This window comes from Tauraco erythrolophus, chromosome 5 (genome assembly GCF_009769465.1).
Source record: "Tauraco erythrolophus isolate bTauEry1 chromosome 5, bTauEry1.pri, whole genome shotgun sequence".
NCBI lineage: Eukaryota > Metazoa > Chordata > Aves > Musophagiformes > Musophagidae > Tauraco > Tauraco erythrolophus.
Genome location: NC_141469.1, coordinates 68,908,754 through 69,197,111, shown reverse-complemented (window position 1 = coordinate 69,197,111; position 288,358 = coordinate 68,908,754). Strand labels below are relative to the sequence as shown.

Here is a 288,358-nt window from a genome sequence, read left to right as displayed (position 1 = left end):
GCTAAAGTGGTATTTGACCTTAGGGTCTCTATCAAGCTCATATTCTTATGATTATTCTACCTGGTAGCTGTGCACTGTCTCAGCTTACAGGCTAAACCATTGCAGCCAGTGAAAACGGCTAAAACGTGTAAAAGAAAAGAAAAGAAAAAAAAAAAATCCACCCTTTCTGTAAAGCCTGACTATAAATGACTTGCAGTGAAAGTCATAGAAGGTCCCACGTAGGGCCAGCACTAGCTGGTGTATTAGTGCAGGGTTGTACTAATACGTAAATTAGAGCAACTGAGAGGCCAATAGCTGATACTGATCCTACCAAAGCTCAAGTGAGTTCAGTGTTAGAGCTTCCCTTCCATTACCACTACTGCCAGCCCCACAGGTGGTCTTTTCACATCATGAAATTACTGAATTCAGAAGGAGTAAGTAGGGCTACTTCTGTGTGCCCTGTAATTACAGTATTTCTGCCACAGGATGTGCTAGAGGTACGAAAGTGTTGTAGTAAAGCTGGGGGCAACCTCTTTGCTCTCTACATCTCCCTAAGGAGGGGAAGTGGAGAGGGAGGTGCTGATCTTTTCTCCCTGTTATCCAGTGATAGGATGCTTGGGAATGTTTCAAAGCTGCACTAGGGTAGGTTTAGACTGGGCATGAGGAGGCATTTCTTTACCAAGAGGGTGATCAAACACTGGAACAGGCTTCCTAGAGACATGATTGATGCCCCAAGCCTGTCAGTATTTAAGAGGTGTTTGGACAATGCCCTTAACATGCTTTAACTTTAATCAGCCCTGAATTGGTCAGGCAGTTGTAGATCCCTTCCAACTGAAATAGTGTAGTGTAGTCTATTCTATTCTCAACTGGATAAGGAAAAGGCCGTGGCTGTGCAACACTGATGTCACAAGCAGTGACAGTCATGAAGAATGGAAGGGCATCTGGCCCAGACAGCAAGAAGATCAAAAGATCCTTACTAAGTAGCCTAGGCCAACTAGTTTTCCCACAAACAGACTGTCGTTTCCGCATGATGCAGGAAGCAGAATTCCAGAATCTTAGTGCAGGTTGGATGCAAGCTATTGAAAAATTCCCAGGGAACAATCTGGTCAAGATCTTTGTCAAGGCAAATACGCAGAAGTTGATATTTTGCAAGCTTTCATTGATCTGACACAAGCATTGGATGTAGTAAGTTGCTGTGGTCTTTGCAGCGTCACAGAAAGTCCTTATCTGTTTAGGAAAATTACAGTGGATTTTAGAACTGCTTCATATGAGTACAAAATGAAGTTCAGCAGAACGATACTTTCCATAGGACAACTCAAAGAGTACGTCTTATAACTGGTCTTGTTTATGCTGTTCAGTAAAGTGATGCATATGATCATTGTGACCTTAAAATGACCATTTTGATTTTTGAAATTCAGGAGTGTCACTTTTTCTCTCCAGATAGTCTAGTGGGTCTAAAAAGGCTAAATGGACCAGATAAGAATTCTTGATTATAGCTACACGTGGGTTATCCACTGCAATTTCTGATTTACAGCAGCTGGGACAGAAATTTATTCTTCTACAGACAGCTTTTGATTTGGTTGTTAGATGAAAAATTAGGGCTGCTTGAGGGAACAACAAAAAAGAGTGTTTGTTGCCCTTCTGAACTGAACACCTTATTTGAGAGCTCCATATTTTGGGGATGTTTCTGAGTGATAGAGAAACACCTACTGAGAAACAGGCGCAAAAAAAAGGCCGTCACTGACAGGCACTTTTCAAGAAGACAGTGGTCTAGCATCTGGCCATCCACCCAATGTAGTAAGGTTTTGTGCTGCTTTTGTCATGCTGGGTAAGTCTTCAGGAGCTGGACAGAAGGTAGGTCTGTGGACTGGATGAGTTCTGCTATGGAGACACCAGCTTTCCCTGCTCTGGAGGACACTATGTGATGAGTTTGATCGGCGGCAATGCTCTGACTGTATGTTCACCAAGGCTTTACTGACTGAAGTCCAGCTGTGACAGACCAGAGACATTGTCCATTTGAACTGAATATGAGCACCCAGTTCCTCTGCAGTGAGGTGGAATGGGGTTACAGGAAGCACAGTTACCCCCTGAGGGGCTTCTGACTGCTTGCAACATAGTGCCTGACTCTTTGAGATCTCAGCTACATGTAACTGCAACTAGGCCACCAGTCTGAGGGGAAGACACAAGTCTATCCAAACTCTTTGACTGGAAAAGCATTCAAGTCAAAGGATGCATCTGGCAGCAACAGTGCATTGGCACACATACTGAATGGCAGTGTAGATTATTTACTGCCTGTGTGCTCACCTACCCTATGCCTCATAAAGCTGCCATCCTCAACTTTGAGGAATTTGCTCTAGTGATGTCAAGAATTATGTTAAATATTATATTGTCTCTAATTTAATCTTTCATCTTGCTGTAAATAATAAGCTTCTGTCTACTTGAGTCAGAGGTGAACCTATCAAAACCACATGTGCTTACAATCTTAACAGGATTAAAATTTTATTTTACCACATGCACCCACAGAAATTTCAGAGGTGGAGAAGAAACGTGAAAATGAGATGAAATTACACAAGATTCTCTGGTGGGCATGGGTGTGGGTGTTTTGAGAGTTTGGTGACCTCAATTATCCATTTTTTTACCGTGGGTCAGGACAACAGAACTGCGCACATGCTTATTTTAACATGGTAATTGACAGCATGAGTAATTGAGTTAAACTGACAGTGAGTGTGTGCTAAGGTTATACAATGAAAGGCAGACTCGGCATGTTCATTTTATGTGGGCAACTGTCTGCAGTGAAGAGGCAGTATGAGGTGTTTCAGAACCATCAGCATTTTGAAGTGTCAAAGCCAAATCTGCCAAGGCTTGTCTGTTTGAGACCTCGGCCTTGTAAAAATTACTTTGCCTCCTCAGCTGCATTTCTTTATACTACTATAAGTCCTTTTATACCTTAGTCTTTTTTTTTCCCTGTGCTAACAGCTAAAAACAGCTTAACTTTTGCATAGCTCTATCTAATAGAATGACATTAAAATCTTCCTACTAATTCTAATATTAATGGGTTTATGCGTACATTAATATCCTGTAATATGAATGTGAAAAGATGCACACTGTTATTGAAAAGGGAGAGAAAAATAGGATTCGTACCTTCAGGCGCTTACAGGCGCTTACAATCTTTGGGATTCTTCCCTCCTGAAACAAAGAGGAGTTCTACTGCTGTCCATAAAAGATGCAGGACCAGATTCTAAATCATCCTACAAAGCATTAAGGGTCTGTTAAAGAAATGTACTTTCACAAAGGAGCTGAAGAAAAAGCTGCCAGTCTAACTTAGTCCGTATAACCAAGAGGGTGATTGAATGTTCCAAATATGCAGAAGTCAAATGTCCCATTTCTGCTTTAAATCTTTTCCTTTTATAGGCTGTGGGTTATACTCCCTGCTTTGAAAACCTGTGCTGTTTAGGAACAAGAATTTATTTACAGTTTTAAAAACTTGCAACTAATCTTGGATGAATAGTCTAAATTAACCTTTGGCAGAGAAGTTGTAATTTCTAAGCCAACACATAACTGCATTTTGCATTAGTTCAGGAATATTGGGTACTTTGAGGGGTTAAGAATGAAATATTTTCCATGATTCATATCTCTTTTAGTTTGAAAAGTCAACAACTCGATTCCAATGTAGCCAAAAGGGGTTTTCAGTCCAAAATGTCTCGTTGCTTGCAATTAATTTAGGTTCTTGCAGTTAGGGTTTTGTATCACAATGCATTAATGCATGAAAGCAGCTGCACAATGACTAGTGCCACATGTTTGAACTAAAAATAATCTGTGTATATTGTTGCTGTGCAAACAGTTGGATGTTTTGGTCACTGAAGATAATCTCTGTGTTAGAACAGCAGAGACGCATATGGCAGAATCAGATGCATATTGTAGAACTGGGAGGGGACGTTTGCATGTGCCTACTTGTGCCACTTAACCACACCCCGTCCTTTTCTGTCTTGGCAAGGATGCTGAGTCCTATTATTTAAATCCATGAAAAAGTACAACAAAACTTTTAATGATAAATATACTTAGACAAATGGAAACAACTTCTCTTTTCCCTGAAATGAGGATTTTGAAACTTGAACGACTGACATGGTGCTTGGGGGGGGGGGGAGGGTAAAAAGGCTATGCTAGTTTGTGATGGAGTTCAGTTGACGGATTGGCCTAAACTGTGACATAGTTTAAAATTAATTCTGTCTTGCAGACATATCTGTGGGAGGGGGTGGGGTGCAGGGGGGTGGGGGGAAACACCCAACTGAAAACGGTATGCTTTCCAAATTGCTAAGCTCAATCCTTCTTCCACTTACACGTCAGTGTTTTGTGGCCCCAATGAAGAGTCTGTGCCTTTCAAGAAACTCCAGAAAACTAATTCTCATCCCCATCCTGCTAAGGTACGTAGAGTGGCTTGCCGATGGATGACTCCTTCATCCAAACTTAGAGTAACCTTTGGGTCTCAAAAGCACTTGCTTCCACTGTCTGCCTTGCACCTTAATCTCTCTGTTCTAAAGTAAATTATACTGAGGAAGAGTTAAAGATTGTATCTGAGCTTTTTTCTTTTTTTCCTTATATGAAACCAGTTCTGTGGCCTACATCTCCTACTATGCACATCAGTAGCTCTCCAGTGCAATACTCCAGTACATTAGTGCCTGGATCTTTGTGCGTGCTGGAAACTGCTGATGAAGCGCAACGCAATGGAGGAGATAATACCAGTGTCCCTTAGAAGACAGTAGGACTGCCAACTATCACTGCTCGATAGGCACTCACATCTCAGGCAAGTAGTCTGTCTTTATTTTCCATGCAATGTGCTTAACTGTCAACAGCCACAACTGACAGGCTTTTTTGCTGCCTCTTGTGGCCTTTCAGCTGGCACGAATGTCTCCAGTCAACCAGCTTGGATTATAAATTACCAGTGGAAATGATGAGGCACTGTTCCCACAAGTAGGTCTTGATCTCATCTGACAAGATACAGGTGGTTGTTGCAGGTGGTTGTTGATGACCAAGTGACACCTGTACCATATGTGCCCTGTCTAAACATAGTAACAGAAGGGTAATATGGTTGAAAAAACATGGCCAGTTATAGAACTAGCAGATAATTTCTAATAGAGCATATTACAAATACAGTTTATAAATGAGGTGCTTAAAACCATTTATCTGTTGTTAGGTAAATGTCTAATGTTTTCGATAGTTGACTTCTCTTATGTCTGTTAAATTGTATAATTTAATATATTATCATGCTGATGTATGTACTTGCTGGTTGTCTTCCAAAATGAAGCAGCAATTGCATGCTGATAGTGAAGGAAGAGGTGCTGGGATCCTGCAGCTGAGAGCATGCAAGAAAGGCAGGAAAGAGACAGAGGAGTGTTTAGTTCCACATTAGGAAGAAGCCAAGAGAGGGAATATTTAAGTCCAGAGTATTAGCTATAAAAAGGCTTTGATTTGCGATTAAAGAGTCTGACTGCTGTTGCATCTGTTCCTGAGAAAATAGGAAACAAAATATTCTCTCTAATTATAATTACAGCTAAACTTGCTTATTAACTGCTTCTAAAGGTGAAGAACTCAGCTGTTGACTAATTACTTGAGCCAGAAAGAGTGCTGGTAATTTGAGTACTACTTTTCTTATTTCAAACATAGTCTCTGCATTTAGCTGTGTGTGCCTTTGTGTGGCCCTTCTGCCTCTTTTTTTTCTTTTTTTCTTTTTTTTCTTTTTTCTTTTTTCTTTTTTTTCTTTTTTCTTTTTTTTCTTTTTTCTTTTTTCTTTTTTCTTTTTTCTTTTTTCTTTTTTTCTTTTTTTATTTTTTTATTTTTTTTTTATTTTTTTTTTTTTTTTTTTTTCTTTGTTTTGTTTTGAAAGAGACGCAATGGTAATATGTGCCTATGGAAGAACTTGCAATGTATTTCTGCTCTTTATTAGCAGACAAGTAGAGCAGTTCTGGTATCTCATTTGTGCTCACTAGACCTATACTGACAGTAAACAAACAAAGAAAAGCTGTGTGCTAGCAAATTTTTTTATTCCTACTTTTGCCAAGATGTACTCTCTCTGTGCCGGGATTTTCAGTAACAATGGCATTAAAATGTAGCCTCTTCTCCCTTCTGTTATAACTAGTAAGGCTTATTTATTTTTCTTTAAATTGGCTATTTTAGAAATGCAATTATCAGTTAAAACGGCTTCTCTTTTCTAGAATAATAGCATAGTTGTGTGCGTAAACCAAAAGTTCAGACTGCAAAAAGCTGTTGTAATGTGGAGCTAGAGAAAAAGATAAGCTTATTTCTTAAAGACTTCTGTGTTTCTCCTTCTCTTTACCATAGTAATTTATTTGGACTTATTTTAATGTACTGTTTTGTTCTAGAAACTTCAAGTTTCTGAATTCTAGATTATTTTTTTTTTAAGTCTTAAAGACCCCCTATAGCCAGCATCCCTGTACCTAAGATTTCATTCTTAAACTTCATTTTATAGCACATGAACAAGGGAATTAAAATATTCATAAACACAGAAAAAGGATTAGGATTCTTCAAGATATCTAATACTGCGCGTTATGTACCTTCCAAGAAAATAAGCAGTAACTATTAACCCATGAGAACGTCTCTGTTGATTTAGATAGAAATTTTGAGCACTAACCTTAGGCTTCAAAGCCTACCTTCAAATCCATGTACACCATGGGGAGTGCTGGGAGGGTTTGGTGACTAAAATGGAATACAGACATTTAGGTTTCTAAACGGTCGCCTAAATCAGTTAATAAGCTATCATTGTTATTTCTTTGCATCTTATTCTTCCCTTCTCTTGGGTTTAGGCATCTCTTTATTTCACTCAGAATCCACAGCCTAGAACCCTCGCTGTAGATGATCCTTAAGCTTGTTTTTGAAGGAAGAATGGAAATCTGTTTTTTATTTAAAAGTCTTCTTGACTAGGCTGCGTGTTCAGCAGGTGGGGAAATTTCTTCCTAAGCATGAAGAGAGACTGAACCAGAAAAGTGCAGGCTATCTTGGAAAGGGGGCACTCTGCCCTCATTCTGTGATCGTCAGAAGGTATGTGACAATTTATTAGTTTATTCGTAGTCATCTGTCTGAAGTGGAGAATGTCCCAAACTATATGAGCATTTCATATTAAATAGTAGCTAAAGTAAGATATTTAGTGTTTGGACCAGGAACTGAAAACTAGAACTCTCACCACTACCGTTCCTGGATGACAATTCATCACTCTGTTTCCATTACTTACTGTTTCTCAGGCTTACGCATCTAACATTCATTGTTGCAAAGACACTCCATGTCAACAGATTTTTGATGATCCCATTTTAAGCAGCTTGCTGATTTGGATGAGCATGATCTCAGTCAGGTATGAAGAATTTACTAGACAGCAGAACATGGAAAATACACGTGCTGCAGTGTAGAACATGGCTGTCTAAATCTTTTTCTTTGTTTAACCTCAAGTGTTTAGTCCCTAAAAATTGAGGATTACAGGGAACTAGGAGTATCTAATCTGGGGCTTTGGAAACATGTCATGTGTTACAAAATAGCTTTCTAGGTTTTATTGAAAAGAAAGAAAAAGTTACTTTTCTTGCATGGAGCAAGAGGTGGTTTTTAAATTTCTAATTGGTATTATATTTTAAAACATGATAGGAAAACAGTTATTATGTTAATACTGGACCTATTGAACCTACATGCTGTAATGCTAATTGACTTTGTACATCCTTGAGAATTGTTTAGGGATATTTGTCTTGCTCGGTTGAGATATAGATGAAATGCATTCCCCACACAACTGGATGTGTTGTCCTTCTGTAGATGCACTCTGTAAAAGCATAAGGAACAAGAACAAAGATGATAGGAGAACTAGGACAGAAAAAGTTATGAAAAGGAGGATCTGGGCCTTTACTTTCTCTGTTTAGAGAGTCAGAAATAGCATAGTCATTCATTCATGAAGATTAGGTTTGGTTTTCAGTTTTATAAATATAATCTACGGAAGTGCTGTTTGTAAAGACAATCACCATTCCTTTTGTTGCTGTTTGTGGAAAAGAAATCACAATGACCACTTTGAAAGGTGGGAGATAATTAGTAGCGTATCAAATAAACAGAAAACAAAACAAATGGAGATCTAAACTGCTGGTTCATTTACACTTTCAGAAAGCTGTAGGTTTCTAATAAAAATATGCATACTGTTTATACTGATTTGCACTAAAATGGTGTTCATGTAGCCCAACTGCTGAGACGTTTGTCTCCCATAAGAAAATGTAGATACCTAACTCCGGAACTGAGGCTGTAGCTTGGCTGCTACAGACTAGCACTTATTCCCTTATGAAATGGGGTAATGTGACTGGGAATGTATTGGCTAATTTAGAGCTTTCTGAAAAGAAAAGCTGTGGCAAGAAGCAGAGGTGTGAGAAATCACAAGACAGCAATGGCCAAAACCCGGCAGAAAAGAGGAGACAGTGATCAAAGCGGAGCTCCTAGAAAGCTGTGAGTACAATCCTGCATCCTGTACTGGATGAGGACACTACTGCAGTGCACTGCAAGCTTCTGGTGAATTAGAATAAGTGGTATTGGAACAAGAAACACAAATAATGCAGATGTCAAAGTAAGCAGTTCTGCTGTATACCGGCATTATTAAAATATGGTGTGAAAAGTTGGAATTGGAAGACCAGACCGTTCAAACCAGTGTGTCAGTGCCAGAGCTACCCGCTTGCATCCCACTTCAGGAACTTGCAAGAGAGAAAAATGGAAAGCAGTGTTTGTAAGGAAAGATTAAAAAGATTGAGTTTAAAAGGTGTAGAACTATTTGTTTTGTTTACATTGAAAAAGTTTAACAAACAATGGGGCACTATGTGATGAACCTATGAATAGGAGCTGAAGCTCCTATCTACATTTATATAAAGCATGCTAAAAAGAGAAAAAAAACAAAGTGGACATGCTGTGTCCGACCACCTACAAGTGCTGCTTGGGATTATGAATCTGACCGAGAAGTAGGAAAACTAGTCTTGAAAACATGAACAAGTCTGGCTAGGTGAAATAGGGTACTAAAGATCAATCTTGATTTCACAACGGCAAATAACTGTTTAATCAATAGGATGGAAGGCTGTTAATTGTATGTTTTTGTTTATTTGTTCAAGAGAAATCAGTCATTTACAGGCAACAGGTTTGCAGTAAACAAGTTTGTTTCTATGCACAAACAAATGAGAAAAGCATTCTTTGCAGCAGCTCTTCACAGAGGATAGTTTTTGGGCATTGTTTGGTTTGTTTCATTTTTGCTTTTCTCACTGGGAATCCAAAAGGAATCTATATTTAGATAATGTGGATCTGAATCAAAAATGGTTTCCTATCAGTTTGTTGAATTGACAAGCTGCAAACAACAAAAAAAAAGCAATGTGTAAATCTAACTGTAAAATGTAAACTAGTCTATCTAGTGCAACCTGCTTCGTGAAAGAGGGATAAAAACAAACACGGAGTTCCATTAGGAAAAGCAATGCATCTTCATATGGGGAAGAACAGAATACTGTTAGGCTGATTAGAAAAAAGTAACTGCAAATGCATTATAGTAGCACTAGAACGTTAATGGCTTGGTTACTTGAAAACTTGCAAAGATTAGTGCTTTGAACAAAGGCAGTAGTGGCTTTCTCCTGAAGTACCGTGTTGTCTGAGCATGGTTTCAGTGAGCCTGGATTGTGCAGCCCTGCCATCCCTTCCTGGGGGCCAGCAGCAAGTTGTGCTCTCTTTTTCCTTCCTCATGTTCACTACAAATTGCACTTCTGAGCTCCAGACTCTGAGGTTCAAATGCTGTGTCACAAGAGTAGCAGGATAAAGGGTCTTGTTTGTTCCTTTCTGTATTTGGAAAAGTTTTAATAAAAGGCAAAAATAAGTGGCCCTTTCCCAGGCAGAGCAAAGTAATGATGGCAAGTTGGAATCAAAAACAGGAGCTGGAAAGGAATCTTTTCCCTGTTTGGCTAGCCTTCTCTCCTAGAGTGCTTTATAGAAAGAGACATTGATGGATTTCTCCTTTTTTTTCCATTCCTAGAGAATCCGTTTTAGACAGAGGGGATCCTACACTCTATGCATTATAATGTCAGAACTCAACTGCATAGTAGCGTATGGTTCAGGGTGTTCTAGTGCTATGCAAGATACTGATGGAGAAAATCCTATATAAATCCGCTCCTATACTTGAGAGACTTATTACTAGCTTCCTTATCAAATCCAGACTTGGTAATAGGCCACACAAGAGAAGTAATCTCTATGATTGCTGTTTGGTTTTGGTTTGTGGTTTGTTTTTTTTTCTTTTTACCATCTCACCAGAAGAACAAGAGAGAACCTATTGTCTGTAGAAATTATTTGGATGTGAACAGAGGCATATAGCCTGCAGAAACCTGTTGCCCATTCAAACAGTAATATTTAGCAGATATTTCTAACTTTTACTGGAGTTTGGGTGGTGCAGGACAGGAAAGAAGGGTCTCGATGCAGTACTTAGACATCAGCCTTCTAAATCTAACACCTTTATTATGCATTGGTGTACAGGCTTTTGGCAACATATATTCTTGAAGTTTTTCAGTGAACACGTGTTCCTCTTCAATGTTGAGTTTTTCCCCCCTCAGATTTGTTAACCTCACTTCTGTCTTACCTTTGTTGCTGCTCTTCACTTCTGTAGTTTATTTCATCCGTGAACCAGCTGACAAGTGTGATAATGAGTATTTTCTTGTGGCACAAAATATTCAGTGGTATGCCAGCATTTTTTACAGTAGTAGCTGTAGAGATAAGAACAAGGTATATGCTGAGTAAATCCTCTCTTTTTTGAAAGGTAACAAAGATGACTTGTACCATCTGAAAAGTGAAGAAATGAGATCTTCTTTTCAGTTGTTAGCTGTCCTTAGAGTGAGTATATCATTTCTGATCCTTCTTCTACCAACTCACTTCTTAACAACGACTTCTCTTTTGAATCACATTGGAAGTGACACACAACTTGTTATAAATGTTCTAAATTAAAATAATTATGACAGATTAAAGAGAGCCTGTAGTTGTTTTTTCAAACAAAAATTATTCTTTTTCTTCTCTTCTGTTTCAGTAGTATGTAATAAAAAAACTCCACACAAACAAACAGGAAAGTCAAATTTAACCACACTGCTATAATTACAACTGACTTAATTTCCTAGAAGACTCATCATGTAAGGCAAAAATATCTGGAAAGTCTATTTTAAGTTCAATATGGCTTCTGTCATTCTCAGAAGATAAGTAACCGTATCTAATAAGAATATTGTACTTACAATATAGGTAAGTTTATCCTAGCTCTGACTTTCTGTTTCCACTTAGTGTAGTCTGCAAAGTTAGGAAAGAAATAGGACCAAACTAACATTAAAAAAATTACTTAGCTGACAGGAATCTTCGAAGACTTTTTTTGTGGGTCAAGTCACTGTTGCTTTGAGTCATTGGCAGGAACTGGTGTTTTCAAAGATGGTGTAAATTAGTCCTTCTCCATGTTTAGAAATTAGTATCATGCAGGTCAGGTGAAGATTTCTTCTGCTTGTTTCCTCACCGACCTACAAAGAGAAGGGCAGTGACTTGAATAAGTCTGTAAAAGACTGTTTTTTCTGGTGGCCACAGCACCTCGTATGACACTATGCATTCCTCCAGGTAAGTGGACCTAAGTCAGTTATTTCTGAATACTTAGGTCAGAATCTGTGCTTTTTGGAATATGCAGCTATGGTGGAAGTGCTGCTACAAGTTTTAGAAATCCATTTCTGCTTTGCTTAGGAAAAAGTATATGGCTCAGAAATGAAGTTTTGGTGTCAAAAAGCTAAGTGAGCACAGACTAATTATTCTTCATCATACATAGAGCCTTTCTATGTATTACTGTGTATTAAATTCTTAATAAGTGGTAACTAAATGTTAATATTCCAAATGCCAGTTGGCTTACAAATTTAGGTCTGGCAAATGATTTGGAAGCAACAAGGCAATATGCACTTAATTCAGTAAGTTGCATCCCAGGCTTCCTTGCAGTCTCCTGTGGCATAGTAAGGCTTACCTGTGTAGGTACTCTATCTTATTTGCTGTCCCCAAGAGAGTACAAAGGAACGGAATTCTAACGTTTATTCTGAAGTCCTTTTTGTAAATATAGCTAATCAAGTCTTAGTATTAATGATAGATATACTGTTAATATACATATTATTTCATACTAACTCCATTCTCAATATTGTACTAAACAATGTAGTAACTTTGTGTAGTAAAAGGCAAAATGAAGGTAGGTCTCCTGCAAATCTTCCTTCTGCAGAAGTGCACTTTAACAGCTGGAACTATTTTACATAGGATTTGAACAACAGTAAACAAAGACAGACTAGAGATGCTGTTAAAGCCTTATCCACTGCAGGAACTGAGTTTTACACCAATTTTATGATCTGACTGCCACTGTCTAAGCTTTCAGAAGACCAGGAGGGGCAGGTTTTTTGATTGAAAAACTGGATAACTACACTTCCTGGAGAGTCTGGATATTTCACTGTCACTGGGAAGTATAATCCTTAATCCTTCTAGAAATCCTGTCCCTAAAATAATTTGAATTGAATATAGCTATCTGGTCCTCTAACTTGAAAATAAGGTTTCCTCTCATTCACCCTCCAAAGATGCCTGAACTACTTCCTTCTGGTCACCTTCGTTGAGAGTCTTACATAAAGCACTTGCACATGAGTAATTACTGAAGAATTTAAGTCACAAAGGGTTAAGGTATCCTCTAGAAACAAAACAGGACCCATCCACTAGTCTTAGGCCACATGGATTTGTTCTGAGAAATAGACACCTCTTTGATGGTGCGTGGTGGAGGGCAGCTGAGCAGGTTGGTGATGGGCACTAGAAAGTAGCCAAGTATAATTTCAAGCCCTAAATGTATGTACCAATACATCTAAAGCCCTTTGTGTGTATAACTTTGTTCTGCAGCCTGCAGACACAATAAGTTGCATGATTTCTCAGATTTGTTTACTTCACTATGATTGAAGCATCATCATTCTACCAGAACAATATGAAAATCAAGTTTTGTTTTCAAGTTTAAACATTATAAATACTCTCATCTTTTTCCTTGTCAGATTAAGCTATTAAATGCAATTCTTTCTTGAGCAATATTTTAGGAAACTGAATTAATTCATATGCCCTGGTTAATTTTATTAAGCATCTGAGTATTATGGCTTAGAATCATTAGCAGCAGAAAAAAGAAATCATGATAAAGGCATTTATGTTAGTGGTTGTAACATGTTTTGTTAATGAAAAACTCCTATCAGCAGCTGATAAGCATAAAGCATAAAGCATTTTTAGTATAAAAAAAGCAGTGGAGCTGCAAAATTAAGTAGAAAATTACTTTAAAAAAGAAAAATCTAACTAACTGACCTAAGAAAAGAAACTGCAGAAATACGTACTGTAGAATTTGCATAATAATCGCCATGCATCAACTAACACTGCGTGCAGTATTACCTTAATCATTTAATTACGGTTATTGATTACATATACACACAACACTACAAGACAGAAACCTGACGTTACATTTTTTTCTTTTTAAAAAAAAACAAAGCCAACTTAGTCAGCAGAACCCATAAATAGTAGTATTTCACATGTAGAAATGCAGGCAAATTATCGACTTTGGCTTATGTATACTTTTCTTCAAGAAGGATGGGATGAACAAGGAAAAAGAAAGGATGAACAACTTTGTGAGAGAGATAGTCACTCATTTGGGAGAATATTTTATCCAATATCAATTTAACAGGAGGAGCCCAGACTAGTATCTATAATATCTTAGCTCCCACATGCACCTATCCTGGTCTTACACACGTGTGTGTGTTTACTGTTGAATGCTCTGGCCCTATAGGCTATAGCATCAAGCTGGGGTCTACTCTTTTCTTTGGCTTCCCACTGAAGTGAGCTTTGCTCATCCACTCTCTGAAGCAGGAGAACTGAAAAAGCTCCAGCCTTACTTTTATCCTTTTAAGGAATAAACAGGAGCAGTTGTAAGTGGGTAATTATTATACCTAACAATAGTTGTTGTTTGTTGGGTTTTTTAATAACCCGGGCGGATACTGAAATATAAATCCCAGGTTATTTGAAGGAGACTACTGGTAGAGGAAGCTGACCCTTTAGAGATGGTACTTAAAAAGTACTGAAAGAAATTATTGAATAAAAATTTGGTTGAGAAGTGTTGCTACAAACTGATGTTTCAGTCTTTTGTGAGTCCCATCCTTTCAAACGATATTTGTGTTGGCACTTTGTTGTCTTTTCCCACTCAGCCTCACTGGGATTGTTGGGAAGTGATGTTAGTTGGGAGGGTTTGTTTCTTAAAACATCTCCTGTAATGAAGCTCGTAACATAAGGAAAGGCCAAACCAAGAAAACTAATATAGTTAGAAAAGAAAGCAGGGTAGGGGAAGTCTACAGCTGATGTTTGTGTACACACTGCCTGCGGCAAGTGGGACACTTTTCCCTTTGAGAGGTTTTGTGGCTTTGAGCACGTGAGGCAGAACACCTCTCTGTTACGGGACTATGAAAAAACCCCATAGAAATCCCTTCTGGTGCACCTTTCTTAACACTAGGTGCTCTACAACCAAACAACAAGTATAAACAAGAGTTAGAAAAGATCATTTTGACTATGCAGATTACACACACGGGAGAACTTTAGACTAAACAAAAATCAGACCCCGTGGAAGCCACTAAATAAAAGTTTCCTCCGAGTGGAAATGTATTCTATGTACTGCTTTCAGCACTAGATCTTTTTTCAAGTCAAGTATTTTTTCTTTTACATCCAGAATAAAAATGAAAGAATAAATTAATTAGTATGAGAAGGTTTCTCCATCAAAACATTGCCAGTGACATAACTACTCTGTCGTTCTCAACAGAGTTATTTTCATGATACTCTTTGCAAGCATGGAGAACAAATGCATGAGGAGACCATCTGTTTTACTGTGTAGTACTGCACCTGCTTAGCTGTCTTCTGCTGTACAATATAAAAAAAGTCATCATTTATATTGCAGCTAACACAGTAAAAATGGCAGAAAGAGGCTGGAATTAAAGTTTGTACCAAAGCTTTAATCTACGTGTAAAAATGCAAAGTTTTCTTATGGAAACTGATGGGGAATACTTTCCTCAGCTGGAGACCTCAGACCTTGCTCTAAAGCCTCTAGCCATTCAAGTAACTGTTGGCTCTGGTGAACTGTAGCTTCTTTTGTTGCAGTGCTACAGAGTAAATGGTGATAATTTCAATTCTGAAGTACTATGTTGTTAAAAATAGCGTTTATATGGAAGAAAAAAATGAAGCAGTGGTATTATTGAACATCTGCCATACCACAGCATATCACAGATGATGTGCATCTCACGACAGCTAACTTGCAAGGTACTGTCATCACATATAGCTTCCCAGCACTCCAAACTTTATTACGAATGGCTGAAAAGAGTCACTGTTCCTTCTGAGTTCAGTTAGAAAGCCACATAATGAGAAAGGGCTGCTCCTTGTCAAGCTAGGAAACTCCTACATTGCATAAGCACTCCCTGTGACAAGTGAAGACCAGAAGATCACATGCATAGGAAAATAATTAGACTATGGGAACAGAATGACCTCCCTGAGGGAGTATGCAAATATAGTAAAAATATCTATAATCTATCAGAAATTGTTAGCATAATAAATTAGGCATATGCTACTTTTACAGTTGGTTTTAATTTACCTTGGAGCAACCCACCACAAAATAACATGGAGACGTGATGTATAAGAGAACAGAATTTCACCATAGGCATTTGTTTTCTAATATTGAGATATATATGGATAGTGCCTGCCTCATTAGAATACACATACACAGAACTGTGTCACATGCTAGCAGATAGATTAAAAAAAAAAAATGCACCTACTTACTGATCTACTTTTTACAAATATTACTGATTTCTGTCTCTCCTCTCACATTAGACAGAAAAATACCTTCCCACTATGTGAACATATGTCAGATAGGATTATAAATGTTTCATTATTATTGTCATAGTGAAAAATTATGTTCAAATACATTACCTTTTAACAAAAAAACAACATTCTCTTTTTCCTCTTCTTTCCTTGGCCATTTCCTATCTATCTCTCTCATTTTTTGTTTTTGGCTACAAATGCAAACCCTGAATTTTTACTTTGCAGCATACAATAGGGCAGATTTTGATGACAGAAGCCTGAGCGCCCAAACTGAAATTCCAAACTGCATTTGGTGACCAGTGTGCAACTATTAAGTCTTTGTTGTAGAGGTGTCTAAAGCTACAACGCCCAAGGAAGGATGTCAGTTTAGTGTCTTCCTTCCCAGTCCTCCTTACTGGCAGAAAAGACGACAACATTTGCTACCAGCAACCTTAGGGGCTTCCTCTTATACAGCAATCACTGGCCAGGCAGGCGTGAGCAGGCAAGTAACACTGACTTTCAGGGCTGGAAAGAAGGATTGAAGTGTGTCACAGAAAGCATATTCAGTGCCAGATACGTTCAGGCAGGGAAGATGGAAACACATCAAACGAAGCCTCATACCTCACCCACACAACCAGATCCTTATGATTCTGAATTACTGGATTCTTACTCAGTCTTTGAATTTACAGTTAATTTTCTGAAAGACTGAATTAGTTCCTTGGGAAGTCATATTTTTCTGGGAGGTATAGGCATAGGCTAGAACAGAGCAGTTCACTGCTCCCAAGGCACTAAGAATGCACTGGGTTAAATAGTTACCACATGCACGTACAAATTCCAGGATCCATTTCCCTCATCCCTGAAAAAAAGGAGATACTGGAAAAAAAAAATCCTGAAAAAGGTTTAGTCTCTAACAGCACAGACATTAAGCTCTTTCCCTGATGTAAAAGATCTTGAGGAGACGAGTATGTGAAGCTGCATCTGCCACATCTTATAGAGGGTCTTAAAACATTGTGCCCATTGGTATAAGTCAAGTAGGAAGAACAAGCATCCCATTCAATACACACAAGACATATTGCCATATGCATTTTCTAAAACCTAGAATGGCAAGTTAGAAAATCCATTTGGATTTTATTCTGGTGCTTCTGAAAGTCTTTAGGAACGTCTAATTTTGCAAAAGTCTTGATTTTGTTATAATTTCTTCCCTATTAAGAAATCAATCAAACAACAGACAACTGAGTCAATCTTCTGCATGTTGATGAGACTCTCACACTAGATTTTTGAACCTGGTTCAACTGTAATTTCAGATCACAGTTAAGAAATTCTGGGAACCCAATGAATGCGTTACTGAAACACAGATAGCGTATGGGAGTGCTACAGTCCCCTGCTCTGTAGGCATGAAGGGCCTTTACACCATGAATGGAAAACAAAGTCACAGAACCCTTTGATATCGTTCCAATAAAGCCTCACCACATCCAAAGCCTCATAAATTCTGTTACTTGAAAAGCAACAGAACACGGTTGCATTGGTTTCAGTAGAGGAGGTGCTGGAAAGGGCTCTTTTGTTTCAAGGACTTTTGTAGAGGGAGTTATAAAAACAATGGTAAATCTTCCCTTCACATCCATTAAATATCACAGTACAAAACACTATTATCTGATTTCTGTCCGTGCAATAGCATTACGTTTCCAGCAAAGACAGTGAAAGCAACAAAGTGGTAGGGAAATAAATAAATAAGAAATTAAAAATCACTCTCATGAACAGCTCTGAATACAAACATAATCAAGAACTGAGGTTTTATCTTGTAGGTTTAGTGAAATGAGAAATCAAAACTGTTGCAGAGATTTGATTCTGAACAAAATGCAGTATGAAAGGCAAGAAATGCTTGTGTTTCACCTTCTGCTCACATCTGGTTCCCCACTATAGCAGCGAATTTAGTTCTCGATCACTGTACTAGAGTCCTTTTTTCATTTAGTTTAGTTATCTGAGAAATTGGTATCTCTCTGCTACTACCTGAAAGTCTGTTGTGACCTGTGAATAACGGGAGGTGTATTACTATTGTGTTTTCCACCATCTTTTATATTTACTGAAAAAAACTGCTACATCTTGTGGGGTCTAGAAAACTCGTAAAAATAGAGACAACTTCCCTAACTACTAGAAGTATAATTTAAAACCCAACAATCAACCAACCAAAAAACTTGACAAACCCAGAAACACAGAATTCCACCTGATTGATGGCACCCTGACTGCGAACTTGATGCTTGCCTGAGGTAAAAATTGCTTTTCAGTCCTGCCCTAGTCTCTTGGACTTTGCATAACATACATGTCTCTGTAGAGCATATTTTGTACAGTGGACCTTTATGTAGTTTTTTGTAAGGCACCAAGGACATGGTTGTATGTTTCTTTTCTTTTTAAATTTAGTTTTTCAGGTTAATCGGTAAGGTTTACTTAGTTCCAAAGAGTCTGTAAGGATGAATGTTTGATTACAATGTTTGAAAGCTCTTACCCATTTCCTTATTTGAGCAGGGAAAAAAAAAAAAAGGCAATAAAAAAATCTTTTAATGAGACATTCTCTGCAATGAGGATGTTTTGAAGAGTTGCGTACATTGCTGTAACGGTGACATAAGTCAAATCATACACCAAATGTTTCACAATTTATAGTTTCCTTTGCTAAGCACAAGGATCATCTTTGAGCATAATACCTTATTCTGTTTGGAGTTCAAAACACTTTTCTACTATGTTAAGCCACTTCCCACAAACTTCACTCTCAGGAAGTTTGAATTGGCTGCTTTTCCAAAGAGGTTTGAAGGATGCCAGTGTTCTCAGCTTTGTAAACTCAAAATGAACCTGTATTCGTGTTTCAGATCAAATGAAGGGCTCGAGTTTTGTATTTTATTTTTTAATCACTCCGGTAGCACTTTGGAATCCAACTATCCAGTGCTTACTTTTTTTCCTTTGTAAGCGCTCACTCTCATATTTTGCCTAGTCTGTCTGCCAGAACCATTAGCTTCAGACTTTTCACAGCAAAAATACACAAACATGGATGTTGCATTTCTAAATCAGAGGCTGGGAGAGAACTCAGAAAGGCTCCATAACAATAAATAAAACAAATTTTAATGATCAGCTGAAATAGCTGATAGAGAGTGGTGTCTCCAAACACCTGAACAGATCCACTGAAACGTGTCTCAAATTTACTTTTCTTTTTAGATGATGTTTATTCAAAATATAAGCCTTACACATTTTGAGTTGAATAGTATACTAAATAGTGGTAATAACAGCACTAGCAGCAACAATATACTTTTCTTAGCTCTGGATGAAAACAAAGCAAATGAAACAAAAGAAAGAAAGAAACAAATCAATATCCCAATCCCCTCATTATCCCAAGGAATTCTAGAGCAGTATCAATTCAAAAGTAAATTTTGAAGTACAGCTGCTCACAGAAAACAAAACAATTTTACCAGTACCCTACACAAAGGGTGAGCAAAAAAGAAACTAATAATATAAAAGAAAAGACATTTGATTGGTAACTAAAAGTCTTAGGCCCAAATTCCAGCAGAGACCTACAGACCACTACTCAGGCTGTAGACTTGAGAGAGGGTGGCCTCAGGCCCAGATAAGGACAGTCTATTATTGTCTGCAGGTGGCTTTTTCTTGAGGATGTCACTGACATTTGCCTCCAAGCTTTAATCTGTGTTCATCATATCAGATGCATATTGGGCCATTTCTAGGAAGACATAATTTCAGTAGTCACTCAGAAAACCATAGGAGTCCACTGATATCAAACAAGGGTCAGACCCTGTTGATACATGGGCTTGGCAGCCAAGTGGGCCATTGTCTACACAGAAATATCGTGATGCAGCCATAGTTCCTATTTTTAGCTGTGAACTAACTGCAGGCAGAGATGGCTAACATCTATAATCACTTACTGAGTTACATCACATCAGTTTACTGTTCTGCAACAACAGAGAGTCCTGAATTTCACCCTCATTTCAGATCTTCTCCTCTCCTACTTATGGGTGTTTTCACCTTCTGAAACAAAAGACAGTATGACCCAACTGTCACATGTGGATTTAAGAGAATACAGGATTTCCATTCAGCCGCTAGATAAGATTCCTTAAAATAAGGGATGGAAAAACGTTCAGAATGAAAAGAGCACACAGAGCCAATGCTGCTGCCTACTGATTGTCAACTGGTGTATGCAGCCCATTGCACTGTTGGAGACAGCATAGCAAACTCCTCTCGGAGACTGGAGGGATGAGCAGCTAAGCTGAATACATTGCTTTTGCCTTCACACCTCACATGCACCAGACACAACCCTGACATAGCTAAAGACTGGGTCCTTCTGAAACAGATTTAGATTTAGCAAATTAATTACAGCATTTAACAAGAAGTATCTATACCTAGAAGTCAGACAGAAAGTCTTTAAGAAGCTTAAGTGTCTCCCAAATTACTATGTTATTGAAAGAACTGTCGGGAATAATGTTTTACACATTTTCTGTGTTTACTCATTTGAAGGGTTGGATGTTTGGGTGCTTAAAAAAAAAAAATGCTTTGGGAGAAGTGAAAAGGAAACCTTAGAAGCCTTCAAAGGAACACTGCTACCACCAAACGTAAAACAGCACTATAAAACAGTCACAGTCACATCATTTAAAAGTTGTTTTTCATGTAACTGAGCTGCACTACAATAAATATTCTGGACAGTAGATGTCCTAATTGTAATTTGACAATACCCTTTGGCTGCACCAACCTAGTTAAATAAAGTAAGTGTCAGACAGTTATTGAGTAAAATTTGCATTAGAAGACAAAGAAAATAATTCAATTTGAGATGTACAGTAAGCAACAAACATATACTATTAGGTTTTGCTTTTGAGATAAAATAAACATAATAAATGTGATTCTGCTAAAAGTGCTGCAGTTGGTTTGTTGTTTTTCTTTTAAATAATATTTGTAACATTTTGCTTGGCTTAATGACATAGACAGTTAAAACAATCCTGAAACTGTGTTGATGTGATGTTTCTAGTCAGGGAATTTATCAATAAAAATGGTCAATTCATTCACAAGATAAAAGTAATGATACAGTTAGGGAGATCAAAGATAACCTCCATCACTGATCAGAGTTTGAAAAGCAAATCCATTTTACTATGTAAACACAAAGGTCAGATAAGCCTTTTTAATATAAACAATAGGCCAAAAGTGTTCTAAGAAACTGAGAACCTATAAATTTGAAATAATATATGTATAAATGTATTCAAATTGTCTCCATGTACATCCAGTCAGTCAATCCTACCCTCTAGACTCAAGCTTTGTTGGCCGAATAAATGAGAACGGTGGTTTTATTGACTCTTTTGTAAGGAAGAAAGAGGTAAAGCAGGAGCAAATGCTACGATTTAGAGTCCAAACTATAAAAAGTTTTAGATTTTAGAAAATATAAACCAGGGAACTGAGCGTTTCTGGGTAGCAAACACAAGCCCTGGTTTTAGACAGATGCATGCAGTAGGTCTTAAAATAACTGACAGTTTTACTTTGTAGTTTTACTTCACTGTTTTTCCAAGCTATTTTGGAAACTTTTGAAATCTCTTCTCTGTAGAGAATAAATTTCAGTCACAAGAGTAAACTTATTCCGCCACTGCATAGGTCTTTTCAATAACAAGAGACAAGCTGTGGCATATTCAGAGGATCAGCTTATCATTGTCTAAAATTATCAAACATAGCCAAGAGAATTTAAGCAGGTTAAAAATGTCAGAGAAATAAACAATTGCTGAAAGTTTGAGAACTCCTTGCTCCTGGAAAATACCAGAGACGCCAAAACAGCTTAAATAGCTTGGAAGCCAAAAGTCAATGAATTTACTCCCAATACAGAAACAATATAACAAAAGAAGACTCAGATTTCTTGTCTGACAGACCCCAGAACACAGGGAAACAAAAGTATTTGAATACAGACCATCAAATTATTAAAAAAAAAAAATCAGTTAAAATATATGTCAGAGTTGGTACCAAATTTCAGACAAAGATTTAGGGGTCAGGGAAGTATCGAGAGCAAGACATATCTCGTGTTTATCTGAACTGACTGCTCAGAATGGATTCATGTCTCAGTAGTTGTCTCCAGCTACTAATACAACTTCAGTCTAAAGCTCACTCCAAATGCACAGTAGTCAACATACACTAAATGAAAAAGTTTCTGCTCTGTACTGTTGAACTGTTTGACTACATCCATCCACACAAACACCTGTAAGTGTTGTTAACTAAAGCAAAGCATGGTCTGAAAGAGAAACTACTGTTATTAGATCAGAGCAAGGTCACTAGGATCTTTTGTTTTGAATCCAGCCTAAATGAAACCATGTACATGGACCGTGTTGTGATGTCCAGTTTGAGTACCTACAGATTCTGGGTGTTAATTCAGAAGACAACTCAAGAAAATAGCAAAATGTGGGCTGCAGCTGTTGGACCATGCTTTTTTTGTCAAGTTATAAGGTTTACCAGCCTGAAATACTGATTATCAGCTGAGATGGACAGATTCAGGGGGCCTGGAGGTGGTGGAAGAAAAGGGAATCACACTACCAGGAGCTTTCCCTTACCATCCCCTCCGGTCACGTCCTCGCAGCTAAACAGTTCTCTCTTTCAGTAAGTCACATGACAGATGTTAGCTGTTAACCCAATTTAAACTATTTTTGTTTCCTTTCCAGTGCATTCCGATCAGCAGCAAGAAACACAAATAGTGCCCAGCAATTGGCGAGTGGCAGATGCCCGAATACCACATTTTTCATCTCCTTTCAATATCCTTGACTCATGCATCCTGTCTGAGCTAATGTTAGTTTCCTGATTGCAGTGTGTCTGCACCCTTGGACTCTCAACAAGGGCTTGAGCCATCCCAGAAAGCTCACTCTTCCCTTCTCTAGACTCCAGCTTCACTGTGCTTTTAGCAACTGTCTCTCAAAGCTACCTTGTTATGCCAGTTTACATCTAGAATCTCTGGGATTTACACTGGTATAGCAGTCCACTGTTTTTCCTCTAATTTTAAAATAATTGTAGATCATCGCATAAAAATACCATTCAGTTCTGACTTTGACCGCTAAGAAGAAAATGAGTGAAGACCACCACCAGTTATATTACCATTATCATAGTATCACATTCTCCTGCTTGAACAAAATTGCCCCCAAAACAGATCTGAACCAGAATAGACCCATTCCTTGTTTGTGAGGTACTTGTGTCTTTATTTCCCTGATACTCTGAAATGAAGTACTGTAGCAGTGATTTCACATTGCTTCAGACCATTTATGTTTCCACAAGCATAAAGGTGAAGTATGACATGCAATGGGAGCTAATCCAAGGTGCTGAGCTTTGAAAGTAAAATGATGCCTCACAGGCAGGAAAAATTAAAAAATAAAAGAAAAGAAAAAAAGAAAAAAAAAAAGTAGATGTATTTTTAGTTTTGATTCAGGAATACCAGCCAGGAACAGAAAGAAAAGAACAGAGTTGCCAGGTAGCAAATTTTCATGAGCAAGTACCCTAGCTGTGATTAAAGTATAGAGAGTTGCAATTCTGTTGCAAACTCATTAATGGGATTAACTAAGGATACAAAACAGTTGCCTTCTTTCCTCCTTTTAAGACATACAGTTAATACAAAACCCAAATTAGGGTAATTGCCTTTATTTTCATAGGCCACAACAACAGGCCAAGTAAAAATTTGTCCAACACGACAGAGTTGGACAAATGCTTTATTAATCTACTGATTTCAAACCTTAGTTGTACTCACTTCTGTGTTCAGTTATTTACCATAGAGCCCTTTTTCCTTGCCATTAAACCCACTATTTCCTACCATCAGAAATATTTCTCCCCAGATCTTGTGACAGGACAATATTCTTACCTCTATTTTACAGAAGAGGGAACTAAGATACAAGGTCCATACAGGAAGTCAGTGGCCCAGCCAAGACTCCAGGTCTCCTAAGACCCAGTCCAACACTTCGACCACAAAGTCCAGCACTTTCTCCTCTATAGTGTTTTGATCTATTCTTTCCATCATGAATGACTACACTATAAGGAATCTTTGTCTAAAGAACAGGCTTAAAGAACAAATAGACACTTCAGATTATTTGCAAAAACTAATCAAACATGCGTTTCAAGCAAGACTTGAGTCTTACCCAGTTCCAACTTGGTATTCAAAGTGTGCAAGCTTATATGGAACTATAGACACCTAATGTTGTAAACATGTTCAAAAGTTTTAACAAATATGAACTCAAGGCCAATGAACTGTGCTCAAACAGTCTATGAAGAAACATACCACACAGCCACTTTTAGTTTTCAAAAGATCAATGCATGAGCATTATTTAGGCACTGAAGCAATGTACAAGACTAGAAGTCTACAGTTCAAATTCAAGTTTATTTCCTTCAGTAATGGACTATTCATCTAAGTAATAATTACTTCAATAATTAAGTGGGTGGAAGACAGCATCTCACCTTCAACCATGACAGCAAGGGAAGAAATAGTAACTGTGATAGAGCAGCTGTGTACTCTAACCACTTTGAGTAGGAAATTTACTTAACTTGAGGCAAGAAATACAGGTTTGATTGATTAATTTGTGGTTTTTTGGTGTTTTTGTTTGTTTGGTTGTTTTTTTTAATCAAGAATGATGCTGTTATCTCAAGGTGGTGCCCACCCAAAAGAAACAAACTCAAAAGATGAGGAACCTGAACAGTAAATGTGAAGGCAGGAAGTAGCAAAGCAGGAAAAGGGATTCAAAGATCAGTAAGGTATAAATCATACCTTACTGCATCATAAACTTCTGTCCTCCTGGTTGTGAAAGAAAGTTACCATATTTTCCTTCTTCTGTGGGCTATTTCTGCTGATGACTCACGGTGTTTATTCTACCTACCAATGGGCTGTGAAGGCATTAGCCACTCTGCCACCAGGCAAAGTGGTGATATACAGAGTGGAGTCCTGCTGCAGAATTCTGACTGAACAAGACTTTCTCTTCTGCACCAAAGAAATCCAGTAATAATGCTACCATTGAGACATTCAAAACCAGTACTAACCATCTTCTAGTGGTGCTGTGATGACCATGACATGTAGCTCTTCCTCACTTCTGTTTTTAAGCCCTGGGCATTCTACTTTATTTGTGAAACAAAACAAACTTTCAAATAATACTGTTTGTTTCTGGTTGCACTCCTTTTATAAATACTAACTTACTCATAAAGCAGTTCAGGTTGCAATATCCAGTTCAACACTGAAGAAACGTTTGAACAACGTAAGATGATAAGTACCACAACCCTGTTCACTCCAAGAAATTACTTAGGGTATGTAATGCATGGCTGATTTCTACTGTGATTTTCACACTCTACTGTTGAAAAGTTATGGTGAAAACAAAAAAAGGAGAAATAAGTAAGTTTAATTCAGATTTTAAATTGTTCAGAAAAGTCTATACTGGAATCCATGCTGCACATCTGAATTATTCAGATGAAGTTTAATTGCCCACTTATTTTGTGAAAGGAAAGGATAGCTCATAAACCCCTTAATAGCTAAGAGGAAGCCATCAAAGGTGTAGGAGAAAGAATTCATTATATTCCTCCCAGTATTTTTCAATTTCCCTATTCTTGAACCAAAGCATAGACTTCTCTTGATTATCCGTTCAGACCATTTATAATGAATATGTGCAGATTAAAACAAGAAGTGTCTTCCTCCCGGCTGTGTGAGTGCTGATCACAATAGCAGTTCCTAAGATGCATCATTTTCAGCTTTATTTCAAAAGTTTTGCAAAGCTATATTTAACAGATCTCATAGCTATGTACAGCAGAAGGTGATCCTCTCTCCTCTAAAGTAAACACAGCACTAAAAGAAAAGGAGAAGAAAAAAAAAAGTCTTTCCAAAAAGATACCCTTTATTAAAAAAAGAAAAAATCTGATTTCTTAGCTTAACTGAGAAGTAACTGTAATGCTAAGTTTTATATTAAACTGGTTTAATATAAGTGTGACTATGCACATATCTTATTGTCTAGGTTTAATGTGATAGCTGTGATACCAAACTCAATATGAAGCCCGTAGAAATGAAATACCTTGCCTGTGATTTGTTGGGGTTTTATTTTTTGCCTCTCTTGACCATAGTCTTTGAAAACCAGTGCTACACAACTTTGATAATTATTAGCCAAAGCTTTGCTGAAATATCTGTTTTAAAAAATGCCAGTTGGATATAGAAGTGTTTTGAATTAAGTGTTTTGTGATTAAGAACATCACAGTTTTAGTTCTTGGGCATAATACGCATTCAATCATATTGCATTTAATCAAGTGTCAACATTTTCTGCTTGGAAACTATTCCTAATCCATTGTAGAGTTTTCCAGGGACTGATTTGCAATGCTATTATATAGATATTTCTCCATATAAAACATGGTTGAAATATTCAAACTAGCTAAGAACCCGATTCAAATCTGCTGCTGTTGCAAATGCAAAATGACAGAAATTGACAGCATTGTGACATTTTACATCAGCTGAACTCACAACTGAACATAGAGCACAACTGAAATCATTCTGAAAGAGTCTGAACATTAGAACTGATCATATTTATTTGTATTACCACTAACATTTATAGGTATTTTCATGTCACACACATCAGGCAACACAACTGTTTATAAAGATGCAGAATGCCCACAATTATCATGTTCAAAGAGCTTTTTGTGAGTGGTTGTGAAGTATTTATTTATTGCTGCACACAGCTGATCCAATTGTTGTTAGTGAGTCATACTGACTGGTAGAAGTAGCATATGTAAGACTGAGAAAAGCTTATTGGTTTTTGTATTCACTTGGTACTGTGTGCAATGCTTGTCTAATCAGTAAAAGCCAAAGCAGGCCTGAATACAAACTGCTGTTTTCAACTTAGTCCCAAGAATGTTAAGAATTTAATTTTTAAGATTTATACATCTTCTTGTCCACAGGGAGCAAGAGCCCTAGCAGTCTATTGCTCTGAATTCTAAGATTGCTCTCATATCATCTTGTTAATAAAACTGTCAGTCGCAACTCTGATCTTACATTTTGTTATAGGTTTCTTCTTTATTTTTCTATGGCAAAAGCTCACAAAGACTGTTAATTGATCATCTACTGTATGAAGAATGAAGCAGTATCTGTCTAAGAGAAAAAAGTGTATTTAAAATCAAGTTATATTTTAGCATGTTGCAGGAAAAAAAAAAACTGAGCTGGTTTGAGAAAATGAAAGTTCCTAGCTCATGGCAAGATCTATCGAAGACTAACCTATGGTTGGTACCTGATATACATTCTCCATTGTTTATTATCAAGTTCAGAGGGAATCCCTATAAAAACAAAGATCTAGATGTGAATGTCACTAAAAGCATACCAATAATTATCTTCTGAAGGAACAAAATAAAAAGTGTGTTCACTGTTCTGTAACAAATGGGACTTTCCTGGCAAAGAAAGTCAGATAAATCTTCAGGGGGTGGGGGCATAGGGGGAAGGAAAATATTTATTTGCTATTTTACCTACATTTCAAGCTAGACAAGGGAGGACTGCAAGTTCAAGAGCCTTAGCCACATCACATTTTGCTAAAGCTATATCCTGGTTGATCATGTATGAAGACTTGCAGCAGCACTTAAAAGCCTGAACTGAATATCTCACCACAGTGCCTGGAATTTTATTCACAACAGCAGAGTTTGGATCTTCGTTACCTATCTGCACATTACGCTACAGGACAGTGATGATCTTTTCTAATCTGCTGGAAGGTTTTGCAACTCTGGTAGTGAACTCAGTTCAGGCTTATTTTTACCAGCATCATTCAGGATGGAATATTTTCTGGTGGAGTCAAGTTAGCTTCCCAAGTTAGTCTTGTTTTGAGCAGTCTCCCCGCTAGCCTTGAGCATCTACTCCAGCAGAGCCCCCATTATGTACAGACATTTCCTTTTTTATGTTCTGCATAGTCTCACTGAATTTGAAGAAACCTAAATTTCTGCAGTTATTACTATATCCCCTCACCTCAGATATTTTAGAACCAATTCACCTGTGATTTGATTTTCTTCAGAGCAAGAGTCATAAACTTTTAATTAGGCTAAATAAAAATCAGTTGGTACAGACAGCGTCATAGAAAGCCTAAGACATTTCCTATGGCAGGAAAAGTATTATGGAAAGCAATAGTATATATCAATTTTTAAGACAGACAGTCTACGTATCTCAAGTCAGCAAGGTATCCAAAATTTAATACAGGAACAAGTGTATAGGCAAAACCAGATCAATATTTGTTACCTATGTCCTCCCTTTTACATGGCTGGCATGTAGACTTAAAAAAAATGTAACAAGAGATTTAAATCTAAATAGGACACCATTTGGTCTTCTCTCAATGCTCTGCGATATCTGGTCTTCCAAGTCCTCTTTTCCCCACAAGATTTATAAATCACTCCATCAGAACCTCTCTCATTTGGGAACAGAGGGAGAGAAATAGGGGATAGATTTTTAGGAAGTTATCACGGTGAAAATTGGCTGTATTTCACATTATTTGACCTTGAATTTGGCTTGTGAAACTGAAGAGACTCCAGCTACCCCTTCCCCACATAGTAATGACAACCTACTTTCCTAGGCCTGTGTATACATCTAAAGTTTCACAGCTCAAGCTCCAACTGTTCTTTGTACACAACCAAGCCAAGGTTCAAGGTTCATGACTTAAAGGCTTCAACGACATCCAGTGAATAGCCCAAAAGCCAGAAGTACGTACAATTCTCATTCAGTTACTGTGAGGAAGAGACAGAAGATTCAGTTCACCACAGTGAGTTTTGCAAGACAGCATGATGAATTTACATAGACAACGTGGACTGATTTTTCTGACGAATGCAGAACTTCTTTAGAAGGGGCTAGGCAAAGTCTTTGGGATTGGGAAGTACCTGCTATATTAGCCCTATACCTATTCTTTCAAGGAGAAGAACATCAGTTTTGTTTTGTACATGTGGATGAGAACAAAAACCTAAACAGATTTAGCTTACCTGCAATAATCAAATTGATATAGAGGATGTTCTGAGCACTACTTATCTCCTGTTTCTGAATGAGAAGAAATAGCATTACTCAGAATAGGGAAAGGAAATCTACTTCTCTTAGAAATAGTTCTTGACCAAATACATATGTGAAAATACTCTGTAGATGTGATTAGAAAACTTGTGTTCTGACTTTTTTCCTTTCAAGCCTCAAAAACACTGTCAATACCAAAATGTTTATGTTGCTTAAAAAAGAATTAAACCATTTACTCAATTTGTTACTACTATTTTGAAGAAACTGAATTTTAATTTGAAGCCAAGTGTGGAAGCTTTTTTTTTCCCTGGTCTAGTTCTGACACAAGCAATTAATCGTTTCTGTTCTTTCTTATTTCCATTCTCATCAAACTTCCCTCACTCCTGGCTATAGACTCAGAGTAAATTCTATTGAAAGATAGTTCCTTGTGCTGTGCCTGTGACTTCTGTGAGGAAGCTATATTAATAGTTTCTAGACAAGAACTGACCCTAAATACAGTGCCTATTTTCATCCTAGAGGACTGCACTGGGCTGCATTATCAGAATCTAACAACAAAATCTAAACATACTTTCAAGTGAACAATATAGTTAGAACAAATATGTCTACACATTTTCTATGGAGCTAGCTGAATTACAATTCTAGTATGACATCTCTACACAACTTGCTAGATTTTCCAAATATTATTGTTTTAGGGATTTTTTGTTGTTGTTGCCATACGATTTTTATTTGCAGGTGAAACTGTAAAGTCATTTGCTTATAAAGTGCAGAATATCAGCAAATAATAGAAACCATGAATTTTAATGAAGGAATATCCATTAAAAAGGACCCTGCCCCTGTCCTTTTAGTTCAGCCTACATACTGTAAGTGAACTCAGAGTGTAACACGTTTTGAAGCAATGGAAGTTTTGTATGCTATCTTCTCTTATAATGTTGCCAGCATCAAATATTGCTTACAATAAATATAATCATTCCTGTGCCGTTCTCAGAAACGTTTGTAAGTTTGATTTTAAGCTCTAAACATTAATGTTTTCAGCCATTCTTAGCAAGTTCCTTGCTGTTCTGTTTGCTGCACATAACATGCATCTTTAAAGCCTCAAGCCTTCAGCCACAACACATCATCAAACCTGTCAAGACTATTGTTGATTCCACACATCTGGAAACCATAGCTTCAGGAAGAAAAAAAAAAATAAATACACAAAACACCAACCCAAAACCAAACAACCCCACCACCATCACCACAACCAACCAGGAATTCTTACTGCTAGTTTTATTTGGTCATATGTACGATGTGTTTAAAAGTAATTTTATAAAGATTTCACAGCTAACTTTGAAGTTCATTCCTATTTTTTTATATACTATGTGTAATACTGATTCAAACTCTCTCCTTTAAACAATCTGGAAAAACACCCAACAATTTTCCATTAGAAAAAGAGTGTGCTTTTGCAAGTAGTGCAGAGCTTAAACAATAATAATTTTGGTTTCTAGTGATTCTTTACAAAACCACTTTTCATAAAAATAGCTGAAATTTAAAACACTAGAAGGTCTTTATTTTCATCTAACTTATAAACAACAGAGTGGAAAGAAAGCCAGACAGTTCCCATATTCTTTTTTTGGTACTGTTTCAGAGTATGTTATATTCCTAGATGTAAGATCAGAACAGCAAGAACATTTTGATGTCTACTAGCGAATACTGTCACTGAGGAGGAGGAACACTGATCATCCCATGACAGACTTGTTGGTACTACTGTAGCATCGTGCACCACAGAGCCACACGTCACTGGTCAAATGACTGTGGCAGTATGGGTTTGATCAACTATGCTTCTGCGGAGTATTTTGGTTGCTCCCTCTCACTGTTTTGAGGGGGATGCTTGTGAATGGTCTAGCAAGTGCAATCATGGTCCAAAATTTATCTTACTAATAACCCTAAAACTGAGTTCTAATAGAAGCTATAGTCTGATCTTTTCAGAAAATACACGAGATGATACTTCCATATTCTGCATTAAGTCAACTAGCAGTTGATTAGCTTCTGACATCCCAATGCTTGCTAGAAATACATGCAGAAGTAGTCCAAAAGACTTTTAGTAGCCACCAAAAGCCATATAAAAGTCCATATATCCAAGACATAACGCAACAGATGGATGTGTGTAGATACATTCTCTGCTGACAGTCATCCAGGATTATTACGTGGTACAGGAGCCAACCTCCAGAGCTAGCCAGCTTCCCTTCACTATATTTGTTCAGTAACGTCAGCCTCGTGATTGAGCTAGGAGCCTCTACTGTGGTAGCAACTGTGCCGGTGTTAAATAAGTCAAGCAAGGTTAATTACTGGTGTGTTTATGTATAAAGATTATCTGCAATGAGAAAGACGACTCAGGAGAAAGTACAGTGTGGTTAAATACAGGTAAAACACCAGGTTTTTTGTTTAAGCTTTCCATTGCTGTAGAAGTAATTTTCTATCTCACGAGCACAGCTATTAGATTTTTCTTTTAGTTGAGAAACTGGTTCACTCAATGTTACTTTATTTAATCAAAAATCAGCACATATTTTTCTGCTCATAGGCTGTCTATGTTGCTAGGTTGGACGGTAACTGAATAGCTCTCACATGTGGATGTATTACAGACCTGCGAAACATCACCACAATTTACAGAGCCTGGTGAGGATGCTTTTGTTACAGCTTTTGTTTTAAATCCAGTACTGTGTCTGCCTCCTAGGGCCATGCAGTAAGTCTCTCTAAAAAGAGCTGCAGATTTATTCTTCTGCTTTGAATAAGTGAAAATGTGTTTTGTTGAAACCTCCTGAGAGTAAATGGATTTACTATAGAATCCTCTTTTGTTTATGGGCTTGATGAAAGCATTTGGCACTTAATGATTCCCAGGCTATCCCCAGTTTAAAAAAGAAGAAATCAAGTGTGCTGAGTGTCCACCAACCTCAAAGCAAACTTAATATTAAAGACTTGCTTCAGGTGTCAAATTAGTATGAAAGTACAATGCTTACTGACTTGCCTCTTCAGCATTTAGACTCAGTATAATGTCACATTTTGTTCTTAAGAGTTAAGGGGCAAGCCTATCCAGGTAGCCACCTGGAATCCTAACCTTTTCCTCTTGTTTTTGTTATCTACTCCTCCCATCTTCAATTTCTTCACGAAACTTTGCAAAAAAGATTGAAACTACGGACAGGTACTAAATCCCCACAATCAGCCCTATAACAGAACGAATTGTGAACTGAAGTTTATTTAAACACAATTAACTTACATTAGATTATTAAACTCCTCATAAGAGATTGTTTTATGTTCCTCCACCAAATTGGTTCAATGAATGACATTTCTAACAGAAAGCTACCGACACTATAAACAGAGGACACAACAAATTGACACTGCTAAAAGGCTTTACGTAGGATTAGTTAACAACAGTGCCAGCTTTTGGTGAGCAAACACTATTTAAACTGAAGCAGAGAAACATTAAACAAATCTACATCAACTTTTAGGACAATAATAATTATTCATAATAAATTAACAGGAATTAGCAAGCTCTTTAACACATAATACATCACTCACAAATCTCAGAACTACCTATTCCCATTTGGAATAGTCAGAACTTTTCCAACATAAATATTTTAAATGTAAAAAACAACCAGCCATCGGTGCCGTCTCAGACAATTAGTTTATTTTTAAGAAAAGCTTAGGCATAACTTGCTCATCTTCTGTTTCCTAGCCAACGTATTTCTCCCTGTCAGCATTTGTTCCTTCTTGTCAGCCTCTTAGGGCTTGGTTCTTAATCGCAGTCAGATTTTTATTATTCATTGAATTCAAAGCATTTACTTACATAAACTGCAAGACATGTCCATGTCTGTGCAGAGTACAGTGTGCGATGTGCTAGTTCTTACTATCTTAGTTATTCTCAGTCTATAACATCATCTACAGGAAAAAAAAAAAAATCTCTATCCTTTTTACAAAAGGTAGTTCAAAGTGCCTTCGGTTAGCCCACTTCTGCCCAAGAAAGGTACTTTTCATTTTTCCTTTTGGGGGAACAAATTTTGTACTGAAGACATTTATATAATTTGTTATTTGTATGGATCCCTCAGCAGGAAGATGACAGGCACTGTATAACATGGCTGGGCATGCAGTATTGCTCTGCCAAAAGAGGTTATTTTGTCTCTAAATATATGAATTAAAAAAAAAAAAAAGGAAAAAAACGAATCATCGTGTTCTAACATTCTTTCTATCATGACAGCTTTAGTCTATTCCCTATAATGAATTGTTGACAACTGACTATTGATAGAAACTGTGAGCAATAAACAGATACACATTTATACACTCCTGTGATTTCAGCGCAGCTTTCTGCAGTCACTACGTGCCTCTGAAATACAAGAGCTACTGATTATTAAAGTTGCTGCAGATTTGGCTATTCAACCACACTTCTTCAGCTTGGCAAAAGGTTCTCCAGCTCTAAAAAAAGTGTAGGAAAAACTGCTTCACTGAATTCTCAGGTAATCATCCTCTGAAACCCAAAATTCTTGCAATCTTGGCCTTTTTGCTTCTATTTCGCACACACAAAAGTTTATAATGAAAAACCTTTGAAATACCCTAGGACATTTCTTAATGAGGTCTATTAGTTATTTTAAGAAAATCAATCACTATAGTTCTAATATTGAACTTGGCTTGCATCTTGCTTCATTGCATTTATTATTATTCTTTTAAAAAGATATGATGCACTTACGGCAAATCCATCCTAACTACCAGAATCCACCTGATTCAATCACCTGTCACGGCCCAGTCAGAGCAGCCTGGTTTGACATCATCGGTTGTAGAGCCATTTGTGGAAGTGCCATAGACTTACAGTCTCTTGCCTGGGGAATGTTTCTAAACTGCCAGTTACCCCACTCTGTCCAAAATAACTGTTCCTTTCATGTAATTTTAAACACAATAGCAAAACTAAGGTTGGAATCATTTGCAACCTAAAAGAAAGAAGCAAAATAAACATAATTTCTGATCTACTGCCACCTCTGTTACAGGTTAAACCTGCTTCCTACAGACCGCTGACAGTCTCCGATTTACTCCTAAGAGACATCCAAAAAGTAATGATGGCTTGTTTTATGTGTGGGAGCCATTACACTGGCCCAGTTTACCATCGAAAGGACTTGCTCCCTTCCTTCAGACATCTTGGGTTCCCACCTCTCCCCTGTGAATCACTAAGTTAGATATTGCCAAAAATTACTTCTCTGTTTCTTCGGCTTAGTTTCCTGTCATACTAGCGAGCAAGAGCAGCTCACAGGAAGGGTCTATGCCCACAGGCAAACGATAAGAGTAGCACTTATTATTTACAGTGGCAGTGAAATTAATTCATGGTATAATTCTGTAAGATGCAGTAAGAGAAGAAAGACAAGTCAGCATCTTCAGGGTACAGTAAATAATCCCATGAACACATCAGCTCAGTATATAATAAGCCTACATTTTCATTTTGAAATGGGAGTACAAGGGAAGCACAACAGTCCAAAGGGAATAATAGAATTAGTAAGAGATAAAAGGAATGCAACAAGGATTATCAGAATTTGTTTCTACACAAGAAACAATTAAATAAATTTTTTTTCATCCTGGCAAAGATAAGGTTGAAGGGTAACGTAACAGAGGTTCATTAAATTCTCTGTACTGTGAAAAAGCGAGTGGAAAGACCGTTTGCTACCTTTTTTAAGACATGAGTTAGAGACATCAGATGAGGCTACCAGGGTCAGACTAGTCAGAACAAGCCAAAATGAGGCTCTTCACAGTGTGTGGTGGAGTTAAGCTTGATGTCACCAAACACCGTGACTACTCACGTACTCACGTGTGTTTGTTGTTTTGGGATTTTTGTTTGTTTGTTTTGGGGTTTTTGTTCAGGTTGATTGGGTGGGTGTGGGGTTTTTTTTTGCTTGGGGCATTTATTTTGTTGTTGGTTTGTTTAGGGGTCTTGCGGTTTTTATACTCAGTTGAACAAACCTATGCAACAAAATTGATTAAATACAAGAAAATCCCTCTGCTTTGGGTAGTTCCTGAGCCACATGTTGTCCAGATCTGGAAGAGTATTCAGAGAAATACCACCACCACCAGTGTTCTCTGCCCTGATACTTTCCCATAGTGACATTACTAGAGAGAGAATAACAATCTTAGCACAGCTCTGATTCACTTTGGAAATGTCACTCTTCTGTAAACTCACTGTCAGCAAACCTACACACAGAAAGGTGCACTTTCACTCAAAGACATCTGTGTATCTGAAAATCAGCAGGCTGAAAGCTACTGACTGAAGGACAGCTCTTAGGCAATATTAATTATCTGCATCATCTTAACACTCATTAAATACTAATGTTAACTTTTTTCCTCAGTTTTCTTACCATTTGCTCTTTACTGTCAAAAAGACGGCTCATGCTACTGACGGTTGGATAACGGACAACCACCATCCTTTCCCTTCCCAACAAGACAGAAGTATCCCAGCAATTTTTCTTCTTTTCTGTCACTTTGTTTTGGATGATGCAGTGGCTAACTGAGATGCACAGTTATAAAATTTAGGATAACACACATCTTAGCAAATTGCATTGTAGGAAACTTTAACTCACGGGAGATTCCTTGAAGTTTTATTACAGACTGATGGTGTCTACTGAAGCATAAAAGCACCTACACCGCAGAAGATACATTCCCTTCCTTCCCAGGAATATAATTGATCAGGAATATAATTCCTTGTAAGCAGTTGTCTCAAAATCGGTAATGTTTTTCTGTAAATGACACTGTGTTCACCACTATACCTGAATAGATACAATCCTTTGCTGAAACTCCATCTCTGTTCCGGACCTTGAACCGCAGTCATTTGGGTTGCAAAAGAATTGCAAGTTCTATATTAAGATCATGTGAAATAAGAGAACTATCTTTTGTTTGGTATGTTAGTCTCCATCTATGGCAAGTGGAAAGAGGTCATTACAAAATTAAAATTAAAAAAAAAAAAATATGCTGCCACAGGTCAACAAGCATTCAACAGATCTCCACATAATGCAGGGAAGGAAAAGCCAAGATGCCCTACTATACCTTACACAACAGAAGTCACTTTCAGTTTTCCCCACAGTAAGCTAAGATATATGGGAAGTAACCCAAAAAAAACCCAAGCATCGCTATAGGCTCAGGGAAGAGTGGCTCGAGAGCTGCCTGGCGGAGAAGGACCTGGGGGTCTTGGTTGACTACCGGCTTGATATGAGCCAGCAGTGTGCCCAGGTGGCCAAAAAGGCCAATGGGATACTGGCGTGTATCAAGAATAGTGTAACCAGCAGGAGCAGGGAAGTGATCCTGCCCCTGTACTCAGCACTGGTGAGGCTGCACCTGGAATATTGTGTCCAGTTTCGGGCCCCTCGCTTTAAGAGAGATATTGAGCTCCTGGAGTGGGTCCAGAGAAGGGCGACTAAACTGGTCAAGGGGCTGGAAAATAAAACTTATGAGGAGCAGCTAAGGGAGTTGGGGCTGTTTAGCCTGGAGAAGAGGAGGCTGAGGGGAGACCTGATTACGGCCTACAAATACTTGAGAAGGGATGGTGGGGAGGTAGGGGAAGGGCTCTTTACATTAGTGATGGGTGGCAGAACAAGAGGAAATGGGTATAAGCTTAGTCACGAGAGATTCAGGTTGGATGTTAGAAAGTATTTCTTCTCTGAAAGGGTTGTCAGCCACTGGAATAGGCTGCCCAGGGAGGTGGTTGAGTCCCCGTCCCTGGATGTGTTTAAGAATAGGGTGGATGAACTACTTAGGTATATGGTTTAATGGGGATTAGGGACGGTTGGACTGGATGATCTCTAAGGTCTTTTCCAACCTAGAAATCTATGAAATCTATGAAACCATAATAGTTCCCCTTTCTTTTCCCAGTACCAGATATTTGCTTCTACAATGTCCCTGTGCTGGCTGTAGTATTCACTGAAGTCAACTCCAGAAGTTGTTTTAACTCACTAGTGTTGTGAGTTAAAAAAACCCAACATGCCGTTTCCTATAACTGGGATTAGAATTTGTTGCATTTTATAAGCCGATTCAAATAACTGAATCTATGTGAGCAAATAGTGCAAACTAACGGATATGGGCAAAACAGCTCGTACGGGAACCCCGACAGCCATACAATGTGTATGTCAACATTTTACCTCACATCTACTTTAATGCAAGTCTGGTCCCAGGAACTGACTCCCCATTAACGTTTGGACACAAATTAATGTGCTTTTCTAGATGGCCTGTTTCAGTTTCATTTAATCTGATGGGAATCTATTTTGTGGGTTTGCAAACCCCTCCGCAATACAGTCCAAAGCAAATGGGGACAATCCAGAGATTTGCTTTGAAAGCATATCCCTGTCTCGAGCTGAAACGCTAATGCAAAGGCAGTCCAATAGGTCCCATCAGCACCAGCACCATTGTAAGAGAAGACCGTGAGAAAATAAGGAAAGGAGTTAGAAGATGCAAAATCATACTGTAAATGACAGTGAACCGGCTCAAATACCCAAGGAACCACAGCCACTGCTATTCTGTTATCTAGTTTTCACATTTTGTATTCAAAAATCCATGAAGCAAAACTAGGAGTGGGCATATTCTCTGGTATGCATAAAAACATCTCAGCAAACAAAGGCAGGCATTGCCCGTTTAGGAATACTGTTCTCTCCAGCAGTGAAGGGGTAGGAGGATGTTGCTGGCACTTCCTTGCTCAGTTGTCCCAATGCCACAGAGGACAAAGACAAGCAAAAAAAGAAGGTAACAATTTTAGTTAATCCTTTCTTCAATGTTTTGCATTAAGGCACATGTTTCAAAGGAAATTGGATGAGAATTTTTTTCCTGCACTTTAAACTGGTGCTGAGTAGTATTTCCATCTCAGTACCTGCTTAACCATACTCTGAAAGTATCTGGCAGTATAACTTCAGACAACATTTAACAAACATTACCTTCATGGATCAGGCTGGTAGCTGGAATATTTTATCTGCTGATGACTAAAATTGGACATTTCTGAGGAAGGCACAAACTGGATACTTTCAGAATAGCATGTTCACAAGAGAAGACTTTCCCTGGGCCCTATTAACATTTCAGCACTTAAAACCTAAATCATTTCTGTCTGTGCCTCTTTGCCAAGTACTGCTGGCACTTTCATACCTGAATATGACCTAAAGCAAAACTACTGGCTACTTTCCAGACGAATGAGCTTCCAGTCTCTTAAGAAAAGACCAGAGAGAAACCATAAGAAATACTTGCAAACAACTCAAGTATTTTGTTGCACTAGCACCATATCTGCCTGGGGAGCAGCAGCCATCAGACCAAATTTGTCTTTTGTGCCATCTCATCTCTCCTGCTTCCTTTTTTGCCATCACTTTTTCTCATCTAAGGGGAGTGCCAATATCAACCTAACTTAAAAAATTAACTCCCATAACATCTTCTTGCCCTTCACGCTGTTCCTGTCTCCTCTTTCTCCATTTGGTTCTGGAGATCAACATGACAATAACAGCAGCAGCTGCAGCTGTGTACGTTAGCTGAAAACATTTCAGCCGTAACTGATTTAACTGAGACATCGTAACTACATTAATGTTCTCATTGTTAACTTGTAGTGCTCTCATCAGTGCTTCAGACACAAAAAGGGATTTTTGCAGTTTTGCAAATGAATTCACTTCAATCAATGTAACTTTCCAAGTGGTTTCTGAGAATTCAGTCCGTACATTCACAGATAAATCCTCGTACGCAGCATTAGTCATAAGGAAAGAACCATCAAAACAAATACAGGAGCAAAGGGAATGCAAATATCCCATACAGCAGGATTTCTTCTTTCCAATACAGTCACAGAAACTACAAGATCACCACGAGTTTGTACAGTCCCAAGATATAAATTATTATTCATAATCACTTTCCTGCTCACTGATAGAAGGCTTTCCAGGCACTTCTTAGTTTTTGACTGTCATCCTCGGCCTACACCATGTTTAAGACATATTAAAGCAATTTTCTCCAAAAATCACTCTAGTGACTTTAAATTTAATGCATGCTCTATTTTGTTAGATTTATCGTTAAGCACAGCGAGCTCTCCTCCTGTATTGGTACCTATTGTCTTAAAACATTATAGCCACAGACCAAGTACCAGACCTTTTCTGGACCACTGAGGTCTGCAGGCACTACGCACAGTTGTCACGGCAGAACATGGTCAAGGTATAATATCACAACTGAACAGGCAGGAAAGGTAAGAAATTCAGAGTCCCCATATAAAAAGAGAATTTCTGGGAATGCTAGAAGTTCAGCACCAACATGACAGTGTGATCAGTTTAGTTTTTAGAGGGGAGAAAACCCAACAACCCTGTTATACAGCACCCAGTAGCTACTCTTAGAATAAATGGGAAGACAGAATACAATCCTGTCTTGTACAATTCCTTACTGTTCTATGCAATAAAGTGCCCAAACCCCAGCAGTTACTACTTCTTATACTTCATAACAATTCCAGGATTTCTGGGTAAGAACTCTGCTGGCATGTCACGCTCACTCAAAATTTCATAGAGGCATTGGGGAGAGAGCATTCAGACTCTCTCCTTCTAAAACTAGGAGCTGCAACAACAAAAGCAATCCAAGACTTCCATTTTACGGGTCTGCATCAATCCCGCTGAACAAGACTTGCTGCATTCTCTAGGCATCTATATATATGCCAGCAGGCTCATACGCTTATTTTGAACTACAAGAAACGGTAAGCCAATGCTCCTCTCCCTTAAATAGATGTAAAGAAGGAAAAACTCAAATTAAACTTTTGCTTGTGTGTGCCTGTCTGCAAGTTTCAATGGATCCTAGGCTGGAATATGCGTGATTTTATCACAAAGAAATATGTGTGATGGTGTTATTATATTCACCTCTGCCAGCATAGAAAGTTGAGCCAACAGGAATGGCTGCAGTTTTGGGAAAACGTAGGAAGCAAGTAGAAAAATCTCCCCTTTTGCTCTAGAGCGGCAGCAGAAGCCCTACTTTTGCTGTTTTATAGGACTCTCCTCTCTCCCTCTGCCCATGTCGGTCATAACCCTACCTGCACCCGGCAGCAGGGTGGCCAGGGACAGCCCTGTTGATGAAGACATTCACTTCAACAAAACTGAATCAGTTCCACTGTCAGGGAAAACGGACTGGTTTCACTCTCAGAAAACCTACACCAGTGCTTAGGCCTCCTTGTCCAGACATGAAAGAGAAGTGCCACAGCTGGTTAAATAGTTCTGCTCAGAAGATTAAGTATGTAACGCAGGCTTTTGAAGGGAAAAGCAAGAGTGGCTGTCAGGCTTTCCGTTGTCCTGATAGCCACGCACTTTACGAAAGATGCCAAGTACTATTGCAAACACAGTTTGTACTTCCATGACAGTAAGTGCTTCTCTGCTCCTTTTCATCGCCACAGACCAGCGCTTTTGATCCATCAGCAGTGCTCAGCACACATTCCCAAGGGAAATTCTTTGAAACGTACCTTCATCTTGATCACTGACCTCAAGCTGGTCCATACCGTAAGCACTAGTGCAAAGAGCTGCAGTTGCTTTGTGCAGAACTTTATCTGATTACCAGATTTCAAAGCAGCTAAACCCAGGCTAATCCACCACATAAAAGAGTCGAACTATTTTTAATGCAGGTTCTTTCTTTTAAAACCTAACAAGGGGTCTAAAATTCAGACCAAAACTTAGCATAGCTTTTTTCTGTCCCAGAGCCAATCTGCTACAGTTTATCATGGAAGATTATATTGTATTAAGAACATTATTCTAGAAATAATAGAGCATTAGAAATACTTAGGAAAAAATCAAAACATACATACAGATCCAAGAAAGTGTTATGAATACAAAAAAAAAGCTGCTTCACAAACACATGTAGAAGACAAGAATGGAACAGCTTAATCTATTCATAAGCGATTATTACTTTGTTATATTACTTTATACTACTAATATATCCTGTAAGGACATCAATGTTTTATATCTTGCTCAAAATAATGACTAACAAAAGAAGACTGCACTGCACATAAAGACTAATTCATTTATCTACTCCATTTGACACAGAAGTTGCTTCATAGTACACTGTGTCAATTCTTTTTAAAAACACATAACATCTGCAACACTTAAAAATACATGTGTGTGTGTATATATATATATAAATGCTTAGGGTTTGGGAGCTCCAGCTGCTGTGAGAATGAAGGAATCCTCATGACATCAGAAAGCAGGAATTATATTTCATTCACCATTTTTGCCACGGTGGAAAAAGAAGTCAACATGATCCAGATGTTTGTTCTGGATGTTAAAAAGTGTCTACTTGGTAATTGTTGTCTGAGACTCAAGCTTTTTCTTTATAGTGCAGAAATAATTGATTTAATCCAGAGGTAAAGAACTCAGAAATGCAGCAGCCTTCTTCCATTACTATTCAGGGTAGAGGACATGGTTAACATTTTTTCTCATTTTGGTACCTAACACATGGAATTATCCAATGGCCAGACAAATCAGAAGAATGTTATAATCCAATGAATATGTAAGTATAATAATGATATAAGTGAATAACAAAGTATTAAAATGGCAAGTTAGGTTTCCTACCTAGTCACAAGAAATTCTGGTTTTTGTAATGGATATCATTTGTCAATAAAGTTACAACAATTTGTTTGTAATTATTTTCAGTTCTATATGAGAACAATTCTGCTTTTCTTTTCAATGAGGGGAGAAACTGAAGTTTTGAGCGCAAGGCATATTCCAACTACCCAAAATATTTTTTTTTTCTTTTAAACCCTGTGCACTTATTTACATTAAAACCACTATCTCTGAGTTCATAAAATTCTTGATTCCACTCCTAGGAGTATTTATGAATACAGAGGAGTTGAGCATCTGGGGAGAAGAGAGCTGGCTCACCACAGTCCCAGCATGACTCCACCATGGTGACAAGCTGTGAAACCACTCTGCTCCTCTAGACCAGCTCAGGCTTTTGGAAATACACCAAGCAGAGTCAGAGGCTTTAATCAGGCATCAGCATAAACACTTAAGACAACATTACAACAGTGCATTAACACCACTACTCTCAGAAGAATCAGGTGAAATGACGAGTATTCCTGTGGAACAGGAAGGAGAGGAGCAGTAAATAGCTAGAACAGCTTACATACATGTTTCCATCGCTAAATTATAGGAGAATGATACAGTATATGTTTACAGGACAACTCCTTTTTAAATCTGTTTTACAAAACTAGCTACAAGAAAAAAAAAATAAAAATCACATAACGGTTTTCCTTGGTTTCCCTAACTGATGATCATAGAATCATAGAACAGTTTGGGTTGGAAGGGACCTTTCAAAGGTCATCTACTCCCATCCCCCTGCAGTAAGCAGGGACATCTTTAACTGTATCAGGTTGCTCAGAGTCCCGTCTAACCTGATCTTGAATGTTTCCAGGCATGGTACATCTACCACCTCTCTGGGCAACCTGTTTCTGTGTTTCACCACCCTCATAATAAAAAATTTCTTCCCTAAATCTAGTCTAAGTCTACCCTCTTTTAGTTCAAAACCATTACCCCTTGTCCTATCGCAACAGGCCTTGATAAAAAGTTTGTCCCCATCTTTCTTTTAAGTCCCCTTTAAGTACTGAAAGGCCACAATAAGGTCTCCCAGGAGACTCTCTTCTCCAGGCTGAACAACTCCAGCTTTCTCAGACTGTCTTCATGATCAGTGCTTCTCTGACAGACAATTGTCATGGTGCACGACCTATGCAAATTCAACAGCAGCATAAAACCAATTATACTTGCAATATTATTAGAGCTCTTGAAGTAAGATAAAATACAGTATTTTTGCAACAGAGCTGCTTCCTCTTGAGCAGGCTTAGAATAAAATGGAATTTATTCACCACTGAAGGACTCAGACAGATCTAGTAGAAGCAGCACACAGGGAACAGTCTGGCCTTGCCTCTTTTTGCTTTAGTCTCCTTGCTGTTACTGTAACAACACAGGCATGTCAGATATAAATTAAAAGCCTCACTGGTAACGATAACCGAACAGCTCTCATCCCTATAGTGAACAATCCTCTGTGATGTCTGTAAAGTATTCTAAACTCTAGTATACCAACAATACGGTGCAAATAATTAATGCAACCCATCAGGCTGATGCCAATCTTACTTATAGCACCTGACTTCAAAGACTCCATCGGTTGAAAATAATGTGAACCGTACAAGAAGAAACTTACAGCTCCAGTTAATTGAGTCTTTACAAACAAATGGTATATGCTCCTTGTGCACCTGCATTATGCACCAAATAGAATTAGTCAGAAACACTGGTCTTCACATACTGCTTAAGTCAACACACTCGCCATGGACATTTATTTTACAAAGCATAATCTATCGCCAAATTCTGCAGATCCATACAAGCTGTGACAGTGCTTGCCCACGTCCAACTTGTGGTATTAGAATTAATCGCATTTCTGCAAAGCCTGAAACGTGTGCTGCCTCTTTACAGAGAAATCCGAGTATATGGCACAAAACTTAAAAGCCTCTGGAACAGCTCCCAGTGAAACTTTCCTCAGGTGATCAGGAAACTACAAACTACAACAAGGCTTTAATCTGTCACCCACCAGGTTCATGAATTAGCAATGAGAGGAGCTCTTCTAGGAAGACAGACACTGACTGATATCTATTTTGGTACAGAATGGCTGTAACAGCACACAGTTTGACAAAGGGGCAGGGTAAGAATGAACCCAATATACTGGCACCATGTTCAGGAAGCGGGCTGGAGGTTCACAACTCAGGTAAGATACAGGGCATTTCAGGAAAAGTAGCTAAAGCACAGTTGAAATTCAAGTCATAATAAAGATGTTGCAACAAAGATGTCCTCTGCAAAAATGTTAGGATCTCAAGCAAGCTCTTGAATAAAATTCCAAAAAGAAAAGACAAACAAAACACATTTAAGCAAAATCCTATGAATGTTTAAGAGTTTCAAGAATGTGACGAACTATTTTGTTGACTAATGATTTCCTCAGAGCTTTGTAGATGAGGAAAACACTTTGGGTTAAATATCTAGTTATTTCCATTAAAAAAAAAAAAAAAAGAAAGAAATTAAAATCCAGTCTGTAATAGCCTGTGCATATGCATAAGATAAAGAGGGGGGAAAAAACAACCTACCAAAAATCAATACCTAGAATGATTTAATGAACTGCTTACTTGCTCAGATCATTCTAACCATTTCTAACATTTTTATGGAGAGTGGGGTGAGGAAACAGGAACAAAACCACTCCAGGTGGCTAGAACACTGAAACTTCTAATTAAACTGTTTATGTAAGCACCCTGCTTCCAGTTAACACATCAAGACAAACTTTTTTTAAACCTGATTGGTTATGTAAGGAAGCTATTTACTAGATCCCCATTAGCAATAATATGCAGGAGTAGCACTTTGAGAAATTACTTGAAACAGAAACCCCATTTCTTTCACAAGTCCCCCAGTATTTGTAGCTGTATTTGATGACATCTTAATTCAGACACTGAAACACCTTAAAGTCAGCAAAGGTTTTGGTCTTAATCTTTCTGCATTTTAGATCTCCATTTGCAGCTAAGAGACCAAAGAGATACCTTTGCTTTGGCTACCACTGTAATGCATTAACAAGGAGTTAGTCAGCAACAGAGGCTTAATCACCTTTTTTTTGTTGTTGTTTAAATGAAGTGTTAAAGTGGCAGTGAAGGACTCTGGGTGGCTACTATTCATGTCGCTAAATGTACCTGTCTAGATTTAAACTAATCTTCACCTGTCTAGATTTAAACTAATCTTCCTTTGTAGAGAGCAGAAAGAAATATTTTTAGGGAACAATTGATTTCACCATGAAGAGGGCATCTGAAACAGGTCAGAAGAATCACACCCTAAAGTTGTCTTTTTCTCTCCAAAGATTTTAAAAGGATCTTGACAAGCAGCTAAGGGACAAGCATCTACATCAGGCAAGTCCCATGCTCAGTTCCTGGCAAAGCGTCTGGGGTGGGCACTTAGGTGGAAGAATCACACCATAATCATTTCAGGATTTTTTTTTTTTAAATTACATGTACAAGCCACTACAAATACTTCATATCCTGTTTCTTTCCCCAGAAGTGGGAGGGGGAGGAAGCTTCACAAGTAGAGCATGAGAAGTGTGTTCAGAGCACATTGCAACAGAACAAAAACTTTCCAGAAAAATAGGACTCCCTCCTCTTTATTCCTCCACTATCAACAGATGAGTAGTAACCTCCAATTATTCTGTCACAAAAGTTATCTGGCAGTGTAGAGCACTGTGCACATTGCAAAACAGAGATTCTGTTTCAACATAGAAAATCTTCTCTGGAATGAAAGAGGTTAAAACATATGCTTATGTTAATGAAATTCCCAAAATGAATATTTACACAAGTGAAGATAAGTCTTCATACTTGTTTAGCTTTGCAGCAGCCTGGGGGAAAAAAAAAAAAGGGATCATATTTTGTGCCAAACTAAAGACATCTCATTGTGTTTTTGTGGAAATCGTCACCCATATTCCCCATCCTGACTGCTAATATAGGGCCTGCATACCATGGCAGGAAGAAAGAGAAAGTTAAGGAAAGAAAATAAGTCGTATTTAGGCTCTAGAAAAACAACAAGGTGCAGCAAGTTCCCTTTTCACTTTAATAGGACTGAAATTCATCAACATTATTGTTCTTGTGTGCCATGTTCTTGAAGCTACCAACAGAATAAACACATCTTCCTTGTTTAGCATAATCATTCAGAATCTCCTATAGATCAGCAGGCACATGAGCAAGCCAGGGAATCCACGTTAACGCTAAGCCCAATCCTTGTGAATCCTTTACTGTTATTTTGTTATTTTTAAGTAGTTGTCAAGGCCACGTACCACAGCGTCACAATCCAGAGCGTAGAAACCATCCTAGCCTTTCATTATAAATACCACAGTTGTTGAGTATAGCCAGAAAAGTAGTTCACAACAGACCACAAAACTATACTTGCTGCAAAAGCCAGAGCGGTCCTCTATTTCCACTCACACCTGTTTTTGATCAGTATGTTTGCATGGAGCTTTGGCCACTGGAAGCCACATACTGGAGATGATGTTATACACGGCACACAATCCTGCAACAGAGGACCAAAGAAGCAGCAGGCCAATGCATCAGCATCACGCTCCCCAACTGCTTTCCCATGCTGGTAGCTTTGTGCTGAAACACAGGAGATTTTTTCCTCCTCTCATTCATACAGGTAAAGAACAGGAATTCTGTATTTAAAAGTCCAAGGAAAACACAGTCATGGTAACTAGTCAACTATCAAGGACAGTATCATGCAGTTTATTATTAAAAAGAAAGCATTCAATTAACAAAGGAAATCTTGTAAGCAGGTAAGAAATACGAAACAATAAGTGAAATAAGCCGGGAAGAAATAAGTCAATTCGCTAAAATCCAGTAACATTTGCTGCAAATATATTTTAATGCCACTTTTGCACCTTTATATTTTTACCATGCACAGACAGATTCTTCAGGGATTTTTGTTCAAAAAAAGTGCATCTTAATTCTTACAAAATATGGATGTAACATACACGGCAGCAGGGGTGGTGTGAGAAAGGAGGAGGAGGTGGAAGGAGAGAGGAGGGAGGCAAAGTTCTCAATTGTTTCTAAACAATCAGAAGATATGTTGCAGTCTCCACTGCCAGCATAACTTTGAGGTTAAACAGCAAGAGATTTATCAGTTGCTAACACAGGAGAAGCATGAGACCAAGGTAACAGAAGAGTCAAGGTGGCCCCAATCCTGCAACCACCTTGTCTTGGCTACTGACTGTATCAGGACTTTTAGCTTCTGTCCTTCCAGGATATAGATTCTTTTCCCACCCAATGTCCTTGTTGGCCTAGAGCTTTATGAGTGACCTCAGGTCTTGGTCACAAAAAAAAAAAAAAATCTTATTTGTATTTTTAACTATGTTCATCCACTGTTTATCTGTTCTCTTGAGTTGCCCAGGCCTTTGGCACTGCCAAATGCTTGCGTTCCGGAGACTACAACGTTAGACTATCAGTCAACCCCAATACTGTTCTAAAATTTGAAGGATTAATACTGCTTTTCTCACTTCTCATGCACTTTGACTCTTTCTAGTTAAAGCAACGTAAAAATAAGTAAAAAGGAACTGAAACTTATTCTGGTGGGTTTCAAACTGTATGTTATTCTACTGCTGCAAAAGCACCTGAAGTTAGATTATAAATAACGTGTCACTGAATGAATACACTGTACCCACACAAGATTTTGTAAAACGTGGCAATAAATTCCATTTTTCCATCCTAATAAAAATTGTAACGGTGTCACATAAGATCACAGACAACTTTTCATACATATTGTTGTAATGTTGATGTCAGCTCCAAACAATATATAGCAGTATCATTATGGTTTACTAGAGCGTGGAGGGCAAATCACACCCCACTTCATCACCCTGCTGTTCCAAGGAGTTAAAAAGATTATTTTTTTTTTCAAACCCATTTGGTTGGAAAAATAATAGAAGGCAAATATAAAATCATTTATATAACAGAGGAGAGATGTTGCTTAAGAAACAGATTGAACAAGCACAGTCATTTTTTTAAGTAAAATATGGATATATGCACCTATATTGCAGCTGATGCTAAAAACAGAAAAATTATTCTACAGTTTTTCACTTAATTTGACCATATTAAAAGGGAATAACATCCTAGGCAATTACCATCATACTAACATACGAATAGATTGAAACAATTGCAAGAAGTACTAATTCAGCAAAACTCATTTTTCTTTCCATTTACTTGGAAACAGGTATTATCTTACTCACTGATTTAAAAAAAAAAAAATCATGCCTTATGAGTTTAGTTTTAGTAATTTGATTCTTAGATTTGATGTGCTGCCTTTAAATATTTAAAATGAAATATTTTTCTAGATTTTGATATTAGAGAATCAAAATATTTTCTTCTTTAGAAAAACAATTTTTGCCAATTTATTGTCTCTCATTTAAATAGCATTAAAGTAATGCTTGTAAATAGCTTTCCTTGCTGTCCTTGTGATATTGCTATGGTGTCCAAAACAGAACAATATTTTGCACATTTAAAAGATGAGGTTTTATTATGCCTAATATAACGTATGAATCTGTAGATAAATCTGAAGACAGGGATTGAAAAGGCTAAACTTGAACAAGCACCCATTTGCAGTTTCGACTGGTTATTGGTTACTTTCTTCTGAAACACTCTCAGACAAATCATCAGTACTCGATGCTATACGCATCATGGCATGTCAAATCCATGGAGATAGAAATAGCTTGTAGAACAGGTGCAGCTTAGAAATAACCATGCATTTTTAGGCTCCAAACCACTACACTTGTTCCTATGCTTAAACAGTAACTAACATGAGAAATCCTTATTGAGCTGTAAAAGGCTCCTGGCAACAGTAAGGGGGTAAACATTTCCAGAAATAGTGTTTTACTCGTCTAGTCTTGTGTATTTGCCTCATTTTAGAAAACTGCAGTTAGTGGTAACAGTCTAGAGTCAGCAGCAAGGTATTCAGGCAACTTGAACACATCAGTCAAAGTTTCATTCTCAGAAATCTTGTTTGGCTCCCACCTACCCTCTGAGGTACCTGTATTTCTTGAAGCAGGTAAGTAGGTGACTGAGACTCTTTCTGCACAAAGGGAAAGATTTGCTTCTAGGCTTGCCAATAACTGCCTAAATCTTGGCTGAACTAAACAAAAAGCATAGACCCGAACCCTGCCTGGATATGTGAAGGAGGTGATCCCCTTCCTTGCCAGGCTTTCTCAGCCTATGAAGTGTTCTTTTTTTCCCTTATTGTTCTTATTTGTGTTCTGCAAAACAACCCCACCAAGCCCCACTCTAAATCTCACCTATCTGGGAGAGAAGGAAGGGAGTCTCCTCTATCCTAAAAGCACCATTACTGGAGCACCTGGCCAAGGAACAAAATGTGGCTTTAAATTCCCATCTCTGCTGAAGGTGATAGGACATGAAGAGTAAGCTCTATAGGTTTACAGGGCTCTCTAGCATCTTTCTCCACAGAAGTAACTCCACTTGTGTGGAAAAATTACTTCCCAGGTCAGTGATACTGAGAAAGAAAGATCATAAGCCATTTTATAGTCAGTGTTAGAAAATTGGGTCTAGAGAGTGCAAATGTAACTGCCTAACTAAGAGTTAGAGCATTTAATCAGGATAGGGACAACTGGCCAATCACACTTCATATTTTACATTAAACATACCATCATTTAAATGGCTGATTGAACAATTCCACAATCAAAACTGAGAGCTCTCCATCACAGAGTACTTTTCTCCTCCATGGCTTAAAACATTCTCACTGGAGATTGCTAAGAACGGTTCAAACCTTCCTGTTAGAGAAGAGACTTCAGCTTTAGTTTTCCAAAGCCTGAGCAAATATTCTAACCTCCAACTAGATTTTTGTTTTCTTTTCAATAAGTTATTGTTCCAACAATGTTTTCTTTCTGAGAAGCTTATGAGAGGTACAAGCTACTGATGGGTTGGGTATAATGCAGCCACATTTCATGGGAACAATTTGTTTTAAAACAAGCATCTGTAGTTTGTCTCTTGGGAACAGAACTGAATTTAAACACAGCTCAGTATCCCATTAAGTATCTGATTAGCTGTACTTGCCAGATTATCACATTCACTGACACCAGATTTATTAAATTTGATGAAACCAAATAAAGGAGGTTGGAAAAGGAGTGCCGGGAAACAGTACCTTTCTGTGTCTTGCAGTGCTTCTTCCTTAAGGGCAACTGGAGACTGCTACAGTTTCAAAATTTCCATTTCAAAACTTTCTGGATCTTGGCCATAGAACATTCTTTTCAAAATTGCCGTAGACACAAATCATTCAGATATGGGACACACAGAGACAAAATAAAATGCCAGAGAGATACATAGCTGCACATGAGCAGTTGCTGAATTTTGGTACAGATCACAAGTGGACTCCTCATAGGTTTAGCAATAACATTCATTGTTCCCCAGCCCCCATTAGACACAAAAACTACAAAACCATTAAATAATCTCTTAATTCTCTCAGAACCTACATAAATAGTTTACAGCATTTGCAGTCTACTGTGTTTTTTCCTAGCCTTCTATACACTGCAGATTTTCTTACTTTAACATGTACTCTTACCCTTTGTGACAACGAAGATCACAGTTCAGCAACTCGCTTTTTTAAAACAAAAACACCTTACTGCCACAGGAACACAAAGAAAAAGAAGACTGCAAAGTTCACAACTCTGCACACACTAGAAGACCTCTGTGCTAGGGCGAGCACACCAAACTAGATGCCGAGGGCTCAGCTTGCAGAAATTGCATGAGCAGAAAGCACAACAGGTGTTTGCAATTGTTATCAGCTGAAGAGCAGCAGCAAAATGTAATTGTACCCAACTGCTGAACAACTACTCCAGAACTCCCACCTGCCTCTGTCTGGCTGTCTTTAAAAGAGCAGGCCTCCAAAAACTATCCTCCTACAAAGAAGTGGGGGAGAGGATAGCATAGGGAGAGGAGTCTCAATGCCTTTTCTTTCTATATTAGTATATTAATTACTATCATGTCAGGTGAGCACAAGCTCTGGGACTACATTCGTTTTAAAAGGATCTGAAACCAACAAAAAGTGACATGCACAATTTCCCCTGCAGTGATATGAATCATTTAGTAAGAAACTTAGCCCTTTTAAGATTTTGTCAGTGCCTGTAGGCACTCCTTGTGTGCATGCAACAGGTCAGCAGGACTGCCAGGAGCTACATAGCCAATGCCCGGATTCCAGAGAACACTGGCTGCTGGCATCCCCCAGACAAGGACAGCCCAGCCCAGCATGGAAACAGACCTGCAGGGCCCTAAGGAACACTTGGAGGGAACAGGCAGGTGTTGCAAATTCAGGTTTAGAAGCCACAGAAAGAGGATTTTTTATTTCTTGATAAATACTTTGAACATCTTAAATCCTTCTAAGGTCTCCTCTGGAGTGGGCCACAATTAGAAAACTCAGTGTTAATTTATTTTCCAATTAGTATGTGTGAGGGGAAATATGAACAGCATAAAATAGATATAAAAACATTCTTATATATCAGAGACATGATAAGATATATCCATGACCCTTTTTTACTACATAGAAAATGAAATAATTTACATAATATTTACACTTTTTTGTATCTTGCAAATCCTGAAAATATGTAACAAGGAAGTCTTAAAATAAGAATTGAGGAAGGGAAATTACTGTTTCACAAAGAAATTATTGGCAAAAAGACAAATACTTTGTATAATGTTGTCACCCTACATTTTGTAAACTGTTTTAGCAAACTATTACTACATCCCTTCTCCTTGCAGATCACTTACATGTTCCTTGTGTCTTCATATATGGCTACTAGGTATCCTGTTTTAAGAGTTTAATGCAGTCTTGAGCTTTTTACGTATTAGAAAATTTCAGTGCCAACCTGCCAACTTTTCATGAAATTAGTCTATCTATGGCTTAATATTCCAGTACTTAAAATAATGAGTTTCAGATCCATTAACTCTTATATCATATATTAACCAGTAATTGTAATGCAAATGGGCGGGTTTTCAGCTTAGAAGTGGTGGGATTAATAACTACTAGTTTCATAGGTGCTAAGAATTGCAGAAGATGCATATTTTTGTGACAAATTTTTGGCATTGATTGATGATTCAATTTTATGTTTGAAAACTATAGTTGTTGAAATGTAGTTAAAATGACATTGTTCTTCATCTTCCAGCTTTGGTAAATTAACCTGCTTTGTTATTCTGATGAAAGCTGTAAGGTCATACAATTTTGCAAAGTGAAACATCTGATACACGAAAATTTCTGCTTCATCAGGATAAAACAGTAAAACAAAACAATAAAGCTGATTTTCAAGAAAACAAAATCAGTCTGTGTAAACATCAGTTGTAATAACTTAAAAAAGAATTGATGCAAGAAACAAAATTAAAAATCAGAACTGTTATTTCATACTGTAGCTGTATTTTGCGTTGTTACTCTGTGTCACCAGAAAGAACAAGCAGGTAGTTTTGGATGTTTTCTTACAATCATTGCTATGATTTTAAGAACATGGGAATCTTTTAACTTTTACTTCAGATTTTCAATGAGTTTTAAAATCTTATTCTAGCAATGAATTTCTGTGTTGCACGACTAAGCAGCAGAATTTCATTTTGTTCGCAAGATCTTGACCTTTTCTCAGCTCTTGGTCAATAAGCCAAACTGGACATACAGAGCAGAGTCACCATTTCTGAAACCCTTCCCCTATAATCAAGTGGAATAAACTCATCCAGCAGAGTACCTAATTTCAAAGATAATGGGAAAAATTCCACTGAGCCAGTGGAAATTCCTTCACCATTTTCAGTGTGTCAGTAATCAAATCAAAAAAGACAATTGAAAGCTTTCTGAAAACAGTACAGAATCTTGCAGAATCAAGCAGGAGATCTGAGTAGCCTGCAATGCACGGCAATGTCAGTATCAAGCTTTATCAAGAAAAATGCTGAGATTGACATGTGATCCACAGCCTAGGGAGTGCTGTATTTTGAATAAAACATTTTAAAAATATCTATTGTCATCATATCTCTCTGTGGAGCCACTGAATTAAAAACAAATCTTACTAATTGGGGTCAGATTGTAATATGTGCCATCTCTGAATAGGAAGTGGATCAACATGCAACGTAAGACCACAGGTGGCTTTTTATTGCATTCTTTGCTGCAAGAACAAGGTATTAGTATTATTTTGAGTCTGTACACCTTGCTAACCAGTATCCTTAGCAAAAAGTACACTAATTTATTTTAAAAACAATCTTAAAAGCATACTACTACATCTAAGATTAATAATCAGTGTGCTGAAAACAGCACAAATGAATCAAGTCTCTTCTTAGCTTTGTAATTTTTCATTTCTTAAGTTTGTGTCATGTTCCATTTTGATTTCAATCATCCAAACGTAAGGAAGTCAGGTAAAAAGTTTCATTGCAGTTGCTTTTGCTGATGAAGTGTTCATCTGGGTTATTTTGAATTGCATTTTAGTTATCCTGGAATAGAAAGCTAACACCACTTCTAAAACATACACCATCCTTGAAAGCCACATGTAAAGCTTAGGGGCCTCTGAAAACGCTTAACAAGTTTCCTGAAGAATTAAAAATACCATTCACTGAAATATTAGTTCATTACATTTCTTGTAGGAGCCAGAAAAACACATGAAGCAGCAGAAAAATATAAACTAATATTTTTGTATTGATTCAAGAAACAATGAAAAATTTAAAAATAGAATTACTATTTACATGGAAGAGTGGCTGTATCTTATGCCCAGAGACAGTGAATGGCAGCAGATGGTACTTCTCCAGAGAGTAAAATTGCTGGTGAAGCAAATAAATATTGTTTTGAGTGACAGACAGACAAAGAAATCCTGCAGGTTAGGGTAGCAGAGGTAGAAACATGGCCTGGCATGGTGGCAAGGGACATGGTGTGCCACACGGACCTTTACACATTTGCTCTCATCTATCCTCCAGCTCCCTGTCGCGGTCAGTGAGTGACATGAAAGGACCAGTAAAGTCACCCTTGGTGGCTCCTGTCTCAGCACACGCACGACGCTGCTTGCGCTCGACATGACTGCTTGTGCGATGGCACAGGCAGCATGCGAAGAGACACCTCTTTCTCTGCAGGGATCATGCTATAACCTAAAAGATGAAGTTCAGTTTTGCTTATCCAGCTGCGTTTTTTTCCCTGCAAGACACTTTCAATTAATGAGGAGAAAGAATTAAACAGTGAAATAGCCTTCTGTGCTACCACAAAAAATTTGAACAAGTTTTCCTAACAGGAAATCTGTTACCTGACGTATCTTGCACTGCACCTGATTGAAATCAAGCAATTTGGGGGCAGATTCTTAGTTGTGCTACGGCTGCTTTTTGCCACCCTGCACTGCTGCACTTCGGACCAATGACTGCAGTCAAGGCAAATTATAAACAAAGCCTAAATCAGGCCAGTCCTGAAGGCTTGGTTTATGGCTTGTGGAAGGCAGCCCAGTCTGCAGGGGACCAAACAGCTGCAGGAATACAGGAAGCGAAAAAATAGGCCACTGTTAAAAACTTGGTGATTCTGAGCATGCATGAGAGTAACTGCAAACTGGCTTGACCTGGAACCATCTATCTTCACTTATCCATTTGAAGAGTCAAAGAATTTAAGGCGCCTTTGGAAGTAAAAAAGAACTTGACTCTTTTCTCCCAGGAGCTTCATAGTAGATAGCTCTGATGATGGGAGTAATACCGTTTCAAACTTATGGTGGTGCAAGAAAGCAAGTAGTGGAGGCTGGCTTCTTCATCCTTTTTATCTGCGTTCCAGAAACCGTTTTTTGCACCATCTGTGATCTTGTTACGGTATCTACATGGGAATAAATAGTACCTTCAGACTTTATTGTTGATAAGACCACACATGGCAGAAAGCACAAAGAGTGAGCTTGCGAGGGCCCTTTTCCCAGATGTGGCTGAGTCTCCTCATTCGGGTAAGCAGCTGATCAGCTGCTGTAAGGGCAACTCCCCCAACTCCTGTTCCCCACATAACAGAAGGCAGGAGGGATGCAGTCTTTCTCCCTTCTAAGAGAGGAGCTGAAAGAGAGATTTTTATGGTCAGCCTTCTGTAATACATGAATATCCTTTCACACTCCCAGAAGAGAGATAAACTGGCTGTACAGCCACTTTGCACCAGACCAGAACAACATAATAAATGAGCAATGCTCTGTCAGGGCTGAGGATGTGAACTGTGGTGCCTGGTTCAGGTGGTTTTCAGCAGCTCTCAATATAATGTGTAAAGAAAATGCCTGCTGTCTACATTCAGGTACATCTTTTGCATGGAAATCTCAGTATAGTGGGCAGCTTTCTGTCTTGTTTCTCATCTTACAGGAGAAGAGCAGCAATTTCTAAAACTTTTACCAGGAAGCCTCAGGGCTTGTTCGCCAGACTTCAACGCATATGTTTGGAGCAGGGTATATGGAGGTTGAACTGCCTGACTCCTATTAACATTAATAGAGTCAGGAGGCTAAATGCCTGCGCACCGTTCTGGTGATGTACCCACTGCATCTAGCAAGTCGCCTGCTGCCTCTTCTAAGTCCTTTTGGATATGATGTTTCCCTCATCTAAATTAGCATGGCAAAATAAAACCGAGGAGGACAGCCTAGTTTCCTCCAGCTAAGACATTCTGCAAGGTACAATAACTGGGGGTTTTGCCTCGATTTCAATAAAGAGCTTTCCACTTGCATATAAACTTTCTGACGTGGAAGGTATCTAACAGCATTACAAAGGCTAATTTTAAAAAACTCATAGCAAACGCAGACAACAAAGTGCTAGCAATCTATTGGTTTAATATGAAAGAGTAGGCTAGCAGTTACACAGGATTCATGGTCCCACCAAAATTCTAGGATGTTTCGTTTATATGTGCTCCTTGAAAATTAGAGATAAAGGAGGCACTTTTCTAGGATCAAACATGAGGCTGCTGCACAGCTGAAGCAAGTAGCTAATTTAAAATTTAACCTGGTTTGTTTTTTCCTAAAAAAAAAAAAAAAAAGACGTTTTGATCCTTCATTCTCTGTTTATGAACACCTGCAGTTTATATCACACACATTTTCATTGGAAACAATCTGTTAAATCTGTAAAATTATTATAGTGTAGTCCCATAGTATGTCACACTGTGGCAGTACCTTTGATCCCAGCCCCTGGGAAACATTTTTTCATGTGGGCAGCAGCAGCAGCTGTAAATACAATGTTAATACTATTGGGGTATTAAATTTCCCTTTTATTTTGCTGGCTGAAGTCCGAGGGCTTATGCAGTACTACAATTCCCATACAACACGCTTTCAAGTTTCTGAAATTTCAAGATAATCTAGTAAATGGACTGTCTTAGAGACTTTTACAGTGGTGTTACAAGTAAAGAAAGGACGTCTCTATTTCTTTCAGATCTGGGAAAATATACTTTGGTGATAAATCTTAATCTCTCAACATCTTGATCCTCCCCTCAGTTGCCTCACAATTGACAGCTTTTATGCTTTAACCTGGTTAGAAACAACCTGTTGGCTAAATTACTCTGTTACAACCTACAGATATCCTGTATGTTTGAGATTTCACATGTGTAGTCCTACTTTAATGAAAATAAGTCTCTTTTTAAAATGTTATCTCTGTCCCTGATGGTTGTCTCATGACAACACTAAAACTCTAGATCATATACTGACTTTGCCATGCACAAACAGCACAAAAATCTGCCCTTAGCTTCCCACTGTGCTGTTGCCTATCAACCACCACACACCCATCCCAGCTATACCTGAAGTCAATGGTATAAAGATTAGATAATGCTCTGAGCAGTGTAGAGGATAACTTGAGCTAGCCCTTATTCGGAGAGATTAATGTTATTGTATTAACCCTTACAATTTTATTCTGATGTAGTTGCTTTGCAATGATATCTTACTTGTTCAAGTTTTGTTCTGGGAAAGTTATAAAGATTAGGCACTTCTTTTATCTTCCATGTACTGACTGTACATCTTTAGTAAGAATATTCATTAAACAACATTTAAAAAGAAACAAACAGCACACACATTCTATTAAGAAAAAATTGACATTTATACACATAACAGTAATTGAAGTGCCTTTGCCTTTCAAAACCACTTACATTAAAAAGTCTTAAGAAAAGTGATTCTACCAAATGTCGTGCAAACACTGAAATGTCCAAATTATCTTGACTCAGCCTCTCCTATTCATTGTTTTGCATTCTGAATGAGACACACAAACCACAAGGCCTGTTCTTTGCATGCTCTGTACACATTGCTGTCAAACGTGCATAATGACACCCATTTTTGCTCATTTTCAAATACCACTGTAATAGCCAGTTGTGTGCACACAAAGCTTTTTAAATGCATATGCTAGGTTCTGTGCCTCAGGGCAAATCTCTTCTTAGGCTCTTGGTATCAGTATAGTTTGAGAATGCAAAGACTGAAGCCTAAATTCAGGGTCTAAATCGAGAAAAAATACATAAAAGATCTGTTAAAGGGAGGGTGGGGGAGAGCGAGGCAAGCAGGCAAGTGTGCTTCCTACCAAGGCAGGCACATCCCTTTCCTCTTCAACCTGTGAGCAGCATTCGGCATCCAGTTGAGGTTTACAACAGCCAGGAGGCTAACGTTCATGCGTTCTTTGTCAATCAGTCATCAGGTAAAGCTTTTAAATAACCACTAGCAAGGACTAGAAGTCAGCCCTCTCCTTTTCTCAGGCAAGAGCTCTAACTGCCCTGGGACACCAAAATAACATGACTACTCCGGCACAAATTCTGTGCATGCTCCTCCCCACCTCCTCCCATTTACTTATGTAAATAAGTATGTATTCTTTTAAAATGCAGAGCTGTTTCACAGAGGAAAGACATATTAGAATCGCTTTTAAGTGTAAGATTGGGGTGAAAGGTGGGCATAAACCCCTTCTACCAGGCAGATATTGAACCCAGGCTGCCCACATCGCCTACTCATACTCCTGTTGGAGGAATGAATGAGGACTCCCATCACCTCCTTCTGCCTCTGTACTTCAGGCACAGCCTGCACCATTAGTCATGCGAAGAGCATGCCAGCTGGATAGAGCCCTCAGGTGAAACAGACTGAGGAATGCCTTGCTTACAAATCCAAATCAGGATTAAATGTAAATTATGGCTGGGCCGCTCCATGCTAAGATAGTTCTGGGATGCCCAGGAAAAAAAGAATGTAAAGCCTTCCAGAAATACTGGGGTTTTTACACAGACAGGTGGCTAAAGAGAGCTGCAGGTTCAGTCTGCATGCCCTCCAATCCCGTTCCACCTAAGCCTGCTCCATTTGAGAAGCTGGACAGCCATGCCAGCGTGGCAAAATGCTGAGGGCTCCGAAAAATGCACAACTAAGGAATTCGGGTGGCTCCAAAATTACATGGCCGCTTAGGGGAGTCATAACAGCTGCGGTTTGGGACACAGAGCCTTAAAGCAAGTAGTAGGTATCTTTGTTCTTTCAGATTTGTCCTCTCTTGACTTTCTTCAGACTATATATATGCAGGGAAATCCTGATAAAAGAAATTCAAAATTTTAAAGAGGAAAGTTTCACATGACTTCAAATGGCTTAGAGGAATGAATTACGCAGTCGCACTGCAAAAGATGGTGGTGTGGAAGAGACCGACCTGTCAGAAGTGAGCAAAGAATGGAAAGGAAGGAGAAATACATGCTTCTGCAATGAAAAGACAGTCTGAAGTCTAAACAGGCTCTGTCTAATGATTTTACAGGAGGAGGCTTCAAACACTACAGAAGGCTCAGCAAAAGTATTTATGTAGACTTCACTGTGAAAACAGTCAGTCTCAACTTTTGGAAAGCTTTTTAAGAAAGTAAAATATAAGATTGGTAGTGGTGTTAAGGAAGAATAATTTTCTTTTGATACAGTTCTTAAGCTGCCAGTCAGAGATTTTGTTTAGGGCTTTTCATATGAAGACATTTTTACCTCAAACTGAGAATTTTTTAAATTGACATATGTCTATTTTTTGCATTCCTTCATTTTGACATAATCTGTGCCAGATTTAATACACTCTGCTCCTCCAATTGAAGTGTGCGGTTAGAAAAGAAAAGCCATTTCAGGTAGCAACATACATCATGTAAAAAGAAAGAAAAGCTTTAAGAGGTCAACAGCGGTGCAAATGTAGAAAATACTCATGAAAAAAAGAAGAGGAGACATATTAAAGAAAGCAGGGTCTATGCTCAGAAATCCCTCTCCTGAGGATTTCACTGTGGCTTGCTGCAGCCAAATATTTGGGGAGTTTGAAATCTGAGATTGGTGAGCTTGGACTTCTGATGAATGGGCAGCAGCATTTTTTGTGCTTCTCAGTTGTTTGTGGGATGCTGCTGAACCTACATGCTTCAGCTGTGCAGGTATCAGCTCTTTTTTGAGGGAGAGGGTGGGGAAGAGAGGCTATTCTCAAAGTTTCCAGTCACCTGCTCTAAAACAAGGACATTGCACAAGGGGCTCAAGATGAACATGTGACAGCCTCCAGTGGCCCAAATCTTTTTGTCTGCACTAAGAAAGCTGCTTCTTGGGCCACTCCCTGCAGCCTGGCTCCGGGTCACAACTGCAAGTGCCTTTAACTCTGGCAGTGAAGAAAATTGTATAAGGATGGAGATGCTTCCTGAAATCTAACAGGAACACAGTTTTGCGCATCCTTGACACCAAATCAGTTAGGGATGCAGCCCATCAAGAAGACAAGGAGGAGAGATGGCTCTTTATAACATGGAAAACCCATCCTGCCTCTCGTATCTAATACTCTAGGGCTCCCACCTCGAAAACTGCTCAGGTTATCTCCCAACCTAAAGCTGCCATTCCCTAACCTCGTCTGTTCTACACACCTATACCATTTTTCACAATCTATGATAGAAACAAAGGAAATAGATTTTAATAGAAATCATTTTGAAAACTACTATGATCAATGGATCACAGGACGATGCCTTTGTTATGTAGTTTTAAACTATGATAATGACCTGTTCTTTGGGTACAGTTCTGCTATTTCTCACTCTTGTTGCTGTACTATAGAACGAGAACACTATGCTATTTACCATATAGAAATCAACAAACTGCATTATATACAGTGTGCAAAAAACTGAAATTACTTCTGTCACAGCAAATATTTAAAGATCTGTGACTTTAAAATATTGCAGTATCATTTAGTGAAGAGTTTTTTCTACAGTTCAGAAATATGAATTTTGGTCCAAAAATATCTAGAAGTACTCTTTCTCACAGTATCCTGGTATCTGAGCTGGAACATTATTGGTGGTGGGTCTGGATGGGTGGTCTACTAGATGAGTGAAAACCTGCCTGGGCTCTGAGGCCCAAGGGGTGAGTGGTTAATGGTATATGCTCTACCTGGAGACCAGTCATGATTTTTTCGGGGGTTTACCCTAGGACCTGCCTTGTCTAATATATTTTTTAGTGACTTGAAGGAGAGATCAGACTCCACCTTCATTGAACTTTCAGATGACACCTAATTGGTGCATGCAGCCAATTTGCTTGAAGGTGTGACTGCCATCCAGAAGCACCTAGGCAGGCTGGAAGGATGGGCTGACAGGAACCATAAGAAACAAAGCAAAGACAAATGCAAAGTTGTGCACCTTGAGTGGATGAAACCCTTGTACCAAAACAGGTTGAGGACTGACTGGCTGTGGAGCAGCTCTGTAGAGAAGACCCTAGTGGATCATAAGCTCAAGACGAAAGCGCTCTGCCAGTAATGAAGGGTAGCACTGTTTGGAACTGTATCATCAGGAATATACACAGTGGAAAGGGAGCTGTCTATTCCCTTTACTTAGCACTTGTTAGACCAGATCTAGGATAAACTCTTCAAATGGATAAGTGAAGATAGATGGTTCCAGGTCAAGCCAGTATGCAGTTACTCTCATGCATGCTCAGAATCACCAAGTTTTTAACAGTGGCCTATTTTTTCGCTTCCTGAATTCCTGCAGCTGTTTGGTCCCCTGCAGACTGGGCTGCCTTCCACAAGCCATAAACCAACTTCAGGACTGGCCTGATTTAGGCTTTGTTTATAATTCGCCTTGACTGCAGTCATTGGTCCGAAGTGCAGCAGTGCAGATCTAGGATACTGTGCTCAGTTTTGCGCCTTTTGAACAGGAAGGGAAAACACTGATGAACTGGAACAAGTTCAGTGGAGGGCTGTCAAGATGGTTAGGGACTGGAACAGGTGTGCAGGAGTTCTGAGGAAAGGCTGAGGCTTGTTCAGCTTGGAGAATGGATGGCTTTAGGGGACCGAACCACAGCCCCCCAGTGCGTATGGTAAGTTTTCCAAGAAGACACAGCCACAACAGTCCATGGCAGGAGGATGAGAGACAACAGACATAAACTGAAACAGGGGAGGTCCCACTGGAAATAGGAAAATAGAAAAATACTCTTTTACTGTGATGGCAGTCAGGCAGTGGAGCACGCTGCCCAAAGAGGCTGTGCAGTTTCCAGCCTTGGAGGCTTTCAAGATTCAACTGGATCAAGCCCTGAGAAGCCTGGGATGACCTCAGGACTGACTCTGCTTTGAGCAGCAGGTCGGACTAGAGACCTCCCGTGGCCCTTTCCAACCTGAATTAATCTATGATTCATTATATGTTTTAAGACCTTTCCTGGAGCTTTCTAATCACTACCTTCCTTAATTTTCTTTTGCTTTAGTATGAAAATCTTTTAAACTATTTCTAAAAGTACATCCGTCAAAAGAACTATTCTATTCTAGGTAAGTACTTTCAGTATATAGAGATAGATATATAGATGTATATAATTACATTCTGAATACTGCAGCTTATTTTGAAGGCCTTTTTATAAAATAATGAAAGAAAAATCAAGCCTTTTAAACTGAAATCTAGATGAGCTATGTAGGAATGAATTAATGCCTAAGGATATTCTGATGTATTTAGATGTAGGAAAGCATAATTACAAGTGCTACAAGCAGAAAACAGAGCATCTTAGGTAGAGAAATTAAGACTTACTAAAAAAAAATAAAAGGAACTTCAAATGCCTGTGTGACTTAAGTTTCCTTCTTTTGTTACCATGGCTACAATAAAGAATTACCAAAGAAGAGAATTGGATTGGTACGGTATTAAAGATTTGGCATGGTAATTAGTAGTCTCCTTTTATTACTTGATAGCCACATAATCCAGAGTCATTTCTTGTAAATCACTTAACTTGGAATACTTTTTAGCATTGTAGCATTGTTTAGCAAGTAAATGCCAACTCTATTTCTTATACGTTAGTCTGTATTAAAAAAAAAAAAAAGAGACCTGTTTCAATTAACATATTTTTGAAGTCTAGACTTCACCATTTTTTAAACACTCCAGACAGCCATTTATTATCAGCTTTGTAGTGATAGTATTTTCTTTTGCACAAGTATCTTATATAGTATGTTCCCTTTGATATATAATCATTTGTGTGGTACCTCTACACTTTTGGCCACACAAAACTGTATGTGTATTTAAACATAAAATTTCTCTATGCAAAAGATAGCCCTTTTAATTGAAACACATCCAGGTTTTATATCATTTTAGTTACATAATTGTATCATATTTTACTAACATTATAAATATATCTTTAAAGCCAAGCTGTCTATTGTGTACTTGAAAACTGAAACACTATATTTTTCATCTGAACAGCAATATTCCTCTCTTCTTTCATAATCTAAATTTGCCAAATATACATATACAAATAAAAACAAAAGCATGCAAAGCTGTTTACAAAAAAAAAAAAAAGACAAAAAAAGAGAAAGGAATAAGATACTTTTCTTGGGCACAGTTATATATTCAAATGTCAAACCGCTTAATGAACAAGAACACTAAATGGAAAAATCAAGAAGTGAGTTATTTTTATGTGTTAGGCTCTGAGCTTGGACTCAGATTTTGATTCATTCTTGGCTCTGTCACAGGCTTGATAAGGGACAAGCTATCTAATCTCCTTTCTGCCTGAGGCAGTATGTCCTAAAGAGGATCCGTCTGCTGGCTGCCCCAGTCCTGCTGTCCTCCCTGTCTCAGCTCTGACCCTGGCTGAGCCATTTCAGTATGAAAAGCTATATGAAAGGGTTTTGTTCTCCCCTCCCTGCTTTTCAGGTTAGTTTTCTATAGCTTTAAGGCACTGAAACAGCCCAAAGCAAGGCTGGACAAACATTAGAGCTAGTGCAAAGAGAGGACTGCTGGTTTGCCAGCAAAGACAAATAGGAAAGGCAAGAGCTCTCACTGCAACTTAGTTACACAGCATGGGACAGCCGCTTTAGTTTCTCTGCCTGTAACATTGGCTTGCTGTTGGTTCTCTCTTTCTTTCCTAATTTGTTACCGGTAGCTTTTATTTTTTTCAGCAGTGGGCCATCTTAGGTTAGGCCTGAAAATATTTGTGGACACCTATTAGCTGCACATAAAGACCAAATGCATAAAAGCACTAAAGAAATTCTGTTAGAGGCAGCAAAAGGGGTCAACAAATGGTTTTCTGCCAATAATGTGTTAAAATTAAAAGGCTTCTGGGAATGTGTTTCAGCAGATCTGTAAGAGTATGATAAATATTTGAAAGCACTGGAGGACAGTTATACACTTGCTCTTCATTATTGCTATTAATAGGTATTTTTATAGATGCATTAGCAGCACAATCTGCAATAATAGGACCAAGCAAACCACAGGGCCTTCCTTGAAAAACTTACTGACCCAAAGGCAGAACTAGGGTTCACCAATTATTGGCTGTATTTTCATCGTAAAGAGATTTGTTTGTTGTTATGTCTGTTCTGGAAAGAAAACTCTGCTCCAGAAATGGTAAATTGGACAAGTTTATCCAATCCATTCTGCTTACTATTTGAGCAGGCAATAATTGTATTTGGCTGTGCTTAGGTGACATTAACATTTATTTCCAAAGCAAAAGGAATAATTGAGGATTTGACTGGAAGAAGGGCCAAATCATTTTTAATAAACTAAGGGTTATGAAACTTTTGTAGGGGAAATAATAGGAAAAGATTTAAATCTGAATAAAACCCTATTGGTTCCCAATAAATAATAGAACAAAAGTTAATCATATTTCTCCTTTTGCAAACTGTCTAGCACGAAGTAGGATCGTGTTACTGATCATGTGTGTTGGCAGAATGCTAGCTTTTTAACACGGGGTGGATAGGTGGAATTGCCTAGAAATCCCTCAAACTCATGGGCATGAAGGTCCTTAGTATGCGTGACCTGAGAATAGCTCTTAACAATGCTGTTCACCTTGCAGAGCTCACTGAAATATCTGAAGAGCAATTAGTCACACCTCACTTATCTGCATGGGTGGACAAGACAAAGATCTGAGTGAAAGAGCATGCAGATAACAGAGGGGTCTGGGTATCTTCCAGTAAGCAACACGAGCCAGATAAGCTCCCTCACAGCAGCGGTCCTCACCTAGACACATGCTATGTATAAAAACATGTATATTCAGATAATTTTTTAAGTAACCTTCTTCAAAAGCTTATACAGTTGCTTCATGTACATAAGAGGTCTCATTGACTATAGTAGGACTACTCATGTATGTTGAACTAAGCCTGTATGTAAGCCTTTGCAGAAAAAAGCTCTTGGCAAGTACATGAAACGTGCCGGTGACAATGAGCTGCTACCCGGGAAGTTCTTTAAGAAACTCAGATCAGAACTGAGCATTAGGAGAGACTCACTGGGGAAAGGACTGGTGATCAAACGCCGTACTACCCAGCTGCTACCAACAGATGGGTAGCAGTCCTCACACACCCAGCAGCTTTTATAATACTACAGTGAGAACTAGGAGCAGGAATGGGGACATAGGTAGCAAAAACATGGAAGCAAAGTGACAGCAGAAGTTGCTATGAACTTTTGCATAAACAGCCAATGACCAATTATGAGAGGTTTTTTTCATTCCTTCACAATTTGCTGGTAGCTAACCAACACAGAAAAAACAGCACTTGATACAAAAGACAGGTATTTGGCAGCTACCGCTATAGCGTCAATCACTTGGCATACAGACATGAAATATCAAAAGAGAAGGGCACAGAGTAGACAACCTTAAAAATACATTATTTCATTAATAATGGCTTTATAGAGCCAACAGAGATGCAAAAATCCTGCAATATAAAGAGGTTCACCAAGGTTGTAAGGTTCCTTACAAGCAACTTAAAATCAACCTGGGAAGTTTGGTGTTAGTGGCTATCTTGAATCACATCCACATCAGGATAAGCAGCTACAGAATCTTTGAAGAAAACAGATAAATATATTAGTGAAGCAGTAGAACTGTGATCCTTAGGGAGACTATACAACAAGTCAAGATAGACTCATTTTTTTAGCACCATTATCAATACTCTTGTGTACAAGGAACAAAGCAGAGCCTCTATCAGAGGACAGCAGACAGATCTAGACCTGACCATCTTTAGAAAACATTGTACAGCCTTCTTTGAAAAAGCCTTGCCAACATCAGTAACACTCACAATTCAAGTACTACATTTATTACCACCATGTGACAACCCTGTCTCCCTGACCTATGAAAACAATGTGAAAAATAACAAGTAGAGTTCTGGAACTGTCAAGAATATTTGAATTATTTTAAGGTCCTTGTAAGATTTTCCTATTAATTTTGTGAACAAGATGCTCAGGTGTTGCAGGGATGAGCTACAATAAAAAACTCTACAAACAATTGAAGACAAACTTCATTTCAGTGGCTTACAAAATACCAATACCATGACCACCCTGACACAAATAGTTCTAAAGATTTTTAATGTAGAAAATAGATGTAAAAACAGAAGGATTTTGTGACTTCTCTGATGAAACATCACATCTTAAAGGGATGTGAATAAATGTTACTTCAACAATCAGACATTCAGTCTTAATTTGATGCTATTGTTGGGCATGAAATCTCACACAAGCACAAACATGATAATTGTTATATGGCCCTAACTACTTATATCACATATTGATGTTATCTAGAACAGAAATTCAAGAAACTGCAGTATAGATCCTGTGCTTTCAATCCAATTCCCTCAAACCCGTATAAATCTGTAAATAGAACTGTGGAGGAAGTATTCACATCTAATGCCTGCTCTTCGTGGTTATGAATGAGTCAGATATTCTGTTAAGTCTTTGGTGTAGGTGGGATTTTCAATGTCTGAGTTGCAAACTGAAACACTGCAGTTAGAAGAAATCTGTTGTCTCTGGTATAATCACTTTGATAGGGAAAGGCATCAGCTTGGCACTGCTGTATCATGTAGACACAGCAGAATCTAATAACTGAGAACAGTTAAAGCATTTTTCACCCCTGAAGATAGAAGCTCTTGTAATGAGTTTTTTTCTCATCTTTAAATATGATTTATCCTAAGGAGTGATAAAAATAAGTGTGAGAAGAAAGGAAAAATTTTTCATAAATTCTCATCAAATTCTTGTCTGCAAATAGGGTTTTCAGATCAAAGTCTATAATAATTCCAACGTCTTCACAACATAATTGAATAAGTATTGACTCATTTTAGAAAAAAACAATAATTCCTCCATTTCTCTTCAGACTTATCTGATATCTTATTTCAAAGTATCTTTTCCATTTTAAATAGAGAAAAAAATATTTGATCTACTATTAGGTAAATAAATGTTAAATGTAAATAAGTCAAATATAAATACTTAAATCTTTATTTCATGATTACAATTACAACAGAAATTATGTGCATGATTTTCAGTACTGCCCTATTCTGATTCCTTACAAAAGGAATTGCACTTCTTTGGAGAGAAAATTATCAGTGATAAAAACCTAAATAATCTATTCATCTATCAACTTACTGAATGTCTCTTAAAAATTTCTAGGTGTTCACTGATCATATTAATTATTAAAATATAATAAATATGTATAAGATTTCTCCTATATATTTTACTGTCATTGAAGCTTACTCTCAGTTGCCTTAAGCTATCAATATCCTCTGTCCACCGGAACTCATGATTTTCTCTTCTAAAAGGCAAACAAGCAAACAGAAAGAGAATCTGACGTATGCATTATTCAGTCAGCTTCCTGTGTTATTTTTACCTTTAAGTGGCTCACTGAAATATGCACCACAGTGCATATCAAGGTTATAGCACCTAGTCAAAGAAAATACATTTCTTAAGAGCCACTATTTCTTTCACAAACTTTCCACTGAGAACTTTCTTCACCTAAAAATAGTTTGTATTTCTAGATTTCATCTTTTTAGTCCAATCACTTATAAATTTCCTAAAATATAGTCAGATGAGCAATCAGTCTTAGGAAATCTGACAGTATTAACATTCAGATGCAACAATGACAGAATACATCGACGACGCAGTCTCCGAAGAGGCCTGGTCTTAGGTAGCTTGAAGAGTACCATTATAATATCCCTGTATTTATTAATAAACTGGATACATTGATTGAAAATACTGTGTGACCTTTAAGCTTTAGCACATGTTAAACCAAGAATCTACATATGTAAGTACTGTTCCCTGAAGTTTCAGGACTATAATATTAGCAGTTGATAAAAAAGGAACATGCAGAAATGTCCATGGAAATATACTTGCTGGATGTTCTGCTGGTTATTATTTCTTTACAGTGCAATCACAGCATGCATATTACTTACGGTTTACTTTCATTGTTCAATTAATGTGATTGCATATGTAAATGGGAAAGGAATGTGTATTATGGAATGGTGAAAGGAATGGTGTATTTGCCAAGTCGAATAAATACTGGTGCTATTCAGTTAGCTGAACATGGCCTGCCTGTACAACTCACAGATTGTCAGCTGTTTGTCCCTAATTAAATTCAGTCACCTCTCACAGTTTGGAAATGAAGGCTCAATCAGCTCCAGTATCAGGCCTATCATCTAAACATCTAGTCCCTCTTCCCTCTTCTTGTATCCTAAGTGCAGAAGAACGTTATTTATAGAGCAGTACTCCCTGAGTCATTTCTGGGAATAACTGCTAAAAAGGGAACTATGGGAATTAAAAGCAGCAGGAAAGGACACTTCACCCATTTCCCCTCTTTGTACAAACTTAACCCTCCAACCCTCCCTAACAGCCATAAAAAGCAGAATTCCCACTGAAGAGAGAAGCTTGCCATGGACTTCCTTAGGACAACAACTTGTTGCACCGTCACCCAACGTTGCATTTAGCATCAGTACCCTCCCCTTGTGTTCTGATAGGGTTGTCACCATAGCCACAACATACTTCTACATCCATTAAAGAACATCCAAACAGTTCTTCTGTCCTAATATCTTGTCTTGTCCACCTGATCCACCTGATTCCAGGTGGATGCTTGAGTTACTTCAAGGAGTTAACTAGTACTTACAGAAGAGTTAGAGCTACGGTTTTTGTGAAGTAAATATCTTAAATGCACAGTTTCTTAACAGAAATTTCGTATATAACTATATACTCGCACCATAACCATAAAACCTGTCCACTTTGATCTTCCTGCTAGTAGTGAGATGCCCAAGGGGTTTTTTTTTTTCATTTTCTGTGAGGCTTTCTAATCCTTACAATAACGCTTCTCCTCTAGTCTGCTCAGGTCCAGCAACTGAAAATAATGTACAGAAAAATATGGGAGACTCAAATTATTCAGCTGAGCCTCTTTCCTGTAATGTCAAGTAAAAGACATGTTAATTAATGTCTTCTATGATTTTCTGCAACTGCTTTCAGACAAGATAAGAGACAGTTACTTCTAGCAAGTGACTGAAGACACAAGGGGTTAAAGCTGTACACAGGGCTAGTATGTGAGTTGGTTTTACATATAGTGAAATTCTGTGTAAGTGAAAATGCATACAGCCCCTTTGAGAAAGTGGTACACTATGATTTACATGAGAAAGAGGGCTCACAGATTGAACCTATTGGAATCAGAAAACAATAAAATATTAGAAACATAGTTCCATTCTCAAGTATTCATGAGACACATCAAAAGGTGCCATTCAGAGAAGGCTTTCGTGTCTTTTTTCCCAAAAAAACAACAGTAAGATTATATCACGTTGATTCTCTTTTCCAAAACAAAGACAACTTCAAACAAATCAAGTTATTCCTAAGTCCGAACCTCAATTTGACTTGAAGTCAATAGACTTTAGGTCATGCCCAAGATTTTAAAGCTTCCAAAGACTTACACAACGGATCTGTACAGCACCATACAGATTTATTAGCTGAGGCTGGATGCGATATAACCAGGGCCGCACCATCTTGTTTCTGAGCCAACCAGTTGAGAGATGGCACTCGTCACTTCTCATGCAGCACTACGCAAATGTGCTTAGACTACACCTCCCATCAGCTACGGTGTCTTCTCACAGCTTTCCCTAGCATTTTCCTTGCTCGTTTGAAGTGGCTCGACGGGATCAGTTCAAAACTTTCTACCTCTGCTGACTCAGGCACGTCCTTAGACTTTGAGATGCTGAAGACTCAGATGTGCAAAAGCGTTTGAGTTCCTAAATGCATGGGCTAGGCAGAATTTCGGTACCTATTTGCAAGACAGTAGTCCACGCAAAAGAAATTTGCCTCCTACTTGGGCAGAGTAGAGCCTGGAGAACCTGCTGGGTACAAAGGCTCTAGGCTCAGCTTACGCAACAGTCTATGGGACACGCACAGTGTCAGCGCCTCAGGTGCCTCTTTCACACAGGTCACACCAGAGTCACAAACAGGGGCTCTGGCTCCTCTGCTCTTTGGGAAGCTCAGCCTAGCAGGGCTGTGAGGTGCACAGCCTACTTTGAGGAGAGAGTAATTTCACAAAAGGCTAAAGTCCAAATCCAAGACTCCTATCTTCCTAGATAAACATCATCAGCAATGCTCTTGTCTTTAGTTTTACCCTGTAGCCCATGATCGTTTTCTTTAATTGAATGCGAATAGAGATTCAGCTGAAATAGCAGAGTTGAATTTCACTCTGCTTTTGCCATTAGCCTGGGGATTTAGGGCAGCATCAGAGAAGCAGTTATATAAGGAAGCTGAAACCCTTCACGTTTAGGAAGACATGGGATCTAGGCTCTTGTGATTTGGTTGAATTACCTGTCTTTTGCCAAAAATAATATAGCCATATCATTAACTGTTCCCAGTTAATAAGCCCTACCTCTGGCTGTGTAAGTTCAGATGTAGTGTCACATTAATGTAGTTATGCTGTTCTGAAACCCAAATCATTGATGGCACTGACATTATGTGGCCAGTTAGTTTCTACATCAGACCTAACAGGCCTTTTTCCACTATGCCCCAGTGCAAAGTGGAGGGATAACATCAAGTAACTAACACCGGGGACCTGATGCTGAATCTTTTTGTGGATGTGGCCTTATAGAACCTCTGAAAGCAGTCTGGTTCACTTCAGTCTTTGGAATTTACCTTTCATCAGCTTCCTAGTACAACTGAGAGCTTCATCAGTCAAACAAGGGATAAAAAATATATAACTGGTACTATGTTAACGAAGTAGACTCACCTGGATGTTCTTGAAATTTCTACTTTTCTTGCAACTTACTGAAGTTGTTGCCTAGAAAATTTCTTTATATATGTCTGTTTGACAGTAAGTTCAAGGCAAAACAAGGAAGAGGGAAAAAAAAGAATGTCTGCTGAGAAAAGAAGATTATTCCTGGAAACAAAAGTAACACTCTCCAAACATATGCCACTTTTAAGAAGTAATTACCGTGAGGAGTTTGTGTGATAGTCCAGTTACTCTTTATTTCATTTGCTTTCCAGAGACTCCACAGTCTATAAAAGGACTGGAAATTCCTATAATGAATACTATAATGGAATTTATTATGCCAGCAGAATTAAGCTTGTGTCAACACTTCCATTATAGAATCTTTTTTTTTAAGAGTTGGTAACTTGTCTCTATAAATACTGCATGCCCCACTTTATTTCTGAATAAGTCAAAATATTATTGTCATATAGCATAACATTGTTGCAGTGATATTACTGATTTTAAATGAAAAAAAGGTCATGATTAACAAAGACAAAAGAGGGAAAGTAACCTTATTGTTTTATCACTAAACTGTTTGTTTTTCCAAAAGTGCATTTGAATTTTAAACCAAACAACATTAGTTTGGGGTGGGTTTTTTGTTTGGTTTGTTTCTTTTTATAATTTAATGGACCACCACTCAGAGTCTTTCTGTGGAAGAAGACTAGGTTTGTTTTTTGTTGTTTTGGGTTTTTTTTCCAAAACCATGTCTATTTCAAAATTGTAGTTTTGTCCCAGTTTGAAAAATGAGACTACAGTTAGTGTGGAGGATGAAGGAGAAAACAGGCCTGATACATCTGCAGAAGCAGATTAAATGGCATAAATGGTACGAGAGCGGATGCACCACCCTGTCTCTGTTCTACCTTACGTGCATTCTATTCACTGCGACAACAGCAAATCTGATGTTGCGCAGGAACAAAGTGATTTTCAAAGCTTTTGAGTTAATATTTGCTGGATTTATGGATTTACTTCAGAAGTCTTAACTTTGAAAGGAGAGAAGAAACCAGGTGTTGTAAGAGCTATAAAGCCCATGGTAATTAGATGGGGGGCAGGGAGCAGCTTTCCTGTTGTTGCTGAGTGTAAGTACAAAATAGAAAGAACTGAAGGCTTCTATGTTTGAGACATTACTTTCCATGTAATTTGCACTCTTTACCACTCATTCTTTTGTTAATATTTACATGGTTTTTGTACTCATGAAGCTATCAACATGATAAGGATGACAGCATAACAAATAACTAGAAATATTGAATGCATAATGTACATTATACAAAGGAATATACGGTAGGAAGGCAAAGTTAATTTCATGTAAAAGGTAGCAGTTAAAACAGACACACGTGGAACCAAGGATGTTATTACACTAAATGAACAAATTTTAGCCTACGAATGCACAAATAAGGAAATGCATGTATATGCATAAAGAAGTATCAATTTTCATTTTGAAACATCAATACTAGACCCCAGAGACTTTCAATAAGCCAGTGCCAATCTGGAGTTACATTAGTAATTTCATGTTATATTTAAACTCAGTGTAGTTTTTAGGCCTTTTGTGAATTACATCAATTTAGATAATTAGCCTCAAATTTTATATTCTTTCAGATAAGTTTTTACATTTGTAGCTGCCAAAAAGAGTGTAAATTGAGATTTCGTGCAGCACAAGGAGTGAGGAAGAAGAAAAAGATAATCACAAAAGCATTTGGATACTATGATATTTTTATGTTAGAAAGAAGAATTTGTCAGGTCTATGAAGAAGACTAGGAAGTATAAAATTCTCCTAGTTACTTCAGAAACAGTCCTTCAAGACAGAAATAAACACCACTAGCAAATTCAGCCAAAAATTAAAATGGCTGCTAGTGAAATATTGAACATGGATTTATAATCTTTCAAAGACGTGGTAAAGTGGAGGAAAGGCATCTGACCAGGCTTCTTTCAGGATTATGAGCAAAGACCAGATAAGAAAGCCAATTAATTTCTATCCCATTAACGTTCACGTCTCCAAATAATCCATAGGCAATAAAATTATTTCCTTAATATCCTTCCAGCTACAGGTGCAAAGAAGCAACTGCAAAGAAGACACAACCACTGAAAGAACAATTATTGCTGAAGTTCTGACTTTTCAAGCAATTCATGCTGCAAAACCCAGTCCTTGCTGGGCTATATTGTGTCTGAAGCAGTGGAGACACAGAAACACAAATTGTGAAATTCATTGCAATCTGTAAATGGCACAACACTAGTCCTGCTGATTTGGGAAGGAAGTTGCACTAATGAAGATATAAAAAAAAAAAACAACAAACAAACAGCCAAAACAACAAAGTATGACATTTCTGTTTTAATGCATGCCTGGGCTACTGTTGGAAAGTAGAAGCTTCAACTTTATGGATGCTGCGTGCATCATACCACCAGTTCGTGGAATAATTATCTGGGGGAAGCACAGTCCTTCCTTTATGTGGCAATGCAATTACATGCCAAAAACCTCTGCAATTCTATTCTTTTTCATTCTGTATACTCCTGGGTTCATCTACTATTCCTAACTGTCTTATAACAAATAAAGTTGTATTTAAAATTGCATTTTGTGTTCCATATTGAGAATTCAGAGTGCCTTGTAAAAAGAAGATACCATTACCTACATCCAACGGGGTAAATTAAGAAAGGGAGAGTGACTTGCCCAGCTTTATGTCAGGCATTGGTGGCAGTGCCAGGAGTATAACACTGATTTCTAGTCCAATAGGTCTCAACTTGAAGGAAGAGGAGGAGGAAATGATGTTATTATGTGAAACCTGAGAGCATAGTCTTTGCTTACAATAGCATAGAATCTGTAGTTCAGAATTGTAGTCTCGATTTCTCTGTTGTTTTTTTTTTTTTGCAATGCATGAAGTCCTTAGTGTTCTGGACTGAAAACAGGAGGAGAATCTTTCCAACATAAACTGAAAGTGAAATTCATTACTGTATAATCTATTTCTCTGTCAGTTCATTAAAGGTGAACTGGAATATCACAAGATACAAAATATGCACACATTTTAGTTTAGAATATGCCTGTATCATCAAAGAAAATTGGATTTTAAAATCACTTGGAGCTCATAATAATCTAACTACAACCTCGGCAGAGAGCACATTAAGCAAAGATCAGTATTAATTTGGACAATTCTTCCATTTTCATGATAGTAAGAAAAGACTACCATTAAATGGAGTTCTTTGTAACAAATATTCATACTGGTACTCTTCCATCTTTTGTGCACATACATTCGTGAAGGAGCTATACAGGTGTAGCACGACGGAAACAGTGTGATCTGCTGACGTTTAGGTGTTTGCATGTGTTCCTGCTTCAAAAGTGCACTCCTGCTCTATCCACTGTGCAGACGCATCCATAGAAGACCATGTGGGAAACTGAGCAGCTGACAGCCTGTTTGATGGGAACCCATCCACTTCTTAAAAATAAAAGAAAATAAGATGATCTGGAGAGCTGCATATTAGGGAAAATGTCAATATAAAGGAACAGCAAAAGTATTAAAAATGGAGATAAGAGGTCTCCAGCCCAGCTCTCCCAGACTGAAGTAGAGCACAGTATCTACTAGTATCAGTACTAGTTTTCTTTTCTTCAGTGGTGTCATGCACCGGAGGTGAAGAGGTGCATGGGTCAGGCAACCTCACAACATACAGCCCTTCCCACAGTGGTTCCCCTGTGGGTCTTTGTGCCTACCCAGCAGTAAAGAGGATCTGTTTGTGTTTGCTATTGGGTGAACGAATTCGTATTCATATGGCTGATACAACTAAACTGGTCGCCAATATACTTGGAAATGGTCTTAAGTTCTCTTTTAGTGTTTCCTAAAAGGGTAAAGGTACGAGGCAAAAAAAAAAAACAAACAAAAACCCACCACAAAACAAATGTCCAAAAGTTTTCCAACTTTAGGTAAAAAGCTGAATATTCCACAATAAATAAAAAATTAATTTTAAAGATCTCTTGCAGAATGAATGCGTCACTTTATTTTCCCGTTCTTCCTACATGAAGCAATTTATTTCACCCATGGAAAGCTCAGGAAAATGTACTTCACAGTATGTACCTCTGGTAAACAACTTTGCTGGAGCTCCAATAAAAAGTTTAAAACAGTAGAAAATTAAACATAATGCCTCCGATTACTGAAAATACTACACCCACAGTAAAAATGAAATCAAGCACAATAGTCTAAGGGAACACCAAAGAACTTAACACAGTAAACAGAGGACTAAACTTTCAAAGTAAAGATATTCTTGATTGCAGAGTGGGAGAAGATTGCTGAGATGTACCCGAGCTAGTTTTTTTGAAAATTAATTTCCCACTTGCTGTTATTTAGTTTCAAAGTACTCGTATCACCTAAATGGCAATTGTAGCAGCTCACTCCAGCTGCAGAGGTTTAGGATTTGCTGAAGTAAATAGTAAGAGACTGGAGCTGAAGATATTCTACAATAACTAGAAAATAGCTAATATATTCAAACATTATTTTTTTTTTTTTATTAAAGCTAAATATTAGCCAGTTGCTCAAGTCACAGTAAACTTATATCACAGGCCTGATCCGAAGTTTTTATGCATATTGTATCTTTTAAGCAAATGCTCAGTCTCTTGAAGTCTTCCTCAGCCACGTGCAATCGCCACCAGCTCCTGTAATTACACTCCTGAACGACTGTTCAGAAAACAGCAGAGAGCCTCTCCATATCCCTGCTCCACCTTGCAACGTTTTCCTCTGTGCTTTGCAGATAATAGGCAAAACACAACACGAAACGGGAACAGTTGGGGTATTTGGTTCATTGAATTTAAACAAAACGCATGTCTCCTTTTCATGTGTTAAATGCACATTCCACAGTCAGCTGGAATCTGCTACAAAAGGCCGTTCATTTTTTCCTTGCTGCAGTTCAGGTACCCCGTATATAGCTTTTCAAGCCAAGGAGACAATACGTTGGCCAGGCCTCCAAGAATTACAGCTTACCCTCTCCAAAGTAAATCTGCTCACACAAGACAAAACATTTCTGCTCAGAGGCTCTGAAAGATTTATGCCTACAGACATCATGAACGCTCTCCACCTCCTCCTCTCCATAACAGTGTCAGTGATGAAACGCACGGATCAAACAACTTTGCTATAACAATAGAAAAGTTCACTTTTCAATTTACTTGGTCAAAAGCCAGGTGCAGCAACCAAAAATCAAACAATAAATTTTTTGACTATAATTCCACTATAGCCTAAGACATGCCCAGAGTTGGAAGCTTGTGTTAACATGACAAAATTAAGTATTTTTAAGTATCCAGGTGATAGTAACTTCCACTACTGCATTTCTTGAAGACGGAAGTAACCATCCACTGCTTCACGGATGGAGTGGCACTGCCAGGCTGCAGCCTACCCCTCCACACCCTTTCTCCACAGTCCAAACACACTGAGCGATGTCTCTGAGCTACAAACTTTGCCATTCAACTCCAAAAGCTGTTGTCTTCCTGACAGGTCTCTGAACCTTTCCCATCCCCACTCCTTCCCCTGGCAAGAAGCACACCACAGCTTAGTCCCACCAAAGCCACCCTTTGTTTCAGCGTCTCAAGTGTTCAGTCCTTCCATGTCCAAGCTTGTAATTCCCAATGGTGGGTGGTGGTTGACATGCACCCTCTACGTTGCCCACTCTTCCTCCTGTACTCTCTTTACGCTGCCTTCAGAAACAGTCAGGTTTTGGCCACTGAACAAATCACCAATGGACAAATTACATCCATCAGCTGAGTTCTAACGGACCCTGGATGTGCTTGTAGCTAGCAGCACTGATGCAAAACGAAACGCCCTAGCTCAAGCCACAATTACATCTGAGGCCAGCAGTAACTGCTGCTCAGACCAACGAGGTACTTTTTCTAGAGACAGGATGGCAAAGAGGGTAAAACATTAAATGAAAGTAAGAGAAGGACAGGAAAATATTCTGACAAAACCTTCTTCTTTTATGACTTGTCAAAGCAATGACGATGAGAGAGAACTTTGGAGCTGAGTTGCCTTCTACAGCCTGAGAGAAGCCGTACCTCACATCATATCCAAAAAAACATCGCACAAGACAGCACATTTGGTACCCAGGTGGGAAGGCATGGCAGATCTCTCATAGCGCAGCATGTCCTCTGCCAAGATCCGCTCTATCCCTGAGAGCGTACCCTCGCAAAGCCAGCCAGGAGTGCTCCCACCTTAGTGGCCTTTGTGCAGACCTGCGCCCTTCAGCCTGCCAGAATCACGGTGCCCATTAACAGACAGGGCTCTGCCACCCTTGCTTTAGCATCTTACGCTGCCCAGCAGACTCAGAGCAGTGTAAAACTCAGCTCATCTGACTGCGATTGAGAGACACTCCCTAGTCCTTCGGAGCTCCTCAAACAATGAACGCCACCAGTTCCCAAACATGGCTATCTTCCTTTGTAAACACCACCTTTCACCTTTCGATTTTCAGACAGTAATAAAGTGAGACCCTACAGCCCACTGACTCCCAAGAGGTGCTAGCTGCTTACCTTAAATTTGTGTTTGTGAAAAGAGTTCCTCTGGCTCTCAGATTTTTCATCTGCAGAGATCCTGAGCCTTTTTATTTGCACGGACTAAATGCTCTTCTCTGCTTGCTAATTCTATTGCTTAACTACACTGACACTGATCTGAATCATCCAGAAAGACTGAGTGTTTCTACTTTCTGGGCCCATTAGCACAGCTTGAAGGCAGGCAGAAAATGCATAGGCTCAGGCAGTCCAGATTCACTGCTTGTATTGCAGAAGGACATGTACAAAAGAATATATGAAAGTGAATAAAGCTAAATATTAGATTATAGGATCCTTATTTTAATCTTCTTACATTTTCCTATGAGAGGGAAGGAAATTTAAGTTTTAAGAGACAAAATAATCCTAACTGAGGAATGGGAGTCCCTTTTCTGCCAATTGGGAATGATTTCTCTAGCAGTTTTCCTGAAACTTAGAAATAAATCTGTGCCTGGCCTCTTCTCTTGCATTTAAATAAGAGTGCTTTCATGACCTCACTGCTTAAAACTGTCCCACAGGTCACAGAGAAGAAATTTTTCACTGCAGCCATCACTCAGAGCGACCTTCAAGGAGGCTACAAGGGCAGCCAAAATTCTAAAATCCTTTAAGACTGCTTAAAATAGTTGAAAACTAAACTACCATATTTAAGGCAGCAGTTTTACCCCAACTCACAAAGCGGTTTGACATGATCGAGTGTTGTTAGTATAGCAGTGATATGTTAATGCGGGTACTTCATAGAGTAAATTATTTATATAGAGGATCTTGTTCACTGCTTTCACACTGGAAAGAATGCTGCCCTCACTGACTTAAATGCCACCCTGGAACATGAGCAAGGGTAATTGCAGGATTGCTTAAATAAATACTCTATTTGTTGCTTCACATTCCCGTGGGGCAAAAAGAATTTATAAGTATCAGGATAGTTTAACTAGCTCTTCATTACTTTTTCACTGGGAAGAGACTAGGATGATGTCATTTGCCTTTACGTGTTCTCTCAAACGGAATAACAAGGACAAGTCAGTCTTTGAAGAAGTGGATCCTTTCCACAGCTGTCTCCCAGGGGCACTGATCCTCAACCCTGCATCCTGTGGGTATTTACATACTGGCCTATCTGTGAGCTGGTGGTTATCATCATCCTGTGTGGCACCATTCTGGCATTGTTGCCTCTGGACAGCATTCTGTAAAACTGCTCTGATGTCATTTCCTAAATGACTAGCAACTCCCAATCTCTCTTTGCACTTATGTGGTACCTTTTGTCAGGGCACAGGACCGTTAACAAATTTGAGAGGATAATGGCTACGTTCTTATGCTTAAAACAAAACTGAAGTGCAGAAGGACTATTAGGTGAGCTATTCAGTAGGAGTTCAAAGACTATCGTTTTACAAGAAACTTGATCTTACTTGAAAAATAAAGGTGTGATTTCACACAGGATATTGGCCTAGATATAGGCCTTTTCCTATCATATAACTTATAATTATTTCACATCCTTATCTTCAGTTTTTAACTTGAAAGTAATGATTAACAAAGCAGATAATGAACCCTTAGAAGCCTGCTCTGGGAGAAACTGAAGGGAAAGAATTTGTCATCTATCGGATTGTAAACATTACGAGGCAATTTGACACTTAGGTATATCCCTTATGGTGTAAGGAAATATTTGACTCTGTGCTTGTTAATTCTTAGTTCTATGATGATTTGAGTATCTCAGTGTTAAGATGTAGATTTAATGTTGGTGGAAATTGTATGTGTGCTAATCACAGAATGGCTGAGGTTGGAATGGACCTCTGGAAATCATTCGGTCCAACCCCCCTGCTCAAGCTGGGCCGGCTAGAGTCAGTTGCCCAGGGCCAGGTCCAGACAGGTTTTGAATAACTCCAAGGAGGGAGATTCCACAATCTCTCTGGACAACCTATTCCAGCACTCAGTCTCCCTCACAGTAAGAAAGTGTTTCCTGATGTTCAGAGGGAACCTTCTGCTTTTCAATTTGTGCCCATTGCCTGTGGTCCTCTCACTGAGCACCACTGCAAAAAGCCTGGCTCCATCCTCTTGCATCTTCCCTTTAGGTATTTATGCACATGAATACAAACCCTGCTGAGCCTTCTCTTCTCTAGGCTAAACAGTCCCATCTCTCTCAGACATTCCTCGTAAGAGAGAGAGATTCTCCAGTCCCTTCGTCAACTTAGCAGCCTTTTGCTGCGCTCTCTCTGGTACATCCACGTTTCCATTGTACCGAGAGGAGCCCAGAACTGAACAGAACACTTCAGGTGTGGCCTCACAAGTGCTGAGCAGAGAGAAATGCTCACCTCCCTCAACCTACTGGCAGCACTCCTCCTAACACAGCCCAGGACATCATTAGCATTCTTTGACACAAGGCCACATTCTTGGCTAGTGTTCAACTTGGTGTCCACCAGGACCCCCAGGTCTTTTTCTTCAAAGCTGTTTTCCAGCTGGGTGGCCCCCAGCATGGAGTGGTGCATGGGATTGTTCCTTCCCAGATGTGGGACTTTGCACTTCGCCTCGTTAAACTTCATGAGGTTCTTCTGGATGGCAGCGCAACCTGCTAGTGTATCAGCCACTCCTCCCAGTTTTGTGTCATCTGCAAACTTGTTGAGGGTGCACTCATTCTGCCCCAACATCCAGATCATTACTGGAGATGTTAAACAGGATGGGACCCACTATTGACTCTGGAGGTATACTGTTAGTTACTAGTCTCCAACCAAAGTTTGTTCCACTGACCCCCTCTCTCTGGGCCTGACCGTTCACCCAGTTTTCAATCCGCCTCACTGTCTGCTCATCCAGCCCACGCTTCATCGGTTTCTTTAATCACAGAATCATTTAGTCTGGAAAGGATAATGTAGCGTTCTAGCTTAGTTTCACAAACTGCATGGAATAAATCCTTATTTTTACAAGTAGAAAAAGAGCTATATTACTTCAGCACTAACACGCCACATTGTTAAACTCTGGAAATGTAAAATTGCCAAGATGGCTGAAAGGAATTCCTCATAGCCACAGATTTCCATTGTGGTTTAGACCATAATTTTGTCTCTTTTATTTGAGGCGTTAACAACTTATCTCTGTTTAGATATGGCTATGCTTTAAAGTTTGTCTTTAATACTTCTTGAATTATTGTTACCAATAGAAAAACAGAATTTTAATTTATCTGAAACTGATAAAAGAAAAGAAGAATATGCTAAATGCATGAGAAAAGGTTGTCCAATCTGACTAATGCCTTAGAGATAATGAAACATACAGAAGCAAAGCAGGTATAGTAAATTAAAAATGCTTTGTAAAAGAGCAATTAGTAACTTATTTTTTATCCTTCCAGCAAGTATATAGTCTGTATGACACTACTGCTTTTATTGAACACTTCCTAGTGTATGCAAAGTGTGTTGCTTTTCCTGTGTAAATCATCTGTACGTCATTATTCTCCTGCCCTTTTGAGCACATTAAGCTCAGATGTGGCAAAGAAAACCAACCTTATGACACGACAACCATCTCTCTGCAAGGCAGGGCCTGTGCTGGGTTTCAGCTCTCTCTGATCACATCATACAGAAGATACATTTATTTAAATGTGCCATGTTTTATAGCCGCTGTTGATGATGTTAAGGCCTGTAATTCGAACTCTGGCTAAAGGAGTCCCAAACTAGTGATTTGTGGAATTTGGAAAGCATAGTGTACTTGTACCCTTTCATAAACATCAACCATCACCATGAATAGAGACAAGAACGCTGAACTAGATGAGCATCTGGTCTAAGGCAACACAGACCTTTCGCTTGTTTTCTTATTCACAAAGAGGCTCCTAATTCTTCGTAATTGACAATCAGTTTTCTAAGTGGAAGCCAGCCTGTGGCCAAGGACCACATGTAGATCATACCTCTCAGACTGCTGCCCAAAGAGCCAGATGCCATAAAACCATCAAGAAAGTAAGCCCTCTCACCCTACCCCCACAACCAAGAGGTGAATGATTCTGCCTATGTCAGAAATTTGTACTTAAACTCTGGATTTAACTACACAAAATAACATGCAATGAGACTGTAGCTATGGTTTACTGGATGAATCAGTTTTAGTTGCTTAAGACTCTGGTTGAAAGAGCTTTCTTATAGCTCAGATATACATAGCATCATAACATCATAGAATGGTTTGGGTTGGAAGGGACCTTGAAGACCATCTAGTTCCAACCCCCCTGCCACAGGCAGGGGCACCTTCCACTACAAGAGGTTGCTCAAAGCCTCATCCAACCTCGCCTTGAATACCTCCAGGGATGGGACAACCACAACTTCTCTGGGCAACCTGTTCCAGCATTTTACCACCCTCCTTGAGAACAATTTCTTCCTTATATCTAGTCTAAATCTCCCCTCTTTCAGTTTAAAGCCATTGTCCCTTGTCCTATCACTACACGCCCTTGTAAAAAGTCCCTCTCCAGCTTTCCTGTAGGCCCCCTTCAGGTACTGGAAGGCTGCTAGAAGATCTCCCTGGAGCCTCCTCTTCTCCAGGCTGAACAGCCCCAGCTCTCTCAGCCTGTCTTTATAGCAGAGGTGCTCCAGCCCTCAGATCATCTTCGTGGCCCTCCTCTGGACCCGCTCCAGCAGCACCATGTCCTTCTTGTGTTGGGGACTCCAGAGCTGAATGCAGTACTCCAGGTGGAGTCTCATGAGAGCATAGTTCAACATAAGACATGAAAAGTAACTAGGTGGATCACAGATAAACTTATATTTGAGGCTTTGCACATGAGGCATATCCTTTCTGGAGAACAGTGGTGGAATTTTCTACATTTGAATTTCATATGCCCTTCAGCAATATAAAGCCTGCTATGACTTCAAAATAACACAAAGCCTCCCAAAAAGCCAATTTCTGCCTAGCACCTCCTCGCTGTAGCTATATCAAAAGTCTGCTTAGCATCTTTAAGGAGCTATGCAAGCGTAAAGATGCTATATGGTAGACAGGTCACCTACTTCTCCTCCCTGAAGAGTATGTTAGCCACAATAAAAGAGATGTCACCTTGGAGGCAGAAAGAATCGAGGTGTCCAGCCTTATGACACCTGAGGACATAGAAAGTTAGGTGTTTATTTTACTGGTTTTGTGGGAAATTACTCAAGTTATGACAAAGGACACACAATAAAAAGCAATTACTGAGGGTGAAAAGCAGCCACTCTTCTGAAATTGTGGAAAAACTTGAAAAGAATGAAATCAAATCTTAAACATTATTTTCTTCTCCTCAATCTCTAAATGAAGCCTTTAAACAAAGTGGTGCAGTTAATTTTACTATCTTTTGATTCACTTAGTTGCTAATTGTACCGATTGCTTCGTGATGCTGTTCTTCAGAAAAAGAATCCTAAACATCCTGGCCTTTACTGGTCTTCTCTCTTAAATGAGGTTCAGGTAGGTGCTGTCTTAGATCTCAAGGCATATCCCGCAGATATGACTGAAGCAGGACAAAGTGAAACAGATAAAACATTTTTCTTGCCAACCTTGTTAACTTATTAGGATTCTTCACAGTGAAAGAAAAGCACGTTTACTAAAAGAGAGGTGATTTGTCACTCAGTCTGAACAGGAGAGACACCAGAATCAAGTCAGCTTGGATGCGTCTTCAGCACTGCAGAATCTGAGGAAGGCAGCATGGGCTTGAGTCGAACTAACACTTCTGGTTTTACTTCATTAGGAAAAATAAAAGCTTGTAAAATCGGCTATATGGAAAACCATTCCAGGCAGCAGAACTTCTTGAGACTCTTCTTTGAGAAAGAGATGTTTTGTTCCAAAAACAGGCCTGTAAATGGAGTATTCCCATTGATTCACCTCATGGATCTAACAGAGCTGCCTCAACCGGGAGGGCCAGACTTTGACTCTATACTCGATTAAGACAGATGAGCTCAGTGAAGACTGACACAGCACATGATTCAGAGCAGGAATCTAGCTTATGTGCTCTGAATCACACTTTCAAAAAAGCTGTCATTTTTCTCCCATGACTGAGTGGTAAAATTATTTTTCTTTCAACAATCTAGATGAGTTCCAGTAAGGCAACAGGAAACAGTCTTCTTTGAAAAGCTTTGTCCAATTTATGCTGAAAAAAAGTAGCTATATTTTTACTGAGTGATTTTGGCAGACAAACAAAACCACTGTGCCTGGGGTTACAAGGTGCACGAAAGGAGTTTGAAAGGCAAGTTGTGTGATAAAGCATCCCATGTAAAAAAACAATATGAAGCATAAATTTACTTAAACTAATTTAAATATTACATCATACCACAAGCAGCATCAGGAAAGTAAGTTGGTCGGCTTAGCTTCCGAGCTTGGTTTGAATAAGAATCTTGCAATCATGATTCTTTTAGCATCTCTGCATGAGGTTTTATAAGAAAGCTTTTAACAGTAGCACTACTACTGTATCTTCAGAAGTCAGACAGAAAGTAAACATTTTCAGTTTTTATTTCCAGAGTTTGGTGCAATCAAAATGACACTATTTAAGCAGCTAGTATCTGAATTGCAAATTTATAAGAGTTTCAACACAGTCCTTCATTAGAAAGGAAATCAGATAACAGCTTTAGCTGATGCAGTAGCTACTAAATAGGGTAGCTTTGTGCTTCTGTCTGTCTTTCACTTCTGCGCACTCTGTTGTATCATGTACAACTTTTTTTTTCCTTCACTTCTGCTGAAAAGGAGCTGTGAACTTGTGCAACTGGGCAGACAAAGAGCAAGGAAACTTAAAAGGGTTTAAAAGCCAACAGATCTGCAGTTAACGCCCTCGGTGACTAAAGTTTTGGTGCTGCTCCACATCACTCCCATGCTGGCCATGGCTGACGAGAGGGTTCCAGGAATGTGAATATCTACAGAATCCTTAAAAACAAGGCTAACCATCAGTTGGCAGCTCCCCGTCTATTCATCTGGGGGGAATAATTACTTTTAGTTGAAGCCATTTATTTGGAATACGAGAAAACCTACAAAATTCAGCCTACGCTATTTGGATTTTGTCTGTTTACAGGAGCTACTTTATTCCACTCAGCTGTTTCCACTGCTTAGGCCCACTGGAAATAGTCATTTTCCTCTTTATTCCCAAATACTGATGCTTACGTTCATGCAGTTCAGCAGATCACGGCTTAAAATAGACAACAATTTAAAAAAAAAAAAAAACAAAAACGCCACAAAGATGTAAGATCAAATGTTGCAATTTCTATTCCACATCAAAAATCCCAGGTTTTCTACTCACGTTGGTCAATCTCATTCTACACATAAGGCATCCTTGGCATTCAGCTGCAATGACCTATAACTGTGAAACGCACCGTTGTTTACTTGTTAGTAATTTATAATTAATATACTCAGTTAGTTTTTATCACACTTCTTGCTTAGAAACAACAGAACCTAAACAATTATGACACAGAACGCTCAGAGGAGCGTTTCCTGCAGGCTGTGTGTAACTGTGGGTATAACGAGCCTCGGCGCACCTCGAGGCCACGAGAAGTTAACAATCCTCAGAAACACCTGACTGAAAAATTGAACCTTTGGGTCACAAAATCTTCAGAGGGAGAAATTAAAACCTCTCAATGGGAGAATTTTAAGCAAATTAGGAGAAGCAGAGTTAGGCAGTTGTTTCTGTAAGTATAGGGTGAAATAATCTCTTTATGCTAAAGCTGTACCTACCGTAATTAGTACATTTCTTACGTGAAATTCTGAAGTTTTCCATCGAGTGCATTTCTCAGAGTTTAAGACCAAATACTAGCGATGTTGAAGGCACCCCAATTAAACCCAGAGTCGCGCAGGTCCCTGTTTTCTCCCTTCCACCAGCCGGCACCGTCCCTGCACTGCCATGGGCGGCCTCGAACCTGCAGCGGGCAGACCGGCCCGAGGGGAGGGAGGAACGGCCCAGGGAGCCACGGGCCTCGCCGCGGGGAGCTGTCGGCAAATTAATTAGGAGCTGTCGGCAAATTAGGAGCTGTCGGCAAACGAGGAGGCCGCAGCCATCAGCACCGTTCCTCTCTCGCCCTTTTCTGCTGTATTCCCCCCAGCCCACCTGCGCTCCCGCACCTTTGCCTCCTCCCATGTATTTTACCTCACGCTTTCCCTCCGATGGGAAGTCAGCAGCGCGATTTAGTGCCGTGACACCGGCTCCCCTGCGCCGTCAGAAGGAATCTTCAAAACGTTTTAAAGATTCTTCTGGATGCAAAGAGCGCAGCGAGCTCGGCAGGGTCTCCAGACCAAGCCTAGAGCAGGACACAGCACGGATGCGTCCCATCGCACCGCCGGCAGAAGGTTGTTTGGTTGGTATCTTTCCCAAATCCCGTTCTTAAAGCAACTGAGCTCGTCCATGCTCCTCTTTAAGCTAGGGAGGAGGCGGAGTGCTAAATCCCCTGAATATCTGAGGGGAGCAAAACAAAGTCTGGGCACTGGTAGTGAGAAGACATAGCTTCAGCGTGGAGCTGAGGAGGAGACAAAGAGTTTAACGATGCTCGGTAAGAGGACGGCAAACAGGAGGGATGGTGATTTTGGATGAGACAAGAGACAGCACTGTGAAGAGGGACGTAAAGAGCAAAGGGATAAGGAGTTTAGATGCAGGTCTGTAGCAAGGAATTGGGAAGGAAAACTGGTGCAAGAAATTGTCAAGGAAGAAAGTGAACCAAGGCCAGATGAGGGCAATAGAAGAAATACTTGAAAAATACTTTTGAAAAAAATTACCCTCCATACCCTGTACAGTTCTGGAAACTTCGTGTTCCTTTGCTGCCACCAAATACCTACCCCAAAATCCATGTTGAGCCTTCTTCCACCAGCAAGTTTACACAGAGGAGACCTCTTGCATTTCCTACAGCAGAAACTTCTGCAACAGGATTACAGTTTTCAATTCTTCTGCTGAATTATCATGTCAGAGGCTATGATTTCTGCTTTAATCTCGTTTTTCAAAAACTCTTTAAATCACAAAAAAGGACAATATTAATGCAAAAAATCCTCAACATCCCTGCAGAACACTCTTTATTCTAGTCAGACTCAAAATTCAAGTAAATCAGGTTTCCTTTGCGACCATAATTCTGCATTCTGATACAGGGATGATGTTCAGATTGGATAACTATATTCCACATTTAGACCAGATATTTTTCTTATTCAGTAGGAGGTGGGGCAAAATAGACCTGCTAAGACAGAATCAGAAGCCATCTGAGAATTTTCCAGAACTGATATCAGAAAGTTATACCAATTTGCAAAAACCTCAACATTTTCATCAGAACTCACTTTTATGATGGAAACAATAACAGAAGATGTATTGTGGATGCTTCACATCCACACAATTTTGAACATTTCGAATGTTTATACAAATACCATCACATTCCTTCCTTCTCTTTTTCCTTCTCATGGATTTACAGCAAAGCAGAATTACTAAAGCAAGTGGAAGTTTCAGTAACAGAAGACTTTTGTTTTCATAATTGACTTTCAAAATGGTAAGTAAAAAATCACCCTCTAACTTTTCCTGTTATTGTATATTGTACGGATACAAATATGCAACCACACAGAAACATTTATTCTCCCAAAATTAGCATTATTACTTTATTTGGTGATTCATTACAATCTGCAAATCCAATAGTCAAAAAAATAAACTAAGCATAATGTTAAAGCATTTTACAAGCAAAATACTTTACTGTTTCCTTTTCAATTTGCATAGGGTGGGATAAGTGTATTGGTTAAAGAATATAACCTACAGAAGAACAAACCATAGTTCATCAAACTGTACTGAAGAGTGTTACCATCCTGTGAGCGAACAGTACTTAAACAGCTATAACTGCCAATGGAAAACCATACACTTCAACAAGGCTGCCTTCCCATGACCATGATGCATCATGAAGGCTGCAGGCCACTGGGCTTCTTTTCTTACATTGTAGATCATCCTACTTTAAAGAAATTAAAGAGTTAAACAAGCCAGAATGCATCTATCTATGCTCATTTCTTTTCTACTGGAACAAAAGCCAGAATGGAGAGAGGGAATTTTTAAAGTCAGCTTCTGAAACCACTTATAGTAATGTCTGTCTCTTGTACTTTCAGTGTCATGGAGCTAGCAAGCTTAGGTCTTCATCCACGTCTTTGTTTATTATTACTGCACGTTCAGGTAAAAAAAATGTATTTTTTCACTGTGTAGCAACAAACTGTAAAAAGATCATGCTCCTTTCCCATCATAACCACATCTCTGTTCCTCCAACTGTATAAATCTAGCTTTAAAGTCTCACAAAACTAAAAATAGTTGATCTAGGTTGTAATAAAAAAAGAATATTAAATACCTTTGGTAAAAATAGATATATTTAACAAGTTTAGAAAAGCAAATAGTTATATTGTCAAAAGGAGAGTATAAAAATGTACACAATAAAAAATAACAAACAAACAAAAAATCATCAGGCATAGTAGTAAGAATAAAGGCGCTGCTCTTTTCAATGTTTGCTTCCTTAGCTCACGTTATTGTCCAGTCTTCTTTCTAAGAGGCAGGAGCTTTACTAGAGCACATGGAAGAATCCAGTCCTTCCTACCAGCATTAAACAAATTAAGTTTAATTTGGACCAAGACAGTCTGTTTTAACCCAAGTTTATACAACAGAGAATGCTTCGATTTAGAGTACATAGGAGTAGCTGAACACAGAAAGAAAGATTTCACGTGTTTTCAACCATAGGCCAGATGTACTGGAGCTGTAGAAACGAGACAGCCAGCAGGATCAAGTCTCCATGATGTGAGCCTTCTAACTTTGTTTTTACTCCTAAATTATAAATCCATGTGTTGTCAAGAAAATTCTGGGGGATAAAACAATACATATATTTTAAATCCCTCATTGATGCTTTCTCCCATCCTTTCACTAGGCCTCCAAGCAGAGCTGTCACGCAACGTATAATCCCAGGTCGTCTTCTCCTCTTTTTAGAGCTCACTGTAAATGCTGAAGATGGAAGATCCTCAAAGCAAACAACTGAGATTACAGAAGGAGATAATGCACAAGCCCCATAATAGAATCAGCCATTGATTGAATGTGCTTTGAAAGAAAACAGCACAATTAAATCATGTTTATCCTTCAGTATTCCCTTTGCAGACACAGTCACACTCCTCATGGTGTTCCAAGGGTACATCTGTCAATGATTTATGCAATCCCCGGACACCAATCCTTGGCTTCAGCTGAAGAACCTGAAGAAGAAGCAGCCAAGTGTCAAGAAAACAGCAAGTGCTTCATCACACACTTAGACTATGAGCTAGATTGCACTGGAAACACACTGGATGACAGGAAGCCTATGTCAAAAAGAAAGAAATAGGCTTTCCTCAGCTGAATTTCTTCATTTATTACACCCACTAATTACTGTTTTTACTTTTACCTCAATCCTTTTACAAAATTGATTAAAACATGTTGAATAGATACTTGCTTTTGTCAAAGAAGAGAATCTTGCAGTTTCATATTTCTACTTAATTTTATTTAAGGGCTAATAGTATAGTTAACCCAATGGAGATATTAGATAATTAATTAATAAATAATTTTAGCCATAGATTTATAACAACGGAAATAGACAGACATCTGTTCCTTCACAGAGTTCACATCTACCACTGGAGAAAGCTGAACAAGGAGGTGTGGTTGTGAAGTGTCTGAACTGCACCTGTAACCAAATACCTTAAGAATGACTTAGCAGCTCCACAGAAAAATATTTTAACAAGGAAGATACTATTTTTTTTTACATAACACATTTATGCAATACATAAAATTTTAAAATATTAATATTGGTGCATTCCTATAGTAAAATAAATTCCTTAATTGGCTTTCAGTATTTCCAAACACGCAAATGTAAAAAAAGTGCGTACCTCATGGTATTTTTTGGTGACTTTTGTTGGTACACATTGGCACTCATTGCAACTCTGATGACAGCAGGCACAGTTTCCACCACAACGTTTGACCAGCAGACACAATGGCCAGAAGATGGTGTCAGTCCGCTTCAGCTCCTCCCTCAGTGACACTGAGAAGTTGCGAGGAGTACAACTGTACAGCCGCACCTCCTCCTTTAGGAGGTTGAGATCGACCACTGCAAAAAGACAAACAGGTGCTTTTCTGATTTGTAATCCAACTTCATTGGTGGTAAACCAAGTTCAGCAGTGCAGAATCCTTGAGGAAAGCTCATTTTTGTGCAGGTGGTACAGGTTTGGCACACAAGTATAATACTGCAGTTATACGAATACCATGAAAGTGAAATGGAATCACTGTTGTATAGGAATATTCATCAATTTTTTATCACTCTGGCAGAGTTGGTTCAAATCAAACAAAACAAGCTTTCATGACTGTGTTCCAATAAATGCTTTATCAAATCAACCCTAACGGAGTTCCCTTTATTCATGCTCACACTCTGAGCTCTAGTGTTGTTATTCTATATTAATTTTGGATTGTAGAAACACACACAGCAATTAAGAATCCTGCAAACCTCCAAACACATTTTTAATTCACTTGCATAAAGCATTCAAACTTCTTCCCTGCAAAAATTTCAATTATTGCTTCTTTGCAAAGGCGATGTAAGTGTAAGAAAGAACCAAACCATTTATATCTAAAAGAAACTCACTTCTGTGAACTAAGAACTTCAAGAAGTCATGTCATTATCAATGAATGCTGTACAGACAACAAATAAGTGTGCAAGTGTGTGTATTGTGTAACTATTAGTAGACTTCATTTTTCCCCTGCTCCTTCATAGCAGCATACACATGAGCTTCTGCTGTTTCTCTAGGCTTCACTTTCACTTGATGTGTCAAATAAAATACAGCTCCTTCTTGTGAACTCCTAACTTGAAGTGCAAGTTAAAGACATTGATATTTGGCACCAGTTTCCCTATAAACTGGTTCCACTGTATCACGCTAAAGTTTCACTATGCCAATGGTTAAACAGCAAGCTTATAAAAAAATCTGAAACAGAGCAAGATCCTTTAGGTTCACCTTAGCTGCATAGCCAAAAAATAACAGGCCTTGAAAGAGGGAGTTAAGACTGAAAAAAAAATGGGATTGTTTTAGTTAAAAATAGTTAATGCATCTTTTACTTTTGTGAAAAGCAATGTAGTTTCATTTATTTCAGAAAAGCCAGACTATAACGATTACGATCTGAGATCTTTTGTCTAAACTGTTTCTCTCCAAACCTACCACCATTAAGGAACAGAAGTAATGTCTAATTCACAGGGGTACTCTGCCTAGTAAAAAAAGAAATGAAAAGGGAAAGGAAAAAAAAAAAAAGGAAACAGAAAAAGAGAGGAACAAAGGGGGGAAAAGGGAGGAAAAGGAAAAGGGAAAAAGGAAAAGGGAAAAAGGAAAAGGGAAAAAGGAAAAGGGAAAAAGGAAAAGGGAAAAAAGGAAAAGGGAAAAAGGAAAAGGGAAAAAGGAAAAGGGAAAAAGGAAAAGGGAAAAAGGAAAAGGGAAAAAGGAAAAGGGAAAAAGGAAAAGGGAAAAAGGAAAAGGGAAAAAGGGAAAAGGGAAAAGGGAAAAGGGAAAAGGGAAAGGGAAAAGGGAAAAGGGAAAAAGGAAAAGGGAAAAAGGAAAAGGGAAAAAGGAAAAGGGAAAAAGGAAAAGGGAAAAAGGGAAAGGGGAAAAGGAAAAGGGGAAAAGGGAAAGGGGAAAAAAGAAAAAGGGGAAAAAAGGAAAAGGGAAAAAAGGAAAAAGGGGAAAAAAGAAAAGGGAAAAGGGAAAAAGGAAAGGGAAAAAGGGAAAGGGAAAAAGGAAAAGGGAAAAAGGAAAAGGGAAAAAGGAAAAGGGAAAAAGGAAAGGGAAAAAGAAAAGGAAAGGGAAAAAGAAAAAGGGAAAAAAGAAAAAGGGAAAAAGGAAAAGGGAAAAAAGGAAAAGGGGAAAAAGAAAAAAGGGAAAAAGAAAAAGGGAAAAAGAAAAAGGGAAAAAGAAAAAGGGACAAAGAAAAAGGGAAAAAGACTATAATAATATGGCTACTGAGATGACTGAAAAAAAGGTCTCGAACAAAGCAGCAAGAAGCTTTAAACTAACTGGTTTCGAGCTAAATAAAAAAGAAACTAGGGAAAAAATTATCGCAGTGCATTGATATTACCTGACAAATACTTTATGGTTATTGCTAGCAGTTCATAAATAAAAAAACTATAAAATAAAGCTAAAATATGTTCCTGATCTGAATCACCCTCTAGAGAAATACCTTTTTCCTCAACTATGTGAAGAACCTCTAGAGGTCACTAAGGAGAACTTGAGCCTATCAAGGCAAGATAATGCCTCTTAATTCTATTTAAACACATAAGAAATAAAAAGAATTTTAGAAGCTGCATTTCTCTAGTAGAAATGCTCACTAGTACTGTCCCAGAAGCAGATCTTTGAGCAGCAATTTCATTCCATGTTTCTTCAAACGTTTCTTTTGCAGACCATATCCACATCCTGGCATTCACAAGTAAGCGTTTATTGTGGAAGGTCAGTTAAACACACTGAAGCCTTTTCTCTGCTTGCACTTACTGCCAAGCTGGGGCACTTCATTCCATCACTATCAGGTTAACATAGGCTCCTAAATAAACAATCTGATTTTTAAAAGCGAGGAGTGTGTAATAACTCCAATAAAGTTACTGATAGGACGCCAGCCTGCCTCCCACACCGCAAGAGCATTCCTTTGAGAAAGCTGAGAAGGGAGCAGAGGAAAAGAGAGACAAAACTTCTGGGGGAGAGATTCACTGTGAGAAATCAGAAATGATTTAAGCTCTTCTGATCAGCTAATAGCTCTAGGCTGAGGCATTTAGAGGGTGGACATGTCTCCCTTCATTAATCAAGGACCATGGATAGGAATGGGGTACTTCTTTCTCCTGTCACATTTTTAAACATACAATAAGCGAACTGTCTGAATGAGGATAAGATGCCTAAAACACAATGAAAGAAATGCTAGTTCTGCTAATACTTTCAGCTGGTTGATTTCTACAGAGACCGACTTCCTTGGTACAGTGAATTTCAAGAAGCTAAGCTTGTGCACCCTAACACAATTGCTGCTCAGCCCTCCACCACGAGAAATTGAAAATGGAAGCCCGGCACCGATGCCTCTTCCAGCAGGCCCAATGATCAGTGGGAGAGAGATCCCTGAGAGACATTGTGCTCCGTTATCTCTTGCCTACCGGCGGCAGCAGAGGAACGCATCCATTTTCCAGTACTAGCTGTAGTTACAACAGAGAGAAAAGGGCAATGCACTAAAATAAGAAGCAAGCGTATTACATATTTTGTCACAAGATTGGAATGAATTTGAACTGAACCTCTCAGAGCTGCAGATCCAAATTTTAAAAAGGTTCTGTGGAAGACGACACAATCAGCTGTTAGCAGATATATTTTAGTGTGCCTTACTGTTACAACAGGTTACAGGAGAGATGAAAAATGTCATTTGATTTCCATGCTTTACAAGGTACTAAGGTATACTGCTATTATACCTCACAATGAACCCTTGCCCTACCTTATGTAATTCAATTTCATTAAAAGGTCTGTGGCAAATTTATCTAGTGCTTATATAATCACTTCTTTGAAGTGTGTAAATGAAGTTGTTATTTTTTCAAAGAGTATCTGTCTGTCCAAAATTTATTTTAACACGCTGTGGGCACAAAGCTAGATGAGAGAATGTATATGTTCCCTTAAAAGTGTTTACTTAACCACAATAAAAGGTTACGTGGATTTCCCAAGTGCACTGAGTTACAGTACCTGTTATAATGTGAACATTTAAACACTCCTTCAACTTGGCTTCCACTCATGTATCATGTTTGACACAACAGTCAAAGTTCTTTTGTCTAGCACTAGCTTGGGAGGAATGGAAGGCTCTGCAGTAGCACATGAATGGGAAATGCTAAAATAAAAATAAGGGGAGAAGGAAAAAAAGGTAGAAAAAAAATGTACATGCAGGTAGGTCTACAGTAAAGTCTATTTGAAAAGTATGCCTTCACTAGGTCATACAAGTGAAGTAATTTATGGTCACACCAGCCTGAAGGTAACTATGTTCTGCTATTGGCAATGCAACTGTCTGGCATCTTCTGGGACATGTATCAAGTACCACAGGGAACCCTCTTTCTCAAAACATTTTTCCAGCTGGATGCTGTTCTCAAAGTCAATAAAATAAATTAAATTCTGGTTGAGCCACTTGTGTGTGGGCACAGATAGCAGCAGGATGGTTTTCATTCCTAAGCACCTTGGAGACGTTCCTGGGAGTGTAAGTCTCTTACTGGCTCCTACAATAGGACAGAGCTGTTACAAATGATGAGTAAAAGAAAAAAAGTTACATAACTATACCAGAAAAGTATCTGCTAAGGACTATGGTTAGATTGTGACTCTTTCCTTCTTCTTAAGCAGACTTCAGAACATGGTCTAATGATCACTCATAAATTTCTGCGGGAAGCGATGGGATCGTTTTTTTTTTGCACAGCAAAATATATTTTATTTTTAAGTATGTTTAATATTATAAAAGAATTTAGGACTATATTTAGACATCAAAGCCTCTGAACTTGGTGTTTCTTCTTTCCTGGCTAGAAGTTTTTGGAAGCATTTTATCCAGAAAAAACATCAGACACAGACGCTCTGTGGAATTTAGGTTGTCTAAATATAGTCTTTTCATATGAATTATTAAGTAGGAGTAGAGGACAATACTATTCTCTTCTCTACATAAAGTAACATACACTTCTAATTACATTTTCATTTAATCTAGATGTAAACTAACGTGTGTCTATGAAAGCAGGACAGTAATTTAGCTTTTATATTGAAATATTGCAAAAATAAGACTGATCTAATTATAGAATCAGAGTTTGAAAAAATCAAACATTTTAGGGCGTGCACTTGTCCCAAACATTTCTTAAAAAGGCTTTTAAATACAGCAAACATGCTACTAGAAGGAATAACATTAAAAAAAGAAGGGAAAAAAAAATTGCTTTCCGTATCTACTGAATAGACGTAACAGTTAATACTATGTCGTCTCAACTGGACACATTTTCCGCCTCAGGCTATTACATTACACACTCGGTAATGCAGTCTGAGGGTGGTCTCTTAAAGATAAATGTGGCAATACTGTGATATGTTTATTCAGTGGAAAAATCTATTTCAGCATCTAATTAGAAGTCTTTAAAAGATTTACTCTGATAGTTTCTTTCTAAGATATGTCTTTCAGGGAGCTGCTTTTGTCTATATAGATGTTATCCAACACCTGCATTTTAGTTTATGTAAGGTTTCACAAATCACATTTTGTTTCTCTCCCACTTACTGTATGCTTATGGCATACATTTGGCAAATACTGAATCTCTTTTTGAACTAGGAAAGTGTTAAATGACTATCTGGAAGGCATGGTCCATCGCTGAAAGCTTTTAAAGAGACTTCTTAAAGAGAAGAGACTCTTAAAGAAGAGAATCTCTTAAAGAGACTCCTCTTTGACTCTTGATTTAGTTGCTGTGTGCATAGCTGTAGCAATACAGGTAGAGTAGAAGGGTTGATTTTTAGGCTCCGATCCAAGAATCATAGAATGGTTAGGGTTGGAAGGGACCTCAAAGATCATCTAGTTCCAACCCCCCTGCCCTGGGCATGGAAACCCTCCACTACACCAGGTTGCCCAAAGCCTCATCCAACCTGGCCTTGAGCACTTCCAGGGATGGGGCATCTACAACTTCTCTGGGCAACCTGTTCCAGTGCCTCACCACCCTCTGAGTGAAAAATTTCTTCCTTATATCTAATTGAAATCTCCCCTCTTTCAGTTTAAATCCATTGCCCCATGTCCTATCACTACATGCCCTTTTAAAAAGTCCCTCTCCAGCTTTCCTGTAGGCCCCCTTTAAGTACTGGAAGGCTGCAATAAGATCGCCCCGGAGCCTTCTCTTCTCCCGGCTGAACAGCCCCAACTGTCAAAAACTTAAATTTGAGTTTTGAAATGTTTTACTTCCTCCCTTTTCTTCCTGATCAGATGATAATCTAGTTTACGTTTGTCAAGAGAGTTTACTCAGTTATGCTCATATGTTTTTGTTTTCATGTTGTATGGTGGGCAAGGAAGGAGGTATTGCCTGCATGCTATCCATCCACATGAAATTCATTAACATGAAATAGTGGGCAGCATCTGGATGATGCGTGGTAGAAAACTCATGAACGTCAAATGTAGATGGAAGAAAATGACTTGTAAACAAGAATTAGCTCCACAAGTCTTGAAACACATAATCTACTTTACACCTGATTAAGCTGATAACTCCATGATCAAACTGGACATGGACACAAGGATTTCATGAGGTATCATGGAAGAGAAACATTTAGCTAATTGCTCTCAATCTGTAAGGTGTAGAGACTGGAAGAATTCAAAGGAAATAAACTAGTTGTTCACATGATACAGTGAGAGTAAGAAATTACCTACCCCCCCCAAAAAAATAAAGTTTTTGCCCTCCATAAAAAAAGAAACCCACCAAGTTAGATTATGTCGCCCAGCCAAGATGCCCAGCTACTTTGTAGAATACAGATCTCTCAGGTTCCCAACACAAAACTACCCTGCTTTTAGGGTAGTTAGTCTGCTAACTAATCTGCTTCTATTTTTTTTTTTTTTTCTTTTCTTACTTTAACCTGCTAAATTCCTTTAAGTTCTGAGTTTTGTTATTGTACTTTTTCGGATAATATAATGGTGAGAATAGCTAATGACAATGGTCTCTGCTGCATTTCTAACGTATTCCTTTACTGGAATCAAAATTCAAGGTGAAGAATGATCTTAATTATTGCTTCTTTGTTAATAAAACACACCTGTAGAAAGCTGCAAGGCCAGACAGAAGAGTAATTTACCTCTTGATTTCCTCCCATGAATATACGCCTTTCCAAGAAGTTGCCATGTTGGCCTGTACAAATCTTCCAAATCCAGTTGCCACCGATCTGGTTCAAGGTACCGGATAAGTTCTTCCACAGTACTAAATCCAGCAACAGCATTGTTCAATACATCTAACGGTAAGGCTGATGGGGGTAGCGATGATGGGCTAGGTGCTTCCGTGTGGTGCTGCAATCAAAGGCAAGAGAAGAGTACCAGTCAGAGGGTTAATGGACCTGCTTTGATGAAGTGCTCTACTTTATGAAGTTACATAGCTGGGAAAGTTTATAAGTGGCTAGCTTGTTTCCAATGTACAGTTTACCTAATAAGACAAATGACAAGAGTCAAAAAGTACCTAATTATTCTTCAGTGGCAACTGTAAACAAATTTCCACTAGACAGTTTTCCCACTTCTTACATTCCCAGCCTTGAAGATAGCATCCCACTATCCCTGTTCTTTGAAGAAGTTCACTGAGCGACGGACAAGAATTTAGAAATAGACAAAAAGAGTAATTTGAAAATATGGCCCCGTTACAGGCAATTACTGTAACCCTCTAAAAATCTGAGGAAACGTGCATTTCACATGCTGCCTGTCCTCTGAAACTTAGCCGCAATCTTTGTCTTCTTGTCTTTCAATGTAATAGATGAACATATCCTACTACAAAGATCGCAAATATTCCCACTCTCATCCATAGATGAAAAAAGCACCGGTTGTGTTTCATATAGTACTAAGAATCATGTTTCTGGTTAAATGATAATGAACAGAGTAATAACAACATCTGGCATTACTGTAATTACTTCTCCCTTAAGAAGAAGAAAAAAAAAAACATGTTCCCAAGGATATCAAAAGTACTTGAATGCTGAAATTGAGTACTGAAAAAGTATACGTACTTTCCCACCACACAAATCTCGCTGACAAACCCACTGATCAGGGGTACTCAGTGCCAGGCAATTCAAGCAAAGTTAGGCTTTTCTGCTTTTGCTCATTCTACATGAAAAAATATACATCGATTCGTAATTAAAAAAGGCAGGAAGGGAAGTCTAGGTAGGAACCTGCTGCTGCACCACTGTAAGTTTCTTTAGGCATTTCCATAGGTAGACATCACTTCAGACATTATGTCCACAGTACTACACCAGAGCAATTTATGTAGACCATGTAAGGAGGATGAAGAAAAATTCGAACATATTGCTGATTTAAGGGATGAGAAGAACAAGAAATCTCTATCTTAAATGCATTGTGCTACATGCATCACTGCTGTCAAGTGTAGTCCATACAAGATTTAGGGAAAATTTATTCACTGTAAGTACAGTCAGTTTTTGGAAAAGTTTGCCCAGAGAGGCTGCACAGTATACATCACTGGAGGCTTTCAATACCTGACTGGATAAAGCCCTGAGCAATGGTCTGACCTCAGAACTGACCCTACCCTGAGCAGGAGGTTAAACTAGAGACCTCCTGAGGTCCCTTGCTGAATTTTCCTACAACAATCCTAACAACATAATGTTAAGAATGGAGGACCGAAAGTTTTTCCAATAAGTGAACTAACATATTTCTTGTCTGCACGTCGTTTTTATTTATTTATTTATTTATTTTTCATTAATATGTATTTATCTATATTTATATATATTTAAATAGATATATCCTCACACCACTTGGTGTCAAAATAGCACTCTCAGTACTCTAATGTGAAGTGTATACATACTATAATTTTTTGCATCTATACTGTCAGCTCAATTGTATTCATTTACCTTTTCAAAATGATCCGATAAGATGCTGAGAAACACAACAGTTGTGTAAGAAAAAATTATTTAATAAACAATCCTTGAAACACTACATACTGAACAGCAGTTTTCTAAAATACATATGCCTGTGACAGCTGTATTTCATACCAATAATTATATTTTCCTTTCTGTGCTCTCAATTCAATTAAATATGTTTTTTTGGTTTCAGCTAAATGTGTGGTTGAAAAGGCAGCAAATGAAAGTAACCACCATGCTCTTCCTATTTTTTGCTTCAAGGGTTTTTCGCTCTCCATCTTCAAGAAATGCAGTTACTAGAATGACTTGTGCTGCTTTTTAACTGGGATCCTTGCAAAGATAATACAAACCATAGATCTAGTGTGCTGCTACTATTAACTTTACCATATTTTCATTTTGCTAATCTAGCATAATTTTCAATAGAGTGAGTGAAGTAGGTGGTTCCCATTCTGAATGAATGTGGATTTCAAAAAGTTAAAACATTTCTTTTCCTCTTCACTGCCCACATTAAAAATAATAACATGTTGATCCATCTATTAGGTTATGATAATAAAGCAACAGATTCTGGTCTATAATTTAATATTTGCTCTTAGCAAGACATGCTACTCAGCAAGTTTCAAAATAGTGCTGTGACACTATAATTCAGATGGTCAAAAAAATAAATATTCCAAAATTTTTCTTCCTGTTTTTCTCCACGATGATGTATTTGTAAGAGTCATATTTCCTGGTTTAAAGGTGTAGGGGTTTTGCTAAGGTGAAAAATAAAATAAGGATCAAATGGTAGAACTAGTACCTGAAGGAAAAAAAAATCTTTTATTTTGTTTCCAGCTGAATAATTTATTTTGGTGTCTCACTTCTATTGGGAATTTTTGTTGCCAATGAAATAGATGGATTCCAGATGAAAATCCATTACTCTGGAATCTATTTCCACATTCACGACTTAGAAAACGCACACTTAGCAATACATATATGGGAACTACCCCATCGATTTATGTTATTCTAGATTCAGTAGGCATTTGTATGAGTTAAAATGTTACGAGGATATGGTGAATCACCCCGCTTAATGGTAACACAATTAAAGTTGTCATCACTTTCTAATCATTTTCACAGCCAACCAAAACATAAAGTAATTGAAAGAGCAAAATTGAACAACTTTGAAGATGAACATTTTAGAATAAAGTAGTTAAAATCTCAAGATTAAGAATGTTTTTCCCAATAATCCCTTAATTTAGCCAATTTGATGACAGTTAAAATGTCCCAAAGATTAAAGATAATTGATGTCATAAAGCTATACGTGCTGTAATTTATATTTATAACATAATAACCTTTATGAAATCTCAATTCAATAAATTTCTTAATATAAATGGTAATTCAAATTATACTCTACATTGCTTTTACTTGCTAATCAGTACTACTTATTTTATAAATTAAACCTTCTTGACAGAATAGAATGTCCAGGGCAGCATAAACGGTACTCCTTCATTTGACTAGAACTATATTTTGGAATTTTATACAATGTATAATTTCACTTGGCTTTCTCAAAGTTTTTTTCGTGTTCTATGGGCAATGTTTACACCTGCAGTAAGGTTTTATTCTCAGAGGAGATAACAGGAGAAATGACTTAATGCAAGAAATTAAAACTCAACTTCATTGACGGGATGTACCTTTTAGAACAAGCAAGCACAAAATTTCAGCATAACTCTGAAATGTAGCATCATAGTTGCAACTTCAAAATGCTGAAATGCCCCTAAAACGGAGCTTTCCCTCACTTTATAGCAAGTCCATAACTTCTATTACAATTCCTTCCAATTAAATAATCTCAGATAAAAATCCATATGCCTAGAATTTAATCTACATCTCTCTTGACATTCCTACTCTGACCCTTGCTGCCTCCTGACACAAACTGATGCTGTCAAGTTACTTTCTGTGCAGTGCTACTGACATCAGCGCTCAGTAAGTCTCAAAGATGCAATTTCATTGCAGGACGGTGGTGTGAAAGCCTCACAGCAGGACCACCAATGAGCACTAGCTATTTTGCTGCACAATATTCATGGAGACGATGTTACAATGAAGTAGCTGTCAACTGTACATCTATTCTATAGCTGGCATCACCTAACTTACTTCATAGAACTATATCATATCTCCCCTAACAGGTCAGCTAGCTCAACCTTTGATATAACAGACGTCTCTTTATCTGACAGGGGAGACATAACCCAAGACAGTGGACACTTTCTTAGGTACAGCAGCTATCGAAAATAGCTTCCCTGATGGAGATCACTTACTGGGAAGTGATGTTCTCCAAGCTTTTCAACAATAAATACTAATTTACAGTCAACATTTTTTCTATCATAGTAGCATATCCTTGATTAATAACAATGTTCTAGGTTTGAGACCACTTTTTTTTTTTTTGCTTGAGCATGAATAATTTCTGTCAAGATAGATTTGAAAAATACAACAATAGGTTCTGTATTTTGATGTCATTCCTCTAGTAAACAAAACACTCCATGGTTTTTGGTTTTGTGCCCAGGAAACAATTTCAATTTACTTTAATAAGAATAAACATGTTTAAAACCAAGATAGAGCCAAACAGTTGCATCTTTACTGTTAGTTAAAATCATTCAGGATGAAAACCAGAGCAGAAAACATAGGGCTCTGCTGCCTTGTAGCACAGCCAAGAATGACAATTAGTGTTGGATCAAACAGAATTTTCATTAGGTCTGTTTATATTGTATTTCTGTATGTGTACTTCACTCTATCAAAACAAATACCTTGTAGAAATCTCCTAAGGTGTTTACAAGTGTAAAAGACAAGCAAATACACCAAATTTAGGCAACAGTCTAACATATGGGCTTGGAAAAAAGGAAGGAAATATAAAGACTAACTTCACAAAACTATCCAGCCCTGAATATTATACATAACAACAGTACCCCAGAAAAAACTTGGGGAGTAAAATGCATTTTCGTGTGCTCATAATGTTAGTTGTGCTCTATTAAAGGAATCAAAGCCACTCCATCTAGCCTCTTTCTCAAAGGGGAAAGGGTAGGATACTTCTAAAAGTAGAATGAGAAAGTGACCATCAGTGAAGCAGTAAATCTGAACAAAATGTGCAACAAATGAATTTGAAATTACCTAGCTGGAAGCTCAAACCTAAAGGATGATTTAGTATGTAGCCTAACTTGAAGACTTGTGATTAATTTCTTCTGACACATTTCCTGTGTGATCTTGAGCATAGCATTTAGGCCACAGCTTCATAGTGTAAAGCATCTGGCAGTAGCATCTCCTTGCTGTGCCAGCATGACTGTGTACGTGGCTGTATCGTAAATACGAAGTAATCTTTCTGAAAAAAAATATTTCTCCTTTCCTTTTTTCTTTAACTGCAATTTTATTCACAGCACAGACCTCCAACAGCTAAGCCATCACAACCAAAAGCACAGTGATGGCTAACACAAATGTTTTTAGATTCACTCTGGCACCAGGAATTTCATAGCATGCAGGTTTGTAACATAGCCTTATAAAATCTGTAAAATGAGCACAAAGGCAATCCCTTGATCTCACAAGTTCTGTGAGAGAATGAATACAATAAATATTTACTAGATGCTTGTTATTGGTTTATCTGAAGAATCCAGAAGTGTTTCAGAATGATAAAGCGTAAAAGTTTGGGTACGAGACAGTATGTTATAACCTTTCCCATTCTGCCACTATCCATCCATTCTTTCCTTGCACTGACTCTGCTCCAAGGATAAGCAATTCAGAAGGAAACAGCACGCATCTGCAATCTACACCAGATCAGCTCTTAAGCATCATCACGATCTAAGCAAAGCCTTCCTTTTGCTCTTGTCTCATAGGATAGGACTTTCAAGGTACTGACGCTACCCTCTTCCAGTTAAAGGAGAGGCAAGAAGTAATTTTGTTAGTTTGCTGCAGCCAAGAGCGAGGAATTTCATGTTTAATAACACAATCATGAGTTAAGACTGGAACAACAAAAACAAGTGAGTCAAATATTTGCATGACAGGACACTTAAAAGTAGTGAATAATATGTCTAAAATAATTCCCTCCCGACAAAAGAAATCCCCGTTTTTTTATTTCTTGTCTTGAAGAAAACATTGTCAAGTAGTTTCTGAGTGAAAGCTCATTCATCAGTTGGCACAGTTTGGAGAAACTATTAAACATCAGTATGTTTTAATCAGACTCGAAAGGACTCTATGACAAAGAAAACCTCAGAGGAACCTCCCCTCCTACAAAAACCAACTAGGATCAGTACTTTGAAAGAAATAACATATTTCTTCTAATGAAATATCCTTACAGCTTTTTTTTTTTTTTTTTTTAATTACTATACAGGAACACTCCTAGTCCTGCTTAGATTTAGAGATACGTTCTTGAAAATAATAGTGCATGCACATTCTTGTAACACTCACAATAAGGAAAGCCTGTTTTCTTCCTTAATAATCACAAGTAGCCCTCCTATTAGCATCATTAGAAGCTGTGAGGGAGAACAGATAGCCAACTCCTTCCGGGTTTGCCCTGAGGACACAGAAGCTCCTTGGCGTAACAATAACTGTTTCTTTTCTCCCATAAGTACACGCAGTAATAATTTTGAAGAGCCTCTAGAAATCCTGACTTACATGAAAAAGCACAACATTCAACTTGCTCACGTGTATGCAGTAGAAAAATCTAATCCATTTGTGAAAGACTGTCAATTGTAAAAACATCTTCTCTGTGCAACATTAACCTGCGCCACTGCTAAATGTTAGTCCTGTTCAAGTAGCAATGTAGAAGGATGTGGAGATGATCTGTAGCTGAGCCTGTTCACAGCCACCTAAGCAGAGAAATCAAGTTCCAGGATCCTCTTCTTGTGCCTCCAGCAAAGGAATGAAATAAAGAAGGAGCAAAGGCAGATGATCAATTTAGACTGCCAAAGCCGGGGAACAAGGCGAGGATGTTTACTTGCATGTGACAGAGATGGAAGCCAGGAAGGCCGGCACAGTTCCCATCCGTTGCAGCACTTATTCTTTAGCTGAAGTTAGTCACAGCAGTGAGGATGGTTGTGTGAGAGACACAGCAGCTCCAGGGCTGCTAGGTAGGAAGGTCTGGTAAATTAAGCTACAGTGGCACCAAAGTAAATATACATCTCGTTCAGCTATCCTCGCCTCAGGGACATGAGGTTCTGTGAGTCCAATGACACACAGGTAGGGGTACCAACCCTCCTCAACTTAGTCAGCTACTGCACATGAGATCCAGAACGCAGGGTGACAGCCCCCTCTTCCCTTCCTGGGCCTCCGGTTCTCTGCCTTTCACAAGCTCTCTAAATCCTCTGTTCTTATGCTGTGCTACAACATCTATCAAAAACTTGTCCAGCCTCTCTTCACATGCACGCAGGGCTTGCTTTCTATCTCACTGAGGACCTTATTTGCTGAGTATCCCCGGCCTTGCACCGATTTACATATTAAAGACAGTTAGAAATGGCTTTCCAAACTCTACAGCCATGTTTTTGTTACAGCACTTTGAGGATTGCTTCCCAAATTGTGCATAATTTCTACTCTCCTTTCCATAACCGACAACAGCAGAAAGGTCACAAGGGAAAGTGAATGTTTTCGTGCCTTTCTGTCTTTGCCTGTCACAGGTGTGAATAAAAGAATACAGATGTGTAAAAGAGCGTTGAGGGCAGCCTAACTTTTCCTCAGGTTAAAGTTTTGAGATAAATCTATTCTTTGAAAAGTTTTAAATCTTTCCCCAAACAGTTTCTGTGCAGTTCACAGAGAAGGCCCAGAATTCTAATTGTGCTGGAAACAACTGGGAAATGCTCTCAAGGAAACAAGCAGCATGGAAATAGCACAGGATGTCACTAACCATCAGCTTGCTTCTGGCAAATGGCAGCTTTTTGCCTGAAGCCTGTGCACCCTGAAACCCTTTGAAATACACAGCATAGGCGTGAGAGCCACTCTTCTGAAGAAAAAGATGACACATAGCCAGAGTAAGTTCATAAACTCTCAGAGGATGCCATCAATAACAATAATCTCTGGAAGTAATTTTCAAAAAACTTCAGTGATTTGGTTAGCTCTTGTCATAAATATCTATAATCACGTATGTGTACACACATATATGTCTGTTGTATAAAAATACATTTTACTTTTTCCTGTGATCACATGTATCACTAATAATCCACACTAACTCATTTTAAAGGCAAAAAGAAAACTAATGCTTATAGTACTGTACTGTATGGAAGACCTTACGTCAATACACCTCATCATGACAGTTGCAGCATTTTTTATTCCTAGGAAATATATACATACAGAGAACTATCTTTCTTGGATGCAGTTGCATGGAATTATTGATTTTTTCAGTGCATCTGGTCTCACCAAAGCAGTGCATGCTACATCATCAGGATTTCGTAAGCACTACAAAATTACCAAATGTCTCTCTCCCATCTCTCCTCTACTGAAAGTATTTGTTATTCTACAAAATTATCCACTGATTCTTGTATTCTTTTTGGCAAGAACTTTCATTCACTGATTTATTCTTTTGGTTAATTAAAGAGAGAGGAAGTATACACAATTCTACTTGAAAGCTGTGTCACCGGCATCTCTGGCAACTGCAGAGGTCTCAAACCATGAAGCACACAACCCCTTCAACCCCTAGAATCCATAAAGCTTGCAGATTCACCCCGCTAGTTGCAAGAGAAGTTTTGATGCCTTTCCACCTTTGCCATGGGTTTTTAATATATTTGCTTTCATCAGGAATTTGTGGCGGTAGTACTGAATGACAGGATTCTAGCTAGAAGACTCAAAGAAATGCAAGACCTCTCAAGATTCGGACATGTTTCGACTCAGTAGCCAAACGCTCAGCCTTATTTTGAAAGCATGTCCTGATGTAATGAGTTGAACAAGGGGCCTTTAAAAGCAGTCTATAATGAATCAGGTCTAATAGTATAGAGCAAGTTATGGCGTAGACTATCTCCATGACAAAAAGTTTCAAAGTGAAATCAGTAGGTCAGTTTCCATCTAGAGTCCCTTCCTTGAATAATTTGTCTTTTTTGTTGTTTTCCAATTACTGTAGATATGCAAACTACTTTTAGGTATATAATCCCTGAGTTTTGTTCCTATAAAGTATACTTGTGGCAGAGTAATATCTAAACCATAACTACCTCCAAAACCTTAATTTTTAGTGAACACTATCTTCCTGTTTATACATTTCTCTCTTCTAAATGAGACTTTAAACTATTCACAGCGAGCTCTCCCCACTCAAGTATATATATATGCCATAAGAATAAGTAAGTCTACCTTTTGTATCCTAGTAACAACTACAAAATATTTTGATTTCTGAACTTCAGAGAAACTTGCATTATAACATTCTCAAACTAAACATATGCAATACATTTAAAACTAACTAGATGTTTATTTACCTCATGCATATGCACACAGAAGGACTATAACTGCAACTTAAAAAAGTTAAATTCTAGTAGATAATTTTCTTTCTTGTATTATTTGAATGCTTAAAAATATTTAGTCTAATTCAGACCATGTGCCGTACTAATATCTATACACACTTTCTAAAGAGTATGTTTGTGTGTTTATATAGACAAAGAACCTGCCGAAAACAGCAGAAAATGGACTGTATATAGGCAAAATGAAGTCCCAAAATAATTTACTGAAGTACAGTTTCTCTCACCCCAATGTCATAAAATCTTTGTTTGAAGAAAGTCCTGCAATATCTCCTGTGCTTGCGGTATGGTGCTAAACCAGCCAAAAAAACCCCACGTCTGGCTCCAAGATTTAGCTGAACTTTAGCAGAAAGGGAGAAACAAAAGAATCTCACTACAGATTAACTTCTTTCACTGAAACTTTGATACTATGCAAGCCTTGTATACACACCTGTTGTAGGCTGAAATGTAGAACAGCTCTTACTTCAGTTAGGAGAGGGATTTGCAACAGAACAATCTGAATTATGCTTAAAATGTGAAATTATAATCTCAAAGGAGGAATATAATTGTAATTAAACAACCAGTAATGTAAGAGCCTCAGTGCACAAATGAGTCAATGCAAAAAGAGATTCCCACAATCAGACTGCAGTGAGCACGTAGATATAGTCTAATGAATGTTTGCTCAAATTTTATTGCAAAGGGGGTTACTGTGATTATTAATCACTGCACTTATAGCCACACCCAAAATGCATACAGGAAACACACTTGCATCTGTTACATTTATGATTTACAGAAGGATTTTTTTTGTTCTGTACACAAAGCTCTAGTTCTTACTTGACAGTAGTTTATAAGGAATAAACAGTCAACACAAGTGCAGCTGTTCTGAACTGAAAAAAGTTTTTGTACATTCTTCTATGACAGGGGATGTGGTCAGCCATAATTAAAGGACATCATGTTTGCAGACTTTTAAAAAAATTACTCATTTTACTCAAAATACATGAATACTTATAAAAAGCTTAACCAAATATAACAGCAGCAAGTGTTTGGAGGCAGGGAATTAACTACTTTTTAAGTTCCCTCTAGGTATTAGAAATGGGTAGCTGTTGTTAAGAAAATGTTTACTTATCCTGGTAGGTTCACAGGAGGTTCATCTAATATTATCCCTAGGAACGATTGTTTATTACAACTGGAAAGTGCATTTGGCAAGGACAATGAAAATTACTTCTACAGTGCATGCAATTTTAATTTGAGCCTTCAATATACATGTTAAATTGCATTCCACAAAAGGTTTCTGTTCATTTCATATCACAATAAAAGGAACACGCCCAACATTCCTGTACAGCAGACACTGCAAATCAGAGCTTGTCCTGCCTTGAAGGTAGAAAGTCCTCAAACAAAACATTACTTTACAGGGAAGGAACCTCAGCTCTGTCCTCATGCGTTTGTTCTTAGTGTCGTTAAACATGTCAGAGATTTATTATATTTTAAGATTCGTGCAGAAATATATTTTGTATTGTTTACTTGTCATATTTAAATTTGCTTTATATGTAGCATACACGTCACAACCCAAAAAGCATTGTAGAGACTATGGCCACATTGCCCACATAAAGATTCTCACACCATTTGAACAAGCCAGGTTTATAATTTGTGAGCTAGCTTTTATAGGCCTATACTGCTAACCATAATGTTGTCCTGACATGTTGTTAACATCCAGCTATATCTCTTCTACCTACAGATTTTCTACTATCTGTATCTCTTAATTCCCACCTCATGTTACCTCATTGTACTTTGATATATAGTATGCACACAAGTATAGTTTATGTGATTACACAACAACTAAAAGGCAAAATTAACTGGGAAAGTATGCTTAAGAGAAAAGTAAGAAAAACATTTAAAACCCCCTTGCATTTAGGATGAAAACATTAAAAACATAAATGCAAAATCATGTATGGAAGTCCTGAAGTAGAATAAACAGCGTTACAGGGGACCAAAACCTGAATAGGAGACAACGCAATCTTGTTACGAAAAAGGCAAATCTCATTTAGATATATTTAGAAGAGCACCATAAAGTCAGACTAATGAGCTGCCAGACAGGTCTCAGCTGAAATACAGTGCTCAGATTTATCTCCAGTACTTGTAAGATATAGACAAAGAGAATATTCAGAGGAAAAAGCAAGAAGAAAAAGAAAACATGAACTGTGATAAAAGATTGAGTGATACAAGTTTCTTTAATCTCGACAAGACTATGCTGACAGGAGATGTGATAACAAACATGTAAGAGAGAATTAGATGATCATCTGTTCCCTAGTCTGTCAATGACAGCAAAGATTTATGTTACGGATTAGAAAAAATTTCATACTATGTAAAGCAGTGCAATAGATGATCAGGGAAATCTCTGAAAAGTTCATCCCTGAACTTCGGGAACAGTACAAAAACCTGTCAAGAATGAACTTCGTCTATCTGCTCTCCGCTTAGAGCAAGACAATGGCTCAGAAAAGAACCCACCGAGTTCCCCTCCAACCTTGCATTTCTGTGATTGCATTACGCGGCATCTATTCAGTAACCTCATTGTTTCTAGAAAACACGTAAAATTAAGCTGAGGGAAACGCTGAATTCTAGAAAGAAATTAAATAATTAAAATGTAAATAATGTAAATAATTTTAAAATCTGCACTATTGACTAGCCATGTCCCAAACTCTTCTGTATACACAACCAAACTCTAATATGCCTTTTTTCTCAGTGATTATTTCTCCATTTGTATGTTTCAACCCCTTAGATTTATTCTACTAATGCTGTAATAAAAATCAATAACTGCATGCCTGTATACCTAAATATATGAAAATGAATGAAACTACTACAATTTCGGACTTTAATTTAGATACTTTCTCCTGAAGAAAAGTAGGGAGTCACAGGTTTTCAGTAAAAGTTGGTTCCTTGGGAGCAGCAGAAGTTCCTTCAGCAGTATCATTTACAATTTCTTTGAAGCCTCAAAATAGTATGTAATATAACCCATTTAAGATGATGGTTTTAGCATCAGCTATAAAATAGAAGTAGACGCATTTCTGTCATGCTCTACTTTTTCAGTCTCTGTGGCCGCTATTTAAAATGGATCCTTCAAAGATGGTTTGAATACAGACTGCTTCAAGTTTATTTCCAGAACACTCCCATGAAATTTTGTGCTGTTTCCAGCATGAACAAATCTATTAAAATAGAATATGTTGAATTTCAAGGCACTCCTACAATTAACTGTCTCAGCCTGATTCTTGGTGTTATTAGAAAAAAAATAAAAAAGAAATCTTTGGAACAGTCTAATTACTTTTACTATAATGAATAAATATGGTTTCCTTTGTACATGCAACTCCTTCTCAAGCCTTTCCATGACACACATAAAAAGAAAAAGAAAAGAAGGAAAGATGAAATCTGCCAAGTAATAAACCCATAGTATTAACAAATCCAGTATGCTGTAGAGCAGATCTCATTCTCCTGAAGACTGCTAGTAAACATATTGACTTCCATAAAGCCTGAAAGAGCTTCAATCATAACACTGTCACTGTCCACAGAGGTGGCAAAATTATTTCTAACTAATCTGGTCAACTAAATCTTTTTTTTTTTAATCTATATTTATATTTAGTTACATTATTTTGGTCTTGCTAACATAATATGAGTGAGGGTGACACTCTCTGTAACAGGAACGATGGAAAAATCATGGTGACTTATGTTCTTAATCAAAGCTATCAATCTTCCTTGTAATATTTCAAACAAGTCTATTCAGGCATTGACTGTGGCCCCAATTCCGCAACTGGAACTGCTAGCACTATCACACTGACTTCAAAGGATCTCCCTCTGCGTTCACACAGCTGCATTTCCTTTCACATTACTTCTCTGTTCTTGCACATTCACCTTGCTGTGAAGCCAAAAAACTGAACTGCACAAGAAAGGAAGTGCCACACACTAACGCTGCACTAATCATAACCATTGACAAACTACTGTTCTACCTTACTATTACACTTAAAGGAGTCGTGTTTCTTTTTAATTTCAAAAGCATAATTTTAAGAGAGTTGTAAAGCCTTCTGCAGAGGCATTGTTCATTCTATTTCCCACACGTACCCTTTTTATAAAAGACTTTAACACCCATTTGAAAATGGGTATTTACATATTTACACACTGAAACATGCTTTTCTGCTTGTATTTATATTTCAAATATTTTCTTCCCCAGTTTCTTATTTTCCCATTCACTGATTCAGGAACACTGAGTATTTCTGATGATTTCATGTAGGATATATGGAACTAATTGCAGAATACAGACATCAAAAACTGTGGTTTTCTAAGCTTTAATTAATTGTGGTTTCACAGGCTGCTATTCCTTGCAATCTAGGAAGTGGTTAGACGTGGGGTTTATTATCAGTTTAAATAAAGAACCAAAGTGTGAGGCATAGGTTCCACCTGAATTTTCCAGCCCATAAAAAATATGATTTTCTGTGAACTGCAGACATTGTTTTCATTCTGTTGAACCTGACATTATACAAAGTTACTTGTTGCATTAGCCTGCTAGGCTGAAAGATGTTGGCTAACCACAAGTTTATCCTTTGATCAAGACAGAAAGCATGCTTCAAAACCATATGATTGAAATTGCTCATTTGAATGCTTGACAAAGCACTGTTTCACAGATAAGATAAATAAGAAGAGAAATTAAGCTGATATTAAAAAGACATTATTTACAAGCATTGATCACTGACCATATATCTTAGTATGTTTTTTCCTGGGCATGAGGGATGGACATTACAATCTGCTGCAGAGAGGGGAAAAAAGGAGGAGGGAGAAAAAAGCAACCTTGCAAGGAAAGAGTGGTCAAGAACACTTACTGAAGAGACATGCATGGCTGCTTCTGGTGGGATTTCTTCCACCTGCCCTGCATGGTGAAGTCCCATGAGATGATCTGTTTGTTCAATTAAGAACAGAAACCAATTCCAAAGGTTCTCAATACCAAAAATGAAACATACTGCATAAATAACACTTAAGTAGCAACGTCATACAAATTGGGTAAATTGACTGTGATGACTGACGTGCTTTGCCAAAGGAAGAGTCAATCTAGTATTTGGGGAAAATCTTTTACGTTTTTGTAAACGATTATACATTTAAGATACCTAATTACCAAGAAGACAGTATTATCATGTTCTTAGCCTTCTTCCACTATTTGCTATTTAATTTGAAGCTGGTTTGCATCTTTCAGATTATGTGTGCAGTCCCACTGGACAAACATGAGGATTTGAATGAACAAATTAGGATGAGTGCAAACCATTTGTAGAATGGGAGGAGAGACAAATTGTCATTTCATCTACATCATCGTAAACTCAATATAATTTAACTGAATTTATATGAGTAAAAATTCCCTTTGTAAGTTTATATTCCAGTTAAAAAGTTAGAAGAGGAAATTTCGCTATCTAACAATTAAGATGACATTCTCACCTTAAACAATATATTAGTATTAGACATGAGTTACCTTAGCAACTATTATGTGTTGTAAAAGAGAATTCTGAGAAACGAGGATGTTTTGGAAAGCAACTAAAATACTGACACCTCTTTTCTTTTTTTCTCCCACTATTCCATTACTTCCATAGAAAATTAAACCAATTTTTTGAGATAAACACTGATTGTGATCTCAGAACAATAACATCAATACTGTTTTTAACCCAATTACCATCAAAGTTAAACTCTTGCAGGCAATCTTTACTTCACTGCTGAAGCTGGTCCATGGTGTATAATCCACTCAAATAGGAAATTAGAGCGATAGGTAGCAAGTGTGAAATAAGACCTCACTGGGTAGAACATCATTCTCAGTGTAACAAATGCATATAGAGAAACAATTATTTGCTAATTAGTATACCAATATATTTCTAAAACCCAATAATCTACTTAAACTTGGATAACGTAGCCATTATTTTGATGATGTGGTCATTTTTCAGATTCCAATCCTAATATTTCCTGTTGACAGCAATGAGAACTGCTTGTTTAAAAATTTGTCTGTCACCAGTCACATTGTCTGTATGACAAAGAAGAACTAGAATGAAAACATCCAAAGATTTCAAAAGCCTATAAATTGGAAAGTATACAATTATCTATTAATGCAATTTCAATAGTGTGCTTATCACTATATAAATAGAAATAATGAACATTAAAATTGCATGCAATAATAAATCCAAGTTGATGCACTGTTAGAATAACATATGAATACAATTATTCTTCTGACAAAAACCACAGGAATACCACTTTTAAACAGAACGATCCAACCATGACAATTTGGCACTATAACTATTGCCAGTTACCCCCACTCAGGTAACCCAACTATTATTTCCTTTCTCCACTAAACCTCAACACATGGCAGAAAAGAGAAAAGAGCTGCCATTTTTTTTGTGCAGCAAAAAATATCAGTGGAAGGTACGAGCGCCGTATTGCAAGCAAGCCATGGCCTACAGACAGACTGCTACTGGAGACGGAACGCTGTACGTGACAGAGTCAGAGCCAGGTATAAAATATAGTGAAAAGTTCACATGCTGTGCCTGTGCAAGGTGTGTTTCTTCCTGGTTCTCTCTGGGGTTTCTCTAACTGCTTGATTAGGAGATCATTTTCTGTAAGTATTTAATTAAAGAGAAGACAGTGTGGAGTCTTTCATAAGCAAGTATACACATACTTTATTAGAGAATTAGATTTAAAGAAAAATTAAGAATGGAAAGTAATGTTTTCTTCTTAAAGCTGTGTTGTTAAAATGATTTGCCTTTGGTTTCAGGTTTTTGTGATGACATCACCTTAGTATTTTGCCACTCTGCCAAGTATTAACCACAAAATTTAGACCAGCTTCTACCTATAAATTATCCACTGGCATTTTTGTATAGCATTAGCTTTGTAAATTATAGCTTTGTATGGCTTGTTTAATGATGCTCCTTAGGCTCACTTAAGTGTTTTTAAAATTATCATTAACTTTTTTTAAACAGCCTGAAGAGAAAAGTTGGTTCTGTTCACAATTGGGCAGCTTTTAATTTATTGATTTTCCAAACTCTCTATAATTTTTAAGCATTTTCAGGTAATGAAATATCAAACCTTATAATGGAAATTTTATGTTGTTGTTTTTTTCTTCTTTAACAGCATAGCAAGTCTCTTTTCCAATATAAAGAAGCACCTTCCCAATGTACTTTTTAAAAATACTTGCTGCACTAGTAAGAGATACATAGTTCATAGAAAAGGAGGCAATAAATTAAAAAATATAGACCATCTACTTAAAACAATGGACAGCAACCACAGTCTCAGAAAATAATCATGAAATCACTGGAAGTGAACCTATTACCTAAATAAAAATCTGCAAAACTCCCTATTTACTAGCACTGTTACATACAAACATTAGGTGTTAATTTCTCTTCTGTTTAATCTTAATTCTAAGAAAATGTGTAAATAAATCTTTAACTACATAGAGATACATGCTAGTAGCTCACAAAAGTAACAGCTGATTTTATTTTGCTCTTTACTCATGACATCACCTCAAAGGTATTCTCGAATATAGCACTGCTCTGCAATACATAACCAGAACATTTTGGCTTATTACAGCAGAGCAGAAAGCTGCTCTGGGGTTGACAGTTGCCCAAAGACCTGCACTTGTGCTTCATCTCCATACACTGGGCTTTGCACAAGGTTTAGGTTCACTTGTATCTCACATTCGCAAAATAACAGGCATTCAATCCGATCATCTACATCACATCAAAGATGTGCAGATGTGTTCCTTAAGTTCTAATGTTTTTAGATATGTTTTGTTAGAAAAGTAGTAAGTTACTTCCACATTTTATATTGTCTTTCATCCATGCAAATACCTAGCTGCAAAAGTCAATTTTCTATTCTTAAAGCCATCTACCTTTGATTTTTGGTGAAAGCTGGGCTGTACTCTGAAGTGTTTTACACCAGCAAACAGTTTCAAAACACTCTTTATGAACCTTAATTCTACATTTCTGTTGTATCACAAGACATACTGCTATTTTAGGCACCTAATCGCAAGGATTTTTTTCTACATGAAAGGTGCCTATGACTTTCTTAAGCAGAAAGGCAATTAAAAAAAGTAAATACAGTATTTGAAGTTATATATATTGACAGAGCTCAAACAAGAAGAGATCAATGACAGAATTTACTTTGACTAATAGACAAGAATTCCAAGCCAAAAAGGCATTACACAGATGACTCAAGAACGGGAAGTATTTTATTATTAACTTTTGATTACCCAGAACACCTCACATTGAAAAGCCTAAAGACAAATATGCACACACAAGTCAGAAGAGTTCAGAAGATCACAGTGATTTTCAGAAGATAAGCAAGGGCAACCCTATTAACAGCTTACATATTAAAAGCCTACATATATGTGGCTAACTGTCCTGCCAGTTAACAAGTTAAAAATGATTTGGCATTTGGCCCTTTCCACCAAGAAATACAGATGATAGCCGAGTGACTTTGATAATTTGGCTCAGCTCAGCTTGTCTGACTCTCTATGGCTACCTAGTCATTTTGGTCATGTCAGCCAACAGGGAATTTCAGGGTCGGTTGCATAGAGTTTGCAAAATTTGTCTACAAAACAATTATAGATTTTAGGTGTTTCGAACTTTCAAAATAGTGACCTTTTAACATTTGCATGTAGGCACAATAAGTAAAATAAAAATACTGAAAACAAAACATTTGAAAATTCAAATTTAAGAAATTGTATTTCCTATGCCAACTAATCACAAAACCACGAGGATACTGATTTCTAACAAAATTACCTTAGCACAGCACCCGTCTTCTTAAAGATGGTCATGCTCTTTAAAGGGTATTTGTCACACTATTTGAAGGACAGTTAGAACAAGAGATGTCTACCAAGAAACTCTTCCATTAACCAAGTGCTACAAAAGACACCAGAGCTACATATTGGACCATAAGGAGTCAGATTGATTTAATTAGCTACACTACTACACTGAAATTCCCCATACCACCTAACAGACTTAGACCTGAGAACTGTTCTATGCGGTGTCAGGGTAGAGTTACTATGGAGTTTACCAAGGAATCCTTTTGCAGCTGAAAGGTAAGGGCTATTAGGAACCATCAACTTCATAATGTCTGTAGGATTGCATGCAAAACTTCTTCCAAAGACTGTGCTATCTGCTTTCACATCTCCACTTCCCAAGTGCCTTTGGATCTGGCCTTTCATGCGCTAAATCACCATTCTCATTTGAAGCCCAGCATTTTATTTCTCCTCATATATGAGTCTTATTATTTTTCTTCCTACAATTTGTTGCCTAGCTCAAAAGCAGAGTGAAATGAATACTCAAGCAGCCTGAGCATTCTGCCTCTGGAAATGTCTTTTGCCAAACAAGTTACCCTCCATTTTCACACGCAAAGTTTTGTATATTTCATTTTGTGTTTTAAACAGTTACAGTTCTTCAACAACATACACTAGCTATCAGAAGCAATCTTCCTGAATTCCTTCTCCACCACCCCAGCCAGAGATAACTGAAAGAATAGATGCAACAGCTTTGTGATTAGGTAGACTCTCCCATGAAAATAAAACCAAAACTTTTCAACAAAAGTCCTGGCTTCTTCAGCCAAGCCTTTCATCATCATCATTAAAAAGGTTTTGAGCACTTAAAAGAAGCTAACAAATGACAACTCATAATTTCCATCTGTAACTCCAGAGGCCAGGTACCACAAAGACAAGACACGTGCAAATTTTGGTATTCCCATAGTGCTTATTATCTATCCCTTTTTAGAAACAAAAGGGTTTCTCTTAACGCCACTACCAATGCTCCACATTAATCTTTCCACAAGCAAATTCTCACCCTGAAGCTACTATACAGTGTTATTACTCTGTCAGGAATTTTCTTCCTGAATTTAGAGAGTTGCTTCCATCAGTCTGTAGAGATAGACTGTGCAGTCAGTCATCTACAGAAGCTGCTCCACAGCTGATTCAATCTCAAGTGTCTAGAGCTGCACCCATCATTCCATTTTTTCCACTTAATTCTACTGTTCCTAAGAGCCTTTCAGATCTGGACCACATGTAAAAAGAATAGAGAAGTTGCACTGACTAACTCTGTTCTGTCCCAAATTCTTTCCTTTTGTTCCTGTTTTCATCTTTTCCTACCTGAATTATGGTAAGAAAAATTAGCACAGTACACACCACTCCAATTAGTTACTGCCTCTTTTCTTAGGGTGAGGCAACGGATAGGGCTGTGGCATGACTAAGATATTAGTAATGGATGGGGACATGACATGAATGCAGCTAAAATAGCATAACTGAAAATTACGGTGCTGCCTGAAACCTAGTATCAAATGTACATTAGCTTACCTTTTTTTCCACTAGCAAGCATGTCAGACATAACATCTCAGTATTTGAAAGCACAGAAAATCTAGGGCTGTGCCAGTTACACAGGGGATTGTTTTGAGAATGGGACAGTCACTTTGCTTTGGAATTTGCAAAAGAAAAAAGAAGCATCAGTATGCTTTCTCAAACAGCTCTGAATAACATGTTGATCCTGGAAACTGGAAAAGGGATAGTCAACTAGACAATTATGTAATACTTAAAATACAAAAAATAAAGGCAGCCAAAAAAAAACCCCAAAACCACAGCAGAGCTAAAGGGACCTGGGAGAACAAGAAGGTAGTGTTTGGGGGTTTTTTGTTTTTTTTCTTTGTTTGTTGTTTTTGGGTTGAGGGGAGTGGTTTGGGTTTTTTTAAACCAAACATTAAGTGAGACGTAGCTTATATAACATTTTGTAAAGGATCAAATAATTAAAAAAAAAATCACACACAAATAACTGAGACACCACATGCTTAAGAATAGATATGATCAATAAGATCAAGCAAATAAATTTGAACCATGACTGCAGAGTAATTTTCAAAGACTAGAGGAACCTTTGGACATCATTGTGGATTATTTATGTTGAGGTAACATCCAACAGCTCCAACCACATGGGATCAGTGAGTTTACAGTTTAAGAGTGACATGTTTTTATATATATACATATTCCTTTCAAGTAAATGACTCATTTGAAGTTTGTTTTCTATGAGGTGTCTATACAATCTTATATTAGCAAAGGACGTTGTGAAGGCATGAAGTTTTCCTTGACATTACTGCTAATTCTGTGAAATAATAAATTTTCAAATTCACATGCCAGTATACATAACACACATTAAATGCTTTAATGTATTACTACTGGCTGATAAAGACTAAGCAGCTTGATCTGATCCTCATTTATTTGTAAAGAACAGTTTCAGAAGTGAGATTTTGAGAAGGGAATCTCTTTGAAGATCAGTTAAAGGAAAGTTGGTACCAGTAGAGAATAACATATTTTTGGCTAATATTTATAATTGCTACAGAGTGGAACTATTATTCTTTACTTAATTTATTCTGTGTAATTGCACTGAATAGACCTAATTCAGTCATCCTTGAGTGAACTTAATTAAAAAAAAAAAAACACAACCAAAATACTCAAATATTACTTATAAAATGTTTATCAGTTAGTATAATGGTAGCTATTTCATTAAGTAAAAAACCTCACAATCTGAAATTTACTTCAGCCTCTGATGTTAATAAAAGATATTTATTTATGTTTAAATCTTGAGTTTTGATATTTAACTGTGTTTTATTATAAGGATATACTGCAATAACGAAGTCTCCCAGAACACACTCAGCACTACAATATTAAAATACAATGATTGAAAGTTATTTTCATCACTGATGCATTCCCTGCTTATTAGCAGGTGTAAACATCAATGTCTATTAAGTCACGTTCAATGACAAAAGTAACACCAAAGGTAACTGCTGTGGTAATCCACAAAGCTGGTAATTCACCCCAGTCCACTTTCCCCATGTACCATGTATTATTCTCCTTGTATTAGTAATGCAGATTGGATTTCCCACATTACTATCTTTCCTGGATTCGTACACATACTTTTTGTTTTCTCTTATTCTCATCAGTTGGCAAAATATAGCTCTTTCAGACTGTTCCCAAACAGAACTAATGTTACTTAAGATCCCCCGCACATCAGTCAGACCACTCCCAGTGTCATGGAATTCCAGGAGACTCCTGAAATTGTTCAAGACAAGGCAAATCCAGTCTTTTTTCTGTCTTAACTTCTCTTGTAGACTTTTTAAAACCAACAGAGTACACAACATTAAAACTTATATATGCAAGATTAGTTGCAGAACAATCCAATAAAGTAAATGATAGATGATGTAAAAATAATACTCATTTTCAAATCAAATAAATATGCATATATAAACTTCTGATGGAAATCATAGAATGGTTAGGGTTGGAAGGGACCTCAAAAATCATTTAGTTCCAACCCCCCTGCCATGGGCACGGACACCTTCTACTACACCATGTTGCTCAAAGCCTCATCCAACCTGGCCATGAACACTTCCAGGGATGGGGCCGCCACAACTTCTCTGGGCAACCTGTTCCAGTGCCTTACCACCCTCTGAGGGAAGAATTTCTTCCTTATATCTAATGTAAATCTGCCCTCTTTCAGTTTAAAGCCATTGCCCCTTGTCCTATCACTACACGACCTTGTAAAAAGTCCCTCTCCAGCTTTCGTGTAGGCCCCCTTTAAGTACTGGAAGGCTGCAATAAGATCACCCCGGAGCCTCCTCTTCTCCAGGCTGAACAGCCCCCTAACACTCTCAGCCTGTTTTCATAGGAGAGGTGCTTCAGCCCTCGAAATCATCGTTGCGGCCCTCCTCTGGACTCGCTCCAGCAGCTCCATGTCCTTCTTGTGTTGGGGACTCCAAAGCTGAACACAGTATTCCAGGTGGGGTCTCACGATAGCAGAGTAGAGAGGCAGAATCACCTCCCTTGACCTGCTGGCCACACTTCTTTGGATGCAGCCCAGGATACAGCTGGCTTTCTGGGCTGCCAGCACACATTGCCGGCTCATGTTGAGCTTCTCATCCACCAGCACTCCCAAGTCCGTCTCCTCAGGGCTGCTCTCAATCCATTCTCCACCCAGCCTGTACTTGTGCTTGGGATTGCCCTGACCCACGTGCAGGACCTTGCACTTGGCCTTGTTGAACTTCATGAGGTTCTCACAGGCCCACCTCTGCAGCCTGTCAAGGTCCCTCTGGATGGCATCCCTTCCCTCCAGCGTGTCCACAACACCACACAGCTTGGTGTCATCTGTTATGCTATGAGACACATTAATTAAGTTTCCAAATAATAAAAAAGAGTCCCTGACAATATAAATATTTATTACTAAATGGAAACAAAATAAAAGCCTTTAGTAACTTACAGAAATTAAAGAAAACAGATTGTCTCATGCATTTGAAATATTTTTTGATGTTTTATAAAATTTCTCAATTTTGGGGCATTTAAAGAAGTTAAACAGTGTTTGCACTGAATCATCCTACTATCTGCTTTCATGTGGGAGGAGAGGGTTAATATGTGGTCAAAGACATCATTTGAGGAAAGGAGCAAAAAGGGCTGCCTGGGTTTTCTTGACAATTGCAGTACCCCATCTCTTGTTTATGGCAGTAACTTCTGCTTGAAACAGGCTGCCAGAGTGATCTAACTTGTACACAATGCTATTGACAACTAAAACGATGACAGTTTTCACAACCTCTTTTCCACATCACTTGTTTTGATTTTCCCTCAATACTGTCTTTCAAGAATACAATTTTAAGACTTATATCAATGCTCGGTAACCAGAATCAGTTATGTTACTTATAAAATACTCTTAACATTTTCAGGAAGAAATTCTACTGAAGTTGTTGAATAGAAAAAAAAAACAAAGCATTATACTTGAAGTGTGGTAAAATAATTACATTTAATTTTAAACCTATTGTTACTTATTTAGAAATAAGAAAACCAGCTGATTTTTTATTTCTTTTGCCATGGTTAAACTGAGTGGGATATACAATAAGCTTACAAAATCAATTAGTTTAAATCTTAGTCAAATATACAATGAATTTGTAAAGGAAAAAAAAAAATCTGTCCAAGAAAACAAAATTTTTTTGTCCTACAAATAGTTAATGAAATGATTTCTGATTCTTTTCAGCCTGATTCACTGTAAACCTAACATCACAGAAAAATGCAAAAGAAATTGTATGTACTACACATACTACATGAGAAACTGCATAAAGGAAGGGAATCTAGTTCTTTAGAGCACAAAACTTGCTATTATATACGCATATTCATTCCTTTTAAGAACTAAATGACAACCAGTTTGGTTCAAAACATTTCTCTCCCTTTTAGAGTCTCAGAAAATCCACACTGACATCTCAGGTTGTGTAGGTCAAGGACACATTTTTATGGACTTCTGTGCAGGCCCACAATTTTGCTAGATTCATTTCTAATCCTGTGTCTCTGTGAGTCTGCTTCACATATACAGATTTTTAAATTTTTTGTGATGTCCGTGTGACAGAATGAGATATGGTCACAGGAAAACAAGATGTTATGATTTGAATAGGAAATATCCTTCAGAGGTTTTTTCTGTTTCAAAGGGTTTTTTCCCCCCTCTTGTTGTAGTCGCATGGATAATAGCCGTCCTCAGTTTTGTACTTTTTGTAGGTTTTTTTATTAACCTGAAACATGTCACTCCTATTGATGTATTTTAGGGTGATCTTTAATGTCTCATTTAAGAAATTTAAAAGAAATTTCTCTTTAGACTTCAAGCACGAATTTAATGCAAAATGAAACCTCCAATGAAAGAATTAGTCTCCGATCTAGAATGAATTTTTCCCATACAAAAAAAAAAGAATGATTGAATTTGCACACTGGAGCATCTTTAGGAGTTTGTTGATTTACCCGGGGTTAGGTTTCACTATACCTAGTAAGTGGAAACTCTGAACACAGAAGTTTTGTTTAAGAGTCCTCACCACTATATGAAGGATTTTCACAGTCCTTTTTCCACTTCATGTAGCATTGCAAAGCACGAAGTAGCACTCATATGCTCTCCTGCTGCTTCATACCACCATGGCTTAAACAACCCTGAAATCGTATTATTTCCAAAATCTTTTGATGACTTCTTAAGAGAATGCAAAATAATCTTTGTTTAAAAGATCAATAATATCCTTTAGGATGTTTCTGGATGCATTTTCAGCTATTGAAGCCAAAGTTAAGCCTCTCTTGGTCTTTGGTACTGACATGTGAGATACACACCTGAAATCTGTGGACTTTGGAAAGGAAGGGAAAGCTAGGTAAGAGCTTTCCTTTCTCTGTTCTATTAGTATGCACTTTTTCTATTAGTATTTAAATTTTATTTGCCTTTTTAATTTAAAAAGCTCAATTAAAGTTCAATTTGCACAAACAAAATTAACATGCTCAACCCTAAAATGCAAAACATAGCCAATTTGTGTGAAAAAACGGACCGATTATAAAATAGTCTTAAAGAGATTATCTGAACAGTACTAAACTTAATCTTTGTTACTGTTAATAGAAAGAGCACTACTAAGAGCATCTCTGCATCAAAAGAAAAAAAAAAATTCTCTTGGATTGAAACGCAGGTAGCCACACAGGTACTGCACCAAAATCACAAAACACCTGCCATATCACTTTTAAACCAGGTCAGTCTTGAAGCAGCTTCTTGGATTTTCCTCTTCATCTTCACTTGCATAGAAGAGGGTTAAGTATGTTCTTTGAAAAGATCTTTGGCATGATCTTTGATGACAAATGACATGCTACCATACGCCAAAAAAGAGGGAGAATACAGTCACTCCCAGCTTCAACTTTAACTGGAGCTGCTTTGTTCTGAGTGCCCTGAATAATTAATAACTACTTTGGCAATCAGTCATGCATTCCATAATGGCACCTCAGGCATCAAGTATCCCATTCACTCTCTCCCCAAGTAACAATGGACTTTATTACATCAAGTTTTCTCGGCCAAACTTCTAACTGACATAATTTAAACTAAACAAGTCACTAGGAAGACAGAACTCCAAATATATATTAGAAGAGTTTATGAAGTTTCCCTCCATTGCATGTGGCTACTATATGGATTAGAGCTGTGACTGGGGGCATATGAGAAGAGGAGGAAAGAAAATGAAATATGGATTGTTTTTGCAATAAAGTTCTAGGAGGGTTTAGGTGGTATAGTGTTGCCAAAAACATGACTTTAATAAATGCATAGCTGAACAGTCAAAATGCAGAACAACCGCTAAGCAGCCCTCACTGAATAAAGCAGCTCACCAGTAAGCATAGACTAAGTGATAGGACAGAGCATGAAAAGATTGACTAAGAATAACAGCTGTGCTGAAAGTAGCATAATAATTTTGAAACAACACAAACTACATTTTCTTAGTAAGAATAAGATTTTTCAACACTTCCTTCCCCTGTATGGTATTCCAGACAAAATTAACTTCAACTATAGAATAGAGGAAAGAAAAGTGGAGTTAGACCAGAATTACAGAAAGTTCTAGATGTACCTGGGGTACACTATTTAAAATGAGATAAATTCCAATAATTAAACTGTAGTTAGCTAGAACCAAAGAAAAGCTTTGAGTTTTTCTCAGGTAGCATTCTGCTTGTATACAGTACATGCACTTCTTTTATGTGATGCCTTATAATCCCATGGTAAACCTTTGCAAAAAATGATGTTGCATCTATTGACATTGGAACTGCTGTGAGTCCCTTCAAGCAACTAAATCTTAGAAGCAAAGTAATTGGATCAATAACTATTTTCCCCTTTCTTATTCATCATGTGAAAAGTTGATTTGAAATATAATATACAAAGTAAAAAACATATATACTATAAATTACAGTAGATTTAAACAAAGTCATTTCTCTTGCTCTTTAAAAGACCTGAAAATGTGTCCGGTGCCCCTCTCTGTGTGTGGCCTCCAAATACAGAAACAAGCTTGTACTGTTTCATTTCAGTTTTGCTTCATTTCTCCCCAAACAATCTCTCATTGCTAGTCTACCAGGCATCTCCCCCTCCCCTTCTTGTCAAAAAATGAAAGAAAAAAAATATTTAACTGTTTAGGACCAATTCATCGAAGTGAAACACTAAGTGAATCCATTATGTTTTTGCAGGAATTATTTAAAATACACACTCATTCCTATAGTTCATATCTTTTTTGTGAGGAGGTGGGAGGGGAGGAAGACTATAAATTTTAGTTTCTCTAGACATGTTGGATGAGATAGCATTATAGTTTTAAAGAAAAACACATTTTTCTTTTGGCATAAGTTTTCAATTGCTTTAGGTACAAGGAGCAGGACTAATCCTGAAACTCAGAAATACAGATTTCATTTACAATCTGCAGTCTGAAATGTGAAATTGTATTTTGCATGGCTTATTAAGACAGAATTTTTGATGCAAAAGATCACAGCCCTTTTAAAGAGAGATGTGGAAATTAAGTTTCACAAACTGGTAAGCAGCTGTTATGCCGCATATTTTGGTGCTAGTTCTGAATTCCTATGACACCAAGGGGGCTGCTCTTGCCTGTTACATATGTGAGAGAGAACATGCTTGGTTTCCAAAACAGTTTGCATGTATATTTCTTATGTTATACGAGCTTTGTTAATTAAGAAAAACAGGAAACTAAAAACGCATCCCATGATGTCAGCTCTGTTTCTGTCTATTGAATAAGCGATGGAAATATTTTGAAGGTTAAAGAATTGTTTTGCAAGTGTTGATGATTTAAATGTTATAACTGGTTTTCCCCATGAAATGTTAAGGAATAAACTCAGTCCATTTGTTCAGCATGGCATAAAGATAACTATACATATACTCTGATATTTTTAGGTGCCTTTGTTTAATCCATTCCACAGAAATTAGATCATACATAAGTTAGACAGATTTGTAGCAGGTAGGATGTAATACTAGAGCTGCAACAACAAAATTTGGCATCCACCCACAAATATATCTACTTAGGGATTTTCTTTTTCCATTTTCTAAAAGTTAACATACTTATTACATTCTGCCCTCAGGTGTACAAAAGTTTAAACCTGGCCATATTTCAAGTTGGTTTGGAGACTGATTGACATTTTATTTAATTTCAAAGTTCACAATTATCAGGTCATACTGTTCTAACAAAAGGGTCTAACTTGTGAAAAAGTCAAATATGCAGATCAAACCTTTAATCACTTTAACAATAGTTCTTAGTTAGGCCTAAATATTTAAAAATACTTAAAGGAAAATAACAGAAAATAACATACATATACATACACAACTACACTTCACTGACATCATCATCAGTATGCTAAACATATTAGGTAGAAGATTATGTATTGTTGAAAAAACACGTGGAACTGTTTTTTGCTTTTTCTTGGTAACAAGTTTTGCAAATGGGGAGAAGAGGTAAAAATGCAACATCAGTAAGCAAGCCAAAGCGCATGTCAGTGGAGTTACAACATGATTCTTTTGATCAATTTTTTATTGAGTTTGCAGATCTTTTCCACCAACAAATACCACAGACCACAAGGCTGCTTAGGAGATTCATAAAGTGAATTATGAGGAACTTAACAAAAGTACTCCTTACTCTCTTTAAATATGGAACATTTATTCTAAAACAAGTCAGCTCCTGTTCTGCTCCACTCTAATGTTTCAGAACATTATCTCATCCTTAAAAAATGTATAAAAATTGTTTTGCTATCATAGATCTTTCATATAGTGAAAAAAGGTAACAGAAATCTGTTGACAGTGAAAATAGCCACATTTTAGATGATAACTATTGTTTAATACCTGCAACTTACAAGTGTTAAGTAACATTCAAGAGAAGTCTAAAGTACAGTTTCCAGAAAAAATGCAGTATTTTGCATTGTCTGCTTTGCCATTATGATAAAACAATTCAGAAGCATAAGAACTTTTCTGGTTTTGAACTAAGCATAGTCATTTGTCTGTGTATGTCTAATAGCAGCTGACTAATAAAAACACTAATTTCTTTAATCTTTGCAACTTCTCATTATCTTTTAACGTCACACAGCTGATTCTTATGCTGATTTTTCTTCTCCTCAAAGCAAGAAATTTTTTTTTTTTTTCCACAGTACTGTATTAGGAATGCAAACATTTTATTGAAGTTTCCAAACAACCAACCTAGCCCACAACTTCCCAGTCCAAAGCCATCCAAGAACCACCACGAGAACACTCAGTTAGCTAAAAAACAGAAACAAAATGTACAATTCTGGAAGACAGATTGCTCATTATTACTATTATTATTAAGAAATAAACAGTAATTAATCCTAAGCCATTAAAAGATTCTTTTGAGCTACCACTTCAAAGATTTTGTTTTCCTGAAATGTTCCCATCTGAAATATGTTACTTACTGGCATAAGAAGTGTATAATGGATGCAGAATCCAGGTTCAGAAGGAAAATATTCATCAGACACAAATCTTATTCTGATCTGGTTTCCTTTGGAGATTTGTCTGCTTGGCACACTACTGGAACCACACCAGCGCCCTAAAACAGTGCCATCACTAGGCTCTTCAACTTCTACAAAGTCATACCTGAACAGAAAAGAAAATCAAGTGTTTATTTACTGATAAAATTTCTATAAATTTCCTGCTTTAATCAAAAAACTGACTCTGTAGTCAGAGTTGCAATTTCTTCTTTTTCTTTTTTTTTTTAAGATGCTGAAAGTTTGCTACCAAAGCCAGCTATTTTAAACTTAGCTTCCAAGCTGCTACTGGCTTAAATACATAATAAAATCATGCAGTGAGGTTAAAAAAATAGAAGCAGAGTTAGCATTTTGAAAAGACCCATGAGTATGGTTTTCTTTGTTCCTTTTACGGAAAGAAATTACAACATGTGGGATAGGGTAGAATAAAGTCAGAAAAAAAAGACTGCAATTGCCTAAGTGTGGCACTGTAACTCACTCTGCAATATCGCTAGCAGTATACCACACGTCACCAGGGAAAGTTCAGGGGCTTTTTGGTACAGACAACTTGCCCTCTTGTAATACTAGAGGTGAACAAGCTCCCGAAGGTTATGGTGGCTTAGAGAAACTTGCAAACATATTTTGAGTTTATGCATATCCCAATGAGACATTTGTTGAGGAAAGACCTAGACGTACCGCATGTCAGAAAGCGCCTGACATTTTGATAATACTGACAAGAGAGATATAAGTTGGGAGCTTTGAGAGAATGAAACATGTTAAGTTTGATTTGGTTTCATTGGTTTTTAACATGTGGCCTGGGTATCCCTGGGGATCTGTGAAGAACTTCAAATAGGTCCATGAAAAGTACCTAAAAAGCGCCAGACAACTGTCATCGGTAAGATTCAATACGTCACACAAAGGTCCTTGCTTCCACTGGAAAATGTTCAGGGGGTTCCCAAGTCATAAAAACATTGAAAACCACTATTCTAGAAGGTACGTCTGGCTTCAGTGCTTTAACCTGTTTCATGTCAGTCCCCCAGCTGCCCACTGACAGAATAAACACTAAGCATTTCAGCTGGGTTTCCCCTGCTGCAGCTGGAAACCCTCGGAGCCCCAGCAGCAGCACGGCCCGGGGGCTGGGGAAGGCAAGAGTGCGTTGGGTAACGCACAGCGTGCACTTGGGAGTTCACAGCTGCAGCTTTCCGAGTCAGCATGTTACTTCTAAACCACAACTTGTATTCTAAGCACGAGCACAACACACCTCTGAGAAAGATTCAGGATTTCTGATATTTTTACGTTCTCTTACATGTGTAGTCACATCCTAAATGTGTCTCACGTAAATCTAAATTGGTAAATAGCATTGAATCCTTTTCAAGGGTACAAACAGTCCTACCTCTGATAATAACAAATACTCATATATTAAAAAACATGCTCACACACTCTGCCAAATATGCCAAGCAATATATTTAATGTGAAAATTACAACCTCATAAACATTTTCTACTAAAGCTTTTTCTGGATTTTTTTTCAGTAAAGCTAATCTTTATAATGATTCCCAGTTCCCTAGTTAGACAGCAGGCAATAAATTCTTGTGTTGCATGTTTGTGCAAGACTGACTTGCACATTTATTATCTCCATTTAAAGGACCAGTATTTTTTCCACTTAATTAAAAATGAATGCAATGAATATGCTCATTAACTGTGTTCAAAATCCATTACTGCCATGTACCAAAGTTTTAAATCTTTGTTGAACGTATGATACTAATTACTTTATCACCATCTTTTTTTCCCCCCAAACACTAACTAATTCCTTTACGTGATCCACCAGTGTTTTTACTTTATGATCAGGTATACGACTTATTACAAAGGCAATGTATACATTAATTGTATTAAGACTTCAGGGCTCACACATTTATCAAATTGATCTTGATCACTGAATTTTTTACTTTTTTTTTTTTTTTAAGATCAGCTTATAAAGTTTCTAAGGATAACGTGGTTTGTTTTTTTTTAGTTAAGAATATGAAGCAACTATCCACTTTTCAGATTTCTAAAGAGTGAATAAATTAATCATTATGTTTATTGGCTTAAGATGTTTGGAGGGTCAGGCACAGTATAGGTGTTAGTGCTTCCACATAACTTACAGAGTACTTTCTCTTCCACCTTTTGGTCTCCTGGTACCCCTGAAGCAAAAGAGAAATTCAAATTCCACAGTTTAAATCCTAAACCCTTAAAATAAATGCTAATTAATTCCATTCGTTGAGAGGTAAAATAGAGGGGAAAAAAAGTATTCTGAGAAACCCAAATAAAATTTAGCTTTCTGATATACATGACCAATACATGTAATTCTGTTTGTTGGGGTGTTTCTTCTCTTTTGTTCTTGAAAGAAAATCAAGTTCTTTTGTCCTTGATCTTTGTATGTGGTATTTGTAAATAAGCTGTCATTTTTAATCAAAATAATTTCTGATTTTTTTGTGTGGTATCAATGTTACCTTGATTAAGAGGTTTCTCAATCACCCTTCTCCCAACCTAATACCATTCCAATCATCAGAAATCCACTCGTTTCCAAGTGATCAGTCTGAAAACACTCTATTCATTATGTAGCACTCACCAGTACTGCACTGCAGTGCACAATTACTAATATCACTATTTAAGGGATTTACCAAAACCCATTTTATAAGCCAAGCGCACGTAACTTTCTCATGGCAACACAGTACAGTACATATGGCATGGTTTATAATGATTACTCCCTTTTTGTAATGTCTCCCTCAGGACCTATAGAGAATTTCTTTTCTTTTATGTTCAATAAACAATTCCAATGCTGTAGACAAAAATTTGTTTTCAAGAACAAATATATGAGTATTGGTTTCTTACTGCTGAACAGAGCAGAGCTTCCTGCACAATGTAGATATTTCACCATCAGCAAGGGGAATCTTTAGAAATTCTGCCTACATCAACAGAAAAATGTCCCTCACGTGTTTCCTGGACGTAATGACATTTTTAACCAGTAACTTTACTCTTGTCAGTTATCTAGGTCGAATGTGCTGCAAGAGCCTGACAAAAGAATCTTCTGTGCAACTAAAATTACTCTCATCCCACATGGTGACTGAAGCTTGAATGTGCTGTGAAACGTAACAAAACAAAGTGGTTCAGATGCTTTCGCATTTGCAAGAGTCTGCTACGTAACTCTACAGCTTCACGTCACAGGGCTAAAGAGCAGCAGAGCCAATTGCACAGCCATTCAAAATTATTTCCCCATCAAGAGAAGCTTGTACTTCAAATGCAAGGAAAACTAGGCTAAATAACCAAGAACTGAGAAGCTATTTTCCATCTGCAGTGAAGTAAAAAATGTTAAAACGCATGTTGAACCAAAGAATCCTTCTTTCTTGTTCAGTGTACAAAGGAGAAAACACAACCCTCTCTGACAATGACTAAAGAAATGATCTGATGCTGTATCTATCTTCAACACATTATTCAAATATTACTAAGTAAAATTTTTGACAAAAAGGTAGGCCAACCTCCTTTTCCTGGGATGAAAGAGGCTTTTGCCTTTAGTCACAATGCCTTGACTATACCTGTTGCAGAACATGTATTCCTCTTGTCTATGGCCTAGGTGCCTGGGTCCGTTGATTGAATTAACAACCTGAACAAAGACAATTTATTGGAAAAGAGCAAGGAAGCAATCTAAGTGACTCTAAACTTCAATGCCTTTCCAACCAGGAAGCGTATTTTCCAAGGGAATAGGTTTTCCTCTCATGTCTATATTTTTTCTGTGGTTTACACTATTATTTGCTAAACATATTCTGACAGGCTGTTTACCTTGGCTTGCAGTTCTGTGACCTTTTTGTGGCTTCCCTCTGCCTTCCGAATTCCACAAATACATCAATGAATGTAAGAAGCAAAAACCCACAGGGTAAAACACTTTGTCAGATGAATAATGTTGGATGTCATATGAGTGATGCTGGACCTTTCCATCTCTATATAGATGTGTGCTAGACAAAAATTTAGCACACCCATTAAAACAGCTTGTGAAAGGTGAAGTATCTTTTTCCTTCCCCATTTGATAAAAATCCGTTTCAATTTATTTATTTATTTTTTAAATGAAGAAATGGGAAGTTGATAACAATCCCTGTCATTTTTTTTGACAGTGTCCTGTGGGACACTTAAATATTTCTGTTTCAACTTGTTCTGAAGCACATGGAATTCCAAGGTCTTCCAGGTGCCAGCAACAGCACATCAAAATATCTGCCTCATCTGCAGACCAAAAACATTCAAGATTCCCTGGCAGTTCACCAGACAAACTGTTAATGAATACAACTTAGATGGTTTATATTTGGACAGCTTCAATTTTGGAAACATTGGAAATTAGTAAAAACTGTCACCATTAATGTATGATTTTGATCTTTTTCTAAACAAAATTTTAACACCATCATTCCAAAGGAAAATTTCCTCTCCCTCTTCCATTTCCATTTGAAATAATTTTCATTTTTGCTGCTGAAATGCTTAAATTTTCTATGGAACAAAATCTTTGGCTTCCATCATGTGACTTACATGTGTATTTGTATAGACAAAACTATAGAGTATTAGAGACACCTCACATGGTCTTCACCTTTTAGATCACTTTTAAATCACAGCTGTAAGTGAAATAATCACAGCTCTTTGTGAAATAAACACTATATTTACATATAGAGGAAAGTAAGGCCAAATGGTTAGCTTGAAGACCTTTTTTTCAAAGCTTGTCTGCCTCACTTGCAATAAATTCTGGAGGCCTTCTCCAATCAATCCAGCCCTCCAGTAATGTTCTGATGGGCAGATTCACGTTTATATGAGTGGAAAAGGGAACACTGGAGCACGACAGAGGTATTCAAATCCATGGTATCCAATGGCCAGTCCCATCTGTTTAACCAGCTTTGCTGTTCCCCACAGGTCAATGCACCACATAGTCTCCAGCAAAAATGCATGACAGGACAAGTGGAATGCAAAGCTTATGATGAAGGGCAGGGGGAAACAGGAGGAATCCCAGAAGGAAGAAGGCAGAAGAGGGAAAAGTGGCATGCTGGATTAGAGAAACAAGCGGACTTCAGGCAAACTACAAGCCTATATATAGATGTAGCAACAGTCTCAAGAGTGTACTGCATCATTCATTCAATAGGTGGATAACCACCTTCTTTTCAGTAAGACTAAAACAAGTTTTCCTCAAAGACCAAGGCACAGAGATAAAAGACACATCATGTGAGATGAAAATCAAAATGACAAAAAAAAATAATTGCTAATAATGAAACTGCAGGTATTTGTGCACTATTTTTCAGTTTATGTAAGAGGAAATTTTACTTTTGGTATTATTCTTTTTCCCCTCCAATATGCTCAGGCCAGGTAGTACAATCATCTACCACTCAAATTTGCAAGCTTCAGAACAGCTGTTTAATTAATTCCTTGGCCTTTCAAATGCATTAATTTACATCATACTGTTTCGTATTTGTTGCCAGACAACAATATCTGTATGAACCTCAAACTGGGAAAGACTGGCCTTTTCAGTCCAGTTCTCCATTCAGCCCAGTAGATATAAGGTTCCTGAAATCACGAATCGCTAGCAGTGCACGTCAGTAAAAGTTAGCTATTAATAACTCCACTTGTCATCCAGGCAGCAGAGAAAAATGGCAAATGATACAGAAATAAAATTTCCTGAAGGAACGGATGGGAGAGGGCACCTTGGCTGAAATGGTGACCTTGTGGCAGCACAAGCAAATACTCCATGGAGGGTGAAAGTCAATAAAAATTATTCCACTCAACATTATCAGTAATATTTGACAAGAGCCACTTTGAGTGACAGTAAAGTCAGGATATTGAAAGAAAAGTGTTTTTTTTTTAAACTAACCTATATAAAATCTTAAATAGTTAATATATTTCCTCTGGATTTTGTCTTTCTACTAGGAAGTTATGAAAAAAGTTACCCAGAGTCATTTGACTCCAGTTCCTGAGGTCCACAGCATGGGCAATTCACTCCTAGCCTTCATCCTTTTTACGAGGACTTGGCTGTACCTTACACTATAAGAGGAAAGTCCTTTGGATATCATTACAGATGATCTAACAATTCAGAGCTACATTCTGCATTTTCTATCATGCTTGATGTTTTAACGTAAAAACTGAGAAAAGATGACGAACAGCAATGATTTGACTTGAAATAAATTTCCATAGTGGTACCTGTATCTGCTGATCCTACACACACTGTCTTTTAATAGTCACTGGAAAGAAACAGCATACCCAGACATAATCCAAATAAATAACTGATGAGGTCAGTTTTTTGTACTCAGAAAATTATGTTTAATTATACACAAACATTACTTCCAGCAGTAGCCATCACTTCCAGCCAATACAGCAAACGAGCATAAAAACCCCAAGTATCCCGCCATGTCTACATTTTCCATAAAATAAAGATACTCAAGGTATAAACAGAGAACATTTCTAACTGCCATTCACCAAATATGGATTGTAGTTTCTGTGCCAACCTACTTTGAATACATCTATTTTAGAATATGCAGTACTGTACATTAGGAACTGCCTTATGGAAACACAGATTCATTCACAAATGTTAGATGGTTGCCATGGTTCTCTCTATTTAATCTTTCCTCATACTGGTTAGTAACAGCCTGAAGCTTCTAACAACCACACAGTCTCCGTATTTCTACCTTGTTATGTAGGACATGCTAAAAAAAAAGTTTAATTCTTAGATTGCCATTTTCTTCCCCTTAATTCACTGCAAGACACTTTGATCATAAATATACATTTACAGCACTGTAAGTGAAAGGGAAAAACAAGACAGTTCAAAGCCCCAAATTTTACTCTTCAAACATTTGAACACTTTTCATGAAAAGAAAAGGATGCACTGGTGGTTTGATTTGGAGAACTTAACTGTTGCATTACCACTCTCCAGTCTACCAGAAAACTCATTTTCATTTTCTGTGAATCTGTTGAAAATTTGAGGCATCATGTGAAGCTGAGACATGTACATTTTGTGTAGTAGCTTTTGTCATCTGGTGAACTAGAGCCAAAGCACTTAATGCAAAAAACAACTCCAAAGAAATGCATCTCTTGCCCCTCCTCCCCAAAACCCTCCTTTGTATCAAAAGCCTATTTCAGTGCCAATCGCTAAACCGATCATTGCTGAAAACATCTCTTTTTCCTGATGACTAGTACATTGGCACTCAAACACATCTAGGAAATACATCATCATGACTGGTATTTAGGCGCACTGGTAAGCACTTAAGGATCTCTGTTTTAAGCATATGAATATCCCATAGTCTCTGAAGGTAACCTCTGCCTTGTGGGGAGGAAAGGGCATTAACTTTTCCACAAGAATGAGAAACTGTCTACTAGATACATTGGTAAATACCTCAGGCTTCAAAACAAAACAATTCTATATTCAGATAGCAATGCTGTAATTATTTAAGCATATATTAAACTACTGATATGGATAAAGAATGTAAATAAGTATTTTCAGGAATACAGCAACCACAGAATTCAGTCATAGAAGGCCTGTGCTATGAACTAACTTACACTGGTATCACTTCTTTTGATATATTATTTCAAGTACTTGAATAAGAATCTTATAGAAAGAGACACTATAATCCTGCAGATCAAAAGTGGAGGCAAGAAGGAATGAAGGTGGTTTCCCAAACTCCTTTTAAAAGGCTGATTGCAAAATTTCTTAGAAGCTACCTACACTTAACTTCTTTGAATCAAAGAATGGCAGGTATTTTCCATGCCAGTCAGGATAAGAAACATGTTTAGCTCTCTTTAAATAAGGATTAAGTTTGGTCTAAAAGTGGCATATTATGACTAGAATAGAGATACAAAACAAAAAAATCACATGATTTTTAATATCAACATTACTATTACTATATATCAAAGACAAAGATGAATTCAGGGAAAATGGAGAGCTCGGAAAAAAACATGCTAACACATGTGAATCAGCTTGCAAATGACGCCCCAGTCCATTTACTTATCTTTGCCTCCATCTTAAAATCCAAAGGAAGAAGTTCCATGGGGAGTAAGCCTTCATGAGTTTCCATTGCTCAGGGTTACTATGCTACACTTACCTTTTTCCTATTTGACTACAGTCAAATAAACTAGTCATATAAAATATAGTGAGTGAAAAAGATTTTCCACAAAACTACGAAGTCACCAGAAAGGTTATTTTTCAAGGACTAGAAAACAGATAACAACTACATGAAACACTTTCTTGTACTATTTCACCTCCAATCTCTGCTTTCTGCTACTGACTTCATATGGGGACCATAGATTTCTTTATTATTTCAACTCATAACTTTTGCAGGATACTAATGTACGTAACAAAAACAGTACTAAGAGTATTCTCATTGAGCTGCACACTGGTACTCCAATTCTTCACACATGCACCCTTACCCCCAAAGGAATATCCATACAATTTATTATTATTATGTACTTATGGTACAACACCACATAGACACGGCCATGAGAATTCAGAGTCCCATTGCACTGGACACCACACTCTCCAAAGTACATTTCCCTTCATAAAGCAGCAGCCCATTGCTCCCAGACAGCATATCAGCTCAGTAAGTACCCTACATCACACAGTATTTACACTCTCCAGATTTTGACAATGAAATGCCTTACCAGATTTTTCCCAGTACTTCTCTGTAAACTGTAGTATATTTTATCTTGGGAATTACTGTCCTCATAATAAATCACATGTTCCTACTGTACAAGTCCATATTTTGTACAAAACCAAAAACATTTGTGGAGTTCCGAGTTCACATGAACAGCCAAGGCTGTAAAGCATTCTTTCTAATCTACTATAAAATTTCTACCTTTACTCACACTGTTCACAGTGGTCAATGTATATGTTTCAGCTTCTGCGAATCCATAATTGTATTTTTACAACTGTTTTTCAAGCAGCATTTTTAAATATTTGTTCTAGTATCCCAAATGGTAATTTTTTCTTTATGCACAATCCTTATATCCTGGAATGTAGTGATGGCTCCAGTCAAGAACGTGAACACTACTGGCTAAGCAATTTCCTTACAATATTCAAAAGCATATCTTGGAAAACAAAACAAATATTCCTAAGGGACATTTTCAGGATGTGAAGATTCACCAAGGGCAGTGCAGGCAGCATCCCTTTCCCTCAAGCATCCTCTGATGATACAGTAACATTACATGCCGGGTCAAATTTCCCCTCTGCCTTTTCCCTCCTTCCGGTCTACCTCAATGTAGATTGGGGCTCTATCTATGTTTATTTAAATGAAAACATATTTATTTCTTTAGTTCCATGATACAATAACATATGGTCTCTTGGCTGCTACCCTAGCACACAGGATTTACCAATCCAGGACAGACCATTTGTCACGAAGCCCAATATCCTGCTGCAGGACAGGCTAGTAATTGCTACTTGAACAAAAAATTGAAAAATCCCTATAATGTAACTGAGCAGTCACATAACACTGCATGAGGCAGAAAAAATGTGTTCCCAACCTTAGCAGGAGATCAGTTTTCAGCTAAAGAGTGTAAGGAGTTTCCTCTCACATCAGTTTACCTAGTTATATGTCAATGGTCATAAAATTACGCAGACCTATTTTTAATCCAGCCACAGCATATGAATCAAAGGCTAGTCTGAAACAGTACTTCTTAATATATATCTGCTAGTTTACAGGTCTCCCTGTTCTCATGTTACTGTCAGAAAAGGAAAAGATCTATTTATTTTACCTTATAAAACCCTTAGGACACTCCCACATGACCATCTAACCTTTTTTATAATATGAACCTTCCCTTTTGCCATTTCTCACAATCATGCATCTTCTTAGATACCCTGATGATCAGATGAGAACAGATTAACGTAAACTGCACTACATTTCACTGTTACTTTATCCCAATGGAGCAGCATCAAGTGCAAGACAGGACCGTCAGTGATTTGTCCGACTGACAATATTTGCTGGCAATGCTATCTAACTACAACTTTGTGTGAGCAACACACGTTGTTAAAATGTTAATGATACACATAAAGAAGCAACCACAGCATCCAGTGAGAGGGAGAGGAAAGGAAGAGAAAAAAGAGAAGCTGGGTAACAGGTGAAGAAACACAACTGTCCGTCTAGGAATATGACAGTTGGTATGCCTGCTATTCCTGCTGATTAAACAGGAAAAAGCTGCTTACAAATCTGACAGCGAGCCTATGAGCTTAACTGTATTTAGAATTTCAGCAACCAGAAAACATCAGGGAGGGAGTGCATGCTGTGTATAAACTGGAATACACAGACGCTACGCAGGGTAACTTTAGATTATGCTGCTGGGGCTGCCTTTGCAGTTTGTGTTTCTCTTTTGACATCAGGATTTAAGAAAGCTGCACCAGAAACTGCAGGTCACTACAGGGTCTGTCCACATCCCTGAGGTCTGGTGGTGATGGTTCACAGCGTGTTTTTGTGCCCACTTATAATACACATTTACTTCTATCTTTTGGTAAGTGGTGGTGTGGGAGCAGGGGAACTCCATCAATAACAACTGTTCCCAGAGTGCCCTAGACAGAAGCAAGACCCAGCAGGGCCACACTCGTTTTCAAAGAAAATAACTTCAGTCTACACCCTTAGAAATACAGCCAACTACTGTAACATGAAACAAATTTAGAAGCAATAAATTAAGATTAGGACCGTTTACAAAAATATTTTGATACTGTGGACATAGTTTACTTTATTCAAACAGCTTGCTTGAGATTGAGAGGACCAGGAAGAAATTTTAAGGAGCCCGAAATGTTTTTTAAGTCAATGAGTGTAGTCTCTGGTGTGAAAAAGAAGTAAGGGATTATGTCAACTGCCCACTCATCAGCAATCACTCTCCTAACACTCATCTCCGCTGTGAAAATAGATTTTAAATTACTTGCAAAATAGTATCCATTACAGTGTCCTCTAGCAACAGTAGATACTAAAAATGAATGCTGGATTTACTGTAAAGTAGGGAACTGTGGGTGGGCAAGATGCAGTAAAAGCCCTGAGTTTGTGCAGCACATCCTTCTGATGGTATCATGCAGGCTAAGCTGTCCTCTCGCTCCAGTCAGAGAAGCATCTCCTTCTCTTTCCTTTTTTATGTTGCACTCTGATTTGCTTAGAGAGCACAACTTTGCAGCTACGAACCTTTTCTGCGAAACAGTTTACTCTTTTTGAAGCTTAAGAAATGTGTGTTACAGAATAGTCCCAGTTATAACTGTGCTGCGTTTTGGTTTTTTAATTTTTTATCTGCTTTTACTGCCACGATATCTGCTTTGTCACATTTACAAACCTGTTATCATGAGAATGGTATTAAGCAACTTTTAATAAGCAGTAGAGAACCTAAAGGAATGTGTATACTTCTGAGTAAAGTACATACCTCTGCCACAGTGTGAACTATGGACAGTAGCTAAACCAGCAGAATGGGACCAGCTGAAAGATAAGTTAGTGTTTGAATCATTTGGAAATCAGAGAGTCATTTTTTTCTGGAGTAATGGAAAATCCAAACCAAAGAGCTTTCTTAAAAAATAATAATAAAACAACCACACTTCTGTTCAATGAAACCAGAAGAGGAAAGAGACAGATCCAGTGACTTCTTTTGATGGGAAAACACACTCATTTTTTCTTCAAAACATAAGAAAGCAGGATGCATGAGTCTATTGGACTCTTCTGCATTCATTAAATTGAAATGATATTGTTACAAATGATATGTTACACATAAAAAATAGCCTTTGTAGTATTATCTTTTTTCTTTATATGTGAAAAGAATAATTTTTAGATAAACAAAGGGCTCTGGTCCTAACCTAATCCAACTTCTTAAAAACTTTTTTCTCCATCCTCCACTGTCATCCTCCATTTAAATCCATTCAGCATTCAAATCTCTCTTGAACTGGTATGACTATTCAGTTGTCTTGCAAATGGATTGGGCAACCAAAACTCAAAAACAAACAAAAAAAAAAACAACCTCATAAACATCAGAAGAAACTACTCCACCAGCTGCCTTAACACAAGTTTTATGGCATTTTCTACACACTGCTCCTAAAATGCCACCTTCTTGCCACCAGTAAAACATCATTGTTGCTACCAAGAACGTCATCTTAAATTAGCTATTTCATAATAATTTTTTCCTATCAGTATTTCGATTAATCTACGGCACTTGAATGCTACATCTCATCCCAGCCATTTAAATTATATGACTCCCTTTCAGACTTTGAATAAAAACTATTAACAAGTAATTTATATGTTGGGGGAAAAAATGTAAAAAGAAATTGTATTTGAGGAATAAGAGTTCATATGTTTTTTATAACTCCATATATTAATGGAATCGATCCTATCCAAACAGATCTGACTCACAGAACAGAGTTATAATAAATTTTAACTTTAGTATGACTTCACTTTTGCTGAAGAAGCTATACCTAATGATGAAAGAGAGCAGGACAGTATCACTGATTTGTGGAGTCACCTAAAGGAGTCCAGCCCACCTATATGTGTAGCATCTCAAAAAAACAGGTGGCTAAAATTGAACACAGTGAAATTCTAAGACAACAGCTGTAAGAAAAGGCCTTTAAGGACTGGTCTTCACTATAATATTCATCTCTGTTCTCAGAATCTGTGGGTTTTGGTGCTGACTGTTTTTTTTCCAATTTGAGGCTTTCAAAATTTGGGGGGACTCCTCACTGTTTTCTGAATTTTGAAATAAAGGTGGCAGCAGCAACCCCTGCATCTTCAGAATGGAGGGAGGGAAAAAAAGGAAAGGGGGGGCGAAGAACGACAAATCCCAGCAGCTCAGCTTCTTAGCGACATGAGTCACCATGAACATCATCTGCAGAAGTTCCTTTTTAAATGCAGAGTTCATTTAAAGGTCTTTGTCCAGTTATTCAAAGGCAACTTGAACTTCATACTTACCAGAGAGATAACTTCACCCTCTGTAATCACAGTCCACCAGAAACCTTTAAGACTGTCTGACAGTAAGGACAGCCCATCAGCTGTCAAAAAAACCCCAATTTTCTTGGGAAATAGACCTAGATTAGGAACTCTCTGCTCTCCAAAGCCCCAGAATTGATACTTATTTTATATGAAGAGAGTTTGGTTGTTTTTTTTTCTGAATCTATTCTTGGTATTAGTATGTTCTTCGCACATACATCAATATCGCCTCTACAATGCATTCAATGCAAAACAAAGCTTTTTTTTCTGAGGTGAGGGGGTGGATTTCATCTTTCTAGAAAAAAATTCTTCTTTCATGCATGTTTTCTGTTGATGCCGTAAGACGCTTCCACGGCAAGGGGCCAAACAACAACGAAATATCTGTCCTCCAGCCGCTAAATCCGGCTGGAGGCCGGTCACCAGTGGGGTTCCCCAGGGTTCGGTGCTGGGTCCAGTTCTGTTTAACATCTTTATCAATGACCTGGATGAGGGGATTGAATGTACCCTCAGTAAATTTGCGGACGACACCAAGCTGGGAGGCTGTGTCGATCTGCTCGAGGGTAGGGAGGCCCTTCAGAGGGATTTGAACAGACTGGATCGTTGGGCTGAGGCCAACGGCATGAGTTTTAATAAGGCCAAGTGCAGAGTCCTTCACTTGGGGCATAAAAACCCCAAGCATTGCTATAGGCTCTGGGAAGAGTGGCTGGAGAGCTGCCTGGCGGAGAAGGACCTGGGGGTGTTGGTTGACCACCGGCTTGATATGAGCCAGCAGTGTGCCCAGGTGGCCAAAAAGGCCAATGGGATACTGGTGTGTATCAAGAATAGTGTAACCAGCAGGAATAGGGAAGTGATCCTGCCCCTGGACTCGGCACTGGTGAGGCCGCACCTGGAATATTGTGTCCAGTTTTGGGCCCCTCACTTTAAGAGAGATATTGAGCTCCTGGAGTGAGTCCAAAGAAGGGCGACTAAACTGGTCAAGGGGCTGGAAAATAAAACTTATGGGGAGCGGCTGAGGGAGTTGGGGCTGTTTAGCCTGGAGAAGAGGAGGCTGAGGGGAGACCTGATTACAGCCTACAAATACTTGAGAAAAGATGAGGGGGAGGTAGGGGAAGGGCTCTTTACATTAGTGATGGGTGATAGAACAAGAGGAAATGGGTATAAGCTTAGTCAGGGCAGATTCAGGTTGGATGTTAGGAAGTATTTCTTCTCTGAAAGGGTTGTCAGCCACTGGAATAGGCTGCCCAGGGAGGTGGTTGAGTCCCCATCCCTGGATGTGTTTAAGAATAGGGTGGATGATCTACTTAGCGATATGGTTTAATGGGGATTAGGGACGGTTGGACATGATGATCTCTAAGGTCTTTTCCAACCTAGAAATCTATGAATGAATCTATGAATCTCTTTCTTACCGAAGTACTTAGGAGTTGCAGTATTTTATTACACATGCTAGATGCACAGATGTGTAGTAATCACAAGAAAAGAAGCTGCACATGATGTAAGTTACTCATCGTGTCTCATATTACACAGAAAGGTCTCTTTAGAAAATTACATAACAGAATATTTAGGCTTTTTATTGTGTTTACCATAACTTATCCCTGCATAGTATGCATTTAACACAATTTATGTCAAAAAAAAAAGACAGTTAAGAAAATATTTTCCTTCTTCATAGCCACTGACTAAAGACAGTATCTGTATGTTTCTTCTTAATGCACTTGCTTCAGTCTTGTCAGACTGAGCCAAATCATCTAATTTTTTAACCCTTGTCAACAATTTCCTAATGATACTTTCATTAGGAACACATACGGCTGTTGAAGCCGGTTGGATTATGGTTTCCACCACAGCACTTTGATGTTTCCTGAATGGAAGGGAATAGCTTGGGTACAGTTCAGTCACAACAGATCTGAAGGGAAGGAAAGTAGCTTACAGAAACATTAGGGCAAAGGAAGATAGTGAATTTAACATATGTGGCTCTGTGTCTTAAAGCATCATTCTAAGAACCCTCAGAGGAAGAATATTGCCAGTATTAAGAGTTAAGTATTTAATTTGATGTGAAGAGGGATAAAAGTCACAGTACTATTCACGTAGATTTTACCCCATGTTAGCACTGACAGCTGCCTTCAGCTTAACTAATTTTCTTCAGGCAAACATTCTACATATTGCACATATTAACTAGATGAGCTTTGGGAATTCTTTCAAACATTATACATAAATGCTTCACTTATATAACTATATGAAAAGATTCACACATACAGCTTCTAAAAGCTCCCTCATCTCCCCCCAAAAAAACCCACAAAACAGACTGTACTTCATACTTTAAATTATGAGAGGACTAAAGAGAGTCCAAAATGAGTATAGCTATCCTAAAATGAAGATGATAGTCAAATGGCATCTATTATTCAACTATTGGTTGGTTCTACATTCTTTTACTCACGTATTTAATCCTTATCACTTTAACTCCAGTAATTGCACTTTGGATTTGTGACACATTTCTGTATTTTATTATACATAATAAAAGTCAAACAGACTGTAACCACAGGAAGATTAGAAAGAACAGCTGCAACCACCACTAAGAGGAACAACTAGAGCTGTGCTGTGCACAGAGAGACAGCAAGTTTGGCACATTACTAACGTAAGACAGATTAATTTTTTTTTTCTTTTCCTATTACAGCCTTGCATTGTAATGCTCCAATGTACAACCTACTCACATCAGACTGCCTGTTAAAAGGTAACTGTAGCATCCATGTTCTTCGAGGAAGAAAGCTAAATCTGTGTCTTCCTGTCACAGAGCAGTTCATCCCAACGCTTTTATCACTGCATGTTCTCAGAGACGGAAAGCAACAATTTTGGACAACGAGCAACAACTGAGCAAAAAACAGTCCCTCCTGGTCAAGCAGAGTTATGACATCTCCCTGATGATAGGACCTGTCAGACACAGAAGACTAATGGCTTCATGATTAAAACAGTGTTGAGAGGCCAGCATCATGCAAATAATGACCTATCATATCAGCAGAAGAAAAGCTGCTTCTTTTCTTCATCAGAAAGGGTGGACATAAAGAATGTAAATCCGCTATGCTTCTGTTAGCTAGAAATTCCTTTATGTAAGGAAAATTCACTGCCAGTTCTACTATCTGATCAGCACTGCACAAAACATCCAGGAGATTGCATTCTTCTCCTTTCTTGTTTGTTTCATTTGCTGGGTGATTTTTTTGTTCTTAACCTTTTTCTTTTGCAAGTCACAGCTGAAATCAAAGTATACAAGGCTGATTCCTGTGATATTGCAGAGAATTATATATCCATATTATCAACCAAACAACCTAAATCCCTTCTGAGACACATATATGGATCTAGTTTCCATGTAAATAGGAGTTTGTGTTCACTTCGGAAAGGACACAGTGGGATTCTTTACATTTTGGCCATAGAAAGGATGCAGTGCAGATGGAGTAGAGCTATCATTAAAAAACCCATTAGCTATATTTCAGGCAATGCAGAGATGAGCTACAGAAATTTCAAGCACACCACAACTGTAAAACCAGGACAGAAATCACTTGGAGAAATAAAGGTAAAATATCAGAAGTATTTTCTTAAAAAAAAACACCCTGTAATTTAAACTTTGTTGCCAAAACATACAGAACACAGCAATCAGGCTTAAGACTGGTGAGAATTAGCACAATAATTAGAACTATGCATGACAATGCTGTTCTAGGCCAGGCTGGGTCAGGATGACTGGTCCTAAACATGGAATTTGCTGTAATGCAAATGTTCTACCTTAGTAAATACTGTAAGCTGAATTGCAAGTAGAAAACGGGTGGAATAAAAAAAACCATGCAGGATCACTCTGATTCAGATTTGGAAAAGAATTTGGAGACTAGACTGGTACCTTCAATGTATCTGTAAAATGTGATATTCATTCTAGATGAAAAGACCTCACAGAATAGCTTGAAAGGTCAGAACTGACTTTGGAGAAATCCGAGTGTGGCGATCAGGTCCGCTAGATATAGGCAAAAACTTGAAAAACAGGGTACATCTAGAACATTTCTTATTCACCACTACTGTTTATTTCCCGTTATAGAACTACGTTAAATAAAAAAGTCTTATATATAGCTGGATATGGTTTTATTTTTTTCCTATGCGTGAGCAATATTTGCATTACTATGAGATTTAAAAGCTGCTAATTATCTTAAAATAATACACTCCAGCATATTCTCTCTTCAGGCCAGTGAGCTGACACTACAGGGCATTACAGCCTACAGCGGTGATGGAGAAAGCTCTGGCATTGCACAACGTGCAGCTTAAGAAGCAGGTACAGAAACTGAAAACCGTGACAATGACCACTGCAGATAACTCATGAGGTCCTCTCACACACTATAGAAGCAGAGAAAGATATCCTGGTACAAATTATACACTGTTGCATAGAAAATCTAACATTACAGGGCTGCAGTTTTTACCTAGTTTTGGACATTGGTCAGAACTAAAGGATCAGGTGACTGTAAGGTATAGAGTCACAATACATTACATTTCACATCATATATTACTCTGTCCTTTGTCACATAAACTTGCCTTTAGAGAAACTGCTGAGTACTCTTACAGCAACAAGACTGATAAGATGGTAGAAACACAGTGCAGTAATAAATAGTATGGGATGCAGTCAATAAAACCCCTTAGCTTTTCTACAGAAGGTACTGGAAGAAAGTTTAAATAATTTTATTAGAAACTACAAGAGATAAGAAACGCAAGACATTATTTATAAAGAGATATTACCCTGATAAGCGGTAACTTACTTGGCCTATGTAGAATCGTTTTACATAGTTACACTCTCTGTGTTTTAGTTATTTCCTCAACTTGTCAATTAGTTGTAATCCTTGCACATCAAACAAGGTACATTTTCTCTTTTTTTACTGAGTTTGTTACCGAATTTAAGTTTCATAGGAACCCTAGCTATGTTTATTCTTTTGGTTAAAAACAACAATATAACTCTCTTTTCAGAGGGTCATATCTTCCAAGCCAAAAAGCCCAATGTGTCCTCAAAAGTGCATATATCAGGAATTGCATTCATACAACTTCCTGGTATCCCTGCACAAACACGAGCATGATAAGATTACGACTGAGTGAAGATTATGAATGACTGATTACTGTTTCTTAATTTGACCAGTACTTTTGTATTCAGCACATTGTTTACTTAAAATAAATGTACTCCCATTAAAATACTATTCTAGTTATAACATTAAAAATATTTTGACTTATCTTACTTTTTTCTTTGCAAGTGGACGAATGAGTCACCCTACCTGGATTTTCTTTCACTTGCCACTTCACTCTGCCATATGCAAAGAAAAGAAAAAGCAAGCTAAGTTTTCATTTAAATAAAGAATTATTGTGCAAAGGGAGTGCACTCATCTGAGCAAACATATGTTTACAGTACTTAGTATTTTAATTATATTTGACACGGCCTTGACAATTACTGCCTTCAGAATTATGAAATAAAGATATCTGTCCATCTATTACAAACTTCACCTCCCAAATTAAGGATAAGTGCAAAAGTAATCTCTAAGAAACTAAAATTTGTTATCAAAATTTGATACAAGATATAAAAAAAAACCCAACCGAATATCAGTTGATTAGAAAAACTGAAAGCAAGAACCAAATCAAAAGTGTATACAAGGTACTCAAAAATAAAACCCCAAACAGAAAAAAAACAAAACAAAAACTACTTTGAAAGAAAAATCTTGCGTGAAGTATCTCTCCAGGAACACATCAAAGGAGGATATGTCATTCAAATGACATTTTATCTGTTACTTAATTTACTGAAAAGACTTCAGACATCATACCACTGTTCACACATTGGCAGTTTTTACGATGTGTTGCTATGATGGCAGACAGATACAGGATACAAGAGTTTAGGAACTCTCCTGTTTTACCCACCCACAGGAAACATAATGTCAGCCCCTACTGCCTCATAAAACATCCAAAACGTGATCAATCAGATGGCTTGGTTCAGAACTACATCCATCCTGATGCCTGTTACGTCATGGTTTTTTTTTCTTTCTCAAGCTACAATGCCTTCATAGGAAGGAAATACAGATTCCACAGGTCCTACAGAAACCTCTGCCAGTGTAGGCAGAACACTTACTGAAGTTGGGGGAAAAAAAACAGTACCACTGAAGAATATCAATTAATACAATACTGTAAGTGCTGTTTTTCATAGATAACTGAGAACTTGACCATTAAAGCCCGTTAAAATATTGTGTAGTAAGGTGTTGGGTTTTTTTGAACAGGGATGTTGTACTTTGTGTCGTGACCTGAATTCCACTTCAGGTAACTTGCTTACCCAAATTTTCTCTGTAAAAATTAGACATTCGCTCCTCTAATGTTCTGTCAAGAATATTTTCCCAGATGTCAAAAATTTATTTGAGAAAGGGATTAAATATTTCATTTTTTGGTATCATATCTGTGCCCCAGATACTGGATGCAGAAGGAAAACAAAGGGACCCCAAAGCTTTCAAGCATGAAATCCTTCTCTAGCACTGCAAAAAAAAAATAATAAGCTAATACTTTAAAAGATGCGTTTTATAAATACATTGACATGCAGGTGTCACACTTCTGCAAAACTCAAGCAACACTTTTGTTCCATTCCCCACATCTCCCTTCAGATTTTTCTAAGTTAAAGTAACTTACTTGCAAATGTCATCTTCTGGGTCCTCAAGCCCAAATCTTTCATCAAAAGTAAGCTGTATCCATACATTTTCGTCTGCTGCTACCAATCTCCACACTAGTACAGTATTGCGTGGGTATGTGTGTGGGAACTTGGGGCTGTGAATACTTCCATTAGTAGTCACAGTAATTATCTTCTCATGTTGAGGATCCTGCACACCTATAGCAAAGAGAAAACAGATGCATCAATACTCATTTATTCTCCTTTAGAATTTCTAAAGGGTTTGCATAGTATGCACAGATAAAGACCCACTTGCTTGCTTTTCTTCATCTTGCAAGGAATTTCTGCTTGAAAAATCTATATAATAACAACTCAAAAGTGATAAGTATTACTTTGCTAGCAAAAAGTTATTCAGATCCAAGACTCAACTGCTGTTCAGAAAGCAGAATAGAAGTTCAAGTGGAGATAAGAGAACTGTGACTGCAAACACTTGAATACAAGACTGGATTCCTCCTCACAGAAGCCCAGCAGTCCAAGGGACTATATCATGCAGCCTGCCAATGATTTCAGTTCTTTATTACTAGAGAGTACATTGTGATCACATGAGGGTACAGGGAGAGATCTGCTCACACCTACCACCGAAGGGATGGTTTAAATTTGTCTCCTGTTAAATGTCCTACATTTATTGAGTCCAGTGATAAAGATTTTCATGGCTGTCTCCTTCCTGAGGGCTGTATCAGAACAAAGTTATCCCGAAACAGAAATGAAACTGGTATATGCTTGGGAAAGTTGGGAAAGTTGGCAAAGTCATCAAGTGTAAGAAATTAGGCATTTACTGATAAGCCTCAATTGAGAGCATTCCTCAAAATTCTTCACAGAATTTTGTTAGACTAAACACATGTAAAATTAAATTATTGTTTTACAAGGCAGCAGCAAATGCATTCAAAAGAAATAAGCTAACTGCATTTGGGTTTTAAAGCAGTAACACTGAAACTACTGAAAAGATCTCTTCAGGTTATGAATTCATAGCTGCAAGGAGTTACCAAAGGGAAAGGACACCTTCAGAGAGCAGCAGCTGTGCCTTTCAGAGCCCCAACAACTCTCTTCACAGTAACTCAAGAATCCTCATTCTCAAGTGCCCTATATTCACAGGAATTCACATTCAGCAGCTGGAATCAGCTCATATTGGGTATTTAGCTGCAAAAAAAAAAAGCAGGCACTGACCTAATCTGGATACATTTTAACATTGTGACATACAATGATGAGATCTCTAAACTACAAAATTTAATTCCATAAGCACGTTACATGAAAAAACCCTCCTTATTCTATACCACAAGACTTTTACTATCTGGCTTTTTCTAAAAGCCTGTACACAGTCAGGTTTGACATTTCACTCAGTAAATCATAGGAGTTCACAGAGTAACCTGCTAATAAATTTAGTAACAAAATAAGCTTGCAGTTTTGTACTGGGGAGTTATTAATATTATTTAGCTTTCAGCTATTTGTTGTCTCTTGCAGTTAAATATGTTATTTTGCTGAATGTTTTATAACCAGCATTATGACGAACATCCATTTGAAGCTATTAAGACACATATGCTTCAGTCTACAATGAAAACATACAACACAATTGTACTTTATTATAGCTACATGTAAGGCTGACAACTAAATGAATGTAGTGTAAGAAAAGGTGGTCATGGAAACAGCCTTGCTATTTTAAAAGAATTTATCTATACTTAAATACAATTTAAAGTTTGATGGACTTGTGCCTTCTACTTGTGGTATGAAAACGGTAAATTTTCTTGCAAGTGGAATTGCTGCTTGTATAAAACTGATGGAGTGTGGTCTTGCCAGTATCCACACACAGTTGCAGAGGACTGACTGTCTCGTGTACAAATGAGAGAGGATAGCATGCCATAATAAGAAAAAAAAAAAATAAAGACACAAAAACCAGATTCCAAGTTTAGACACTTCATTGGGTTTTTGTTAGCTGAGTCACAAGCATTCTTCTATAATGTATAGTATGTCAGCTGAGAGCTGCATGCTAAACACAGGAGCCAACAATAATAAAAATGACTTTCCCAGAGATTAGTACACCAGAGTGCTATTTCCAAAGTATGCAAAAGACCACCATTTCAGACAAAAATGTCAAAGCGCGGTGTCTGACGACACTATATTCAGTGGTTCATTTGATCTTTAAAAGCACACGCAGGATTACAAACCACATGATATTTCACAATATATTAAGAAAGTGTTTTATTTTGTATCATCAGGACAATGATAACAACAGCAACGCAAGTAAGAATTGTAAATAGTCCAGGCGTACCAAATGAGAAATCAATAAAAAAGGGCAAAGGAAAGAAAAGGCATGTGGAAATTCAGTGAACAAAAGTTGTGGCATCTCCAGTACCTTCAGCTCCTCCATTTCTAAAGGAAAAATATCTATTTACTTTAGCACACAACATTGTTCCATGAACATATCAAATTCCCATACACATCACTTGCTCCATTTCAAATATTTGCTCTCGCACAGTGGAATTTATTCTCTTACAAAAGAATTATTTTGAATGACTACAAAGGCAAGTAACTGCTGTCACTGGAGGATGAAGCTTGTTATTTGTCTTCAGATAAGCCACAATATTCCTTTTTATCCATTCTACATAAATTGTACCATTATGCCTCAAAAAGCTAGCCTTTTCCTACTGAATTCACGCATGTTCTGAAAATTTGAGTAAACTGTGTGAAGAGCACAGCTACCTGAACATGGCTAAGATGAGACTATAGTCTCTATTCTTTGTGGAATGACTTTGCAATTCCTGGCTTTATTTTAGGGATAAATGAGTCCGAGTTACACTTAAAAGGGAGTAATAAGTTCAGTCAGATTTATAGCGGTCAGCTATATAACTCCAAAGCTATATACATTGCTGTGATCTGTTTGCCTTTCTATTAACAACTATCCTCCTGACCCTCCCCCAAGAAAAAAAAAAGAAAAAAAAAGATTATTACTGTACAGACAGCACTGAACAATCCTGAAGAATCAGTTTAGGCAAGGACTGAGGTAGGCAAGGCACCATCTCAGCCAAGGGGCAACAACACTGTGCAAGGGAAATGGGGGCAGACAAGGACCAAAACGATGTATTTGCAACTTCAGTAAAAAGCTCCATCAAAAGACGGGTAACTGAGATCACCTGCAGGAGAAAGTCCTGGAAACAGGTCACACTAGATGGGAAAAAAGTCTAAGCTGAACCAGGGATATGACACAGTTATGTTTCTTAAGAAAGGACAGCACACCCTTAACAGAGCCTGAAGTTGAAGAATGAGTCGCCGCAGTTGTCTTTGATGTGGTACAAGATGCTATCACCAGATTTATATATCTATCTATGTAGAAAGTCTGCCCCTGAAAATTACAAGATTCCAGGCATTCTGGAAGCACGGCAGTGCCTAACCCTTCCGCCGACGTGGTAACGCAGATGAAAAACCACGGTATCACCAAACAGATCAGCAGATACCACTGTAAACTGAAATTAAACCCACCGACTAGACAAGCTCATTCCTGCCTACTTCAAAGTAGGTCTCTTCCCCCATGGGCACAACACATTTCACAAAGATCAGTTCTGACACTTTTTAAATATAGCAAATACCTCTTCTTAGTACATCGTAATCACCACATTTTAGCGAGGGTCATGGGCAAAACTCGGACAAACCAAATACAGCTCAGGAGACAGATGAGGAGGTGCAGAAGAAGAGAGAAGCACTGCGGGTGGAGTAATGGCCTCGGCACTGACTCACATAAAAGGCTGATTCCTTAAGAGTTCACACAGTACTGGTAAAATAAATTTTTAAAACTTTTTGCTAAACCTACCTTAATTTCACAACAGGACACGATAAGAGTACCACTAATCATGCACTGTGAATACATTATTTGGTTTATTTGATTCAATAGCCCTTACTTACGGAAATTAACTTTTGCGCCTTCAGAAACAGCATTAGCTCATGTGTGGCTACCACTGCTTTAAAAAATAAAAAAGCCAAACTGAAACATAAAAAAAAGTTTTGACTCTAAATCCATCTCTAAGGTCCCTTCCAGCCTATGCCATTCTATGATTAGAGCTTTTTCAGATATACAGTAAAGTTACAGTATATGTGAGTCCACTGCTTTAAAACTCTGAAACAAAAGATGACAGTGATTACTTGTTTGTTACCACAGAACTTCAGAGGGAAGCAGATTTTTTTAATTAAAGTAATCAAAAAGATTTCCTGACAACATCCCCATATAATTTTTACAACACTCCACATATGTACAGAAACCGAGACTTTGTAGAAGAAATTCTTTGAAATGTAACACAACATGCCATTTCTTCCTCTTTCACCAGACTTTCAAAAAGCGGTAAGCCTACTTTCAAAAGTAGTAACTCAAAGCATTACAGGGGTATCGCATTCTGTCCTCTTTCTCTGGCTCAGTTGCCCCCAGGCACTTCTTAGCTATTATCTGAATGTAACAGTCAAAATGAAATCAAACTTTTGCTGGGTACAAAGGAAAAACTGGAAAATAGTCTATTATTGGAAGAAAATTTAAGATTAATAGCTCTGTCTGATCTTGTTCATATGTAAAACATATCAGGGCAAAGCCACTCAAAAATCATACAAACGCTGCTTTTTAGGGGACCTCTAGAGACCTCCAGTCCCAGCTCCTGCTTGGGTTACAATTCCTGCTCACACCACCGCAGGTCACCCGTTTGAGAGTTAGCATTTCCTAGTCAACACTCAAACCCTCTCGCAGATGGAAACTCTGCAGTGCTTTGGGATAACCTGTTCCAGTGCAGTACTATCTCCCTAGGTAAGATGTTTTTCCTAATGTCTGATCTGAACCTCTCAAGATTCTATTTCTAGCTATGGGTTTTTCAGGGTTTGTTTCATTTTAACACTCCGTGCTCCTACCAGGAAGGGTTTAACTTGGTCACCCTTGCAACTGCTCTTCAGGCAATTGGAGGCCTATCAGACTGCCCCATAGCCTTCTCTTCCCCAGACTAAACAAGCCCAGCTTCCTCACCCTCCACTCACTGCCTGCCACCAACGAGATGCTGAGCCTTCAAGCCTGGCTGTCCACTCAATTTTCAACCTACCTAACGAGCAGTCTTGTTCTTCCCAACCATTGTGCCTCAAGTACCACAAGAAATGTTTTTGAAGCACACATGGGTTTTTTTCATCATCAACTTTTCAAGCAGTGAGAAAAGAAAACTTCATACAGGCTTGCTGTTGTTTCCTAAGATAGCTTTCCTAAGTGGTATGGTTTGTGGCTTTTCTGGGTTCAATCTCTGAGACACATCCAGCCTTCTGTGGATTTTCCATTTTAAGTTGCTTCTATGCTGTGATATAGCTACCTATTTGAAATCTTGACATGGTTCTTTAGGTATTAGTAAGAAATAACAGAGAGAAGTGCACATACCCATAGTACACACACATACGATATACACATATGACCTGTCAACTATTGCAGCATGATAAATTTAACTTCTAACTAGAAATCTGCTAATTTACACAGATACTTCTTACCTAAATGAGCAAATGTAAAAAATACAACATAGAAAGTATTATATGGATGTAAAGTAATGAAGTAGAAATATGTAGGAGAAAATAACATCTTGTTTAGATTACTCCTCCCTCCGACACATGCTTACCTCACACGCTTGAAAAGGCATGTAAAAAAATACCAGTTCACACAACTCAGGATGAATGTATAGAGGATTGTATTTGTCGTTTGTTTGGGTTTTTTTTAATCCTACAATTTAGCTATTCCTTTTTTCTTCAGTTACTACTTTGAGTTCAAACTTGTACTGTTACCTTGGGCACTGAGTATCATACACTAACTGCTGGCTAAAGGTCTTCATGCTGAAGCTATGTAAAGAACTTTATGTGAAGGACTGCACACAGATGAAGTGAACAGAGAAGCAAAAGCTTTCTAATTGATCTTCGGCAACCACCAGTTTTGGCAGTTGGCCCACCAGGGAAGGACAAAAGGAAGAAAAAGAAAACAAAAAAAAAGAAAGGAGAAAAATAAGACATAATTGGAGAACAGAGCATGGAACTGTAGCAACAAATTTCATAAAGTTTCCAAACAGCTGCATGACTTAATGTCTTGCAGAATATAATCATTACTAATCATACACTAATAAACCTTCTTCTTCTAATAAACCTTCAAATTTCATCAAGAAACAAAAAATGAGTTTATACTTTTACTTTACAAGTTTATACTTTATAACCTTCAAGTATTCTGCCAGAACTTCGCCTAGTACTCTGGCTTCTGCTGAAAGAAGAGGATGGCAATTAAACAGGAGGTTTTGTGCATGATAAATCTTCTTGCAATAAAAGTAACCTCTATTGAGATCTGTTTTCAAACCAAACTCTTTTGGAAGGCAGTCTTGGTCCTGAACTTCTGAATATCTTTTAAAACTAGGTAAATACTACATTTTAGCCAAGATAAAGAATTCCTTTTGCTAAATGTTAGATGAGGTAACGTTTTGGTGTTATCACATGCTCTAAGACCTAATTATTCTAGAGTGTTTCAATAAGCATTTATTCCAATATTCACAGGTAAAGTCTTGGCTGCACTGGAATCAATAAAGCTCCTGCTGACTTGAACATGAAAGGAATTCCATCTATATTAAATATATAAAGCTGTTGGAATAATTATTTTAAAATGGACTGATAATAATACAATCGGCTTTTTTCAGGCACGGGCCAACAACTATACTGAAATAAATAGGATTATTTATATGTTGTATATTCATAAAATAAATATACATTCCAGTCATTCGAAAATTAACAAAGAGCTCTGCAGTATGACAATCAGAAGTTAAACTTATAGCAATATTCTTCTTTTCTCTTACGGTTAAAACAAATGGCAAGGTGGTCCCACTGATAATATTTTTTCACATTTTTGCTTGCCTCAGTTTTTTTCCTAGTAACAATAACATACGATTAGTAACCATCACATAACATACACACTCAAGTCAAGGACTGCTTCCTATCTCTGTCCTCTTCCACTAAACTGCTAGCTTGAGTGACCTGAGTCATCTCAGACAGAAAAGGATCACTTCAGGAAAGAAAATTCTGGCCTCCTCCTTCAACCAAAACTGTTCAGATATTTAATGAATTAATCCAGAATCATGAGTTGTTCTGGAGGTGCAAACAAAGAGGCAAGGATATATCATTTCCCGCAGAAAGTGCTGTGGAAGTTTTATAGACATTGTATTATTGTTATCTCCAGTAACAACAGAATTATTTGTAAGTGCACTGCAACACAGAAACGCAAAAGTATTGATAACTGTAAAAGCACACATATTTAAAAGATTACAGACTGGATACAAAAGAATCTCCTGGCCAAATACAGGACGAATAAAACACTGAGCAGCTAATCTGATTCCACATCTGTACTTTGTAAGCAAGAATAAAACACATCAGGCTATCACTGAGCACAAACTTTTAATTGTTAATGTTGCTGTTGGAAGAAATATTCTTCAAGAGAAGAATAATTCCTATTCTCTATTTTTCATTAGTTGTGTATGATTTGGATAACATCTGACTCTCATCTATATGCCGTTACTGTATTAGATACAGTAGAAGCATCGTTCAAGGTTCACCAGCCAAGATGAATGAGAAAGACCTAAAAATACCTGTTGTACGCACAGCAAAAGAACAGCTGTTTATATACCTATTTTTCTTCACTTTAAAAGTCAGTTTCACCTCTGTGCCCAGCAATATCATGGATCAGATCCTCCTGGCGACTATACTAAGGCACATGGAAAATAAGAAGGTGAAAGGTGACAGTTAACATGGCTTCACTAAGGGCAAATCCTGCCTGACAAATAGTGGCTTTCTATGATGGGGTTACAGCATTGGTGGATATGGGAAGAACAACTGACACCATCTACCTGGACTTGTCTAAAGCATTTGATACTGTCTCACATGACATCCTTGACTCTGAATTGGAGAGACACCTATTTGATGGATGGACCACTCGATGGATAAGGAATTGGCTGGATGGTCACACTCAAAGAGTTGCGGTCAACGGTTCAATGTCCACGTGGAGGCCAGTGATGAGTGGTGTTCCTCAGGGGTCAGTACTGGGGCCAGTGCTATTTAACATCTTTGTTGGAGACGTGGACAGTGAGATCGAGTGCACCCTCAGCAAGTTTGCAGATGACACCAAGTTGTGTGGTGTTGTGGACATGCTGGAAGGAAGGGATGTCATCCAGAGGGACCTTGACAGGCTGCAGAGGTGGGCCTGTGAGAACCTCATGAAGTTCAACAAGGCCAAGTGCAAGGTCCCACATGTGGGTTGGGGCAATCCCAGGCATAAGTACAGGCTGGGTGCAGAACAGATTGAGAGCAACCCTGAGAAGCTCAACATGAGCTGGCAATGTGCACTGGCAGCCCAGAAAGCCAACTGTGTCCTGGGCTGTAACAAAAGAAGTGTGGCCAGCAGGTCAAGGGAGGTGATTCTGTCTCTCTACTCTGCTCTGGTGAGACCCCACCTGCAATACTGCATTCAGCTCTGGAGTTTCCAACACAAGGAGGACAAGGAGCTGCTGGAGCGAGTCCAGAGGAGGGCCACGAAGATGACCCGAGGGCTGGAGCACCTCTCCTATGAAGACAGGCTGAGAGAGTTGGGCTGTTCAGCCTGAAGAAGAGAAGGCCCCAGGGTGACCCGGGTGATCTTACTGCAGCCTTCCAGTACTTAAAGGGGGCCTACAGGAAAGCTGGAGAGGGACTTTTTACAAGGGTATGTAGTGATAAGACAAGGGGCAATGGCTCTAAACTGAAAGAGGCTAGATTTAGACTAGATCTAAGGAAGAAATTTTTCACAATTGAGGGTGGTGAGTCACTGGAACAGGTTGCCCAGAGAAGCTGCAGATGCTCCATCCCTGGAAGTGTTCAAGGCCAGGTTGGATGAGGCTTTGGGCAACCTGGTGTAGTGGAGGGTGTCCCCGCCCATGGCAGGGGGGTTGGAACTAGATGATCTTTGAGGTCTCTTCCAACCCTAACTATTCTATGATTCTATAAATGATTTACAATTCATTTACATTTACAATATGGTCTCTAAATGATGAAGTAGTACCTGCAACTGTGATGATTAAAAAAAGCCATAAGAAAATGTGTAACTACTCGAACTATTTTTTCTAGTTCCTAAGGGGGGAGAATTGGAGGGAGAAAAAGTGGAAAGGAGAGGAGAGAGAGGAGACAAAAAGGAAAAAAAAGGAAAACACCACCAGTCTGAGTGAGTCATTCCCCCTGCCTTTTCAAGGATTGGCAGACAGCAAACCGCTCCATGATCATTAGTATCAAGGGCAGACAACAGATACACTCAGCCTCAATACCTGATCTTCACCCACCCAACAGCATGGGATCCTCACGACTTCCTCATATTCCTACAACCAAATCTCTTCTTCCACTCCCTCATCTTCCTACAAGACCATGTCTCTTCATATTTTTCTTTTCAGCTATGTGGTAGAGCATCAGTCCGCTAGACAATATTTTTGATGTTTTCCGTATCCTATTCTCTCTTCCCCTGCGGAAGGGGGAGGTGTTTACATATTCAGCACTCACAATTCCTATACATAAGGATGTGAATAGATATTAAAAGCTGTCAAAGTGGAAACAGTATACAGCAATAGATTCATTTTCCAGGTGTATCTTGTGGAAGACCAGAACAGCAGGAGGTTCAGTCTTATTTAATAATGAACAGGTGAAATGAGTCACCCTCAATGATAATGAAGCTCAGAAAGAGATGGACTTTTGAAAGCTACTTTGCCAGGTTTTAATAAAAACATGATTAAAAGAGTCTAGAATAGGAGGAATTTCAAGTATCCTTGGAGAAGTACAACATACTATACATGAAAAATGTTACCAATAGAAAAAACACGCTGTAAGATTGAATGCTGAGAGAGACCAGGAAGCAAGAATAAACAGTAAACCAGGAAAAAGGTTGCCCAGCTGGAGATATTTACATCTAAGTTATTTATTTACTCTACAAAGAAAAAAAAACACATATTTTTTAAATCTTATGTGTTTGGGAGATTTGAGTGGAAAAAGTTAGTAAATATTTTCAAATATATAATTTTTCCAATTCTTCTGCTACTCAAAACAGGTTTTGGTTTGTTGTGTTTTTTTTTTCCCTACAGGAAACTGATTTAGCAAAGCTTTGAAAAAACTTAATTAAATTCTTAAAGGTAAACCAACATCTACAGAAATTATAACTAAAAATAGTATCTATAGCAACAGCAGAAACTCAAGTGAATGTGAAAAACATCACATATAAATGCTCAAACCCAGCACTTTCAATTTGTTTTCAATTTTATTACGACAGCACTTACAAGCTAAATCCAAAATTTGTTAGTACTAGAGACCACACACATGCCCACACAGTATCACTCAGTCTGTCTTGGAATACTGTACATACCGGCCGAGGTAGGAAGGAACAGGCAAATGGTGTGGTATTACTGTGATTTCCCAGACTGTGCATGGCATGAAGTAGTTAGAAGTGCAAGAAGATAACTTCAACAAAGCCATGAAGTGAACCTGAATCTCCTTTGATCTTAGTTAAAAGCATTAGTTTCAATGCCATCTCTTAAAACCTACTTGTATCTCATTTTCTAATACTGGCTATGGCTCCCTGTTTGCTTTTAAATGCATGTGATTCATGTCCTTTACAGAAAAATGCTTTAAAATCTGACCCATTTGAAAATTTCACTTCTTGATCTTAAGTCAGACTTTATTGAAAAGCAAGGCTTAATTTTACTATTCCTCTTTTCTTTACGGTTTCTTCAGTTTATGTCGTACAGCACTTGTCAAGAGTAGAAACTAGTAAACATTTGGGAAAAAGATTATCCATGGTCCATGTGGAAATTCAGTCTGAATAAACAGACTCCATGGACACGTTAAACTGCTACATCTCATTTTAGGAATTATTCAGAATGAAAAATATAATCCTGTCTTGATCATGTTTCAAGAGGGAAAGTAAAAAAAAAAAGATAAAAACACTATCCTTATCTTTAGAAATATCAGTCCTGAAATGCTTTGGTTTGCTTTTTCCATTGTTTTGCTATTTGTGTAGACTTTTTTTTTTAAATTCTTCACACAGTAGAGCTCTATAAAGATAGCAATTCAAACATTTATGAAGATCATCAGTCATATTTCAAGTTCTGAAAAGATAGCACTGTTCAAGACAATTTTGAAAGGCGTTACTGCTTAGCTATATGAAAATATAACTCTGGTTAACATTTTTAGTCAGAAAATTACAGTGATGAAGTTATGTAAGAGGAAACATAAAAGACAACAAAAAATTTAAGGGGTTTGTATGCTACAATTGAAGGTGTGACTGGAGCATATGTAGGGCTAGTTTAAACTATAGAGCAAGAGAAACTATAACAATGAACCCAATGTGGCACTCTGTTAACTGTCAAAACCGCAGAAGGTCCTAAGCAAACTACAAAGTTTGTGCCAAACTCTTGATACACAAAGAACATTGCTGCTGGGTACTCAAAAAGACAGCTTAAAGCTGCCTCAGACTTGCATTACATATACAGAAAATGTACCTCCAGCACATCCTCATATTAAAAAAGGCATGAGAAACAAGGAAAGTATTATAAAGAAATTATGTGGCATCTGTTCATTTATTTTCTGGAGTACACTACCCTTCCAAATTCAGAGACAAAAAAAATACATTTTTAACATCTATTAAAGCAAAAAATATTCTACCTGGTGTTAGCCAGCTAAAACAAAGCTTTTGGAAGAATATAATGCCTTCATCTCACTAAAATTCAATTCCTAGAAGATGATTTGGCAGAAAGTGGTCATGCAATATCAATACTGATCTGCAGAGATGAATGCAATGCAACTCTTATGGAACTGGAAGAACTTCAAGCAGACAGAACTCAGCACAAAATCCAAACCTGAAACATTCCTTTCTAGTATCTTTGCATGGAAGATTAAATCATGTAACTCTGTTCTGGAAAAGAACTTTTCTAGAGGATTCACATGTCTAGAAGCAATTGAGAAAGGAAGCACAAGCCTAGCTACAAAATACAGTCTGTCTTTCTGTAAGGAGAAAATGAAAAGATTTTGTACAGTATAAAATTTCCATATGGAAGAATACTACTTTTTACAACTCCTTCTGTTAACATGCACCTCTGATCCTGCTGGTTATTGAACTCGTGTACATGAACACCAAGGATATCTTTTATAGACAGACCACAATGACAGGCAATCAATATTTAAAATAACCTATGGTATTTTCCTAACAGAGGATAAAACTTCTAGCTTCAGTGAGAGAAATTTTCCCATTCTCTCAAACTTTAGATCGGTAAAAGACATGCCATTTTCAGTTAATTGCAAGTGGTATCAGCCTACCTGATCTTTCAGTCTTCATTCACACCAGTAACTTCATGGACGTCAGATGAACAATCTTCTCACATTTGTACACAATTTATCCTTAAAGGCATACTAAAGCAGCCATAAGAGACCTATGTTCCATGGCATCTGCAATACAGTAGCCTATTTTAAGAAAACTGCTTCCAAAAGACCCTTTTGCTAATCTAGTGGGTATTCCTTGAGGAGGACTAACAGCAAGGCTCCGAGGACCATCACGGTCACAATTTATGCCACCGAAAAGATTATACACAGTGTTGTGGTCTTCAGAAACCTACTGGTATACTCATTTAGGCTTCATTCCCCAGTGCTGCCATTGGTCACCTTATTTCATGTTAACTCTATGATTTTATTTATTCACATATAATTTATTACTTATTTCACATTTGAAGCTCAAGCTTTTATCACTAGATTGACCTTTTTTCTACCTACCTTTAATATCAAAATCTTCTTATAGAGTCATGGTTAACCCAAGATCAAGCCTTACATGGGATCATCTGAAAAAGCTCCACAGTTGTAAAACAAAAAGTGAGATTTGAAACTCTTAAGTCACTGCAATACCCCTATTTTCAGATGTTTCCCATTTGTCAAACTTTCTAAAACCACCCAAGGAAACTCTCTGTGGTGTTCCCAAGGGTCTTGGCAATGCTGTATAGAGATGTATTCCTTTAACGTAATTTGCTCAGTCACAGCATCACATCAAAAGCTAATGTTCAGTGTGAAATGCCAGGTATGCCGCTTTCCAGGACAGTCTTATCCTCCGTGCTACTCGGGATCATGTTGAAGTAACAGATCAGTATTCAGCAAGATCTGTCACTTTTTTTTAAACTTTAACCCTTGCCAAACCATCAATAACATTCTTCAGCACTCTTCAGATTCTTTGGAAAACACATATGGGCTAGGGAGGGTTGGGGGAAATCAACGCATTTTGCACAATTCCCCTACACTTCTGGAGAGCTAGTAAACAGTATAAAATGGAAATCAGACCCTTAGTCTTAGTAGCGCAGCTTGATGACTGCCCTGAGGGGACTGGTTTCAGTTTAGACAGCATGGCTTTGGTTTAAGACCCAATGGTAGAACAAACAGTGAGATACCGCAGTAGTGCTCCCTTGCCCAGTATGGATATTGGAAGCCCATCCGTCTCCAATAAATAAGAGCTACTTCACGGATCATTTATCCTAGGTCAACTGTATGCTAGGTCAGGATATTCGATGAAAACTACTTTCACATCTCCTCACACACTTTTTGGAAGGTGTTTTGGATGCATGTTATGCCTGAGTCTATATCCTCACTTGAACTCTTTGAGGTGGAAGGTGGAACTTAATTTCACAGGCACAAAACTGCATTTGTTAACTGTAGTTTGGACAAGTTGAATTCAAAGCTTACATCACGTCGCATGAGTCTCAAGGTAAAGAAGAAATTAAATCTATTTACTAAAACAGGTAAAATGAAAAGGATTTTGCCATAGTTATGCTTGGAATCACTATAGAATGACTTGAGTGTTAATCCTCATGCTGTAATTATAAAAGAGAATTATGTACTTTAAAATAGAAGAAAACTCTGGCAATTTCAATTAATTGAAACTATGCCTTACATTAAGGTACTGCATTTTTCCAGGTCACAGCAGCAGGTTACTATACAGAAGAGAACAGCTTTCACAAATAACCAAATCTTGATGCACACTTCCTTTATAATTTTATGGCTAAGAATTCCAGCATATTCCCAACACAAGGCATTTATCAATGGTTTCAACACTAGTAGGTGAAGCCAGTAATTCAATTGCAAAACAAACAAGATAGGAACATCAAGCCCTCAAGCTTGTGCTCTTATGTAAACTAGAATGAACAAAACAATTAATATATGTATAATCTAATCCAGTACCACAATCAATGGGGCATTTGAATCACTTGGTGACAAATGTTCTACAATAGCTAAACATGCATATCTCAAGCACATGATGGCTGAAGAAAAAAACTAAATTTTTTCATATCTAATCGGTTCCTTTCTGCAGAATTTCAGTAATATCAGTGTCTACAAACTTTGATGGTCCATAATTTTACTTAGTCCAAAATAGCATTGCATGAAAAAGAATTTTACATACACAGAATGTTTAAGACGAATCTGAAATTTGTTAATTAAGTGCTTATTGAAATTTCTAGCCAAGCTAGTCTTCTTATTTCTAGGCACTTCAGCTGAAGTCTATTTTATTGAAATCTTGCACTTTTTTTTTTTTAAAAAAAAAGGTCCAAAGTGCTATAGCAGCTGTCTGAAACTGAAGGCTTGAAGTTAAGATTTTAATATGCCACAGGTAAAGTATTATCTGCACATCAAAGCCTCACTGCTGTAAAGAAATATGAAATGCTGGATGCCAAATGTTGACTGCCTCCACAAAGAAGTCGAATAAGAGAGCAAAGATTCCTGAGTGAAAATCAACTGAGAAGCTGTTGGTTTTTTGGTGCTGTTGTTTTTTGGTTTTGTTTGTTTGTTTGTTTTTGGTTTTTTTTTTGGGGGGGTGTCTTGCTGTTGTTTTTATTGTGCTAGGGTTTTTTTAATACAGTATATTAATATTTTTAAAATGTTTCAGGAAATAAGTACAGTGAAAAGTCTTGGTCTTCTGCAAAAGCAGAAAAGTTAAATAATGTCCTTGGTAAACTTGTCTTGATGACTGGAGATTTTACTGTCTGAAGACTCCTTCCTAACTGACCACATTTGAAGGAAGCAATTGATTTGACTCTTGCTGGTTGCAATTTAAATTAACACAATTTGTTTGTGTAGTGATGGAATGATGAAGTTAGCTTCTGACAACACTATTCTCTCAGAAGACTACTGTAAAACATGGGCATTACATGTAATTTTCCTGAGGATGCTAAAAAAAAAAAATTCAAGCAAGGTTCAGAGTCAATTTCTAAATCCAGAGGTGTCTTAAGTTCATCTCACTTAGGTGTAGGTCTTCAACAAGCCTCAGGGCATTGAGAGGGTGAAGAGTAGAAAGAGGAGGAGGATTGGTATTTCATGATATTACCTATTTACATAGAACTAAATGTTACTGAAACAGTTGATTTCACTGCAAGTGTAATAGTTCCTCTGCAGTGAGAAAAGTTTTCAAAATAACCTTTAAGTTGAGGTGTCACTATTAAAAGAAGAAAGGATGGACCACAAGGGATGAAAAAAATATTTAATTTTGAAACAGGATTTCTCTTCTAATGCTAGTAAATATAGACTTGCTAGCAGATACACTTTCCTTCATATGGTACTAACTTTGATCATACACTGTTTTCAAATCCTGTTTCCACCGAGACACTATTTTAGAGAGAACTAGAGTTAGCTCTCTATTAAAAGTAATTAAACTGACACTTTATGGACTATGCTGCAGTAGGATACACATGCTTATATGCAACGAACTGACATTTATTATTATTATTAGATTCTACAAAGTGAAAAAAAATCCTTATGTACAGAACGTTCACCTGAAGTATTTAAACATTCTTGGATGCAGAGGAATTATGAGTTGCACTGCTGCAAAGACAAACCACATGCATTCATATAGAGGCACTTATTGAAGAACTGATGAAAAAATCTTTAAGGTCTTCCACCAATTAAGAATATCTGTTACTTCACAGTTCAGCAGAAGTAGCTCTGTGGTCTGTAAAGTCTTTCCAGATTTCACTCTGTGGTTTAACAAAAGAAAAGTTTTAATGGAATAGGATTTCATCTTAATCTTTTCAATTTTTATGGCATGTCTAATTACTGCTAAATGCTTTTCTGGAATTCACATCAAATCTACCTGCAAGATCCAAGGAGTTCACAGCACAAGTGAAAGTGAGAAAATAATTAAAAAGAATAACAACAAAATAAGTCATCATCTCATTTTGAAATTGGCCAAATCTGATGAATGTTAAAGTGATCACACACTCTCAGCTCATGGGAATGCAGATTTGCCTCTGGAAGATTCCTGTTTTCCCAAATTGGAAGAGGAGAGCAGAAACTGCTTCTGATATCTTTGAAGACCAGCTGCAGGCCTAAAACTAATAAAGATGAAAGTCTTTGTGCCCACTTCAGAAGAGATGGATGTGAAATATATCAAATATCAGAGGCATACATGAAATCAACAATGCTAACAGCCATGTTAAAATAAGTCCATACTATTAGAATTCATTACTAGCAAAAAAAAACAAGGGCAGAAATTAAAAACGTGGCCAGGTTCAGACTGGCACATTCCCCAGGATTTTTCAAGTTACAACCCATGAATATCCTCAGATCAGCATTAACCTGTCTAATCATTCCACTGTCTTAGTGTGGAAACGTAAAAAACATGCTGCAGTTCAGCAGGGACTTTGAGAGATGTTAAATGGACTGTAAGAGTGACAAAAAGAACAGATAAAGATCTCACTGCCAGAAGCCCAAGCACTTCCACTAATCAGGAGCAGAGAAAGTGTCCTCCTTGCTTCCTGTATATTAAATTTCCCATTTTCTCCACCGTTCTACCAGGGTTTAGTGCAGTTTTGTCAATTCCAACAGCAAGGCCCTTCCCCAGGGTGAGGGAGGCTAGTCCACCCTGGCACAGTGCTGTCGATGCCGCTTTCTCATTTCATCATTATTAGGGTCAAGCCGGGCATCAGTGTCACTAGGGGACTTTTGGTTTTAAAATAGTTCCCATCTCTTTGTGATACCATACATGCACACCATCAGGAAACCACTAATACTCTGGTCAGTATCTTCCTTTTCATATGCTGGTAAAAAGCAATTTCTTGAAGTTTGCTGGTCAAAATGGTGTAAGCAGAACACTCCATTTATATAGGTATTCATTCTCCCAAGCACAAAGCAAATCTTCTCTTCTGGGTGCAGCTTCCCTCAGCCACATCATAACCATCTAACATACTAAAAGAATGGTACTTAACTGTGAGATAAGAGACAGAAGAATGAACGTATACTGGGGCATTTCAGACATTCGCTGCACTGATAGAATTTCCTTTGGGAGACTTCCCACAGGACTGGAAGTTTCCACAAGGGTCTGCATTTGCACTTTGTCCAGTGTTGCTTATTATCCTTACTACTTCGGGAGACTGGTCTAGGAAAATGTTAGGCAAAAGCCCAATTGAAACAAAGTAACCTTTGTAAAGTAAAAATAGTATAGATTAATAAAGGGGCTGGAAGCACAGTTTCTTTCTTTATTTTGGCAATTTTTCACGTACAACTCCCTCCAACCCCCAACAGTTGGAAAATTGGGTTTCATTCCATTTTCTGGTACATCCTGCAGACGACAGTAAACCTGCTTTATCCATTTGCAAAATCGCTTGCTTTCCTTGCGATTGCTGCTAAAATTCAAGCTGATAACAAAAACACTCCCTCACTCGCAGACACATGTGCCATTTCCCCAGCACATACCCCTCAACCTTCTAACAGCCAGAGCAGGATGGGATCACTAGGGATAAGTCGGCAAAACCGGACAGCTACTCACAGCTTATCCCAAAGTCGTTCATTAAGATAATATTCTCGGACTCAAAGGCATGTATAGTTCTATCTGTTCAGGTTTCCTATTCTAACAATTCCCCTCACAGAACAACATTTTTTCTGTTAGTGCTACCGGAAAATAATGCCACATAAATATCAAGCAACATCAATACTCATCAGCAATTCCCAATTAAATAGCCCAGAGATTTGGTTTAATTCATCTTCTAAAGCTTTAAATTTTTTTACAGTTACTGTAAGAAGAGGAGAGAAAAAGCCATTTCCTTATTTGTGTTATAAATTTCATTTTAATAATATTTATTCAAATTCTAGTTACGAGCCAAAACAATTGTGTCTCAATGTGAAAAGGCAGGAGTTAAAATAACAAGTTTAAAGGAATTTTGTGTAAATATAATTGAAAAAAAGCAACTTAGGATAAATACTTGCTGTATCTATCTACTCATGGAGATAAATCCTGAAAGATGATGAGAACCATCCCCTTTTTCAACAGAGCATGTAATTATCTTTTCACCAGGCTCATATTACCAACCAGTCTGGGCTAGAAGATCAGTCTTAGACTGCTAACATAACAAAATTCTACACCTTTAGTACAATTAAATTTATCTTAAGTCAAAGGAAAAAATTAACCTAAAACATCTAATGATTTCCAAAGCTAAAGAAAAAACAGTAAACAGTTTTTAAAGTGCACTAAACAGTTCACCATTAAAGTCTAGATTTTGCAATTATCTGAACATCAGAACACCAGAAATTAATTAAAATTTCCATTATTATTATTATTATTGGGGGGTGCGAGCAGGTAGTTATTTGCTTTTTTTTTTTTTAATTCAGAGTACTGTACCACTATTAATACCTGAATGTTTAAATTAGTCATAGTCATCTGATGACAGAGTCTACTGGAATTCTTCTCATCTGTTCTTTCCCTCTTTTATTACATGTACATTACAGCTGGTAACGTGGATGCAATCCAGATGTTATGTAAAACAGCTGCAAATATGTGCTTCTATCTAAGCCTCCAGTACTTTTACTCATACTCAGAAAATGCCTATACTGTCAATGTCTGAGATCAGTTCACTGAAACAAATTGACAGCTGCTAGGCCTTGTTAACCAAAGTCAGAAAGAACCCCCCGTCAAACTCAGTTCTTGACTTAAACTTATCAAGTTATTCATTCAATGACTAAATGTACTATTTTGCATATCAGTTTCATAGCTTTTTCCCCCCACTATAAATTCCTTATTCATTGCATTTTGCTTTTTCATTTTGATCCATCCATACATAACAGCACTATATAAGAGCTGATAATCTGTTCTCTTTCAAGGTTCAAAGTCTTATCTAAATCTGCATCCTGGGTCATTAATGACAATGAAAGCCCTAATTTTCCTCCCATTCTGTTGCTTTAACATAGAATCATATTATTTCTAGTCACAACACACTTTTAAGGTAAACCAAGTGGAAATATTGATCACAGTAGAAAAAACAAACCAAATGAAAAGAAATGAAACTCAATCACTAATATATGCATAGAATACCACCATATTAAACACAGTTTACAGAAAAGGGAAAAAAAAAAAAAAAGACACAGATGAGTTTTAGCTAAGTATCACACAAGTATAAGATTTGTGAAGTACAATACGAAGTATCAAATATCTGTGTTTGTATACATGTTATATAATGAAAAATCATATTTGTCTAACACTGAATTAGAAGGTAAACTAATGACAAATTATGAAATGACCCTGTTAAACTCAGACAGTCTATATCCAGATAGTAAAAACTATTCCATTTTTTTTCTCCACATTCACACACAAAATGACACTGTCATAATGGAAGATGGAAGCAAAAGAAACAATGTCCACTTTTGATTTACCAATTTAATCTTGAAAGGCACTATGGAATCCTCTTTTTAACTATCTACAAGGCTGCCAAATTTTAACCATTAGTCATCACACCAGACTTGTTTCCAAGACTGATGTCTTTGCAAGGAAGGGAGGGGAAGCAACCTGTAAACATTTTCTGCCATTTACTATGCAGAACCCAGTAAATTACCTAAATTAAGAGATATTATTTGTATTTTTATATATATATACACAAATATACATACACGCACACTTAAAAACATGCTATACATAATTCTAAATAATCATGTTTGTGAGGAGGCCTGTGGGGATGTGCTGTGTCCTGGGAAAAGCATCCAGTTCTGCCTGAATTCTAGCTCAGGAAGGATCACCTACCTGCCTGCAGCATACTTAGCACCAAGGAGCAATTCTAAGTGAGAAATCATGCAGGGACACTCTGTAACATGACAGCCAGCTGTCCAACTCTCTATTACCAGTTCCCATTTTTTACCGTGGGGTGGTCTTGCAGAATTTTAGCATAAATAAGCAGCTGAGCACAGCCTGACACAGCTGAATAATAAAGGTGTGACCATGAATGCAAAGAACAGTAAATTAGTTGCTTTGTATGAGGCTGCAGAGAAGTTCTGAATACTCAGAACTGGTCTAAGATTACAGAAAGAAAATTCTGAAAGCATTCCTACAAATGGAGTACTGCAGGATTCTACTACTGTCAGAGTGACTAAGGTTAGACGGAGAATTAAAGAAAACTTTGATAGGTATATACCTCCTGATTACTGGCGATATAAGAAAAAAGAAATGCTTCCAATGAACTAGGAAGACTAATGAGTGTCACAAAGCACAAAAATAGGCTTGACAGCGCAGTGCTGAAACAGCCAGGATAATCACCACCTACAGTTTCTCATTTCCACAGGTCTCCATCCAGTAGAACTGCGCAAGGAACACAGATGTAATTTGTCTCAAGTTTTTTCTTTTTTCCTCTGTCAGATCATCGTTTTACAGGGTTTGTTTCGGTTTATAACAACAGTCGATTGCAAAGATTTTCTACTGGGAAAACTATTCCACAGATACTGAGCGTTCTCCATTTTCCCACTACAACAGCAAAACTGGGTAGTGCCCTTCCAGGACACTGTTTAACAAGTGCTCGCTGACCACTTTACGTAATTGATTCTAGACTGCATTATACCTTATATATTACGGTAAAATGTGAGTGAGGTTATCAAAATAGGCACCAGTTCAGTTTGCAGAGTAATGGTTTACTGACTGTATTTCAGAAAAACAGTAGAATTGCGAAAACGTAACTTTCAGAAAACTCTGTATTCATGATTATTCACCAATTTTAACTGGCAAAAATAACCTATTTTCATTCCATATTATTCTAGGCTTTTTAATACTTTACTTTTGACAACACAATGCAATTTTACATGACACAATAAGTATCAACTGCAGTCAGTCACTGACAGAAATGCTAGGAGGTAGTGAGACTTTTCCATACATGCATCCTAAATAAAAGGCCTTTTTTCTCCCTAAATTATAATCTTTCATATCCTATTACTCATACTTTCCACTTCAATTTCCAAACGTAGGAATTTAAATCTCTTAAATATTAAAGATGATGCTTTAACCTTTCTTCTTATTTTATTCTCTAAGATTTCCCTCTCTTTTCAATTTTGAAAAATGCTGAAGTGAACAAGGAGTCAGTTGTGAAAAAAGTATCTGCTTTCTTTTTGAGAAAAAAAAAGCATAATTTCAAAAATATTTTCACCAATCATTTTTCCTTCTTCCCTCTCTCTCCCTCAACGAATCAATAAGAAAATAAATACAAACATTTTAATAAGTAATTAACCGTTTTTCCAAGTGGAAACATTTCTGATTTGTAAGAGTGCTTTAAAATTTAGGTATAAATCTCATTACATTTGTTGTTATCCACTTCCATAGAAAAATTAAAAATTTTCTGCAGAAAGTATGAAAAATCTACAGAGATCCTCATTTAAGAGCAGAGGTTAAAGAAGAGGTTATTTCTTTAACCAGCTTATGCAAACAAAGGGAGAGTTCTACTATCCTACCTTCTGCAATTAACCCTATTTTCCAAAATAAAAGCCCCTCGAGTTGCTTTCCATTCTTTTCGCAGTCATATAAGCTACTTTCATCTCTCTAGAAAGATAAAAATCTAGTCAACAGCAGAATATAGATCAAAATGCCTTTGCCTATCACAAACAACTTCAAATTATGGCTCATAAAACACTAACATTCCAAAGTTTATTCCCTGTGTCTTTGTTTCAGAAAGGTGTTTTTAGACATTTTTCCTACAAGTTCACCTTCTTTCCTCCTATGCAACTGCCACTGACAAGTCTAAAACTGTAGAATTAGAAATATTAGCATAGATGTCTTACAGTGTCAGAATGGAGGATTACTACATGCATGTATATAGGTGCTTAATAGCTCTTCATTTAATTTAATACTATCTAGGTGCTTCTGCAGCCACCAAGAAGGTGCTGAGAGTGCTTTTTGGAGAGATAGAACAATGAGACATGTTGGTACTAGGTGCCTCCTTCCAGAAGGACAGGCTACCGTGTGTGTAGTTAGGGAACAGGCAACCTAAACAAACCATTTTTAAAGCTTATTCTTGCAGCTGTCTTCATTCTCTTAGTACAGCTGTGCAAGCTATGGAAAGTCTATATCTTAATTAACTACTTTGTTTTCACTTTTCGTCTCATCTGTAAAAGATGTATAAACAGTCACTTTTATGCTGAAGCTTGTAATATACATAATTACTACTATAGTAATTAAAGCAAACTTAACAAGTGCTTTTAGTCAGAGTCATAGTGGTGCTCACAGTGTTAACTAATGTTTGTTGCTAGTGACAAATTACTCTCAGTAGATACTTCATACAGCAAATGTCATTTATCTTCTGGCTGCATTACTATCGGATAATCTTTATCTTTAATACAAGATCACTTTTATTTCATTTTTTAATAAAAACAAAACGAAGCAGTTTCCAGCAGAAAAAAAAACCAACAACTTTCAAGATTAATTATAGGATACTTATGTCCTGTCCTGCATTGGTGCTGCTCCTATGCTCTAACGGGTAACCTAGTAGGATTTTAACATCCTGCTGTTACCTCCTTTTTACTGTAAGACTATATGTAAATATTCATAATTTTTGATAGCTGTATTATGTAAATACACTTTTTACAAAAAGGCTGTATAAAATATCTGAGAGCTTTTCCAGTCTAAATACTACCCCAGTATTTATTCTCACTACTATTTGTGAGGTCTCTGATTTCTGTAACCACTCCTGAAACTTACAACTCTCACTAAGATCTAAATGACGCACGAAGAGACAGCTTCTGCCATCTCCCTGGGGACTACTCTCAGCATAACGCGTTATTCATAATGATTAAGTCTAGTGAGATGTGTTTCTCAGGAATATCAAAGAGAAAAAGAAAAAAGTCTTCAGAGTAAAACTATTTTTCAGATTACATCTGCCTGAAGCCCTGCATAAATCTGACAAAATAAAATAATCCTGTGTTTGCATGGCTCACAAATGGTAAGAGTCAACTTTTGTCTCACAGAATCCAAGTTACAGTCAGGAACGTTATTATGATCACACTTGCCATCTGTACTCAAACGCTAATGGCGTAAGTGGATTGACTGTATATGGACAGAAATGGTCTCGGAAAGATTTGGATTACAAAACAGATAAAGTATAACAGATGTGCCCATCAGCAGGCAGGCTGGCATTCGCTCCGCAGCAGCTGAAGCTTCCAAGAGTAAGCATACTGGAGTAATTCATCTGTTTTGAGCTTTCAAGTCACAAAAAAAGCACAAGTTCAAAAGTATCCTCAAGGGTGGGGGGGATTTCTTTATTGGACCATGGATGATAAACAAGCTCTAGCTCTAAACCCTGTAATACTGTTCTATTCTGGATCCAGCCTCAGCCAACTCATTCTGCAATTCCCATGCGTGCCCTGGCTCTACGGCGAGCTGGGCAGACCATGTCCCTGACAAGAGGGACTCCAGGCATATCAGAAATGGAAAAAAAGGAGAGCAAACACCATGATGCAAACCTGCAATGAGCAATCTTGCATTACCCACTTGACTCACGTAGGTTTAAGCATTGCAATGCCCAAAGTATACCCTCAGTGAGCACAAGGCCGTGGAGAAAAGCCGATAGCTGTGAAGAGCAGTCCTTCCCCACAGATGAGGACATTTCCTAAAGCTTGGTAAAGGAGGCACCAAGCACACCATTATACAGCCAAACTTGGGCTCCTACGTGAACGACAGCTAAGCATTAAGCACTTCTAACAGCATCAAAGGGCTACCTTCTTCATGGGAAAATGGAGATGTTTGAAAATCCTGGGAAAATCTCCTCGGGCTAGGAACTGATCAGTTTCCTAAATCCCATGCAAGTCTGCTAAGGAAAAGGGAAGGCAACCACCACCATCTCTTCTCCTAATCTTGTTTCTGAGTGAAAGTTACCAAAGCCAGTAACAGATTCACACTACAATTTTTTTTTCCACAGTATGTTCAGATGGTGTTCCACTTGCAAAGACCATAATTTATTATATATGTCATCATGTTCAAGGGGAAAAAAAATTTTAAAAATCCGTCTTTAAATATTTGCCAAGCTCCTACCAGAGCAGCAGGCACATCTGACAAAGTTTTATCCTACTTTACTAGTTCTGGAAAAAACGCAACAGATAGAAATACTGTTTCCAAATTGAAAGACAGAATTTTGGAAAAAGCCCAATTTTCTTCCACTCCACTGATCTGAGAATGACATAATGACCTGATGAAGTCAACTGCCAAATACTTCTGAGGCAGACTTCAGGAGCACCAGATGGCATTAATCAGAAGTTCTTGTAGTCCTGGTCCTACCAGCTGGCTCAATGGCATTAAAAATTTGTTATTTTCCATATGAAATCCTGCTTCTGACCAAAGTAATATTTCCACTACAAAAAGTTACGTGCTTAGAGGTGAAAAAAGGCAGATTGGGTTTTGTCTACTAAGTCTCTAGCTCTCAAATGAAATTAATATGTAGTTAAGCGGCAGATACAATATTGATTTTAACTTTTTCTAAGTGAAAAATTTAAACAAATAGACAACCGTAAACTAGATCTTGTAGATTACACGCATCCCAACCTTGTCTTGCCAATTCCAACTCTGAAAAACTCAAGTTCTTGGATCATTCAAGTCACGCCAACAGAATTTCTAGTTTTACATGAAAACATTTTATATTACCTACTGTTTTTGACACACTTGTAAACATAATTTTAAGGAAAACCATCCAACTCTCTACAAAAGATTCCCCAAAGGCTATCAGAAATACTGTCTAGAGAGGACCTGAATGTCAGGGTCTAATGCCAGAATTCAAGCATCACAGGGATTTGCACTAGGAGCAACACAGATCTCAGCTTTCAACACATCAGGACATAACTGAATTGATGCTAATATCCTGTGTAAAGGAGGCACTTCCAAAGTTGTTGGTCTCTCTTCTCAGCACAAAAGGAAATAACAATATAATCCACTTTGTTAGAACTGGAACTGGGCTGGCAGAATGAATGCCAGGTGCAAGAGCTGCAGCACTTGATTTTAGGTTGTTTTCTTGGGAGGTCTGGTTAACTTCTTAGAAAAAATTAAGTTAGGAGTATCAGCTAATAATAATAGTGCTGGCTACTACTACCCCATCCTAAGGACTGGTATCATGCTGGATATTATTATTATCTTTGAGAGTCAGTACATAAACATACAGAACAAGAATCCGAGTGCACCTAATTTACAAAACTCATTAATTAGCAATTATTTTTAATGAGCTTGTTATACAAAGAGAGGGCAACAAAAAGAAAGGTTAATGACAACACCCTGGCTGTGAAATGGTGCCCCTCCTATTCCTCCTCCTTCGTCCTCTTCAACTCAAGTGAAAAGTTTAGTATGACCTTCCAGCAATTATGTTCTCATTGCTACAAAATCTGCTGATCTTATTTCAACATTCTTAACTCTACTTTGCTCAGATTTCTGGTGAGCATTTATAGAACAGCACAGATTGACAGTCAAGATCAGAATTAGTAGACTAGCTGAACAACATGAAAATAACATACAGTCTCCAGGAGGCTGCACATGAGCACAACTGCCATTTCCCAAAACAGCCAGCGGTACAGGAGGCAGATTGTGCTTCCACCAGCAGACCAGCATCAGGCTCTTTAGGGACAAATCAGTAACGGCTCCAGTAGGAGATAACAAGAGGAGACCAAAACACAGACAAAGAAGAGTTAGACCAAAAATACCAAGCGTTACTGGAAACATTTCACTTATTTATATAATGCATCCAACAATGTCTTTGAAAGGTGCTGAAATAAATTAATACTGAGGCATGTGGCAGCTGGGGGAAGCCTGGTATTTAGTAGGGGATCCTCATTTGCAGGTCTTATTTCTCTAAAGTTGGCATGAGCAAAAGGCAGTGCAGGTTTTTGTTCTTTGAAGATTACTCCATGCTCTTAATTTTGATCATTCTGAAATAAGAAAACAGTGCTGCAATGCCTTGGTATGTTAATGGTGACTTTAATAAGTTATTTATGTTAACTGTAAATTTACAAAATCCCTCGACACAAACAAACAAAAAAACCACATCAATGAGACACATTTCTCCCTGTGAAACAGCTTATTATTTAAAACCTCAATTTTGAAAACACTTATTCATGTGCTTAATGTTAAAGACGGCAGTTAGTACCACAAAGGTCAATGAAATCATACAAGTAAATTTATATCTACGCAAAAAGCATGCACATACCTGAGTACAGTGTTTCTAATGGAAATTTTTGTTTTTATAGACTTTATGAGAAACCTTTATTTTTTATTATTTTTAGATGACATTTATAAGAGTGCCTTAGGTCAGAAGCGGTTTCCACAAAGATTAATAACTGGTAAAAGCATAAAATAAAGGGCTAGTATGTATTTGTTTCGTGTTTTGTTTTGTTTGTTGTTTGGTTTTGTGCAGTTTTTTTTAAATTAAGAGATAATGTAATCTCTCAAGAAACAGTACTGGGACAACTGTTGCCAGTGTATTAGTGATTTTAGAAAGCAGCAGGAAAGCGAAACAACAAAACAGTTAACAAGAATGGTGGTCAGCTCTAAAAAAACACTGTAAGAAACGAGAGAAAAGCTCACAATAGCAACAGATAAAACTGCATCTGCAGCAAGCACCGAGGCACGCTCAGGAACAAAGCACTGGTATCACTACAGAGACCTTTTGGCGCTACCAGGTCAAACTTCAGCTGTGATCAGAAACAGAACATTAAGATTGTTATGCCAAGAAAATAGATTAATAAAACACAGTGATTTCTTTAAATTCCAAATACTCCAAACAAAAAACCTCGAGCATGGTTGCACTTGAAGTCTGTTCTTGATCTGCACTCTGCAGCAACCTTACCATTACCTCCACACAGGTGTAGGATGGCTCCTAACAAACTCAGTACTCCAGGCATAGGGACAAAGATCTGCAACATTTGGTGATTAAGTAAGTGACAGTATGTAAGGCTAGATTTTTTTCTTGTGTTATTCCCTTATCATAACTACCTGGAGCACTGAGGGTAATCCACAATACAAAGAACCATCCAGAAATGTTACTTTTAGGTGTGTGCAGAATTACTGAGAAAAACATATTTAAGATTAATATAGAGCTAGATTACTTTTGACATTAATCCTGTAAAATTTAAAATGGTTTCAACTTCAAATTATACAATTGTTTCACACAAAACAATACAACAAAAAATTAAGCTTATTGGTAACTTATGTGTTATCCTAAAACATTAGGATAATTTCATTACCAAAAGAACAAGACGTTTTCTAATAGGCGAATCTAAAAGCCACATATAGGGAATTTAAGCAATGAATCCCAAAAGTCAAGGTACCAAAAAGACCATGTACCATGGGTATTGATTCTTTTATCCTTACCAGCAATAAAAAGTTATAATGGCTGCATATACATAGAAAATGTATACCTATGTATTAATGATATGCACTAGCAACCATCAAATGCAGCTTCTTTTCAGGAACGTGGTGGAGTGTTCCAACTTCTCATTCTACAGACAGACTGAGCAGAATGGAAAGCAAAGCATTTTCTGATGTATGTAACAATATTATCTACATTTTAAAATAAGTTACAAAATCTCACAACTTTTGCCCATACTAAAGGCAATCTACTGGAATTATTATATGTTCAAGAAAGAAATCTAAACTCTTTAAGAGAACTGTACTTATCAAAAAATCTCAAGTCCAGTTTTCTCAAAATAAAGCCTTTTTTTCAAAAGTAGTAAAAAAACATGTAAGCAAAAAATCTAGGGCCATCTTCTTTTAAAAATTGGAACCAAACTCTCTCTCCCTCTTTATTTTATAACTTTACACAACAACACATTTGATTAATTTTTGGAAATAAACAAAGGATATGAAAGCTGCTTTTGCTATATATTTATTAGTGAATATACCTGTCCCTCTGATAAGAAAAGCAGGTGTTGCTTATGATATGTGAATGACAGTGGAATGTATTAACAGCATTGTGCTTAATTGTTGGTGTCTGTAATTTTTCACAAACAGGATTTACAATAGGACCAAATATTGATAAAGTTTAAAAAAGATGTGTTGTAGAAAGACAACTTTTAAAACTGCAAGTACAAGACAGTCATTTGCATTTAAGATTATGCTATCTCCTGCAGCAAAGTGCATGGATGTCCTGCAAGATATTTTGTAAAGTTCTTCTAAACGGTAAAAAAACTGCTAAAAAAATATTATTGAATGCAACAGCTTTGAAATCTTTCACAAATTGAACTATGTTTAAGAGAATTTACACACAGAGAAGAAAAAGAGTAAGAAAATATGTTTCTCCTTTATAAACTCGAGAATACATTTCTTGAATTTCACACACAGGTTTTGCTATTTGAATTCAACATAGAAGTGAACAGAAGCCTTTCTATTAAACCTTACAGAATCTTTAAGTAAATAGCATGCTTTGATTCAGAATTGTGACCAATTCTGCCAACTGACACATTCATTGGAGTTTCTAAAGTTATTCTGAAAGCATGTCAAAAAGACATCCTTTAAGAATACAACTGTTTCGCTGGAAATGACACTTAACTTCAAGTTGCAACAAACGAAGTGTTCCTTGCATCAGAAATGTCCCAGAGCATGCTGCTTAAAACTGATGTAAACAGATTCATCAAACATTTGCAGCTAAGAAAAAGAGAACAAGTTCCACTTTCTATGGAATTCATAAATGTATGTGCTATAGAAAAGTTTTAATGAAAGAAAAGGGCGATTGTATCAGCCGAAAGACTGCTACCTACATAACCATACTAAAATATTCCCTAAAGGCTGGTTGTATAAATGGACATTCAGTAAGACTGCAGAAGAAATGAATACCTCTGACTTGGCCTTTCCTGCCACCACTCCGAGTCTACCCAAAAGAACAAATATATTAGTGAAATTTTTTTTAATGTAATGTGATATAATTATGTTTTTTCTTTAAGTTACCGTATTCTTCTGCTCATTCTCTACATGGCTTTTGCATTTAACTGGGCCCGAGTACAAAAAGAGATTATTTGGTTACATCCAAAAGCATATAAGAGAAGACAAAATAGCTTAATTTCTCTGTTGCCTCATTAGGCGTGCAGCTTCTTGAGCTGAAGTGGCTGGGGTGGGAGGCAATAAAAATCCTAGTTTGCATAAGCTGTCATCCTTCTATGCTCAATTTTTTTTGTTGAGAAATTGGAAAGTGACATTACAGGCAGATATTAACTTATTATTTCATATAGCCTCTAGCAGTGACCAAAGCATCTGTGCAAATCCAGTAGATTCTAAGTGAAACATCTACAAAACTCAATGGCTCCATTGGTTTCTTGACCTAACCTTTTCTGTCTAATTGAATTTATCTTATTTCCTCCAATCACTTTTATCATATCTAATTTAATGCCTATCACCACAAACATTTACTGCCAGCAATGGTTACAACACTATTCTCACAGGCTAATTTCTACAAGAATAGTTCCTTAGATAACAATGATAAATTGTAAAGTCATTGTACAGTGCCACAAACTTTATGACTCTTTAGGCAACATTAGGAATAATCAATAAATCAGTAATTATGCGACTTAGCAAAGACACTGAAAATACGGAAAACAAGGTTGAAGAAAAATAAAAACGGCAATAAAAGTATAAAGTAACAAAGATTCTCTTTGCTAATTCAGAGGACTCAGTGACAATGGTGGCTGGGGAAGTCCTCTAGATCAACCATACTAAATTAACTCCTGGACACTGCCAACCAGAAATAGTATCACTCTTTGGACTCCTCTCTTTTCCTCGGCTATGCCCAGCTTGCTGGCAGTAAAGCAGATTTATAGAACAAAAACAAATCGGTATTATTTCTTCCTGACTCTTGTTTTTTTCCGATTATCTCCTGAAAGCTTTGTAATAGAGCCAAAGGTAATTTATAGCCAAAGTTAAACAAAATGAGTAACAGGAAACTACACAGTGTTAGATTTCTTTACAGGGTAGCACTCCAAAAGGTAGACAAAACAAACTGGCTTAGGGAGGCAGCTATAGTAAACTACGCTTCATTAAACACATGAAGAGTTTAATTCTGTTCAATGAGCTTTTGTTAAATTTCTGCTTCCTTGAAATCAAATTGGTCATAAAAAAGAAAAAGTGAGGTTTAAAACTTTACAGGATTATAGCAGGAAGGCATCTGTCGTCCCACAAACATTCAATGCATTCATACTGTACTAGTGAAAGGGCTGAGAAAAGCGAAGGAAACTCCAATTTCGCAGCACTACAAAGTATAGTGCTCTTCAAGCTGTCCTTCGGGGGCGGCCAAAGGAGGTTAATGATTCTGACTTTGAATATGTTTCCCCAAACCCCATGCTGTGATCTTGGCTCCTGGGACCAGTATTGCAGGAAAAGCATTTCCACCAAATTTTCTGCTATGAATGACTGAAGAAATGAACCAATCAACACATCCATACAACAGCCCGCACAAACAGTTCACAAACCCCATTTTTAATACATGTGTATTGCAAACACAAGAATTTCCCTCTGCAAAATTACCACTACAGTGCTTCAGCTGTTCTCACCCAAGGTAAGCAGGAAGCTTTCAAGGACATCTACTCCTTCATTCATTCTTCACAGCACCTCCATTTGCTGTTCCACAAACCAAACCTCTTCAATTAACATACACGTTCACTAACCTGACATTCCTTCCCAACGAGCTACAAAAACCATTCACTTATATCTGCATGTCCAACCTGATTGACAAATAAGTCTGTAGGAAAAAAAAAAGCTAAGAATGCCTTTCCTTTATTTTTCCTCCCCCTCTCAAGAGCCGCACTCAGTCAGTCACTTCTAAGGTTAAGTTGGGAAGTGAACAAAATTTTGCAGAGCAGGGCCAGACACAGAAACACCACATCAGCTAAGACGATGGCAGGGTTCATGTCCTTCAAGTACTCCCATTTCTACAGCCACAGTCCTTACCAATTGCATTGGGTTTGCATGGCAAGGTTTTGGTAGTGGGGGGCGGCTACAGGGGTGGCTTCTGTGAGAAGCTGCTAGAAGCTTCCCTGTATCCAATAAAGTCACTGCCAGCCCGCTACTGGCCAAGGCTGAGCCCACCAGAGACAGTGGTAGCACCTTTCTGATAACATATCTAAGAAGAGGAAAAACTGCTGCACAACAGCAGCCAGGAGAGAGGAGTAAGAGTATGTGAGAGAAACAGCTCTGTAGACACCAAGGTCGGTGAAGAAGGAGGGAGAGCAGGCACTGGAGCAAAGATTCTCCTGCAGCCCATGGTAGGCAGGCTGCCCTTCTGCAGTCCAGGAAGGTTAACAGTAGAGCAGAGATTCACCTGCAGCCCATGGAGGGCCCCACGCCGGAGCAGGTGGATGCCCAAAGGAGGCTGTGATCCTGTGGGAAGCTCACACTGGACCAGGCTCCTGGCAGGACCTGTGGCCCCGTGGAAAGAGGAGCCCACACTGGAGTAGATTTGCTGGCAGGACTTGTGACCCCATCAGGGACCCACGCTGGAGCAGTTCGTGAAAAACTGCAGGCCATGAGAAGGACTAATGTTGGAGAAGTTCATGGAGGACTGTCTCCCATGGAAGGGACCACATGCTGAAGCAGGGGAAGAGTGCGAGGAGAAGGAAGCAGTAAAGACAACATGGGATGAACTGACCACAACTCCCTTTGCCTGTCCCCCTGCACTGCTCAGGCAGAGGAGGTAGAGAAACTAGGAGTTAAGTTGAGCCCGGGAAGAAGGGAGGGGTGAGGGGAAGGTGTTTCAATATTTGGTTTTATTTCTCATTACCGTACTCTGATTTTTATTGGCAATAAATTAAACTCATTTCCTAACTCAAGTCTGTTTTGCCTGGGATGGTAATTGCTCATTGATCTCCCCGTCCTTATCTCAACCCACGAGCCTTTCATCCTAATTTTCTCTCCCTGTCCAGCTGAGGAGGGGAAGTGATAGAGTGGTTTGGTGGGCACTTGGCGTCCAGCCAGGGTCAACTTGCCACACCAGCATAAGGGCTACATTCAGCTCATGTGAGGAGCATACACGGTGGCTTGTCCTAAGGCTCAAGACCCCCATCTGGAAGCCAGAGTCCACTATGGCTCCTGTCTTACTAGTGTGCTTCAATGTCACAAAAACATTTAGAAAAGACAAGAAGAATGACAAAGCTAGGGAATAGCTTCTATTCAAGGAACAAGTAAATAATCTGCAGTTCTTCAGCCTGGAAACGGCAGGACAAAGGGGTAATTTCACAGGCCTCTGTCACAGCACAGGGTTCAAAGAGAAAGGCGGGTGGAGAGAGGTCCAACTGCTGAGGAACCGCAAGTGCAACCAGCAGGTAGTGGGCTCAAAACAAAAGAAAGTATTTTTTTACAAAAATACATGGCTAACCTGTAAATATCTTTATAACAGAGTACTGTGAATGCTGAAAATATACACAGATTGAAGGGGAAGCTGGACGTGTTACCAGAACAGAAATCCACTGTGCACAGAAACTGCCTCTGATTCATGAAGTCTCTGAGTAAAAGACAACTGCAGCCTGCGGGAGAATTCATGGATAGTATATGCTTATTCTCATATATTTACCAGTCTGTTTACCTTTGGCCACTCTTTAGACAGGGAACACTGGCCTGTACAGACCTCTGAACATGCCTATGTTCATGTTTTACAGAAAATGAAGTTACATGCATATTTGCAGGTTTTTCGTTTAATTTCTTCCAGTATTTCCATCATCAAAAACATTACTCTAAATGACAGACTAATGTAATGGATAAGAATGGTATTGATTTTTACATTAGTAATTGTTTTGGATCAAACTGTATCTAAAGAGTACCTTGTCCTTATTCAGTATAATTTGGCACGATAACATGGGAAAATTCAGGAAAAGGATAAATACTGGGTTAGTAAATAATCTCTTCTAAACTGCACCACAGTTAGAGACATAACTATCCAGTCATGTTGCAGTTCCTCCAAGGCACACAAATAATCCAGTCTCGAATTATTAAAAATATCTGATTTGCCCAATCTGAAAAAAAACAATACATGCAGTGAAGTAATTTAAATATTTAAAACACACCAAAATACTATATTGCTAGCAGTAATAAATCAAGAATTTGCATTTTGATACTCTGACCAGACACTCTTCAAGACTCCAAAAGTATTTTGAAAGAAATATCTAAGCTTTCTAACATGAATACAGGATGTTTAAACACAAAAGTTAGAAGCCTACTAAGTTTTTAATACCAACTCCCTAAACACTCCTTTCAAAGTGTTTTTTTTTCCCTTCCTTAGAACCACCTTCCATACTTGCCCACAGCAGAGCTCCTTCTCTGCTCTCCCTGCAGATGAAGTAATGTTGCATTCTTTATTGCCCATATCACATTCTTAGGGAGAGGGATGAGGAATGCTCCTATTCCCATTTGTACATAGTTTGGTATCTTCTGGGATGTAAAAGCATCCTCCCTCATTCTTGGATGAATACTGTGAATAGTAGGCTACCATGGCAAAAAATGAGAGGTAAGACCATCACTTCTTCCAGCCTGCTCCCTTTCAGGAAGAAATAAGCTAACCTGCATATAAAATTGCCTTACGTGCCAAAGCGGGCAACCAACCATTGCTAAGTTTTATATAGGATATCATTCTTAGAAGGTCACGGCACTAAGTTTTTTTCCTCTGGTGGGAAAAACAGGAGATCCGAAACAGTGAAGAAATAACTGATTGGTCCTATTTTCACCCAGGCAGGGCAGACACAGTGCCTGTTCTTTTTCAGTTTGATGCAGATAACTAACTACATATTTTCTGCTACCTATGATTAAAAAAACCCAAAACATTACTTAATCACAAAATACATCCAATGTTGACAAGAAAATGAGATACAATTTACAAACAAAATGCAATACACATGACTTTGGCTTCCTTTACTGACATTTAATTGCCAGTACATGAAAAGGTCCTAAAAACTAACTAGAGAGACTGCAGGCAAAAAAAAAATGTTTAAAAAAACCACTTTATTTATAGCCTATTAATTTCAGGCAGATGGCCTTGGATCAATATTTATAGTATTTTTAACCAACAGTTGTTTAAAATAAATTATTTAATTCAAAACATATTGAAAATAAATTCCACAGGCTTGCAACCTCTGCAGTTTTACTACTGCAGCACCAAGTGATCAGTAGCAATGTGAGGAATGCAGGTGTTGAAGAAGAGCGCAGATGGAAATACAGCCCTTCAGAGAGTTCGCCTCAAATCTATTCCAAGCTTTGAAGATAAGGATATTGCAAGCCTTCTCCGAATGGGGGAAGGGAGACAACAAACAATCTTAACTCTTCTCTTTCAACAAGTGTTTGACTAATAAGGGTGGTGGTCTCCAGTGCAAACTTAATATTTGAGCCTGGGTTCAAAGTATTCTCAGGAATACACGGGCTCTTTTTATACAGAACAGACTAGGTCTGCTCTGGTAGTTGAGCATACAGAGCCCTGTATTAACTTCTCAGAAGGGCAAACTAGCCCATGCAGAAAATCCTGGTCCCAAGACTCCCGGATACCACAGCACAGAGTGGAAATAAAACCTTTGTAACCCTACTGAAGCACCCCATAGAGTCACGTTGCTTTAAAGCAAAACAAAAAACTCCAAACACCCCAAAGACTCTTCTGCCATCCAGCTACAACGAAGAGATTTCACTTTTCCAACATGCATGGGAAATAATGTTTTCTTATTTTTTGTCTCCTTAAAAGGAGATTTTTCCTCTTAAAGAACATTATCTACATGTCCCTAAGAAGTCACAGAAACCAAAGTCTGAAGAAAGCAAATGCTATTTTGGATGTTAATGTATTACTTTACTTTCCAATTTAAACAGTTATAAGAAGCACCAAGTTCAGATTTGGTATAAACACATCCAATGCCACTGAATATAAACATCTTCCTTACAGCCAGCAAGGATCAGCATGCCATTTTCAAATGTAACAAGTCTGTGCACCCTGGCCACAAACATCCGTTCTTAGCCTAAACTACCAAAGTCCTTCTTTCCACCATAAGCAATGACTACATTACCCCATGCTCTTCAAGCAGTAAACTTGCCCATCTCAGATACTAATTAGAGGATGAAACTAAGCTGCTGTCTAAATTTAACAGGGAAGGCCGGAGTTGGGGATCATAATTCTGGCCTCAAGGGCATTCCAGTCATGTCCTCTGCCTCCAGCCAGAGCCCACAACTCTTGCATCCTCCTGCTAAGTTGGTAACACAGCTTCACAAAGCTCTACATTGTCTGTTTGCAAGGCACCACTCTGCAAAAAACCTGTTCTCATTAGCTCTTGGAAGGACATGCAATTGAAAACCAAGTCACTAGACCATGTATTTGCAACTTTCCTCATCATCCCCAAATATCTGTAAATTCCTAGAAGAATCCCTGCAGAAAAAAAAGTCTCAAGAAGTGTGCCTTGTCTAGCCACCACATACATAATATGTAATTCAAAAAACGTCAAGTGTCGACTATTGTGTTTTAACCTTCCCCCCTGCCCTTTATCCTCAGTTACAGCAAAAAATTGTTGGAACTTGAAAACTGGAGAAGGAGAGGGGGGGAAAGTTCTGTCACAAAAAATGTTATTAGTGGCAACTCACTGTATCTTACTTCAGATGGTTTGTAACCTACCTGAACAGCAGTTTTCAAACTTCTCAAGAAGAGCTGTTTGTGGGCGTATGTTAAAACACGTGCTTATTCCCCTGAAGTAACACATCAGCATGATTTGTGATATACAATTTTTAATTTAAGAGCTGTGGCCTCACTGCCGCCATATTGCTTACCACATATCAGACAAAGAAAGCATTATGTAAAAAGTTGAATTTATATCACAGCACTTTCCAAAATAAGAAATAAAGAGCATATTTGCAAAGCATTTAAGTCTGAAAGGAAACAAATACACTGGAAAAAAGTTTCGGACTGACTGCCCGGGTCAGGCACAGTAGCTGAAACATGGTGGACATAGATAAATCAAAGAACAGAAATACAGTATCACTACAAGGTTGAAAGTTGGATTATCTGTTTTGAACTATATACCATCACATAAAGTCCTTAATACAATGCCTTTTAAACAGCTTGTTTCCACATGAAGTTTTTGACTGATCTGCTTATAGCCCAGACTCATTTTATTATCAGTCACATTGTTTATTCATTTTATTTCAGCTACATTTGAAGAAATGCTCCTCCTTAAAGGATGCAATTCCTCAAGGGAGAGGTGTGTTTCATACATCCTCATCCTGGCAATGTGCCTCAAGTTCCCTAAGGCCACTGATCTCTCAGTCATACTCACTGGTCAAACTGATGTAACTTCCAGTGTTAGCCGAAGCGCAGTATCATAAGATGTATCTGAAGTCTGTTACCTCCTATGCTTGGCTTTGCATCTCTAAATATATTCAGGAATTAGCTGCAAAAACCACATCAAAATCATAAAGCCCAAAAATGTACAGGAAATACTTTATAAAACCAAATAGTCTTTCAGGAAGATGAAAACACTTCAGTCTGCCCCCCCAACCAACTAGAGACACAGTTTAAAAATGACTATAGTTTCATGCACGGAAAGAAAAACACAGTTGCTTTGCACACTTATCAATGATGAGGATTACAGCATTACCAGGAGAATCAACTATCAAGAAGATCGAGTGCTTCAGTTTTCACACGCAAGTATCAGCTCAGCCCTCTAACACATTTCTATTAAGAAAACCTGCAAGACTAAAAATCTTTTCAGAAGAATCACAAATATATTTAGAGGGGGAGAGAGAGACTAAAAAAATTAGTATTTTTAAGCGTTACATTTATATCTCAAAATATTTTCTCAAATTCTATATATTCTGAAATGGAAGGAGCCATTCACAACAATCCAGGTTTTACCCCAACAACTATCACACATTTCTAAGTGGAAAAGGTAAGAAGCAGGTAAATTTCTTAAACTCACCTGCATGATAATTAAACATAGTGAACAGTTGTGAGAAAAATATAGGAAAGACAGGTTGATTTATAGTTATTAAACCTTGAGAGGAGGACAAAGGTTTTTCTTTGAAGTTTGAGAAATGCAGATGTCACGTCAATGTTGACTTCAGTAACTCCTGCTTCACTATAAGCAGTCATATTTGTCTTACAAGTCAGTCTTAGCGTATCTAAGCATTTTACTGATAAAAGGTAGGATAACCTGAAATTGTTCAAATTAAATTTGAATGGTCCACTGAACACTTAATGATGTCTAATCCCTTCCTTTTTGAGATTGTGGATGTATTTTCCAGAACGCTGTTGAAAAGACTATCTTCAAATAAGCCTGAGAAGCTTCTTAAGTCTCAAAGAAATTTAGAACAAGAGAGTATCCAGATGCAATTTAAAAAAGAGGAAAAAACTGTAGTGAATAATTCCACTTAAAGTCAGTATAAAACACAGAAAAACTTAAGTCTTGAAAATTAAACAGTATAGGTTATATAAGTGAAGCTGGTGTCATTATTTAAATACTAATTTCACAAAACATTACCTTGCAATAACATCTTTACAATTATTAATTAGCATTACCAGAATCTCAACATCTAGTAAAAGTATTAAAAAAAGCTTTCAATTGAAAACCTTCTGAATACTTTTGCTGTCACCAAACGCTCCTAGTTCTAGTCACAAACTATCTTAGCATTAATTATTAACCACTTTGTTTAGAAAACTCCACATTTTGGAAATAGAGAACCATTAATTTGTAGATAGATTTGAATCCATATAGGTGCTTGCACACGTAGCATAAGCAATAATGTAAATTACACACAGCTTTAAAGGCAAAAGTTAATGTCTTATCTCCACCAGTTGACAGCTCATAAGACTGAAAAGCACACAACTAAATTAATCCAACACATGTATTTTACTGCTTACTTAATAATATGACTTGACAGCATCCAAGAAACTCTTATTTTAATGTTCTTAGAGAGGCAATTAAAGCATTGCTCAAAAGGCGAAAATACAAATATCCCCTGTGCTTATTTGGGTGCTGAAATTATAAAACAATCACATCAGAATTTAATTCAACTGACCATGAACTCAGCTATTCTTGAAAAGAGAAAAAAGGAAAGGAGGTGAGGGGTGGGGGGAGACCATCTAAATATTGATAGTTTCTACTGCAGGCATAGGCTTTGCAATGAAGTTTCCTACACAGAGGATCTTCACCAGGATACTGACACAAGTTTCTTTACTGAAAGCTTCAGCTTACTTAGCAGACAGTAAGAGAATCATATTATACTACAGATAATGCACTCTAATTCCTAATGCACACCTACCTTAGCTTTTTACACTATCACTTAATTCACTTTTTTTTCAAGAATTGCGCCTTTAATAGCTTTAATATATAATAGTGCCTATATTTATAATTTTAAAATATTTTTGCAGTAGGAAAAGGGGCTAAACTCTCATTAAACACATTTTAAACGTGCAGCAATTTATCCTATCACTTTTGAAAAAAGTGTTTGTACAAGTCAGTTCAGCTACTGCTGAGTTTTCACAAAATAAGCATATGAATTGAGATTTCAAACATTCCTGAAATCATTTTACTGGTTAGAAAATGGGATTGTCAGTAGCCAGTTTCTCTACGGCAAGATTTCTTGTTGTGTGAATTGGTGTATCTATGTTCAAGAAGTGGTTCAAATGCACCTTACATTTGTTTCAGTGCTTATGGAGAAAGGTTGAACGTCACTAAGTTCTCTCTGCTGTTCTTCTCCTATGAAAAAGACAATGTCCTGCTTGCTCAGATCACATGTAGTCCCAGCACTATCAGCTGACGACTACTGAAATTGCAGCGACCACTATAATGGCTCAATCTTTTGTTATTTTTATGAAAATTTGATGATTCAAGCATGAATACCAAGAGCGACAGCACAGCATTTTGCTTTTTTCTAATTAACTGTATCTTAACATTGAGAGTGACATAAGCTTCAAGTAAACAGAAAGTTGTAATTCTTTCGTAGTGCCCTAGGGACCAAGGCCTCAACAGATATGACTCTCACTGCAAGGAAAGCTGTTGGTTCTTCAGATATTGCGTCTTGTTGCTACCGATTTTCTTTCTTTAGTATTTGGCCATCTTATCCTCTACAGCATCTTTTACCTAAAAGAGATGAGTTAACAGATGCTCAGCTGCCTGCACTGTACATGCATTCTGAACTGTGTTTAATAAATGTCGTATATTTTAGATTTTCCCCACTCTACTTTCTTTAGAAAGATAATGGTTAAAACATCGGTCTTAGAACAGATGCTGTCATATGGTATTCAAAGGACTCAGCATAATTGTGTATGGGTCTGCTTTAATGAAGACTAACACTCTGCATTTCTAAAATTTGTGCCAATGTAGAAAGTTAAGTAATGCTGACTATTAACAAGAATCTCAAGAGAAGTACATAAACTAGAAATCTCTCAGATTACATATCCCTGTCCTACTATGAGATCCTTAAATGATTATCAGCAGCTTCACTGAAAGCAACAGTTGATAAAAAGAGAAAGCTCATGCGTATTCCACAACTTTGCAAGGGGAACAAATTGTCTGTAAGGTCACACTACAATCTTCATTTTAAATCACTCTTGAGGAAAAATAAAAAATAAAAACGGCATTCACAACTTTCACCCTCTGCTTAGTGTTCCTTAAAATTACTTAAAAAAAACCCAAAAAAAGTTAGCAGTGCAAGATTTGCTTAACCTCCAAAGAGTAAGAGGCAACGCTGAGAAAAATGATCATTTTCCCCATTTAAAAATATGTTTGCATAAGCTTTTCTGCTTGTTTGCGACTCCCTTAATTCTCATTCTCCTACTGCAGCTCCCCAGGAACTTCCATGAGACAAACCGTGCAATGCTAATCAGAAGGGTTAAAACAAGTCTACATTGGAGAACTAAACCAAGATTTGTCTGTTGATCTGCTAGCTGACTTGGGACCTATTATGACCCGCACACACTGCAGGGGAAAACAGTGTTGTGGGAACAAACATGCAAGTAGGAAAGCTTAAAGCTTTCATGGATACTGCACAAGTTAAAACCGCTCATAATCACCAGTTCAATTTTTCCCTATTTTTCCCTAAACAGAAAGAACTTTGAAGTGCACGCATGTAAATTATCTTGAATTTTAACGAATAAAAACTGTTTAGAAATCAATGAGCTTTTAAGGTCAGGCGAGGCCACTGAACCCAGAGAGCCCAACGTATGACACGCATCTTCAGTCTGCCACTCACCTATCTCAGTTCTTCCTAGGTGGATTCAGCAGATGAACTGGACAAGCTGTCCCTTTTCAAGCTGCTGAACATTCATAGCATGAACTACATTTGCGTAAGACCTTGTAAGTTCTCTGTGCCTTTTCACATAGCGATGTGTTATTCTGTGGACTTAGAAAGTGAAGTGCCAAATATTAATACATTACTACATTTTGAGATAAAGACAACTGAACTTCTCCCTCTGCAAGTTCAGAGGGCAGAACAACAGAGGTGCCCTCATTTTTTTTCAGGCAAAATGGAAGCAATGAGGAAAATGTAGATGAAAAGCCTGTGCAGCTTCGAATTCCTCCAGTAAATAGTTTTTCCATTTCACTCAGAAAACTACCATATAATTTCACATGTTTTTTCAAATTGCACTTTATTCCTCATAATCAGACTTTTCTCATTTTTTTCCTTCTTTGAATGCCTGTTTGTTCAGCTACCATTTCTTCTCACACCCACCTAAATAAATTTTATTTTTCCTTAGAACTTAAGCAATTTCAATTGTTTCAAGGTTTATTACATTTGCCTTAGGTATTGCTTAACTAAAATACACATATTCAGCTCATAATTCCCTATAAATAACTGCAACTTTCCTTTGAGCTTTATCCAAGTCATAACAGCACCTAGCTCCAGCAAAAAGCTCATTGGAGTCCTATACTTTAGAGGAGGGAAGTTACAACTACCCAGCATCTCTGGTTTTCATACAATAAGTTGAAAGAGTATTTCTTTGCTACCACGTGGCCTCATAGGTTTTTACTTCCCTCTTCACAGTCCTCTCTGACACCACTGTCTTCACTAATTTTTCTTTGGATCGAATTTCCATGTTCCAGTGGTATCAAAGTAATGATGTTATCGTCTGTCCATATTTCTTGCCTCCTGGCTTTTTGGTATTCATTTTTATCTGCCTATGAAGAATTATTCAGAGAAATTCTTCACTTTTGATTCTAATGTAAGTTCTGCTTTCACGGTCTTCGTAATTTGCAGCACAGGTTTTCCACTTCTTTATCAGAAAAAGATAATAATATCTAGAAACTATAATACAATGTTACCACTGTGCTTTTGCCTTGCCCTTCTCTGATTCAAGTGAACTGAAGTCAGGACTTCGAATTCAAAATGTCTCCTAATTCTAATACTGCACGAAGTAAGCTAAGCAGCAAACTTTTACTGTACTCCCTTACAACTCTACTCACCTCTTCTCTACTTTCCATCTCCCTCTACTGTTCTAATAAGATTTTCAGAGGAAAAAAAACAAACTCTGAAGCCTTTAAAGATGGAGCTTGATGGATCTATGAAACAGATTGTTCCTTTTAAACTGCATAATCTAAGGCATCATATTCCTTGCTTCTATACAAAGCTTTTTTCAACCACTAAAATTACAACCGTAGAGCATTCAACATTGAGATACAAAATGCCCAATGACAGGAACAGTGAGGAGCTTTCTGACCACAAAGACTTTTTCTACTGCTCTATGCCACAATGAGAATGAGGATCCATTCTGAAAGACATCCTGGACAATCCTTGCCCCAAACAAGCTATAATTTAAGGTAAAGGCTCTAAGAATACATGTGGAGATGACACGTTTAAAATCCAAGAATCCACAATATAAAAGGAAATAATTTCTTATTTTTTCCCTTTTGCCCTACTGGTATTCTTCCTATTCCAGGCCACTCATCTAAAACCAATTAAAACTTTTAAAGAGTACAGATTTGTGGGGTTCTTTGAGTTATCTTTCCTCTAGAGAGTACTGCAAAACAAAGTGAACACGCACATAATTCTGTTCTGGTACATAGTTGACATCCTACAAGGGGCAATAGGAATTCCCCAGACAGTACTCAAAAAAAAAAAAACCAACCCAACCCACAGAAACAAATCCCACACAAGTACAACCAAAAGATACTTATTCTGACTTCTGGTTTAGCCATAGAGATCTTTTGAATCTTTCCAAACAGCTATGCTACATACACAGTTTCTAACAAAGAGCTGAGAATTTGACCTAGGAGGGAGCAAATATCCAGACGGTAAATCAGGTTTCATGCCGTCAAAGCTATTCTTTCTCCCCATCTCTTGCCAGATAGGTGTATGTTTATTTGTACACACACATTCACGTGCATGCACTTCCACTTAACCCTCTAGCCCTCGAGTTTGCTTGTAATCTTCAGCAATAAGAAGTAAAACTGTCACTTTATAGTGGAAAGTTGCATTAGCTCTTAAAAAGTGGTATAGGTGGGGTTTTTTTCCGGATCACCATTTTAACATGATTGTGGGAAGCATACACCACTCTCCTATTTAGATGAGGAATAGGTAAAATATCTCAAATAGGAGATTACACAAGGAATTATGAAATACTCTGGGTCATATAAACATGAGTCATGTTGGAATAAAATCCTGAACTATTTTAAATATATATTTCTATTTCAAAGGACAGATTATCTACCAGACTCAGATATTAAAAGATAAATTAAAAAATGTAAGATTATCCTACCAAAAAGCATGTTGATCATTAACAGAGTGTTATATTTCAGTTAACAAACCCCAGCCTTGCAGATGCATAACCTATCAGAGTTTTGCTCAAAGAAAAAAGAAGTCATGAAAATTTCTAACTATGAAACCATATCAGTGTCACTGTTCTAAATAGCATCTAATGAGACCAAAGAAGGCCTTTTACATGAACTTTTTTTGCCATCATCCCAAGGTCTATTCCTGCTCTCAGCGAATTCAGTCACCGTTTTGAACTTGCTTTTAAAGCAATTAATTAGTTTTTCAACTATTAACTCAAAAGATCCAATACACATGCATTTTTCTTACCTGTGGGTAAAATGGGTTAAAAAGAAAAAAGTATCATAAAACATCATTATCTCATTCCTTTTTTAAGGAAAATTTTAGATGTTTCCAAATCCTTCTCTTGCATATAAGTGCTTCAGCGAAAAGTTTTGCCCTAGTGCAGATGAATGGTTTACATTAGTTGAACTTTGGAGCCTTTCAAGACTAAAAACACATGCGAGTCCACTCTGAGGTAACATTTTGTCATAACCCAAGATTAGGACTTGCAACTGGAATATACAATCATGAATATCCCAGAAATTTGCTCCAGTCTCCACATTCTTAGTTTACTGCAGTGTTCATTATCCTTGTTCTACATTAGTCACTTCTGCGATCTCTGGACTGTAGACCTAACCCACAAAAATAATTGTCAACATGGTAGAGAAAAACTGAATTGCACAATTTGTCCCCAGTGTAGTCGTATTTATAGGATTTCCAAAAGAAAAAAGGGATTGTTGTTAAAATAATGTGAACATTGAACAAGAACAGCTAACCTCACAAGAAATATCACTCAGGTGTGTTTCCCAGTATCCCATGCTCCTGGAGATGTCAAAAAATACAAATTCATTCAAATGTTGCCAGGAAACAACCACATCTCAAACAGCAGTTTTGACAGAAAGGAAGCTCAAGTTTACAATCTCATACAACGCCACACAAGTAAATTTCCTCCACGCACCAGGTAATCAAGCAAAAATAGAGATACATTGAAATAGCAGGTGGTCTGCCTTAGAGAAAGTTCAACAGACACATTCCAGTGCCAAAAAAACATGTTCTTACTGCTTAGAATAATCGGTTTATATTTGACATTGAGGAAATTATAAACTGTGTTCCATTTTAAAAATCTGTTTTATTCAGAAAATGTCTACATGTGTACCACAATACAGAGAAAGTTACATCTTGTTTAAAAATACCGAATAACACAATAACAATAATAATAATATAATAACTGAAGTACATAGATTTCTAGGTTGGAAAAGACCTTAGAGATCATCAAGTCCAACCATCCCTAATCCCCATTAAACCATATCCTCAAGTAGCTCATCCACCCTATTCTTAAACACATCCAGGGATGGGGACTCAACCACCTCCCTGGGCAGCTTATTCTAGTGGCTGACAACCCTTTCAGAGAAGAAATACTTCCTAACATCCAACCTGAATCTCCCCTGACTAAGCTTATGCCCATTTCCTCTTGTTCTGTCACCCAACACTAATGTAAAGAGCCCTTCCCCTACCTCCCCACCATCTTTTCTCAAGTATTTATAGGCCGTAATCAGGTCTCCCCTCAGCCTCCTCTTCTCCAGGCTAAACAGCCCCAACTCCCTCAGCCGCTCCTCATAAGTTTTATTTTCCAGCCCCTTGACCGGTTTAGTCGCCCTTCTTTGGACTCGCTCCAGGAGCTCAATATCTCTCTTAAAGCGAGGGGCCCAAAACTGGACACAATATTCCAGGTGCGGCCTCACCAGTGCCGAGTACAGGGGCAGGATCACTTCCCTGCTCCTGCTGGTCACACTATTCTTGATAAACGCCAGTATCCCATTGGCCTTTTTGGCCACCTGGGCACACTGCCGGCTCATATCAAGCCGGTAGTCAACCAACACCCCCAGGTCCTTCTCCGCCAGGCAGCTCTCCAGCCACTCCTCCCCGAGCCTATAGCGATGCTTGGGGTTTTTATACCCCAAGTGAAGGACTCTGCACTTGGCCTTATTAAAGCTCATGCCATTGGCCTCAGCCCAACGATCCAGTCTGTTCAAATCCCTCTGAAGGGCCTCCCTACCCTCGAGCAGATCGACACAGCCTCCCAGCTTGGTGTCGTCCGCAAATTTACTGAGGGTACATTCAATCCCCTCATCCAGGTCATTGATAAAGATGTTAAACAGAACTGGACCCAGCACTGAGCCCTGGGGAACCCCACTGGTGACCGGCCTCCAGCCGGATTTAGCCCCATTTACCACCACTCTTTGGGCCCGGCCATCCAGCCAGTTTTTAACCCAAAGGAGGGTGTGCCTATCCAGGCCAGCAGTTATCAGTTTCTCAACCAGAACACTATGAGAAACTGTATCAAAGGCTTTACTGAGGTCCAGGAAAACTACATCCACAGCCCTTCCCTCGTCAACCAGGCGGGTCACCCTGTCATAGAAGGTGATCAGGTTTGATTGGCAAGACCTGCCTTTCATAAACCCATGTTGACTGGGCCTGATCACCCGGTTAACCTGTATGTGCTCATTCATAGCACTCAAGATAACCTGTTCCATGACTTTGCCCGTCACCGAGGTCAGACTGACAGGCCTGTAGTTCCCCGGATCCTCCTTCCGCCCTTTTTTGTAAATGGGGGTAACATCCGCCAGCCTCCAGTCCAGCGGAACTTCCCCAGTGAGCCAAGACTGCCCAAAGATAATGGACAGGGGTTTGGCAATGACATCCGCCAGCTCTCTCAGGACTCTCGGGTGGATACCATCAGGCCCCATAGACTTGTAGGCATCCAGCCGAAGGAGCAGATCCTTGACCCGTTCCTCTTGGATCACAGGAGCTTCGATTTGCTCTCCCTCCCTGCACTCAGACACCGAAGGCCAGCTCACCTGGGAACTGCTGACCTTATTATTAAAGACTGAGGCAAAGAAGGCATTAAGGACCTCAGCCTTGTCTTCATCCCTAGTGACTAACGTACCCCCTGAGTCCAGTAGGGGCTGGAGGTGATCTTTAGACCTCCTTTTGTTATTAATATATTTATAGAAAGACTTTTTGTTGTCCCTTACGGAGCTGGCTAGTCTAAACGGAGCTGGCTAGTCTAAATGCACATGTCAAACTGCTCATAGTTCTTGGCTGGTCTTTTGCTTCTGCAAAAAGGTCTAAACAAAGAGAAAAAGCAGGCTTAATAGCATTTGCAATACGAAGACACTAAAGTAGTAAGCAATGTGTAAAATGCCTTTTTACACAGCACAGTCTATTTTCTCAAAATGGGCCTTGACAATGGTCTGCTTCTTCCAGACTAAATGCTTTAGCTTACACTAAGCACGGGCTTAGGCTGAATGACACCAAATTATTTCAATCAGTTGTGGTCTTATCATAGTCATCCCAGTTTATCTAGTATTTTGCCTTTCCCAAGCAGATATATTTATCTTCTGCGTCTGCTCTTCTGTATCTGTCATTTCTTTCATTATTCCGTTCCTCCACAGGAGAGGAACTGATAAACCTTCCCTTTCCTCTTATTTCCACAACCTCACTGATCAGTTCTTACATTCTTTTCTGTTTCTCACTTAATACCTTGTCTATCGATATCCTTCTATAGATGAAGGCATAAGAACCACACTCAATCACCACAGAATCACTTGCTGATACACTTTTCTCTAGAAATTTTTCCTGCTGTGAATTCAACTTAGTTCTTCTTAGGCACTTTGGGATTCAGAACCAAATCTCTAGTAAGCAACCTCACAAAATTCCTCGAGGAACTACCCTATTGCACACCAACAATCTATTATTTGGGAAACTTTTTAATTTTTTTGTTAACCCTTCATCTAGTGTAATAAAGAAACAAAGATGTCCTTCAAATCCTGTGCTATTGGCTGTTGTAAATGAGTAATGAGCAGCAGAAACAAGGATGAATGAGAATACAGTGTTATGAAGAAACAAAACTAATTAAATTATTCAGCAGTTTAACATTGGGCCTGTGATCACGCTAACGAGGAACACCACAAACACACATCTCATGAAGCAGAGTGAGAGAATCCTCTGTTTGCATGAGGAGAGGACAGAGTCAGAGCTTAGCACACTCTTTAGCTGAAATGTTTATCTGCAGAACTTCAGATCTCTGCAGAGATTAAATCCACTACGTAATAACACTCAACCACTGCTTCTCCACAGAAGGCCTGTTATTAAGATGTACACAGTGGGTCTCTGCTGCAGAAAGAGCTGATTACAATAGCCAGGTCAAAGAAGTCAACACCAACACACTACCAAGAGGAGCTAAGCACCACTATCTAAGACTAGCCAAAACATGCTGAGATTAAATGCCAACTTCTATCCTTCCAGCTTAGTTCAATAAAAAAAGACCCCTTGGGATCTTTAAGTGGAAAATGTTTTTAAGAAACATTTTCTGTGCCTTTTTTCCCAGAAGATTCACTAACAGGGACTCCTCGGTCAGAGCAATGTTCTAAGAAGAGGTCCAAAGTAGTATAAGCAGGATCACTCGTTCACTGGGGTCAAGGAAGTGATTCCCAATGACTTCAGCAGGCACCAAGATAGGTTCTCGGTATCCACAATCATTGTACACAGCTGATGGCTTGATCACAGTCTTTTCTTTTTTATTTCTTTCTTTGTTGGTTTTTTTTTTTAAACTACCAGTTTGAGGTTATTTATAGCTATAAAAAAAAAACCCAAACCCTATGGTCTTTCAGACATTCAGTTAAGGAAGTGAAGAAAAGACACACAGCCCAGTGAAGTGAAATATGCTTTTCCAGACCAACTAAGAATACAATCTTGTGTTACCACATCTTCCAAAGAGAGAATTAAGTCCAATTTCACATGCACGTGTGAACTGCTACGTGAACCACAGCTTAAAACAGACAGATATATGTTTCAATAGTCACAAGTTCGTCATTAATTAGTCAAGTACACACAATTCAGAGCATTTAATCGTCAGCAGGGTATATAGTGCAGGCACTGTTACAGTGGGTGACACTGGAATTAGCATGCCTGTTACTTCCAGAAGAAAGTCAAATCATTAATTAAAAAAAAAAAAAACAACAAACACAACAAACAAACTAAAACGATGCAACTTTGTCCTTGCAACAAGTCTGAAATTATGTTGAAACACCAGGTTTAACTCTAAAATGACAAAAAAAACCGAAGCATCAAACCAAGATACTCATTCCATGTTTTATTCTGCACAATAAACAAAATAAATAAATAAAAAGGTGACTATGATGTTGTTTCTTCACTGTGAGAGCTGCTTAGACAGCGAGGTTAAGCCAGGTGTCCTTGGCATTGCTTCTGGCCTTTGTCATTTAAACTCTTCAGGGAAGGGCTCCTTAGGAGGCAGAGCAGGGTACAATAGTACCAGTCAAAAAAGGTAAATACCCATTTATCATATCTGTTGTGCTTTGCAGATTTTGTCACAGACATTAATTATGAGATCCGTACCTTTCAAGGCACCTCATTAAGCCTGAAACTTAACATAGCTCATCCCGATGATTACGATGGAGCAGGTGTTCTGAAGTCATTAGGATTACTTTGATGCTATAAAGAGATCCTCACACAGAACACACGTGGAATGCAACTGCAGCCACTAAACAGAGCGAATGAAGAACTCAACTTTGCAGCAGTTGGTGAGAGAACTGGCTTTATGAATAGCTGGCACAGACCTGCAACTCTTTTTTTGCTTGCCGTGGCTCATGAAACAACTTGTGTCAGACCAGACACAGTCATAGAGCTACAGGATTTGGCTAGGTAAATGGTGAAACCGCTGCTCTGTGGACAGAGCAATCTTACACAAGCGGAGCAGCAGATAAGAAAAAGCCTACCCTTTTATTTCCTGGGAAAGAGCTATCTGTACATTTTCCACATCAAATCAGTATCAGATCTAAGTCTCAAGTAATGGAGTACATAATGCAACAACAGCACTTTACTGAAAGCTGAGATTAATGGACAAAATGGATTAGTTTTAATATAAAATTTAAAACCACTTCAAAATATTCTTAAACTTTTCACTAGTTTGCTGGATTTTGCAGGGTTTGGGTTTTTTTTGTTGTTTTTTTTTTTTTAAAAAAAAAAAAAAAAAACAGTAAGGCTTCTTACATTAGCTTTTGGTAAAAGCGTTTATGGGATTCGATGTTTGCAGTCCAGTGTGAAGTTTTGAATAGAGCAACGTTAAGCTAATAAATGTGTGACTAATTCATGGATTATTTAAATAGCATGCACAATATTACATAGACACTGCTCAGATTTCTAGTGCTAAAGATTTGTCCATGCTCTTTCAGTAAATTCCTGCTTTTACAGGGATAGAGATTAATATTTTGTAACCGATCTGAAATGGAATGGTTTACAGTGTTGAATTTCAAAAGCGTTACTAGTTTTATGTGTGTTTACATATTTATAGGGCTAAAGATTCAACCATATGCATAAATTTAAGTTTCTGTGACCCAAAATTTGTAGTACATTACATATCACCTGTCACTTCATCGCATTTGTTATTTCTGAAAACTTTGCTTGGTTCTAGTCATGTTCAAAGGTTTTCCTTCAAAACCATCAGCTAAACACCAAGTTTTGCTGTTACAGCATTTTCCACAAAAATATTTTATATACATATATATATGCTCTAATTTTTTATATATACACACACACATATATACATATATATACACACACACCCCTCTCAGGGGAAAAAAAAAAATCCAAGCCTTGTTTTATTACCTTTTTGTCCAAAACAATAGTGCTTCCCAAAAACAATATTTCTTTTTTTCCAGAACAGTTAAGCTTCAGAACATCTCTTGCTTTATTTTCTGTTAGGTGTCAGCTTCAAAACCAATCTGTATCTCTCAAGCTCAGGCAACTGCAACAGTGCATCTTGATGTTCCTACAATCAAGACAAGACACTGCATAAAAGCAAAGGAGCGAAGTTTGCTAATGTTACCAGTTTCATGGAGTTTGAGTATCTGCAGACTACTATCCCTGTTTTTCAGTCGTCCAAGCTATTCTACATTGCAAGACCACTCCGTCAGCACAGTTTCTTAATTTCCCATTATTTTCAGCATTTATGAAGAACAGTTTCCAGAACATGTCCAATAGCTTATTCCACAATGAGTCATTTTTTAAAAATATAAACTTCACTGTCAGTAAAAATGTAGGAACACAAAAGCATATTTTTAACACAAACTTACGGGCCACAGAATATACACGTTATAAGTTAAGCACGTTATTATTTAAAGCCACAACTTAAAGTGAATGTGTGGGACAGAAATTTATATCTCCGCAAGTTTCAAATTTTACTTTTAAATCAGGAAAGTTGTTATGGCTGGAAATGGAACTCCATCAGCCACTGGTTACATGATCCCTGGAGACTATTCAACAAGCTTTATCCAAGAAGTAATATGTAAAGTAAACTATCACCATTATTAAAGGGTAAACAGCAAAGATTGATGAAGCAATTTGCCAGATACCTTAGAAACATACCCCTCACGGGAAAATTTGTGCTGCTGACTGATCTTGTATCCCGTGTGTACCCCAGAATGTTTTACAAGTTACATATAATTTATTGCTCTCTTGCATACATCCTATCTGAGGGTTTCTAAGCAAGATCAGCTCTAAATCTAAAAACCAGCATTATTCAGGCAGTCTCCTCATATTGCTTGAGCAACCACTTTTATAGCCTGACAGGACCACCTGTGTGAGCTTAACTTTTAGTAATAGAACCAGCATTAAAAAAATACAGAGAAAGAAAGAGAGAAAACAGTGTGGTGGGATGGAATAGACATAGGAGGGAAGATCAGAGACCTACAATTAATTTTTTAGATGCAAAAACATCATCCAATTTGTTATCAGCTCCAATTATTCTACTGGAACGAGTCCAGAGGAGGGCCACGAAGATGATCCGAGGGCTGGAGCACCTCTGCTATGAAGACAGGCTGAGAGAGTTGGGGCTGTTCAGCCTGGAGAAGAGAAGGCTCCGCGATGATCTTATTGCAGCTTTCCAGTACTTAAAGGAAAGTTGGAGAGGGACTTTTTATAAGGGCGTGTAGTGATAGGACCAGGGGCAATGGATTTAAACTGAAAGAGGGCAGATTTAGGTTAGATATAAGAAAGAAATTTTTCACTCTGAGAGTGGTGAGGCAGTGGAACAGGTTGCCCAGAGAAGTTGTGGCTGCCCCATCCCTGGCAGTGTTCAAGGCCAGGTTGGACGAGGCTTTGGGCAGCCTTGTGTAGTGGAGGGTTTCCCTGCCCATGGCAGGGGGGTTGGAACTAGATGATCTTTAAGGTCCCTTCCAACCCTAACCATTCTATGATTCTATGATTCAATGGCTTCTTACGAGCAAAGGATAGAGTTTCAGGACTCTGGTCATACTATAAAACCTACTGACTTAGAAAAGGTAATAATAATATCAACAGGAAGCACTAAACGTAACAGTTCAGTGTATTCAGTGCATACCTTCCTGCAGAGAAAAAGAAAGAAAACAACATACCTTTTAAGATCTGCAGGCATTCTGAATTGTTTCTTCACTTACTGCCTAAACTTTTAGGACAGACACAATCTTACAGAGCACAGCACACACGAGAGATCTTTTAGATATAAGGATATAGAAGACGGTCACAATTTACAAGTTTAGCAATTAAATATTAATTCGGATTCTATAAGCTCTTAGCCCATTTCATTGGGCTCAACTCCATAGGCTGTGAATGATCCCACTGCTTGTGTAAAGCTGTACGCAGAAGATCGGAGGCTGGTTCTGCCTAAATATGCATGCTCAACAGGGTCTCAGCGCTGTTTCGCTGTAGAGAAGAACAAAGGTTGAATGGAACAGTGCTTCACTGCTTCACATGCAAGGGATGACATTCACCCTTCTCTCGTGTCAACGTAATATTTTAGGTCTGACAGCATGTCTTTGATGATAAACTAAAAGGCTTTTCAATTTTACATCTCTCTCTTTTTATCTCTCTGGTTTAACATCTCTTCAATTTAAAGCAAGAAAACTCTCCTTTTATGGTATGATACAATGGGTTTATGTAATAGATGGCTTCCATGAGAACTTGGCTACAATGGCCTTCAACGAGTTGCTTACATGAAAACCCGATTTTTCATATACATGTCATGCAATTAGAGTTTTGTGGTCTCTGAAGATCTACATGTTTATCCACGTCCCAGTTCTTAATAGGACCATCATACTAACAGTACACTTTTCTACTCACAAAGCAGACCAAACAAGACAACAATATTGGTAGAGACTTGTATGTGGAAAAAAGGAGAAAAAAACATTAAGTATCTTAGAAATCAGCAATATTTACATCAAGGCAAACTGGACCATTTGAAAGCAACAATTGAAATCTGGAGCTATAGCAGAAGCTGCAACTCTCATTTATATATACACTGAGCTTTCAAAATTTCTGGCAACTACTTTCATCTTTTAATTGGGATAACACTATGGCAGTCAACACCAACCCCGAGTTCAACTGAACTGTGTGTGTTTCTGACTTCACATTGACTACAAAACCAAAATCTCAAAAGCCCAATCAGAACTGCCTCAGCCTACTTTGTTTCCACTTAGGTAAGGTCAAAAACGCTTTTTGGCAGAATGAAAATAGATGACCAGAAAAGCTATCAAGTCAAAGCTTCCCGAACAACACACATTGAAGTTGTTAATCTGTAATGCTGTTAAACCACATTTACGAGTTTACAAGACTCACACGTTATGTTTACAATATGTTCATACAACAGAAAAACAAGACTACATTTGCTGCTCTATCTCCACTAGATGTCTAAACAAGAGGAGGGCTTCATTATTTTGCATTCACATTTATAATACCTCTTAAAAAGGTATCATATGCATCCTAATATTAAGTATAGAGCTATTATTTCATACCGTCATAGTAGCATCCAAACTGTTACAAATACACTTGCTCTACTTCACAGATTTATTTTGCTCACGTGTTTCTAGAAACCAAAGCTGTATCAAATTCTCTTGCAAATTTGATGTGTTCTTGAGACAGATACTGAGCCTCTGAATAGAGTAACAACACTTTAAGTGTTAATTAATGTGTACGATTATTATCTGTTGCACAGGCAAAATTATCTAAGTTTTGTATTTTAGCTTTGTTCTTAATAAAGCATAAAGGATCAGCTGCAAAATAGACTTCTGGAAATCTCTCAGTCAATGGGCCTCAGGTTACAGTTCACTGTAGGCTTTATTCAAACAAAAGAAAAAAGCTGGAGCAATGAGAAATAATGGTGAAATGAGGAACTCAAGAAGCTAAATTGGCTGACCATCTCTGACTAGAATACAGCCCATCAACAGCAATGCTTACCATCTATTTATTGATACTGAAATGTGAACACAAAATTCATTGAATGACATACTTCTGGAGAGATCCTTAAAAGCCACACTACAGCTTTTCTCCAGGAATGTCAGACACAAGGTTTGAAATCCCTCAGAAAAAGGAGAAATCCTGTGTCTCTCCCATCACGATCTAAGCTTGAGGAAAGAGCAGCAGATTTCTTTACTGCAAGCAAGAGGCACTGCCACTGTGTTTTGTGGGGAGCATGTTCATGTAAAGATGCATAAATTACAGACTGATTCCCAATTAAAGCTCAGAAGTTCGACAGAAGAATGTCAGCTGCATTTGGAGACAGCTCACATGATGACCAAGCATCACCTCAGCTTGCCAGGAGCAGAGTATTTTTGGATATACACAGGAGCAGAGCTTTTTAGGTAGTCAGCAACTACAACAGGAAGAGAGTATCAAGAGATGTTAGCTATTTTCAGGGTTAGATGGTATCTCAGCAGGCAAACACAGGACAGTCATTTTATACAGGTGGTAATATTCGAAAGTGTAAGTACCAAGCCCAGAATCACAGGAGAAAAATGCTGGGAAACCTAGAGACTCAAGCACACTTCCAAACCAAGGTCAAATGCCTTAAGTACAACAAAGCCTCACCTTTCCTCATGCCTATTCTGTGCACTGTATGCACTTTAACAAAGGCAGACAAAGTAAACGCCTCCATCAATTACTTCAAATTTGAATTATAGCAGTTCAAAAGAATTCTTTTGTTTTATTACAGTTTTAATAAATTAATAACCTTAGCCCTGAACTTAAGCAGTAACTGAGGATACTATTACAAATATAAAATTGACAATAAAATTTACTTTAGCTGAGTCTAACTTACTAATACCCAAACTCAGTGTCACATTCCCTGGCTCAGTTTAAAAACAGTACTTCAATTTTCCTGTCCAAAAGCTTGAAAATCCTATTTTCAGACTGTTTTTCTATATCCTATTAAAAAAATCCAAACACATCAAAAAGCCTACCAACACCACAAAACCCAAAACCAGTCACTATCTGCTGGGAATGCAAGAGAGGTTGACTCTAAACACACAAAACTCAAAGGAGTTGTGAAAGCAAAGGATGCAACAGCTCCACAGTTCTGACCTTTAGAAGGACCCAGCTTTTCAGCAAACATGAATTCTTTTGTATTGGAAGTGAAATGGCAAATATTTCCTGTTATTAAGGAAGGTTTTGGATTACCTTCTCACTCAAATGCAAGACTTCTGATAACTAACCACAACGACAATAAAAAGACTGTTAAGATTACCCTAAAGCTGTACTAAAAAACAGATCACATCACTGTTGGAAAGAACAATAAAAGTGCACACATGATCATCACAAAAACTGCATTAAGCTTTTTTGATGGTGCAAACAATTTCAGGGTTCTGACACCTAAGAATTATTCCTCTCCTAATTTCAGGTAAAAAAATAACAACCATGGAACATAAAAACTAATGACCTGCTGCTTTAAAGGTGAAGATATCTGAAAATAAAGACTGAACTTTAATCCTTTGGTGCCACCATAACCACAGCTCCCACAAATATCGCAGGCTTACAAATATAGCCTTCCTATCAGCTTAGGTTGGAAAGAATTTTTAACAAGGCTTTGAATCACTGAAAGGTTTTGTCTTTGGAGCCTTTCAATGATCATTCCACAACTGCAGAGTTTTGTTCCTTTACTCTTTTTATACCACGTTTTCAGCTCCAGTGGTAATAGAGGATGCCATCTGCTTCATTATCATTCAAAGCAAGAGGTGGCCTTTAAGTAACCAAACGGACTTTTGTGTGGTTCAAAGCAACAACTGAAGTTTCTTGCAGACAGACCATAAAAAAGCACAGATAAGATTCAAGAACAGGGCTCTCCAATTTAATAAACACCATGATACTTTGCATAGGTAGTCAGGTTCAAACTACAAGTCCGTAGCCTCTGTTTGTGATGTATTTGACTATGTGGGTATAATGAACTTGTTTCTACTTCAAAACACCTTATTGTAACAAACTTTTACATTTTAAACATCGCTACTCACTGGGTCAGAAGAAATAGATCTGAACTTACAAGACACTTGACACTTTGACCCTGATCTAGCAAAGCACCTGAGCAGCAGCTGAACTTTTAGCACAGAGTCCCTCTGAAGAGCTTCCTGGCCAGGATCGAAGTGCTCACTATATCTAACACAAGAGAATCACCTGCTATCTAGTAAGTCATGGATGTTATTCTCACCTAAAACATTAATTAGCTCCATGACATGTGTATGGCTAGCTGGGGAGCAAGTTTAATATGCAATCAGAGGAAAGAGAGATCAGTAAGACCTTTGAGAAGTCACCTAGGTCATCCTCCTGCCCTCAACAATGACATCATTAACCAACATCAACTACAAAAATCACACAGAGGAGAAAATTCATATAATAGCCTACCAATAACAACTGTAAAAGGATAGAAATGGAAAAACAGTATAAAAGGTAATTAATCTTATGTGAGGAGACAGGGGAAACAAAAACTAAAGAAAAAAAGAAAATGGCAAAATAGTGTCCTGTTTTGCAGAGCGAAACTTCCCAGAAGACATATTTTAGTCTAACCAATAAAAAGGCAGCTTTAGCTCAAAAATTTGCAGATTAGTTATTTGTAACTCCAGATAATTGCACACGGCATGCCCTGTGAATCAAGAGAGAATTAAACACATTAAGTGACAACAATTGAGTTCCAAGAATACACTTGATCCCCCTGAGGCTCAATCTTCTCTGTTTTAATCCTTCTCACTTATTTCCACTTAAGTAATAGCTTTGCTTGCCTCTGGCTGAGCAAAGTTCAGGATTACACCACTAATTACCTAGTGGCACTGGGATCTCTAGGCCTACACAGAGTAGAGAAGAGCTAAGTTGAGAAAGTACCCTAGAAAGTCCATTATGCTACTGATTTTTACTTCTTTGGAAGAGGAATTACTTTCTTGGCTCATCTTAAAGCAAGAGATGATCACATAACTGTTTTCTCACTCATAAAACTTTCCTGACTTCCACACATGTAAATTAGGCAAGAACGTGAGTTACCAACTCCTTCATAAACAAGATATGGCAAGTGGTGGGTGAAAGTTCACCTTGAAAGTAAGCATCAATAGCACAGATTTGGCAAATTCACTCTTCTCATGTGTCATATCATCACTTCTCTGCCCCCTTCTGCCTTTTATTCCCCCTGTTCAGTAAACCCCTAGTGACATGATCACCTTCTACGACAGGGTGACCCGCCTGGTTGACGAGGGAAGGGCTGTGGATGTAGTTTTCCTGGACCTCAGTAAAGCCTTTGATACAGTTTCTCATAGTGTTCTGGTGGAGAAACTGGTAACTGCTGGCCTGGATAGGCACACCCTCCTTTGGGTTAAAAACTGGCTGGATGGCCGGGCCCAAAGAGTGGTGGTAAATGGGGCTAAATCCGGCTGGAGGCCGGTCACCAGTGGGGTTCCCCAGGGCTCAGTGCTGGGTCCAGTTCTGTTTAACATCTTTATCAATGACCTGGATGAGGGGATTGAATGTACCCTCAGTAAATTTGCGGACGACACCAAGCTGGGAGGCTGTGTCGATCTGCTCGAGGGTAGGGAGGCCCTTCAGAGGGATTTGAACAGACTGGATCGTTGGGCTGAGGCCAATGGCATGAGCTTTAATAAGGCCAAGTGCAGAGTCCTTCACTTGGGGTATAAAAACCCCAAGCATCGCTATAGGCTCGGGGAGGAGTGGCTGGAGAGCTGCCTGGCGGAGAAGGACCTGGGGGTGTTGGTTGACTACCGGCTTGATATGAGCCAGCAGTGTGCCCAGGTGGCCAAAAAGGCCAATGGGATACTGGCATGTATCAAGAATAGTGTGACCAGCAGGAGCAGGGAAGTGATCCTGCCCCTGTACTCGGCACTGGTGAGGCCGCACCTGGAATATTGTGTCCAGTTTTGGGCCCCTCGCTTTAAGAGAGATATTGAGCTCCTGGAGCGAGTCCAAAGAAGGGCAACTAAACTGGTCAAGGGGCTGGAAAATAAAACTTATGAGGAGCGGCTGAGGGAGTTGGGGCTGTTTAGCCTGGAGAAGAGGAGGCTGAGGGGAGACCTGATTACGGCCTATAAATACTTGAGAAAAGATGGTGGGGAGGTAGGGGAAGGGCTCTTTACATTAGTGATGGGAGATAGAACAAGAGGAAATGGGCATAAGCTTAGTCAGGGGAGATTCAGGTTGGATGTTAGGAAGTATTTCTTCTCTGAAAGGGTTGTCAGCCACTGGAATAAGCTGCCCAGGGAAGTGGTTGAGTCCCCATCCCTGGATGTGTTTAAGAATAGGGTGGATGAGCTACTTGAGGATATGGTTTAATGGGGATTAGGGATGGTTGGACTCGATGATCTCTAAGGTCTTTTCCAACCTAGAAATCTATGAATCTATGAATCTATGTTACCCCAAAAAAGTTAATTTTACCGCCAATTCTTTATTCGTTTTTAGGAACAAAAGCCTACAGTACCACAAAGCAAGAACCAATAACTACAAGTACCACCTAACTCTTGAGAATTATTTTACTACATATTTTCAAAGATTACATAAACACTGGTTAATGTAAGAACATGACCTTGGAGAGAAAGCCCCCTATATTATAAAAGCAGCTGCAAGGTAATCTTAATTCTTGTCCAAATTCCTACTTGTATGACGTGATTCAGAGAACTTACACACGTCTCCATAAAATTTTAAGGCAAATCCTTTGTGGACATCTCCACTGACTGCAAATTTAGACTTCTGTGATCCAAACTGAAGAATGCACCAATACTACCTTTGCAGAATGATATGACCAAAAGCAGTCTAAGGGAAAGTGAACCGGCTATCACATACAATTCATCCTTTCTAAGTAGAAAAAAGCAAGCTTCCCAAACACTTTGAGCTTATCTCAAACTGTAACTGAGTATGTAAAACACATGAAAGCACTGTAATTCAAAATATGTTCTTGTCACTTGTAATGACCCATGTTATTAAGATGTTCAGATTGCTGTGATTTTATTTTGACCTAATTAAACCGGCCAAAAATTGAAAAGCACTTTAATAGCAAGTCTCACATCTCTCAGTGCAATGCATTCTTTGGGAAACGAATTGAAAATTTTGAAAACGATCCCTTTTAGTAATCAGCAAGTGATTGTTCTTTCTGTAGGCATTCTTCTTTTTCGGCAAGTATTAAAGTTTTTTCTGCTTAATCTGAAGACAGCAAGCAACGAGTTTAAAGAAAAGCTACTTAAAATCTTTGAGTATAAAAGCCAGAGTGGAGTACTGTATGCATCATACCATAAGTACTGAAAACATTTTTTAATAACTGAAAAAGGTATAGCTCTTGTAGTGTATTTCAAACATTTCAAATTGTCCAGCTTCAGATTATTTGCAGTTTTCAAAGCCCTGATGATCAGAAGTGATACAGTTGGTGGAAAATTAAACCTCACCTGGACACATATTTTGTACTATACACTACAGTTTCCCTAAAGCAATTCATCATTTCACATAAAAGATAACAGATTTAATGTTTTCTGCAGCTAAATTGCTTCATTGGTAAACTACAGCATTTGTGCCTTCTATATTACTCAATACAACAGTACTATTTAATAGCAGGGACCTTTGAGTGTTCTGCATCCATCTTACAGGGTTGGAGATCGGTAAAACTGAATCAGAAATTTCTTTGATAAGTGAGATAGAACTGAGAGTAGCTTTTATTTTTGAAATATTTTCACATGTCACCTACGTGGGTTTTTGGATTTAAAAAAACAAACAAAAAAAACCCCACAAAACCAAAAATCAACAAACAAACAAAAAAAACACCACAAAATCAATACACTCTAAGAATATTATTGCTGGATTATGTTGATACATTATGCTCAACTGACACCAAATATCCAGTAAGAGTTCTGGATAAGTTCTGGATATCCTAATAAGCCATTATCAACTGAATATCTTTTGATAAATAGACATTTTGAAAAGAAGAAACATAGTCATGAGTGCTTGATCTATGTTATTTTTAAAAGTAAAACTGACTAAGGCAATTCAGCTTAAGAAGAACATCGACCTCAAAACCTGTTTGTTTATCCTGAAGTATGTTTCTACTGGAAAAAGAGAAAAGCCTTACTTTTTTTGTCTTTAATACCCCAAACTTCTTTATTTAAACTCAAGTTCACAAAGTATTATCTGTAAGTTTCTGAACTGCATACTTGGAAACGTGTAGTTCTCTGGGTAGCTCACAGACAGAGGGAAACACCCCTTCCTGACCATAAAAGGTCCGAGTGCATGTTCTCAAGCGGAAAATGTGTGGGATCTTATTTACAAATGTATAAATACATGCCATTCCTTTGCGCTCACAGGCACAGTTGAAAGTGAGCCAGAAAAAGAAGTACTAGCAAATTGATCTGAGATTTCTATTACATATCACCTAGCATGGTATCACTTCAGTCTATATTTTCATAAAAGTCTAATTATTTTACCAAATAAAGCCACACAATATTCTCCAAATAAAGAAAAATAGAAATCATATGTATAAGCATTTTTCAATTTGTGGACCGAGCATCCCTTTCTCTTCTTTCCTCCCCCAACACCTTTAGCCCCTCCTAAGGCAGACAGGAGACCGGGGAAGAAGACCCAGATGATCAGTACTGGATCCAGCAGCAAGCAAGAAACATATCTCACAGCAAGCACCTTTTCCCTCTGAAAGGGTTTCCTACAGACAAAAAACATCAGTAAGCACCATGCCACTGACACCATCCTCAGGGACATCCATCCCTACTGTTCACTCTGCCCACAAAGAATCAGGCTTGGATCACTGCAGGCTTCACTTAACAGGGTCATCCAATACTACTGAAGAGAAAGAAAAAATTTCAGCAGAGCATGCATTAGGCTGCTCATGACTGCAGAGTTCATTCCTCCCTTCAGAATCTATTAAAAAAACAAAACAAAACAAAACAACAACAACAAAAAAAAACACGCCAAAATGAAACAACTAATTCAATTGCTAAGCTCTTTTTAAAGACATAAAGCAATCTTGAAAATTATTTTTTTGTTTGAGATGACTTACAAAAAATGCTTCCCAAATAACTTCCCAGGTAAATTTAAAGCTGAGCTTTCAATTCTACAATTTAAATACAACAGTGCCATGCCATCAACATCAACTCTAGAACTGCAGAATTTAAAAACACTACCAGAAAAAAAGTACGTGCTACCACCTAGCACTTGTCTTGTCACCTCTACTGGATGAGGTTAATGAGGATTATCGACTAAGTAGGTGTTATTTGTTGTGTGTATAATAACCAGAACTTCAGAGCACAGCAGTCATCAGGGGTATACAAGTTCCCTCTTTAATATACTTTTATAACATTTTTTTTTTATATTGCTTTCAATCAAAAAACACATTCCTAAATGCCAAGTGTTGACTCAAGAGAAACTAGAAAGATACAGTCAGGTGAAGCATCTGGTACTCTGAAGGATACGTTTTTCTTCATTTAAAAATAACCACAAAACCCTAGAAAATATTGTTTAAAGGAGAGGGGACGGGAAGTCAATCACTATCATACACAAGGTAGACAAAGATAAGGGGCTACCTGTGAAACTCACTGGTAAACTTTCTTACAAATAAAATTCAAGTCAAAAGGAGGGTAAGGAAAAGGATGGGAGACTAGCAACTCCTTTGCAAGATCTAAATATTGTTGGCTATGCTGAAGAACCTGCTTACTTCTAGGGGAGGTTCCCCTTCAACTGAGGAGCTGAAATAATCAGCAAGGTCAATTTACTGTCATTATGATGCTCAGACAAACATCTCTAGATCTAATGCAGAACAAACTTTCCTACATGTACGTGTACATGTCCTTCCCTCACATGAATGGCAAACAGATCCCAGTTTTCGCAGCCTCCATGCTGCCCTCAGAAAGCTGCCATTTGCCGATGACAGTACTGAAAAGGGCTCTTCATGTAAACTCAGTAACTAGACCTGCTGCTTTTGCAGGCTAGTAAGGTAGAGAAAGTCTCCGCTCCTCTTAGGTACAGGTCTAATGGAGGAGCAGATTCTAGTCCTGAAGGTTTACAAGCCGAAAAAAAGTCTATGGGAAGAAAAACCAAGGCCAAAACAAACAGAACACCACTTGACACCACAACTTAATGCTCAGGAAAGAACACTTAGAAAGTTTACTTCCCATTTTTACAGTCACCACCTGAATGACAACATCTTTTACTCATATTAACATTGATATACTTGAAGTGGAACATGAAAACAGCTTGCTCCTGTGAAATTCATGGCTTCATCTCACTGCGGTTCCCTTCACTCCCAGATCTGAACATGACAAAAAGCAATTTTTCAGTGTCTTTCCCATATGCAGAGCTACTGTCTGTCCCACTGGGACAGAATTATACTGCTAAGAAGAAAACCTCAATATTAGGGACCTGCAGCAAAAGCACAGAGAACCAGAGAAAAAGCTATCACTGTTTAAATCCATGGTGTACTCCTATCTCAAATACTTCTTGCCAATACCCTTTGATACTTGGATTATCAGAAGATACATACTTTATATGCATTTTTATTCAAATCTCCTATACCCACGCACATACATATATGCATATTTACTATAGACATACACATGACACTTACACAGGAGGACAGATCAAAGTCTGAAGCAGCTCTCAGGTGAGGCTCCACTATAGCAGGTCAAATCTAAAAACCACAGGCAAAACCAAAGAACTATATTATAGTGAATAAAATGATTCAATAGTCCATGTGAAGCAACCAAAAGAAGATATTTATCTGTTATGTGGTTAAACTTTCTCACCACTAGAAACTGTAGATAGCAAAACTTTACAAGATTTCAAAAAGCTATTGGGCCACCTAACTCCAAAATTCTGCCTGCACCTTTGAAAAAATTCTGACTACTAAAATGCTAGAAGGCAGGAAAATAGATCAGGGAATCATCATTACGTTCCTTAATGGGTACTGTCAGACACAGCACATTGAGCTAACCAGACCTTTCATTTGACCTGGAATGGCGGCTATTACCTTCCAGATATTTCTCAGGGAGTTGCCTTGGCACACAGGCTACATCACTAGTGCTTTCTTTTAATCTACAGTATTGTAGATCACAGCATTATACTTAACCTTATCTCTTCCTTTTGGCCTCATTACCATTGAAGGTATTCAAAATGCACATATCATTCCATATCTTTAATTACCTCTCCTTGCCTACCCTTAATAAAATTGTTTCATCTCAAATACAAAGCACTTCTTTTTGAGTACAATCAAGAATAATTTTCTTGAATTCTTCTCAGTCTAATATTTAATAAGCTAATTAACCCTAAGTTTTACATCTTTAAAAATTTCCAGATTTAGAAGGCAATTTGGTAATTCTTAACTGAAATTTTCTTGGTAAACAAGAGTCATGTCTGAGTAAGTTTTGTAATAGTTCTGCCTTTAAAACTGTCCTGTTTCCCTTCTCTTAAGGAGTTCTGCCTTTAAAACTGTCCTGTTTCCCTTCTCTTAAGGATTTCAGCTGTGCTTTCAAACCCTACTGCCACAACTACTACAGTTTCTCTTCCTACAGTATCCACAAGTTAAAATGAAACATAATAAACCAATATTTAGTCACATCTTTCATGTAAGGATCCCAAGCAATACTAAAATATATCCAAAGTTGTGTAAGACTGGGCAACAGAAAGGCAATTCTTACAGATCCAAATGGAGGATAATCAACTCAAAATGTAGTTAATTAGTGGCTGCTCTAAACTGAAGGCATTATTGTAGAGCAAGAAAATTAAGCGTTTAGAAAGGAATTTATGGGCACCAAGAGCAATTCTCCGATTTGAATTTGGTCAAAGCAGCGTGTGTTATTTCTGCAGCAAGTGAGAGGTGATCTCAGTCACTATCTCAACCCTAAAGCATTAGGAAAAAACAGAACAAAACAAACAGCAGAAACCCCACAAACAATTACAGGAGCACCATCATGTCACATTAAGTACCAACACAGATGGAAGACTACCACACTGTCTCCAAAACCCCTTCATCTAGCATTTTATATTTCTTTGGAAGCCTACTCAAGTAGTGGCTAAACCTAGTTTCAAGTAAATTACAAGCACAGAACAGCAGAAATAGCTAGACCTTGTGCTTTCAACTGCTCTTGCTTTATTATTACCTGAATAATGCCATGATATTAAGAAATATAACTGAAGTGTTACACTGATAGACTGTAGTTAAGTGAAGTCCCTGGCAAAATTTTTGCATCAAGGAAGCAATAAAAAGGTCTTCTGCCTTCATGATCCTGAAAGATTTCTGCAGGTACTTAAGAAAGTTGTTAGCACTGTCTAAAGCCTAATATAGAGCTACAGCTTGAAGAGTTATAAAACAACTGGTGGAGGTGATATTATCATTAGATAACCCTCTGCAGTTAGATTAAGATGTTAAAATTGTAGAGTGAGGTCTTTAAGTAATTCACATGTTTATGAGAAAGCTATGGAAAGAAAACAGAATCATACCAAGCCTGAGAAATTAACAACATAGAAGTACGTTTTCACTCTAAGAAAGACGATGAGGTACCCGAAGCTATTTAGAGAGCTATTTTTCTGGACACAGTCTCTATGAAAGTAATATCGCTTATTTGAACCAGTACTTGCAGAGGTTTGAAGAAGTAAGGAAAAAAAGGTATCCGTAACCAATGAACCAGGTACTCTTTTTATAAAAGAAAGAAAATTCAGGAAAGCTGAATTACATACAGACTTCAGTTCTGGAAGGGACAGAAATTCCAGAGCAGCAAGAATTTGAAGATAAGGGCACTCATCTTAAAAGCAAAACACAAACATAATTGTCAGAGAATGAAAGCAGATTCTTCGAGTTGGATCTCATTTACTTAAAGACATTCTTAAATTTTATATAATATTATTACTTTTGCCTTGTTTCTGTCACTTCTATTACAAGACAGTATTTATCGAACTGCAGAAGACAGTGTCTTAGTAGCATCTCTTCCTACACTGCAGGGAAAGCACCTATTTACATTACCTAGGTGAAAACCATCAATATTTTTCATGGAAAAGATTTGGAGAAAAATTATTTTCCAAACGTGGCTAACATTTGAGTGAATGCTTTTTTCTTTTTTGTCCTAGTTTTGATCTGAGCATTTCCTATGGAGTTTCTCTACTGTTTGCTACAAAAGGTAGCAGTAACATAAACAGCCTGGTCCTTTGAGCAAACAATCCCATTATGTTTACCGGGCATTCTTTGTAATCAAGTGATCTTGAAGAGAAGGACTGACTGATTGGTTTTGACTGGAGTTTTTTTCTTTTGGCTCAGTTTTCAGGAGCTGAATCACAGACCACACCAGCTACACACAAGATCCTTCCCTCTAGCCCTTCTTTAACTGTGACAGAAAGCAGATGCTAGCTGAGTACTGAAAGCCTCATCTTGACCATCATAACTTTTACTTCTGCAAAAGACGATGCCAGGGGCTCCAGGGCTGTTCACAGACAGAGAAATTACCAAAGCTCCTCCCCCTCCATCCATATGTAAAGCCACATTTAACCATTTCTGACTGAAATTTTTTTGGCAGGTACAAGCTGCTGACCTTTCTACTCAAAACCAACACTGCAACCACTGTCTGGATCACACCCTTTTCCCTCAGGGCTCAGTTTATTTAAAAAAAAAAAAAAAAGAACAACAAAAAAAAAACACACACAAAAAAAAAACAAAAACGCAGAATTCATTAAGGCTAAAGCCGTTTTTTTTCTAACAGCCTCAAAATGGTTCCTCTTGCATTACTTTTACTTGATTTTCCTTCTCCCATTATCATACCACAGGAATGCACTTGTTTTCCACTACTCCCTCTTTAACCAAACCACCTACTGACTTTTATAGTCATTTGGTACATCACAACCGGGAGACAGCTTTCAATCACAAATGAAACGAGGCTCAAATTGGCCCTTCTTCTGAGAGATCATAATTGATAAAGAAAAAAAAAAACACACACCAACAAAAAAGCTTTATATTGCATTGTGTCTATCAGGATACCAATGCAAGGACATTCAATGCTCACTTTGATGAAACAACTACTCTTAAAATTTTCAGTAATTAGTTTGGCTTACCTTCTCATGAGCTTCTCTGTGCCCTTCAAATAGCCATTATTTATTTCCATGAAGACTGCCTCCCCATGGTTTATAAACCATAGGCACTCCTGGCTGTAAACACAGGTCTTGAAAGAGCACCTAACATTATGTTCCTCCTATTTGTGTTTGGGTGTTTTTAAGTACACACAGAAAAAAAATTTACTGCTCACAAGTACGATGTATAACACAAGCTCTAAGCAAAGCTCCTCAACCCACATAAATAACTAAAAGTTCTAAAAGTTAAGGGAAAGAAAGAAAGAAAGAGGTCTTGGTGGAAATCTTGTTTCTTCTCAGAAGTATGTCAAGCATTATGAAATCATTCTTTCCGAAAGTGCCAGGAACAAAAAAAAACCCACAACTAAATATGGTTGCACTGAATCTATCTTGGCACCAAGGTACCATTGCAGTTTGTTACGTTCTCTCCTCTTTCTTTAAGGATCAAGTTCCTAATGGCAACATAAGCATGTGCCAGAAAAGAAAATGTATTGAGAATTTTCAGAGACACATATGATTTTTCCACTGCCATTAATTTTCATTTTTAAAATGCTTTTATCTTGATTTTTAAAAGTATTATCATTTGCTGTCATTTAAAATAATGATAATTACTTTAAATGTTTCTTTAAAACCACACTTACTAGCCACACAAAAGACAAGTAACACAAGAGGCCTTGTCCAACATTTTGATTTTGGTTCACAAGGAGAAAACAGAGAAAAACCGAGCTTGCTTACATGGAGAATACAATACTGATAAAAAGCTCAAGAATCGACTACTTTTATCTGTACTTCATCAGACATATAAATACTTACATGACATTGAGGAATATTTCAGCATGAAACACTATCACAGCTGAAAGCATAGGTTTCTCTCTTCGCCCCCTGGATATGAACTCTGCTTAACGTGAAGCAAGAGAGAAAATGGCACAGCATTCACAGCTTTCTCAGAAAAAGTAAACTTTCACTCACATTGATCATTATGGGCAAATAACGTAAAAACAAAGCCAATGACTTACCAATATTGCTTTGTAGTAAGTCACCATCAGGACATAGTCAACTGAGGCATTAGAAGCTTGCCTACTAGAAGGTTAGCTGAACGACAATAAAGACCTACTCGTTTGAATAACCACCAATACACGCATCCTGTATTTTGAGGAATAGCACCTCAAAAAGAGATCTCAGTCAACCATGCTGTAGAAGGACAAACCAAGCCAGTATATTGCAGTGTTTACAAAAACTAGATTGCAGCCTTTGCTGTTTATAGCTTCACGTTCTGATTGTTATAGTGAAAAATCTTCCAAACCCTCCTTTTCAATACCTTTACATGATGAAAAAAATCAGGTGATATCTATCTAGCAGACTTATAAAATAAGATACTTGTGCATAACAGTATGAAAAAAAAAAAATGAACCACATTTGGTAATCATCAAAGAAGAGTTACGGTTCTTTTATTCAGCCTTCTACTACAGAAAGAAAAAAAGATACACGGAGAGACAGTATCTATGCAGTGTGGTTCACTTAACTTTATTTTTATTTCCTCCTATAGATAGCTTTCAACACTGATTTCCTTTTCACATTTCTGTCTTCGCCTCTCAATATATACCACTTCTCTGTGTTACAATACATCCAATGTTGTTTAACTACTCTGCAAACTGTGGAAAAGACTATTTCTCCCTTAGTAGAAAGGCAGAAGAATTTTCTTGGGTTCTTATCAAATTATTTTTGAATTCTTATCAACAGCACAGATTTCCATATCTGTCTATCGATATTGTATCATAAATGGGGTGGAAGTCCTGTTGTTCTACACACAGTTTGGATTCCTTAGCTTAGAAAAAGCACTGAATGAAAGAGAACTATAAAAGAATATAATGCTCAAAATATGAAAGTAACATTAGCTTTTACTTTTCAAATACTACTTTCCATAAATAAGCTTTATTACACTTCAGTCATTATTAATTTCTTTCTCTTTTGTCAGATAAGAAAGCAATTCACATGCAGTAAATGGTTTTTATAGCTAGACAGGCACAATCACTATAGCAAACATAAGTACAATTGCTGAACTTAACTGTACATTTTACGGACATAATCAAAAGTCTGAGAAAGAAGTCATCCTGCTAGATGCTTCCTTTTTCCAAGCTTTCAATTACTGACAACGGCTTGATCTTGCAAACGTGCATCATGTAATTGTCTCTTAGTAACTACATCCAATCACTTCTCAACTTTGGTGGAATTCCTCATACACATAGAAAAGTTCTTGGGTATCTTAGGGAACAACTCCTCAATATACCTTTGCATCTTTTACACCTATCCAAAATACTGTCAGTGGGGAACTTTAGGGATTGGATCTAGTCAGCTAGTAACACACTATTTATAAGGAAGTATTCACACTTAAGGGAACAGTAAATACAATAAACCATCAGGACACAGACTAGCACGCATTACAGTAAGCAGCAAGTTTAGAACTGTCTTTATATTAAGGATTTGACTAAAGCAAGGGCAGGAGTTAACTAAACATGATATACTACTACAAATATTAAGTACTTTACTTTTAGGTTAGACTTCAAGCTTCAAAGCAATGACTATCCTGCAAAATGAAGATGGAAAGGAAATGTATCTGAAAAAACAGCTACTTGTGACTAAAAACTAACATTGTTCCATTGTAGCTGTTCCTAAAGTCTTAAGCCAGCCAAGGGAATGCAGTAGAGACAAATATATATAAATATATGAGTGCTGCAATTTATTTATAAAACTATTCACTTAAAAAAATCAAAAACATATTCCAGAGTTGTCTTCTAAGGTCTTGAAGACAGGGTGAGGTGACAGGGCTCAGAAATCAATAGCTACTCTATTCTACATTCAGTAGCAACATCTGGGTGCACATGCACATTCCAAAACCAGATGAACGTGAACCAGCTGCAGCCATACAGATGAGACATTATCCCTCTGTGGAGCGCATCAGCCACATCCAAGCTGCATGCGGGGCTATGATCCACATGTTCAACAGCCCTCATTGCCTGGAATTAAATGAATGTAAGAACAGCTGACATGCGGAAGAGCAGAGAAGACTCCTTTCTTCCCAAATCCAAGAAAATGAAAGTGAAATGTAAATATTATTTGCCCTGTTACCTAGCATTATTTTATCTTCATATATACATACAAGATTACTATTTAAACTATACACTGTTTCATCTATTGAAGTTTGGAGACCTGTTTAACATACTGCTAACCCACTTTTAATACAGTTTAAATAGTTTTATCTCCAATACTCAGCACTACTTGCCCAAGCCAACTCAAAACAAGAGATTTTTGCTTTTTAAAAAACTAGAGAACATATTCTCATCTGAAATGCAAATACTGAACATAAAGATTGCCAAGTACTTCCTGAAGGTGAAATAATCTGAACAAGTCAATCTAGCCCAAGAATAAACCTCAATAAACAGAATCAGAACAAACATACATTAAGCATCCACATACATAAAAATGTCAGAATAAACCACATACAAGTGCATGTAACTATAAAACAGAGTAATTAAAGACCATCTATTAAGCAACTGCTGCTAGAAATAAATGTTGTGCTGTTAAAATTGTCCATAAGAAAACTAAGCCTCCATTCTATGGTGAAATACTTTAAACTGTTTCAGATGAATCAGAACCATTAACAAGATTTGGATTTTTTTCAATAACGAGCAAGAGAAATCAGCTCTATACAAGGGCATTGATCCAGCCCTGGAACAGTATTCTTAACAATAACATTGTGGATTCTCAAACTTAATCTCAAAGAGAAGCTACAGATCCTGTCTACAGGCACAGCATCAGTTTCATTCCATAATCCAAAGAACTAACCAGGTCCAAATTTTGGTAATTACATTAAAAGCAACAACAATACAGAAAAATATCACAATTGGTTCATTAGGTATTATCACTACCACAATACCTTCACATGCATCTTGACTAATGAGGCCAATCAGAGTTCTGCAAGATTCTCACTGATAGGGCAAGCAGATGCTTTAGAAACATGTTTGTATTTCTACTTGACAACTATACGAAACCATCTTTTTCCTCACAAGCAGTAAGATAATTTTCCAAATCAGGTAGATATTTAAGTAACAGAGCTCTCTTTACTGGTACACTCACTATACTGAGGTGTGGCACTCTTGAGGTGTTAGCTCAGATTGATGATGATCTCGACGGTCTCTCAAGATGCAAGTTAATGAGCTCAAAAACTTTCTGCAAGCCTTGTTTGGACTTAGCCTAGGACACCCACTTCCCCACGCACATACTACTTCTTGCAGGTACTCAGAACAGATATAAAATAAAGATCCCCAACCAAGAAACCAAAAAGATGGCTGATCTCAACATCTTATGGACAATCTTTATAAAGGATCTTATGAGAATAGGTAAAGATTGCTGAAAGACTCTATTGGCAAAGACCCTTAGCAGTAATGGTACTGTTCATCACAAAATTCCATCTCCACTTCAGAAGAAATAATTAAAAGGCTGAATTAGCACTAGAGGTAAGTACTCTGTGAATTTTTATACCAGCGGTATAAATACAGTGAGTGCTTAGCAGAAATTTTTAGAGTATTTCAAGTTTCAGACTCTAGTCTGACTATAGATATGCAGTGCTCCTGGGGGCTGGGTATTTTTGAATGCCATAAATAAAAGAAAGCTGAAACCAGGACAGGGCCAGCAAGAATCCTTAGCGGTATTTTAAAACGTAGCATTAGGTAAGATCACATACAACAGTTCCATCTCCTTGCCTAGAAATCATGTCTGCTTTGGAGCTGCTACTTGTTAGTTCTCAATTATGAGGCTTTACTTCACTTTCAGATCCACTACAGTTACTCAAACAACAGAAATGTTTGCAGGTATGGGTCTCCCTGTGTAACAACAGACACACTTACTACTAAGACACTGAAACCTTGAGGTATTAAGATAGTCCATGCTCCCCAAACTATGTTTTCAAAACAGGAATTGCCAATAACATGGATACAAACCTGCCACAATCAACACTGTACAATGCAACATTCATTCGAGTCACTTTCTGAAGGACTTCAAATACTGTATAATCACACATATACACTTCCGAAGTAACAACTATTATTTTCACAGGCACAGTGTCAAGCATCTAATTGACGAGTTAACAGCTCATTATTTAGTGCTGTATATACAAATAGGTAGCTTCACCCATGTGTAGTTAATTACAGCTAAGTCCAAACTTGTGCTGAGTTATTTTCATTGTGAAATGATCTGGAAATTTTAGTGCATCAAGTTATGAAAGGTAGTTGAAGTTGCATTGGCAATAGCAGAGCTGAGCAACCACATCTCATGAGAAGGAAAGCACACCACAGTAGCTAACACCAATGACCCTTCACCAAACTTGAGAAATTTGCCCATACATAAGCTTATGCTTACATTGAAGCATATAAATAACCCTGCAGAACGTATTTTAACATGCAAAAGTATTAATTATCCTCTTTTCCACTCCACTTTTTCAGTACTCTGACAAATGATGAAATGAGTCACAAGGGTCTCGTGAGTTGACACACTGTAGATATAATGTTCAGTGGTTCAATTTCGTCCAACAGAAGTTTCTGTGACTAGTGCAGTTTAACTTGGATCACAGTCACTGCTGTTCTCTGCAAACCTATTTATATGCATGGAGCAGAGAGCCAAAACGGTTGCTTTGTAATTAGTTCAGGCATGTTTGAATCCAGAAGGGAAACTTTCAGTTTATTTTCCCCAGGAATGCTACAAAGTTCCACTACGGCTTCACAGTGTAACCATGTGGCTCAAGAAAGACCCCTCATTCACCTAGAAAAAGATCAAATTATACTACTGAATTGTTCTCCTGTTTCTCAGCTTTACTCTGAATGGACCAAAATGTTTGAAAACACCACTTCTGAGAATTTGTCAAAGGCATTCTGGCAGGAAAAAAAAAGTCTTGTTGAGGGCAAAATTCAGTCAAGATGACTGTAAAACCTAATCCACACCTTCGAATTTGGACTGAACATCCATCACTTAAACATCTTGTAAATGACCCAATTTGTTTACACGGCCCTGTAGCTTTTTATGACTTTTCCATAAAGAAGTTATTACATCCATTCCTTTTATTTTGTTTTAGAGCATTTGAATGAGCCCCAGAACCACAAGCAAGTGAAACAGACTCTGTGCAGATGGAAGTGGCCTCATATAACTCACCACTACCGGTGAAATAGTCAGAACAACACTTTCAGTTTGGAAATGCCATACCTTCGCAAACAGCAAAAGAATTTCCTGTGCCATATGCCTTTTTTAATGTTTAGCTATTGCATAAAATGAGTGCTGGTTTCCTGTCAATCAGAGGAGAACCTGGAACTCCTAGGACTCATGCCTCTGATTGTTTTGAACAAGTGGGAAGGCAGTCAGATGGCTCCCTGGTGAAGTACACCAAGGAAAAAAAAAAAAAAAAGAATAATTTAAACATTAAAAACTCCCAATTTTTCAGATACTCTAGTTCCTATCATGCAACGGCCCATCCAACAAAGTTCCCCAAATAACAGTTTAATAAATGACTGGACAACTGAATGTCTGGAAAAGACTATAGCTAAAGATAATTAAAATAAGCAATATTATCCATTATTTCATAAACCTTTTCCAGCAAAGTAATTTTCCCACTTCATACGTGTTAAAACAAGTGATGCTTTAAAAGTGGCACAGAGAGATTAACAGCTATGGATTGACATGGAAGGTGTGGTAAAAGCGTCCACAAGATCATTTTTCCAGTGTAACCTACTCTTCAAATATAAGACTCCCTCGTATTTTACACCTGGACTTTTCCTTCACAGAAAATTACAACTCTGCCAATACGTGCCAAACTGAGTAATGGTTTAAAGACATAGACTATCAAACCTACAAAAAGGGCACCACTCCTCTATGTTTTACTGCCTGAACCTAGTTTGAAACCCATTTATCAGATTACAGGACCAATTCTCTAATTCACTGCAGTATCTAATCTCCTGCCTCCCCATCTTACATAATTTATGGTGAATTTGTAACAAAAATATTACAGCAAAAGCAATACAAAAAGGAATTAAATGTACAGGAAACACAAGCAGCAGCATTTCCTTTTTCTGAGACTGACATAATATTTCAAGAAAAGCCATGTAAGGGCAATAAGGGAGTTGAAATGTGGCACTCAGAATCATCACCAGCTATGCCAGACATTTGTCGAAAGCTTGGAGGACCTCCCTCGCTTTCCTTCAGGAGAACTGTAGTATCATAGGGAACGTAAAAAGATAGCTACTCAACTACCACCGTTTGTCTAGAAAATATAGTAAAAAAATTTAAACCAAAGATTTCTAATTCCAGCCACAGTGCCAGCAAGGTGCGTGACCAGGTGAAAGTGTTGGCCTCCCTGCCGCCGCCTGGTCCTTCACCTGGCTTTATTCTGAACCAGCGCATAGCTTGCACTTCCTGTGAAGAAATCAGTACAATAATGCTCAGAGCCATGCCTTCATACTATTTGAATACAGCTAACAATCTGTTTTAACAAACTCAAGAAGAAATCTCAGGTTTTTGGGCTTTGAGAGAGTAGAAGAATAGAGATGCTCTTCGCCCTAGAAGAATCTCCTTAAAACATCTGTGTTTATAATAATACCTTGAATGAATTTACCATAAAGCACAAGATTAATGAATAATTTATGAAGATTAATTCACAAACTCTTCCATCCTCACTACTATAAAAGGATGCCACTACATGGTAAATAACCTTTGAACATTTTCCTATTTCATGTGCAAATGCTGTTTCTGCCTGTATCGTGTTGGACTGCAGTACATGGGAGGTTAATTCCTGTTCTCTTTCCCCAGCCCCAAGCACCCGCATATGAAAATGGCAGTAAGGGGAGAAAAAAAAAAAAAAGCAGCTACTAGCACTGTGAACATCTTCAGTGCAGAGTTAACCTGTACAGTCTCAAATTAGCCCAGCTTGAATGAGAACAGCCACTCAGGGAAATAATAATCCAAAAAGATGAACTAAACAGCTGATGAGTTCTTTTCACTTGAGCTGCAGCCAGCTCACCTGATGGTCTAGTTGGCGAAGGTAAAAGCACACTGACACATTCGAGAGGTGGCACACACTCGCAGGACCTCAGAGGAATCCACAGCAACAAGAAGCCTACCAGCCTACTAGCCCAGTGCAAATGTACGGTCATGCCTATGCAAGGTGAATGTCAAAGTCCAAAACCATGGACACAACAAAGATGGAATATTTGGAATACAACTAATTGAACTCAGAAGAAAGACAGGCCTTGCTAACTCTAACGCAAAGGCCTGCGGGAGATCAAGGAATTAGTTGGGCTCTCTCCCTTTGTTTACACTAATTTTGTAACAGTTCTTATATTCTCCTTGTATAAGACTTCCTCCATCAGTGTCTAGAGTCCTGCCTTGCCTCACCCAGCTGACCAACTTCTATAGAAACCGATTAGGTTATGAAAACATGTAAAGATGTTATTGTACACATGCTTTGTAAGATGGGATATCTTCACATAAAAGAAAACTACTTAGCATGCTGTGGGATCATGAAATTAAGTACAAATAACCCAATGTAACACTGGGTATATGTTTATAAAATCTCAGTAGAAGGATGCCGAGAAGATCAGAAGACAGATGAACCCTGTGGCTAGGATATCTACAGATGGAGGCATAAATAAATTTTCCTGGTGTTGCCACCTTAAAATAACATCCTGCAATTTCAGAAAGCCTCTAGAGAATACAAATTTATATTTGAACTTCAGAGTATATTTGAACATCATGAATTTTCACACACCTACTCGAATAAAAGCACTTCACATTCAAACACAAGCTGCAAAAGCTTTCCCCAAAAGAGAATGGCAGGGTTGTGTAAGTTTTAATGTACAACTAATTCCTCAGAAACTCTTAAACTATGAAGCACACAAAGATACCCAAGTGCTACTAAAATAACTGCATTTCTACATGTTAGCTCTACTAATTTTCTGTTGTGTAACTTTTTCTAAGTCCCACAGGTTTCCGCTAAAAGACTACTTACGTACAGGCCAATTCCTAAGACGCTTACACATCAGGAAGTGTATTTTCCATGACATGCACTTTGTGACTAAAAAGCAAAGGCATATCTCTCTGGTAAAGCCAAGAGCTATCTATACAGCAATTGAAGAGGCTCATTTCCAGCTAAGGGAAGTAGGCTGGCACAGCATGTCCTCTTTCTAGTAATCAGGAGCTGCCAGACAGCAAAAAACAAAAGCAGCAACTACTCAACAGCAACAAAAACCCCCAAAACCACTCTGCTATAATGCACAACCACTGCTGTAGGATGCAAACCAGTACTTTGCTATTACACGTTGACTATGTAATAATTTGATTCAAAGGGTTTGGATAAAGTTATAAAAGATATATTTATGTGAAGACAAAGTTCAGTATAAGCCCTTTGGTAGTATAGTTGTCGGTGTCTCAAGGTACGCTGTGTTTCTTCGCCGTTATAAAACTCCGTATCTAACTGAAAAACAAACTAAAAACCCCCAAACAACATGACACAAAGCTTTCAAGTTTGATCTGCAAACCTCATAAGAACTAGTTACTGTAAAAATAAGATTTTAAGTGTTTCTCCCTAAAGTCCCATCAAGATACTTAACAAAGATACAGGAAGGCTGAAATGCCTACATAATTGGGACAAGTAGCAAATGGTCTGTGCTTTTAAAACTGTTACCTAACAGAAGAAACTGAGAAGCAGCAAGACTAAGGAGAAGTCCCAAGCAGCAGTCTGCTGCGCAGCAGACAGTACGCCAAAAGTCAACTACAAAGGAAAAAAAACAGTTTTTAAAACTTTCTTCCACTGCAATTTATTCCGGTGTTGAAGAACTTCTCTAATTCGCCATAATCCTTTGCTTTAAGTCAAAAGAGGATGTGGTGCAATTCTTCGCTCTCCAGGAAAAGGGCTTTAAAACATTTCAAAACAAGTCCTGGACTAAACAGAAATAGATTAAACTCGAGAAAAACTGCATCACTATCAAGTTTCCCTTTAGATGACACGTGCTCATATTTTATACTTCCTTATTTTTCAAAATGAGGAAAATTTCTGCTACCCAGCAGTAGTCACCAGACTGTACTGGCACTCATCAATTCAACAAGAGTCAGCAGAAGTGGCGCTAATTCTCACTGCTTTGAAGTATGTTGGTTTATAAGAGGTAATTTTGCAGTCAAATGACTGCACTCAAGCAAAAGCACTGACATTCCCATCTGTAAGGATTCGATGTACTGCATCACTTGGACATCAACACCTTCTTTCAGGTGTTCAGGCTGAGTTAAATGAGCCTAATCAGAAACTCTATGTTGTGATGCTGTACTCATCTCTGAATAAGCTGGAAGCTCCCCTTGGAGATACATGAACAAGGAAATCCTCTAGGTGGTTGTGAGGAGGCATGTGAGGTCACATACAGGCCGAGAGGATGAAAGAAGCTCCTTCTGGCGCTTCAGCTACTTGCTCAGTCCCAGCTGCATCCACCAACTTTTCCCAAGGATGGCCTGAGATACACGAGTCTCAAACTCCAGCTTGAGGGCTCCTGTTTGGTTTTTGGGTTTTTTTTATACGCGTCATAAATCTTGCCTGTTTCAGAAGATTTAAGAAATACATTATGAAGTGACCGATTAATAAAACTTATTATTAAGTGTTTCTATTCATGTGAGAGAAGAAAAAAAAAAGAAAGAAAAATAAATTAAGTTCTATCAAAAGATAGATCATCACTGGCACATTACTGGTGCTGCAAGATTGACAGAAATCAAATATTGCTTTGGTTTTATAAGATTTACTTCAGCAACTCTATTTATTGCTGTTCATTCACACTTGAAATTGGCTGCAGGAAAATCAATATTTCTAACTAACTGGTCCTGGTGAGTTGCTAACTGACCTCAGTTTCTTGGTCTTCTGAAGTCATTCCTTACTACATGTTAAATGTATATGCCACATAAACTATACGCTTCATGGCTTATGGCACCCAATAGTAGCTTTTACATTATTTTCTCTAAAGACATCCTTATATTTCTCATAGAAATCATAACAGCTGATAGCTTAGCAAAATTACTTCAAACATTTATCACGTCTTGTCCTAAGACAGACAAGAAAACAGAATTTAGATTCTTCCGCCACATCATGTTGTAATCAAACCTAGATTGAACTAACAATATTGCATAAGCAGGTGCACTCAGACCACCAGAGTTAAGTCATTAGAATTAAGTCATTCATGTTATTCAATTCATCAATAGCTCCCTCAGCCACTGTTGAAACTACAGGAACCGGATGAAGATACCACATAAAAATAACATCGAAAAGTAGATGGAAAAGTAGCAAGAACTATAACAGAAAGAAGAATTAAGTAAGCCAAGTAATCCAACTCAACATGCAAAAGATTGAGTTTTGTTCCTCAAGAGAAACTGAGACCAATTTTTCTTGACTCTTTACTTCAGTATGGAAAAATGGTAATAAATACATCAGACAGCCATAAGAGAACTGATAAAGCCACCTAAGTACGAAAAACCCTTCAAAGCATAATCGGTTTTATAACATGACAAAGAATTGTGGAAATGAAATTCATCCAGAAAATTGGGAGCCATCACTACATGCACCATTTACTGCTACTTCAGTTTCCAGAAAATGGTTGCACAAACTTCTTTGAACTTACAGAGGAATACTTACTCAGGTGAATTACAAATATAAACATTAAAGATAAATATGAATTTTTCAAGGAAATTACTTAAAACCCTTAACTGTCAAACACAGTTTATAAATAAAACTTGTTCTTAAAGAAAATCTGATTATAATGGAGGGCCAATACAAACAAGGAGGTAGTTTTAAGTGGTTTCAAATGGAGCTACACTGGCCCCACAACAATCATCATACTGAATTCCTAGGAGGTAGCAGCAAAATATTGTGTTCTAAGAATATCTATTTGCAATCACAAATAAATATTTACACTAGGAAATTGCCACCTAAACCAACACTCACTATGCAGCAGAAGCAAAAGAACTCGTTATGTCTACATTTAGTAAATGGAGTCAAATTGTAATTTTGAACTTAATAATCATTTAGCTCATAAATAAATACCAATTATGAAAAAAAAAATCCTTAAGCACATGCTTATGCTTTGTAACACAAGTAATCTCACTGATTTAATAACTGGTCATAGACATCTTCAGTATCACCTTAAAGTAACAGCTACAGCCACCCACGTGTGCAGCTGAGTAACACTGTACTCCATTCTACTGCAAAACTTCTTGGCCATTTAGCAGTTTTACAAGTAGAGGACAGAATTTTTATTTGTAGACTGTGGGAGTGAAAAAAAAAAATCTCCCTTTCTCCTGACCAAAGATTATTTGGCAGGCGAACAACAATATCTCATTCTCTTACTCCAGGGAGTTTTAACCTGCCTCTAGCTAAAAGCTATACAATCTTTAGATTGCAGCAGAGTGTAAAAATCACTCTAATTAAATCAAGTAAGAACTGGTTTGACCAGTGTTACTGATCCCCCAAATAATTAAAATCAGTTAAGAAAAGTCAGGGGTTGGTACTTAGCTGTACCTAAATTTGTGCTAAATTTTAAAATAACTTTTGCAATTGAACAACTAGAAAGCAAACTTCAAGTAAGCTACAAAGAGAACTTAGACTGTTGTAAGTATAAACCACCACAGAATACAATTTCAGGGCACTTTCTTAAAAAAAAAAAATCTCCTGGCTTTGCATTTGTTCTAAGACGTAGTGACTGTACCTTAGAGCATGCCAAATTACATTGCAAACCAGTTGAAGCCTGACCTAAGGCAGCTGCATTTCTGACATATGTGAACAGAATCTAGTTTGTGTTGTCATGTATACTTATACCTGTTTACATCAGTTTTGCTTCTATGCCATATGATCTACCTTTTACACTTTACTGTTGCACTCCCATTGTTGGACGCTGGTGGCCCTTCAGGGCCCAGCTGTGTTATCCTGTAACAAACCTCTCAGGGCAGACTGACAGCGCAGCAGGTTTCTTTCCAATCCTGACAAAGTCAAAGCAAAGCAATGGTAATTTTCTGTGTGTCGATACACTTCATACGCACACCAGGCAAATTTTGCAGAAGGCAGAATAACAACACTTTCAGACTTTAGTATATTAGTGCCAAGCCCATTTTGTCACAAACTGATGCCCTAAAGCCCCTAAACACCAGGTAAGCTGGGAAGGGGTAGAAAGTGAATGATTTCTTTTCTCACACACAGCAGATAATTTCCTGCACTGTGCACAAAGTCTGATTGGTTTCCTGTCAGAAGAGCCGGGTCCCCGAGTCTTTTGATCACTTTCCTCTGGCCCTTCACAGTTGCTCTGATTAGAGATTGATCCCCATGCTGCACTTTGATCAGCAGCTCCGGCAGTCCACAGGTGCCATATATCATCACACTAGCAGGCCACAGAAGTATTAATCTCCTCCTGCTAAATTCGCTACCGCACTGCATATTCCACCTATTTACAAAGCACTTGTGGACGTCTCTGAAACTTTGCTTTCTATCAAAAGATATGACGTAGAACACTTTTATCTGGGGAGTCCCAAGTTCAAAGTTGAGAGAACTGAATTAGCCTCAAATCTGCGTTTCTGCCTTATTTCATTACAATTCAGAGAGTTTTGAGAGCTCCCAGCTTGGCCTTTTGTATTGGTTTGTGCCCAGGGAGAAAGTTTGTTCTAGCTGACATGCAAAGTACTAAGTTTTTCACACCACCCCCCCCCCCCCCCCCCCCCCCCGTAAAGCACCAGGGTTTCCATGAAGGTATGCTAACAGCCTTTATTTTAGATGTTCCACACTGTGTGGTTTCATGCAGTATATAACATTCCAGTTTGTAAAACGTTCTTTAAAATGACTTCATAATAACAGATCAAGAGGAAAGGCGCTTAAAAATCTGAATAATGTAAATCATATGGAGTTCAGGGGCTAAGCAAATTACACACCCCGAAGCTGCCCTTGCTGTATGAAAGGAGTCTTTCTCCAGCTCTGCGCAGCCCCAGCCCAAGGGAACTTGCATTTGAGAGTTTTCTAAACATTTCAGGTACACTTGAAAGTTGAAAGTAATTCTCATTTCCTATGCAGGATTAGCTCGTTTCCAGCCTGTACAAAATACCTCCCATTCACGCACAAACACTCCCCCCCCCCATACACACACGCACACACACACCCCCCAAGAGCTAAACATTTAGGGGTACCGAGATGCACGGGTCGATACTTTTTTTTTTTTTTTTGGGGGGGGGGGGGGGACGGGGACGGACATTTTGCACCTCCGACCGCAAAGGAGGAAGCCTCCGAGCCGGCTCCGGGCTCCCTCCCGGCCGCCTAAACCGCTGCCCTTTTACCCACGGCGCTCCCCCGAACGCGGAGGGCAAACACGCAGCTGCCGAGCGCCGCTCACCCCGGCCCAGCCGCGGAGCTCCCCCGCCACCCACGGCCGCCACCGCGCCCCGGGCCGCGTTCCCTCTGCGGCGCCGGGCAGCCCCGCAGGGGAGAGCGCTCCGCTCCGCTCCGCGCCGGCCGGCGCCCGCCCCCGCCCTGCCCCTGCCCCGGGCAGCGCGGCTGCGGCGGCGGAGCGGCGGCTCCTTACCGTTCTGCTCCTTGGCGCCGGAGAAGGCGAACTTGCTGCTGAGGTCGGACTCGGCGGCGGCCCCCTGCCTCCGGCCGGCCAGGGCAGATGTCAGCAGGAGCAGCCCGAGGAGGAGCATTGGGCCGGCGGGGCGAGGGGCTCCGGCACAGCAGGCACTGGCGGCGCGGCACCGAGGCCCGGGCGTCTCTCAGCAGCGCCCGGCGCGGGCTGCGCCGCTGGGGAGAAGGCAGCACTGAGCCTGCTCTGGCAGCAGAGAATTGCAGGGTAGTTTCCACATAATCCCATCCAAAACTTTTTCCTAGAGCCTTTTTTCTGTGTCTGCAGGTTTTGTTTTCCTTTGGATTTTTTTTTCTTCCCTCTTAAAAAAAAAAAAAAAGAAAAAAAAAGAAAAAAAAGAAGGATCAAAGCAAATTCTGGACCCAGACCAGCTTCCCAAGGACTAAACAATCCGGGGCCGTGCCGGGCGGGGGGCTGGAGGAGCCGGGGCGGGCGAGGGCGCGGGGCAGACAGAGGGGCCGGGAGAGGCGGGGGCGAGCGGGGCTGCTGCTGCCGCGGAGGAGCGCGCACCTGTCAGCCGGCAACGAGCGGCGGGACGAGGGGGGCGGAGGGGGAGGGAGAGGCGGGGCGGGCAGGCCGGCCGGCCGCGCTCCCACAGAAATGCCCGTTTACGCCCCGGGAAGTTGTCGGTTGGGGAAGAAGGAGGCAGAGCGGGGGCGGCCTCCGCCGCTGCCCCTTCGCTCCCGGCCAAATGGCGGCGCAACAGGTGCTGGGGCGTCGGGGCGGGGGCAGTCTCGGCCCCACCGCCCCAGCCTCCGAGGACGCGGGGTCGCCGTGGTCCGGGGCCGGTTTTCTCTGTTCGGTAATTAGGGTGAGCGGTTGTACTGACTTACCGGTATTTGTTTCCCGGGTTGTTCTTACGGTAATTGGGTTCGTGCTTGAGAATTGGACGCGTAGTTAAATTAAACATTTCAGCTGGAGCATGCCCTTGGTATTGGGAATTAAAGCGCGGAGAGGAAGTTTTGAAAGAGGCTCTGGATGCAGATTATTTTCCTTTTGACAGGACTTGCCGAGCTCTGGCATTTCCGTGAACAGACGGAAACACCGGTTCAGCTTTTTACAGCTGTCCTCTTGCTGAGGTGCTGTGTGGCGCTCGGCGAGGTCGTATCTGTGAAGCAGACGGAGTTGGGTTTCTTTTTGCCGTTTCACCAGCAATCAGAACCGAAGTTATGGCAAGGAGTATCTCCCCGTCAACGCTGGTGAGGACTGAAAGATCTGATGATGCTCAGCACCCCTTAAGACGATGCTGTGTTCAAGCTTCCCCGCTGGAGCTGGCATTTTGCTTGCAAGAGGGTTTGAACCATGACTACCTGACGGGTCTGGGTAGCAAGACTGAACACTAACTAGATACTGGGAGGGTAGAAGAAGCAGTAGGAAAGTCAAATCTGAGGAGTTTTGGGGGAGAGTTTTTTACTGGTGACTTCAGCCTCCGTAGCTCTGAGATGGTTTTGGGGATGGGAAGACCTGTGTGGCCATGGTCTCGCTCACTGTCTGGGCAAGATACACAAGAGAGAAACTGAGTCTGCACTGCTGGAGTCTTGAGCACACGCTACATAAATTTCCTATCCTTTGACCCAGCTCTTTCCATTATATAACTGAGCTGTTTCCTCGCCTCAGCCAAAGTAACCCTTGAGACAGTGATAAACATCCCCTCTGTTCCTAATAAGTGACATATTTCTAGTAGCAACTGAAAGCTGTCCAGCCAAGCTGGACTGCCTTCTGAAAGGCAGACTTGGAGCATATCGTAAATAGCAACCCTTCCCTCACAGAGCATGAAGAAAGCAACGTACTGCACAAAACAGACTATGTAGTTACTTTTCTTGCTGTTACCATTAATAATTGTTATTTTGGGGAGCTTCAGTGTTACTATTTTTAAATGGAAATAAAAATAACATGTACTGCTTTCCAGGTCTTCTACCTTGATGATGACAAGCAGTGTTTTTTTTTATTATTCAAATAAATGAAGTATTGCACTGTAAGTTAACCTTCATTGCCTAGGATTTTGTGGGATTCTTTGTATTTTGGGGAATTGATGACAAATTCCCTCTGAAAAACATGGACCTAATGTCTCGCCCTGTGTACCTGAAAAGTAAAGCATTCGATGTATCCCATAGCTTCGAAAATCTAGGCTGCATCAGACCAGTGTTTCATCTGGCATCCTGGCTGACTTTTCAAAGGAAAATGCAAGAACCCGCATAGTGGATGAATACGGAATAACACTGCCTGGGGGGGAAGCTTTCATTCTAAACCTCCAGTAATCAAAAACCAGGGTATATTTTCCATCATTAAGGCTCTACTTCTTTTCAAAAATGCTTTTGTTGTTAATCCCATCCAAAATATTGTGTGTGGTAATCCCTATCATTAAAAACATCCAATCTTCTCCGAAATTCATGCTAAGCATTGATCACCAACTATCTATGTTAATTTTTAATGTTATTGCTTTCTAGTTCCATCAGGTATATGTATATGTTTGAATGATGAAAATAGGCAAATATAAATGATTTAACCTCTACCCTATTTAATTTTCTGTGTTATAGCCCTATCATATCCTTTCCCAGCTAGATATTCTTACTACATTTTTTAACTGAATGTCTCTATACCTCTAAGCTTTTCAGTCTTGTCTATTTTTTTCATGTTTTATTTGGAGTAGAACAACCAGAACATGACATTCCAAGTGAAGGCCTAATCTTAACGTATATAATGAAGATAAAGCATTTTATTATATAAAGTATTTTTTATGCATGCCTCTATCTTTTTATTGGATCTACTCATGCAGTGATCCACAGAAGTATTGACATTAAAAACTTCTGAATGGTTAGATAATTACGACAAACTAAGGTATGTGTACTTCACATCTTTCCTGCCAGTGCACATTGCATTGCCAATACCGAATTTCACTTGAGACAACAATGATGATGCATCTAAGAGTTCTGGTGACCCCAGTTCCCAGTACAGATTTCTCTGGATACCATTAAGACTCATGTGTGTTTTGTTACCACAATGTTCACATTTCTTTCTACATCCATAATAAATATTTTTAACTACACAAAGCTTTGTATTCTTAACTTTTCTCCAAGCTGAGAATTGCACTTCAGTCTTTGTCTTTTGTATCAGTCACCATGCCATATCTCATCTCATAACTACTTAGTTTACCCCATGTAGTCCTTTTGAAGGTGTATCAAAGACTTTTTTTTCCTAAGGGTTTCATAATATAGTCTGTAAAATTGTGTATCAAATAGTTTTTAATTTAAGTATAGCAACAGACATTTCTCCATTGATTTCTGTCTTCAAGCAGTTTGAGATGCAGACTTTGCTCTGCGGAACAGCCACACTGATTTGACACATTTTCAGATTGTTTTATGACTCTGTTTTTTTCATCATCCTCATTTAGAACTTTTTGAAGCAGTTTTTCTTGTACTTGAATAAAATTTTAACTGGCTGGATTATCCCACAGGAGTTTATTTTGCACCAGTTCCAGAAATAAATTTCTTGAGACCTAGCCACCAGAGAAGGCAATGGAAATTTGGCCTGTTAAGACTGAAGACACTTACTGTGGTGGTGTATAGTCTTTGTACTGAACTATAAATATCCTTGAAATTAAAAGGCTTTCCCTGTGATTATTATTAACTTCGAATGTTAGCATTAAGATACATTCATCACACAATCTTCACAAACTTAGCTTACATCAACAAAAAGAATTCCCTGCACCAAAGTCAAAAGAACATCACAGCACCAACAGAGGTGGACGGTTTACACATGCTCCACCACTTGTCCCTTCACTGCTTTACAAAAACAAAGATTCCCCACATTTACTTGTGGAAGTGGGCTGGAATTGGCAAGATGCATAGACATTCACAGAGTGCTCTTTATGATTTGAACTGATACCAAGAAATCTCAACTGACTTCAGGGGACTTTAGATATCCCAAGCAAGTTCTGCAAGGAAGCATACTATTTCCTTTTCCTATGTGCTGTCTTCAGAAAGACTCCTCATGCACCACCACCACCACTCTCCCCCACCCCCAATAAGGTATGCAACGAGATAAGCATTTCTCTCCTGAGGGGGAATAGGGTGAGGAATACAAATATTTTTGGGGAAAATGGGAGAAGGTTGAGGTATAAACCTGTTTTTAGGCATGAGGAAATGCTTCTGGAGACATGCAGCTCCACAAATGCAATTACTTCTATCAAATTCATGTCTCACAAGAGTTAGACATTTATGTAACTTGGAAGACTAGGACCCACTGTTAGGAAAACAAGATCGATTCCTCTCTCTTACCATGTCTTGTTTCACTTTCTATTATGAATGTGGAAAAAAATGGAATTAATACATGTGTACTTTTATATTCCCTATATTCTGAATGTGCCTATATAATCCTTGTGAGATCATGCTAAAGAAAAAAAAGTATTTTGCAAAGCTTAGCATGTAATTTAAGACTAATAAATATCTGCTCATCCAAACACACAGGCAAATGACTGCTTTTGTACAAGGTGCTCTTGATTTCAGTGCAGTTGCATATGAATTAATTGCTGGTTAGGTTTGAGATTTAAATGCTTATATTCACATTATGGAGTTGTTTTTAACTCTGCAAAGAAGTCTTAAACAGTTATTGCATATTATGTTTGTACAAAATCTTTTATGCGTGAGTGATAAGTATGAAAAGAGAAATTGCAGTAGAAACACTAATTGTCTTTTAGAAAAGCAACGATACGATACTCTGCTCTCACGATCACTGAGCAGTAGAAAAAGAGGCATTTGTACAAATAAACATGACTCTTGTAATCTTACTAATGTGAAGTGAAGAGGCTGCATATGGAATTGAACAGAAAAGCATTCCTGCATTAGAAAGTATTCTGTAAATGAGGTAGCGCTAAATAAATTTTAGTATTTCAGCCTTATTGTCCATTCCTACTGAGTTTGTAAACAAGTTGAAGATTTGTGGTCCCATTTCTATGTTACAATAAAGAAAAAGAGTGAAGTCCAAAGAGGCTTCAATTATGTTGATGCTTATAGAGTATGGACTGCTCAGACACAACTAGACAAGAAGGAGCTTCAAACATACGTCGCCACTTGAATCATACCTCTAAATAAAGTGCCATTTCATTTTTCAAATTGACTCAAACATTTGAGAATCAAAGTCTTTATTGTATTTTCCTGTGTTTTCTACTTACAAGCATTGCTTTAGAGCAGTCACATTCAACAATTCCAATTATTTTATCAACTACATACACGTACATAGTCCAAGCAACATGCCAGTGCAACTTTTCTTTATGTATACTGTGAGAGCTACAACAGGAGACAAGGAAGGAAGCCCACTAGAAGGTCTCCCAAACTATTTAAGAGAATCCTACCCGCTTCTGGCACTTGTAAGCTCATTTGTATCTTGATGGGCTTCCAAAGTCAACACGTAAAAAGTGGAACATAGCTAAGTCACTTGGGCCTTGTAACATGTTTGCTGAACTTACGTGTGGACTGCACTGAGGCCTGAAAGGGCAGCAGTAGCCAGTCTTGAAGTCAGCGTTTTCCCATGGGGTATGTAGGAGTGTTCTGGATACCAGGGTACTCTATCAAGACATTCACTCTCTTCTGTGTGCTTTCAGAGTAGAGCGCTCCTGTGATTTCTAAGACTTACACCCCAATTCAGATGCCCCTCGGTATTCAAACGACAAACGCTCTTAAGAACATACTTGAGTAGGTGCATGAAGGACTGTACCCAGATGACAGGCTAGCTTAGGTACACATGAATGTTTGGTTATTTATGACTATGAGTGCTATGACTTAGCTTATATCAGAAGTCAGATAAGCTTTCTGGCTGCTTTTTAATTAGATGACATCAATTACTGATTAATAATGTCTTAGGTTCTATCAGCATGCATGAAATCCTGTCATGATCACAACTGAAGATGGCATGTCTCTTTGTCAGCTCTAAATAGCTATTGAATTGTGAATAACTATTGAATTTGGTCTTCCTGCCTGTTTCCGTTCCACTGAGCATTGCAAGATTCAAGTTTGCAATCAGAATACAAATTTTGGTTAGTATTTCCAAGCATTACCAACCACTGCTGTTCCAAAACATAGTCTGTATCACAGATATGAGGTTGGATACTTGTATTCAGATTCAGTAAAATTAAGGGTAAATGGTATTACCCAGAACACATATAGATGTAAACAGATTATTTCATACACTGGTAAAAAAAACTTATAACATTACAAGATTTTTTAAAAAATTATTTTCATACCAAAATATTTCCAAGCTATTTATATATGAAAATTCTATGTCTTTGAAGCTGTTCTTCAGTAAAATGAAGCTCAGCTGAAGGTATTTATGAGACAGCAGCCTAATTTCACTACCAATATTTGCAACGTTCCTAACAGTTAACAGTCTGAATGCAGACTGTGTATCAAGTACTAAAACCAGTCACATTAGCTATTTGAATGGAATATTTACATTTATTGAGTTTGGAGTAGAAGAATAACATTTCTTGTTTTGCTTTAATGTCATAAGTATTTAATGTTTACTACAGAATATTATTGATACGAAGAACTCTGTCTCATAAGTACATTTAATTGAACTAGAGTTTCTGATATACCTGTGGCACTTCAGCTTTAGTCTTCTGATACAACATTCCACACAGAGCAGGAGTAATGCTGAGACAATTACATAGCTATGAGCCTTCGTTTAAGTTCAAATTCAGCAGAAGAAAACAGCAATCATACTGACAGCACCAGCCTCCAAAGACCACTGTCTTCAGGCTAAACTGAGATCACAGTTTAATTAGTTAATGAAATACATCTAAGAAGATACTGCAAGCAAGCCTATAGGTTAGAGGAATATGAAAAATCTAACAGGAGTAGAGAAGCAATCAGGAGCTAAAGAGCAGACACAACCATTCAGGAATGATGAGGCACTGGATCAAATGTGCTCCTACTAAGTATGGAGCATCTGTCCTCCCTGACCCTGACTCATCACATTACATTTTCTCCAGTTTTCTTGTCCTATCTCTTCCCTAGTCTTCCTTTCTTTCACCTCTTCCCTTTCACTCATCTCAATTAACTAGTTATCACTTCTACTGCACTAATTACTTACTTAAAATCTTGGCCACCTAATCTTCTCTCTCCACACTTGATTTATGTACTAGCTTTCCTAATCCTCCTCCTTGCCTTCACAACTGGTCCTCCAATGCTCCCTAGCACTCACGTTTGGCTCCTCTTTGTACTTTGCCCTGTCTTATTTCCCATCAGTCTCCAGTGCAGATTTGCTTACCGTGGCAAAACTCTTTTCCCATTATCATCTCACAGAACGAGACTTCCCCACAACTTTACTCAGGCTTTTATTGCACTGATTTGTCTGACATAGGCTAGAGGAGTGAATCAGTTGGTGCTACACACCTAGCATTCACACTATAGGATGCGCTGGAGGAGATCTTTCAACATCCTGCCATAAGAAAGTTCTCATTCTGCAAGAGATAATCAATGATAAGTGATGTGTTTCAAAAGGTGCCTTACTTATCCAAACTAAAAGCCTAATGTAAACATACCCACTGTCTTGTCTGCCACATCAATTATGACATTTTTCCCAGATCTCTCTTATTTTAATCTGCAGTATGTACAGCTCTTTATTGACATAATTTCTTTACCTCTGAATGAGGCGGCTTTCCTGTTCCACATTGCATGGAGACAACTGGAGAGAACGTACTCAGCCCAGTCTAGGCTTGGCATCATCTGCAGAAGCACACTGAAGTTTTATTCAGTCCATCTGGAGCTTTCTCAGACAAGAGATGAAGAGCTTCCAAGGAACTGATTCACAAAATATAAGACTTTACTGATGACATGCAAACTGTAATTTTCCAAGTTTCTTAAATTTGAGTAATTTATGTAAAAGACAACAGTAGACACATGTCTGACAAAGAGTTAATATCATCTTCTAAAATGTGGACTCAGTGGAAACTTGAAAAAAAGCTTAAACATGAGGGGCATAGGAAATCATAACCACTGAGTTTCGCATCAGTTGTCTCATTCACAGAACTATCTGAACTATTTTGGCAGGAATAAGGTTCGAGATGGAGCATGGAGGCTTTCATCTCATGTATTTTTCCAAACTCAGAAATAGGAAAAGTCTTTTAAAATATCAGGTTACCTTAGTAGATGGTGACAGTTCTAATACTTTTAGAATTCTTAAACAGGTCTCATTTCATTTCTTCAATTTTTAATGTGTTTCAAAATCAGGTATAGGTTCTACAGGGATTTTTTTAATGACAAAAAAAGCTATTGTCAAGGGCTTAGGAGCTCAATTCTGCCAAATTCCTTCTACCACTTTCTACATAAATCTAGGTAGAATTTCTGCAGATTTTATTAGAATAATCTGAGATACTGAAGAGAAGTCAAGTTTTTACTTAGATATTCACTAGCTACACTTCAGAAGAACATAGACAAAAGCCTACTTTAGTATTAATATTTCAAATCATAATTAGTTTTTATATCTGAAAATCCAGGTAACACCCCAGAAAACTTAAGAGAATCAAAGACTGCCAGTTGGACAAGAGTATAAAGAATGTAAGAATGATATATTATTCATACCAGTAAATTCTTATTGTTATTTCCTTGCCAATCCACTGAATGGAAATATACTACAAAGGAAAATAATTTTAAAGCTTTTTCCAGTAATTCTTCAAAGCTATCCCACTATTAATCACTGGAGTTCACGTCATCCAGTTAAGAATGCACAGTATTCCAAAGTATAGCCAACATTTTTCTTTATTGATCAAACATTGGCATTGAATCACAGTATCTCATTCCCAAAGCACTGTGAAAAAACCAAGAACTTCAGCTTCACTACCATCTGGATCACAGATCATCCCATAAAATATGTTTAGGTTGACAGTATGTTTTTGAAGTACTTACTTCAGATTATGTTTCTGATATTGTTATATGTTGTGCCCTGTCACAATCCATTTTGAAAAGAATACCACTCCATTATAGTTCAAATTGATAAAAAGTACAATTTTCTGCTTAGAAAATAATCTATATCTAGTTAAGTATTTGGAGTGGATTTATAGACATAAACAATGATGTTGTCATTCCCTAGTGCTCCCTCAGCATGCTGGTTGCTGTCAATAACCTGCAATTTAACCAGGAGATGAAGGTGCTGAAGTTGTCAGCATCTTTTAGGGTAGAACTGAGTACCTCACAGGATTACACTTCCATTCAGAAAGCACATCAGTAATGCCCAGAATGAGTTGTGTGAATAGGAGTGGACCTGAAGAAGCCTTTAATCAATGCAAAATATGAATGTTATTACAAGGACAGATTTCGAAAGTGTAAACCAGTTTTGAGATGATAGTTCTGAATCTACACAAAGGGTGCTAATCTAAATGGGTTTGTAGGATCAGATTCCTAATCCTTGGATGAGAGCCTAAAACCTCTTCTGCACGAGGAGTCCTATCACACACGTAGAATGAGTAAGCCTTTTCATGCCTAAATAAAGCAAATATGACTTGATCCTCTGTAGCTCAGCACATTTCTGCTCAATCCTGTGAACCACTGAACTGAGTAATGTTAATTCCATTGTATTCATTAAAAAATAAAAAACAAAGCTAAGAGAGAGTGTTCAGTCCTTCATGTAATTGGAAATTAATGAGAAAGATGGTTGAATAGTGGGTTCTCTGCATTCAATTCAACCGTCCTATTTACAGCCTGATGAATGGATTTTGATAGTTTTGATGAAGGAAATAATGAAAGGTCTATTTTCAGTACCACACCTGACCATTACCAACTAAGTCATACTAAAGCAGAATGATCATTCTGAGAGCTGGGTAAAGCTACAGCAGCTGAGTTATTGCCTTTTTTTGTTGTCCAGTTTGTATCTTCCTCCTCAGTTTTCAGGACTCATCATTTCTATTCTTTTTCATCCACCTTCTTACTAACTGCATGTCTATGTACTTATTGCTACCTGTGAAAAATATTCTATCATATAAACTTATTTGTTACGTTTTGTATATTTTAAGAAGAAAAGGTTTGTATGTGGTAAGTTTTAACAAGTGATTATAGTACTAGATTTTCCATCAGTGTCTTGTATCTTATGAAAGCTGTAGGAATTTTACTTTGGTAAAGACAGCAGAGGACAGTCAGGACACTATCCATTTTATTCCAGCATAAGTGCTGTGGTTCAGCAGAATCCTGCTGATGGAAAGAGAAATCAGTGCTGGCTTTGCAGTAGAGACTAACTATAATTTTAAACTCATTCTCAATCTCTTCTACCAGTTTTATAGGCATGGGTCATACTTATTCTTCCAGCATTATTAGGTCCTCATATTTATGGGAGAGCTGTTTGTGAGGGCAATTGAATCAAATTAGAACTACTCTAGCCACTGAAAGAAGATAATTCAGTCATCGTGCTCTTTCTTCCTGCAAACCATGGGCCAACATCCTTGTACTACAAGCACCCAGTTATTGTAAATGTACTTTTAACATCTGCAATTTTAGTTGAAACTAAGATATGGCTTTAAGTAACTTAGAGAGATTAATGTTAATTGAATAGGTGAGAAAAATGTTATTCATTGCACAGACTAATTCAAAACTGCTAATGCAGTTATCAGACTGAAGTCAGATTTGTCATATCAGTTAATTCTTATGTGAATATTATGGTATTAAAAATAGCTGCTTCATGTTGAAACAATGGAAAATTCTAAATACTTTTTGAAAACCTGTTCCATCTATTTTTCCAAGGTTGTTAGCTTTGATTTGTAGTTTTTATCTGAGTGAATTTTTCTTTTTTTCAGGACAAAGTGCATTAATAGCTTAGGGCAGTATTATGAGTTATTTTAGGTAAATCTGCTCATAGAACAATGTTTACAGCTTCTAAATAATATAATTTTGGTTTTCAAGGTTATTAAATCAGGTCCTAACCTGAAATGACATCATACAAAGAAAAAAAGTAATAGAATAAAATATATAATATTTTGGAAATTAATAAGCTTAAGAATCTGTCAAGCATTCAGTATATAGAATAAACATTCACGCCTCACTTTGCGGATGTGAACTTGTTAATTTTAACGTTTAGCAGGTTGCAATGTCCAGAAGGAAAAAAGAAAAAACTAAAAAACCTTCCAGCAACACATTCCCTTTTCTGTAGTCACTCATCACTCATCCCTAGTATATCAGGAACAGAAAGTGAAGTGAGTGAAGTGTAAGAACCACCAAGTGACATCTGACATATATTCACTAAGAACTGCTGATACAGCTGCAAAAATGAAAGCAGAATGGAAAATTTCACTCCACAGAAATCATTATGGGAATTCACCAAGGGCTAACTGATTTGCATGCAAAGCTGTGCTAGCATTGCCATGCTACTTTTAGGATGCCAGCTTGTATATCTTTGCAGTGTTGCATTCTGCCTTCAGGATGTATCAATCCTCTCAGATAGTTTGAGTTTTTTCATCTGGTTCAACTCAATTTAAATCCAGCCTAATCCTTTGCCTCCTCGCAACAGGTTCCTCTGGATCCTTAGTTTGAAAATTATGACGATAGCGCCATTGTGGGGCAGTCTGCATTCCCACGGGGCACATGGCAGCCCTGCATGGGCAGGTCACAGCTTATTTGGAACAAACTTCGTCAGCATGGGATTTTGAAGCGTTATGCCACGATCCTATTTAAAATTCTGGGAATAATAGAATAGGGTCAACCCAGCACCTTGCTTGAGATGGAAACCATTCATCTACTGAGACAGTTCACTAGGGAAAAGTGTTGTGGTCTTGGGGCTGTACCTGTTTGGCTCTAGTTTAGGCTTTCCTACATGGTGCTCTGTTAACAGAATTTTAGAATCATATGTTTTGTCCATTTAATGCTAGTTTAGCTTACTGTCATCTAAATTACGTTGCAAAATGCAAAATTCCAGCCTAAATTCTCCTGATATTCACATCAGCTGAAAATAAATGCTCTGCAGTTACGGAATAGTCTGTGTTAATACAGCATCTCCTATGGAGATTATATACTTTCTATTTCAAAAGTAACTGAAGAGGCTGGTAAGCAGCAGCTACTAAAAATAACCACCTAAGGAAGCAGGTCTCTCTGACTTGCATTCAAGCCAAGAAACTTGTCTCAAGGGAATTTCAATATTTGTATTAATTTTTGGTAAAGCTTGGACTAACAGAGGGATTTTGTACAACTGGGAGAAACACGTGATTACAGCTCCACCTTAATGGGAGTGGGATATAACATAGTTATTACCACATCATGTCCTATGGCAAATTAAATTTGAAGTTCTTATCAGTAAATCCCCAGTTACTTAAAAAGGGGGACTAGAATGATCCAAGTCAGAAGAGATGTGTTAGCTCAACTTTGATAAATTAATAGAGAACTAAAGGAGATTATATTTATATCCATTAATTGAAATCATTCAGCACTGTTTATAGCAGATAGAATTTGACAAGTGAATTGGATCTTTTTTTTTTTTTTAAATGAGATTACACACTTAGTTGCTAAAAGTAATAGTGTTGATGTAAAATGCCACACAGAAATTTGAGTGTATGATGTGGTACAACATAGCATGTTGATGAAAAGACTGGAATGTAACATCAACAAGGAGCGGAAGGTAGAGCAGTTTGGAGCCTTAGGGGCTGAAGGCAGGAACAGTATCTTAGAATAAGTGCTCAGCTTCATGATTCAGCAGATGAGTACAAAACTCAGAGGAGTAGAGAACTCAGAGGGGCGATACTACGTGATCCCAGTTAAAATCTGACCCTTGAAAGAGTAAGGAATCTTGTTCTCACTGACACTGCTAAAAAGCTGGAATCATCTTTTTACAGCTGTGAAATGAGGACAGGATGTGTCCCAGTGCACATTTACAAACAATATAATATGATCATGCAGTGAGGAGGGCTCATATCCAACCAGCTGGCAAATTTTAATTAGTTGGAATCACATTTGCCCTCCAAATTAGAATAATATTAAAATTATCTGGTTCTCTGCAAATAGGAGAGAAGGGTTTCCTACTAAAACCTGATGTCTGCTCATCAGAAGAATGCCCAAAGGGACAGCTGCCTCACCAGCAAATAGAAGGTATATTATGATGGACCACCTGTTATCCTACACTGTGACTGAAATCCTTCAGACCTGACTTTGAGTGTATGACTGACTGGGGTGCTGTGAATCTTGCATGTTTGGACTCAAAGATCGAGTGGACAGTTGAGAAAATTAGTGTCCTACTGCCCCCTTCTCACAATACCCAGAAAGCCCTTTAGTTCAGAACATGGATTTGAACCCACCTTTCAAGAGCACCTTCATGAGAAAAAACACTCCTTTGCCAAAAAAAGCCTTGCCTAGTATTTAAATGTCTATAGTAGGAGGCATAGATCGAAACTCAGTAAGGCTGAGAAACATGGTGAACCTGGGTGTCTGTGCCATGGATGGTGGCAGTAACCTCTGAGTTACTGAATAGAAAGTAGGAGCAACTGCTCTTCTATCATTTAAGTGTATGTGCACTTAAACAGAGAGAGACCCTTAGAAGACTTTCTTTTCATGAAAACATTGTCAGCTGTAAACACACCTATCTGACATGCTATATACAGACAGAGAGGAAATCTTACATGACTGTGGATTTATCTCCTAGCTGTCTATGGTGATTCATTTCTCAGAACACGCACTGTTGAGAATCCAAATTTTATGTAGCCGTTCTTCCTATGTGACATGCAGAGGAGCCTTTGCACTTAACTCAGGGCTGTAAAAACTCCTAGATCACAGAACATTTAAATGAGGTGCTGCAATACTCAATTCTATTATGAATCTTCTCCTAAAAATAATACTTTGTCTGATTAGCAGGTCATTTTACATTACATCACAATGTGACCATGGAGACCAGGCTTCATGTACTTACTAAAGCTGACATCTGAAGGTTTTTCTAAAAATAAGCTCCCACTTTGCAGAGAGGATTTCTCAATCACCTTAATCTTTTGTGGTATTTGGGATAAAAAGACGCTCCAACAACTGGAAAATTTCCAAAAGGCTGTCTGGAAAATTGCAAAAAAAGTCACAACTCATGAATTGGCCATTCATTCAGGAGATTATTCTATCACACTTTCTAGCAAAGGGCTGAAGGAAACAGGCACTATGTCATTCAACTTTCACGCTTTTTGTCTCTATATATTAGATCCCTCCCAGTACATCAGGAGGTGTCCTCTCACCATGTGAATCACCCACAGGACAAGCATGAAGGATGTGCCTGCCCCACCTGCCCTGCCTGGCCTGCCGGGAGCCCCCTCCACTGCTGGCTTCGTGGTTTGGGTACTTAGTAAACAGAAAATCTGGATTTAACTGTCTTCCCAAGCTGATGGTGGCCTAGTCACATCTCCTCCTCTGAGGGGCTATGAGAATGAGATGTTCTCTACACAGCCTGTTAAATTGATATTAGTGTTTAGTTGCAAATCCCAGTTTCACTGGATGAGAGGAAGGAAGCATTGGCTCCCTCAGTCTATTTAATATTGCTCAATGTGGACAAGGGAATACAAACCCCTTACTTCAGTATTTCTTGCCAGAGTTTAGTGGAAACTACAATCACCAAACTAGGATTTCCCAACTCTGTTTTCTCTCTTCAGTGCCCTAACAAGTAGACAGTAGAATCATGTTCCTGGTTCTTTCTCTCATGTAATCTTGCATCCATTGCACAATGACACATACTCAACAGGAAGGCTTTGGACATTTCTGTAGTTTCTGTAGTTTTGTATTGGAAAAGACTCGTATTGTAGATGTAGACTGGAAATTCCCTGAAACCATCCTATGTACTGGGCCCCTTCCAGTTTTGCTGGAGAAACACTTAATGTCCTCCTGACTGTTCTCCTGGGACCCCGACAATCTGCCCAGTCCAGAGTGGTTCTGGACAGAAGCGGCACCCTGGGGATCTGAAGCACTTCAAGGACTCATAAAAGGAGACAATAGTCAGTTTAGGTGCTGCCAGTGCCTAGATTAAAGCTAGATGGTTTTGTTTTCTTCAGTTGTAATGTCAGACGGAGTCATGAGTCATGATATAGGACAGAGGCAGAGCAAAATATGCTTAATTCATCATTCAGACTAATGAGTATTTAATTAGCTTAATTATGTTTACAAAATCGAGAGAATAATTTTGTTGTTTCTCAGATGGGAAACTTATGCATAAGGAAAATAAGGAGTTATTTTAATGCCAATGTTCCATGCTCCATAGCTCAAGTCAGAAGGCCAAATGCGTTTTTCCCTGCTTTTCTGGACAGGCTTTTAGTGGAGATTAAATAAAGAAATTATACAGTGAAGTTTGCCAAGAGACATAGAAACGCCTACCTAAAAGAGACTTCCTGCATCATTGAGATGTCCCTTACCTGAAGCCTGTATTTTAGAATTATTTTTCTGGAACATTGCCCACAGTATTCCAGATGAGATTTTCACTTGCTTTAATATTTCTCCATCTCTGCTTGAAACACTAAACCTAGTTGGAAACCTTATAAACTGCTAGTCCTCAATGCCACTAATGCATTCAGATCTCTTCTGTGTTGCAGATCCTAATAGACCTAATCCTAATAGGCTCATAGCAGAAGTTATTAATATCTTTTTCTCTGAGTTTAAATTTTGTACTATTTTGTTTCACTATTATTTTTCTAAGCCTCACAATGTATAATTCATGTATAATAAGCTATTCTCTCCTTTCTTCATAATGCCTTCCCAGCTCTACCATCAGAAAATTTTGCTAATACATAGCCAAAGTCATTAAGGAAATAGAGATCACTTAAAGGAAATATTAATTAAAAACTTGATTGAAGCACATCTTCAAAGTTAGTTTAAGACAGTGTAGGATAAATAATTATCTTTAACCTCTTGCCACTCACCAGATTATGTTCTACTTGTGGGACGGATTTAATCAGGATGGTTACAACCATATCTTGGAATCTTTAAATGAGATACACATAATTAATATTCCAGAAGCTCCGTACTGCTGTTCAGGAGGGTACATTCGAAAGCTTCTTGTTTGGGAAAAAAAACAAAACCAAACACAACAGTATGTACCAGATTATTATTATGTTAAAACCCACATATAACTACAAATATAGAAGAAAAAAAATGTTGGTCCTAAAGCACTCACAATTTAATATGAAGCAAAACTGGGTTAGACAAAAGTCTGGAAAAGTAGTGTCATAACTACCGCATGATACAGTTATTCTTAAAAAACCAAGCCAATAATGAACTCATCTGCCTAAATAATCAACTCACTGCTTATAGAATCATAGAATCATAGAATGGTTAGGGCTGGAAGGGACCTTCAAAGGTCATCTAGTCCAACCCCCCTGCAAGGAACAGGGATATCTCCAACTAGATCAGGTTGCTCAGGGCCTCGTGCAACCTGGCCTTGAACGTCTCCAGGGATGGAGCTACTGAAAAGGTGTTTCAGGGAGAACTGAAAGAAGCTGAGGCAATGCTTCTGAGACACTAAATTTTCTTTTATCCGGTATTTTGAAAAGAGGCGCAAACGCGATCTAGTTACTTAGTTTTCATTTAAGATGGATTGGTATTTCTCACCAAAACTAAGCAATTTTCCTAACTTCTTCTTGATGAAGCTATATACACTTTACTGAACTTTAATCAAGTAGGCAGAGTTAATTGAGTTTCTACAGGGTTTACCAGGCAGGCAGATTGGTAATAGCAACAGCAACATATACCCCTGATGTTTTCACGGGGAGTTTGGGTTTCAATGGCCCAGAGGTCTAAAGCAGATCAGGCCAGGCTGTGTTCAAGTGCTGGAGAGCCGTAAAACCTGACCACAGCTGTTATTATCTTAGCTTCAAAGAGGGAATCAGAAAGCTGTGTCTCACCAACATAGGCAGGTTACCTTGCAAACTGGTTCCAGCTTGGGTTCATCTTCAGTTGTAATGTGCAGCAGGTAGGAAGTAGCTTCGTGTTACGGTTTGAACGTGCTAGTTGTGGAAATGAGGAGAAAGAGACTCGGACACCTCTGCCTGTGAGCAACCATTCTGAAAGTCCAAACACACATGCGGGGTCAGTCGAGGAACAAAAATAATGAGGGAGTGCAGCTGTCTCGCCATGCACAGTGTTCTCAAACACCACAAACATGGTTTCCAACAGGGAACTTTCCTGTAGTTTCTGATTGCAGGTCATTGGAATGAAATTAAAGTTACAAAATATTGGAATTTCCCAGTTTTGCTCTCAGTATGAGTCAAAAGCAGATCCCAAAAGTAATTAGCAGTTAGAAAGAAACCTCTTTTGTGGTATTTGTTAGTAAAAGATTACTTCCCCCTGCCCAGAATGACAACAAATAAAAATGCTACACAGAGACCTGGAGCTGAAAGATTAATGAGAGTTAAGACCTCATGTTAGCATCTACATGGGGTCTTTTGGCCAAGCTCAGCTTGAAAATGGCATTGCTTCATGGCCAGATGCTAGATTACTGGTAGACCACCTACTTCTCAGCAGTCCTCGCTCTCTTATTCTCTAGTTCTGTGGTCTCACAACATCAGCCCTGATGCGATTTTCTCACACCGTTGTTATTTTTTAAGATATTCAATTTAATAACATCTGTGTTCAGATTCAGTCACCCTTATTTAAGATCGGTCTCCATTCCTTCTTTCCTGGACACCCCTCTCTTGATGTTTTCAATGTTTCTTATTTCTCTAAACCAAAAGTGTATTTCTTTTTGGTTGTTAGGATAATGTGAAAATCATCTTATAACATGACAGAATATGTAACTTATTATTGTTTAGAAATAATATAAAAGTAAAAAAACCCTAGATTGTTTTGAGGTAATGTTTGTGAGGTAACCTGCTTGAGGATATCACCATGTTACCTCTGTGCCAGCCTGAACACCATTCAAAACAGGGAGAATGGATTGTGTGGCCATATGGGAGGATTCAGCACTAAGCCTCTTGGAGCCATAAAAGTGGACAACTCTTGGATGTGTTTGTAGAGGATTTTCTTTTTGGTTCATTTCCATTCATGTAGGCCAAAAAGATAGGTAGGAGCTCCAGATTCTATCTACTGTGTGATATAATTTAAAAATACATCAGAAGAAGTTTTTCTTTATTTTCAATTTTTATGTTAAGCAACTTTGCAAGAATTTTCTGGTGTTTCTGTAATACCTTCTCAATGCTTTTGAGAATCCTCAAGTTTCATAATTGGGAGATGATCTACTTTGTATAAAATGCATCCTGCAATGAACCTCTTTAGTAAGAAAGGCTGGTTGTGGGAACACTGGCGCTAGGGACTGCTGCAAATAACCTTGTTATGACTATAGGTCATCAGGAGTCTTCTGACAGAGTACCTTTTTCTCAAAAGCCACAATTCTCTAGAATTGAGCTGTTTTGTGCAAATCTAACAATTACCTGTTTCTGACACAGTACAGACTACTTTGCCTGGTTAATGTCTATGATTATTACTCAAGCCATGTGAGTAACCCTAGATATACAAATGAGCAGAAGGTGACCCATTAGACTTGTCCTTGTTGTGTCTGTTTCTATTTGTCTTTGTTCTGGTTTCACAATTCTGCAAATTTCCTGTCCTAAGCCTGAGTTTTCCGGAGAGTGTTTTTTGAAACAAGAGATTTCACAGAATATTCTACATTGGCTCTACCTGCAACCACTGATTTGAGATGAAGGTGTGATGAATTCTTCAGTATGGGAGAAGAAGCACTGACACTGTTCCTGTTTCATTTTGAAAAGTAAGTATGAGTCATTTAGGAAGTATTTGGTTTGAAATTCAGGGCCCCTAAAAAGAAAATGAATAAGAAAATACCTGAGTGATAAGTCTCTCTTAATCAATAAAGCACCGATGATGGCAGCACTGAACGATGGATTGTGTGTGGTCAGCCAGTTACATACATAAGTAAATTGTCTAGTCATAGAATCATGGAATGGTTTGGGTTGGAAGGGACCTCAAAGATCATCTAGTTCCAGCCCCCCTGCCATGGGCAGGGACATCTGCCACTAGATTAGGTTGCTCAAAGCCTCATCCATCCTGGCCTTGAACACTTCCAGGGATGGGGCAGCCACAACTTCTCTGGGCAACCTGTTCCAGTACCTCACCACCCTCTGAGTGAAAAATTGCTTCCTTAGAACTAATCAAAATCAACCCTCTTTCAGTTTAAAGCCACTGCCCTTTGTCCTATTACTACATGCCCTTGTAAAAAGTCCCTCTCCAGCTTTCTTGTAGGCCCCCTTTAGGTACTGGAAGGCTGCTAGAAGGTCTCCCCAGAGCCTTCTCTTCTCCAGGCTGAACAACCCCAACTCTCTCAGCCTTTCTTCATAGCAGAGGTGCTCCAACCCTTGGATCATCTTTGTGGCCCTCCTCTGGACCTGCTCCAACAAGTCTGTGTCCTTATGTTGGGATATGTCCCAGAGCTGAATGCGGTATTGCAGGTGGGGTCTCACAAGAGCAGAGTAGAGAGGCAGAATCACCTCCCTCAACCTGCTGGCCTCATTTCTTTGGATGCATCCCAGGATATGGTTGGCTTTCTGGGCTGCAAGTGCACATTGCTGGCTCATGTTGAGCTTCTCATCAACCAATACACCCAAGTCCTTCTACTCAGGGCTGCTCTTAATCCATTCTCCGCCCAGCCTGTGCTTGTGCTTGGGATTGCCCTGACCCATGTGCAGGACCTTGCACTTGGCCTTGTTCAACTTCATGAGGTTCTCACAGGCCCACCTCTCCAGCCTGTCAAGGTCCTTCTGCATGGCATCCCTTCCCTCCAGTGCGTTGACCACATCATACAGCTTGATGTTGTCAGCAAACTTGCTAATCACTAGAGACGTGGCTTTGGGTAGCTTATGTGAACTAATTGGGATACTTGCATTTGAGTCATATTGCATCTCCTCATCACAAAATCTAAGTCCAAATTATACAATCATTTTATCTACATCATAAATTATTATCAGAGTGTTTTACCAAAGCCCCTTCAGATGTTTAACAAATGCAAGTCAGAGTGATCCACTTATGCAGTGAACTTTCCTTCATATGCTCTTCCTACATTTTCTGTGCATACGATATTCCTTTGAATTTATTTGTCTAGTGACATTTTCTCCAGGTCGTGTATGAAATGGCTACTGCAAATACTCTGTGTTTAAAAAGTGCCTATTTGTTTTGATTGAACAAGTACCTCAGGCTTGATGTTATTCCCTGCTGTGATTTGAAACTGGCTTTTCTTACCCATTTCAAAAACATGCATTTCTACAACTGTTCTTGTCACACACCTTCACTCTCATTTTAGAAAGAATAAAAGCAAAAGAGATATATGTATGACCAAAACTATTTTTTTGAAATAATACTTATCTCCCCCTATTCTTAATAGCCTTGTTTGTTTGTTTGTTTTTTCTCTTGCTAAGCATAACTATGTTTCCATTGCCTTTTGAACTGAGGTGCAAGTGGGTACCAGAGCTGCAAACAGAATGAGAAGACTTATACATTGTTTCTCTGGTGTTGTAGCCAGAAAAAAAATTAAATCAGTAATTGACTTAACAGTCATAACATATAATGCATTTATGTTGGTAATCACATCACTTAAATGCTGAACTCTAAACAGTAAGGATACAAGCACCCTCTTTAAATATAAAACTTCTAAAATATGTTTTCTGGATCTCTCTCTCTCTCATTGAGCTCTTTTCAACGTTCTTTACAAGATTTCAGACAAGAGGCAGTAATTGGATTTCCAGACCTGTCTTTATTACTTCAGCTAGAAAGAGACGTCCAGAGTGAAACGGTCTAATTTCTTGCCAGAATGGATTCATAACTAATATGAACTGGCTCTGCTTTTTACTCCCCTAGGGAAAAAGGCCCTCTCACATTTATGCATTTAAAAGGAGTCTGATACTCAGTCTTTAGAAATGTAACAAGAAAAGTATTAGCATTAATTGCACCCTGATCTGCAATAATTACGTACATGCCTATTTAGAATTAAAAAAAAAAAAAAAAAGAGGAGCAAGACTGAGAATAAAATGCCTATTAACGGCTTTTAAAAATGTGTAAATTTTTTTTGTTGCTTTTAACATGACCTCTTTCTAAGACAGATACATACTTTCCAAAAGCATACTTAGTCTGACATTCTGGTACTTTATTTTTTAGCAAACCTGCTGCTGTGTCAAAGTAGCAGAAATCTGTTTCCTTCTTTTTCCATCAGAGGTTTCATAAGAATTTCCTAAGAACTAGGAATTCATTTTGGACAGAAGAAATGCCACCAGCTCCACTACAAAAAAAAAAAAAAAAAAAAAAAAAAATCTTGTTTTAATTGCATCTATCTTGGACATTTCGAGATTTCAAACACCTTTGATATTTTAAATGCATGCATAAACATTCTTTTCAATGTATACAAAATAACTTCCTTCCTTGTTTTTTTTTCCTGTAGCCTAGACTGATACATATAGGATATACGAGTGATTCATTATAGTGCACTAATGTCTATAGGTTCCCTCATATACTAAGAACTAAGCATCGTTTCAGACTGAGCTCGTATTTCTAGCTCAGAAAGTTTCCAGTACATCTACTATAGGGCAACAGCCTCAAGAGGAACGGCTCTGATATTTGGGGGATTCTGTAAAACTGGACACCTGAATGGATTCCAAAACATGACAGTGAAGTGCCATGTCAGTGGCTTCACATTCAAACTGTTTGCTAAGACGGGAATTTCCCCATTCAATCTCTCACCAAATCCTACAAGGACTGAAGTCAAGTGGTATTCTTGGCTCAGACATCATCATTAGAGCATGAAACAGAAACATCTCCAAGTCTAAAGAGTTGGTAAGCGCGATTATACTGTTAAACTAATTCTGTGGATGGAATAGATGTCAGAGGAAAACCTGATTTACTCTCTTGAATTGGTGTGTTATACTAACCAGATTGACATGCATACAGAAAAGTAAATGTGTGCTTTAATTCTCATTGCTCCTGGGGATATATCTTTATACTAGTTGGTGCCAATTTTATATGAGCGTAAATGCCCTTTGAGATTATGGATAGGCATAATTTGTATTGCAAATCTATTTTTTTTATATATTATTTGTACCTTGTTTCATTTCCATCCTTAGATTAAGAATATGATCTTTCACCCTGAAAAAACTGTAATTTTCATCCTCACATACTGTAATTGTGGCAGAGCAATGTGGCATAAATGCTGGAGAGATAATGAAAGGTTGTTCCCACAGGTTTCTAGCCCACATCAATTTGCATGACTTTTGGCTAATTCAAGTAAACTTCAAATAAGCCCACTTCTTCCAATTAAATGTAAAATGTAAATGTATCCTGGAAACTAATACTATATGGTCCTCTATTTGAAGATATTAATTACCCTGACCAGTATCCAGGGAAATTACTTTTGATCTGCTCTGCTCTGAGTCAAACACAACTACAGCGAGAGTATTGCACTCACAACCTGAAGTTAGTATGATACGTTAAAAATATCTTCAGACTTCCTTCCTTTCCACTCACAGCTATGGACCTGATTATAGCGTCCTTAATTCCTGTCTGAATCTCTGCTAATTTTGCCAAAAGAACTGATTATGAAGCAATATTGAGTCACGCTGTATATCTAGGAAAGCTGTAAAATATAATTGCAATTATGTGCGACCCCTTGGTGAAAGAATGAGGTCATATATAACATGTAAATGGTATCAAAACTTAAAAACAAAGCACTAACAGAAATAGAGATGGCAGTCAGATTTTTTTCCCCCCCTTCTTGGATCAAGATGTTCAAACGACTAGAAAATGTATTTGCTTCTCTTTGAGACATGCCTGAATTGTGCCTGAAAACCAGTTGTACTGGGAAAGAGAAACTTTGCTGGGATGTGACAATCTTTGGATAGTTTACCTAATTTGAGTATAAATTCATAAGCAAGCTCCCTCGTGCCTTTCACAATGTTTTGATCTAGTCGTATTTGTAATCTGTTTCTTATTTTCTAACTTTTCCTGGTAAAAAGTCACTTTACATGACAGCATAATTTAACCTACACAGAATGAACGCTTCTGCGGACAGTTGCAGCCAGGTGCCATGCACGGAGCCAAACTGCCTGCTGACCCTCAGGGGTCTGGTATCAGATCTGAGCCTCAGTGCCCTGTCTCTGGTTGCCCAAATGGAGATTCCAGCCCAAAAGGAGGTTGCCCAAAAGGCAAGTAAAAAAGTAAAACGAGGATGTTCCTGACTCAGCAGATAATAGGTTATGTTGTAGGAATTCCTGGCTGAGGAAATCGAACCGTATTTCTTTCCAAGACATTTTTCAGTCTTTGTGATGCCCTTGAACTGGAAGAAAAAGGAGAAGAACGTGTATTAGTATGAAGTCTTGCATATGTAACACTGGGCCTAGGAGCTGAATTTCTCTTAGCAGGCACAGGTTTATTTTATACAGTGAGGAAATTATTATGATTCCTCAGCTTCCACTGAGGGGAGTTAGTATTGCCCTCTACAACCACCTGAAAGGAGATTGTGGCGAGGTGAGTGTCCGTCTCTTCTCCCAAACATCAAGTTGTGCCAGGGGAGGTTTAGATTGGATATTAGGAAAAATTTCCTCACTGAAAGGCTTGTCAAGCATTGAAACAGGCTGCCCAGGGAAGTGACTGAGGCACCATTCCTAGAGCTACTTAAAAGACCTGGACCTGGAGCTTAGGGACATGGTTTAGTGGTGGACTTGGCAGTGCTAGGTTAACGTTTGGACTCAATGATCTTAAGAGTCTTTTCTAACCTGAACGATTCTATATCAGAATTTGCTTTTCCATATTTGAAGATATTTTATTCTAGTTGCCACATTTTATTGTACCCTGCCAGTTTCTGTAATTCAAATCTTCAAAGGTTTTCAGGTCCATAAAGGAGAATTGTAAGACTACAGAAAACTTATTTCCTGGCTAATTAAGATTTTTGTGGGGAATATTTTATCTAGTTATAGAACAAGGCTTGCCATCTTGCATTCAATCCATCACTGTTAAAAGAAAGTCCTGATCCTCCCCCAGTTCATGGTTTGCTATTCAAAGCAGGACTGTACGTTTTGGGATCAAGTGAACTTTTTGTCCTCTTTTGCTTCTTGTGTATTCAGAAATCATCCTTGAACAAATCTCCCCGAGGAAGAGGCCCATGTGATAGCAACCTGAAACTGAACCCTGGAATGAAATGACATTTAAAATTAAATTACGTATTTGTTTATAGAAAGGTTGACTGATTAAATGCCTTAGGACTGCCAAGGTTCCCCTGTGTTGCTAAAATGATTTTAGAAAAGTTGTGGTTGTGTAACATCTGTTTGCTCCCGTCTGTTCATGTCCAGTCTGGTCTGTCCGGAGAGCCCTCCCCGATCTCCTGCAGCCGGTGCTGCCCCTCAGACTTCATCTGTTCCTTTATTTATTGAGGAGCCTCCTGTTCCAAACCAAAGCGCAAGGCAGTTAGCGTGGTGTAGGAAGGTGCGTGACTACTGGTGACAGACGTGGCACCAGAGGAATCTGTGTTGGTTTTGGCTGCAGCCACTTCCAGGCAGGAAAACAATAGCTTGTTTTCTTCCTTCATCTCACAACCTCTGGCTTTCAGAGCAGGAATTTCATTACACTTTGGATGGGTGGAAAAGCTCTAATCAAATGCCTGTGGCAGGTAGACAGGAAGTTTGCAATAGGCTATCAAAGCAGAAGAAGCAAGAAAAAGACCTTAAAGAAAAACAGAACTTTTTCAAAGTGTGTTTTAAGGAGCAGCACCTATTGTAGCTCAATCAACATTCTCCAGGTTGATGGCTCTGAAGCCTTCCCCGCTGTCGGGAGAAGAATGAGAAGTCAGAAAGAGAGATTAGCTATGTCTGTCATGTGAAATACTGGGAAGAAATTGCTTTGTGTTCTCAAACCACAATGTCAAATATTTGTCAAAATGAAAATCCTAGAAAAAGTGAGCACAGGACATGACTCTCTTCAGTGATATACTTTAAAGTCTTCTAAGCATACTGAACAGTTTGTGTTTGTTAAACCCAGCAGGAGTCAGAATAAGACATGTACTTTTAATGGAAATGCATAAATGAAAAGGCACAAATTTAACTTCAATTCTGTTTGAAAATTGCTGGTAGGGTCTCGCCTTGCGTTTGTTTTAATTAAGATTATTAATTAAATTAATAATTTAATTTCCTTAATTTTAAGGAAAGAAAAGTATTTTCTTTCCTTAGAAACATCTTAACTTTTCTCTCAAGCAAAATCATAGAAGCATAGAGTCATAAAATAGTTTGGATTGTAAGGGACCTTTAAAGGTCACCTAGTCTAATCCCCCTGCAATGAGCAAGGACATATTCAACTAGATCAGATTGCTCAGAGTAATAAACTCCAGTATCGAAATGAAAAAGAAAAGTGAGAAAAAGAGAGGAATTTGGAGCACTTGATTGAAAGTCCCTTTTTCTGCATGTGTTCATATTTGACTTTGAGCTGGGAGCCAAGGCCTGGCTTGATGCTGTTTTACATCAGCATCCGCAGAGATAACCTTCCACAGCGTAAGAAAGTTCTGCATCATCTGCATACTCATTTTTTTCATGAAGCACAGTAGTAAGTTATTGGCTCTTCTACAATCCCTCTAAAAACCTACTAAAATAGGAGAAGACTGAAAAAGAAACTTAGTCTTCATTGGACTTTAAGTACCACAGGATGATGCATTTTCTGCCATGCACCCATCCAGCACAGTGGAGACCTCTTCCATGACTGAAGGTCTGTAAGCCTCTGCTGAAAGAAAATAATGCTCTCATAGACATTTTGGTTTACAAGCATTTCTGATAGCAAATCTTCTGTGCTAAACTTTTTTTTTTTTTAAGTCAAATTTCAGCTATTTGAATCTACAGTTTTCAAACCTGGAAAGAAGAACCTGTGAGTTATTTAAATATGAGCTGCCACTTTTCATTAAAGAATGGGAAAACTTCTGAAAGTAACTTAAAAGTTTTAAATTGAAGGTAACTCCTGTGTCTTGTTCCATGTAGACTTGTTCATCATAGCCTCGTAAGGCTAATCTCATAAAATCTAGGTCTGAAATTATAGATATGGTTTCTATTGTATGCCTTAAAGCTCGAAAATAAAGTGCAGCCAGACCAGCTGTCCACATTTCTATGTAAAAAAAAAAAAACATAACAGCATCCTGACTTAGACAGGAGCCCAACCTTCTCTTCTAATCCTTAACAATCCTCTGGATGCTTATTTGTTAATTTCTGTCTCTCCTTGAAATATTAATCACTAACTAGAACTAAGAGTGACATGGGGCTCTGTTTGTTACAGACACATAGTCCAGTAGTGCTAATATTTACATGTGTGTCTGAACTTGTTCCTGTAAATCATAGAATCATAGAATCATAGAATCATAGAATGGTTAGGGTTGGAAGGGACCTTAAAGATCATCTAGTTCCAACCCCCCTGCCATGGGCAGGGACATCTGCCACTAAATTAGGTTACCCAAAGCCTCGTCCAACCTGGCCTTGAACACCTCCAGGGATGGGGCATCCACAACTTCTCTGGGCAACCTGTTCCAGTGCCTCACCACTCTCATAGTGAAAAGTTTCTTTCTTATATCTAACCTAAATCTGCCCTCTTTCAGTTTGAATCCATTGCCCCTTGTCCTATCACTACACACCCTTGTAAAAAGTCCCTCTCCAGCTTTCCTATAGGCCCCCTTTAGGTACTGGAAAGCTGCTATAAGATCACCCCGGAGTCTTCTCTTCTCCAGGCTGAACAGCCCCAACTCTCTCAGCCTGTCTTCATAGGAGAGGTGCTCCAGCCCTCTGTACATCTTCGTGGCCCTCCTCTGGACTCGTTCCAGTAGCTCTATGTCCTTCTTGTGCTGGGGACTCCAGAGCTGAACACAGTATTCCAGGTGGGGTCTCACGAGAGCAGAGTAGAGGGGCAGAATCCCTTCCCTCGACCTGCTGGCCAGGGTCAGCATTAGTCAGGCAGGATTTGCCCTTGGTGAAGCCATGTTGGCTGTCACCAATCACCTCCTTGTTTCTATGTGCCTTAGCATAGTCGCCAGGAGGATCTGCTCCATGATCTTGCCAGGCACAGAGGGGAGACTGACTGGCCTGTAGTTCCCTGGGTCTTCTTTTTTCCCCTTTTTAAAGATGGAGGTTATGTTTCTCTTTTTCCAATCATTGGGAGCTTCACCAGATTGCCACGACTTCTGAAATATGATGGATAGTGGCTTAGCAACTTCATCTGCCAGTTCCCTCAGGACCTGCGGATGCACCTCATCCCTCCAAGGTGATCATCTAGGACAGGAATATGCTAACAGCAGTAATGTATTCTCTGTATAATGAGTCAATGTATTCTCACAAAATATCTTCTCTGTCTGGTTTGAATACACTTTTAAAAAATGCACTTTATGCTTTTACATTGACAATCACTTTTACAAGTTCAAATATTCACAAATGTAAATATAGTATTCGATCAGAAAAGGAATAATCATGACCCAAACTTTCATGAAGAATTAACCCTCTTAGCCTGAAATCTTTCACCTGCTTCATACCTGTCAGTGCCTCTGAAACCCTTATTTAAAAAAATATGTATATATAAAAAAAGAAAGAAAAGAAAAAACTTTGCAATATCTTTTCTTACACTACAGAATAAACAGATATTCAGTAGATATCTGAATCTTCCTTCAAGTTGGGAGTCTAAAGAGGTTGTTTCCAACAAGCTTTCTTGTCTACTTGTTTGCCTTCATTGCTCTACAGGGATAATCTGGTTTACTTTTAGTAACTTTTACAATTGTTTAGTCTGAGTTCTTGTGAAGTGATTCAATCTTAAGGAAACTGATGAAAACCAATGGTTCCCCACCCCCCCACAAAGCTTCCGAAAAGTCTTGTTGACCAGGAAATATCTGAAGGGTTGGGTAAGGTTATGAAGTCAATAGCCTAAAGAGGAAACTGCTGCTGGCAGTTCTGGGTATGTTGAGCAATTGCTTTTTCAAGTAATTCTTGTTTGTTTTCAGCTTTTATGGTAATCTTTCATGAGGTTTCATGTAGTCGGTGTTTCTTGTGTAGGGGCAAAACCTGGCTGAGAGATTTATTTTTGGTTTTAAAATCCTTTCTTTTTTGAACCGGAAAGTAAATAATAATTACTGGTGTAAGCACAATGATCCAGGAGTTCAATACTAAAAGTAGGGAAGTGCAAACTACTCGTGTGCATGAATATCAGGAATATATGCAATTTTAGTCAGTAGTGATGGGAATCTGGCAAGCATTTTTCATTTTCTGACATCCTTTTCCTTTCATGATGTTCCTTTGGGACTTGCTCATAAAGAACTCCAGGCAAAATTTCCCTGAAGTCCCTCACAACATTTCAGTTTGGATTAAAGATTATGTTTGGCACCAAGTCCAAGACTAATCATGAATACTAGGATGGACTGTTCAGTACACACCGCTATTTATCAAGGTTACAAAGTCAGACAGCCTCCAATATAACAGAAATCTGAGATTATACTTCTATCTAACAGTTTCAAATAAGTTAAAATCAAAGATTTATGCCAATGAGGATCTCTAAAATGCATGCATGATAAAAGTGGCCTTCTTTTATTCTATTTAAAAAACCCTAATTCTAATAGAATTTAAGCACTGAAAAAAATATTTTATTATTTGTGGATGTGATCTCAACTAAAAATAATCAGGAAGATATAGACAAAAACTTACTTTAAATTCCCATAACAGTAGAAGCTGTTCTGCAGAATTTGTAAGCTTTTGAATACAGAAAATTAAGTCATGTTAAAGGAAAAATTAGACGTCATAAGGGATATGTAAAGCACTGTCATCTTTCAAAAACTCTTTTAGCTTATAAAACACAGAAAATGTGTGGCTAAATTCTCTGTGTGTCTTTGAAAATGTTGCCTTGTAACTTAGAAAGCACTGAAATGAGACAGGATTTCCATATGGAAAAGTTCTATCACTGGTGAGGCCTTGCATCATTCATCACCTTCTTCTTTTCTGTGGAAAACAAGAAGAGGTAAGGAAGGCTGACTGGTTTGAAGAGAAGGAAAAGATAAGTGTAATGGCCCAAATAAGAAAGAGGTGGGACATATATTCATATAATCTCTACTGTCTATTTAATATTTACTGTCTATTAAATACATGCAGCTGAATTCAGTCCTAGCAGCAAGCAAAACGCTTTTAATTTTAAGCAGAAGAAATAGGTTAGAAATCAAGGAGAAACAGTTAGTGACTCAGAAGAAAATATAACACCACTAAAAAGTGAATTATTACTGAAAGAATTAAACTAACTGATGAAACACAACTCTTGCAAGTGAGAAAATCCGTTAGCCAGGATGACAGCCCAAACAATAATGCTTTTTGCCTGAGTGGGACTTATCTCTAATTGAGGTCTAGTTTCTCTTGAATTCCGTTCAAGACAGAAGTCAGAACATTTGGTAACTTGAACTAGTAAACTCGCATTTTACAGGTCAATGACATATCTTATCACCCTCATGACAACTGCCTGAAAATGTCTTTCAGCCTGCCATCCTGTAGGTAGGTATTCTGACAAGTATTTCTAAACTGTGCTTCTGTCAAAGCTTTTTCTCATTCTCTTCCTGGGAAAGGTATGTATTCTTTATTCCTTCGTGTTTCTCCAAATAGTGATTAGGATGTAGAGGAAAAAAAAAAAAATCAACAACTGATATTTCACACTGATGTTTCTGCCACTTATTTAACTACTACAGTCCTTTGAAACACGACTAAATTGAACCCATCCAGAGTACAGGGCTGTGTATTGGCCATACGGCAGTGCCAGGCGTCGGTGGAGTTAGCTGAACCAGGTTGTGAGCAGGCATGGCTTGCTTTAACAAAATCCGTTCTTGTCCACACAAAAGGAATGGTGAGGCTGTGAAAGGTGGTGAAGAAAAGGTCATCTCCTCTGTGTATACTCTTTCTGGTTGTTCTACCAATGCTTACAACTCCCATGGAAACCAACAGGAGTTTCCTGTTAGCTCAGGAGCAGGGAACAGAGCAGTGAGGGAAGAGTTAGGGGCTTATTTTTATCTTATTTAATTTGCCCTTGTTTGAAAGCACGTTGTGCTTTGAGAACACTTTAACAGATAAATACAGAACAATACAGGGAGAATCTGCTGGTGGAGATACATTCTTAAGGATGGCAGAAAGTATTTGCTTGTGCCTCTTTGCCGAGTGAAAGGATTACAGGATTAATCAGTGGCTGTCAGCTCTCCTCTGTCTGCTCATCTCCCACGCCAGTTTCCATTTTACATGTGATTTCTGTCATATTCTCTTTCCTGTAAGTCATTCGTTTCTTTAAACTCTTTACCATTCCTCATTGTATAAGCTACAGGTTATGCAAGAGACAGTCAAAACTGATCTCTGTATTCTTCAAATATTGGAGAGACTTAACAATACAGAGTACATAAGTGTCATTATTTTCCTGTGAGACATCAGAATTTTTATGACAATCACCATTTTTCAAAGAGGAGTGCCATGAATGAAGAAGAGGGAATGAAACTGCAGTTTATCAGTCTGCTGCTAATGATTTAATCTCACAAAATTTATAAACAGAAGAAATTTATTATCAAGCTTTCTAGATGCAAAACATGACAACTAAACATTTGCTAAAAATGAGAAGTAATTTTGGCAGAGAATAGAGGAGAAAGGAGATTTCGACGGGCACTGGACTGTCTTTTCCCTTCTTTTGAGGTAGCTGGAGCGAAGTCATTGGCAATGCTCACTGTGTTCTCAACCACAGGGGTTTTTCTGTCATTCTCATGTGTGAGGAATTGTGTAGAAAACTGCCATTATTTGAAAACTAAACAGATTGTCATTCTTGCTTTTAAAGCTGTCTGCTGTGTAAGCCATTGTCATAATCCACCTGTATGTCAAATTCAGGGATTGTGTTATAATGTCTTTAGATACATGGAGATGCCAGAGACTGTGCAAAAATCTCCATACTTTGCCAAAGCAAATAAATGAAGGGATATCCCGGAGGGTAAGGGGTGAATGGAACAGATGTGATAGCTTTACTTCACATTCGCTCTGCCTCATACATAGGTGCCATGTAAGAGGTATAGTTTGAGTGTTGTTATACTTAGCCAATAGTCAGTAATAGAAAAGTCTCTTATAGTGTGTAGGCAGCTGAATTTAAGTCATATCAACTCTAAGGCTGCTGCAAATTATTCAGGATGCTGAACTCAGGATAATTTATAACGCTCCTTTTGAGTACAGATCAAGTGTAACATCACTTGAAAAGAGAATTGCAGTTTCATCCTTGTAATCTTGCTCTTTTACCCTTTCCACCCTAATAAAGTGGGATTTTTTTCTGCTGCAAAACACAAAAGAGGAGGGAAGAAAAAAGAAGTTGCCAACTGGCCGATTTCCAATTTACATGGCTATAACTGCCTACAGAATCAGCCCAGTATTTGGCTTTATTTAGAAACACAGGCCTTTGTCCAGGTCCCATTAAGACTGATGAAAAATGCACTTTATTGATTTCACTGGCAGTGGATTGAGCCCATTAAGAAAAATGAGTTTGGTGTCAAGGTAGTGACAGTTCTGCATAAGCTGGAAAAGACGTAATCATTTGTAAAACAAAATAATATATTTTCACAACTTTAATATGAATTCCAAACAACAAATTGAAAATTAATACAAAACAAAGTGACAGTCATGTTTCTCTTATTGAGCAACGCTGCTGGAAGTGCAGAACGTGCCTCTTGGTTATCCGTCAAGATAAAAAGGAAAGTATTCGCAAAGGCTAGGATTACATTCCCAACATATGGTCACTGGGGCTGCACAAACTTTAAAGAGAAAACCATTAGCTGCGGTAGACTTTGAATAGATTACTCCTATCCCACAGTCTAGGGAGAAACAGATAAAGAACTGAAATTTTCTTTTACAAACACTAAGAGGCTAATGTGAAGTTAACTCAAAATGACTGTTTTGCTCTGGGGGAAGAATGGCTGCACATTTGTGATTTAGTGTACCAGAGGGGTGGAATTTGCCTTGCGCTTACAGTTGGAGTCTTGCAGGATGTACCAGGGTGTGTGACTGCCATGCTGGGAAACATTTTCCCTCCTCATGGAATCAAGGTTGAAGCCACTCATCGGAGTGCCCCTGACTCATCCCATTTGTAACATCACCTCTTCAGGCACGTGTGGTGCGTGCCTATGGTCAGACATTTGCACAAATGTAATTTTTGGTACAGACACTGTGTGCGTATACAGACCTAGGACCATACAGAATTGCAACACATCGAACCCTTGTGCTTCCTTTGTGCTCTGCACCATCCAGTAATGTCAATGCAGCCCTAGTGCCTCTTAAAATAGGATTGTCTCTTCAGCCACCAGAGAGGAACGGCATGTCTAAATAATGTTTCACATTTGCATCAGCCTAACAGTGAAGCCTAAATCTCAGCCTAGTCCATGACCATGAATGGAGATCTATACTTTGCTGGATTTAAGGAAATGCCTCAGTTCCTTAAAGAGAGAGAGAGTTTATGGGCAGGTATATCATGGGAAAGATCAGGTTTTAACTTTTTTCTCCAGCAACACTCTTATGACACATTGAGTTTAATAGCTTTTGAAGAATTTATGCTCATGGAGGCAATGAAAGCAAGGTGAATCTCATGAAAGTGCTGGAGAGATTTTAGTAGCGAAAATGCTAATAATAACTTCACTGCTAGCTCATCTCAGAAAAGAAAATGCAAACGGGCTTGACAGGGGCCTGAGCCTCTCCCCGTTGATGTGGACAGCCACAGCTGGCAAGTCAAGGGGAAAAAGGGCAAGCATAGGGGCTTCATTTATGTTACAGGGTCCTTTCTGGGAAGAATGAGGATTTTTCCTTTTCCTTTTCTTTCTCTTTTTTCCTCTTTTTTCCTTTTTCTTTTTTCCCCTGTGCTTTTTTCCTTTTTTTTTTTGGGGGGGGTACCTTCCCCTCCCTTCCCTTCCCTTCCCTTCCCTTCCCTTCCCTTCTCTTCCCTTCCCTTCCCTTCCCTTCCCTTCCCTTCCCTTCCCTTCCTTCCCTTCCCTTCCCTTCCCTTCCCTTCCCTTCCCTTCCCTTCCCTTCCTTCCCTTCCCTTCCCTTCCCTTCCCTTCCCTTCCCTTCCCTTCCCTTCCCTTCCCTTCCCTTCCCTTCCTTCCCTTCCCTTCCCTTCCCTTCCCTTCCCTTCCCTTCCCTTCCCTTCCCTTCCCTTCCCTTCCCTTCCCTTCCCTTCCCTTCCCTTCCCTTCCCTTCCCTTCCCTTCCCTTCCCTTTTTCTTTTTTTTCTTTTCTAACACAGACCTCAGCCAGGGTTCAAGTTCATTTAGGAGATGACAAAACCTGACCTCACTTCTGAGCTGAATTCACCACTGGAACATGTAAGCATTGCAACTCTGTCCCAAGGCAAAGTCAAACAGCTTAGCTTTGTGTGGCTTTCCCCTGGAACAGAGGAAGGAAGCAGTGTTTTCAGAGGTAGGAATCACCTCTTGCTAAAAATCAGCAACCAGCAGCACTGTATCCCAACAGATCTGGATGAGAGACTACTGGGTGGAAAGAGCTGGAGCTACTTTGAGTGGCTGAATCTCCTTCCACACAACTGCCCTGTGGTCAGAGCAGGCCAAGGTGTGGGCCAGGTTTGGGTGTTTGGTAAATGAAAGTTCAAGCACAGCTCATATTTGGAGTGAATCATCAATAAACATCTGTGGCTAGTTTTACGGAAAAAATACATTTTTAAAATAAAGATCTTTTATGTGGCCTAATTTCTGGTTAATCTAATAATAGGTTGCACTTCTTCATACTTCTATATTTGCATTTGTTCATTTTCTACCACTTTAATAACAAAACTGCTACTCTGAACTTGAGTTGTAAATGGCTGACTGGCAACAAAGCTGTTTTGAAAGACAAGTAAAACAATAATAAAAAAGCCTTTAATCTACACTGCCAACAATATTCCATAACTAGAGCTCAAAATCCTGGCTCACATTAACTAAAAGGGAATTTTTTCATTAACTGTGACTGAGCAAGGACTGTCCATGCTTCTGAACTAGCCAACAGTTCTCTTTTTTTTTTGTTTGTTTTGTTAGGAAAGTTCACTGGGGCATTTCAGAGGTGATGATAACGTCACATAGAGAAATATTAGTTATATGTGGCTTTTTGATTCTTAGTAAATCACAATGAGAATCTCAAGATTTCTATGTTTTGCTGTGATCTGTAGCTCTGTAAAGCTCCAAGCCAAGGTACTTATTAAGGGGAAAAGCTCAGTTAATGTTAATGTCTTTGAAAAAATAAACAGCATTGTTACAGGAGTCTTAAATCTGTTTTATGCAAAAGGCCCGTACCTGGAGTGGATTTAAGAAGACCATAAAAAAAGGAAGTCACTCCAGTCTAGCTACTGATCTGAAAATTCAGAGAATTCCCTGATTATTAATATTTGTGGAAGTTAGCCACAAATGTAGAGAAAGGAAAGGAGAGAAGAGGCCTAAATACGCGGCTAGAACTGTGAACCCAATGTTGGTTCAATTTTACTAAACCATCATGAAAAGAGAATAAAGGAGGAATGTGAAATTCTAGAAAGGGAAAGGGCATAACATATTTGTTTCATCAAATTGTATACACCTAAAAGATGAGGTGCTAAGAAGCATACAACATGGGCTTGTCAAAATACACCAAGTCAACCACTCTTTGACAGTGCTGCTAACCTGTGCTGTAAGTGAATAAAGTAGGTGTGAAATAATTTGACTTTAGTAAGGCTGGACTTTGTTATCTATCTCAGCATAAGCAAACGAGGAAATGTGGTCTAGCTTGAACCTTATTAGTGCTAATTTAATCTCCTTATCATCAGCTCTTAGCTCAACATAACACCGCAATTTGTTTCCTCTCCCTTAGGCAGCATTCCTGATGCCCAGTGCACTTCAGTAACTATTCGACTGGGAAGGTCTCTAGCTTGTGACTGCCAGCCTAAACATCTAACTCAAGCAGTGTTACTCATCTACTCTATGGCAGTTGTCTAAAACGGTTTTATCTAGAGGTCCTTAGCTCTAACCGAGGCTTCACTGATGAGCCCACCCAAGCAGTTTGGAACCGAATCCCCCGCGCTGGCAATGGGTGAGAGAGCCCTGATATCTCCGACATGCTCTGCCTTACTGTCCAGGCCCTCATGCAAGAATCAGAGAGTGGGCTTGGACAGGCTGGCAATAGACATTAAAATTAGATTAGAGCGAGTGCTGAGAGGCTGGACTGGGAAACTCCATAATAGGAATAGAGTGCGGAATATAGTGAGACCATAGTGACGGAAGCAGAGACTCAAGTAAGGACAGTTTGTGTAGTAGACAAGGTCCAGGCAATCTGGTATCAGACAGACCAGGGTCTAGCCAGGGATGTGTGCCTGAGATGTGGAGATGTAGAAACAGCAGCAAAGGCTGGAAACAGCTCTGGGCTGCAAGGTGCTGTGTTTGCGTCGCCCCATGCCATGGCATCCTGTTGCAGAGAAGAACCACAGTAAGATGTCTGAGAGGAGGCTGAATGGCAGCAAAATGTCTCCTGTGATCTGTCTTCCTGAGTTTCATGGCTGACATATAAATTGAGGAGTGTAACTGCAGCACTGATAGTATGTACTGCTTTGTGTGATTTTGAGACCAGTTGTCTCCGATGTATTTTATTTATGCTTTCACTTTTCCAGCAGGAAACATTCCCCTCAGCATCTAAGCCATTAAGTGGCCAGTGAATGATGTTTAGTAACTCAGAGCCTCCAGACTCTCACTGACTGTAAGGTGCTAGACCAGATGAGCCACCAGAAAAGAGGCCTCCCTGGATATTAGGGAAAGTTGATGGGACTTACAAAGGCTGTAAAACCCATTAGAGATAAATTTCAGCCATCACTGCTGCCAGCAGATATATATAAAGACTACGGTGGCTGTCTCTAATGTCACTGTACAGTTTGCTTACATCTCTACACGGTTCATTCTGTCAGTATATGATACCGTGAGTTGATCTCTGCTTCTGGTTCACATGCCAGCCACAAGGAGAGTGGTCAGGTCCTTTGAAGTGTAGTCTCAGCAGTCTCTGTGGCCTTTCTTTGGTCAGCTGCACTCCCAGCAGTGAGGGACTCTAATGAGACAGAAAACAGCTTCTCTCTTTGGTCTCTGAGAGGTACTCAGGGCAGCTTCACAGTCACATTCTCCTAGATGTTGGACTGGAAACCAGAAATAGTCACTGTCTAGTTTGTCTTTAGACAGATCTTTTTCACTGGAAGTCTATATGTTTGCATCCAGACACCGGCATGCTGATCTATCTTCACAAACTGTTATTGGGCAGACCAGGGGTTAAGCGGGGAAAGAATTGGATAAAGATTAGGCAATCGCTTCTACTTTCAAGCCTGAGTGATTTTTGATTTTATGAAACAGAGAAAATGGGGAAAAGCAGGAAAAACTGGGGCAAACACCTATGCGTGTGTAGTGCTAGCCAAAGGAAAACAATGATATAAAGAGCCTGGAGTTTCTGGCTCTTACTTACCCAATTCTTCTGCCTTGCAGCAGCAGGAATTTGGTCCTTGGAGCTGAGCCATCATGCTAGACTTGACAGCTGTGACAGCTAGTCAGACTATTTCTCTGCAGCCTGACAGTTCCTCTGAGCCCATGCTGCCCCATATTCTTCTTTTCCTAATCTTGGAGGGGCAGAGCAGCAATGCCCTTGATATGTGCCTTGTTCTAATATACTAAGGTCCATGTAATTTCTCAACGGTATTAAGAAATCCCCTGAAATGAAAATGGTTGGAGTTTGGAAAGGTATTCGGGCAAAGTATAACATCTGCTGGTCCTGTTCATACTTTTCCCTAGGCATCCACCTGTGGCCACTGTTGCAGACAGAATATTGTGCTATGGGATCCGGTGGTCTGAAGTAGCATGCAGTCATTTGACAATCTTCATCAAGTATTTAATGACTGCATGGTCTTCATATGAACAGTACTGCAATTATATTGCACACAGAAAAGGGAATGGTACTTTGACAGAATATAACTGTCTGGACAGGAAAACCCCAGTCCTAGTCCTTTAGATGTTCAAAATGGAATATTTCCATTGAGTTCTGCTTTCAGAGTGACTGCAGGATTTATGATTTTAACTCCTATGTTCAAGATAAGCGTTACCATAAAATAGAGATCCCTAATCAAACAAAGCATTTCAAATCACGCTTAAGGACATCAAAAGTTGTGCTAAAGGCAGTGGCTCTGCTGACTGGCCTAAGTTGATATCATAGTTCACCTAAGTAAAGGCAAAAATATAATGATAATCAGATATAGTTTGAAAAGGAGAATGTATTTTTTCAACAACCAAGTTGTTTCCAGGATAAAAATAGTCCTCCCTACGAGCACTGACGTCAGATTCATTAGCATGTATGAGTCTCTCCTGTTTCAAGACAGGAAGGGTAACGTCTTAGAGGAGAGAAAACTATGCTAAGGATGCAGTAAAAGGTCAGTATGTTCTTTAACACTGAATAACCGCAAATGCTAAAACCTCTGGCTTCTCTGTTTACAGTTAGGTGTAAAAAAAAGAACTAGCAGCACAAGAGCTTTCACCACAGTTTCATGAACTTTCAGTGCTAGATTTATTTTTAATATTGATGTAAGGTATCCAATTTACACTGTAAATTTTGGGGATAATGTGTAAAATACTTTTTTCTATAACAAGCTGTCATTGTAGGATGAATAGAATTTCTACAGAGATTTCTGAGTAACCTATTTTGGGAAGTTTCTATTTTGGAAATTATTAATTGCTATTACGATTTCTGAGAAACCATGTAGTGTAATAACTAGGAACCAAGTATATAATTATGATTACTCCGAAGTGTGTTTTTCAATCTAGGAGGACATAGCCTTTCTTGTGTGCTTAGTTGTATTCAAACCTCTCAGAAGTATGTTCAGTCAAAAGGGTTCAGATAGCAGTGATTGTTCCAACTCCAAATTTTCTCCAACATTCCCTATTCTTGAAAAACATCTCCTTAAGTAGTATGTCACATACCTGCATTTGTGCCGCAGGCACCTGTTCTTCCTGCTGAGTGCTTTCATTCTCCAGGACTTCATCAGTTAGGCATCACCAATTCTTTGGGTTTTCTGAAAGAAAAGTAGCAGAACTTTAATTTCAGGGTAAATTTAATAGCGCCTTTTAGGATCTTCTAAGGCAGGTCCTTTAACCTGCATGGATCCTTCACACTGGTTTTAAGTGCGAAACCCAGACTTTCTCCTGGAAACTGCATTTATCACGATGGTGTCCCTTTTCTGAATTGCTAAACCTACATGAGGAAACATCCTAAAGTTATGACTTATTATAGCACAAATGTAGAGAAAATCAATTTTTTAGACTAAGAACCAAACTAAGCCCTTATACTGAGATTCTGCTGAAATAGCTGTTTGGAAGGCAAAAAGGATCTGTTATCTTTAGGTAGCAGGCATATGATGAATTTTGGGGCTCATGTCCGGTTTGGAGTTGGAGCCCAGGATAGGCACAGCTCCTTGTAACACCATGACAATGTGCTAGAAGTGTTCCAAAGAGTGAGGCTGAGCATCTTGTGGGTTGTAAGAAATTTGCCCTGTGGGTCTTTGGCACCATATGTCTAGCAGGTAGGTGACAGCTGTTCAGACTGAGTGCAAATCAAGAAGAATTTAAGTAAAGAGCAGCTACCACAGTAAAGTACATCAGCAGTGTGATTTAGGAAGAATGCATGGACTCCTGCATGTGGGCAAATGGAAATTTGAATGTGACATTGCAGGCTGTCCTCACTTTTCTCCTCAGGAACATCTAGGTATCTTTCCAATGCAGTCAGCCAGGAGGAATTCTGAATCATACTTAAAATTCTTATTAGCTGGAGTTGCCTTGACTTGCACAACAAGGCATCTGTCTCCTCTTTTTATTATGTAAGTAGAGGAAATAAAGACAGGTACTTAATCCTGTGTAGCATTTTGCATGCAATAAGTGCCTTTAGAAAGTGTTTACGTTGCAGAAAGTATAGAACGTGTTGTTGAATGACATTTCAATAGTAACTGTCTTCCTGGTTCTTTTCAATGTACAGCTATGTTCCTTATTGACTTGCACAGATATAGCTGCAGTACAGTTAGTTATTCATGAGGCATGCAGTTCATGCCTGTAGCGCGTTGATAACAATTACTAATCATGCATTAACTCTTCGCAAGTCATTTACATCTACCATTTATGCATGAACAAACACTACCTCTAAGAACTTTGAAGCTGACAGGCTAATCCTTTTCACCACTGATTTGTATCTCAATTCTTAAATGACAGTATAATCCACAAAAGAAATGACGCTGGCACTAAATGTGTTCAGCCAACTAATTACACAGTCATACAGTTCTATTGAAACATAGGGGTTAAATGTGAGTATACGGGTTAAATGTGGATGCATACAAATAGGCAGATTTTGATTTAATTACTATTTTATCCCCACAAACTGGTGTGACAATCTTTCTGATCTTTCCAAAAGATTATCATATTGGTAGAAAAGGAGCCTGAGTAATTTTGAAGAGAGGTTTAGTTGGTCTTTGAACACTATCATAAGTATATGATTGTGTGCAAAACATTTTTTTAAGGTACTTTTTTAAGGTACTATGCTGACTGTGGGTGTTATAAGGTGCAAGAAGAGTTTAAAGTTGCTCCAATGACTGTAGTAAAATACTCCAACACAAGGAGAGGTGTTTCAGAGGAAAGAATATTTTTTTTAACAGTTAATACATTTCTCAGGCTGATTAAGCTGTCTCTTAGGAACACGCACAACTTCACACAGCAATAAAATGAATACTAGGTCCTAGGCTTATTTGCAAAACAACGGGAACTATGAATTTAATCATTTTGGAGACCATTATTTAGGCTGAAACCTCTTACAGAGTTTTTCACTCACTGATGCCAGTAATGCAAAACTTACTGGCTTCAGTGACCTGGGATTAAATTTCGATCTCTTTGGTAATGACATTAGAGAACAGTAGAATGAACTACTACTCACATACACCGTCCACACCGTCCTCTTCGGTCTTCTCATACAACAAATGGATATCTGTATTCTGATATGGATATCTGTGCTTTCCATATTGATCAATCCTTTCAGAGATTACAGGACATGTATCTATTCTATTGTTTGTTTGTTTTTTTTCTCAGCCTTGGGGTCATTGCTCCAGTACTTTAATTTTAACAATTAGAGAGCAGGGGAAAAAAATCTTGAAGTCAAGTACACAGCTCTATGGCGCTTTACATGTGGAGATCTGTCAGCAAAGGCATAGCTACGTAGGAAATGCAAGTAATAAGCCTGCAAGGAACATACATTTTGGGCATCTTGTGTGATCCCAATTTTCTGTATATCCATGATAGCGATTAGAAATGTGTCTGCTTCCCGTGAAGTACAGGCATTATTAACAGGATTATGCCTATTATGATCAATATGTGTCATTTCTGCTATGACAAGCTATTGATCTATCAAATACATAAAGCCCAATATAGCCCAGGCTTCTTATGCTTACCAGCAATACCGTGCTTGAAGGTGCAGCACACGTTTCTAGTCACTTTCTTATTTAATTTTAATAAACGAGACACTTCATTGTGCATGCAGCTCTATCAAAAATCTTCATATTAGAGCCTCCACCAAAGCATAATAGTCTGAATTTGCCAGCATTCAGATTGACCCTGTAAGAATCATCTGTCACACTCAGTATCTGTAAAGGAGAGAGAGATGAGAGAACTGGAATGTTAAGGAGGACAGACTATAATTTTCTTCATCTGATGGTTCATCTATTTGTTATTTTGTTTGCTGCTGGGTTTGCTACTTTAAGTTTTTATATTTCAAAATGGAATTAAAATCATGAGTCTTTTCAGAAGGAAGGAAATCAGGTACCTTCCACAGTTCTGGTCACTGGTACCAGAAGGGAAAAACCTTTTACACCACGAACCTATTTTTTCCCTATTTCCTACCTGGTATGATGACCTGGAGGATATATACCTCTTTACAATAGTAGAAAAGGAAAGAAGAACAAAGAGCTTACAGCATCCTTTAGAAATTGGTCTTTCTTAGGAGCCCTGTAAACCTCTGCACCTTCTGGAGGATCACCAAAGCCATCAAGAGGTGACAGGTGATTGAAATCAAAACCATCTGTAATTACAAAGGTTTCAGAACATGAAATCCTTTTTAAAATTATGGTTTTTAATCATGTGAATTAATTCAACTCAGTTTATAAAAAAAGCTAGTTTGGTGAACATTGAAACTAATGAAATCTGATTTCCAATTGATATGGGTCTTGTTGTTGTCTGGCTTTTCAACTGAATTAATCTGAAAGCTACAGCATGGGTTCTCCTTTTCTCTGAAAATTTCTTTTATTAGAAATTTTAAAATACATATTCCCTTTCCTGAAAGAAGCTGGGTAAAGGCTTTAATAAAATTTTGTCAGCTATTTGACATTAGAAGTTCTGTTTTTCAGTCATAATTCCTTCTCTAGCAAAGCAGATACTTTATGAATTAAAGATGTTTGTGTTTAAAGAATTTATAATGGCTTTCTCCCAGGTGAATTTTCTGATGTCTAGTAATCACTCATGCCAGTCTGCTTTCTTTCTCACTTTTTTCCTTCTGCAGGAACATTAGCTCAATCTGTCTTCCCAGCCAGCTGTCTTTACAAAACATGCAGGACTTAATATCTCTGAGTTCTCTACTTTTTTTTTTTAAAATGTGGCATCAATCAGCTGGGAAAAAAAAAAAAGTTTTCAACAAGCCATTTGAAACATGCACACATACAGAGTGTTATTACACAAAACTACCTTAAGAAAGTAGACTAAGAAAAACAATAAACCCAAAGAAATTCTATCTTACAGAGCTATGAAGTATTTTTTGTCTGATTGAACAGCAGAGCAAGACTGCTGGGTCTTCAGATCAACATGTTCTACTACTGCAAACTAAAGAAAGGACTAATGTCCTTGGGCTGATCATTAGGAAAGGTTTCATTATGTTTACACAACTATTTTCTAGTGATCAAGATTAACATGTAAGATCAGGATTCCTGGGAATTATTCCTGAATCAGAGAAATGAACATGGTTAGATATTCCCAACAGCGGACGCAGCAGCAGTTGCAAGCAGCGGAAAGACAGAGCTAAGTCCACTCCTGCACTCTGAAATACAATGAATGCTGAGAAAGAGGTAGGTCTGCCCTTACACATTCACTTAGTAGTAAGAGGATCTCTGAAACACAAAACACCACTGAAACCAACCAGCTGAACCTGGCCCATTACTCATGATCAACCAGCTTGCTGGCACAAGGCTTTTATAGGAGGCTTTTTCCCCCAGCCCTTCACATTTGGGTAGGGCAATAGGACATCTGGATGGCATGTGGGCTGTCCTTCGAAGTCCTGCCCATGTGACAGTTCTAGCTTCTTCTGGAAAGTGCCAAGTGAGGGGTGGTGTGAGCAGCGTGACTATTCTGTCCCTTCTGGCCTGCCAAGAAGGGGCTGCCAGGTAAGAAAGCAGCTGTGTGTGACCTTGGCCAGCTTTTATACGGTGACAGCGGAGAGGAGAGACCTTTTCCCACAGACCCTTGACTGCTGGCGCTTGCTTGAGAGCTGACACCTATTCCATTTAAGTGCATTATAAAAAATAATCAAGGGTTATTGAATTATTTCTTGTAATAGTTTATATTATTTGTGAGGTGTAAGGCACCTAAAGATACCACATAGATAACTTACTGAGGCAGCTCCCTTTTCTTGTCTTTGCCACATGTATCTCACTTTCATTAGCTACAGAAAGATATTAGCTGTATGCACTCATTTAATATGAACCTGAGGGGTGGATGGCACTCATTTCTATTTCATCCATTTTTGATTTACCACAAATACTCATCTATCTGCAGGTGGTTACAACCAGAGCTGCATCTGAAAGCACTTACAAATACCAGTGGATCTGCCGACAGCCCAAAGGAGGCAATTAGGTGCCGTAGGTATAGGAGGAGGAAACAAGCAGCTGGGCTTGGTGGCTGCAGGAGGCAGCATGCGGCAAGCGGAGCCTGTGGTGGCTGCCCTGGCTCAGGCTGCTGGCGCTGACAGTCATTTGTTCCTCTGCTGCTGCTACTATGGCACATCACAGGTGCTTGTTCTGCTCTACTGTGTTAAGGCTTTCTTAACACAAACAGGGGACGCCTCCGTCCTCATGTCTTAAGTGTACTGCTGTTTTATTTTTTGTGCCCCTATTCCCAGTAACACAACAAAAATGCAGGAAAATGGAAATGGCAATCAGTGGGTACCCAGTCTCAAATACGTTTACGCCAGTCCATCTAGAACAGCTACAGCATCTTGGTTTCTATTCCTGAGATAAAGTTCAGAAGGGTTTAAAAAAAATAAGCCTTTTTTTTTTTTTTTTTTTTTACCCCACATGTAGACAGTGTTATGGGAAGCCTCTGGGCTTTGCTTTCTGTTTCAGGAAAAAACTTCACTCTGTTGAATTTTGCAAGTTCCTATGTTTGAGCTGGAAAATTGTGTCTTGAGAGACCTGTGACCTTAAACTGATCCATGCCAGTAGATTTTTCATCTGCGTGCACGTATGTGTATGTATATGGCAGTATACGTATATCATATGGCAGCAAATTCTGGACATGGAATTATTTTCAGTGTGTCTATAGTTCAGTTAGGATGGGAACGCTGAGAAAGTGGCACTGAGGGTACCCAGCATTCAGGTGTTAAAGAATCGACACGCTGCTTGCTGCCTGCCATGGCATGCTCATCACGTCTCTCATCCACTTACTTCTCCTTTGCCAAACAGGTGATTTTCTTCTTTTTTTTTCTGCCATTATATTATAGCCCAAACTCTAACAGGACTTCACAAAGAAGCGTGATTAGGATTACAGGATGTTGCAGACAGTGTCTATTGATGTATTACTCTCAATCATTGGATCCATTCTGAAGAATAAAACGCATTTTTCAGGTGATGCTGCTCTTTTATCATACTGCAGACTGAAGCTCTGGCAGTGTGTGCTAGGAGTGATGAGAAATGAGACTGGAAGATAAAGAAGACTTGGGAACGGTCATAATTTTCAGTGACTTGGTCGCTAAAAGGAATGTGAGACAAATCGGAGATGAAACCTCTGAACTATAATGGCAGAGTGAGCATTTGGTAAACTAAGACTACTCAGCTGTATAACGATTTCTGTCCATTTCTAAAATTTAAGCCAAACAGCCGATGTAAGCAAGACGTTCAGCACACACGTGTATTTCTGTAAGCGTGAGATACAAGGAGCTCCAGAAAGAATTTTACGTACGAAATTTCCATCCCGCTAGGTCTCTATTTATAATGAAGTTAAAGTCTACAGCATCTGGCAAACCAACATCCGTCGTAACAAGGATATGCATCTATCCCCGAAGTGAACCTCCTTGCTTTTTCACGGGGCAAGTCTGCCGTTTTAAAGAAGCGATGATAACTATTGACTAAACACCTATATATATATATATATAAAAAATCTATGTAGCACTGAACCCTGTCTTCCTCCCATCCTACTCGGCCCCTTTCCGCTAATATTCCCTCGCTCCTGCCAACTCTATTAGACATCTCTCGCCAACACCACCGAGTGCATCCTCCTCTCACCGGAGACCGGAGGATGCTTTGCCCCACCATGCCCGTCTCCGGCGGCGGGAGGGCCGAGGCGGGGGGTGCGGGGCGGGGGGACGGGGACGTACGTCCCCGTCCCCCCGCCCCGCACACCCCGCCTCGGCCCTCCCGCCGCCGGAGACGCCGTTCTCCCAGTGCCCATGTGCGAGCGGGCGGCCGGGACATGCTCACTGGGCGGGCGCCGCGCCGCGCCTACCGCACATGCTCACTGGCCGCGGAGGGCACCGTCGGAGGTAAGGGGGTCGCTCCGAGCGCGCCGCGATATGCCGCTTCCCCGCTCCCCACCGGCTTTAATCGCGGGAGGGGCGGAGCGGGGAGGGCGCGGCGGAGCGTCTGGCGTTGAGCGCTGCGCACCGGCGGTGAGCGCCATGGCGGCGGCGGCGGCGGCGGCGGGGGGCCCGCGAGGCGGCAGGGGAAGGGGCGGCGGAGGAGCGCGGGTCCGGCGGGAGAGGCCCGGCCCGGCCGGGCGGCAGCGTCGCGGCTCAGGCCCCGTCAGCACCTCGGCCAGCGCCGGTGGCGGCGGGGCCGGTGGCGGCGGTGGGGCGGGGGCGGGCGCCGGCGGCGCTCGGGGGTGCTGCCCCCAGGGCAGCGCCCGGGCCCGTCCCGCCGCCGCGGGGAGCTCCGCTCGCTTCCTCTTCCCGCTCTTCCCCCTCCGGAGGCCGCTCTCTCCCCCGTGGAGGAGCTGGCGGGAGGCCTCGGGCCGTGCCGGGGAGGCGAGGAGGGCGGGCGAGGGGTAGGGGGGCCGCGGCGGCGGCCCCGCGGCCGCTACCGGCCGGGGCGGGGAGGAGGGGGCTGCGGGTCTCTGGAGTGGACTGAAGAATCCCAGTGCCTCCCGGAGATGAGGGGGAGGGAGAGAGAAGCAGCCACTGGACCTTCAAAAGAATTCAAAATAAATAAAATGAAAAAGTGGAAAACGCAGCTGGTGCTGAGGCATCCATGAGGCTTCCGCTGGCCCAAGGAAATGCCTGGGAAGCGTCTGCGGGATGGGAAACAAGTGGAAAATGTCTGGGGTGTCGTGTGGGGCCTTCTCTGGCCGAGCAGGGGCTCAGCTCCTGGGCTGTGGGGTCTGTGCTGCTGCCCGTGAGAAGTTAAATGTTGGAATGAACACGGCGTGGGAAAGGAGAGTGTTGCAGATTGTGTTTAGTCATCTTTGCAAGGCCCTTCCAGTGCCGGCTCTGCAGCAGGAATGCTTCATGCAAAACAGTCATTTATGTTCACGTTCTGTGCGTTGAATTTGCACTGTCTCTCATAACCAGCGTTGAAATGATTCTTATTTTATCTGTGCAAGGTCGTAGAGGGCCTGCAGTTCTCTGCCTCGCTAGGTGACTCGTTGGTCACATTTAACCACGTTTAAAATAGTTGATGTGTGACATTTTGGTGAGGAATTCTGTTTCCATGTTTCTGAGGATTTTGAGGTAGGCAGCCTTTGAAGGACACCACGTTTATTTCTTAAGCATATTGGAGCAAACTTGCACTTAAATCTTTTCCTCACTGTCATTCTCTTAACTTTGGGAAGCTGCTTGACTGAGAAAATTGCCTGAATTGGTTCTCTATCAGAGATACACCTCAACAGACTCTCTCTCCCAAGGCAACTAAGATCAAACTTTTTTTTAGAAAAAACCCAAACCATTTGTTAACTTTTTATAAGCATGTGTGTTCCCATTTGCCATATCCAGCCCTACTAACATAAACCTCTTTCTTTTCTCTTGCCACAGTCTGGAGCTTAATCTTCAAAATGAAGCTCTTACTAGCAGTTTTCTTTTTCGTCTCATTCTCCTTATGGGTTGAAGAAGTCTATTCCAAAGAGAAGTCTTCAAAGAAAGGAAAGGGGAAAAAGAAGCAATATCTATGTCCATCGTATGTTCCTTGTTTCTTTTATGCTTTTCTATGATGGTGATCCTGCCATATTTTTAACAGTGGAAATTATGTGACAATTGAAGGTGATGCTTTCTGCTGAGAGAGTGGGGTTTGGGGTGGGAGTGGGAGGAAGAGGGTTTGACCAGTTCTTTCAAGGAGTGTGTTTCTTCTGCAGCAGGACCTCTGTTTTAATGAAAGGAAAAATCTTAAGCCACATCAAATTGTTTCTTTCTTTGTGGGGGTGTTGCTAAAACAGTGTCTTGCTGTTTATGGGGACGTGGTGATGTAGTGCCATAGTGCTATACTCTCTAGCATCGTGTTGCAGGTATACTGAGAAAAGCAAAGAGCCTGCAAAACTGTCGTGTGGAAAGTCGGTTTCTGGTTAGCTTAGTTCTGTAAGAGAAGGCTTGTCCTACACATATTCTTACTGTATGTTGGATAGAACCAAGGTCTTCAGCATCTTCCGTCAATGATTTGCAGTACTGTAACTTTTATGGAGGTGGATTGATTGTTGCTATAAAGCATGCCCTTATGGAATAATCTTTCTGTAAAAACACAGAAATTAAGATCTGTGATTGCCCAGCTGAAAAGAGAATGTGTTCTGGACACCTATGATTACTTGATGTTAAAAATACTCCCTCTTTCTAATGCCTACCACGTTTTCAACTGTGATCCATAGGACAGCACAAAAGTTTTATTTGCAAGGACCTCTTTTGTCATTTTCTTGGCTAGCCTTGCTCATCTTTTTAGTGTTATGCTGTAAATATCCGAGGAAAAGATCGATGCAATATAGTAAGTTGCCAATAAGCGTAGAAGAGCACTATGCCTGAAATGATAAAATTGTTTAGACGAATTAAAACCACATTTCTTCTTTGACCATGAAAGAAGACTGGAAGATGAGACTGGCTATTTGACATTAATAGACTTTTTCAAAAGAAAAGAAAAAAAATAAGTAGAATAGCCAGAATGAAGCCATGTTTGAATAATACTTTTAAAAGTTCCCACTCTTTTTAAATATTGACAGCAATGTTTATTTGTAACTCAGAATTTTTAGAGAGTTTCTACATACAATGTTTTCATTCTTTTTTTTTAAATCAAACTTGAAAAATGAGAGGTACCTTTGGATTTGAATACATTAAGATACAAGTCTCAAATGTGATCATGGCTCATCTGAAATGGCCCCTATCCATTCTATCCCTTTTGAATAGTTAAGTTGAACTCTGTATGCAGCTTTTGGTCTGAGCTACTGTGAGGATTTGAAGCAAGGAGAAAGATGTCATAGTTACCAGGACAGGCGTAAGCACTGAAGTCCTCAGAAAGTGAGTTGCACAGCTGGGAACTGAAACCGGACCTTCCATGGTCTCATTGAAGCAGCCAGCATTTCCCATCTCTTCTTGCCTTGGCCTTAATTAGAATTCAAATAATTGGTGCCATTTTATGTTGATAAGAGGGTGGTTTTTTTGTGTGCGTACTCTTATGCACAGTATTTCTTGGTACCCTGTTCTTTTTTATTCCAGTTGATGTTGCAACCACTAAATATGATGTCATTTATAACCAATATACATGAAAAGTTTTGAACTGATACTTTTACATTGCAGCCACTTGAAGCTTTCCAAGAAAATTCTGGCGGGATCCAGTATTTGTCCAGCGTGTCACGTGTGCAGGGTTGCTAGCTAGAATGAATTGCTGTAGCACTAAGCCCTGTCGGATTTTCTGAATAATGAACAGGTTGTCTTTATCTTACTTGGCTGAAGTTCGCAGCTTGAGAGGCAACCACTTGTAATAGCCGGGCTGCAGGACTGCTGTTTTTGTGGCTGGCATCTAAAAGACCTCTAAAGTGAGCGCGCAGTGAAAGTCAGTTCTGTCTTGGAGAGAAGTTATCTAATGCTCTCTTAACTCAGGCTATTGATGGCCAACTTTCAATCATCAGCATGTTTTTTATAATGTTTCACGAAACTTGTTTACTTGGTGACACTCTGCATTATAAAAAAGGCTGCATACTCTTAACAGTTTCTTTCCTGCGGGGAAAAAAAAAAAAAGGAATCTTTCCCCCGAAACAACTCAAAACACAATGGAGTGAAGTGAGAATTAAGAGACACCAAAAATAGTTGACCAAAAATAGTCTCAAAGGAAGAGGTTGAATGAAAAATTTACTAGTAAAGCACAAGAGAAGTCTTCTAGACATCATTTATAAAGTTGAATGGTACAAATTCCTAATGAAAACATACATTTATAAGTTAAAATCTTAATCTACCTTTAATTTGCATTGGTTACTGGTGCAATAAAACTTAAAGCTTAATTGTAACGAATTATTGCCTATTGTTTCCTTACAACATGTGAAAAGCTAAATTTTACCTCCTCAGGAGAACAAAATACCACACTCATAATTACATACGGAACAGTCTTTTCTTTACAAACTTTATAATGAAATTCAAATGTGTGCAAATAATTTTCTAGGAAAGATTTATGCTGAATCTGATGTTGCTGCTTGAGTTCCTTAGTTTGACATTAAGAAATGGATGGTTATAAGACTGGTTTGGGACTTTAGCATGAATTTTTTTTTATGAAAACTGAGCATACTTGAACTTTTCCTTTTATGGCGCTCCAGAATACAAGCCTTTCACCAAATGCACCCTCCTGGCATGAATTAAATACTATTAGAATAGGCTGAAAACAAGCTGATTAGAAACTCCATAAAAAGTTCATTGTTGTCTCATAAACAGATATTTGCTTCCTTCATTTAGGAAAATTCTATTTTATATCTTGGAGCAAACCTCTTACTTGTGATGGTTTGTAACGCCGTGCTTCTCAGTGCATTGCGTGATACTGGCTTGACTGGCCATTTCCATTTATTTCTGAAACTGTTCTTCCTAGCTTTTTTATCAAGCGAGTTCATGAAGCTGATGATTAATCACTTGGTTCTTGTTTTGATTTAATGCTCACTCAGAACAGATTTAAGGTTTCACATCTTACATTTAGATCATTTTCCTTCTTACCTCAGGCTTTGCAGATGAAACGTAGAGTAGTTATACTTGTGTCTGATTCCTGAATGTTCATTGATTAACAAAGAAATTGATTTATTCGTCCTAAAATCCTGTAATAGGGAGTATTGCAGCATAAATCTGAGAAGCTGGATTCCACAGATGCGTAGTGCAATAGAATATAAAGCTTTAGTGTAACAAAACTCTTGTCTTTTGTCTCCATGGAAAATATTAAATAAAAAAATACAAAAAAAACAAGTCTATCTCCTCAAGAAAAAAAAATAAGAATTTTGTGGATTACAGTCTTCTGTTTGCAATGCTTATTTTGAAATTCACTGTACTGAATACAGATGATTTCGATATAACTACAGATGGATTTGGTTACTTGATCACTTTCTTGATTCGTAGACTACCCATCAGCTGTATTACCTTTGTTACTTACTTCTTATTAATTTCTTCGTAATTCCTCATAATACCTGTTTTTGGTAAATATGTTGGACACTTAGCTGTAACTTTTTCTAAGAGCCCCGCTGAAAAATGTTTTTCCTTTTGTTACATTATAATAAATACTTCAGCTGTTTTATGATGTGTGAGCTGCTGCTGTTTTCCCCCTAGTCCTTAGTAGCCCAGAAGTCTCTCCTTAAAACTACTTTCAAGACCTCTAGACAAATGAAATTATAAGGAAAGGGAAATTTGGTTATGACTGTGTTACAGAAGGCGTAGAGATGTAAGAGAGTCAAATAGCAGGTATCAAAATCAGTTACGACTCTGTTCATAATCACAACTATCCCTCTTAATTATAATTTTAGTATGACTCAGCTGTTCACTTGCACAGTGTTCATTTCTGAAGATCCCACAGCGTCTCTAATGCTGCGGCAATGCTAAGAGTGTAAACTCAATCACTAAATCTCATTCTTTCTCTGGATATCGAGACTGTGCTTTTAAAATAGTGTTCCTTCTCACCTGTATGCATTTTTCCACATGGAGATTTATATCCATGTAGATGATTAACTAAATACTGTATGATATCTATAGAGACATTTTTATGCACAAAGCAGGAGTACAAATCATATTCTGGCTTGTATTCAATAAAGCATATCAGCTACTTCGGAAACTGTGAAATGGCCCTCTAAGCCCTCCAGAAAAGATGGCTTGTGCCATCTGCCAGGGCAGAAGCTTAGAAAGGTCACAGATGCCAAGGTTCAATAAACAGCTTCTTTTAAAAAATAACAACAAAAGACAGCAGAACTGGGGAAAAAAGCCTTTGATGCGTTTAAAACAGAGAGTTGTATGAACGCCTGTCCTAAAATTTCTCGTGGTTAGCTGTCAGCTTCTGACATGCTCTTCCCATAAAGACTAAAGTAGAAAACTGAAAGTATATCTTGCATCTTGCATCCTCTCCACCTTCTCATGTACAAGGACTTTTTTAACTTCTATCAAGCATTCGGGTGTACGTGGCCTCTCTATCTGTAGTGTGTGATCATCCACAAAATGTAGATGGTGGGAAAGTGGAATTATCTCTGTCTTCATCACCATCTTGTAGAAGACACTGTTGATAGCTTGTGAACATTTTCATTTGTAGGTATGATGGGAGGGTTGATAAAGTTTGTGGGAGAAGATGGAATGAAGTTGAAAGAAAAGCCTGAATTTGGTTGTGGAGGCAATTACATCTCACAGTCATTCTGAAGATAAGTACATTGCAGAGCACAGGCCTGGTTCCTATAAAAAATTCTTTTGCCCCATAGTAACAGCAGTTGGTCAATGGTTTAATTATTCTGTAGCATGTAACTCTCATGGAAAGCCTTGGTCGGGGACAGATAGGGCCACATTCCAGGAGGTCTGGGAATTTGTTTTCAGAGTGGATAAACATGCTGGGGAGTAAAAGATAAAGCTATATAAGCAAAACCTAAGTTCTCTTGTAAAATACTAACTAAACATGGTAGGCTGGTTCTCATTCAGTAGTTCTCCCTCTCAGTGAGCAGCATTTACTCTATTCAGAACACCGTGGTGATAAGACACTACAGTTGTGTGGTGAAGTTACAGACTTTGTATTTCATATACAACCTCCAGAGTGAGAAAATACTTGGATCTGCATGTTAAATGACACTCCTGAAACCTAATCTCAAGGAAAACCATAGGACTAAATTCTGTTCTCAGCTCCATCAAATGGATATTTGAAAGACAAATTATATAGAATGTATCTCTGCTTATATCACCATACAAAGTGGTTAGATTTTACCAAGATCCGTGTATTGTCTCAGTACTTACCGCATTTGGACAACAACTGAGACAAGGAACTGATGATGATAAACTGCTTTTAAAATGTCTGTAGTTCTGCTTAAACATCTGGATGCTGATCATGTTTCATGTCTGCATGCGGTATCAGGACACAACAGAACGCTTATGCACAAGGGTCGCTTTGGTGATGACTTTGGTAGGATGCAGAGATGCCTAAGCTAGGAGCAAGCAAGCTCATTTTAAGAAATGGAAGCACGGTTAGCTTGCTGTGAGCAGTACTAGTCAGGTTGGATGAAGTACCGTACTAACCTGGTTCTACTGGTTTGGGGGCTGTCGTCTCTGTGGTGAGCAGATGAATCAGCTTGCTTTTCTCAAGTTTAGGGAATAATAAGAAGACACTTCAGATTACCATATAAACACTCCTTAAGGTGTCCAACCCTGGCAATGTTGAATGTGAAATCAAAGTTGGACTTCAAGGTTTCTGATAGACAAGGACTGAAGTAGTGACACTAACTGAATTATTTATTCACAGCACCCACCTTCAGAAAGATTGCTTACATGCCCACATCAGAAGACTATGCTCTTTGGCCTGTCTACAATAGGAGATGAAAGATGAGTTATTTCACCCCACAATTCAGGGTTCACAATTTGGGGTGCCCAATCTGGGTTTCTGTTTCAAGTTCTGCTATGAAGGAGCCTTTCCCTTTGTTCACCAGACTGCATTACTGCCAAATTTAGGTCCTAATTTTAGGTGTTTAGTAATCAACTGCATTTGTGGGGACACATAAACAGTTATTCAGAGTTCCATAGCATTAATGTAATTTGAGTGATATCACTTTGCATTGGAGACATCATAATTATTCTTCCTGGTAATAGAGATGTCAGTGAGTTTGAAAATGTAGCTATTAAGCATACTGGAGATCATAGAGATCCCTCAGAACAGTTATATAGTATCTCGTTGATTTGTATTAACCTGCTTTTTAGCTTTGAGTTATTGCACTCAGAAAATCTAATGCCTGCAAATCAGGACACTGATAGTTTATATCAGGGAAATAGTACTTACAATATATGGTGAGATGACAGATATTGTGTTTCCCAAAACTTATTTTTATCATTCTCATATATACACTGCCATGTTATATGACTAAAGTGTCAGTTTCCATCACATAGATTAGATAAACTGTACTAAAATCTGTTGTTTCAGCAATATATAGGAAATTTTGCTGGAGATAACTTAACAGTGTGAGTTGGAATATATATTTTTGTCTGTCAGGCAGTAAGCTAGAACTATGCAAAAGCAAAGCTTAGTGCGAGGTTATCTAAGCTATGCACTCTAAGCAAACACCAGCAGTAGAATACGCGTGCTACCTCACTGTCTGGACTACAGTGTATTATAAGCTGGTGTGTGAATACATCCCTGTGGCATGTCTTTTTTTTTTTTTCCTGATTATCAGGCCATGAGTAAAAAGTATATTCACATTCTCTTCTAAAATTAGAGACTTTTCAGCATAATGGGATCTTAAGACTAGAGATCAGGGCAGTAGGTGAATTAAAACAACAGCAAAGGTTCTTTTTCTCACTTGTGTAGAATACTGTTCATATTCTTTTCTCCAGTCATCTTCCTGTAGCACTGCATGTGATGAAGACTCCTTATAACTTCAGTGAGCTCTGAGATCCTAAATGTCATGATAAAGCATAGAGATATAATGTCTTCTGACACATTTGCTTAACATGAGGAAGCTATATAAATTTCAAACCACGTGTAATATATGCTCCCTTCTGGCATGCATGTCTGCTTATCTAAACTTGTGGATTTTGATTAGTGAATTATGAAAATAATTATCTGTTGCCATCAATTGAAAATATTAATCAAAGGCAGTGATAAAATGTGTAGAGCTGCAGTGCAAGAGGAGATGGACACCTTAGTGCATCTCCTGTGAAATAGAGTATTTAAAGTCATGCTTTTATTCATCAATGATAGCAGGAGTAACCTCCCAAAGACCGGAGTGAGGCCAGTCATATCACACAGAGATGTTATACTGAAAGACTAGCTGTACTTTGTTTTCTTTCTAGCTTTTGACAACACTGTTTGTAGAAGTGAGAACACTTTTGAGAATACTATTTGTTTTCTCTTTTTTTTTTTTTTCCCCAAAAAGTGAAAACATACTTTGGGATTTTTTTTTTTTTTTGGTGTTTGGTTGTGGTTTTTTTTCAAAATTGTTATTTAGGCAAAATTTTTGTTAAGGCAATTTCTAACTTTACTGTTATTTGCTTTTATATTCCCTATATAGCAAGTGTGAGACTTTGTTTGCCTCACGCTTTGTTTGGTATTCATCGTATTTTGATTAGAACTCATCGATTACTGTGAGGAATGCTGCTGCATTTCCATTTCCTATTTCAACGCAAGTTGAAATAAATCTATTAAAATTACACCACATGCTACAACTGTTGGAAATCTAGGGCAAATCTTATGCTAGTTATCAGCTTTTCACAAATGTGCAAATTGTAGGTTGAGTAAGAAAAAGTAAGGAAAAACTTCTCAATTAGTGTGACTGTTATATGGGAATCAAACAGCCTTTAGCAAAGTGAACTACTGCTACTTTTAGGCAGGGACATCTCAGCTCAAATTCTTTTTCTCTGATGTAGCCTACGCGTTTGCCTATCATTAATTCTTTCCAGAATGGCCAATTAAGCAGGGGTGGTAGTGGCTTTAGGTAAATGTCATAGTGCCATGAATAGTCCTAGCCTATTCCTCCAAGCCTCCATCCCATCCCACTGACTGTTTGGTTAAGTCCTTCTGCTCATCTGTCACTCTGAAAGTGGCATAACCTCTTAACTCACCAAAAGCTACACGTATGATTTATTGATTTGCAGGTGGAATTTAAGCATTTTGATCAGCAAGGCTCTCAGAAGGAAATCCAGTCCTTGTGGTGATGTTTCATCGCATGAGTGCTATTCAGGATGATAGTTCAAGGACAGCATGTGGTAAAAGACCGCAGTGAAAATATAACTGATACTCAGCAGAGCTTTTTTTTCCAGTGGCTATTCCAGCCACTTCATTCAAAGTCACCTTTAAGAACTAGCAATTACTGACTCTCTGTGCTGCTTCTCACAACTCAAACCAGCCAATGCTGTTGTATATCACTTGGTTCTTATATAAATGTGGACAAATATGTGCGCATTACACTTGTCTAAGTTCAAAACACTACCCAACAACTTGCAGAAGATGTGATCATGATGTTCTTTACCAGAAAGCAGTGCTGCTGCTCGTTCTTCATCCCATCGCTGTCTTCCCAGAGAAGTAATTGTCCTTTGCCTAATTCATGGTTGATCTTTCAACGAACACCCTGAACAGGTATTTGTACTAATGTACTTTTGCACTGCAGCTCAGATCTCACAAAGCTACCACCTTATTCCTCTTACTTGGAGAGACAAATAAACCTGTCAGCTGTATTTGGCTTTATTTTGCTGTTTGATGCTCATTCATTTAATTTCTCAGACTGTTTTCCTCTTTTCCTCATTGCATTCTATGAGCATCTGTATTTAATTTGTGTGTCCATGTTATCCTGCATGGTTCAGATTACCATCGTTACTATTTAATGAACTTCTTTGTATAATCCATAGCAGAAATTAAAAAAAAATAAGATTTAAGTTTGTTCATTAGTTGTTAATTGGTTTTAGTTTGATATTTCATTAGTACTGGGCATATATGATTTAGAAAGAAATCCTATTGCTTGTGTTAAGGAAACCCTCCTTTTGTCACAGAATTGTAGAATCATAGAATCATAGAATCACAGAATGGTTAGGGTTGGAAGGGACCTCAAAGTTCATCTAATTCCAACGCCCCTTCCATGGGCCGGGACACCTTCCACTAGATTAGGTTGCTCAAAGCCTCATCCAACCTGGTCTTGAACACTTCCGGGGATGGCGCATTCACAGCTTACTTCTATGGGCAACCTGTTCCAGTGCCTCATCTCCCTCAGAGTGAAAAGTTTCTTCCTTATTTCTCATCTAAATCTCCCCTCTTTCAGTTTAAAGCCATTGCCTCTTGTCTTATCACTACATGCCCTTGTAAAAAGTCCCTCTCTAGCTTTCCTGTAGGCCCCCTTTAAGTACTGAATGGCTGCTAGAAGGTCTTCCCAGAGCCTTCTCTTCTCCAGGCTGAACAACTCTAACTCTCTCAGCCCGTCATGGGGTCTCACGAGAGCAGAGTAGAGGGGCAGAATCACCTCCCTTGACCTGCTGGCCACACTTCTTTGGATGCAACCCAGGATTATAGGTGGCTTTATCGTACACAGAATAAGGACATATTAGTGGAAGGTAACATATTTTACTAAAAGTAAAAAATTCCTAATTTTATTAGTGGACCATTTATCTTTGGATAAGTGCTGATAGAACAAATCATTCACCTGTGCAGTTTTTAAATGTGACAGCAGTTTTAGTGCATTTCGCAAGAGATGGATGGGAAATTACATACTGCAGCCACTTAAAGCTGCTCCACGATTTTTTCTCATCCTGTGTGATACAGTTTAACCTATACTTGTGGATACACACTTTTTGGTAGCTACATCTTTGGATAGCCTTCAGAATTCATACAAATCCTGCTAGCCACTGGTGAGTAATCTGAAATTTCAAGGAGAATTGGATGGTTACTTGCTGTCTTAGCTGAGTTGATGTACTTTTCTCCCTTGTGTATAGCATCAAATACAAGCAAATAGTTAAACAGATATGTAGCTTTAGGTTTCAGTAATATCCTGAATGCAAGAGGGAAAACAGAAATCTGATTGTTTTGTTTCTGAAGGATAAAATGCTCAAAAGGTGTCAAGGAGACTACGATAGAATAAAATGCAGTTATGTTATCTTAAATGATTGACATGTTTTTAATAATAAACTCCTGCGTAGGTTTATTTATAAACATTTTAACTGTTAAATGTTAACTGAGGAGATTAAATCACATTGTGAAAGCATAGTAAGTGCTACCAAGCCAGCAGCTCTTCTTCAATTGCTCCTGTTGTTTCCCATACGGTTTGAATTAAAACAGTGGATTTTAAAGGTGAGATTATTCATAAAATCTCTGCAAGGGCTAGGATCTGGCCTCATCTCCAGTTTTCAATCAAGTAGTGGTATCATGCAACGGTGATAGTTCTTTATTAATTAATTAATTTCCCAACATTCATTAAGGAAGATTCTGAGCAGGAGCTACTGTAATTGGAAATCTTAAAATCAGGAAGTCTGATACATTCATACAACTTTTTTTTTTTTTTAAGCTGGCCGTGAGCCATTTGGAGAGTTAATATTTTCTTCAATAAATGTTTGAATAATGCAGAAGTCCTAGAGGACATGAAAGAAACTGAAGGACACTGAAGGATGAGAAGAAAACTAGCAGTGAACTGAGATGCTATAAAGAACAACCCATAGGTCTGTCAAGCTGACATTGATATGGGAAAGAATAATGAAAAAAAGAAATTAAGTAGGGTAAAGGAGGCAATAGCAGCTGATACTGATTATGGAAAACATTTAGACAATAAACTGACTCATATTTTAAAATGTGTTCATACATTTTTTTTGCTAGAGGTAATAGTGTTGATGCATATGACTTATGCCTCTGTTGGGTGTTTGTCTTATTTTCACGTGGCATCTGGATTACTAAATTATAATGACAGAAAGTCAGCAGAGTAGTCATCATAAAATGGATGGAAAAGTGATTACAAGACAGGATTCAAAACTGGAAAACATCACTGGACAGGTTCTACTGACAACTCATAAATTCATTTACATGACGGTATCAGCCTGCCAGGTGCGTAAAGTCCATGGGGTGGGGACTGATGCACCCTTATTGGGTTTTATTACACTCAATTTCATGTTACTCTTGTAGCTACATTTACCTGTCACAGGTTCTTTTTAATTTTAGCAATGGTTTTAATTTAACTCCCAACACAATAACAGCAAGGTGAATGGAGATGTTTAAATTCCCCCTGCAAAACCAGAGGAGAGTCCAAGGCCTCGTTTTCCATAACAAAGCTTTTATTAGCACTTGACAAGGAGATTCTACAATGGCTCCAGCTCTATGGAATAGCTGTCTCGGGCATGTGAGAGCAAGAGACTGCCAAAAGCCTCTGCGTGATTTGGCACCTACGAAGTGCCTGTCAGTTTACTTACGATCCTAATCTGACAGTCACTAAAGATAGTTCAGGTGGCTGCTCTCTACTAGGGAAGAAATCCTGTCCCTCTGGATGTTTGTATTAGGAGGGAATGGAACAATTAGGGAATTGCAGTTTATTTATTTTCTCAAATTTACAGTTAAGAGTATATAGAAGAGCTTTGACTTTTGTTATAGTTTCTTGCAAAATACTGGACCACCACAAAGAAAGGAAGACTGTATGCTGTGGAACCTAAAAATACCAAAAGTATTTTGCTCATGAAATGGCATTTATGGCATGACTTTAAAATTACTTAGGTTTAAGCACACAGTTGTTTCTGTCTTAATAGTAACTTATGCACCTTTTTTTTTACAGCCAGCAATCAGCCGAAGACCTTGCAAGAGTACCAGTTAATTCTACCAGCAATATCTTGAATAGGCTATTGCTCAGTTATGATCCCAGGATAAGGCCTAATTTCAAAGGTTTGTCAGATATTTCAGTCTGTTTTTTTAATCTTTGGAACGTAACTTCTGCTCTTTTCACACAGAAAAAATTTATGTAGATAGTACTCACAAATTTCCGTTTTTTTTGTTGTTTTTTTTTTTTTAATGGAAATTTCTATAGATAGTGGGAAACTGCAGAAGATACCCTTTTGAACTGAAAGGTAATATGTTAGGATTTCACGATCATAGTAGTATATGATGCTTTAAAACTATTATTATATCGTTATTATTACTATTTTATAGAAGTTTTTTCAAAAGTAGAGTTAGATTTTATAGAGTAAGTTTTTAAAATGTCTTTTTATCCCTACATTTCAGTTAATACTTCAGTAGTATCTCTACTTTACAGTATTTTAAAACACTAAAATTCTCTATAGAGATCCTTTAAGATGACTTTATCAAAGTTGGGATCAGCAGTATCATTGTTTGGAAACCATGCAGTTATTAAAACCCTTTAAAGATATGTTAGCAATACATGCATGCAAGCTTACACACTTCGAGATTTTGAATAGGTAATGAATTTAAACACATTCTCTGACTATAAAACATCTCATAAAGTCAAATGTTCTAGCAATCTCCCATGTAGGCAAATGTGATTTCCTTACATATGCAGAGAAGGTTGGAATATTTTCCATGTAGGCAAATGTGATTTCCTTACATATGCGGAAAAGGTTGGAATATTTTCTGAAAAACCTCTAATAACTCAGACAGCTGTAAGATACACTTTCTAGGACTTAGATTATTTCCCTGGTGGAAAAAGACATAGATAATTTTATTACATTACAGACACTGCAGTTACATAAGTCAGTTCTTTCTTTTTAAAACTTACATTTAATTACATGTACATGAAGAGATCTTTTAACATGCTTATCAATAGTATGATAAATTCAGAAATCTATAATCTTTATTATGCTTTTGTAGAGACCATTTTCAGATGTTCTGTTTAACTAGGTTTTATAAATGTATTAAACTCAGTTCTCAGGAAGTGACCTGCTTTTTTTTTTCTCTGGAGAATCCAGCACTGAGTCTTGTCACAAAGAATAAATGTCCAGCCTCTGTTTTACCTGTTCTTCAGCACGATAAATCACAAAGCATGTTGCAGATTTCTTTATATTTTTGATAACCCTGCTGGCAGTCCAGTAGGAATCAAGATGGAAGGAAAAAGGAGGACATGCAATGTTAACTCTCAGGGAGGTGGAAGAAACAGAACATTTTCTGACAAGTGGTTTGCCCGTGTTAAAACGTTCCTCACACATGAGTGATTTTCTTGGATGGTACTTCCTATTCAAATCTGGAAAAGATAGTACACTCTTGGCTACTAGTGGTGTGGTGGATGCTCTGTCACATGCATGAGGCGCTAAACAAAGTATGATGCTTATTGCGTACCAAAAGCATCATGTTTAACTGACGCGATTTTTAAAATAAAAAAAAAACAAACAACAAACTGATTTAATTGAAAAAAGTTAAATTTTATGTTAGTGATTTTCTGGTGAACCAAGAGAACGGGTTTGAATTTAGTTATTGAATGTACACTGAAATATTGTGTGCAGACAAGCAAACTATTAGATGAGGCATATTTTACTTTTTATTTGTTAACTTTGTCAAAATAGTCTTTATATATTGTTGCCTCTGTAATTGCTGAAAATAGGGAGAATTCCATTGAATTAAGTACTTGTAACAATGTAAAGGAGATCAGATGCATGCATCTAGTGTACATACTGACACTCTCAACATATAGGTGCTAAATAAAACCAGTGGACCATAATTAGTTCTCACAATCATCAGGCCACTTCTCCCTGCTTCGTGCTAACTCTCTGTTAACACCAGATTAAATGACTGCCAATCAGTTCCCGCAGGGTGACGGAGGGCAGATGTAGCAGCTGTCACACCATCCGTCTTAAACTACAGGAATCCTGGCTGTGGAAATGAGGAAAAAATCCCATCCATCTTAATATCTTCACAGCTGCTGGCTTCTGGAAATTTTTCTTGGCAAACTGGTAACCATTGTAAAATGGAGCAGCCTTCTCTTGCTCCGAGGCTAGGTAGCTGTGAAAGCTGCATGCAACAATTTTTGTCTGCCTGTATTCATACTTTACGATTATGTACTTGACTTGCACAAAGAAGTATCCTCTTACAATATAAGTAAATGTGTCATCATAAATCATGAACAGGTAATTTGGGATGGTAGATCATCATTATGACCTTGACAGTTAAAAGTGTCCACTGCTAGAAATGTGAATTGCCTCTATCCATTACACTGTGTGCAAAAGTAATACTGGATTGTGCATTCCATGATAACAGAAAATCGTGGAATTCAAAAATTATTCAAATTTATGATCTGTGAAATGCTTTAAGCTTAGCACTCTGGACTACGGATTTATTTTTTTTTCTGTTTTCTTACCACTGGATTGGAAAGAGTTTTTGTCATTTCTATTGGCTTTCAATGGAAGTAGATTAAACCACAGCTTTTGAAAATTGCATATATACTAACTTGAAAAGATAAATTTGTATGACCCTATAAAAAAATACTTTGCATTGTGATACCAGTGTAAAGAAACTTCGAATGGAGGCTATCCTATCTTTACTGGATTGTGCAGTTCATTAGAAATCTTTTTTGTTTTGTTTTTAAAGGAATTCCAGTTGATGTTGCAGTCAACATCTTCATTAACAGCTTTGGGTCAATTCAAGAAACAACTATGGTAAGACTGAAATTGAATTAATATAGCACACATGGAGATTTTCTTATTAAATTAAATTTCAGGCTAAGGATTATGAACTATAAAGTAGAAATAATTGTTATGATTTCAGACATTGAGAATTGAGTTAATGGGGTTAGCGACAGATTGAATGTGCTCTATGTCATAAATCTGTTAATCTATTTCACTCTATAGTTGTCCACACATAGTCATAGCTTTTAGAATCTGATGTACATGAAAGGAAATCCATGGTTTCTAAGATCCAAGACATACGTTTATTTCCATAAATTATTAAGTTCAGGGGAATTAAGTAATCTTTCTGAGAGTTACTATGTAGGTTGGTTGGTGTATTACTAAAGAAAATACTAGGACTGTATGCGACAGGAGAAGAACATACATGCATAAGGCTGAAGCATATAGGTTCTCTGTTTTATTGTAGTTCTGAGGGTAGGAATAAATTGTGGAGGAATAGAAGGAGAAGGAGTAAAGGAGTAGATCATCAATGACCGTACTGTTACTCCTGTTCATTTACTATGTGAGGGAGAGAAACTGAAGAATGAAGTTTCTAAAAATGTGTTCCCAGTTCAGTCAGAAGGTTTCAACATGTCGGTAACAGCATCAAATAATCCTCATTACAATTTTGACTTTTGTTTCTATAGGAAACAGTATCAATTTCAAAATAAAAAGTCATTTCAGCAAAGCCATTGCAATTATTTTGGGACTTGAAGATCTTTTTTTGCAATGGCACTTCCAATAAATACTATCAAAAATATTGCAGAAATGACATTTGTTGAAGATATTCTGACCTGATCAAGATTTTCTTTTATGTAAAAAAGAGGGGAGCATGTCTTGCCAGTACATGGGAAGCCCCTGCCAGGGCATGCACTCAGCATGGGAGTTCTGAGGTGCTCCCTGAGCATCCTGTTTAGAAATAACTTTGGTGATCTGCTGCATCCAAAGCATTGAGGCCGTTCCCAAAACCAGGCCGCTCTTTCTAATGCTGTGGCTAAGGCAGCATTCCTACTCATAATGGCACAGAAGCAATAAACCATGATATGGCTAATAAATAATAAAACACCTTGTGTTATCAGTGGAAGTTAAGTACCCACTTAAAATTCAGATCCAGCTACACGATACCCTAATGACATTTCAGTAGGACTGCAGAGCCGCTCAAAGTTAAACATATGTGATGGCTGAAACAGCTTTTGAACAGCTTGGTCAGAAATTTCTGTTTCTTTTGCTAGGAGTGAATAAAGATTTAGATTTGAGTGCAAATGATAGTAATCAACTAATAGCATTTGTGGGAAGGGATATTAAAGGAAAGAATGTAAGTATGCTGAAGATGCTTCGAGATTTATTTCCTGAAAACAAAAAGGGGACTGAAGTTTAAAGAGGGGCAGGGAGGAAGAGCAGGAAAGTAGGAGTGAGATAAGTGTCTAAGATGGCAGGTATATTAGGCCAGATGGCTCTTTCAAGTTTCTGAAATTTATGGCATGCTTTAAAAAGTGACTTTTACAGAGGCTTTTTTACAATTCACTCAGATCCAAATAGTAACAAACATGAATGCAAGGGGTGTGCTTCCTCCCGCAAAATTAAGTGTGCTCTGTACAGCCATGCATGTATGCCTGTCTCTGAATTCCTGATCTGGTCACTCACAAATTTACTAGGATGTTCTGTGAGATAAGTCATGCTCTCCTCCGTATTTCGGAACTTCGGACACCATCCTTACTTTAATTTATACTTTTATTTAGATTTCTACGTCCAGCCTGATCACCATGATAGCTAAGCATATTTGTGTGAAGTTTGGGTTACTTCTTGGTTGCCTTAATGTATCATAGGGAGCACTGACAAAAGAAACGTTTAATCTGTTCTTCCATATATTACTTGAGAAATTTTTCCTGATGCAGTGGGCATTGGGTCCTGTGGACATTCAGGAACCACTGCTCTCTTGGGGATAGCCTGGTACTTGTCTTCAGATGGTCTGGGGAATGCACCAAACAGTAGAAGCAAGTCCCTTAGACTATGAAAAAACTTGTACCTCCAGAATCACAGGAAAGATGTTTCATGGAGCTGAGGCACCGACTCTGTGAAGGACCTGAGGGGCCTCTTGCACTCAGAAAGAAGAGACATTTGCGGGCAGTAACAGAACAGCTCAAAAGTTTCCTCACTGTTAGAGAAGAGAGTGTCTGTCTGCATCTCTGCTGGCTCAGGCGTTGGTATGAATCATGAAGAATATTGATTTCTTGACTGTCTTTAAAGTTACCAGAAGCTACTAAACTGATTGAAGTGATATCATTACTGATACCAAAATCTATGAAATAATGTTTTTCTAAGTATTTCAGTTGATAAAGTATTGTGATGATTCTTGGTTCTGTAGCCACTTCTTGCTGTAATACCTCAATTCATAGGTTTTCACAAAAACTGTGTGTGGGTAAAGCATCCTGTTTTAGCCGTGCTTCAGGGACGATTCCTTCTTTTTGGTGATGGAAGAGTGAGGAAAAATAGCCATGGGTGCCAGGTGATAGGAAGTGAGGTGACGGTAGAAGGCTCAACAAACAAATGTGTAGGTGCCAGTGAGAAAAGGCCATTCGGAATGCTGATCTCCTTTTGTTCAAAAGGATGTTAAAAGAGATGCAGAAGGAAATATCTTCAACAAGATGTCCTATATCCCACTTTAGACCCCTCTCTGAAATAGCCAACTGTGAGCTTAATGCCTGGAACTTCTAACTAGTCAACAGGCTCCCACAGTGTCCCTCGCCTTCACATCATGGTAGCTGGTTCTGATGATTCCTCACATATTTCAGGTATTCCATAAAATTATTTTCAATTTTTTTTTGCTGGCCGTCCTTCCAGTCCCATGGCAATTGCATTCTTAGCTATGCTGTTGGCTCATCCTCAGCAAAAAAGAGTAGATTACCTCCCACTGAGGTAGAGTCTACCTAGTTTTGAGAGAGAAGGGGATTTCTTTATAGAAGAGCATTGACAGGTTTAACGTAACACTGGTTTGTAGCAAGATAGGACCCATAGTGTAGATCCTATGCCCAGAAGCCTGTATTGCGTTAATCAAGCCCTTGTGAAGAAACCAAAGGGCAAATGTTTGCTCTGTGTCTAGAAAGGATAGTGTTCATGTTATGTCGTTGACTACTCAAGAGAATTACAATGTTTTCACACATGTATCAAACAAGTTACCTGGAAAAAATTAAACAAGAAATTAGCTAACTACAGAGTGAATAAGAATTTGTACAGCTAAAATGATGAAGAGCTGTTATCAGAGCTGCTGCCTTCCAGTAAGCTCCCTTTGTCTTGAATCCTGTAACTTGTTTCCTTCTAGCTCATTAGATTATGTGTTGAGGATCCCCCTGCTAACTTTGCCTCTGATTTTGCAGATTCTTCTCAGACTGCAGATTAGTGGGATAATATGGTGATTATGTCACATTCAGAAAATGTTATAGTATGAATGACCAGTCAAGGATTTCTAGGGATAGATCCTTTCTGGTATAAATACCTGTAGGGTCATAATGTTTTAGCTGTGCTGATGATCTGACTCTCTGTCTACGCAATCTATATTCAAGGTTCGTACTTGCAGTATAACCTTTCTTCACTGACTCAAGTGACAAAATAGCACTTTCTCCTTCTCCCTTACTTTAAAACCTTGCAGAAAGGTCATTTTAATATTTATGTATATAAAGGAAAATTTGGTTTCCTTGTTTTAATCTTAAAAATGCCATTTCCTATTTATTAACTGACAGTACTATCACGCTTCCTTTCTTTGTATGAGTGCAGTTCATCTGGAAAAAGCCTTTCACGATCTTCTATGTGCTCCAGTTTGCAGAAGGAGATGTATTGGCTATGCCTGGTTTCTGGCCTGAGGAGTTTTTCTGGCCACATGCCCACTGCTTAGTAGGTTACATCTGAAATATTTCCTAGAATGCCTGTCCTTTCAACCTCCCTGAAAACATCTTGCCTTCTGTTGGGAGTTTCATGGGAAAACAAAGCACTGTAGAATACTTCTGTAATTCTTTTTACCTACCAGGTCCTCCTAGCTCTAATGCTGATGAATATCTCTTCCACCTCCCCTAGTTTCAGGCTTTTTAATTACTATTTGACTCTCCTTTATTATAAAATGCCGTTAATTCTGCAATATTCAAAGAATGTATAGGAGGAAGACTGTGTGCTTCATGCAGACCACTTCTTGAGCCCTTATTGA

The 288,358-nt window shown here is 38.3% G+C and overlaps 2 protein-coding genes across 2 annotated transcripts in view; one reads left to right on the top strand and one right to left on the bottom strand.

Moving 5' to 3' along the window:
* Positions 1–87,245: 87,245 nt before the first annotated feature.
* Positions 87,246–223,267, bottom strand: PDGFC (platelet derived growth factor C). The gene is made up of 6 exons (XM_086612208.1): positions 223,150–223,267; positions 143,055–143,250; positions 123,408–123,588; positions 94,959–95,166; positions 88,026–88,243; positions 87,246–87,362 (listed from the first exon to the last, which is right to left on the bottom strand). Exons 1-6 carry the CDS (start codon positions 223,265–223,267, stop codon positions 87,246–87,248), a joined length of 1,038 nt encoding a protein of 345 aa, XP_086468334.1.
* A 46,204-nt stretch (positions 223,268–269,471) lies between these two features.
* GLRB (glycine receptor beta) overlaps positions 269,472–288,358 on the top strand; it is a 47,245-nt gene continuing 28,358 nt past the window's right edge. The window contains exons 1-3 of the mRNA XM_009992094.2: positions 269,472–269,596; positions 281,331–281,437; positions 284,087–284,154. Of these exons, the coding sequence (XP_009990396.1) occupies positions 269,475–269,596; positions 281,331–281,437; positions 284,087–284,154 (297 nt within the window). The 5' untranslated portion in view covers positions 269,472–269,474. The remainder of the gene's footprint in view (positions 269,597–281,330; positions 281,438–284,086; positions 284,155–288,358) is intronic.

What these genes read in the sequence shown, in the direction of transcription:
- PDGFC (XM_086612208.1), bottom strand. Translation starts at nt 223,267, where the DNA reads ATGCTCCTCCTCGGGCTGCTCCTGCTGACATCTGCCCTGGCCGGCCGG. An exon ending in ATTATACACTTCTTATGCCA is followed by an intron (nt 95,167 to 123,407) that starts GTAAGTAACATA and finishes CTTTGATTGCAG; the next exon opens with CACCACACGGAAGCACCTAG. An exon ending in TCATGGGAGGAAATCAAGAG is followed by an intron (nt 88,244 to 94,958) that starts GTAAATTACTCT and finishes GTCTTTTTGCAG; the next exon opens with TGGTCGATCTCAACCTCCTA.